Source organism: Pseudophryne corroboree, chromosome 1 (genome assembly GCF_028390025.1).
Source record: "Pseudophryne corroboree isolate aPseCor3 chromosome 1, aPseCor3.hap2, whole genome shotgun sequence".
Lineage (NCBI taxonomy): Eukaryota > Metazoa > Chordata > Amphibia > Anura > Myobatrachidae > Pseudophryne > Pseudophryne corroboree.
In genome coordinates, this window is record NC_086444.1 from 890876890 (window position 1) to 891165247 (window position 288358).

General features: G+C 45.2%; 1 protein-coding gene and 1 pseudogene across 1 annotated transcript; one reads left to right on the top strand and one right to left on the bottom strand.

The window, feature by feature from the left end:
• Positions 1-37644: 37644 nt before the first annotated feature.
• On the bottom strand, positions 37645-230399 carry ARSJ (arylsulfatase family member J). The gene is made up of 2 exons (XM_063920209.1): positions 229294-230399; positions 37645-41613 (listed from the first exon to the last, which is right to left on the bottom strand). Exons 1-2 carry the CDS (start codon positions 229620-229622, stop codon positions 40230-40232), a joined length of 1713 nt encoding a protein of 570 aa, XP_063776279.1. The 5' UTR covers positions 229623-230399; the 3' UTR covers positions 37645-40229.
• LOC134948560 (5S ribosomal RNA) lies at positions 215757-215876 on the top strand (annotated as a pseudogene).
• Positions 230400-288358: the final 57959 nt, after the last annotated feature.

A 288358-nucleotide genomic window follows, 5' to 3' on the forward strand; every position in this document is an offset into this window, starting at 1 on the left:
TACCTTGGGGATATCATAGTATTGGATAAAAACAAAATCTCACACCTACTGGGACAGTGCCGTTAGTTAACATCCACAAGCATCTGTAAATGGGCCATTGGAGATATTTATAGAGCGCTGTCTAGATGGGCCTATCATGTTCCTAATGAAATCCTGTATGTGCAGCTGCACCCATGACATCTCCTTGGAGTTGTTTGGTGAGCCTATAATGTTGCAAATTAAATCCTTTTCTCTCTCTCTGCCTGCCTAAATCCCAGTGTGCCAGTATTGCAGGCTGATCCATTTTTATTAATGTACAGAGATGTAAGATAATTATATTGTGCTTTAATCATTACTTTTGTTTTTATCCAATACTATATACAGATGTAGCCATGCTGATCATGGCTACATCTGAGGGAAACGTGGACCCTCGACGCAGCTATGTGCACCTGTGCCTAGTCGTGTCGAGCAGTGGCATTTGCCGCTCCCATCCATGCGAATGGGGCACACACACGTCTTAGACATCCAGACGTACGTGGTGCGGTCGCGCCTAACATGGCACAATCACGGTAAGATGTAGCCACACCGAGAATGGCTGCATTTGTACAGTTATAATCCTTGTTAGCGTCAGAAATAAATGTTATGGTGGTTATGACTGTCCCCCTCCCCCCTCACTCCCACTCATCTCTTGCTCTCTTTTTTCACTCTCTCACTATTGACATATAGATGCGTTTTTCTCTGGCCGCGTTAATAGGTCAAAATAGCAGATTTGAGGCGACAGAAGGGATGACTGGGTTAGGCAAGGTTAGTTGGTGGGCGGGTGGTCTGGGCAAATTCTGCATAGTCTCTTAATGCCTAGAGGGACGGGCAGTCCTTCAGCCATGGGTCCCCAGAGGTTTCCTCCACAAGGGGGTTTTCCTCTCTTGAGTGCTGAAGGATGACTTTTCATGAGTCATGAGGCTCCCGCCATCTTGTTCCTCTAATAGGACAAGTTTGTAAGATTACTGGACCAATCTTAGTCTGAAATTCCCTATTTTAGAATGCAGAGTAAATAATAATATTAATAAATACAAAATAATAATAATCATCATCATTATCATAAGAAGAAGCCAACAAAGAAGATGAAGACGAAAAAGAAGAACAGAAACAAGCTAAATTTGACTTAAAATAAAAATAGACATTTAATTTTTTTATATATTTTGCTTGAAGTTGTCTTTATTAATAAATTCTCTCAAAAGGTGAAGAAATGACACATATTTGAAGAGACAAATATATTAGGAGGGCTCAGACCATGCATTGTTTATTCTACACAAGAGAGTACCAGGTGAGGCAGCCATGTTGGGTGCACTACATAGATTACACTGTGCGATAAGTAAAACATGGCAGTAAGGCATACAAGGGTAAAATGAAAAGCAACTAACAGGACACCTAGGGGTATATTTACTAAGGTCCCGATTTTGACCGAGATGCCGTTTTTTCTTCAAAGTGTCATCTCGGTAATTTACTAAGAAAAAATCACGGCAGTGATGAGGGCATTCGTAATATTTTGGAAGTCCTAGGAAAAAATCACGAATCAATACACCATCGGTCAAATACGCCTGCAATTTGGTAGAAATCGGGAATTTACTAAAAAGTGCAAAACACAAACACTGCCGACAATAGCCAAACACTGCCGTGATGAAATACAAATCGTGAAAAAGTGCTAAAAAAAAACAGACCTGCTTTTTTATCCCGTGTTTGTATAGGCATGCACGGATCCATGAGATCCGTGCATGTTTTTCAGTGGGAAGGGGTGGGAAATGTTATAATTTAAAAAAAAAAAAATGCGTGTGGTCCCCCCTCCTAAACCAAACCAGCCTCGGGCTCTTTGAGCCGGCCCTGGTTGCAAAAATATGGGAAAAAAATTGACAGGGGTTCCCCCATATTTAAGCAACCAGCACCGGGCTCTGCGCCTGGTCCTGGTTCCAAAAATACGGGGGACAAAAAGCGTAGGGGTCCCCCGTAACGGGGCAGGAGGGTGCCCCGTTGTGGCACCCTCCTGATCGGCTGTGTGCTCCTGTATTGTCTGACAGGCGGCACACGGCAGTGTTACAATGTAGCGCCTATGCGCTCCATTGTAACCAATGGTGGGAACTTTGTGGTCAGCGGTGACAGTACAGTCAGACAGTACAGGAGCACACAGCCGATCAGGAGGGTGCCACAACGTGGCGCTCCCTGATTGGCTGAAGAAACCCACTTAGACATCAGTCAGAGGGGGTTTCTGGCATTCGGGGAAAGGGGTCCCATGTGAAAACATGGGTCCCCTTTCAGTTCGTGGTCGGGTGTCCCATTTTTTTATTTTTACAAGTACGTGGATTACAAATGGATTATCCGAGGAGCCCTCTACACTGGATTTGGTGAGTAGGATTTTTTCAACAGGTACACCATGGATTCTACTGGAGAAGAGGACCGACCCTCGTGTGAACATAAGGTAAGTATGTGTATATGGTGGTGTGTATGTATGCATTAAAGTTATACTTTCAAGGTGTGTGTGTAATGTCTTTATTGGGGTATTTTTTAGTAGTAGTACTACAGGTACCAGCGGGCCCGGTTTTCCGCCGCATGCTGGTACTTGTGGTTCTCCAAGTACCAGCTTGCGGGGGAGGCTTGCTGGGACTTGTAGTACTGCTACTAAAAACAATATTCATTACTTTCAACAAAGGCTATCAGCCCCCCATCCGCAGCCCATTGGATGGGGGGGACAGCCTCGGGCTTCACCCCTGGCCCTTGGGTGGCTGGGGGGGGACCCCTTGATTGAAGGGGTCCCCACTCCCCCAGGGTACCCCGGCCAGGAGTGACTAGTTGGATATTTGATGCCACGGCCGCAAGGCACTGTATAAAAGTGACCCCCGGCTGTGGCATTATCTGTCCAGCTAGTGGAGCCCGGTGCTGGTTTCAAAAATACGGGGGACCCCTACGCTTTTTGTCCCCGTATTTTTGGAACCAGGACCAGGCGCAGAGCCCGGTGCTGGTTGCTTAAATATGGGGGAACCCCTGTCAATTTTTTTCCCATATTTTTGCAACCAGGGCCGGCTCAAAGAGCCCGAGGCTGGTTTGGCTTAGGAGGGGGGACCCCACGCAATTTTTTTTTTAAGTTTAAACATTTTTTATTTTTTTTACAAGGTGCGCAATGAAGCCCTGCACGGATCTCTCAGAGCCGGCCGAGATTCATTGTATTAAAGTCGGCAGTGTTTTACAAGTCACTCACGTAAAACACTGCCTAAAAAAACGAATGACATCGACATCGGAAAAACCGAAAATGCAGAATACGGCATCTTAGTAAATTAGTCGTAATCAATTCAAAAAGTTGCATATTTACACTTTCGATGTCATTCGTGATTGAACTTTGACCTCAAACGGGAAAATACGATTCTTAGTAAATTTACCCCCTAGTTTGCAGATTACACAGTAAGGAAAATGTTCTTACTCTATAATTGCTTTTAGATAATTTTCTCCTTTATAACTATTTTAAAGTGAGCTGAGGGCAAAATAATAATACATTTTCGAAATAATAAAAAAATAAATATCTGACCAAAAAATAAAAATGTATAATAATTCTCCAACACGCCGAAGATGTTAAGCTCATATTGTGAATTGCTTAAAATATTTATATGAATCCCACTTAATCACTGTTACACACGGGTTCTCATTGAGCAGCGGTTGAGACGGGAGGGATGTCATTCGGCTCCCCAGCTGATGAGTGTATGCAACAGGTAACAGTGCAGCATCACTGGAAGTGTTGTGGATCCCTGATAATCTCAGGTCTCTGAGGAGTTAAGGGAAAAACTACTGTCTCCCACTGTGATGCTCTAAGACATTGACAAGATGGCGCCGCACTTATGTGCAGTATTTAGGTCAGCAGCCATCTTGGTACAGGGAGTGAAGCCTCCCTGAAGGAACAGTATGGAATCTGCGCAGTAGCGCTCTCCCCTTTCAACACTTTTTACATACAAAGAGGATAATAATGATAAAACTCCCATATAGTCATCTAAATGGGATGTAGTCACCATCCCAGCGGTCAGAATATCGCCAGCGGGATCCCGACCAGCAGAATGCTGGCAGGGGGCTGAGGACTATTCCCACTAGTTGGTGTCCATGACACCCATAGAGTGGGAATAGAACCTGTGGCGAGTGCATCAAGCCATCAAGCATGCAGCGTGGAGAACGCTGCACGCCTGCAAAGGGCTTAGTTTTGCTCGCCCCCCTGCCGTCATTCTGGCCTCCGGGATCCCGACGTCGGTATGCTGACCACCAGAATCCCGGCCCCTGGTCAACCATACCCAACGCATCTGAATGACTACTTGTGCCTGGTGTAGGATTTTCAAATATGTGTAGTTTACTGTATACAAGGATTTAAAACCTTATAGGAACTGAGATCTAAGGTGTAGTATATGTAGTTAAAAAATAAAAGTTTATTTTATGGCAGTAGTTTCCAAACTGGGGGCCATGACACCCTGGGGTTCTTGGGAAAGGGAGAGGGGGGTAAGGGGGACCTTGCAGTGGTGCCGTAGTTTGGTGGTCCACGACCAATTCCAATTATTTATACTTAATTTAATTGGCAAAACCAGTCCCTCACCACATAACTGAACCTAGGGATGACATATTATAAACACAATTTACTTCATTTTATATTTTTTTCTGAATTTTTCACTAAGAAACTTTGGTCTAGGGGTGCCGTGAAACAAATTCTGATACTCTAGGGCAGGAGTGTCAAACTCGCGGCCCCTACCGCATCCTTTTGTGGCCCAAGTGCAGGAGTCGGGCAGGGGTCCTTTTGTGGCCCGACCACCTTGCTTGCAGTGAGGGTAGGAGAAAGTAGCGTGCACCTCTCATGCTCCTCAGTCTAGTCTCTGGCGGCGGCACGAGTATCTTAAATCAGGCGCAGTTCTTGAGCCAATCAGGAGCAGTTCCAGAGTCTTTGCTTTCTATGTGCAGCGTCATCTTCCCAAAGAGATCACCGGGAAGATGGCGTCACTGCCACTGGCTACAGCACAGGCATACTGGAGAGGGGTAGCAGACTGGGGCCCCTACTGGGCCCCTCCAGCAGCCCCTCCACCAATTAGAGATGTGCAGCTGGCATTTTTCGTGTTTTGTGTTTTGGTTTAGGATTCGGGTCCATGTTTTGGCAAAACCACTCTTTTGGGTTTTGGATTCGGATGTATTTTGGATTCGGGTGATTTCTGAAAATCTTAATCCTCGACATCAAGTAAAAATAACAATAAACATGAGATGTATACCCATCTTTCTCGACAGAAGGTCAGTAAAGTCGCTGCATTAGTAATCCTAGTTGTCAGAGCAAATTCCTCGAGTGCGGAGAGGGGGGAGGACACATATGAAAAAAGGGGGGACATGTAGAAAAACAAAAACAGTAACATGAAAAAACAAGAGTGTAGAATGAAATTCGAGCAACTAGCTCTTGTAACCACTGTATACCAACTTCTTGGGGTTAGTGTCCTGAAGGAAGGCACCAGAAAAGAGTACATGTAAAACTCCTAGGCAACTGCCTGCCTAGTATATGACAACCACCCGGGCATCCATCCAGTGCGTGCCCCATAAAGTGCAGAAGAGGTAAACTAAGAAGAAGATAAGTCCACTGTGGAACAATTAACTCAGTCAAAAACAGAAGATGATGTATAAGAAACTGCCAGAAAGTCCACCAAAAGGCAGATCACCTGCATTGGGTTCCGAATGAATCAATAGTACTGTCATGTAAATCATGGTGCTTGTAAACAAACAGAGCAGTGGTATCATTCATAGGGATGGTTGCCTGCAGTCTAATCTTGCAGAAAAGCCTCAGCATCCTGAACTGACATAAAGGACCTAAGGATTTTAAGGACTTTGGGCCTAATTCAGACTTGGGTGGTGTGTGTTCAAACTGAAATCTAAATTAAACAAACAAAAATAACAGCGCTGATCTAAAAAATATGTGTACTTTTTATTAAATACAGTTTAAAAGCAATTTATATATATAGATACCAAATTCCTAAGTACCGATTAATCCTGCAAGCATGACATAATAGACATAATTAATACAGTGCGGTCTAGAAAAAGCCTTGATAGTAATTTTAACTGTGAAATAATTGATTACATCACATGAGTGTAATCACTCTAGCCTGACAGTCTCTTCCAGCAGTGATAAAATGATTTAGTAGAAGCCAGTCAATTAGTAGCAGCAATTAGTAGTATTAACAGTTTCCACTGAGACAGGTTTATCAGTTGATTTTGCAGTTCAAAGCAAGTAATGATGAATTAGTGCGTGTTTTAAATTGAACTGTCAGAGATCAATGAAAATGTCCGTGTAGCTAGTACATACGACCTGCCTTATGGGTTAAGATTTAACCTTTGTGGTCCGATGTTTGGTATCTCCCGACTCCTGGTGCATTAAATGGCCGTTTTCATGGGTCTTATCCGGAGTGTCCAAAACAAGGGTCCAATTCGGAGCAGGTTAAGAAGGCTTAAGCAGGCTTGAGCAACCGGTACCGGGTAGGGTGAATAGCTCTTACGCGTTTCTCCGCCTGTCACTTATTCAGCGGCTTCCTCAGAGCATTACTTGCTTTGAACTGCAAAATCCACTGATAAACCTGTCTCAGTGGAAACTGTTAATACTACTAATTGCTGCTACTAATTGACTGGCTTCTACTAAATCATTTTATCACTGCTGGAAGAGACTGTCAGGCTAGAGTGATTACACTCATGTGATGTAATCAATTATTTCACAGTTAAAATTACTATCAAGGCTTTTTCTAGACCGCACTGTATTAATTATGTCTATTATGTCATGCTTGCAGGATTAATCGGTACTTAGGAATTTGGTATCTATATATATAAATTGCTTTTAAACTGTATTTAATAAAAAGTACACATATTTTTTAGATCAGCGCTGTTATTTTTGTTTGTTTGGTTGTTTCAGTTAAGAGGGTAGAGTACTCTCCCTCTTTTTAACAGCTGCTATCTAAACAAGAGTGTTCTTTTATACTAATTTCATGCACACACGATCTATATAGCAATTAGCGCCAAGCTGTTGTTTGTTTGTGAAATCTAAATTGCAGTGTATAAAAAAAGCAGCCAGTATTTACCCTGCACAGAAACAATATAACCCACCCAAATCTAACTCTCCCTGCAAATGTTATATCTGCCCCCCCCCCCCCTGCAGAGCACATGGTTTTGCCCATTAGCTAACAATTTTGCTGCTGCGATCGGGTCTGAATTAGGCCCAAAGTCCTTAAAGTATCCGCCCCTGTATACACATAAATGAGCAGGATACAAAAGAGAAAACTTTCGGTTAGATTGCACCAGCCTGGAGCACACATCAAAGAAAAGGCTTTGCGCGCTCTTGAGAGTTCCGCAGAGTAATCCTGAAATATGAGTAGCTTATGCCCCTGCCAGGTGATATTTCTATGTTTGCGAGACACCACATGGATGGCCTCTTTATGCAAACAGTTAAGTGCTCTGAATATAACCGCACGGGGTCTATCCCCCTCTTGAGTGCGGGTGGGGCCTGTCCTGTGTGCACGTTCAACAATTAAATCTGCACATGAGTCTTGAACATCCAATAGGGCTAGCAAAGCAGTGCGGATAAAATCATAAACTTCTTGCCCTTTAAGAGAGTCTGGAAGTCATATGATGCCCAGGTTATTTAGTAGGATCTATTTTCCAGATTATCAATCTTGTTTTGTATTTGGTAAATAGAGCTGAGAGAGCTGTCTATTAATGTCCTCAGTTTGTGCTTTCAGTAAAGGTCCTTTTGCAGCTCTAATGGCATGCACCATGTCATTATAGGTGACAGGGGCATCGGGGGTTATGGGGGGGAACCTTAATCCTTCGTCCTGGGGAGCCAGGAGCTGATTGCCTACTGCTGTGGACTAGGGAGGGTACTGGGGAAGAGACTTAACTCAGGTCTGTGGAGGAGTCTGCAGGCAGAAGCTCCTGCTGACCGGCGTCCTACACCATTTTGGAATCCGCCCGGCGCAGCTCCTTCTGATTTCTGTTTTTACCGTAAAGCATCTGCAGCAGTAGAAACTTGTCCATACAGCGGACAAGCTGCAGGACACACTGGGGAGCCGGGAGAGCCAAACAATAGGTTGAAAAGCCTTGTAAAAGGTATGCTGCAGGCAGGTGGCAGCGAAGCTCTCTCTCTCTCTCTCTCTCTCTCTCTCTCTCAGCTGCTTCCCATACAGCAGGCGGAACCGGAAGTGGACCCAAGTCTTTATGAGACATTGCATTAAGTCAGATGACATACTGTAGCTAGAAAATTACTACGCACGTACTGGGAGAATATACAAATTCCACTCAGGGCCATGGTGGGACTCTAACCCATAAACGCAGAGCTGTGAGGCAGTAATGCTAACCATTACACCATCTGTGCTGCCATATATTATTTACTGTTTGCAGTGCTTTTTCAGATTCTAGAGGAGGTGAACTTTGACTAATGCAAAAAAAAGTATCAAACACTAAAAAAAGCAGCACATGCATTAAATGCTCACCTTATATCCTTTCATTCATGATTAATATAAACAGATGAGGTTAAAGAGGGCTGTATCATTGGGAACAACCTGCAAAATGTAGTTAAAAAAATGTTTAGCTCTAATGTTGCAGAAAGTTGGACCTTGATGTTTACATTTTTGCACAGTGCTTCCAATCACAGATAGTTTTTTTGCTTTGCTCTGCACAATGGGGGTCATTATGAGTTGATCGTAGCTGTGCTAAATTTAGCACAGCTACGATTATGTTCCCAGACATGCGGGGGGACGCCCAGCACAGGGCTAGTCTGCCCCGCATGTCTGTCCGCCATCCCCCTGCACAAGTAGAAAAGCATCGTACAGCGGCGATGCTTTTGTACTTGTTGAGTAACTCCCGGCCAGCTCAGCTCCTGCGGCGGGCCGGGAGTTGCTCATCGCTGCCCCTGGTTGCAGCGGCTCCGTGTGACATCACGCCACCGCTGTGGCCCGCCCCCACATGGTCCGGCCACGCGAACCCAAAACGGCAGTCAAACACTGCCGTGCCGCCCCCTCCTGCTCATCGACCGCCTCTGCCTGTCAATAAGGCAGAGGTGATCGCTAGGGAACGACGGCCTTCGGCTGTCCGGCATGCGCCGGCGCATGCACAATTCCGACACGATCGCTGCGCTGCGTACAACTGCAGCGGGCGATCGGGTCGGAATGACCCCCAATGTGCGGCTGATTCTGAGGGGATCCAGTCTTTAGGTAGACAGCACTTACAGCAGGTCGACACTCATTAGGTCGACCCAAAGTAGGAATGCCGCAAAAAAGGCAAACAATGTACAGTATTAGCATGCAAGTGGGGAATTGATACAAGGGATGAGAGTGTTATACTTCCATTATATAAATCACTAGTGAGGCCACATCTCGAATACCGTGCACAACTATGGGCACCAAACTACAAAAAGGATATCCTGGAACTAGAAAAGATTCAGAGACGGGCGACCAAATTGATTAAGGGGATGGAGATGCTAGAATACGAGGAAAGGCTTGATAGGCTAGGCATGTTTACACTGGAAAAAAGGAGACAAAGAGGGGACATGATTAACATTTACAAATATATAAGGAGTCAATAAACAGAGCTAGTGGGGGATTTGTTTTTTTTAAGATCATCACAAAGGACACGTGGACACCCTATTAGGTTAGATGAGAGGAGATTTCGCACACAGAGACGGAAAGGTTTCTTCACAGTAAGGACAATACGTATTTGGAATTCCCTGCCTGAGAGAGTAGTAATGGCGGACTTGGTCATTGCTTTTAAGAATGGGCTAGATAAATTCCTAATGGATAAGGTTATACAGGGTTATGGTAGGTAAATTATGCCCTATAGGAATAAAATAAAATAAAAATAAATAAATAAAGAGGAATTGACATAACGGCTAAACATTCACCACTGTTATATTTAGTCATAAAAATATTACAGTGTAGGGTATAACTAACAGGTTGAACTCGATTGGACAAATGTCTTTTTTCAACCTCAGAAACTATGGTGGTCATTCCGAGTTGTTCGCTCGGTAAAATTCTTCGCATCGCAGCGATTTTCCGCTTAATGCGCATGCGCAATGTCCGCACTGCGACTGCGCCAAGTAAATTTGCTATGCAGTTAGGAATTTTACTCACGACTTTTTCATCGTTCTGGCGATCATAATGTGATTGACAGGAAATGGGTGTTACTGGGCGGAAACAGGCCGTTTTATGGGCGTGTGGGAAAAAACGCTACCGTTTCCGGAAAAAACGCAGGAGTGGCCGGAGAAACGGAGGAGTGTCTGGCCGAACGCTGGGTGTGTTTGTGACGTCAAACCAGGAACGACAAGCAGTGAAATGATCGCAGATGCCGAGTAAGTCTGGAGCTACTCAGAAACTGCTACGAGGTGTGTAATCGCAATATTGCGAATACATCGTTCGCAATTTTAAGATGCTAAGATTCACTCCCAGTAGGCGGCGGCTTAGCATGAGCAAATCTGCTAAAATCCGCTTGCGAGCGAACAACTCGGAATGACCACCTATGTTACTATGTTAAACTATTGGTCGGCATGCATTAGGTTGACATGGTCTATAAGTCGACATGGTCACTAATTTGACATGGACAAGTTTGACATGGAAAAGGTCGACATGAGTTTTTTCAAAAAAATTAAAGTTTTTGAACTTTATCATACTTTACAATCCACATGGACAATGATTGGGAATAGTAACCTTGCCCGAAGCATGGCGAGCGAAGCGAGCTATGTGAGGGGATGCAGTGCAATAATTGGGGTTCCTGGTCACTTTACGAAGAAAACAACACCCCCAAAAAAACCTCATGTCAACCTAATTACCGTATCAACCTATTTCAGGTGTTGACCTAGTCACTATTAACCAATAGTGGTTGACCTAATGACTGTCGACCAGTGGTGCAAGTAGAAAAAATGTCTTATAGGTACTGCGTGGCCAATGAAAATGGGGGCATGATACACATATGGGGGGGGGGGGGCAGATACACATATGACCCCAATAGTGCCAGATATACATTGCCCCACAGTGCCAGATATACATTGCCCCACAGTGCCAGATACACATTTCCCCACAGTGCCAGATACACATTGCCCCACAGTGCCAGATACACAAATGCCCCCACAGTGCCAGATATACATTGCCCCACAGTGCCAGATACACATTGCCCCACAGTGCCAGATACACAAATGCCCCCAGAGTGCCAGATACACATTGCCCCACAGTGCCAGATACACATTGCCCCATAGTGCCAGATACACATTGCCCCATGGTGCCAGATACACATATGCCCCCAGAGTGCCAGATATACATTGCCTCACAGTGCCAGATATACATTGCCCCACAGTGCCAGATTAACAAATACCCCGAGAGTGCCAGATATACATTGCCTCACAGTGCCAGATACACAAATGCCCCACTGTGTCAGATATATATTGCCCCCAGTGCCAGATACAGAAATATTCTCACAGTGCCAGATATGCCCCCATTGCCAGATACAGAAATGCCCCCAGTGCGAGATACACATGTCCCCCCAGTGTCAGATATGCCCCCAGTGCCAGAAACAGAAATGTCCCCACAGTTCCAGATATGCCTCCAGTGCCAGATATGCCCCCAGTGCCAGATACAGAGATGCCACCAGTGCCAGATATGCCCCCAGTGCCAGATACAGACATGCCCCCAGTGCCAGATACACATGTCCCGCAGTGCCATATATGCCCCCAGTGCCAGGTACACATGTCCTCACAGTGCTCCCTACCCTTTCCCCTGCTGCTTACCGTGCTGCTTCTGTCCTATGTGTGAGGGGAGGAGAGCGCAGCGTGCGCCTCTCCTGCCAATCACTCTCCGGCGGCGGTGCGGGTGTCTACCTTCAATTAGATGCCGATCCGTGAGCCAATCAAAACTCACGGTCCGGCAGCCAATCAGGAGCCTTGGCTGGCGAATTGAAGGTAGACACTGAGGGGCAGGAGAGGCGCACGCTGCGCTCTCCTCCCCTCACAGCAGCAGCGTGGTGACCAGCAGCGGAGGGAGGGAGCGGTGGCCGGGAGGCGATCGAGCCGCATGCGGAGGTTGAAAGAGCCGCGGGTTGGCCACCGCCGGTCTAGTTGGTGAGTGCACCATACCGGTGTACCCACGGCTAAATTCTTAAGGGTACGCCGTACCCGCTCACTTGCACTGCTGCTGTCGACCTAGTTGCTGTCGACCCTTTGATCCCCACCCGATTCTGAGTTGCATGCATTGATTCTCTTTTCCATATGGCCCCTGCAGCTTGCATACTACCTTACGCTAATGCAAGTATCTGCCCATGTATTTAGAGTATCCTTGCATCTGTATGCGAAAGGCCGGCTTACCCACTGTTGCTGCAGCTGTCATAACTATAGTATTGGCACTTACACCCGCCCCATGCTTATCCCATCTCCGTCTGTGGCTTACATGCACATGACACTTTCATGATTCTTCTATGAAAGACCAATTTTGCACGTTTGCAGAGTCACCACCCAGTTTAAAGACCATTTAATGAAAAAGATCACTTGCAATTCTCCATCCGTGTGTGTATGCATGCTCACTGTCACCGAGAGGGGAAGAGTGGGTACTGATGGAGGAACCTGGTTCTGTTGCCATCCTCCGCCCCCCTTACCTGTCAGCAGCAGCAGCTTCAATGTTCTTTCTCAAGCCAGCACAAGCTACTGTGTGCTGGCTGGGATGTGGTGGTGCTTAGCAACAGACGCAGCAGCAGCTGCTTCTGCAGTGGGGTACATTGGTATTCCACAGGGAATAACATCAGGGGAGTAGAGTTGGATCTTGATCCGAGGCATCAACAGGCTAAAGCTTTGACTGTTCCCAGGATGCACTGCACTGCCTCCTCTATATCCCCGTCTCCAGTCACTGGAGCTCAGTTTGTAAGTTGGTGCCTGCTGTGCAGGCAGCTAACAGGGAGGGCTGCGTTAGGCAGCACTAAAAAGAGCATTTCTGAGAAAAAATAAGACTTCAAGGGCCGCAGCATAGGCACCTGGTGCTATATGTTATAATGACATATCATGCTGCGGCTCCCTCACCTCCCCCAGTGGCGCTGTATACTCCCGCACCTTGGTTGCCGAGTACTTACAGCGGAGGCGCTTCGGTCTTCTCAGGCACACACACCGCCGCAGCTCTCCAGGATTGCGTGGCCGCACGATAGGGAGGAGGTAAGAGGGTCCCCCAGGTTGGACCCGCTGAAATCGCTATCTGGGATGCGGTCTCCGGAGATGGGCCGCGCCGCTGACGTGGACACTGTGGCAGTGCAGGGACCCCACTATATCCAGCAGGGCAGGGATCACAGGTCGGATTGACTAAAATCCGTTTATTACAGGCTCCATAGTACCCGGTGGTGAAAACCAGCAGAGGGGATAAGGCGCTGACCTGCAGCTCCTCCCCCAGCCCCAGGCGCCATCTACAGCAGATGTTCCTGCCCTGGAGCTGCATCTCTCTCTCTCTTCCTCACTCCCTGTCAGCGTTTGGGCACTGTCAAAGTCGAAAAATATTGCAGTACACACATCACGTACAAACAACACACAGATGGCCTCCGCGCGTGTACTTGTTCTACTGTGCGTGCACATATTCGCAATTTGCGTATGGTCGCTCCCACGGTTGTGCGCATCAGCGCGTGGTATGGGTATTTACAGTAGAGTTTGTGAACGCATGGAGAGCTATCAAAACATATTACATATTTAACCAAATAGTGCACAATGTACACATAGTCCCCCTGCACCACACCAGAAAGTCACAACAGTTTAAATGATTCCAGAACAAAGGGATTCACCTTTACAGGATAAGAGGGGACAGACTAAGGTTATAAGGTGGTGTTTGGTATCCAGCTGTAGGGTATTTTAAGGGTAACATTCCGGTGTTGGTCTGCGGAAGATCGCATGTTCCTGCGGATAGTTATGTGCAGAAGCAGAATATAGATATAAACTGTATTTACTGTATATTATGTATGCGGCGGGAATCCAGAGGAGACCACCCACAAGAGCAGTTGGGAAAGACATCGCCTACCTTTTCAAATCGACCTATGACCTCTCCTGTACTGTAAAAGTGCATTCCTGTGTCCAATGGACAAAGGGATTACAGTATCCATTGTATTGCTTTTGGAAGAATTGTATAAATAAAGCCTGCTGCAGCCTGGCCTGGCACAAGACTCACAACGTTATCTATTAGATGACGGAGGACCGGACCGGGAAGCGCACGCGAATATACTCACGTATGTACATTGACTGTAGCCATTTACTCTGTTATATTGTAGTGTATTATTTGTATTGTAAACCCCCTTTCAGCAATAATCCACTGTGGTGTCGGAACCCAGCGGTAAAATCACAATTGGTGTCATGTCCTCATTGCCCTGCTAAGGTTTAAAGTGTTTTATCATTGCATTACATTACTGCTAAGGTTTAAAGTGTTTTATCATTGTATTACATTACTGCTAAGGTTTAAAGTGTTTTATCATTGCATTGCATTACTGTAAAGGGTTAAAGTGTATCTCTGGGTGTGCGCGCGCTGTGTGTACTTTGTACCCCCAGCGCGGCGTTTGTACGCAAAGTCCGTACAGTGATACGGGACTCCGTACGCAAACAGTGTATAAAGTACGTAGCGTGTGTACTAAGGTTAGCGGCCGCAGCGGCTCCATGGTAAAGTGTATTCTAAGTGTGTGTAAGGTATAGCTTTCATTCCTGTAAGATAACCAACATTATCAGCACCATTACAAGAGCTGCGCTGATTCTGGGACTGCTGGGCACTGTCTCCTCTGTAAAGCCGCCTGCCTCATCAGCGCTGTGCATTTACAGGACACTTAAGTATTCAACATGTCGTTTAGAGAGTGTTAGTTAAGAACAAGTGCATACCTACAGGAATATTTAGTACAAGTAGTCTGTGATATACATCCAGAATTTACTGTGCATTGTTATATCTGAATACATACATAGTTTTATGTAGTATCACTAGTCCAGTGCAGTCTTATTGTTCTGTGTAATAATTTCTGCATTGTACATGTGACTGTGTGTGCCTATAGCTGCTGTGTGATTTCCATTCCGTGTATCACATATTGCTATCACTATATTCTGTACCCTGAGGGGGCTAAGTGTGTCAGGGTCCCATACATATATATATGTGTTCTGCGTTTGCTGTCACACTCCACAGGTTTTATTTGTTAGGTACTGTGTATGGCTATATTGTACTGTTATGCCTTAAGGCTATGTTTCCATATAATGTCTGCTACACAGGGCGGGAGATCCGTGGCTGATCCTGCAGTGCTGATGCCGCAGATTTATCTGAGGAAAATATTCCAGCTGAGGGTCCAGGTATCTGGGGTTCTGTACCCCTCAGTCAGTCTGCAGCAACGGTGGCACACCAAGACCGACCTTGGGCTGCTTTTTCTAATTTACTGACTACACTTGTAATGAGACTTATGCCCCCTGTGGGACCTCCTGTGCCATTACAGCCACATATTGGGGCAAATTCAGTATGAATCGCAAGTAGCGATTCGTACGAAATTTTTGCTGAGGGGCTGCGGGCGCATGGGCTTCAGGCCCTACTGCGCATGTGCCCGCAATTTCTGTGGGGGCCGCAGAAATTACAATCGCCTCTGCCTGTCAATCAGGCAGAGGCAGTTGCGGGGAGGGAGGGGGGCGGCAACGCTCCGTTTTCTGGGTGGAAACGGAGTGTTGCGGGGGCGTGCCAGCCCAAATGGTGGGCTGGTACGCGCAAAAAGGGGCGGCCGCAGCAGCTGCGTGACATTACACGCAGCCGCTGCGACAACAAAAATGGCGTCTGGACTCCTGCAGCCGCAGCTAAGCTGCGCCAGCAGGAGTCATCCTTAATTTCTGCTAACAAGCAGAAATTGCATGCTGTTCGCAATTTCTGCTTGAAGCAGGGAAGGCGGCCCCCAGCAGGCGTGCTAATGGTTAGCAAATTCTGCTGATTAGCAGAATTTGCTAACCTTACTGAATTGGCCCCATTGTCCCTGTAGTTAATCCGCCATGAGCAGATACTCTGTCAACTCAGTTACAGCAGTTAAATCAGTCTTTGGTTAAACAAAAACCTAACCCTCACCCTCTTGGGACCAAAGGGTCATCTAAGCGGGCCATTTCTTCCTCACAGTCCACTCATGTTTCGGATACTTCATCCGTTGAAGATGGGGTACATACTGACTCATCAGACACTGATGCAGATGCTTCTGATGAGGAATCTAAAACGCAGGTTGATGTTCCTGACCTATTGGAGGCTATCAAACTGATTCTTCAGATTGAAGATGAAACTGTACCTCCAGATATGTCTAAGAAACCTGATAAGTTAAAACGTCAGAAGGTTACTAAATTAGTTTTGCCACATTCTGACCATTTAGTTGACATACGTCAGGAATCCTGGGAGTCTCCAAGAAAGAAATTCTCCCTGTCTAAAAAGATGCTAGCTCGTTATCCCCTCTCTGCAGAGTTAAGTAAGAATTGGGAAAAACCACCACGGTGGACTCACATGTAGCGCGTCTTGTGGTGTCTTCTACTCTGCCTGTCACTAGCATCACCTTTCTGAAGGAACCGATGAATAAGCGTGTGGAGGATTGCTTGAAGTCTATTTACACTCTTGTGGGTGCCGTACATAGACCCACTATAGCAGCTTCTTGGGCTGCAGAAGGTATTGAAGCATGGGTTCAAGCTGTTGAGGCAGAGCTACCTCTGAATTTTTCTAATAATGCCAGACAGTGTCTTTCATATATTACCGCAGCTTCTCATTGCATTCAGCAGGTAGTGTCACAACTGAGGGCCTGAGCTGACGGGAGGCAGCCTCAGTTGTAGGGGCTGAGATGTACCGGAACCTGGGAGGTTGTATCAGACCCCTGGACATGTAAGTAACATGAATAATAACTGCCCGAAGGCGTGACCACGACAACTTGGATAAAAGTCAATGATGTTTATTATGACAACTCCGCAACACAGCAGCAGTAAAAGAAAACGTAAAAGTCAGCAAATAATAAATACAGTTCCTGGGTACTACAGGATGGCAGGAGCCACAGGGCACTGGTAGTGTGAGATAGTTCTTATGATCTTCTAGATGGAAAGTCCTTACCAGGCCCTACTGTAGCAATGGAGATAACCCAGGATTGTGCCAGCTGGTGTTCCAGGAAAAGCTGGGTTGCTGAAGGTAAAACAGCTGCTGTGGATACTGGCTGGAACCAGACTGTTGTTAGCACGGAGTGGATACTGGCTGGAACCAGTTAAATAATAAATGAACTTGGGAGCGATGAAATATGAACTGAAATGTAGAACTTGAGAGCGGAGAAATAATAATACCGGTGGAGAGTGGTAAAGTGTAGAAAGGACACCGGCCCTTTAAGGGAAGCTGTACTCTGCTGGAAGCTGAGCTGGAAGCAGGTAATGTTGTAGCTGGAAACAGATGAATCCACAATGGATTGGAGAGTCAGGCTACACCGCAGGTGGAATGCTGGTGCGGGTCTCTATGGTGGAAGTCTTGAGACAGGAGCTGGAACCTGGAAGACAATCACAGGAGAGAGACAAACAGGAACTAGGTTTGACAACCAAAGCACTGACGCCTTCCTTGCTCAGGCACAGTGTATTTATACCTGCAGCAAGGAAGGGATTGGCTAGGCAATTATGCAGATTATCAATACTGACAACAGATTGGAGGAAATGATCAGCTGACAGAATCCAAGATGGCTGCGCCCATGCAGACACTTGGAGGGAAGTTTGGTTTGTAATCCATGTGGTAATGAAAACAGTAATGGCGGCGCCGGCCACTGGAGACAGGAGACGCCAGGCTGACAAGTGCACATCCAACCACGCGGACACAGCGGAGGCCGCGGCTGACGTAATCGCCACTCTGACACTCTGCATGCAGAAGCTCAGGGACGGCGGCGGAGGCCGCGGGAGACGCCATGCCAGATGTAATAAGGCGTTACTGTGACAGCGTCTCAGAGAGACAGGAGAGGATGCAGGAATGTGAACATTAGGATAACAGATGGGATCCGGTCCTGGAGCGCTGAGCCAGCCTTAGGAGGCATCTGATGGGTAAGAAATGGCGTCCAGATACCCGGATCGTGACAGCACCCCCCCCTTTAGGAGTGGCCCCAGGACACTTCTTTGGCTTTTGAGGAAACTTGGAATGGAATCTCCGGACCAAGGCAGGAGCATGGACATCAGAAGCATTGGTCCATGAACGTTCCTCAGGGCCGTAACCCTTCCAGTCAATAAGATACTGTAGTTGACCGTAACGGTGACGTGAGTCCAGGATCTTGGCCACTTCATACTCAACGCCTCGTTGAGTTTGGACTTTCGGAGTTGGAGGAAGTGAGGAATGAAACCGATTCAAGATCAGCGGTTTCAACAGGGAAACATGGAATGTCCTGGGTATTTTTAAGAAGGGAGGCAACTGGAGTCTGTAAGCAACAGGATTGATGACTTGTTCAATCTTGAAAGGACCGATATAGCGAGGTGCAAACTTCATACTGGGAACTCTTAACCTCAAATTCTTCGTGGATAACCATACCCGATCACCCACCTTGAGAGCAGGAACTGCTCGACGCTTCTTATCCGCAAACTTCTTGTACCTGAACGATGCCTTGAGCAGAGCTGATCGTACGCTCTTCCAGATATTGGCAAACTGATGCAAGGTGATATCCACTGTGGGAACAGAAGTTGCTGGAAGCGGTTGGAACTCAGGGACTTTAGGGTGGAATCCAAAGTTAGTGAAGAATGGTGTTGAAGCAGATGAAAAATGATACTGGTTGTTATGACAGAACTCGGCCCAGGGAAGTAATTGAACCCAGTCATCTTGAGAGGAGGACACATAGATGCGGAGGAAGGCCTCCAAGTCCTGATTCACCCTCTCGGTTTGACCATTGGTCTGAGGATGGTAAGCCGTGGAAAACTTTAGCTTGACTTGGAGGACTTGACATAAACTTTGCCAGAATTTGGCTGTGAATTGAACTCCTCGATCTGAGATAATTTCTTCAGGAAGACCGTGGAGTCGGAAGATCTCTTGTATGAATACTTGAGCCAACTTGGAAGCTGACGGAAGACCGGTGAGAGGAATGAAGTGTGCCATCTTGGTGAACCGGTCAACTACCACCCAGATGGTATTGAACTTGTTGCACATGGGTAAGTCTGTAATGAAATCCATCGACAAGTGGGTCCATGGTCGACGGGGAACGGATAGTGGAACCAGTTGCCCCGCAGGCGACTGGCGGGATACTTTATGTTGGGCACACTTTGGGCAAGATGCAATAAACTCCAAGACGTCTTTTTTCAGAGTTGGCCACCAATAGGACCTAGAGATAAACTCCAGGGTTTTTTGGATACCTGTATGTCCGGCAAAACGGGAAGCATGGGCCCAATGCATGAGCTTCTTCCTTAGCATCGGCTTCACAAAACTTTTCCCTGATGTAGAGTCCATCCCTACCGTGGAGAATGCCAACGGATTTATAATAGGATGCTTGTCTGAAGACTCTGACTCATTTTCTTGCTCCCATGAGCGGGAAAGGGCATCGGCCTTGCGATTCTGAGAGCCCGGACAGAACTGGAGTTTAAAGTCGAACCTGGAAAAGAAAAGTGCCCATCTGGCCTGACGAGGGTTGAGACATTGTGCGCCCTTCAGGTATAAAAGGTTCTTGTGGTCTGTAAGTATGGTGATTAAATGAGAAGCTCCCTCCAACAGATACCTCCACTCTTCTAGAGCGAGCTTGATGGCTAGCAACTCCTGGTCGCCAATGGCATAGTTGCGCTCAGCTGGGGAGAACTTCCGGGAGAAGAAACTGCAAGGATGTAAATGGCCATCTTTAGCCCTCTGAGATAACACCGCTCCTACTCCAACGGAGGAGGCATCCACCTCTAGGATGAAAGGAGAGTCGATGTCAGGCTGTTTCAGGACAGGCGCAGAGATGAACCTCTGTTTTAAAATATGAAAAGCTTGCATGGCTTCTTCAGACCACTTGGACGGGTTAGCACCCTTCTTGGTGAAAGCAGTAATAGGCGCCACAATGGTGGAAAAGTCTCGTATAAACTTTCGGTAATAATTGGCGAACCCTAAGAACCTCTGGACCCCTTTGAGGGTTAAGGGTACCGGCCAATTCTGAATTGCTTGTAGTTTCTCAGGATCCATCTCTAGTCCGGAACCGGACACAATGTACCCTAGAAACGGAATGGACTTGACTTCAAAGACGCATTTTTCTAATTTGCAATAGAGATGATTGACACGGAGACGGGACAGAACCTCTTTAACCCAAAAACGATGTTCCTCTAAATCGTTGGCAAAAATGAGGATATCGTCTAGATAGACCACGACATGACGGTATAGAATGTCTCTGAAGATCTCATTGACAAAATGCTGGAAGACAGCTGGAGCATTGCTCAATCCGAAGGGCATGACGAGGTACTCATAATGTCCGTCACGGGTGTTAAAGGCGGTCTTCCACTCGTCACCCTCACGGATCCGGATGAGATTGTATGCACCTCGCAAGTCCAGCTTTGTAAAGATGGTAGCTCCGCTAACTCTGTCAAAGAGCTCAGTAATCAGGGGTAAAGGATAACGGTTCTTGATGGTAATGTCGTTCAAACCTCTGTAGTCGATGCACGGCCGCAGACCACCATCTTTCTTTTTTACAAAAAAGAAGCCTGCGCCGGCTGGGGAAGAAGAAGGTCGAATGAACCCCTTTGCTAGGTTCTCTTTAATGTATTCCTCCATAGAATGCGTCTCAGGCAGAGACAACGGATAAGTTCGGCCTCGAGGTGGAACCTTCCCTGGAACGAGATCAATCGGGCAGTCCCATTCTCTATGAGGAGGAAGGATATCAGCAGAAGCTTTACTGAACACATCCGTGAAATCTTGATATGGAGGAGGTGGAACATCAGACGACCTGGGGGAGGAAGAACAGACAGGCAATACTTTAAACAAACATGTCTCTGCACAGGAGGAACCCCATGCCAGGATTTGCGTAGTCGTCCAATCAATTGTAGGATTGTGAAGACGGAGCCATGGAAGGCCCAGGACCACAGGATGTGTGGCTCATGGAATCACTAAAAGTGAAATAAGTTCGGAATGAAGAACTCCCACTCTCAGACGAACTGGTAGAGTCCTTAGAGCAATAACAGTATCAAAAATTTTACTGCCATCCACGGCAGTTAAGGAAAAGGAGGAAGGAAGTCTCTCGGTGGGTAGGGACCACCGTTTAACATAGGCTTCAGTAATAAAGTTCCCAGCTGCTCCAGAATCAAGGAGGGCAATGACGTTCCGATAACGTTGAGCAACTTGAAGCGAGACTGGGAGATTACAATCATGAGGAGATGGAGAGGAGATCATTACTCCTAGCCGGCCCTCTCCTGGGCGAGCTAGGGTTTGGAGTTTTCCCGGACGTTCGGGACAGGCATTGATGGTGTGAGACGGAGCTGCACAGTAAAGACAAAGAGACTCAGAGAGGCGTCTTCGGCGCTCAGCAGGAGTTAAACGGGAACGGCCAATTTGCATGGGCTCATCTTTAGATGGTGACAGTTGACGAGGAGGAGGAGCAGAAGATTTTGGAGCAGATGATCTTCCACGCTCAGTTGCTCTCTCTCTGAAACGTAAATCAACTTTCGTGCAGAGTGAGATTAGCTCATCTAACTTAGAAGGTAAGTCTCTGGTAGCTAACTCATCTTTAATAAGCTCAGATAAGCCATGCCAGAATGCAGCATACAGGGCCTCGTCGTTCCATGCCAGTTCGGATGCCAGGATCTGGAACTGTATCAGATATTGTCCTACAGTACGTGACCCCTGGCGTAAACGGAGAATCTCGGATGAAGCTGAGGTTACCCGGCCTGGCTCGTCGAAGATGCGCCTGAATGTTGACACGAATGCAGTGTAAGAAGATAGCAGGGTGTCGGACCTCTCCCATAACGGTGATGCCCAGTCAAGGGCGGAGCCACTGAGAAGAGAGATAATGTAGGCAATTTTTGTACGGTCACTGGGAAAATTGCCAGGTTGTAGCTCAAACTGAATCTCACACTGGTTGAGAAATCCCCTGCAGAATCTTGGAGATCCGTCAAATTTTGCTGGCGTTGGAAGATGAAGACGTGGAGCAGAAATGGGTAAGGTGGGTGGGGTTATAGCTGGAGTCACTGTGGTTGACGCACCAGATGCGCCTGATCCACGGAGAGTTGTCTGAATCCCATCCAGCCGAGTAGAGAGATCCTGGAGACAGCGGATGATGTGGCCCTGTGCAGCCTCCTGATGTTCTAGTCGGGCTGCCAGTTCTTGCATCGGCCTGGCCGCTTGATCCTGGTCTCCGGCTGGATTCATTAGGTCAGTGCTTACTGTCACAACTGAGGGCCTGAGCTGACGGGAGGCAGCCTCAGTTGTAGGGGCTGAGATGTACCGGAACCTGGGAGGTTGTATCAGACCCCTGGACATGTAAGTAACATGAATAATAACTGCCCGAAGGCGTGACCACGACAACTTGGATAAAAGTCAATGATGTTTATTATGACAACTCCGCAACACAGCAGCAGTAAAAGAAAACGTAAAAGTCAGCAAATAATAAATACAGTTCCTGGGTACTACAGGATGGCAGGAGCCACAGGGCACTGGTAGTGTGAGATAGTTCTTATGATCTTCTAGATGGAAAGTCCTTACCAGGCCCGACTGTAGCAATGGAGATAACCCAGGATTGTGCCAGCTGGTGTTCCAGGAAAAGCTGGGTTGCTGAAGGTAAAACAGCTGCTGTGGATACTGGCTGGAACCAGACTGTTGTTAGCACGGAGTGGATACTGGCTGGAACCAGTTAAATAATAAATGAACTTGGGAGCGATGAAATATGAACTGAAATGTAGAACTTGAGAGCGGAGAAATAATAATACCGGTGGAGAGTGGTAAAGTGTAGAAAGGACACCGGCCCTTTAAGGGAAGCTGTACTCTGCTGGAAGCTGAGCTGGAAGCAGGTAATGTTGTAGCTGGAAACAGATGAATCCACAATGGATTGGAGAGTCAGGCTACACCGCAGGTGGAATGCTGGTGCGGGTCTCTATGGTGGAAGTCTTGAGACAGGAGCTGGAACCTGGAAGACAATCACAGGAGAGAGACAAACAGGAACTAGGTTTGACAACCAAAGCACTGACGCCTTCCTTGCTCAGGCACAGTGTATTTATACCTGCAGCAAGGAAGGGATTGGCTAGGCAATTATGCAGATTATCAATACTGACAACAGATTGGAGGAAATGATCAGCTGACAGAATCCAAGATGGCTGCGCCCATGCAGACACTTGGAGGGAAGTTTGGTTTGTAATCCATGTGGTAATGAAAACAGTAATGGCGGCGCCGGCCACTGGAGACAGGAGACGCCAGGCTGACAAGTGCACATCCAACCACGCGGACACAGCGGAGGCCGCGGCTGACGTAATCGCCACTCTGACACTCTGCATGCAGAAGCTCAGGGACGGCGGCGGAGGCCGCGGGAGACGCCATGCCAGATGTAATAAGGCGTTACTGTGACAGCGTCTCAGAGAGACAGGAGAGGATGCAGGAATGTGAACATTAGGATAACAGATGGGATCCGGTCCTGGAGCGCTGAGCCAGCCTTAGGAGGCATCTGATGGGTAAGAAATGGCGTCCAGATACCCGGATCGTGACAGGTAGCCTCTGATGCCGATGTTCTGGCGGCCATACCGTCTACTACGTCCATTCTGGCTCGCCGGATTCTGTGGTTGCGGTCCTGGTCGGTGGACCTGGACTCTGAAAAGACCTTGGAGGTGATCCCTTTTAAGGGAGACATATTATTTGGGGAAGATTTGAACAAGATTGTTGCTGACTTAGCGTCTGCTAAAACTTTGTGTCTACCAAGTACTAATCCTTCAGCTCCGAAGGCTAAAAGTACCAAGTAAAGCAAAGGGTCAGGCGTACCCGAAACAGTCTCACAATTCCAAAACCTCTAAGCCCAAGCCTAAACGTTCTTGGGCTGCCCGTCAGCCTGCTTCCAAACCAAACAAGCCTGCTGTATGATGGGGCGTGCCTCCCCCTGGGGGACCCCAGGGTGGGAGGCCGACTTCTGCGGTTCACCCAGGTATGGTTACAGACCACTTCGCCTGGGTGACGGAAGTCGTCACTCGCGGATGCGCCATCTCTTTCAAGACACTTCCCCCTCACCAGTTTTGCTCAACAGTTATCCCTTCGGATCCGTTAAAAGCAAAAACTCTATATTTGGTGGTACAATCCCTCCTGGACACAGGAGTGATAGTGACGGTGCCTCTGTCTCAGAGGGGCAGGGGGTACTAATCAATGCTGTTACTAGTCCCGAAGCCGAATGGATCCTCTCGGCCCATTGTCAGCCTCAAGTCTTTGAACAAATTTGTGAAGGTATCCAAATTCCGTATGGAAACTCTTCCCTCTACTGTTCTGGCTTTGGAGCCCACGGACTATATGGTATCCCTGGACATACAGGATGCTTACCTACACATACCTATTGCCATGTCGCATCAGCAGTATCTGCAGATTGCTATTGGCAACCTATATTATCAATTCCAAGCCTTGCCTTTTGGACTGACCACAGCTCCTCGGATCTTCACCAAGGTCATGGCAGTTATGACGGCCGTTCTCCGCCATCAAGGCATCAGGATCCTGCCATCTCTGGATGACTTGCTGATCCTGGCAAACTCCCCAGAGGTTCTCCTCCGTCATCTAGAATTGATGGTCCAATTCCTACCCACGGATGGCTCATCAATTGGAAGAAATCCTCACTGGTCCCTGCTCAGAACACGGTGCAGCTGGGGGCACTCTTGGACACACACAACCAACGTTTGTTCTTGTCTCCAGAGAAGGTCTTGAAACTTCAGGACAGAATAAGATGCTTCCTCTCTCGCCCGAGAGTGTCGATACACTTGGCGATGCAAGTACTAGGCCTCATGGTATCGGCTTTCGACATGGTAGAGTACCCTCAATTTAATTCCCACCCGCTGCAGAGGTTAATGCTTTCCAAGTGGGATGGCCTGCCTCACTGGATCAGATCTCACATGATCTCCTTGACTCCGGAGGTTCGTCTGTCACTGAGCTGGTGGCTACAGGACCAACAATTGAGCAGGGGTCGTCCCTTCTGGATCTCCAACTGGGTCCTCCTAACGACAGATGCCAGTCTGCTGGGTTGGGGTGCGGTGTTGGAGCAACACTCTCTTCAGGGTTGGTGGACCAGGGAGGAATCTCTCCTCCCGATAAATATTCTGGATTTGCGGGCAGTGTTCAATGCTCTGAAACTTGCCCTGCCTTTGGTACAGAACAGGCCTGTTCAAGTACAGTCGGACACTGCCACCACAGTGGCGTACATAAATTATCATGGCGGCACGCAAAGCCGCATGGCAATGTTGGAAGTGTCGAAGATTCTTCAATGGGTGGAACGCCATCTGCCAGCCATATTGGCAGTGTTCATTCCAGGGGTCCTCAACTGGGAAGCGACTTCCTCAGTCATCAGGACATACACGCTGGAGAGTAGAGCCTTCATCCAGAAGTCTTTCATCTCCTAGTGGACAAGTGGGGCCTACCAGATGTAGACCTGATGGCGTCTCGACACAATCACAAGGTTCCTGTCTTTGGAGCAAGGACAAGGGATCCTCAAGCAGCGTTCGTGGATGCACTGGCAATTCCATGGAACTTTTGGCTGCCATACATGTTCCCTCCGGTGTCACTCCTGCCCAGGGTAGTAAGGAAGTTCAAGCAAGAAGGAGGAATTCTACTTCTAATCGCTCCAGCATGGCCCAGACAGCATTGGTTCTCAGACCTGCAGGGTATCTCGATAGAGCATCCTCTTCTACTTCCGCAATGCCATACCTCCTTGTTCAGGGCCCTTGTGTCTACCAGGATCTGGCTTGACTGGCTTTGATGGCGTGGCTCTTGAAGCTTCACTCCTGAGGGCCAAAGTATTTTCTGAGGTGGTTATTCAAACTATGTTGAAAGCCCGTAAACCAGCTTCGGCTCGGATTTATTATAGGGTCTGGAATTCTTACTTCACCTGGTGTGCGGATAAGAATTACTATGCATACAAGTTCAGTACTGCCAAACTTTTGGCTTTTCTGCAACAGGGCCTGGACTTAGGTCTTCGTCTGGCCTCCCTCAAGGTTCATATTGCCGGCTTGTCGGTGTGGTTTCAGAGAAAAATTGCGTCTCAGCCTGACGTTCACACTTTCACTCAGGTTGTTTTACGGATTCAGCCTCCCTATGTCCCTCCTGTGGCTCCTTGGGATTTGTCCGTTGTTTTGAATGCCCTACAAGAGTCTCCATTTGATCGTCTTGAATCTGTGGACCTTAAATGGTTTATGCTTAAGGTCTTATTTTTGCTGGCTATTGCCTCTGATAGACGAGTTTCAGACTTGGGTGCCTTATCCTGCCGGTCACCCTTTCTGATTTTTCACAGTGATCGTGTGGTTCTTAGAACTCGCCCTGGTTATCTACCTAAGGTGGTGTCATCTTTCCACCTTTACCAAGAGATTGTGGTTCCTGCCTTTATCTCTCCTAGTTTGTCCTCCAAAAAGCGGTCTTTGGATGTGGTACGGGCTCTCCATATCTATGTGAAGAGAACCGCCTCTCTTTGTCCTGTTTGGCCTGCGAATAAGCAAACTTTGGCCAGATGGATTAGAATGGTGATTGCACATGCTTATGCGCAGGCTGGACTTCCAGCTCCTGCTGCTATCAATGCCCATTCTACTCGGTCTGTTGGACCTTCTTGGGTGGCCTGCCGTGGCGCGTCCCTAGAACAATTGTGCAAGGCGGCTACGTGGTCCTCAGTGAACACGTTTGTTAGGTTCTATGCCTTTGATATTTCCGCCTCCCAGGATGCTTCCTTTGGACGCCGGGTTCTTGTACCCGCTATAGTGCGTCCCCTCCCATGAGGAACTGCTTTAGGACATCCCCGATGTTATTCCCTGTGGAATACCAGTGTACCCCGCTGCAGAAAAGGAGATTTATGGTAAGACTTACCATGGTTAAATCTCTTTCTGCGAGTTACACTGGATTCCACGGGGCGCCCACCCTGACGTACTTAGCTTCTTTGGGTTTGTATGACATTAGCCGCTGGTACCTTCTCCAGTCATGAGAATGTGGGTTTATGTGGCTAACTACTATCGTCTCTTTTACCTGCTATTGCATTGGACTGGTTAACAAAACTGAGCTCCTGGAGGCGGGGATATAGAGGAGGCAGGGATATAGAGGAGGCGGTCCAGTGCATCCTGGGAACAGTCAAAGCTTTAGCCTGTTGATGCCTCGGATCAAGATCCAACTCTATACCCCTGATGTTTTTACCTGTGGAATCCAATGTACCTCGCAGAAAGAGATTTAACCATGGTAAGTCTTACCATAAATCTCCTTTTCTTCTTCCTGTGCGGGTGGGTAGGGGGGGATCGATCACACTGATCTCACCCCCTCTGGATTTGCCCCTGGCTGAGGGGCATGATAGCACCCTTCAAATCAGTGCTTTTACATTAAATTGTATAAGGGGGGTGACAATCACAGCTTTCTACATCCCTGTGCACACTGTGACACAAGCACAGGTTGCAGATATCCATGAGACCTGTCCGCATTTTACTTGCACCTGACTCAGAATCAGGCTCACTATTCATACAGTTATTTGTTTGTAATATTTCACCTTAACTGTTCTGTGTTATTTTCCCTGACATAAGTAAATGGTGTCATAACCCATTAACATCATACTTTCTACCCTACAGTATTATCTTGTTAGAGGATTATCATATACGAGACTGGCAGGAGGGATTTGTGGCCAGATAACAGGATTATTGGCTAAAGAATAAAACAATAGCTCTAGCAGCGGCTCCTAACTTGTCGGAGGAGGAGGGCTGCTGCTGGCGATTCTGCCGGTCCTCCTCTCCTTGTCCCAGCCACCGGGGTCCAACTGTCTGGGTCCCGGCACCTGTGCTATGTGCAGTTCACAGACACCAGGACCCGACGCATGCATAGTAGCAGCAAAGGTACTGCGCTTGCGCAAAACCATAGCTTCTATGGACCGCATTGGCTGCAGCCCATAGAGGAAAGCTAGGGCTGACGAGACAGGGAGCTTGCTTCCTACAGGAAGCCAGCTCTCTGCCTGTTGCAGCCCGGTCTGGCAGTCCCGGAAGGGAGGAAACACCTCCCAATTGGACTCCCTGTAGTATCTGTGACTAGCAAACTGCCACTGAATAGCTCTTTACAGTATGTAAATGGAACTCACCATGCAGAGAGAAGCTATGAACATGCTTGCAATATGAACATTAATAGATACCAATGTCTGAATAGTTATATTACACAGAAATAAAAAGAACACACACAAATGGTTCATGTACTGTACATTTAACATTCCAGGCAGTATTTTAAAACCTCATGGATCTACATTTAAAATGACATCTGAAAGCATATTTTTACACTATAAAGGAGTATTTGATAACAGAGTTAAAAATAAACTCTTTTAATATCTACATAAAAAGTAGAGATGTGTGGTTCGGTTCTACAAAAATGTGAATCCACTCAAATTTTGTATATCCGAACCGAATCAAAACCCAGTCCGGATCCTGCGGTTCTGAATTAAAATTTTTATCTGAATTTGGGGTTTTGGATTGCAAAATCTTCATGATTTTAGCTATTTTTTATTGACTTTTTAATTTTATCAATGAGTATAAAAAAAAATTATGATTTTAAAACTGAAACAAAATCCGAATCCGAACCAAAACACTATACATTACTGTTCATTATCACAATATTCAAAGAGAAATAGGAACTAATATACATTTTCTAGTATCTCTCGCTCGTACATGAGGGTTACCAAGTTATATTATTTTCGTGTCCCATAGCAAAGGGTTATATGCACATTTAACACTGATTACGGTATAATTGTGTATATGAAGATTATTTAGGTTTGCTATCTATACTTTTACTATACAACTTGAAAGGTCTGTACTGTAATCTAAACATGTTCTCCAAATTAGAGAAGGAAGCAAACATATTCCTCTATAGCTTTACTATTTGTATACAACCTATATTTATTTTGGCAGAACCTGAAACATTAGGACTTTTATGTCATTTTAAATATAATGAGAGACACGTGTTAGGTTTTTTCATGTTTAGCCTTGGGTGCTGGAAATGGAAAATTAATATGTAACAGACGAAATGTAAAAGATACAGCATACAATATAAATTAGCTGAAAAATACAAATTAACTGAACAAACAGTAAGCACACTTTACTAAATATTTGCAACTAAAGCTTTAGCTAGGGCTGTGCAATAGATGAGGCCACCCAGGGCACAAGGATGAGGAGGGCACCATTGACGTCCCATGAGCAGCAGTATTAAGTTGTCACTACGGAGTCCCACACTTCAGCAGACCATTGGGCTTAGCTGCCCCAGTAATATATTCCCATACCAACTTTATTACCTGATGCACTCCTAGGTCTATTTAAAGCCTTGGGATTGGCTACTCTGCCTTGACCTCCCAATACGGCTTTTTTACTACACTATGCATGTTATACTCAAATGTAGTATTTATGTCCATTGAGATTACATTATTTCTCCATTTATGTGGCTTAACTGCATAGCCATAACTAAGGCAGTTATGAGGAGGGTGACGGTGCATTCCCCAAGCACCAGTGAACAAAAGGGCACATGCTTAACTTTCACACCACCACCACCCATCTCAATACTTCTAGAGGAGTTGAGAGAAGTAGCGCTGAGTCCTGGGCCTCAGGGCTGGCGACAGGGGAAGGTCAAACGGGCCACCTGTACCAGGCCCCAAGGATAAGAGGGGCCCCAAGGCTATGCCGCTTAGTGCTCGGCAGGTAAGCGAGCCATCTTGTCCAAATAGGGCAGCAAGTTGTAGGCGGTGTGGGCAAAGCCTCAGAGTGACAGGAGCCTCTCACACACAGTGCACCAGCTCTTCCAGGTCCAGCTCTGTTGCAGGCAATCACCGGACATGGCAGCAGCTCTTCTGGCCAGGATTCCCATGCCATGTGCCAGCCTCTTCTGGTGGGATCTGCTGTGCGGTGTTCTGGTCTAGGTACTGGGGAGTGCAGCACAGGTGAGTCTCTCCCCGGGGTATTAGTGGCTTGGCAAGAGAATACAGGGCTTTTATATGGGGTGGGGGAGCTGTGAATGCATCATGGAGTCATTGGGGAGAGATATACATATTTTATATATATATATATATATATATATATATATAGATTTCTGTTGCTGGTCCTGCTAGGCCTAACATACATAAAGAACTATAGGGGAGAAGAGAGAAAGAACAAAGAGGTGTTGATGGTGGATTGGTGGCACCGAATGGAAATCAGGGTTAGGGGATACCTGTAAGAGGAATAGAGAGAGAACTCTGATGAAAAGGGAAATAAGGTGCAGATACAAAAGTTTAATGAGAATGTAATGATGCTGCTAACAAAGAGGAAAATGAGGAACGAGAAGGAGGATAGGAATGTTCTTGAGAGGGATAAAATATACAGTATGGATTACATCTGCTAGTGAAAGTACCATCATCTCCATCAGCTTGCACCAGCCCTATCCTCAGTGCCAGAGATCCATCTGAACTGGAATAGATCTATACATACACGGGTAGTCTTCAGGTTGCCGGAGGATGGGCTCCCAACGACCACCATACCGGGGCCGGAATCCTGACCTCCGGCATACCGACATCTTTTCTCCCTCTTGGGGGTCCACTACCCCCCTGGAGGGAGAATAGGTAGCGTGGTGCGCGTAGCGTGCCACCGTGCCCGCAGCGTGACAAGTGCAGCGAGCCCGCAAGGGGCTCATTTGCGCTCACCCAGCTGTCGGTATGCCGGCGGTCGGGATTCCGGCGCCGGTATGCTGGCTGCCGGGAGCCCGACCGCCGGCATCACATACTACACCCTACATACACTCAACTCTGCAGATCCTGCATTTCCATCTACAGATGTAGCCACGTGGTTGGGCTGCCACTTTTGTTACTTAATGCAATGTTAATGGCCACCGGTGCGACTCGATGCAGGCACACACTGGCGCACACGCATTGCAGCAAACGAGTCACACCCAAACCTAGTTGCAACCACTATAAGTGTGGTGCATCTGTACATACCAATGACATGCCCTCAGAGTATTTAGTCAATGTGCAGACAGCTATTTACACGCACTCAACCACAAGTGGAGATGCACCTGAACAAATCTCCCGTAGTTTCTTATGCTTGGCTATGGAGCATGCACATTGTGAAAAATCGCATGATCCATTTGCATGTAACTCAAATTAAGGCCCTATATATAGTGCAATGTGGAATGTCTATTAAATGTGAGGTATAATCATTTAATGACAGAGCTATTCAGGGGAAAGGAGCTCTGTCTATTAATTGTAAACACTATTGATTTATTGTTAGGACTTGTTCGGAAGGATGCATAGAATGCCTACAATTTTCACTCATTGCTCAGCTTTCTAGATGGGCCATAACAGTGCCATAACATTATTGGATCTGGCCAAAAAGCAACAGAGTTTAAGATAACAGCAACATTTGTACAAAACCTTGGGGGTGATTCAGACCTGATCGCTGGGCTGCTCACTTTGCTGTCCTGCCTTCAGCTAGTTGCTGCCTCCAGGGGGAGTGTAAATTCGCCGTGCAAGTGTGCGGTCGCATTTGTACGCCTACAAAAATCCAGTGTGTGCAGTCTCTGTGCAGCCCAAGACTTACTCCTGCAGTGCGATGAGAAAAGGCTGGTTGGGGCCGGAGCTGACGTCAGACACCCTTCCTGAAAATGCTTGTGAACGCCTGCGTTTTTTTGAACACTCCCTGTAAACGGTCAGTTACCACCCACAAACGTCCTCTTCCTGTCAATCACCTTGCGAATGCCTGTGCAAATGAAATTTTTGCACCATCCTGTCGCTGACCGGTGATGCCCGTTGTTGTTGGCCGACGCGCGTGCACATTGCGGTGCCTGATCGCCCGCTGTGCAAAAACGCACAGCAGCGATCAGGTCTGAATCCACCCCTTATATCTTGCTACACACCTCTGTTGTATTCCTCCCCTGTCAGCAGTTCTTACAAACCTGGAGACTGACTGCAATGAACTACGTTCATGGAAAATAGTTAATTGATGAAATGGGACTGCAGAGCTTTGTGCTGAACTGGCGGGGGCTGTGTGGCTTTATGGAAAAGAGACTCCACTCTGTGAGTTTCCCTGTTATAGTGTCACCAGCTGAGCATACCATAGCCTGCTTCAGCTTGTGTTTTTTGAGTAGAGTCTACTGCCCTCCACCCACCCACAAACACACACATGTGCACAAATGCAGCAACCTACCCTGTCAATGAGCACTAGTGCTTTAATCACTTTTGTGGAAAGGAACATGACACTTGTAAAACGTATAGAGAAGTTGTAATGGTCATTGCTGATTATGGTGATCAGAATGGATCTATATACCAGGGAGAGAGCACCAGCAACATTTAAGACTCCTGTCCTGACAAGTGTTTCTGTGGCTCTGTCCACCTCCAAGTAGAGAAACATTATGTGAAAACACCTTTACTGTTTTACATGTTCATTCCATTCCTTTTTCCTCTCCTCCATATGACAGAGGTGCAAGCACTATATGGATAAACCTTACATCAAATTCTAAATAAACCTATAAATGTGCAAAATCCCCCAGAATGTTAAAAATAAAATATAACACATATTTTCTATGCAACCATAGTTTCCATAATAAAACTGTTTTCCTTTTTTCCCCCATATTGTATCTTATATATCTTGATAGTGGGAAGGCCATGTGTATGCTACGCAAAGATCATCTGAAAATTTCGTTTTGTGCAGAACAACATGTATTCAATTATATACCAGTGTCATTGTTAGACTAGGTAACATTTTTGTCAAAAATCAATATGTATCTGTTAATCCACAGGCTTTATAATAGTTTAATATCCACAATAGGTTACACGAGGAGTGAATAAAAAACAACACATGCTTACAATTTTTGTTAGATAACTTGTTAGATAAAATGTGTTACATATACTATGGGAGGAGGGGGGAGGTTTTTAGACCATTTCCTCCATCTCTTTTCTCAAGAAGTGATACCACTATTATGGTGTTGAACTTCTCTAGCAACTCCCATTGGGAACAAAGCACCTAATAAGCACAACGGAAAATGCTGGCATTATAATACTGAGTCAAACAGCACCCAGGCACAGCACTGAACCTGAGGTCCGTAGTTTGGGGGAGAGTGACACAACCTCTTCAGGCCGATATAGACCGACAATAGGTCAGACAGTATAGTACTAAGGCTGGGTACACACTATGATGATCTATTTGGCGACAAGAAATTGAGATGATAGAGTTGCCAAATCTATACACAGTGTATGGACAGTCGGCGGGTCGCCCATACATATATCTTACAGATATATTGGTATCGGCTGTGCTGCAGAGCCAACCTGATATGTCTGTGAACAACATTGTTTGCAGACCTGTTGGGTGTATACACCCGTGACCTGCCGATATACTACAGCTATAGGTGTACACAGCATACAGTAAGTGAAAAATATGAGAAATACAAATATTTTAAAGAACTAAAACTATATATTTCATCTAAGGTTTCAGTTAAAGGATTTGTTCCACCCAGTGGGGAATTTCCCATTAGGCATGTGCCTAGGGGCGGCACTTGTTGGCGGTGGCACTTGGATGCTTGTGTTGTCACTGTCAGCCTAAAGCCCAGTACCCACGGGCCGATGCAGGAGAGATGTGTGCTGAGCGAACCGCTCAGCACACATCTCTCCTGCCGCTCAGCACAGCGCGATCTGTGCTGAGCGTGCGAGGGGTGAGGCGCTCATTTCACCCAGCGGGTGAAGTGAGCGACCCGCTAGATTGGCCTGCATTCAGGCCAATCTAGCAGCAGCGATAGCGATGCGCGGGGCTGCGCATCGCTATCGCCGAGTGGGCTACACACGGAGCGATCATGCTGATATTCTAAGCAATCTAGTCAGATTGCTTAGAATATCGCTCCGTGAGTACCCCCCTTAACATTTACCAGTAACTGCAATTAATTACCACTGTACTGTACCATATGCCATCATTAGTGAGTGTAAATGGGTAGGACATGCACATACTGCACCTGTAAGCTGTCCTACTTAGTTAATATGTATACATAATTAAAAATAAAACAAAATATCATAGTTCATGGCAATTTTTTTTATTATTCTATTAAATTGCCAATTATTAAATGAGGGATTAAAACTTATCAATGAAAGTAATAAAATTAGACAGAGGGGTGGCAGTACTGGTTTTAGGTGAAGCAAGCAGGGCGGGCACCAGGGGAATTGCGGCTGAGGGTGCAGGCGCAGTCAGCCTACCAGCGCCATCCACCCTGCCATTGCTCGCACAGCACTGACCCCACTCTGCCTCGCGCTTCCACGCTCCCCCGCTGTCCCATCTTCCACACCCCCCACTCACTTCTGCCTCCAGCTTCCCACTGCCCGCTATGCCCCCTCCCACTACTCACTTCCGCCTCCCGCTTCCCGCTGGCCGTAGCAGTGCCAACCTTTCCCCCCCTTCGCAGCCTAACCTTAACCCTCCCCCCTTAGTGCCTAAACCTAACCTTCCCCCTGGTGGTGCCTAACTCTAACCCCCCTCTCCTACTGCCTAATCCTAAAATCTCCCTCACCCGCAGCCTAACCCTACATCCCCCCGCCCGCAGCCAATCTATAACCCTCCGAGCTATAGTTACCTTCTGGATTCTGGCTGTCAGGATTCCAACGTTCAGCTGCTTGGATCCGGACAACCGGTATCTTGAAGGTGTACCAATGGAATACAAGGGTATTAAATTATAATATATTACTTACTGTAAACATAAGTAATAAGCACTAAAATAAACATAAGGAAAACATGTCACCATATGACTTGAAATACATGACTTAATAGCATAAATGTCACATTTTTCAATGTTTAAAAAAAATATTTTTTTAAATAATAATAATAATAATAATAATCTGTCAAATGTCCAAGGGCCCTTTTTTCGGGGGACAGTTAATTTCCAGAAGGACGAGATCCCGGTGGTTGATATACCGACGGCAAAATCCTTAAGGACGCCAGAAGCCCATCGTCTAAATACCGATGGTGCTCGGGATACTGGTGTCCAATACTGACAGCAAGAATCCCGATCATTCTTCCAGCGGGTCGCGGTGGTGTCCTCCCGTGACGGGAAGGGGATTAGGTTTAGGTATGAGAAGGGGGGTTAGACTTAGGGTGCGGAGATGGGAAAGGTATGGTTAGGTACCGGGGAGCGACGGTTAGGTTTAGGCACTTAGAAGGGGAGGTTAGGGTTAGGCAACAAGCGGGGAGGGTTAGGTTTAGGCAGCAGGGAAGGGAAGGTTAGGGTTAGGCCCCACAGGAAGGGTTAGGGTTAGGATAGGGGACAGGGGAGGGTTAGGGTACTTTACAGGGGGATGTCTGGATTCTGATGGTCGGGATGCCACTGCCGGTATTCTGACCACCGGCATACCATCCATCGGGATATCATACTGTATCCCTTGTTTCTAATGGTAGAAATCGATCACATATTCTGGATCAATAAGACAGCAATAATAAAATATTTTATGTTGAAAGTATAGAGAGCTAATATGGCGCCAACTTTAAACCAAAGCAGCTACCCCCTTTGCACCAAAGGTAATCCCTTTTACCAGAGTGTGAATGTGAACATATATGGAGTTGGTGCAATAGGGTGCGCTTAAAGGTGAATCTAAAATGTGGCAAATTGGATGCTTAGGTGTGAAAAATCAAAAGTAATACTTCCCTTAATACTTCATATATGCAAACAGGTCCTTAGCAAAGTTCCATATAGAATAAAACAGATAAAAAAGCATATAGTGTAGTATATTTAAATAGGGAAGATTTAATATAATGGACAATTCAAAATACAAATAAAACTATAACAAATATCACACACATAAAAACTGATAGTCCTTCTCTTAAAATAATATTTCCCCAAATGGAGGGAATCCATATCACCCTCCATTTGGGGAAATATTATTTTAAGAGAAGGACTATCAGTTTTTATGTGTGTGATATTTGTTATAGTTTTATTTGTATTTTGAATTGTCCATTATATTAAATCTTCCCTATTTAAATATACTACACTATATACTTTTTTATCTGTTTTCTTCTATATGGAACTTTGCTAAGGACCTGTTTGCATATATGAAGTATTAAGGGAAGCATTACTTTTTATTTTTCACACCTAAGCATCCAATTTGCCACATTTTAGATTCACCTTTAAGCGCACCCTATTGCACCAACTCCATATATGTTCACAGCAATAATAAAATACCTAGGCTCCAACACGTCTTAACAAGTGTGTCAGGATACATGTTACAAAGCTATCATCTATTATTTTTAAATTTTATTATAAATAACTTAAATTACCTGGTAAATACAGTTGAAAATAGTTTGAGTCCTAAAATTGGTACTGTGGTTTATTTTATTGTTGGTATAAAAAACAAGCACATGCTGTAAGAATGACCAGTGGGGATATATTTATAGCACATAGGCAATTTTAATCAAGAAAAGTTGAACAATAAAATATACTGTACAATAGTAACAATCTTTGCAAAATATATGCAGAAAATTTGCAAAATGTGTACATTTATTTGCCACTCTGTGCAACACTTCCTTTCCAAAGGAAATGCCTTCCTTTTCAAATGCCTTAAGTGTTATATATGTTTAATGTACAATGAATGTTAAATAAAGTGGAACAATTAATTTAGGCTAGTTAGTGTCCTTTGAAAGATGCATCAACAAAACAATAATTATAAAGTACAGTTTACAAATACAGTGTGAAGACTATGTTAATGTAATTACTACTTATTTAGTGAATGTTGTGAGTCAGGCTCTACAAAATATTACTATATTGAAACTCTTTATTGCTAAGAACATGTGGTCTCATCATAACTGGATGTTTACTACTGTACCTAATTAGATGGTTTATTTAGATAAACCTTTTCCACTGCATCGGATGTGGCACATCATAAAAAATAAATAGGTCAATGAGCTTTATAACTGATAGAAAAAAAATGTTTACATTCCATTTCATTTCTCATTTGTGAAATTTTATGTATTTTGGCATGTGTTCAAATTTTTAACAGGATCACAAAATCTGATTTATTTTTTAAATAAATAGTTACTATTAACATTTACAAAATATATGAAAACATTTCAGGAATTTTTTTTTTCAGAGTAATAATTTTTTTTATGAACACCTCTGACTTCCTTATCTGTGAGTCTATGAAGATTACTGACTGAAGTCATGGGAACTTAAAATGGCTGATTATAGAGGACAAGCAGCTGTTTCAACTTACTTAGTATAATACATATAATGCCTAAAAGTGCTATCAATTTTGGCCGTAGCATTGGAGGAAATTCCTGGACCATGGGGGTAATTCCGAGTTGATCACAGCAGCATATTTGTTAACAATTGGGCAAAACCATGTACACTGCAAGTGTGGCAGATATAACATTTGCAGAGAGTTAGATTTGAGTGGGTTATTTTGTTTCTGTGCAGGGTAAATACTGGATGCTTTATTTTTACACTGCAATTTAGATTTCAGTTTGAATACACCCCACCCAAATCTAACTCTCTCTGCACATGTTATATCTGCCCCCCCCCCCTGCAGTGCACATGGTTTTGCCCAACTGCTAACAAATTTGCTGCTGCGATCAACTCAGAATTAGGCCCATGGTTTTGCCCAACTGCTAATAAATTTGCTGCTGCGATCAACTCTGAATTAGGCCCCATGCCAACACATATACTTGCTGTGTGGTGTTCTTTGACAATGGACCTAATTCAGATGCGGTCACAGAGCGGCTATTGTACACAAATTGGTCAATGTTTTCTTACTGTGCATGCATCTGAGCCACAGTGCCTACATGCAGCAAGTGAATTGTGATGGTGGGTGCACTGAATTAGTCGCAAAGTGATAGGAAGAGAGCATTTGGGGGTGGTAACGGGGAGTGGTCGGGTAATCACAAACTTGTCATGGCCGTTAATATGGCATTTTCTGGGCACAGTGGAGAGAAGGGGGCCCACCCTAATTCTGCTCATGGGCCCCCTCCTCTCTTAAAATGCCCCTGCTTAGACCATTCAACATATTCCAATTTGCAATGATGGTACCAATGTATCAGCAATTATACGCTGTCAGACGGAAATGATGCAATAGCAGTGGCGTGCCTATGATCACGTAAGCATCTTCCCATACTGTATATAATTGCAATTGCATACGGCAAACGATAGCAACAGCAGAAGCATTAACAACCACATCTGAATTAGGTTCAATGTGTTACCTGCTACCATGGCCAGATTAGCAATGGAGCAGATGGACCTACAGCTTCAGGCCTCCACATAAAAATAAGCCTATCATCATGGCAGCATGATGATGAGTAGCTGCATAGTTGGCCACACAGTTGACCATAAATCATAAGTACTAAAATTGTATGTCTAGTTTTCTTACACAATTATGCAATATTTATATTTAATGTATTTATGGAGACAGTGGGGCTGATAGTGTAGGGTAGTACATACCAACATGGCTCTGGCCACACCCACACAGCACTGGTTACAGCGCCTCCCTTTCTCAGTATAGGCCCTTGAATATTTACAGCCCCAGGCCCATGTGGATCTTAATCTGGCCTTGCCTGTTAAAGCAAGCAAAAGTATCCCTGGGCATCTGACGACTTTGGGGACAGCTAGATGGTGATTATATAAGTTATGGCCTTTGAAATATTTTTAAAATGTAATTTTAGGTAGAATTAATGCCATTACATTTATCCAATTGTGTAGCTTCTGGAAATATACTACAGTAATTAACAGACCAACACTTAATGTTTGCCAAAGCCAATGTGTATCTGTTAAACCACAGGCTTAATAATAGTTTAATATCCTACAATGGATTACATGAGGAGTGAATCCTTAAAGTGTCCACCAGTAATGCATACAGTAATGAAGTACAATGGTAATGACCTCTACGGCACCAATATTTTTATAGCATGTGAAAGTGGGTTGGGTATGATATCCTGGCACTCAGCATCCTGATGTTCAAAATCCAGATTTTGGTAAGTATTGTAAACCTAACCCTAATCCTAACTCTTAAAGTGCCCATACACTAGACGATATTATGAGAGATTTTGCCATTTCTGATGGATCGGAACTACAAATCGTTCATAATAGTGCAGATCGATCAGTGTTTATGAATGCTAATGATCACAATGCGCAGTCCCGCTGGTTGTTTGTTATTGCTTCTGATCTTCCCTGCCGCAGGGAAGATCTGAAGCTATTGTCAACGATAGCATGCTCCAGGATGTAGCCACTCCCAGATCTAAAGATATATCATGTGTATTGTACTATATCGTTTGCCCAGGACTGCCAGGGAACTGCCGGGGAAGTTCAAGGGAAATCGTTAATGAGGATCATTTACAGGTCGTCTAGTATATGGGCACCTTAACCCACCCCTCCCACAGCCTAACCCCAACTGTCCCCTTCCACAGCCTAACCCTAACTGTCCCCTCCTGCAGCCTAATCATAACCTTCCCCCTAGTGCCTAAACCTAACCCAAATACTTACCAGCGTGATCCATCAGTATTTTGAGCATCGGGATTCAGTTGCAAAAATTGCTAATTGGTGATTTCAGCACTTCTGCACATGAGCAATGTCCTAAATTGTGATCGCAGGCAACTGCAGTGTAAGACCTGGAGGGGGGTTGGAACGAGTCATCGACACTGCATTTTGTGGGTGTCTAAACTCCGTTTAAGGGGCACAGTCCGGACAATGGAAGCGTGTCCGGACTGTTGGGTGTCGGGTTGTGGTGGCTGCGTGATATCACAAACAGCCACTGCAACCCAAAAGATGGCAGCCCTCCGACTGCCTACCCAGCTAGGCTGCGTAGGCAGGAGGCTACCTTAATCATGTGAGCGCATCTCTATATAGCGATGTGCTTGCATGTTAGTGGGGGGGTGGGGGCAGGGCAGGACCCAGCATGCAGGGCGGCCCTTCCCTGTGCTGGGCGGCCCCGCACATGTTAAAGAAAAGAGTTGTAGTTTTGCGATTTTTTGAAAAACTACATATGAAGCTGTATTAGGCCCTATAGTTCTTAAAAGTCTCACTGCAGAATGTGTGCTGCTGCTGAATATGAAATTGCAGCAAACCAGTGTACAGCATGTTGTGCAGAACGCATGACTGTGCCTAACTACATATTAACTGAGCTGCAGTCACTTTTTAAGAATTGTTGGGAGGAGGGTGACAGCCAGAAAACTGCTGTTTCCGATGACTTGGGTTCTTCTTTATTTTATTTTTCTTCGATTTTTTTTGGTTTGTCTTTTTCTTTTTATTACTTTCCTTGTACCATGGACCCCATACTCCCCCATTGAGTTTAGGGTTACTTCTCGGATCCTTTGGGGGATATCGCACTGGAACTGCTGATTTGTTGTACTGTGCAAGTCTCCTAAGCAACTGTTTTACCACATCTGGATACCTTTCAGACAGATCAACTCTTTCATATGGGTCAGCTGTAATATTAAAAAGCCACAAAGATTTTCCATTTGAGACTCGTTCACTGTGCCAACGATTTAATCCAATGTTGCTAAAACTTTGAGGAGGCACCCAATCACCATAACCAGGATTTCCTGTGAGCAATTTCCAGTGGTTCACCCTAATTGCTGACTGAATAGCAGTATTCCAAATGCCAAAGCCAGCTGCCCAAGAACCATTTCTTGCCTTGGTATACATAGGATCTATATTGTGTAAGATGTCCATCCTTGGAGAACGTTTTCCTTCACTTACTGTCTCCCATATGTCATAACCATCTAATTTCATATCTTCATCTAGTTCTCCACCAGCCAAAGTCACTAATGTTGGAAACCAGTCTGTTATATGTATAAGTTCTTTACACACAACACCCTTGTTTTTAAGTAATGGGCTATGAATAAAACCAACAGAACGGATGCCTCCTTCCCAATACGTCCCTTTGCTTCCACGCAGAGGCCAGTTGTTACCTCCTGCCATTGGTTGACCGCCATTGTCTGAAGAATAAATGATAACACTATTTTCATAGAAGTTATATTTTTGTAAAGCGGTAGTAATATTGTAAACAGCATCATCCAAGCATGACAACATGGCAGCATATCTCCGCCGATTAACATTGGTAATTGATTTATAGTTTTCCAAATAACTTCCGGGAGCTTGTAAAGGAGAATGTACTGCCTGATAAGCAATATAAAGGAATATAGGTGTCTTGGGATTATGGTTGGCTAAAAGTTTTTGGACTCTTTGGGTGTACATTTCTGTAGAATAAATACCATGGTCATGATCCCATGCTGCATTATCATTTTCATACAAGTCATAACCACAAGTACCGGGGCTGTCACACTTGTAATGATTATAGTAATCTCCACTGCCCAAAAGTGACCCAAAAAAAGAATCAAATCCTCTATGCGTCGGCATGCATTCCTTACGATAAAACCCCAGGTGCCATTTTCCGACCATGTGCGTTGCATATCCAACATGTTTTAGTTTCTGTGGCAAAGTCAGATTGTCCAATGGTAAACAGTTGGGTTGTGATGGTCGTATTATAGAATGCTGGAGACCTGTGTGTATTTGGTATCTAAAAGAAAGAGAAATAGTGTATTAGTAAAAAATCATATTCTTATTTACATTTTTATATGTTCTGCTTATATTAAAAAAATCTGGTCAGAAAACACAATGGTTTTTTAATTTCCTCTCTTTTTTAAACAGTCATACATAACCATATAAACGTATTGTGTCTATCTAATACAGGTTGAGTATCCCTTATCCAAAATGCTTGGGACCAGAGGTATTTTGGATAACGGATTTTTCCGCATTTTGGAATAATTGCATACCATAATGAGATATCATGGTGATGGGACCTAAGTCTAAGCACAGAATGTATTTATGTTTCATATACAACTTATACACACAGCCTGAAGGTAATTTTAGCCAATATTTTTTATAACTTTGTGCATTAAACAAAGTGTGTCTACATTCACACAATTCATTTATGTTTCATATACACCTTATACACACAGCCTGAAGGTTATGTAAAACAATATTTTTAATAACTTTGTGTATTAAACAAAGTTTGTAAACATTGAGCCATCAAAAAACAAAGGTTTCACTATCTCACTCTCACTCAAAAAAGTCTGTATTTCGGAATATTCCGTATTTCGGAATATTTGGATATGGGATACTCAACCTGTACAACTATTGTAAACTAATTTTTAAACTGGTCTAGTCAGCAGTCCATCACATGGCAGTTCCTGACCATTGAACACTGAGGACAAAAGAATACTAAATTATAAAGATCACAAGATCAGTAGCAAGAAGTCAAAGAGTATCACACACATGTTTTTAAAAGTCACAGAAAACAAATCATCTGTACAGATGAAAGGACCAATTTAGCCAGTGTGAACAGATATCAACCATTTCCACCCAGAAGATGATCCTTACCACATTTTCTCTCCAAGACCATATGTTTTGACTTCTTTTTATCTTTCCAAGAGTAATGTAAGAGGTCAAAGACCTCGCGGCTTAGAGGGCCTTACTTTTATCCAAAGTAAAAAATAAAAAAAAAGATCTAAGTAACTATGCACCTAGGTACTGTAAAACCATGTTTATATTTGTGTGGGGTGTGTCCAGTCTGAAATCTAGATTGCAGTGTAAAAATAAAGCAAACTAACATTTGTGGGTTTTGCATGCAAAAGCAGCCAGTGTTTTCCCTGCACAGAAAAAAAAATAGGATTTTAATACCTACTGGTAAATCCTTTTCTCCTAGTCCGTAGAGGGCCTTACTTTTATCCAAAGTAAAAAATAAAAAAAAGATGCAAGTAACTATGCACCTAGGTACTGTAAAACCATGTTTATATTTGTGTGGGGTGTGTCCAGTCTGAAATCTAGATTGCAGTGTAAAAATAAAGCAATCTAACATTTGTGGGTTTTGCATGCAAAAGCAGCCAGTGTTTTCCCTGCACAGAAAAAAAAATAGGATTTTAATACCTACTGGTAAATCCTTTTCTCCTAGTCCGTAGAGGATGCTGGGGACTCCAAAAGGACCATGGGGTATAGACGGGATCCGCAGGAGACATGGGCACACTATAAGACTTTGAATAGGTGTGAACTGGCTCCTCCCTCTATGCCCCTCCTCCAGACCTCAGTTATAGGAAGGGACATTTCGAGGAAAAGGATTTTTGTTAACCAAGGGTGAGAAACACACCAGCTCACACCACAACACACCGTACAACATGGTTTACAAGCAATACCAGTTAACAGTATGAACTAAAAACAGCAACAAGCTGAATATAACCGATACACAACCTTCGTGTAACAGAAAACAATGACTATCAATACAACTGCAAGTAACAGTCTGCACTGGGACAGGCGCCCAGCATCCTCTACGGACTAGGAGAAAAGGATTTACCGGTAGGTATTAAAATCCTATTTTCTCTTACGTCCTAGAGGATGCTAGGGACTCCAAAAGGACCATGGGGTCTATACCAAAGCTCCAGACCGGGCGGGAGAGTGCGGATGACTCTGCAGCACCGATTGAGCAAACATTAGGTCCTTATCAGCCAGGGTATCAAACTTGTAGAACTTAGCAAAAGTGTTTGAACCCGACCACGTAGCTGCTCGGCAAAGTTGAAGCGCCGAGACTCCTCGGGCAGCCGCCCAATATGAGCCCACTTTCCTGGTAGAATGGGCTTTCACGGACTTCGGCAATGGCAATCCAGCCGTAGAATGAGCATGCTGAATCGTATTACAGATCCAGCGTGCAATAGTCTGCTTGGAAGCAGGAGCCCCAATTTTGTTGTGGGCACATAGGACAAACAGAGCCTCCGATTTCCTAATTTGAGCCGTTCTGGCGACATAAATTTTCAAAGCTCTTACGACAATCGAGAGATTTTGGCACCGCCACGGCCTCCGTAGCCACAGGCACGACAATAGGTTGGTTTATGTGAAACAAAGACACCACTTTCGGCAGAAATTGTTGACGAGTCCTCAATTCCGCCCTATCCACATGGAAAATCAAATAAGTGCTCTTGTGAGACAAAGCCGCCAATTCCGACACCCGCCTTGCGGACGCCAAGGCCAAAAGCATGACCACTTTCCAAGTGAGAAATTTCAACTCAACTTTTCGCAAAGGTTCAAACCAGTGAGACATAAGAAACTGTAATACCACGTCAAGATCCCACGGTGCCACGAGTGGTACAAACGGAGGATGGATGCGCAGCACTCCCTTCACGAAAGTCTGAACCTCTGGAAGGGCGGCCAACTCTTTCTGAAAGAAAATAGATAAAGCCGAAATCTGCACTTTAATGGAACCTAATTTCAGGCCTGCATCCACGCCTGCCTGCAAAAATGGAGGAAACGACCTAGCTGAAACTCCTCCGTAGGAGCTTTCTTGGCTTCACACCAAGAGTAAGACACAAACTTTCTCCAAATACGGTGATAATGCTTTGCCGTGACCTCCTTTCTAGCCTTAAGGAGATTGGGGATGACCTCCCCGGGAATACCCTTTCGAGCTAGGATTTGGCGTTCAACCTCCACGCTGTCAAACGCAGCCGCGGTAAGTCCTGGAAGACGCATGGCCCCGGCAGTAACAGATCCTCTCTGAGAGGAAGAGGCCAGGGATCTTCTATGAGCAATTCCGGAAGATCCGGATATCAGGCCCACCGTGGCCAATCTGGAACGATGAGTACCGCCTGAACCCTTGTTCTTCTTATGATCCTCAACACTTTTGGAATGAGTGGAAGTGGAGGGAACACATATACTGACTGAAACACCCACGGAGTTACCAGGGTGTCCACTGCACTGGCTTGGGAGTCCCTTGACCTGGAACAATATCTCGGAAGCTTCATGTTGAGGCGAGACGCCATCATGTCTATTTGAGGAATTCCCCAACGACTTGTCACTTCTGCAAAAACCTCTTGATGAAGACCCCACTCTCCTGGATAAAGATCGTGCCTGCTGAGGAAGTCTGCTTCCCAGTTGTCCACGCCCGGAAGGAAGACCGCCCACAGAGCGCTTATATGTCTTTCCGCCCAGCGGAGAACTTTTGTGGCCTCGGCCATCGCCGCTCTGCTCTTTGTTCCACCCTGGCGGTTTATGTACGCCACCGCTGTTACGTTGTCCGACTGAATCAGGACCGGTAGACCTCAAAGAAAGCGTTCAGAAGGCCGTTGTAAATGGCTCTTATTTCCAGAACGTTTATGTGCAGACAAGCTTCCTGGCTTGACCATATTCCCTGGAAATTTCTTCCTTGAGTGACTGCTCCCCAGCCTCGGAGACTTGCATCCGTGGTCAGCAGGACCCAATCCTGGATCCCGAACCTGCGTCCCTCTAGGAGGTGAGAACTTTGAAGCTACCACAGGAGAGATATTCTGGTCCTGGAAGATAGACTTATTTTCCAATGCATGTGCAGGTGAGACCCGGACCACTTGTCCAACAGGTCCCACTGAAATACCCGGGCATGAAACCTGCCAAACGGAATGGCTTCGTAAGCTGCAACCATCTTGCCCAGCACTCGAGTGCATTGATGAATCGATACCCTTGCCGGTTTCAGAATCCCCTTGACCATGGTCTGGATTTCCAGAGCTTTTTCTGCTGGGAGAAATACTTTCTGCAGTTCTGTGTCCAGAATCATGCCCAGGAAAGACAACCGAGTTGTCGGAATCAACTGTGATTTTGGCAAATTTAGAATCCAATCATGTTGTTGCAGAATCGTCAGGGAGAGCGCAACGTTTCTTAGCAACTGTTCCTTTGATCTCGCCTTTATCAGGAGATCGTCCAAGTATTGGATAATTGTGACACCCTGCTTGCGTAGGAGTACCATCATTTCCGCCATTACTTTGGTGAAGACCCTCGGGCCGTGGAAAGACCAAACGGCAACGTCTGAAATTGGTAATGACAATCCTGCACCGCAAACCTCAGGAAAGCTTGATGAGGAGGATATATGGGGACATGTAAGTAGGCATCTTTTATGTCGACTGACGCCATAAAGTCCCCCTCTTCCAGACTGGAGATCACAGCTCGAAGAGATTCCATCTTGAACTTGAAAGTTTTCAAATACAGATTGAGGGATTTTAGGTTCAGGATCGGTCTGACCGAGCCGTCCGGCTTTGGTACGACAAAGAGGCTCGAATAAAACCCTTCACCCCGTTGAGACGGAGGTACCGTGACAATGACACACTGTTGACACAGCTTTTGTATCGCAGCACTCACTACTTCTCTTTCCGGGATAGAAACTGGCAAGGCTGATTTGAAAAATCGGTGGGTGGGCACCTCCTGAAACTCCAGTTTGTACCCTTGGGACACTATGTCTAACACCCAAGGATCCAGGCCCGAGTGAAACCAGACCTAACTGAAGAGTCGGAGACGCGCCCCCACCGGTATGGACTCCCGTAGGGGAGCCCCAGCGTCATGCGGTGGACTTGGCAGAAGCCGGGGAGGACTTCTGGTCCTGGGAGCCTGGCACAGCAGGCAACCTTTTTCCCCTTCCTCTACCTTTAGAGTCAAGGAAGGATGACCCTCTTCCTTTTTTGTATTTATTAGGCCGAAAGGACTGCATCTGATAATGGGGTGCCTTTTTCTGTTATGCAGGAACATAAGGAAGAAAGGATGACTTACCCGCTGTAGCCGTAGACACCAGTTCAGCGAGACCGTCACCAAACAAGACACTACCTTTATATGGGAGAGCTTCTATAGCTTTCTTAGAGTCTGCATCAGCATTCCATTGATGAATCCACAGCACTCTCCTGGCCGAGACTGCCATGGCATTGGCCCTTGATCCCAAGAGGCCAATATCCCTCCCCACATCCTTTAGGTAAGCTGCAGCGTCCCTGATATAAAACGAGAGTCAAAAGAATGTTATCCCTTTCCAGGGTATCCATGTCAGATGCCAAGTTATAAGCCCACTTACCAATAGCACTACTCACCCATGCCGACGCCACGGCAGGTCTAAGTAGTGCCCCCGTAGTGACATAAATGGACTTTAAGGTCGTTTCCTGCTTATGATCCACAGGGTCCTTTAGGGCAGCAGTGTCAGGAGACGGTAGCGCCACCTTCTCGGACAGTCATGATAGAGCCTTGTCCACATTGGGAGAGGATTCCCACTTTTCCCTGTCATCAGAGGGGAAAGGATAAGCCATTAGAATTCTCTTGGGAATCTGCCACCTTTTATCGGGAGATTCCCAAGCTTTTTCACAAAGAGCGTTCAGTTCATGAGAGGGGGGAAACGTCACCTCAGGCTTCTTTCCCTTATACAAACAAACCCTTGTATCTGGAACAGCAGGTACTTCAGAAATATGTAAAACATCTTTAATTGCCACAATCATGTACTAAATACTCTTAACCAATTTTGGATGTAAACTGGCCTCACTATAGTCGACACTGGAATCAGAGTCCGTGTCGGTATCCGTATCTGCCATCTGGGTAAATGAACGCTTTTGTGACCCTGAGGGGGCCTGTACCTGAGACAAGGCGTCCTCCATGGATTTTCTCCATGTTTGTGTCTGAGAATCGGATTTATCCAGTCGTTTAGTCAATAACACCACATTTGCATTCAATGTACTCAACACATTCACCCAACCAGCAGTCCGCAGTGCCGACAGAGTCACTCCCAACTCCTTATCTGCGCCCCCAGCAACCTCCTCCGGGGAGGAGCACTCAGCCTCAGACCTGTCGACACACACACGTACCGACACACACAAACACACTGACTATAGGGGACAGACCCACAGGGAAGCCTGTTAGATAAACACAGAGGGAGTTTACCAGCTCACACCACAGCGCCTATTTCAGTACTGAGATCAAATATCAGATGTCTGCGCTGTTCATAAAAAGCGTTAATAGCACCAAATTACTGTTACTTGTTCAGGAGAGTGGAGGTCTGGGCCAGCATTCTCTGCAGCCTGTAAAGAGAAAATGGCGCTGGTAAGCAGTGAGGGCTAAGCCACGCCCCCTCACCGGTGCGCTGTAGTCCCGCTCAAAATTCCAATATTTATACTGGCGGGGGCTATATTTAGTGCCTAGGCATTTATAACATATATACTTGTGCCAGTTTTATTCTTCAGTAACATGCTGCCCAGGGCGCCCCCCCTGCGCCCTTCACCCTGCAAGTGCTGTCTATGTGTGGGAGCATGGCGAGCAAAGCGACCGCTGCGTGGTACCTCGTTACTGAAGTCTTCTGCCGTCACTGAAGTCTTCTGTACTTCTTTATACTCACCCGGCTTCTTTCTTCTGGCTTCTGTGAGGGGGTTGAAGGCGCGGCTCCGGGAACAAGCAGCTAGGCGCACCAAGTGATCGAACCCTCTGGAGCTAATGGTGTCCAGTAGCCTAAGAAGCAGAGCCTTTGAACTCAGAAGAAGTAGGTCTGCTTCTCTCCCCTCACTCCCACGAAGCAGGGAGCCTGTAGCCAGCAGGTCTCCCTGAAAATAAAAAACCTAACAAAGGGGGTCATTCCAAGTTGTTCGCTCGTTATTTTTTTCTCGCAACGGAGCGATTAGTCGCTAATGCGCATGCACAATGTCCGCAGTGCGACTGCGCCAAGTAAATTTGCTATGCAGTTAGGTATTTTACTCACGGCATTACGAGGTTTTTTCTTCGTTCTGGTGATCGTAATGTGATTGACAGGAAGTGGGTGTTTCTGGGCGAAAACAGGCCGTTTTATGGGAGTGTTGGAGAAAACGCTACCGTTTCTGGGAAAAACGTGGGAGTGGCTGGAGAAACGGGGGAGTGCCTGGGCGAACGCTGGGTGTGTTTGTGACGTCAAACCAGGAACGACAAGCACTGAACTGATCGCACTGGCAGAGTAAGTCTCGAGCTACTCAGAAACTGCACAGAGAAGTCTTTTCGCAATTTTGAGAACCTTTCGTTCGCAATTTTGCTAAGCTAAGATTCACTCCCAGTAGGCGGCGGTTTAGCGTGTGCAATGCTGCTAAAAGCAGCTTGTGAGCGAACAACTCGGAATGAGGGCCAAAGTCTTTTCAGAGAAACTCAGTTTCTCTGGGCCCAGAATCTAAGGTCTGGAGCAGGGGCATAGAGGGAGGAGCCAGTTCACACCCATTCAAAGTCTTATAGTGTGCCCATGTCTCCTGCGGATCCCGTCTATACCCCATGATCCTTTTGGAGTCCCCAGCATCCTCTAGGACGTAAGAGAAATAGGATTTTAATACCTACCGGGAAATCCCTTTCTCTTAGTCCATAGAGAATGCTGGGGATGCTTCAAGAACCATGGGGTATAGACTGGATCCGCAGGAGACATGGGCACACTATAAGACTTTGAATGGGTGTGAACTGGCTCCTCCCTCTATGCCCCTCCTCAAGACTCCAGTTATAGGAATTGTGCCCAGGGAGATGGACATTTTGAGGAAAAGGATTTATTTAATTTTCTGCTGCGGGGTACACTGGGCTCCACAAGGATAGACATAGGGGTGTAGAGTAGGATCTTGATCCGAGGCACCAACAGGCTCAAAAGCTTTGACTGTTCCCAAGATGCATAGCGCCGCCTTCTTTATAACCCAGCCTCCCTGCACAGGAGCTCAGTTTTGTAGTTGGTGACGCAGATAGCAGGCACATAACAGAGGGGCTGCTCCAGGCAGCCCTAAGAAGAGCTTTTTTGAGAAGAAAAGTGAAGACTTCAAGGGCTGCAGCAGTGTGTAGATGTCTAGAGACATTCACTGCTGCAGCTCCATCTCTCCCCACCGGCGCTGTACACTCCCGTGCCCTGGTTGCCGGGTAACTACAGCAGGAGGCTCCGGTTTTCTTCTGGTCAGGCACACACGACGGGGGCTCTCCGGGATCACGTGGCCGTGCTTCGGGAGGTGGTGAGTGGGTCCCGCTCGCAAGACCCGTACTTTATCGCGATACGGCGCGGCCGGTGGGAGGCGCGCTGGCGGTGGACACTGTGGCAGTACAGGCGATCCCACTAGATCACCAGGGCATGGGTGCAGGTCAGGTTTTCTCTTAAAACCTTTTTTGTGTGTAGCCCGCAGTACCAGGTGGTTTTGCCAGCAGAGGGGATAAGGCTTAGACCTGGAGCCCCTCCCCCAGCCCCAGGGCGCCATTTCCAGCAAATGTTCCCGCCCTGGAGCTGCATATCTGTCTCTCCCTCACTCCCTGTCAGTGTTTGGGCGCCATTTCTCTCAGCTACACTGTTCCTGGGACTGCTTGGGCAAATCCTCCTTTGTAAAGCCGCCTGGTTGTCAGCGCTGTGAGTTTACATGACACTTAAGTATTCTACATGTCATTAAGACAGTGTTAGTTAAGAGAGTGCATTTAGTCAGGGTCCTCTGGTACAAGTACCTTGTGATATACATCCAGCTCTTACTGTGCAGTGTTGTATCTATTGATTACAGATATATATATATATATATATATATATATATATATAAGCTGGTTCAGTGCAGTATTATTGTTAGTAATAACCTCTGCACTGTATAACTGTGACTATATGTGTGTGCATTAGCTTGCTGAGTGATTTCCATTTCATGTCTCTCACTCAACTTGCTATCCCTATATTCTATAACCTGAGGGGGCTTGGTGCGTCAGGTTTTATAATAATATAGGGTTTTCACAAGATATACTTTAATACGTATTTTTCTCTGTGATTTTAGTCACCATATCTCTCCTGTATCTCTGCTTGTGCTGACTACACTGCGCAGGGGTCTGGGCATGAGGTATTGTGCCAATTGTACTGTGTTACCTGATATTGCAAGTTATATCATGTCTGCTTCTGAAGGTAACGGTTCTGGGGCTGAACACACTGCCGGTGTTGCTGAAGCCACAGATCCCTATGAGGAGACTATAGCAGCTGCGGGCTCTGGTTCTGGGGGCTCTTTGCCCCCCAGTAGGACTATGGCAACGGGGGTATATAATGACCCACCATGGGTTGCTTTCTCCACGCTTCTACATACGCTAGTTACTAAATTAACACCCCCTATGGGACCTCCTATGCCGATGCAACCGTATGTGGTCCCCGCAGCTAACCCGCCGTGGGCGGATAATTTGTCTGCTCAATTGAAGAAGTTGAACCAGTCCTTGACTACTAAAAAGTCTGACCCTCGCTCGCCTAAGACCAAGGGGTCCTCTAAGCGAGCTCTTATCTCCTCACAATCCACTGCTGTCACTGACACCTCATCTGATGAAGATGGCGCTTACACTGACCCCACAGATTCTGACACAGATACTGCTGATGGGGAGGGTAGTTCACATGTGGATGTTCCTAATCTTTTGGAGGCTATTAAGTTGATTTTACAGATTACGGATGATCCCGAGCCATCCGTACCTCCTAAGAAACCAGATAGGTTCAAGCGTCAGAAGGTGGTTAAACAAGTTTTACCTCACTCTGACCACCTAGTGGATATACGTCAGGAACCCTGGGGAAACCTGTGAAAGAAGTTTGTGCCTCAAAAGAAGATGCTTGCTCGCTATCCCCTCGCGCCAGAGCTGTATAAAAATTGGGAAACGCCTCCTCCAGTGGACTCACATGTGGCTAGGATGGTGGTTTCCTCAGCTCTACCTGTCACTACCGTCACGTCTCTAAAAGAGCCTATGGCTAAACGTGTGGAGGGTTGTCTGAAAGCGATTTACACCCTCACAGGTGCTGCACTGATGTGCATACCTTTACTCAGGGTGTGTTGCGTATCCAACCTCCATATGTCCCGCCTGTGGCTCCTTGGGACTTGTCGGTGGTTTTGGAGGCGTTACAAGAGTCTCCGTTTGAACCTCTTGGTTCAGCTGATCTTAAGTGGCTTTCCCTTAAGGTGGTGTTTCTGCTGGCTATTGCTTCAGCTAGAATAGTGTCAGATTTGGGTGCCTTGTCTTGTAGTTCCCCATATCTGATATTTCACCGTGACCGGGCAGTTCTTAGGACTCGTCCCGGTTATGTACCTAAGTTGGTTTCTTCGTTCCACCTTAATCAGGAGATTGTGGTACCGGCCTTTGTTTCTCCTGACCTGTCTCCCAAAGAGCGGTCTTAGGATGTGATATGGGCTCTTCGTATCTGTGAAGAGAACTGCTTCTATTAGGAAATCTGATTCTTACTTTATTCTGTTTGGGTTTCACAAACGGGGCTGGCCTGCTCACAAGCAGACTTTGGCCAGATGGTGTCAGGTCCGGGTGTTTTTGTGAATCCGTTAACCCGGGACCAACCACAGGTGTAGGTGCTGGGCTATGAAGAAAGCAGGGAGGACGAAGAAAGTTCCGATTCATATATTTATTCAAAATAACAATTCAGTAAAGAGTTAACTGACAAGTTGTTAATCATCATATTATACTGAAGTATTGCAGGAATAATATGCAAAAGAAAACTCAAAAATACATAAAAGAAATGTTCATGGAAACATATGCAAAACAAGCTGATGAATAAATGTTGGATTGTCCAAATATAAACGAGCTTTGATGCTGAACTGCAGAATATGATTAACTGGATAATGCAGACATGAAGAGATAACTGTAAGGATTTGCAATGGAGTTTTGAGAGTTAACTGAGAGACTGTGAAGAATTATCCTTGTTATGACAACATAGCAAATATAAACAAGCTTTGATGCTGAACTGCAGAATGTTATTAACTGGATAATGCAGACATGAAGAGATAACTGTAAGGATTTGCAATGGAGTTTTGAGAGTTAACTGAGAGACTGAAGAATTATCCTTGTTATGACAACATAGCAAATATAAACAAGCTTTGATGCTGAACTGCAGATTGTGTTTAACTGGTTAATGCAGACATGGAGAATTAACTGTAAGAATTGGCAATGGAGCTTTGAGAGTTAACTGAGAGACTGTGATGAATTATCCTTGTAATGACAACATAGCAAATAAAAGTACTGAATTGGGTTACTTGCGGGTTCCGGAGATCACTGTGAAACTGTAGTAGAAGACAAGGTGATGAATGGGTTAAATGCAGAGTTGAACAAACGAACAGCTGAGAGAAACAGAATCCTCCAGACTTTGAATGATAGGCAGACTGACAAGGTAACCTCATGCAGGACACTGGGAATCCAACTATTTCCAATAGGAGTGCAATTAACTGACAGCACAGCAGAGAGCCGGTGGATCTTTCAGCAGTGAAGGCTGCAGACGGACCTCTGGGAACGGAGGCGATATCTGGACCACGGGAATCACACAGGAATGCACGGAGAGAGCTCAGAGCTAGAGCACAGCTTTGATACAACAAAGCACTGGCCCAGAGTAACATAATCCCAGCCTACTTAAAGGCAGCACAAGCACGGGATTGGCTTACACCTGCCCACAGGTGTTTTCACAAGTGCTCTGTATTAGCTATTTGGTCTCCAACATGGCCACCTCCTATACAGCAGACACACCGCAGTGCCTTAGGCCATTTGGTCCCCGCACTCACAGTTCCCAGACTCTGCATTACCTGTGCCATTGATCACGCCGTGTCCCCACACGGGCGCACAGCACCGCGAGCAACCGCACTGGCAACGGATGAACCCCAGAACCCGCAGAGGTAAGAGACCGGTTCGTGACAGATGGATTAGAATGGCGATTGCACATGCTTATGTGAGGGCTGGTCTTTCGGCTCCTGCTCACATTACGGCCCATTCTACTCGGTCTGTTGGACCTTCTTGGGCGGTCCGCCGTGGTGCGACCCATGAACAATTATGCAAGGCGGCTACGTGGTCCTCAGTGAACACGTTCATTAGGTTCTATGCCTTTGATACTGCCGCTTCCCAGGATGCTTCCTTTGTACGCCAGGTTCTTGTGCCCGCTACAGTGCGTCCCCTCCCATAAGGAACTGCTTTAGGACATCCCCTATGTCTATCCTTGTGGAGCCCAGTGTACCCCGCAGCAGAAAACAAGTTTTATGGTAAGAACTTACCTTTGTTAAAACTCTTTCTGCGAGGTACACTGGGCTCCACAAGGCGCCCACCCTGATGCACTTGGCTTCTTTGGGTTGGTATGGCATTAGCCGCTAACACTTCTCCTGTCGTGAGAGTGTGGTGTATGTGGCTACTAACCGTTGTCGTCTCTTTTCCTGCTACTGCAATGGGCTGGTTAACTAAAAACTGAGCTCCTGTGCAGGGAGGCGGGGTTATAGAGGAGGCGGCGCTATGCATTTTGGGGACAGTCAAAGCTTTTGAGCCTGTTGGTGCCTCGGATCAAGATCCTACTCTACACCCCTATGTCTATCCTTGTGGAGCCCAGTGTACCTCGCAGAAAGAGTTTTAACAAAGGTAAGTTCTTACCATAAAACCCGTTATTTTAAACTAAGGTGAGATACATACCAGCTCACACCACTAACACGCCGTACAACATGGCATTCAACAATAACGCATGCAACGGCATGACCAACAACAGTCACAGAGTGATTAAACTCAACGCAACATGAGCGTATCTATAAGCAAACTGCAGATACAGCCCGCACTGGGACGGGCGCCCAGCATCCTCTACGGACTAAGAGAAAAGGATTTACCGGTAGGTATTAAAATCCTATTTTCTCATACGTCCTAGAGGATGCTGCGGATTCTTCAAGAACCATGGAGTTTATACCAAAGCTCTAGAACGGGCGGGAGAGTGCAGATGACTCTGCGGCACCACTTGACCAAACAAGAGGTCCTCCTCAGCCAGGGTTTTAAACTTGTAAAACTTCGCAAAGGTGTTTGAACCCGACCAAGTAGCAGCTCAGCAAAGTTGTAACGCCGAGACTCCCCGGGCAGCCGCCCAGGATGAGCCCACTTTCCTGGTAGAATGGGCTTTCACCGATTTTGGTAACGGCAATCCAGCCGTAGAATGAGCCTGCTGAATCGTATTACAAATCCTGCGCGCAATAATATGCTTAGAAGCAGGAGCCCCAATCTTGTTGGGAGCCCACAGGACAAACAGAGCCTCTGTTTTCCTAATCTGCGCCGTTCTGGCGACATAGATCTTCAGAGCTCTGACCACATCGAGAGACTTTGACTCCGCCAAGGCGTCAGTAGCCACTGGCACCACAATTGGCTGGTTAACATGAAATGATGAAACCACTTTTGGCAGAAATTGCTGATGAGTTCTCAACTCCACTCTATCAGCATGGAAAATCAAATATGGGCTTTTGTGAGACAAAGCCACCAACTCAGACCCTCGCCTTGCAGACGCCAAGGCCAACAACATGACCACTTTCCAAGTAAGGAATATTAACTCAACCTTGCGCAAAGGTTAAAACCAATGTGATTCAAGAATTGCAACACCACATTAAGGTCCCTTGGTGCCACTGGGGGCACCAAGGCTAGGTTGGATGTGCAGCACGCCTTTCACGAAGGTCTGAACTTCTGGAAGGGAGGCAAATTATTTTTGAAAAAAGATCGATAAGGCCGAAATCTGTACTTTAATAGAGCCTAACTTTAGGCCCGCATCCACACCTGCTTGTAGGAAATGGAGCAACCGCCCCAGGTGAAATTCTTCCGTAGGAGCCTTCTTGGATTCACACCAAGACACATATTTTCTCCAAACACGGTGGTAATGCTTTGCTCTTACTTCATTCCTAGCCTGAAGAAGTGTAGGAATGACTTCACTGGGAATACCCTTTCGGGCTAGGATTTGGCGCTCAACCGCCACGCCATCAAACGCAGCCGCGGTAAGTCCTTATACATGCACGGCCCCTGTTGTAACAGGTACTCGCGAAGAGGAAGAGGGCAGGGATCTTCTATGAGTAACTCCTGAAGATCTAAATACCAGGCCCTTTTTGGCCAATCTGGAACAATGAGGATCGCCTGAACCCTTGTTCTTCTTATAATTTTTATCACCTTCGGAATGATTGGAAGTGAAGGGAACACATAGACCGACTGAAACACCCACGGTGTCACTAGGGCGTCCTCCGCTATCGCCTGAGAGTCCCTTGACCTGGAACAATATTTCTGAAGTTTCTTGTTGAGGCGGGACGCCATCATGTCCACTTGAGGAACTCCCCAATGACTTGTCACTTCTGCAAAGACCTCTTGATGAAGACCCCACTCTCCTGGATGGAGATCGTGTCTGCTGAGGAAGTCTGCTTCCCAGTTGTCCACTCCTGGAATGAAGACCGCTGCCAGAGCGCTGGCATGTCTTTCCGCCCAGCAAAGAATTTTCGTGGCATCGCCCATCGCTGCTCTGCTTTTTGTTCCGCCCTAGCGGTTTATGTACGCCACTGCTGTCACGTTGTCTGACTGAATCAAGATCGGCGGACCTCGAAGATGTTCTGCTTGCAGTATGCCATTGTGGAATGCTCCTAATTCCAGAATGTTTATGTGTAGACAAGCTTCCTGACTTGACTACTTTCCCTGAAAGTTTCTTCCCTGTGTGACTGCTCCCCAGCCTCGGAGGCTTGCATCCGTGGTCACCAGGATCCAATCCGGAATCCCGAATCTGCATCCCTCCAGAAGGTGAGAACTGTGCAGCCACCACAGAAGGGAAATTCTGGTCCTGGAAGATAGGATTATTTTGCATCCCTCCAGAAGGTGAGACCCGGACCACTGGTCCAGCAGGTTCTACTGAAACATCCTAGCATGGAACCTGCCATACGGAATGGCCTCATAGGCCGCCACCATCTTCCCCAGCAACCGAGTGCAGTGAAGAATTGACACCCTTGCCAGTTTCAGAATCTGTTTTACCATGTTCTGTATTTCCAAAGCTTTTTCCACTGGAAGAAAAACTCTCTGTAATTCTGTATCCAGAATCATACCCAGGAACGACAGCCGTGTCATTGGATCCAACTGTGATTTTGGCAGATTTAGGAGCCAACCGTGTTGTTGCAGAATCGTCAGTGAAAGGGCAACATTCTTCAACAATTGCTCCTTGGACCTCTCCTTTATGAGGAGATCGTCCAAGTATGGAATAATTGTGATTCCCTGCTTGCGCAGGAGAACCATAATTTCCGCCATTACTTTGGTGAAAATCCTCGGAGCCGTGGACAGACCAAATGGCAACGTCTGAAATTGGTAATGACAATCCTGCATAGCAAATCTCAGGTAAGCCTGATGTGGAGGATATATGGAGACATGTAAGTAGGCATCTCTTATGTCGACCGACACCATAAAATCCCCCTCCTTCAGACTGGAGATCACTGCTCGTAGGGACTCCATCTTGAACTTGAATTTTTTCAGAAAGAAATTGAGGGATTTTAGGTTTAGAATCGGTCTGACTGAGCCATCCGGCTTCGGGACCACGAACAGGCTCGAATAAAACCCTTCCCCCTGCTGAGACGGGGGTATCATGACAATTACTTGATTTTGACACAACTTTAGTATCACAGCACTTACTATCTCCCTGTCCGGAAGAGAAGCTGGTAAGGCCGATTTGAAAATCCGGTGAGGGGGCACGTCTTGAAACTCTAACTTGTACCCTTGGGATACTAGGTCTACTATCCAAGGATCAAGGTCCGAGTGCACCCAGACCTGACTGAAGAGCCTGAGACGTGCCCCCACTGGTGCGGACTCCCGCAACGGAGCCCCAGCGTCATGCGGTAGATTTGGTAGAAGCCAGAAAGGACTTCTGCTCCTGGGAACTTGCCACAGCCTGTGACCTTTTTCCTCTTCCTCTCCCCCTCGCAGCAAGGAAGGAGGACCCACGTCGAAAGGACTGCGATTTCTTCTGCTGTGCAGGAACATAAGGTAAAAAAGACGACTTGCCCGCTGTAGCCGTAGAGACCGAGTCAGTGAGTCCGTCACCAAACAAGACCTTACCGTTAAACGGTAAAGACTCCATCGCCTTCTTAGAATCCGCATCAGCATTCCATTGATGAATCCACAATGCTCTCCTAGCAGAGACTGCCATGGCATTGGCCCTTGATCCCAAAAGGCCAATGTCCCTTACTGCTTCTTTTAAATACGCTGCAGCGTCCTTGATATGACCCAAGGTCAAAAGCACACTATCCCTGTCTAGGGAATCTACCTCCGATGACAAGTTATCCGCCCCCTTTTCAATAGCGCTACTCACCCATGCCGCAGCAACAGCGGGTCTGAGTAGCGACCCTGTAGTGACATAAATGGACTTCAGGGCATTTTCCTGCTTATGATCCACAGGATCCTTCAGGGCTGCCGTGTCAGGGGACGGAAGCGCTACCTTTTTGGATATACGCGACAAAGCTTTATCTACCGTGGGGATTGACTCCCAGCTGTCCCTGTCCCCAGAGGGAAACGGATAAGCCACTGGAATTCTTTTGGGAACATGTACCCTTTTGTCGGGATTTTCACAAGCTTTTTCAAAAAGTGCATTCAGTTCATGAGAGGGAGGAAACGTTACCGTAGGTTTCTTGCCTTTAAATATACAGACCCTCGTATCTGGAACAGCAGGGTCCTCAGTGATATGTAATACGTCTTTTATCGCCACAATCATGTACTGAATACTCTTAGCCAGTTTTGGATGTAATCTGGCATCACTATAGTCGACACTGGAATCAGAGTCCGTGTCGGTATCCATATCTGCTATTTGGGCAAATGCACGTTTCTGCGACCCCAAAGGGGTCTGGACCTGTGACAAAGCATCCTCCATGGATTTCCTCCATGTCTGGTTCTTAGACTCAGATTTATCAAACCTCTTAGCCAACTTAGTCACATTCATATTTAAAACACTCAGCATATTGACCCAATCATCCGTCGACGGTGCCGACACTCAGGGGTGTATCTTCCTATTGGCCAGGATGGCACTTGCCAGGGGCGCCGGCCAAGAGGGGGGCGCCGCCCGGCAGTGCCACCCACGCCAGGGGGTAGAATGACATAGTAGTTCTCACCGAGTACATCCCTTGTAGTGCTCATCCACTGCCGGACTCTCAGAAGCATACTGCACTCTGACTCTCACTCTCTGTGACTACGGTCACAATGATAGTGAATATAGCCGGGAAGCGGGGCACTTCCAGGTATGGGGAGGGTCGAGGCACTTCCTCTTCCTCATCCGCTCCCCTTCTCATTGGTCCGCGCAGCCTGTCACCAAACAGCAGCCACTACAATCAGCACCAGTCAGCAGTGTAGCCTGAGCATACCTGTACATTTTCTGCGGTACCGTAGCTGCACTGCATGGTCTATCCTGGCACTCTGGATAACAGGTTACAAAGAGCTCTGTATGGAGAGGTATCTAGACCAGTGACTGCCTGTCCAGCTGTGTTGAGACTACAAGTCCCAGCACACCTCATCAGCTGGATTTACTGGGACATGTAATGCCATCACACCTAGAGAGGGGTTTTTAACTGTATGTGTGCATATATTCCCACGGTGTCCCTGCCTGCACCCTCCTTGTAATTCCCCCTCAGTGTCCCTGCCTGCACCATATCTGTAACTGCCCCCTCAGTGACCCTGCCCATACACTCCTGTAATTCCCCCTGAGTGTCCCTGCCCGCACCATCACTGTAACTGCCCCCTCAGTGACCCTGCCCATACACTCCTGTAATTCCCCCTCAGTGTCCCTGCCCGCACCATCCCTGTAACTGCCCCCTCAGTGACCCTGCCCATACACTCCTGTAATTCCCCCTCAGTGTCCCTGCCCGCACCATCACTGTAACTGCCCCCTCAGTGACCCTGCCCATACACTCCTGTAATTCCCTCTCAGTGTCCCTGCCCGCACCATCACTGTAACTGCCCCCTCAGTAACCCTGCCCATACACTCCTGTAATTCCCTCTCAGTGTCCCTGCCCGCACCCTTCCCATAATTACCCCTCAGTATTCCTGCCCGTACCCTCCCCGTAATTCATTCTCAGTGCGCCCTACCCGCACCCTAACCGTAATTCCCCCTCAGTGTCCTTGCCTGCATACTTCTCGTAATTCCCCCTCAGTCTCCTTGCCTGCACCCTCCCCGTAATTCCATCTCAGTGTCCCTGCCTGCACCCTCCTCAAAATTCCTCCTCAATGTCCCCGTCTGCACCCTCCCTGTAATTCTCCCTCAGTGTTCCTAACCTCAGTCTCCCTGTGACTCCCCCCTCAGTGTCCCTGCCCGCACATTCTTGTAATTCCCTCTCAGTTTTCCTTCCCGCACCCTCCTTTTAATTGCCCCTCAGTGTCCTTGACCTCAGCCTCTCTGAAGCCCCTCCCTCTCATTTTCCATACCCGGACCCTCCCTGTAATTCCCTCTTAGTGTCCCTGACCTCAGCCTCCCTGTGACTCCCCCTCAGTGTCCCTGCCCATGCCCTCCTATAATTCCACCTCAGTGTCCCTGCCAGTACCTTCCCCGTAAATCCCCCTCAGTGTCCCTGCCCGCACACTCCTGTAATTGCCCCTCAGTGTCCCTGACCTCAGCCTCCCTGTAAGCCCTCCACCTCATTGTCACTACCCGCACCCTTCCTGTATTTCTCCCTCAGTGTCCCTGACCTCAGCCTCTGTAATTACCCCTTCTGTGTCCCTGGGTGGGGAAGGTGGGGGGGATGCCAGTACCTTACTTTGCCAGGGGCGCTCAGACCCCTAGATACACCCCTGCCGACACTGTTACTCTCACAGAACTGTCAGTCCCCACGCCAGCCTCCTCCTGGGAAGAGCATTCAGCCTCAGACATGTCGACACACACACGTACCGACAGCAACACACACACTGGGCTATAGGGCTACAGCAGAGCCTGTTAGAGAGACACAGAGAGAGTTCTGCCAGCTCACACCCAGCGCCAATCCCGGTTCTGAAGTCAGCAATAATACTGCCCAGATCTGCAAGCGCTTTTATCAATATATATAATTCACCAATTATGAGTGCATCCCCCCACCCCCCTCCCCGTTTTGCACCCTGTTACTTGCACAGCTGTTATATTGCTTGCCAGTGTATTTGCAACCCCCCATGCTGCCCAGGGCGCCCCCCCTGCGCCCTGCACCCTGTAGTGCCGTGAACTGTGTGGGAGCGCGGTACCTCAAGCCGTCTTCTGCCATCACTGAAGTCTTCTGATCTTCACATACTCACCCGGCTTCTATCTTCAGGCTTTGTGAGGGGGGTGACAGCGCGGATCCAGGAACAAGCAGCTAGGCGTACCATAGTGATCGAACCCTCTGGAGCTAATGGTGTCCAGTACCCTAAGAAGCAGAGCCCTTGAACTCTAAAGAAGTAGGGCTGCTTCTCACCCCTCACTCCCACGCTGCAGGAAGCCTGTAGCCAGCAGGTCTCCCTGAAAATAAAAAAACTAAATAAAGTCTTTTTCTAAGAAACTCAGGAGAGCTCCTCAGTGTGCATTCAGTCTCACTGGGCACAGAATCTAACTGGAGTCTGGAGGAGGGGCATAGAGGGAGGAGCCAGTTCACACCCATTCAAAGTCTTATAGTGTGCCCATGTCTCCTGCGGATCCCGTCTATACCCCATGGTTCTTGAAGCATCCCCAGCATCCTCTAGGACGTATGAGAAATATTAATGTATTTGCTCCCCTTGCGTGGCAACATGTTTTGATCCACATGTAAGTTACTTGCTTCTTTTTGCTTTATTACCAAATCAGAATCAGTCCCCAAGTGCAGAGGTTCTGTTTTCATGTAGTCACACAGACATTATAAGGAAGACATAATTCACTGCATTCAGGGGTGTACACAAATCCCTCAACACCCAAATACAGCAGTTTGCAAATGTTGGGATGGTTTTGATACCCGTTTGGTTTAGGATAGGCAAGTAGACTCTACGTGCTGGGGCACTCTTTTGCGATAGATTCAATTAAAAATGTTCAACTTTATTAGTATGCATTAAACATAAGCAAACATCATCTCTGTTCACATACTGCATGATAAAAGGAACTGGGTCAGTATATCACATGTATATATTTTTTATCCATTTAATTCAGCACTTGGGATGCAATATCTGTGCTGAACCTACATCGTACTGTCCATGATTTTGATATCCATTATTAATTAAATGCTTTGCACATATAAACTTAATTTTGAAAACACTCACATCATCTCCTATATATTTGCCCAGATCTGTGACTCTGTGACTCATTTCCTAACACTGGGCATGGCTAGGAACTCTCATTGGGTTAGCGCGAGGTCTATCACACACAGTCCACAGCTGATTGGCCGAAAAATGCCCTCCCACACAGGTTACATCCAATGGGAAGCTCTGCCCTTTTCCTGCTGTGTGTTACCTGGAGGCTGCTGAGGGACTCGCCGCCGCGGGGAAGCCCCCCACGCCCCCAACCGCGGTAGCTCCGGACCCCCTCCCCCACGGCACCCCCGCATCCACTCCTCCCCCACCCGCGGTGGATCCGGACCCCCACCCCAACCCACGGAACCCCCTCCACCATCCCTCCCCCGCCCCCGGCACCCCCGCAACCGTCCCTTCCCCACCTGTGGCACCCCCGCACCCTCCTCCCCCACCCACGGTGATTTCCGGACTCCCTCCCCAACCCGCGGCGCCCCCGCACCCGGCCCTCCCGCACCCGCGGCACCACCGCACCTGCCTCTCCCCCACCCATGGCACCCCCACAACAGCCCCTCTCCCACCAGCGGCAACCATGGACCCCCTCCCCCATCCGCTTCTCCCCCACACCCGCAACTCCCCCAACCACAGCACCTACTAGCTGATTTATCGTGCTCTGCGCGCGCTATTTACGTCGTCGCAAGAGGCTACGGCCCCTTAACCATTGCACGTCCTTTGTCTGTGCAATATTTAACCACTCACAAAATTAAGATTGGAGGTAATACTCCATATAATAAAAATATTGCACGCCCCAAGGGCGTGCATGGGTTAAGGGGGCATAGCCCCTTGCGACGGTGTGAAGAGCGCCTGTAGGGCGCGATGATTCACCTAGTAATTATATATTTAACTAGTTTCATCTATCTCAATATGCTTCTTTAATGCCTTTCTACATTTAATAATTTCTGTTTTCATTTCCTTTTTCTTGTCACTGTAGTTTCCAACTGTCCCTAATTATGTAGTCATCAAATCATGATGAGGAATGAGGTGTATAAGGACTGTGCAGCTCGTGACAAATGTTTAAAGTCAGGAATTGATTTAAAAATGTAAGCAACTATTATATACAGTATATATACCTATCTAACGGAATGACAACAACCTCTCTAATAGATCTATTTAATTAGTGTGGCCATTAAGTAAGATTTTCACAAAAAAATGCTTTATCTCTCTTGCAAAACTGGCTCTCAGTAGTAAGAGTACAATTACTGCTCTGCCAGGTGCCAGTCAGTCCTGAAAGCATCTGACATATGTGACCAGGATGTGTGGGTTCACACATTTGTAGTCACTTGGGCTTTCCAGTTTGACTTTCCTTAAAAATAAAAAAATGTGATTAATAGGAAACAAACAACTACAACAGTTGTAAAATAATAATAATAATAATAATAAAAAAATCTATCTATCTATCTATCTATCTATCTATCTATCTATCTATCTATCTATCTATCTACTCCACGTGGAGCTCCTGTAATGAATGGGGGTATGGCTTAAAAAGGGACATGTCCATGTCCCCTAAAAATAGTAGAGAATGTAAAAAATTAATAATTGCACTGCACAGGGAGCACAATTCTAATGTGGAGGGGGGGGCAGGATGGGGTGCGAGGGAAGGCACCCGCTTCCTACCTTGCTTGTCTGTGCGGGTGACATTTTCCTGAAGATATCACTGGAAGATGGTGCCGGCCTTAAGTATAAGTAATTAGTTCATTCAACTTCCACCCTTTCTACATCCCTGAGAACTGATGGAGCTACCAAAGCTACACACCCAATCAACATTCAAAACAAAGGCACTGTTTTCATAAGGGCAAAACAAGTCTATGCTGTGAAAAAGTGTTTAGCTGCATAAACAGATATTCATTTTAGATAAAAGATATAGATGCCTACTGTTCCCATGTCTAAGGGCCTAGGTATGAATTTCAGATATAATGCTCCACTCACTCCCCAGGTTACAATGTAGTTCTAATAATTAGAATTTTAGCAAGTACAGTTGGTCACGCAAAAAAAAAAATATTTGCTTTTGACTAAATTATTTGTGTGGATTATTAATATTTGCCTATGTTCTCAGAATGCTAGGGATACTCCTGAGTAGACCAGCTTCCCAGATACTGCCCACATCACCAGTCAACAGGATGGTCCAGGACTTTATGATTGCATCACTGTGATCCTGTCCAGTGAAAATCCGCCACCCAGCTCAGCGAGCCGAATGCAGTCCATGAGACTGCAGTGACTTCACTGGCTGGTGACTGACTGGCAGTGACTTCCTATTGGAAGTCCTACCTGTCAGTCACCAGCAGGACAGGCAGTCCCATTGGGAGGTTTTCTCTCCCTCCGGGACTACCAAACTGGGCTGCGATCGCTCCCTGACTAGCCAGCTTCTAAGGACTGCAGCTGATGCAGTCCATAGAAGCCAGGGTTTGCGCATGCACACTAAAGCCACTGCTTTTGCGCATGCAGTGGGACCTGGCAGCTCTATTGTGCAGGCTCCGGAACTCGGGACCCAGGAGTCAGACTGTCCTCACGGAAGCTCCCCGACCTTAAAAAGGTAGGAGCCGCCGCTGGTACTGTCCCAACTACTCAATAGCCCAACATGTAGCACTGGAAGAGGTGGAGTTGTGGAGGTTATGACAATGCAATTCACTTAGGCATGCCATAATATTTCTTTATTCCAGGACACCTATGTGGCTGGTTAAATTCAAGCCTGCATTTCATCTGTATTTAATCAGCCACAGAACCTGTGTAAATCATAGGTGTCCTGGAATTAAGGGATAGGGAAAGCCTAAATTCACAACCCCCTGCATTTCTCTCCTCCTGCCCAGAAATTACGAGTTTATGCTTGAATAGCTCTATTGACATGTAAACACCAGTAAGTCAGTTTACCTCCTCATATGCCTCAGGACTAATAACCACTAATGTTTATTAAATGTGCAAAGCATTCATAAAGGTAGCTAGCTCTATAAACAATTGTTTCTAGTGTTGGGCTGGGTACACACCGAAGCAATGTTCTTCCAAACTGCTGTTTTGAAACAACATATTGCTTACATTACTCAGTGTGTACACAGGATTGCGCATTCCTGCAAATGCTTGTAACTAGTGATGTGCACCGGAAATTTTTCGGGTTTTGTGTTTTGGTTTTGGATTCGGTTCCGCGGCCGTGTTTTGGATTTGGACGCGTTTTGGCAAAACCTCACTGAAAATTTTTTGTCGGATTCGGGTGTGTTTTGGATTCGGGTGTTTTTTCTACAAAAAAACCTCAAAAACAGCTTAAATCATAGAATTTGGGGGTCATTTTGATCCCATAGTATTATTAACCTCAATAACCATAATTGACACTCATTTCCAGTCTATTCTGAACACCTCACAATAATATTTTTAGTCCTAAAATTTGCACCGAGGTCGCTGGATGGCTAAGCTAAGCGACCCAAGTGGCCGACACAAACACCTGGCCCATCTAGGAGTGGCACTGCAGTGTCAGACAGGATGGCAGATTTAAAAAATAGTCCCCAAACAGCACATGATGCAAAGAAAAGAAGAGGTGCAATGAGGTAGCTGTGTGACTAAGCTAAGCGACCCAAGTGGCCAACACAAACACCTGGCCCATCTAGGAGTGGCACTGCAGTGTCAGACAGGATGGCAGATTTAAAAAATAGTCCCCAAACAGCACATGATGCAAAGAAAAAAAGAGGTGCAATGAAGTAGCTGTGTGACTAAGATAAGCGACCCAAGTGGCCGACACAAACACCTGGCCCATCTAGGAGTGGCACTGCAGTGTCAGACAGGATGGCAGATTTAAAAAATAGTCCCCAAACAGCACATGATGCAAAGAAAAAAAGAGGTGCACCAAGGTCTCTGGATGGCTAAGCTAAGCGACCCAAGTGGCCGACACAAACACCTGGCCCATCTAGGAGTGGCACTGCAGTGTCAGACAGGATGGCAGATTTAAAAAATAGTCCCCAAACAGCACATGATGCAAAGAAAAAAAGAGGTGCAATGAAGTAGCTGTGTGACTAAGCTTAGCGACCCAAGTGGCCGACACAAACACCTGGCCCATCTAGGAGTGGCACTGCAGTGTCAGACAGGATGGCAGATTTAAAAAATAGTCCCCAAACAGCACATGATGCAAAGAAAAAAAGAGGTGCACCAAGGTCTCTGGATGGATAAGCTAAGCGACCCATGTGGCCGACATAAACACCTGGCCCATCTAGGAGTGGCACTGCAGTGTCAGACAGGATGGCAGATTTAAAAAATAGTCCCCAAACAGCACATGCTGCAAAGAAAAAAAGAGGTGCAATGAGGAAGCTGTGTGACTAAGCTAAGCGACCCATGTGGCCAACACAAACACCTGGCCCATCTAGGAGTGGCACTGCAGTGTCAGACAGGATGGCAGATTTAAAAAATAGTCCCAAAACAGCACATGATGCGAAGAAAAAAAGAGGTGCACCAAGGTCACTGGATGGCTAAGTTAAGCGACCCAAGTGGCCGACACAAACACCTGGCCCATCTAGGAGTGGCACTGCAGTTTTCTAGCAAGAGGATGAGTGCTTCCATCCTCATGTGAATCTGAACCACTAGCATGAACATAGGCCAGGGCCTCAGCCGTTCCTTGCCACTCCGTGTCGTAAATGGCATATTGGCAAGTTTACGCTTCTCATCAGACGCTTTTAATTTAGATTTTTGGGTCATTTTACTGAACTTTTGTAGTATACTTGACGACACAGAGGTAGAGCAGTGGACTACTGTACCGTACTGCTATATATATATATACTGGTGGTCAACAAAATTCTGCACTGTCCTCCTACTATATACTGCGCACAACTAAAATGCAGTACAGGTATGGATGCATAGTATACTTGATGACACAGAGGTAGAGCAGTGGACTACTGTACCGTACTGCTATATATATACTGGTGGTCAGCAAAATTCTGCACTGTCCTCCTACTATATACTGCGCACAACTAAAATGCAGCACAGGTATGGATGCATAGTATACTTGACGACACAGAGGTAGAGCAGTGGACTACTGTACCGTACTGCTATATATATACTGGTGGTCAGCAAAATTCTGCACTGTCCTCCTACTATATACTGCGCACAACTAAAATGCAGCACAGGTATGGATGCATAGTATACTTGACGACACAGAGGTAGAGCAGTGGACTACTGTACCGTACTGCTATATATATACTTGTGGTCAGCAAAATTCTGCACTGTCCTCCTACTATATACTGCGCACAACTAAAATGCAGCACAGGTATGGATGGATAGTATACTTGACGACCCAGAGGTAGAGCAGTGGACTACTGTACCGTACTGGCTGCTATATATATATATATATACTGGTGGTCAGCAAAATTCTGCACTGTCCTCCTACTATATACTACAATGCAGCACAGATATGGAGCGTTTTTCAGGCAGAGAATGTAGATATTTTCAGCACACTGAGCACAGATATTTGCAAGCACACTGAGCACAGATATTTGCAGCACACTGAGCACAGATATTTGCAGCACACTGAACACAGAAACTGAGAGAACGCAGCCACGTCCTCTAGCTATCATCTCCAAAGCACGAGTGAAAATGGCGGCGACCCGCGGCTCCTTATATAGAATACGAATCTCGCGAGAATACGACAGCGGGATGATGACGTTCGGGCGCGCTCGGGTTAACCGAGCAAGGCAGGAAGATCCGAGGCTGCCTCGGAACCGTGTAAAATGGGTGAAGTTCGGATCCCGAGGAACCGAACCCGCTCATCACTACTTGTAACAGTCACTAGGTTTGATGTGCGACATAATTGTTTATGCTAATGAAGTACAGTACATGATCATTCCAACCTTCATTAACATCATTATATATGGCAATCTGGTTTGACAGGCATTTGTTTCGATGTTGGAAAGAATGCCTGTTGTCCCAGTGTGTATCCAGCTTTACTGTACCCACCATTGGGTATACTAGCAGTAGCAGTTTGTATGTAAATGTAAATGCATTGGGAGTCTCACAGTGAGATTTAAAAATGTTAGAAAACTGCTTATGAAATGCTAGTCGATTTCAGCATAAAATAAACTGCATATTTTTTACATCCTGGTACCCAATTACCCCCAAAAATTTATCACACAAAAAAAACAGGCTTTATTCGCGATTTTTTGCCAATGGTCATTTTATCAGGCTATCCAATTAGAGCCTGTTTTTGTCACATGAAAAATTACCCTTTTTGGCGTGGAAATACACAGTATCCGGGATAAGTACCTATGTGTTTTCAGGGCTGTGATCGCAATAACGGGTCATTTATCAGGGATTTTTTTTTCCTGCCTCAGGAAGGTAAACAAATTGCCATATAACTGCCAGTTTACTGGGCTAATTGGATAGTCCCCCGAGGATTAATTAGCTACACTTATAGTTACATGTAATTACACTATGGAGATATATAACAAATAATATCAGTTACTGTCATTGTTCTCTTTTCTGTTAATTCTTGATTTGACCAGGAAAAAAAACCTGAGCATAGTTAAAATAAAATCTACAAGCACTAAAATGTTTTTTTCTTTATGTTATATGTTTAGAAAACCCTAACTGTGGTAACGATTAGGCAGTAATTAGCAGTCATTTCCCCCAGTAGAAACATTACATGCTAGTAATGTTAATCACACTGGAGGAATCAGGACATATCTTAGCATATGTATAGCCAAGTGCAGTTAGCGGAAGTCACAATATTCTATATAAACAGTACAGATGTTTAAGTGTGACAAAGCTGTCATGTATTATTGTTGTGTTTTCTTATTAAATAAGCAGCACAGGAAATAGAATAATATTTTCAAGAACCTGCTTTACATATATATTATCTAGTATGTAATAAAGCATATTTATAAAATTCCTGCTTCAGCGCAGGTCGTTAGTCTAAATGACTATTCCACAGATTTATTTTTGCTGAACAACCAAAATTGAAAATTTCATGTACAGTATGAAGCATGACTGTACAATGCTTTGCTCTGGTTCGTTATAAAACATAATATTGTGGAATATCTCCTTCTCCTTGTCAAATAACTAAATGAAGTAGTCAAAAAGCGTAAATAATAAATATTATAACAAATATCATGCCTTGTAAATGATTGCCGCTTTAAAAAACGTCCAAGATTGACCGGCATCCTGCTCCTCCAGCTAACTCGGATCCTATTATAAATGCCCCCAGGTGCCTATTTGAATACATTTTCCTCTAATCAAACACTTACGTGCTCCCAGATCTTGACCCCAGGGCAGAGGCTTAACTAGGGTTTTTTGAGCCCATGGCATGATCAATAATGGCACCCCCCCCAAAAAAAAAAAAAAAAATTACAAAAGAAAATATGTGCACACGCCACCAGTGTCACTGTATAAAAAGATGTCAGGGTGTGTATGTATAGATGTAGGCGCAGTGGTTAAAGTCGAATTTTGAAGGGGGAATGAAAAAGCTCTAGAAAAGGGTGTGTGGACACCCAAAAGGGGCGTGTCCTTCAGTGTAGTAGAACTCCTTATACTATCTAGTACTGGTGCCCCTTTCACATTATAGCACACGGTATGAGCCGAAATTCACATTATAGAACACGGTAGAACACGGTATGAGCCGAAATTCACAATATAGCACATGGTATGAGCCAAAATTCACATTATAGAGTGAGAGGATCATACCCCCTTAATTAACAAGGCCTGTGGGGCACTGTGGTGAGGGGAGCCTACCCCCTTAATTGACTAATTGCAGAGTTTAGCAGCGGAAGGGTTGCAGCGGTTTCTCACCCCAAGCTGCGGCTCTTCTGCCACCTCCGACATTCCACGTATTCTGCGCCACCCGGGATGCAGAGCACCGTACTGGGGATGCACCCTTTTCAGTGTGGTCTTCTGTGCTCCGAAGGAGAATCTTCTCTCCTGCTGCAGGATCCCGATGTGCGCCGTCCTCCCTGCTGTTCCGTGTCGTCTTCTTTAAGCCAGCCGGGGTCTTCTGCGGGTCCTTGCTACGGTAAGCGGGTGTCCTCCACGATGCTGGTGCTCCCGTCGCTAGTCAATCTCCACCCTTGCTGCAAGGTCCCGGAAGGTTGGATGTCCTTCCCCGGTCCTGCGGCTGGCTGGACTCCTCTTCTGCGGCGTCTTCTCCACTCAGAGCGGTCGTCTCTGGTTGCTCTGGTGACAGGTGCAGGCAGCTCCTCCCTGGCACAAACACACACACTGTCACTCACCACCACTGTGTCCTCCTCCAGCGGTCCCATTCCTGAAAAGCGGCAGGCCGGCAGGGCCGGATTAAGCCTTCGGCAGCCCGGGGCATTTAAGACAGGGGTACCCGCTCCCTTATGTCAGCACCGCACCCTTGGCTGTGCCCCCCCCCCTTCCCCCCTATCACTAAACACTGAAATCTGCTGATTGATAGGAGTGCAGTCCAGAGAGACAGCTTCCCCGTGCTCCCGCTTCTCCTTGCCGCAGCACCATCAGTTGCACAGCGCCGGCGTCTGCTAGTATTCGCCGGTGCTGCAGGAAAAGTAGCTAGTAGGTGACCGTCGCCTCCTGCCGTGGGTACAGCACAGGTGAGGTGCAGGCATCGGAATGATTCTACTTTTCTCCGTAGTCAGCAGCAGCTCTACCAGCAGCTTCCGCTGCTGCTGGGAGTCTGCTGCTGGCTGTGAGGCACAGAGAAAAGTAGAATAGACACTGTAAGTCCGTCCGGGGGGCCTCTGTAATTGCGGGGCCCGGAGGTCTCCCCCCCCTTAATCCGGCACTGAGCGCAGGGCAGGTGAGAAGGAAGGGAGGGTGGGCGGGTGCGCGGTGTGATGTGCTGACGTCACACCGCGAGGAAATGACGGCGGGTGGGCTGGGCGGTGTGAGGAGGAGTTGCTGCGTCCGTGCATGCGCAGCAGCATCCTCCTGGGACAGTGGCCATATTGATTAGGGGCATACCCCAGTGGTGGATCTAGACCTCACTTTTAGGGGGGGCAGTTTAAGAATATGGACTCCTCCCCTCTATGCATAGCTCCTCCCACTTAGTTCTACCCCTCCCATTTTCAACAAAAATTGGAAAAAAAAACATTGAATATTAATTAACAAGAAATAGAACAAAATAAATAAAAACCAGCAGTATCCACCTACTTTTGTGACAGGCACCTATCTCCAGTATTACCTGACCCTGCTGGCAACAGGAGGGAGAGTCTGCAGTTTAGCGCCCCCCACCACTCCAGAGCTGTGAGCAACGTGCAAACCCCTCTCTCCCCCATACAGCTGGCACTGTCTCCCTAATCAAAACCCTTCCATACAGTTTGGAATTGAGGCAACAGCAGCCCCCCTGCCACCCCCAGCGCAGTCATCAGTATGCAGTCACTTCTCTTTTAGCATCCCCCGTCCCCTAGCCAGCCAGCACTGTCCGCCCCCATAAACCTGTACCTTACAGATAGTGCTGTCGGACTCGTGTTCCTGCTTCCAACCCATACGTTGGAGTCTGGACCCCCATCCGCCACCGGCGCCCGCAGCTCCCCCGCCCACCTGGCATTTTCTTACCATGGCTAGTGTGGCTATAGCAGCCAGGTCCCGGCCGGTGCCACCAGCTCCCACGATCACCCGACGGCAGCACCGTCTCAGCGTGGCCAAGTCCTGCACTCCCAGCCAGACCCCGCAACGCGACCTCTGCTTCAAACAGCAAGTGGGCGGGGTTGGCTCTGTGTGTCACGGGGGCGAGGATCCGCCACTGGCATACCCGTCCTTTACTGGCCGACCGCAGCGCCGGCGCTGAAATCCTAACGATGGCGCCCCCCTCTGCTGGGGCTGCCATGGCGCCCAGGGCACGTGCCCTGCTCGCCCCGTGCTAGTTACGCCTCTGCCTCAGGGGTACCTGGGATATCATTAAGGGCTATATAGTCAGTAATGGCTGAGTGAAGTTCAGAAGTGAGGATAGGGTCATTAAGGACAAGCTTGTTAAGTCGCCAAGACCGAGGCTGGGGAGGTGAAGAGCGCAGCTCTAGCAGACCATGAATCAGGCCATGGCCAGACCATATGACTTGACCAATTTTACTACTGGAATAAAGGTGTAAGTGCCTATGGTCTATGAGGAAATAATCTGAGAGTAGACAGAATGAGGGGGTGAAAAATACTGTAGGTGTAGTCTCTTACCTGGGGGTGGTGTATGCTCCATAGCCCAATTAGCTTGTGGTTATGTAGAAGCTGGCAAACCTTACAGCGGCAATGCAGGGGGAAATGGGGGAAGCTGAGGAACAGTCAAAAGCCGGAACCAAGGGCGAGCTGAATTTCCGCCCTTACAATTAAATATCCCTCTCTCAGAGGCTCCAGAAGTTGCAACATCTTACATATAAACTGTGACTGATACTTGTTGGTAGAATAGAAGTTATCAACTGTATATAAATGGTTGAAGAGTTTGCATTTAAGAACCTTACCCCGACCTTCATCCAGAATATGATGGGAGACCTCAGACAGAGTAAGTCTACTTGAAATGATAATTGCAACTCCCAAATATTTACTAGCAGAATTGTTATTACAAAAAACATAGTAATTACTTAATTTCGGTGAGACATGTAGCTTAAAATGCATTACAGGAGAAATGCAATATACACTTTGAGTGGAGGGAGCTCTCTTAAGAGGGTGGTGTATTTTTCAGATACATTGAGCTCCTTCACATCAAATAATCAGGAATGATAGGAGCCATGATAGAAAGGGGGAAGGAGTGTAAAGTAAGACTGGGTATAGAGATGACCCACTAGATGTAGGATTAGGCAAACCTCAAGTGGAGAAGGTTTGATCACCAGAGGTGATTGGGTTTGGAAGTGCGAACCTGTTTCGGGTATGCCTGTTGTCAAAGTCAGAAAAATATCACGATGCACACTGCCATATTTGCACCTCATACAGGTCGGCGCTGCGCATGCGTGCGCTCTCCCGTGCGTGCGCATACTCGCTGTTGCGGGCACCCGCGGGCGCGCGGTATGTGCATTTACGGTAGAGTTCATGTGTTTGTAGCGTGCGACTCAATCGTTACATATTTTCACCATATAATGTATTTTGTAGATTATGGTCCCTTTGATAGAATCTGAAAGTTTGGTTAATGTAGCATGTTCATGGACAGAGAAATCCCTCTTTGTTTGATACGAAGGGTCAGACAGGAGTAATACAGTGGTGTTTAGTATCCATCGGAAGAGTTTTTAATTCGCAATATTCCGGTGTTGGTTTGAAGCGGATTAATCGCTCGTGCGAATAGTTATGGACATAAGAAGTTTATGTCCATTTACTATTATTTGCACTTACTTATCCATGCGGCGGGAAACCTAGTTTCCCACCCACCTGAGCAGTTGGAAATCGTCACAGCCCACCTGTATGAATCAACCTATGACCTTTTGTTATAATGCGAGGAGGAATTCCTGTGTCCAATGAACAATGAGATTGTAGGGACCATTGAATTGTATTGTGTGTGGGGCATAAATAGACAAGCCGATCACATCCAGCTCTCACTCTTCAACGGTTCTCATTGCTGAAAATCGGGAGCTGGATGTCCAGAGGCGCAGGCGATCATTCCCCTTTGTGCGTAAGTTTTCTCCGCAATCATATTGTCTTTCTTGTTATTGTGGGCCATATCTCTCTCTCTCTCTCTTCTCCTCTTTCTCTCGTATTCTCTTAAAACGTAATAGTATTGTATTGTATTTCCTGTGTAGTTATCTGGTTAGGTAGTCTATGTTATATTGTAGTGTATGACTTGTATTGTATTAATTCTTTTGCAAGTATAACATTCATAATATATATATATAAGGCGTTGGACCCTAAGCCCATGTATCTGTGTATTTCTTATAGTGTTAAGTATTCTCAGAGCGTCGGTGACGCTCAAACAGCTTTTAAGTTAATAAGGTTACACTGTGTTGCATCTACACCCTATCTCTACACTAAGGTTTTACTGCATATTACATTGTTTATGGTTTAGATATAAAGGTTTAACATTGTGAGCGTCTGCGCCGCTGGTGATCTCCTCGTGGTCCCGAGCGGCCGCTACGCTATAGCGAACCATTACGTTAGTCAGCAGCCAATAGCGTGCCTGCCTGTGATCTCTTGGCCGTGAGCGAACGTGATGCTTGAGCGTCTCGACCACGGCTAAGCGATTGTTACGCAACGTGCGTACCCTTACGGTACTCCATACGTAAATAGCGTACAGTGTTCTTAGACCTCATAAAGGGTTTTATATAAGATAAATATTTAGCTTTATCAATTGGCGGCTCGTCCTGTCCTTCACATATCTCTGCTAAGTAATTTCAGCAGACATTATCCATCAGCAAAGGGCGGGAGATCATATTCTTCGCAGTGCTGACGGGATAAGCGTCTGCTTCGCTTAGTAAAGGGTGCTGAAGGAATCCGGAACCGGAGGTAAGAACAACACACTAGTGTCTTTTAAAACTGTTTATTTCTGTCTTGCGTACACACGCACATATCTGCATTTCTTTTTCATTCGTGTATTTTCATATATCACTCTCCTGTTTGCCATTTTATAATTGATAAAATGTGCTAAGAGAGATTTGTCGCTATTTCATAGTTAAAGTGTAAAAGTAATGCGTTAAGGGATAAAGTGTAAAGCACACACGCAGCTCTACCTAAAGGTAAAAGGAGAGATTGGTGTGTTGCGCGGTAGACGATCGAGGATCATCTACATTGATAAACGTGTTAGTTGTGTTACGGTGGACATTGGTTTTGTGTACGCGTGTCTCTAACAAAGGGCTGAGACTCGCGTACGCAAAGGCCGACGCACGCAGCGTAAATTACGCAACGGAGCGTCTGGGTACGCCCACGTAACTCAAGTCACACGATAGTGTTGATTTTTTAAAAGGCGATAAGTAGCGCAAAAAGGCGATAAATAACGCAACAGGCGATAAATAACGCAACAGGCGATAAATAACGCAACAGGCGATAAATAGCGCAAATCTATTTTAAATCCGAAATTTAAATTAACAGATCCTTCTCCAAAATTACAACACATCTGGTCTAAAGAAAAATTTCTGCGCAGAAATAGAAATAGAAACAAAAGTGTGTATGTGGTGAGTGAGTGTTTGTTTTTACAATTTTGGGGATTGAACCACAGAAATCATCGAGTTCTCGTGAAGGTACATACGTGTAAGTGACATACATGGTGGCTAGGGAGGCATCTCTGGTTAAACATAAAATTTGAGCATTAGAGTGTAGCAGACCAGGAGGTCATACTGTAACAGACCAGGAGGTCAGACCAGGAGGTCGCATAACAGACCAGGAGGTCCAGGTACAGCAGACAAGGAAGTCCGCTTTAGAGACAAGGCACAACACCAAGAAGGGTTGGTGCAACACCCATATAGGCCATAAAGCTCAGGCTGAAGGAATTCGCAGCTGCCGAATGTCGATTCCACTGGTCGCTCCGTACATAAGATTAGTTGCTTATGTACTGAACGATTGTACCGCACGTAATTGTGTGCATTAGTTAGTAACCTGACCAGTACCATTTGTGTACAAACCCGGTCATAAACGCTATTTGTACATTCTAACGTGATTTGTGTAATTTTTTATTTTATCAAAAAGGGAAGTTCGCTGGTCACTCAGGAATTATCCGACAACCCCACCTTTACTGGAAAGGGTTAATGCTCTTCGGATCACACTCACATGTTCCAGTAAACGAAGGTTAATAGGGGCCCTGGGTCGAGTACGCCAGCACTATATCAGTGTGTGGGCATATTGGTCGGCGTGGGCGAGTGAGTGAGGTGCTCGGTAAACTTCACCGTCAGCCTATCTTTGAATATTTTGGTTTTTTGTAAGGGTTCGCTGAAGACCCTGATATAAAGGTCAGAGGTAGAGCAAGCAACACCTGCAAATTATGGGGGCCAGTTGTTCAGGAAGGGGGCGATCAACCTCGGTTCGGGTTGATTCTGTAAACCGACCAGTCGGGTCGGCAAGGTATGTAATGTGTGAAAAATACGGAAGGCACACAGAAATTTTATGTGATGAATGGGAGAAAATGACTGTACATGACGGGGAGAAATTCCCAAGAGTAGGTAGCTTCAGCCCAGAAGCGTTAATGAATTTAAGGAGAAGGATATGTCTCATTAAATCAGCAAAGAGACGAATCCAACATTATGATTATTTGCAGTTATGGCAACAGGAGGGTGAAATACAGAGAGGATTGGCTCAGGCGGTGGGATCTGGCCCTATCAGGAAACTGATAGCCACGGCCCCGCCGCCACCATACATATCAGGAGAGAAATTGGTTGCGGAGAATGACGCATCAGGGGGTAACAAACAGGCACTTAGCAACTGTATAAATGTTAAGGATAATGTTAATAAGTTAACCAATGCAAGTATTAACCCGTGCAAGTTGTACCCTGTTTTGAACTTTCCCCAGGAGTGTGATCAAGAGGACAAATCGGCAACAATATCGGCGCTCTCTCTAGCAGCCACCATATCAGAAACAACAGTAGGCACGGCCCAACCCATAAGATTAGTAACAAAGCCCCCTAGCGGAGGGACAGGTGAGATCGTATCAACGGGTAAGTACGGCACCATAAACTATGCTGAGACTATTTCACCACAGGCTGTAGAATCTACACAGAATGATGTTGTTAGAATTAATCCTGTTAAGGTAATAGTAGTGCCAAATGGGAAAACGGACACTTCAGGAGTCACTCCTGTTAGGAACATTGCCATGTACAGCCCGTTTTCCCGAATGGAATTAAGGACCATAGTGTCTGAATTCCCTGACCCCAGAAAAGACTTAGTTGCTAGCCAAAAATACATCAGAGACCTAGGAAACACTTTAGAGCCCAATAACAAAGATTGGCAGGTATTGCTGAGGGCTTGTTTACCCTCCAATGTCGACGCAGCTCAATTTCTAGCTGACTGTGGACTGGATCAGGATGTACCTCTTACAGATGTGTACAACAAAGATAACGTAAAAAGAATAAATTCACAGTTAAAGGAGTATTTCCCAGCTGTAGCCAAATGGAATAGAATTTTTTCCATTAAACAAAAAGAGTCAGAAACAGCTGCTGATTATTTTCACCGGGCATTATTAGAAATGGCAAAATACACTGGCATAGAGGACATTAGGACCAATGCAAATCATCAAGAAGTAGCAGTATCTGTGCTAATTGATGGTTTAAAAGAGGCATTAAAGACCAGGGTACAGACCACACAACCATGTTGGCGAGGTCTGTCGGTGGCTACTTTGAGAGAGGCTGCTATTGATCACGACCGGAATATCACCAGACACAGGGAGTCGCAAGGTGATAAGTTAATGTCAGTAAGTATACAGGCCCTGACCACAAAACAGCCTGTGTTTATATCACCAAACCCTGTGGGTAAGTCAAATGTGGTAACATGTTATTTTTGTCATAAACAGGGACACATAGCACGAGACTGTAGAGCGAAAAATTCGCAAAGATCATACCAACCCCCTAGACAACGACACGACACACGACATTGGGAGCAGGGTCCGCAGAGACGGAGTTATGAGCCACATACAGGGGAAACAAAAAGATACCCCCCGAACAGAGACTGGCACGCCTCTGGTAGTTCCCATTTAACCCCTTCACAAGTAGTTGCTGCCAGCGGGATTCAGGGAGGTCACCATACCCAATAGGGGTGTGGCCATACCTGTAATCTCCAGCCAGTAAAATTGATTGCAAATCTTGGAAGTGAACCCGAAATTGCAATCAATGTAGCTGGTAAATCATTAAACTTTCTTGTAGATACAGGGGCGGCCAAATCAGTGATAAATTCGACAGTGGGCATGAGAACCACTGGTAAGACAATTCCAGCCATAGGAGTAACAGGAGTAGTCCAGCACTACCCTGTTAGCAAACCAGCCGAGATTACAGTAGGGCCTTTACATACCAAGCATTCCTTTTTGCTGGCTGCATCGGCACCGACTAATCTCCTGGGAAGAGACTTATTGTGTAAAATGGGGTGCGTCATCTATTGTACTCCTGAAGGTGTATTCTTGGACATACCTGAGAATCACGCTCAGGAAGTGCGAGACATGTTAGACTTCCCATCAAAATTAATGTCACATACCATTATGACAAATAGGACTCCATCCCAAGTAGAGGAAATGACATCCCAGATACCAGAGTCACTTTGGACTAAAGATGGACAGGACACTGGATTAATGGCAAACGTAGCTCCGGTAGTTGTACAAGTAAAAGATGGTAGGATAGCTCCAAAAATCCCACAGTACCCTCTGAAGCCAGAGGTGGAGTTAGGAGTGTATCCCGTAATAGAGCGCTTGCTACAACAGGGCATTCTGGTAAGAACGTCCAGCACTGCCAATAGTCCCATCTTCCCTGTGAAAAAGAGTGGGGGGAGGGGTTACCGGCTAGTGCAGGATCTAAGGGGGATTAACAAAATAGTTGAGAGTCAGTTCCCCGTAGTGCCAAATCCAGCTGTCGTCCTTATGCAAATCCCTCCCACTGCGAAATTTTTCACTGTTATTGACCTCTGCTCCGCTTTCTTTTCGGTACCTCTGCACCCTGACAGCCAATATTTGTTTGCATTCACATACAGAGGAGTCCAATACACATGGACTCGATTACCACAAGGTTTCATAGACAGTCCAAGTATCTTTTCCCAGGCTTTGCATGATTGTTTACAGTCTTTCCAACCAGAGAGTGGATCAGTATTAATACAGTACGTGGATGATCTACTAATGTGTTCTGATTCATTGGAGGCATCCCTGAAGGATACGAAACAGCTCCTGTTTCATCTTTCAGACACAGGACACAAGGTTTCCAAAGACAAGTTGCAATTATGCCAAACTAAGGTAAAATATTTGGGACACTGTCTAACACAAGGACTGAGACACCTGACCGCTGATAGAATTCAAGCAATTAGAGACATGACTCTGCCACAAACCCAGCAACAGATCAGAACATTTTTAGGAATGTGTGGGTACTGCCGTAACTGGATCCCAGGGTTTTCCATTCTAGCGTTACCTTTGCAGGAGATGGTCTCCTCAAACAAACCTGATCGGATTTCGCATACAGACGAGTCCGAGATGGCATTTGAGAGACTTAAACAGTGCCTAACGCAGGCACCAGCATTAGGTATGCCAGACTATGGGAAACCCTTTGAGCTGTACGGAACAGAAAATGCTGGTTGCGCGGCAGGCGTCCTAACCCAAAAGCACGGTGATGCCAGCAGGCCGGTAGCATACTACAGCGCTCAGCTAGATACGGTAGCGCGATCCCTCCCCACATGCTTGCGAAGCGTTGCTGCGACAGCATTGCTAGTAACGAAAAGCGAAGATGTAGTGCTAGGTCACAACCTCACAATTCATACACCACATGCAGTGTCAGCCTTGCTAAATTCTGCCCAAACCAGGCACGTCTCATCAGCGCGGTTTACAAGATGGGAATTGGCACTAATGGCCCCCGTAAACATCACCATAAGGAGATGCAGTGCATTAAATCCTGCAACATATCTCCCAGGTGTGCCTGGACAGGCACAAAGGGTGGAGGATGAGAGTGGGGGGGAAGGAGAATTTAACACAAAGGAAGACACACATGATTGTATGGAATATTTGACCCAAAATTTTACCGCAAGGCCTGACATCAGTGACAACCCACTGGAAGATGTAGATCTAACTTTCTACACGGACGGTAGTTGTCACAGACAGTCAGACTCGGGAGACTTATGTACTGGATACGCAGTCGTAGATGACCAAGGCACCATAGAAGCGGAACCGCTAGGCCCACCTCACTCAGCCCAGGTTGCTGAACTGGTCGCCCTAACCAGAGCATGTGAATTGGCTAAGGGCAAATCAGCCAATATCTACACCGATTCTAGATACGCATTCGGGGTAGTCCATGATTTTGGAGCCCTATGGCGCCTCAGAAATTTCATGACGGCAGCTGGTACACCGGTAGCGCATGCAGCTCACATCAAAAGGCTTCTAACAGCGATACAGGAACCCGACAGAGTGGCTGTTATCAAGTGTAAAGCACACACATATAGCCAAGACCCAGTATCACTTGGTAACAGCCGAGCAGACGAAGCTGCTAAGTTAGCAGCTGGTACCCCCAGACAGACAGACACCACACAACTGATGGTATTTAATACCATCAACACACAGAAGTTGTGTGAGATGCAAAATTTGTGTTCCACACAGGAAAAGGCAGTCTGGAAGGCAAAGGGATATGGCCAAGAGTCCTCAGGACTCTGGACGGATGGACAAGGTAAACCGGTGGCCCCCAGAGCATATCTTCCATGTTTAGCTGAGGCAGCACACGGGCTGACTCATCTGGGCAAGGAGGGAATGTGCAAGTTGGTAAGAGCATATTGGTGCGCCCCAGGATTTTCATCTCATGCAGGTAAGAGAGCAATGTCATGCCTTACCTGTTTGAGAAAGAACATCGGAAAGGCAATACCAACAGAACCATCTCATATCCCACCTACAGGCGGACCTTTTCAGGTAATACAGATTGACTTTATTCAATTACCCCCTTGTCGAAATTTGAAATATGTACTTGTTTGTATAGATGTGTTCTCAAATTGGGTCGAAGCATTTCCTGCGGCCACAAATACCGCTATGTTTACTGCTAAGAAAATTGTGCAGGAATTTGTATGTAGATATGGTATCCCTAGAATAATTGAAAGTGACAGGGGTACCCATTTTACAGGTAATGTCTTTCAAGGAATGTGTAAGTTGATGGGAATTGATAGCAAGCTGCACACTCCATACCGTCCACAGGCGAGTGCGAAGGTGGAAAGAGTGAACAGCACTATTAAAAATAAACTGAGCAAAGTTATGGCAGAGACAGGATTGACATGGCCAGAAGCTCTACCCATTGTACTGTACAGCATCAGAACCACTCCCAGGTCCCCTCTTAATCTGTCTCCCTTTGAAATCTTGTTTGGTCGACAACCGCATGTTATGATTAACCCTCAGGATGATTTGAAGTGTAACAATGAAGTGACTGTAAAGTACTTGATTAACATGAGTAAACAGCTAAGGAATCAAAATGATAATTTGAAGTTGGTGATTCCTGATTTACCAGATAGTAATTGTCATGACATTGAACCTGGGGATTATGTAATGATACGGAATTTTCTACGCTCAGGTTGCCTTATTGACAGGTGGGAAGGACCATACCAAGTCTTATTGACTAGCACTACAGCATTGAAAGTTGCCGAGAGAGAGACTTGGGTTCATTCGTCCCATTGTAAGAAGGTTGCTGATCCAGAGAGGTCCCGTGATAAGGAACAGACGGTAGAGGACGTTGTATCACTGGAGTGTCTGTTCCAGGAGGACTGAGGCGGCACCTGAGCATCGAGAATCACAAGATCAAAAGCAGTTGTCGATCCCCCGTTTCCCTTTTATTGTTTTTCTCCACTTCCCATCCCCTCTCCCTCAAATTATTTTTCCCCCTTCTCATTCTTCTTCGTTTCCTCCTATAAGATGGACTTGCCCCAAGAGACTGTGATCCGGATTTTCCTGTTGACCATGATGTTGACCAGAGCGGTCTGTTCCGGCGAGAGTACCATGGAGTTCGAGAGGGGTTCTGGAATGGGTTCTGATGACAGAGATGGAGGCGTAGTTTTCCAAAAACAACTTAACCAACAAGCAAAGGCGAGTATCAGAAAACGATCCGATAGCATTGACCATAGAAGGAATTGTGAAGGATTGTTAGCTGAAGAAAACTGTATCTGTAGGCTCTGTGACAATGTAGTTGAGGATGGGTGCATCAAGAAATGCCAATCCAGTTTTAATATCCACATGGACCGGCATCCCTTGAGTGACTATCACTCCTTAGTGGGTAGTGTGTTAAATCAAACAGATTGTTGGGTATGCTCTCAAGTACCTCAAGGTCATAGCAAATCAGGACTAGTACCATTTCCTTTAACGATAGGGGAGGTACTTGAGCTAAGTGGTGGGAGGCCGGTGGACAGGAGGTTTAATATCTCCAGTCCTCCTAGTTTGAAGCTCCACCAATATCATGTGGATAGATCCCTAATATGTTTTAACATTTCCAATCCCCGAAAGCCGGGAAATTGGGAAGTGTCATGGAGTAACCAAACCATGACCTTTTCATATAGAGCAGATAGAATGCCAACAGATACAGAGCTTATACGCCACATAGCCAGTAGAGGAAAATCTTTCCGATATAGGTATACCCTAGGAAATAGGATTACGAGAGTTGGAGAGGTATCACCAGGATACTGTGCACATATCGTACAAACTGATACATGTACTAGACAGATGGGAGAATTAGGGTTAGGAGATTTCACATGGAAGATGTGTAATATGGTTATGTCCTACTCCGTCCCATATGTTCTCCCCGATGATGCATATTTCATATGCGGGAGGAAGGCGTATAAGTGGCTTGCCCCAAACTCTGAAGGATTGTGTTATATTGGAAAAGTACTGCCTGAAGTAATGACTGTATCACATGCCAAAATGAAAGATATACACCGTGTTGCCCAAGCTCCTTATACTCATACCCATTACGAGCACGTAGTTAAACGGCACCTGATAGAAAGAACAGAGCATCCGGCCTCTGACATGATCCATGAATCCACCGGGATTCAGTTTCTAATCGCGTTAGATATCACTCGCACCGCCAGAGGAGTGTTGAATTATAAATACATATCTGCGCTCGCAAATTTATTAGACAATATCACAGAAATGTATGATGACACGTTTAGGTATACTGGAAGAGAGCTTCAAGCTTATAAAACAGAACTAGTTCAGCATAGAATGATTCTCAATTATCTCACAGCAGTAACAGGTGGATATTGTGTCACACTGGCAACGCAGTACGGCGTGAAATGTTGCACATATATTACAAATAGTACCGAGGACCCGGTCGAGGTCATAGACCAAAAGATGGACGATATTCTCCAACTGAAGTGGGAATTTCGCAGGAGACACAATCTCACCCTTGCTGCTGTGAGTAATGAGCTGACTGGTTGGGTGTCATGGTTGAACCCGCGAAATTGGCTCTCCGGTTTAGGAGAATGGGCTCAAGGAGTCATAATGGATGTAGGGAAGTTTCTCCTATGTATCTTAGGTGTTATCATAACGATTGGTTTGATATTTAGATGCGGTCAGGCTTTAATGAAGTGCAAACGAAGTACCAGGGTGATGAGTTTAAGGAGTGAGGAAATTGTAATTCCAATGGATTTGATTTATGACCCAAATGTAGAAACAATGATGTGATGAAAATGCGATTTCTACGGTCCGTTTCTTTCACCTGTTTTTCCGTTTTCTCCAAGGTAAAAAGACCCACTTGGACGAGGAATTTGATGATCCTGTATACAGACAACTGATGGATTAAAGAAGAAGTTTTGACAACCTTATACACAGAATATTTGATGAACTTTGCCATAGACCCCCAGTTTCCCTAGAAATTTTAAAATTACGCTAGCCCAACAATTTTGTAAGTCTATGGACATTGACAAAGCTTTTTGCCCACACGCCTTTTGGCAAAAGCACAAAGAAGACTGCATTCAACAGACACCGAACAAGACTTCAACCGACAAATGTTCATTTACCTGACATAGAATACCACTGCATTTACCGTAATTATGTCTTTTCTTCATCTCTACAACCTTCAGGTAATTACACACATAGTATAGGGAATACAGGCACAGATATCAGCAATCACATATTCCCCCATTCATGTATCATCAACTAAAATGTGCTCCCCATTTTGTTGCAACCAAAATCCGAAAAGAGCTCGGTAAAGTTTGACAGCCCATCCACAGACCCGTACCACGGGATAAGAAGGAATTCAAATGTATACTTCGCAATACCTCGAAGCTTGATTTAAAACACGTACGGCACGATGATACATGACCCCCAAGCACGGATTCATACACACATGCTTCTGCTATCTCACTAGGTCATACCCTTTTCCTACCTTCTCCTCTCCTCCCCTACCCAACCATGTAAATGCATTAACCCCTGACATATATTTTTCTCTTTTTGAAATGTTTTAGGAAGTGGCAGTTATTGTTGACTGCCAAAGGGTGGACTGTCAAAGTCAGAAAAATATCACGATGCACACTGCCATATTTGCACCTCATACAGGTCGGCGCTGCGCATGCGTGCGCTCTCCCGTGCGTGCGCATACTCGCTGTTGCGGGCACTTGCGGGCGCGCGGTATGTGCATTTACGGTAGAGTTCATGTGTTCGTAGCGTGCGACTCAATCGTTACATATTTTCACCATATAATGTATTTGTAGATTATGGTCCCTTTGATAGAATCTGAAAGTTTGGTTAATGTAGCATGTTCATGGACAGAGAAATCCCTCTTTGTTTGATACGAAGGGTCAGACAGGAGTAATACAGTGGTGTTTAGTATCCATCGGAAGAGTATTTAATTAGCAATATTCCGGTGTTGGTTTGAAGCGGATTAATCGCTCGTGCGAATAGTTATGGACATAAGAAGTTTATGTCCATTTACTATTATTTGCACTTACTTATCCATGCGGCGGGAAACCTAGTTTCCCACCCACCTGAGCAGTTGGAAATCGTCACAGCCCACCTGTATGAATCAACCTATGACCTTTTGTTATAATGCGAGGAGGAATTCCTGTGTCCAATGAACAATGAGATTGTAGGGACCATTGAATTGTATTGTGTGTTGGGCATAAATAGACAAGCCGATCACATCCAGCTCTCACTCTTCAACGGTTCTCATTGCTGAAAATCGGGAGCTGGATGTCCAGAGGCGCAGGCGATCGTTCCCCTTTGTGCGTACGTTTTCTCCGCAATCATATTGTCTTTCTTGTTATTGTGGGCCATATCTCTCTCTCTCTCTCTTCTCCTCTTTCTCTCGTATTCTCTTAAAACGTAATAGTATTGTATTGTATTTCCTGTGTAGTTACCTGGTTAGGTAGTCTATGTTATATTGTAGTGTATGACTTGTATTGTATTAATTCTTTTGCAAGTATAACATTCATAATATATATATAAGGCATTGGACCCTAAGCCCAGGTATCTGTGTATTTCTTATAGTGTTAAGTATTCTCAGAGCGTCGGTGACGCTCAAACAGCTTTTAAGTTAATAAGGTTACACTGTGTTGCATCTACACCCTATCTCTACACTAAGGTTTTACTGCATATTACATTGTTTATGGTTTAGATATAAAGGTTTAACATTGTGAGCGTCTGCGCCGCTGGTGATCTCCTCGTGGTCCCGAGCGGCCGCTACGCTATAGCGAACCATTACGTTAGTCAGCAGCCAATAGCGTGCCTGCCTGTGATCTCTTGGCCGTGAGCGAACGTGACGCTTGAGCGTCTCGACCACGGCTAAGCGATTGTTACGCAACGTGCGTACCCTTGCGGTGCTCCATACGTAAATAGCGTACAGTGTTCTTAGACCTCATAAAGGGTTTTATATAAGATAAATATTTAGCTTTATCACTGTCCTTTTGTTTTCCCTGAAGGACGAAAGGAGCGAAAGGGGGTACTCTTAGCCTTCGATACCGAAGGAGCAGTACTAGGTAGACATGCTGTTTTAGCAGAAGCTAAGTCAGCTACTATCTTGTTGAGGTCTTCTCCGAAAAGAATGTCTCCCTTAAAAGGGAGTACCTCCAGGGTTTTCTTAGAGTCCAAATCCACAGACCAGGGACCGTAACCAGAGAATATGGCGAGCCAAAATGGACGTAGTAGAAGCCTTGGCCGCCAGAATACCGGCATCAGAAGCCGCCTCCTTAATATAATGAGACGCCATGACAATATATGACAGACATTGTCTTGCATGATCAGAAGCGTTGGAAGGCAACTCCACCTCCAGCTCCTGAGCCCACGCTTCAACAGCCTCTGCAGCCCATGTTGCTGCAATGGTGGGCCTATGCGCAGCACCAGTTAGGGTGTAAATTGCCTTTAAACAACCCTCCACATGCTTATCTGTCGGATCTTTCAGAGACGTGATGGTAGTTACAGGCAGAGCCGAGGATACCACCAGCCGCATCACCTGCGAATCCACTGGCAGGGGTGTTTCCCAATTTTTACTTAGCTTTGCTGCAAGGGAGTAACGAGCCAGCATCTTCTTGTGAGGCGTGAATTTCTTTCCTGGATTTTCCCAGGACTCCTGACGTATGTCAACTAAATGGTCAGAATGAGGTAAAACTTGTTTAACCACTTTCTGACGTTTAAACCTGTCTGGTTTCTTAGGGGCAGCATCAGGCTCTGGGTCATCAGTAATTTGAAGAATGAGCCTGATAGCCTCCAACAAGTCAGGAACATCCACCTGTGAAACAGCTTCCCCATCAGAAGCACTGGGATCAGAATCTCTGGGGTCAGTATAAACGCCATCCTCATCAGATGAGGTGTCTGGGACATTGGTAGATTGTGAGGAAGTAATGGCCTGCTTAGGGGACCCTTTGGTCTTAGGCGGGCTGAGTAGTCAGTGATTGGTTAAATTGCTCTAACTGAGTGGACACTTGATCTGCCCATGGCGGGTTAACTGCAGGGACCATAAGCTGTTGTACCGGCACGGGAGGTCCCATAGGGGGCATTAATCTAGTTACCAGCGTATTCAAAAGTGTGGAGAAGGTAGCCCAAGGTGGGTCATTTTGAACCCCCGTTACTACAGTCCCACTTAAGGGTAAGGATCCCCCAGAACATGAACCCTCAGCTGCTATGTTTTCCTCAAATGTGTCTGCAGCGTTACCACCACGCAATATGGGATCAGCCCCAGCACCATTGCCCTTTGTAGCTGACATATCTGAAAGCTCAATGCAAGGCAACACAGTTCAATATCAGCAGCACAATACCTGACAAGAACCCCCTGTGCAGTGTATCAGCACAAACAGGGAATTCAAGAGGTATATGGTGACTAGAAATCACAGTGAAAAATACACACTTAGTATATCCTGTGAACTACCTATATTAAATTATAAACCTGACGCACTTAACCCCCTCAGGTTATAGAGTATAGGGATAGCAATGTGAGTGAGATACACGAAATGGAGGTCACACAGCAGCTATATGCACACACACATAGTCACAATGTTCAATGCAGAAATTATGACATGCAATAAAACTGCACTGGACTAGCAATACAGAGTAGTACTATGTATAGCTATACAATCAATAGATATTACAATGCACAGCAAAGACTGGATGTATATCACAGGGTACTTGTACTACATAACCCTGACTAAATGCACTCTTTCTTAACTAACACTGTCAGCAGACATGTAGAATACTTAAGTGTCCTGTAAAATGCACAGCGCTGACATGCAGGCGGATTTACAGAGGAGGATTTGCCCAAACAGTCCCAGGATCAGCTCAGCTTGTCCTAATGGTGCCCAAACGCTGACAGGGAGTGAGGGAGAAAAAGAGATGCAGCTCCAGGGTGGGAACATTTACTCTAAATGGCACCTTGGGGCTGGGGGATGGGCTACAGGTCAAAGCCTTATCCCCCTGCTGGACTTTACCACCGGGTACTGTGGGCTTATATAAATGGTTTATGAGAGAAAACCGACCTGTGCCCTTGCCCTGGTGGTCTAGTGGGGTCCCTGTACTACCACAGTGTCCACGGCAGAGCGTGCGGCCCGCCTCCCACTGCCTGCGTGGGATCGCAATTTACAGTGGGTCCCGCCGGGGGGACCCACTTACCTCCTCCCCGACTGTGGCCATGCGATCCAGGAGAACAGCGGTCGTGTGTGTGACTAATTGGAAGAAAACCGGAGCCTCCGCTGTAGGTACCCAGCAACCAGGGCGCGGGAGTGTACATCGCCGCTGGTGGAGGTGATGGAGCTGCAGCAGGAGATGTCTGACTGACATCTAACACAGTCAGTGTCTCTGCTGTAGTCCTTGAAGTCTTCATTTTTCTTTCCCCTGTTGTATGCCTGCTTACTGCATGGCACCAACTACAAAACTGAGCTCCTGTGCACGGACGCAGGGTTTTAGAGGAGGTGGCGTTAGGCATTCTAGGAACAGTCAAAGCTTTGAGCCTGTTGGTGCCTCGGATCAAGATCCTACTCTACACCCCAATGTTATTCCCTGTGGAACCCAGTGTACCCCGCAGCAGAAATCCAATTTTTTTTCCATTAGAAGGACATAAAACACCACATTTACCAATGAGCAGGTTTGAAACATGATGCAAAAAATGTTCTCCACCACTGGAACTCCCTACCCATCTCACCAGGCTTTACCCAACCTATACTCTGTCAAGCAGTCCCTCAAAACCAACATCTTTACCAGTGCCTACCTACTACCACTCACTCTATGTTCCCCTGTCCCACCAACTCCCCTGCCTGCTCCCACTAGACTGTAAACTCTTTGGAAGACGGCCCTCTGAACCATGCTTGTCTCCTGTGTCTACCTATTTGCATACTTCTCATCCTTTATGCTATCTCTTATTGTATGATCATTACATGATTTGTATCATTTGTAGATGCTCTGCAGTGGCAAACGCAGGATTTTCATGGGGGGTTTCCAGTAAATGTATGTATGCATCCCGTACATGTATATATACATATATATATGCACACAGCATACATACACGCAAGCATACTATACATGCACACAGCCTACACACACACACACACACACACACACACACACACACACACACACACACACACACACACACAGCACTTATACAGTATACATGCATACAGCATGTATACATACATACCTACATACATACATACACACATACTATACATGCACAGAGCATACCTAAATACTTACATATACACACAGTATACATACATAGTATACACACAGTATACATGTGCACAGCATACATACACAGATAGTATATGTACATGCATGCAGCATACATACATACATGCATACAGCGTACAAACAGTCATACATACTATACATGCACACAGCATATATACATGCATACATACACAGTACACATGCACACAGCATACACACACCATTAAGAGGAAGCACACCACCCATCCATCCACATGCTACTCACCATACAAACTGCTGCACTATGTGCTTTACCCGGCCAGCATAATTTATTGTAGCCTACTGGGCCCTCTCTTATCTGGCTGCTGCAGTCACTGAGAGTTCTGGAGAGTGAGACAGCCACTGCCTGCCCTCACCGATATCTTCTGTTTCAAACGGAAGTGTCTAGTTCCCCTTCCGTAAATGTTAGCCAGTGACATCACAGGCCATGTGACCAGATCATGTGACAGTCCGTTTTTCAACAGGGTAGCATCTAGTTTCCCTTCGTGGAGAGGACCTTTCCCATAAGACATGTCACAAACTATTTGGAATAGTAACCTGTGGCGAGCGAAGCGGAGCGGAGCGAGACACCGAGCCCGAAGCGTGGCGAGCGTCCATTGGTGCATAGACAAAAACAAATAACCTATCTGAACAGCGGGGATCAAAAATTTACATAAACAGAAGGGGAAATAGAGGGTTTATAATAAATAATCTAGTTCCTCTTCAGTTACTGAAACAGAGGGGGATCTAGTCTCCACTTTGATAGTGTCTAGTTCCCCTTCCGTAAAAACGTACATAAACAGAAGAGGAAATAGAAGGCTCATACTAAATAGTCTAGTTCCTCTTCAGTTACTGAAACAGAGGGGGATCTAGTCTCTACCTGTTTCAAACACCCAGGCACCTTCACGTACTGCCTGAGAGGAGCTGTGCGCTGTCGCTGCAGCTCCCCCTACAGGCAGCCAGCAGCTATCTGTCAGTGTAAGGAGGGAGCTGCAGCAGCCGTGATACAGCGGCAGCTCCTCCGTATACACAATAAAAATAAAAAATCGTTCAGCAGCGCTGATGGATTGGCGGTCAGGGGGGGTTTCTAAGTACCCGGAAAATCCCCTGTGTGCACATGTGCTCTGAATTGTAGGTTAATGTCTGCTCTAAGAATTTACACAAATCTGACCTGACAACCAACTATTCTCACATGACTTGTACATTCCTGTCTCTTCAGGGTCAATTCAATTTGCCCACAGTTGAATAGCACCGGCACTTAATTGTCGGGATTTCCTCTCGCACCCAAAAGTGCTGGCGCGCAGCTAGCGTGAGGCTGATTCTGTCGGGCATCAGCATCGCGCCGGGCAGTTAAGTCGGAGAATGCTCGTTCTCCCAACAAATCAACCTGTTAAGTCCAGGAGAACGGCCATTCGCCGACTTAACATGAGTAAAATTGAATAGCAAAGGGAGCTAATTTCCGGCGCTATTCAACTGTTGGCAAATTGAATTGATCCCTTTGGTTATATCTGTTCTATTCTCTATTCTGTTTGTTTCCTTGCATGTCTGGTACTGCAGAACTTGTGGCACCTTCTAAATAGACTTTGACGATGATACAGAGTTGCCCACCAAACGCACATATTTTATATCTGACAAATACATATGTAAATACAGCGTATATGCTCCTATATGGAGAGGCACACAGATCCTTAAACAAATCCTCTTACCATTTTACTGCTCATCTAGACCTAGGGGTCATCTTTTGGTAGATGCTAGATCCAAGTGGCCTAAGGGACCTCTGATGCCAGGGGGAGGAGCCACATCACCAGAGGGAGGAGCTAGGCCAGCAGGATAGTTCTTCTACTATCCACACCACCAGCTACTACATTTAGTAACCCAGTGGTGAGTGAAGCGAGCCCGTGAGGGTAATTTTTGGGTACCCGTTTTCGACCGTGGCTCCTCTCCCTGGTGACGTGTCTCCGCCCCTGGTGATGTTAAAGGTCCCTTACCCCACTCAGATTTAGAACCAACCGTCATCTTTTGTCTTCAAAGCTTGCAATCTGCAGGGTAAATACCACTTAGAAGATGACAGAATTGTTCCTGGAAGTATGCTCAGCGCAAATGATAGGTTTGGAGCCAGACATTGTAACCAAACAGTGGCTTCATTCTTATTGTCCAGAGCATGGGAAAAGCAGTACTGACTGGTTAAACTGCGCATAAACTATACAATTATCTGCTAGATAATCTGCCAGATCTGGCTGGTTGGAACAAAAATCTGGTAAAGGATGAGAACAAATGAGCAAATCGACTATTTGCTCCCAAACACTGGAAAATGGACAAAACCTGTCGTTCAGACAAACTGATTGAATCACGGATTTAACCAATTTGTATGAATGTAACCCCTTAGATGGTTATAAATAATATTAATACTGATTTAAAAGTGCCTCCACCCAAACTTTTAATCTAGACAGGTATGCAGTCTAGACAAATGAGGGATAAGTTTAGGAAAACCCTGAATACTTATATACTTTTCTTTACAGATTACCCGAACATTTACATTACCTTTGAGAAATTACTCATACACATTTATATAGAAGGTAAGTATCCATAAATTTCACATTAGACTGATATTAGCAAGTTTACTAGCTTAAGTATATTACTCATATGAATTTACAGATTACATTTAAGAATTTCATAACATTACTGTACTATAATAATAATACAATATACAATTTACTGCATAGACATTCCTACCCCTTACTCCCCCAAAAGTCCCCTTAGTCCTGTGGCCTTTATCCAGTTGATGCAGGTAAGTACTATGCTGTTTGATGGTAGATATATATATATATATATATATATATATATATATATATATATGCATATATATAAGGAAACGGTGTCCTTAGATAACCGGCAATAGTTTCTATCTCCGGAATAAATCACTATGTATATCCTCTTGGTTTGATAGAAAACAGACTTCAATTAAGACCATATCTGATATATAGGCCCTCCAGGTACCTCACTGAACTTTGTTTAGAAGTCTAGTTGTATCCATTAGCTTTTGACTACAAACATAACTTTGCAACTGTTACTTGAAATTGTATCCTGTTCCTATGTACACTGTTCTTTGATGGATCTGGACTAATCCCCAATAGGTGTCACTGCTTCCCCACAGTATTTATCCTTAGTAAAAGGTACTGTATATTATAAGAATATAGTAACTTAAAGTATCATCCCTTTGCTCCAGTAAATTTATCTCAGTTATTCCACAAGGTGTAATCCCTTCCGTTCTCATTTACCTTTGATACAGGGTAATCTCCTGTCTACCAGTCTCTAGTGCCTGGATCCTCCTCTGGTAAGTAATAATGTAAATAATGATGCTAAAGTTATTAGTCTACTCATGAATCCCCTAGACTTTCAATTAATGTTAATTTCTTCCACTAGCTAGGTTAGAGTGCATGCTAGTTATAAAGCAAAGTTCATGGATAGTGAGAAAATATTATAAAGTCTAGTGATATATCTAGTATTGTAGCTAAACTGAGGTGGTGGGTGCAGTGTGGAGTTGATAGGCCCTACACACATGCCGATTTGTTTGAAAGATATGAACGATCTCGTTCATAAATGAACGAGAACTCATTCATATCTTTCAGTGTGGAGGCTCCAGCAATGAACGATGCGTGGCCCCGCGCTCGTTCATCGCTGGTCCTCCGTCGGCTGTGAATGCAGGCCAATATGGACAATCTCGTCCATATTTGCCTGCAGTTCTATGCAGCCGGGTGACGGGGGGAGTGAAGAAACTTCACTCCCCCCGTCACTGTCCCCCCGCCGCCGGGTCGTCCGTATCCGCCGTCGGGCAGCTCGGCGGCAGATCGGCATGTCTGTAGGGCCCTTTATTCACAGACCTTAGCTGTCTTCAACCACTGCTCCTGCTAGTGGTCCTTTTCAATCCTGGATGGCTCTGCCCCCTTTCTTTTCTCCGCTGGCATCAGTTAGGGGGATCAGATGTGGGCTGTTTGCATGGAATGCCCCTCCGCTCTCCCCCGCTTTATTAATTAGCTAGGAGGCGTAGGGTGACGGTCACTGAATCTCTGCTGTCTCTGCTTACTTCTGGTTGTCAGCTCTCCCCCGCTCTCTAAATCAGCTAGGAGGCTGGTATCCTCTTGATTAGGATTCTGGTGATGGGCTAGCAGTAACTCAATTGTCGGGCTCTGTCTGGCTTCACAAATTCACACGTGCAGATGTTTACACTTTAGTGTATAGCAGCCCCTCCTCCATTCACTCCTCTTGCAGCTCTGAACATGGGCAGCACCTCCCTGAGCCGTACCTCCAACCCGCCTCCTCTGGTCTCCTCACTGACTCTCAGCAGTACCGGCAGCGCCGCCTCCGAAGGAAAGCCGCTTCTTTGGCCCGCCTGGTTCTCAATGCGGCCAATGGCTGGCAAGCAGGACCCGGCGCGGTCTTCTCCCTTAGCTGTGCCTCTGCCTCATTCACGTCCAGCCGCACTTCCGGAGCTCTCTCCAGCCGTCGCTCTCCTCCGCTCAGTGGGCACTCTGGCGGCGGCGGCTGCCCCGCTCCTCCGAGCTCCGTCACCAGGGTAAGTCTCTTCCTCTCCCTCGGACGCCGCTATGTTTACAGCACAGCTCTTTCTGTGCAGCGCCGAGGAGAGAGGGAAGTAGACCCCTTAGCGGCTCCCTCATCAGTCTCTCTGTCGCCTCAAAACTCCACCTTTTATACACAGGGGATCAGTCCTCGAGCCCCCCAGCTTTTCCCGCTCTCTCCTCGCGGCTCCCCTCAATAAAGACAGTCTCGTGCCGTTAGAGCCGTGTGCAAAGGGCACCTACAGTCTCGTGCTGAGTTTAATATGGCTCAATCCATTACTTCTATAATGTATAATAAGCATGCCCTCCTCTGTTTTATATATGTATATTATGATCCCTACCTACATTTAAATTATTTCACATATATATTCTATTATAAACTTATATATATATATTTACACATATATATGGGTTAAATCATTCACCTATACCCCACGATACAGTATAACTATATCTATGGGTCACATGAACAACAGTTTTTGTCGGTTTTCCAGTGTTTCGGAGCAAATGGTCAATAGTAATTTGCTCTCACCCATTACCAGATTTTCATTCCAACCAGCCAGATCTGGCAGATTATCTGCCAGATAATTGTAAAAGTGTATGCCCAGCTATAGAAGTGACTAAACCTAACAGAGTACATTGATACAATGTACTTCATCTATAATTGTATTTTGTATTATTAACCACTCTATCAATTGTATAAGGGAGGGAAGGGGAATAATTTTTTTTTACTTATTTCATTGTTTTTACAATCTATCAATCACTGCAAATACCCATTCTGTTCATGCATGGGTATTTACACTAGCATTTATGCACCTGTAAGAGATTAGCTGATAGGCAGCTTGCAGATGTACTTGCAGATGAACTTGCATTACTATGCATAACACACTTGGGTTGCACGGTAACAGTCCTTCCATCCCAAATACTGCCTCTCTGGTTATAAGGAGCTATACTGTACATGCAGGTTGCATACACAGGCTCGGACTGGCCCATAGGGGTACAGGGGAAACCACCAGTGGGCCCCACTGCCTGGGGGCCCACCCTCTCAATTATACATTATGAATATGTTACATTATACTACACATGATTATTGTGTATTTTCTACACTGCATTCCTGTTATTAATCTGGTACATTATCATGCATGCACTAGCAGTGTTTACTATATATATTTATCAAGGGGCCCAGACCATGCACTAATGGTTATCCAAGCCTCTAAGAATGGGCCCCTACCACTACATTTCCTCGGTGGGCCCTTCATGCCCCAGTCCGACACTGTGCATACACGTCTGCAATACTGAATCTTATTTGCTTGCATTCACTTTAAGAGAATGAGTGCTAATTGAACAAAATATGGTATGCTTATTGGGCCTGATGCGCCTCTGCACCAGGCCCACAATGTCACTCATTAGTTTTATCAATGCCTCTGCAGCACCTTTGTACCAGCTGCTGACATAAAGGGAAAGCATACTGAAGTTTTGTACACGTGAAGCTGCTGGCTGTTGCTCTTCCACATCAGCATTATGTTGAGAGTGTGGCACTTAGCTAGCAGAGTGCCACACTCACAGTCTGAGGAGCCAAGAATGTTGCCCCCACCTCCTGCCTGTCAATCTAGGAAACAGCAGGGATTTATTTATTTATTATTTATTACCAGTTATTTATATAGCGCACACATATTCCGCAGCGCTTTACAGAGAATATTTGCCCATTCACATCAGTCCCTGCCCCAGTGGAGCTTACAATCTATATTCCCTATCACATGTACACGAGCACACATTCATACTAGGGTTAATTTTTTATTTGTTGGGAGCCAATTAACCTACCAGTATATATTTTTGGAAACGATTGGTGTGGAAGAGATATCACCAGGGCCGGCCCGAGCTTAATTTTTTTGGTAAGCAAATTTAGAATTTAGCGCCCCTTGATGGGATCAAAATTTAAAAGAGGTGTGGTCTCACAAGGAAGGGGCATGGCCACACAATAGTACCCCCAGGGGTCCAGGGAGATTGTCAGTGACAGGGAGAAAGTGCGTGACTGTGTGGCAGAGGTGATGGAAATAATGGGTGACTGAGGAGGCTGGGGTCACAGGGAGATAGTGGGTGCCATGTGCCCACAGTGCTAGATATGCCCCCACAGTGCCACATATGCCCCTACAGTGCAAGATACAGATATGCCCCCACAGTGCCATGTGCCACAGTGCCAGATATTCATCAAAGCGTACCCCTCCAATGCATAACCTAGTCCTTAGGCTGCTCCTCCATCCCCCTGCCCCATGCCTTGGACATCTCTGCTTTGCTCGCATACCACCATCAGGCTTCTACCTGCTTGCACCTCATGTCATCTGTCTGTTGCCCCTCCCCACTAGATTGTTAGCTCATTAGAGCAGGGCCCTCTTTCCTCTTGTCTAAACCCTCTTCTTGACACATTTCACTCAGCGACCATCTTTACCTGCTTTCTTTCCTGCTGGTAAAGGCTCATCTCTATCTATGGCCGCCAGCCCCAAGTAGTACAATGATTACTCCTTCGCTACTTACATCTAAGCTGTATTATGTTTTGAGAATTGTGTTGCTCTTTGTTACCTGCACTCCATTTTTGTTATTTATTTACTGTTATGCTAAGTTTTGTCTCCCTGTACTGTCCTTTGTACGGCGCTGCGAAACACTTGTGGCGCCCTATAAATAAAATGTAATAATAATAATAATAATATGCCCCCACAGTGCCAGATATGCCCCCACAGTGCCAGATACAGATATGCCCCCACATTGCCATGTGCCCACATTGCTAGATATGCCCCCACAGGTCCACATATGACCCCACAGTGCCAGATACAGATATGCCCCCACAGTGCCATGTGCCCACAGTGCCAGATATCCCCCACAGTGTCAGATACAGATATGCCCCCACAGTGCCATGTGCCCACAGTGCCAGATATGCCCCCACAGTGCCACATATGACCCCACAGTGCCAGATACAGATATGTCCCCACAGTGCCGGATATGCTGCCACAGTGCCACATATGACCCCACAGTGCCACATACAGATATGCCCCCACAGTTCCATGTGCCCACAGTGCCAGATATGCCCACACAGTGCCACATATGCCCCCAGTGCCACATATGCCCCCAGATACAGATATGCCCCCACATTGCCATGTGCCCAGTGCTAGATATGTCCCCACAGTGCCACATAGGACCCCACAGTGCCACATAGGACCCCACAGTGCCACATATGACCCCACAGTGCCAGATACAGATATGCCCCCACATTGCCATGTGCCCACCGTGCCACATTTGACCCCACAGTGCCACATATGACCCCACAGTGACAGATACAGATATGCCCCAACATTGCCATGTGCCCACAGTGCTAGATATGCCCCCACAGTGCCACACATGACCCCACAGTGCCACATGACCCCACGGTGCCAGTTACAGATATGCCCCCACAGTGCCATGTGCCCACAGTGCCACATATGACCCCACAGTGCCACATAGACATATGCCCCCACAGTGCTGCTCACCGTTTTGCTGTTTTGTGTGTGGAGAGCGCAGCGCGCGCTTCTCCTGCCTGCCACTCTGCCCACAGTCTGGTCTCCGGCGGTGACGGCAGCGTGTATATCTCAAATCAGGTGCCGGTCCGCGAGCTCTGATTGGCTAACGAACCGGCACCTGATTTGAGTAATACACTCCACCGTCACTGCCGGAGACCAGACTGAGGGGAACCCGCAGGACGGCAGGCAGGAGAGGCGCGCCGTGATAGAGCGTGGTCCAGGCTGCCGTCGCCTTCTTCACTGTGGCGCCTTACCCGTGCGCAGGCCCGGCGCTACCCGCTCAGCGAAGGGATGCAGTGCAGGGAGGCGCTGGGACAGAGAGGCGCTTCCCCTGCTCTGAATCCCTTCACTGCTGCGCCGTCCTGTTTCCCCCTGCTGCTGCTGTGACTGTCACGGTATGACAGTCACTGGCAGCAGCGCCTGCAGAATCAAAAACCTCCTGCCTCCCCTCCCCGTGTGACAGCGGCTGAGTACGGGACAGAAGGGGGCGGAGCTAAACGGACCGAAAGGGGGCGGGGCTAAACGGGACAGAAGGGGCGGAGCTACACAGACCAGGCTGCAGTACAGAGGGAGACTGGCTTAGGTAAGTGGTGTGTGTGTGTGTGTGTGTGTGTGTGTGTGTGTGAGTGTGTGTATGTATGTGTGCATATGGTGGGTGGGTGTGTATGTGTGTGTATAAATGTGTGAATTGTGTGTGTGAGGTATGTCTGCGTACGCGCACTTTATAAACGCTAGTACTCGGGGGGCATTACGTATAATGATGCTACTACTGGGGGAGGCCATTACATGCAAGGACGCTACTACTACTGGGGGGCATTACGTATAAGGACGCTACTACTACAGGGGGGCATTACGTGAAACTACGCTACTACTGGGTTGGCCATTATTTATAAGGACGATACTACTACTAGGGGGGAATTACGTATAAGGATGTTACTACTACTGTGGGTGCACTACGTATAAGGATGCTACTACTACAGGGGGGCATTACGCGTAACAACGCTACTACTACTGGGAGGGTGCATTACGTATACGGACGCTACTACAGGGGGGCATTACGCGTAACAACGCTACTACTGCTGGGGGGGCATTACTTATAAGGACGCTACTACTACTACGGGGTAATTATTACATATAAGGAGGCTTCTACTGGGGGTGCATTATGTATAAGGACGCTACTACTACTGTGGGGCATTACGTATATGAACGATACTACTATTAGGGGGAATTACGTATAAGGACGCTTTTACTACTGGGGGTGCACTACGTATAAGGACGCTACTACTGCTGGGGGGGGGCATTACGTATAAGAACGCTACTACTACTTGGGGGCATTATATATAAGGACGCTACTATTACTGGGGGGGCATTACGTATAAGGATGCTACTACTGGGGGGGCATTATGCATAAGGACGCTACTACTACAGGGGGGGCATTACATGTAAAGATGCTACTACTGGGGGGGCCATTACGTATAAGGACGCTACTAGTACTGTGGGGGGGGCATTACGTATAAGGACGCTACTACTACTAGGGGGGAATTACGTACAAGGACGCTTCTACTACTGGGGGTGCACTACATATAAGGACGCTTCTACTACTGGGGGGGGCATTACGTATATAAGGACGCATCTACTACTGGGGGTGCACTACGTATAAGGATGCTACTACTACTCTGGGTGCATTATGTATAAGGATGCTACTACTACTGGGGGGGCACTACGTATAAGGATGCTACTACTACTGGGGGGCATTATGTATAAGGATGCTACTACTACTGTGAGTGCATTATGTATAAGGGTGCTACTACTACTGGGGTGCATTACATATAAGGACGCTACTACTACGGGTGGGGCATTACGTATAAGGTTAATAAGATTGTGCTACATTGTGGCGTAATTTTAAATGGGGGTACTATTGTGTGGCCATGCCCCTTACTTGTGAGACCACACCCCTTTTCCCGGCGCACGCCAACGGAATATGGGAGGGCGCAATTTTATAGTTTGCAGGGGGGCGCCGAACACCCTAGCACCGGCCCTGCCCGTGCGCATACCCCGCATAACGGGCGGACGGGCCTGGATATCACATTGATATTTAGATTATCTAACCAACAATTAAGATCAGCTAAGTATTTACAAAACAGACCATTTGGGTCTTTTGTGCACATAAAAGGAAAAGCTTCCATAAAGGTAGAATAACCACCACATTTGTCATTGTAATATTGACACAGACCATGGCATCAATTACGTTTTGTGAACAAATGATTTAATACAGTCACGCAGTCTATATTTGCATATGCAGTGCCAGTTGCTCTGTGACCATGATTACAGAGGTGGAAAGAGGAATATCCCAGTAGCCAGATTACATTTACAAGTAACTTACCGAGAATTTACATTATCGCATCCTCTCAGCAGCACATTTTAGATTCAATTAATGGCTTTAAAGCCCACTGGGATTTTGCTGTTGTTCATTGTGATGAATACCAACTAGTGTCTCAGCAGCAGTGACCTTTTTCTATTATAAAACACCAATAACACAGTACTGTGGAAGGAATTCCCATCACTGTGCATTAAAAAATACATTCAGTATTGCTGCCTCCAGCAACAATGGTCCTTCTTTAGCAACATATCTCTGAAGCAGAACATATTACGCAGGTGGAAAGTAAGAGACAAATAACTGCTACCTTACTGGCAGCAACAAGGGGGGTCATTCCGAGTTGATCACTCGGTAGCTACTTTTTGCACCCGTGCAAATGCATAGTCGCCGCCCACGAGGGAGTGTATTTTCGCTTTGCAAGTGTGCGAACGCATTTTCAGCCGAGCACTACAAAAATAGTTTGTGCAGTTTCTGAGCAGGTCTGAACTTACTCAGCCGCTGCGATCACTTCAGCCTGTCCAGTCCCGGAATTGACGTCAGACACCCACCCTACAAACTCTTGGACACGCCTGCATTTTTCCAACCACTCCCTGAAAAAAGGTCAGTTGACACCCATAAACGCCTTCTTCCTGTCAATCTTCTTGCGATTGGGTGTGCGAATGGATTCTTTGTTAACTCCATTGCCCAGCAACGATCCGCTTTATACCCGTACGACGTGCCTGCGTATTGTGGTGCATATGCATGCGCAGTAGTGACCTGATCGCTGTGCTGCGAAAAACGGCAGAGTACGATCAGGTCGGAATGACCACCAATGTGTGTATTTGTAATAGCACCAAATGTAGGATCACTTTCTGTATAATAAACATTGCAGTGGAGATCTCCAGACGTTTTTGCCATTAAAATATATTTGTATAATGGTCGCAAATTTGCTTAATATACAGTGCATCCAGTAAGTATTCACAGCGCTTCACTTTTTCCACATTTTGTTATGTTACAGCCTTATTCCAAAATGGATAAATTAAATTTTCCCTTAAAATTCTACACGCAATACCCCATAACTACAACATGAAAAAAGTTTTTTGAGATTTTTGTAAATTTATTAAAAATAAACAACTAAGAAATCACATGTACATAAGTATTCACAACCTTTGCTCAATACTTTATTGATGTACCTTTGGCAGCAATTACAGCCTCAAGTATTTTTGAATATGATGCCACAAGCTTGGCACACCTATCTTTGCGCAATTTCGCCCATTCCTCTTTGCAGCACCTCTCAAGCTCCATCAGGTTGGATGGGAAGCGTCGGTGCACAGCCATTTTCAGATCTCTCCAGAGATGTTCAAACGGATTCAAGTCTGGGCTCCGGCTGGGCCACTCAAGGACATACACAGAGTTGTCTTGAAGCCACTCCTTTTATATCTTGGCTGTGTGCTGAGGGTCGTTGTCCTGCTGAAAGATAAACTGTCGCCCCAGTCTGAGGTCAAGAGTGCTCTGGAGCAGGTTTTCATACAGGATGTCTCTGTACATTGCTGCATTCAACTTTCCCTCTATCCTGACTAGTCTCCCAATTCCTGCCACTGAAAGACATCCCCACAGCATGATGCTGCCACCACCATGCTTCACTGTAGGGATGGTATTGGCCTGGTGATGAGCGGTGCCTAGTTTCCTCCAAACATGACGCCTGGCATTCACGCCAAAGAGTTCAATCTTTGTCTCATCAGACCAAAGAATTTTGTTTCTCATAGTCTGAGAGTCCTTCAGGTGTATTTTGGCAAATGCCAGGCGGGCTGCCATGTGCTTTTACTAAGGAGTGGCTTCTGTGTGGCCACTCTACCTTACATGCCTGATTGGTGGATTGCTGCAGAGATGGTTGTCCTTCTGGAAGGTTCTCCTCTCTCCACAGAGGAATGCTGTAGCACTGACAGATTTACCATTGGGTTCTTGGTCACCTCCCTGACTAGGGCCATTCTCCCCCGATCGCTCAGTTTAGACAGCCGGCCAGCTCTAGGAAGAGTCCAGGTGGTTCCGAACTTCTTCCATGACGATGGAGGCCACTGTGCTCATTGGGACCTTCAAAGCAGCAGATATTTTTCTGTACCCTTCCCCAGATTAGTGCCTCGAGACAATCCTGTCTCGGAGGTCTACAGACAATTCCTTTGACTTCATGCTTGGTTTGTGCTCAGACATGCACTGTCAAATGTGGGACCTTATATAGACAGGTGTGTGCCTATCCAAATCATGTCCAATCAACTGAATTTACCACAGGTGAACTCCAATTAAGCTGTAGGAACATCTCAAGGATCATCAGCAGAAACAGGATGCACCTGAGCTCAATTTTGAGTTTCATTGCAAAAGCTGTGAATACTTATGTACATGTGATTTCTTAATTTGTTTTTTTTTTTTTTGAAATTTTTTTCAAAAATCTCAAAATAACATTTTTCATGTTGTTATGGGGGATTGTGTGTAGAATTTTGAGGGAAAAAAGGATTTATTCCATTTTGGAATAAGGCTGTAACATAACAAAATGTGGAAAAAGTGTAGTGCTGTGACTGCTGTCCGCATGCACTGTATATATATATATATATATATATATATGTAGGAGGCATTTGATATGCTGGCTGTCGGTGCTTAGTATACCGGCGCCGGAATCCCGACAGCCGGCACACCGACAACTATTCTCCCTCTTGAGTGGTCCACAACCCCCCTGGAGGGAGAATAAATAGCGTTGTGCCTGCAGCGTGGCAAAGTCTTTTGCACTTGCCCTGCTGCCGGCATGCCGGCGGTCGGGATCCCGGTGCCAGTATGCTGGGTGCCAGGATCCCGACAGCCGGCACAACATACTACACACACATATATATATATACACACACACACACACACACACACACACACACACACATATACAGTGGCAGCATAAACATAGATGGCTTTAGCGAGCCATGAATTCTGTGTGGGACTGCCCGCACAAACAAGAAAATGGAGGTGTGAACAACACACCTAGATGCTGCCCTGTGGAGATGGCGGGGCTTTAGCAGTTGGACAGTCCAGATGTAGCTAAGGCATTCCTTCCAATATTTCAGCTTTGCAGGTCAGAACCCCCTTCATGACCCTTGAAAAATAGGGGTGGCTTTGGCCTCATAGGCCATGCCTCTTGAGCATACTTGCCTACCATCCCGGAATGGCCAGGAGGCTCCCGAAAATCAGGTGGGCCTCCCGCCCCCCCGGAAGAGAGGGCAAGCCTACCATTTTCCTTGTCAGGCCCTCCACTCCCCCCTCAGCCATCCACAGCAGAGAACAAGTGGGCTGCCGAGGGGATCAGATGACGTGATTCACGCTGAATCACGTCATCGTAGCTCTGCCCCCCACTATACAGTGCCTAGTTTATTGGAACTGTATAGTGGGGAGCGGAGCCACGATGATGTGATCATGATGTCACGCCCCCGGACTGCCCACTTCCCCGTTGTCACGCCTCTTGTACAGCCCATCATGCCGCCGGCCATGCCCCCATGCGCCAACAACGCTGCCTCCTCCCGGAGGAGGGGGCAGGTAGGTAAGTATGCTCATGAGTGACCTGTTTCTTACGTGTGCCCACATGACACCCCCCCCCCCCCCCCCCCGGTTTTGCGTCATGCTGCAAGTAAGCCCAGCACTTGGGCAGCTGCAGTGAATAGATGCCACGCCCATTATGCAGTAACCTTCATTGGCGTTGCTGCTCAGTCCCCCAACCTTTCGACTGCTTGCAGGACACTGTGGCCCACGTTTAGGACAATGGAACAGCCCTTGAATAGCTGGACTATTCCACTAAAATTGGGATGGTTGGGAGGTATGGCTAAGGTAGTCAAACTGCAGGCCTGGAGGCCGGAGTCCTTATCTGCAAGAGGCAGGGAGGTCCACAAGATTTTGGACACTCCTTGAGACTTTGCACGCAGATTAGCTGCCCAGTGTAGTAAGGGGTGAGGCAGTGAGTTATTGCTCTGCATAAGGCCTACACTATTTTTGTTTTTGTTGCATGAATCCTGACAACAAAGCACATTTTCATTAATTCAAACCTGAAAAACTGTGCGTGGAACCTGATGAAGCCCCTAGACCAGGCATTCCCAACCACGGTCCTCAAGGCACACCAACAGTGCAGGTTTTAGTGATATCCCGGCTGCAGCACAGGTGACTTAATTAGTAGCTCAGTTATTTTGATTTAACCATCTGTGCAGCAGCCTGGATATCCCTAAAACCTGCACTGTTGGTGTGCCTTGAGGACCGTGGTTGGGAATGCCTGCCCTAGATACTGCACCACTAACCACCTAAACACTCTATCGAGCTAATTACATCAGAATGCCACTATATATATATATATATATATATATATTTTCATCATTATATGTGTGTATATATACTAGTGATCAGGGCCGAAACTAGACTTGTCAGCACCCGGGGCAAGGAAGCATTTTGGCGCCCCCCCCCCGCATTACACAAAAAATTATCATGTTATCAAATATTTAGAAAGGGGATACCATTGAACAAAATTGCGCCTCATGTGCCCCAAATGTCCTAAGCATCTGTCACATAGCCCCTGTGTGTCCCCACACATTGCACCACATTACTGCACTACATGATTACACTAAGTGCCCTTTATATTGCACTACACTACGTACATGCCCCTATATGCTGCACTACATTACTACACTATCTCCCATACACTGCACTACATTACATGCTCCTAACACTACGTACATGCCCCTATATGCTGCACTACATTACTACACTATCCCCTATACACTGCACTACATTACATGCTCCTATACACTACACTACGTACATGCCCCTATATGCTGCACTACATTACTACACTATCCCCTATATGCTGCACTACACTACTACACCATCCCCTATATGCTGCACTACATTACATGCTCCTATACACTGTACTACATACCCTATATGCTGTACTATATATTACTTCATTACACTACACTACACTACATCTACATTACCAACAATAACACTGCAGGCAGGTATCCCCATTTTACACAGTGCGGCAGGCAGATATCCCCATTTTACACAGCACGGCAGGCATATATCCCCATTTTACACAGTACGCAGGCAGATGCCCCCATATTACACAGTACGCAGGCAGATGCCCCCATATTACACAGTACGCAGGCAGATGCCCAGATATTACACAGTAGCGCAGGCAGATGCCCCCATATTACACAGTACGCAGGCAGATGCCCCCATATTACACAGTACGCAGGCAGATGCCCAGATATTACACAGTACGCAGGCAGATGCCCCCATATTACACAGTACGCAGGCAGGTGCCCCCATATTACACAGAACGCAGGCAGGTGCCCCCATATTACACAGTACGCAGGCAGATGCCCCCATATTACACAGTACGCAGGCAGGTGCCCCCATATTACACAGTACGCAGGCAGGTGCCCCCATATTACACAGTACGCAGGCAGATGCCCCCATATTACACAGTACGCAGGCAGATGCCCCCATATTACACAGTACGCAGGCAGGTGCCCCCATATTACACAGTACGCAGGCAGATGCCCCCATATTACACAGTACGCAGGCAGGTGCCCCCATAATACACAGTACGCAGGCAGATGCCCCCATATTACACAGTACGCAGGCAGGTGCCCCCATAATACACAGTACGCAGGCAGGTGCCCCCATTTTACACAGTGCGGCAGGCAGGTATCCCCATAGGCAGGTGTCCCCATTTTACACAGTGCGGCAGCGGCAGGCAGGTTTCAAGTTGGGGGGAAGGAGGGGGGGGAGAGAGAGAGAGAGAATACTTACGTCTTCCCGCTCTTCGGTCCCGCCGCCTCACGTCCCTCGCGCCGGCCGCCTCCTCCTTCATGCTTATCGCCTCTCCCCGAGCGCTCCTGCTCGGGGGGCGGGGCTTCGCGGAATGACGCGTTTGCGTCGTGACGTCACGACGCAACGCGTCATTCCGTGAAACTCCGCCCCCCGAGCAGGAGCGCTCGGAAGAGGCGATAAGGAGTAGAAACGGCACTGCCGCCGGGTCTCTCTCAGCGCCCCTCTAAATCCTGCGCCTGGGTCACATGCCCCCCTAGCCCCCCCCTAGTTTCGGCCCTGTAGTGATGAGCGGGTTCGGATCCTCGGGATCCAAACCCGACCGAACTTCACCTTTTTTTGCACGGGTCCGAGCAACTCGGATCCTCCCGCCTTGCTAGGTTAACCCGAGCGCGCCCGAACGTCATCATCCTGCGGTCGGATTCTCGTGAGATTCGTATTCTATATAAGGAGCCGCGCGTTGCCGCCATTTTTCACTCGTACATTGGAGATGATCGTGAGAGGACGTGGCTGGCGTCCTCTCAGTTTCTATGTTCAGTGGGCTGCAAATATCTGTGCTCAGTGAGCTGCAAATATCTGTGCTCAGTGTGCTGCAAGTGCAAATATCTACGTTCTCTGCCTGAAAAACACTCCATATCTGTGCTCAGTGTGCTGCAAATATCTGTGCTCAGTGTGCTAATTGCTTTATTGTGGGGACTGGGGACCAGCAGTATTATATAGTAGGAGGACAGTACAGAGTTTTGCTGACCAGTGACCACCAGCATTATACGTTCTCGGCATGAAAAACGCTCCATATCTGTGCTCAGCGTGCTGCAAATATCTGTGCTCAGTGTGCTAATTGCTTTATTGTGGGGACTGGGGACCAGCAGTATTATATAGTAGGAGGACAGTGCAGAGTTTTGCTGACCAGTGACCACCAGTATTATACGTTCTCTGCCTGAAAAACACTCCATATCTGTGCTGCATTGTAGTATATAGTAGGAGGACAGTGCAGAATTTTGCTGACCACCAGTATAACTATATATATAGCAGTACGGTACAGTAGGCCACTGCTCTACCTACCTCTGTGTCGTCAAGGATACTATCCATCCATACCTGTGGTGCATTTCAGTTTTGCACAGTTTGCTGACCACCAGTATATAATATATATCAGTACAGTACAGTAGGCCACTGCTCTACCTACCTCTGTGTCGTCAAGTATACTATCCATCCATACATGTGGTGCATTTCAGTTTTGCACAGTTTGCTGACCACCAGTATATAAAATATAGCAGTACGGTACAGAAGGCCACTGCTCTACCTACCTCTGTGTCGTCAAGTATACTATCCATCCATACCTGTGGTGCATTTCAGTTTTGCACAGTTTGCTGACCACCAGTATATAATATAGAGCAGTACGGTACAGTAGGCCACTGCTCTACCTACCTCTGTGTCGTCAAGTATACTATCCATCCATACCTGCGGTGCATTTCAGTTTTGCACAGTTTGCTGACCACCAGTATATTATATGTAGCAGTACGGTACAGAAGGCCACTGCTCTACCTACCTCTGTGTCGACAAGTATACTATCCATCCTTACCTGTGGTGCATTTCAGTTTTGCACAGTTTGCTGACCACCAATATATAATGTATAGCAGTACGTTACAGTAGGCCACTGCTCTACCTACCTCTGTGTCGTCAAGTATACTATCCATCCATACCTGTGGTGCATTTCAGTTTTGCAGTTTGCTGACCACCAGTATATAATATATAGCAGTACGGTACAGTAGGCCACTGCTCTACCTACCTCTGTGTCGTCAAGTATACTATCCATCCATACCTGTGGTGCATTTCAGTTGTGCTCAGTATATATAGTAGTAGGCCATTGCTATTGATATATTACTGGCATATAATTCCACACATTAAAAAATGGAGAACAAAAATGTGGAGGGTAAAATAGGGAAAGATCGAGATCCACTTCCACCTCGTGCTGAAGCTGCTGCCACTAGTCATGGCCGAGACGATGAAATGCCATCAACGTCGTCTGCCAAGGCCGATGCCCAATGTCATAGTAGAGAGCATGTAAAATCCAAAAAAATAAAGCTCAGTAAAATGACCCAAAAATCTAAATCAAAATCGTCTGAGGAGAAGCGTAAACTTGCCAATGTGCCATTTACGACACGGAGTGGCAAGGAACGGCTGAGGGCCTGGCCTATGTTCATGGCTAGTGGTTCAGCTTCACATGAGGATGGAAGGACTCATCCTCCTGCTAGAAAACTTAAAAGAGTTAAGATGGCAAAAGCACAGCAAAGAACTGTGTGTTCTTCTAAATCACAAATCCCCAAGGAGAGTCCAATTGTGTCGGTTGCGATGCCTGACCTTCCCAACACTGGACGGGAAGAGGTTGCGCCTTCCACCATTTGCACGCCCCCTGCAAGTGCTGGAAGGAGCACCCGCAGTCCAGTTCCTGATAGTCAAATTGAAGATGTCACTGTTGAAGTACACCAGGATGAGCATATGGGTGTTGCTGGCGCTGGGGAGGAAATTGACAAGGAGGATTCTGATGGTGAGGTGGTTTGTTTAAGTCAGGCACCCGGGGAGACACCTGTTGTCCGTGGGACAAAAATGGCCATTGACATGCTTGGTCAAAATACAAAAAAAATCAGCTCTTCGGTGTGGAATTATTTCAACAGAAATGCAGACAACTGGTGTCAAGCCGTGTGTTGCCTTTGTCAAGCTGTAATAAGTAGGGGTAAGAACGTTAACCACCTAGGAACATCCTCCCTTATACGTCACCTGGACCGCATTCATCAGAAGTCAGTGACAAGTTCAAAAACTTTGGATGACAGCGGAAGCAGTCCACTGACCACTAAATCCCTTCCTCTTGTAACCAAGCTCCTGCAAACCACACCACCAACTCCCTCAGTGTCAATTTCCTCCTTAGACAGGAAAGCCAATAGTCCTGCAGGCCATGTCACTGTCACGTCTGATGAGTCCTCTCCTGCTTGGGATTCCTCCGATGCATCCTTGAGTGTAACGCCTACTGCTGCTGGCGCTGCTGTTGTTGCTGCTGGGAGTCGATCGTCATCCCAGAGGGGAAGTCGGAAGACCACTTGTACTACTTCCAGTAAGCAATTGACTGTCCAACAGTCCTTTGCGAGGAAGATGAAATATCACAGCAGTCATCCTGCTGCAAAGCGGATAACTCAGGCCTTGGCAGCCTGGGTGGTGAGAAACGTGTTTCCGGTATCCACCGTTAATTCACAGGGAACTAGAGACTTGATTGAGGTACTGTGTCCCCGGTACCAAATACCATCTAGGTTCCATTTCTCTAGGCAGGCAATACCGAAAATGTACACAGACGTCAGAAAAAGAGTCACCAGTGTCCTAAAAAATGCAGATGTACCCAATGTCCACTTAACCACGGACATGTGGACAAGTGGAGCAGGGCAGACTCAGGACTATATGACTGTGACAGCCCACTGGGTAGATGTATTGCCTCCCGCAGCAAGAACAGCAGCGGCGGCACCAGTAGCAGCATTTCGCAAACGCCAACTCGTTCCTAGGCAGGCTACGCTTTGTATCACCGCTTTCCATAAGAGGCACACAGCTGACAACCTCTTACGGAAACTGAGGAACATCATCGCAGAATGGCTTACCCCAATTGGACTCTCCTGGGGATTTGTGACATCGGACAACGCCACCAATATTGTGCGTGCATTACATCTGGACAAATTCCAGCACGTCCCATGTTTTGCACATACATTGAATTTGGTGGTGCAGAATTATTTAAAAAACGACAGGGGCATGCAAGAGATGCTGTCGGTGGCCCGAAGAATTGCGGGCCACTTTCGGCATTCAGCCACCGCGTGCCGAAGACTGGAGCACCAGCAAACAGTCCTGAACCTGCCCTGCCATCATCTGAAGCAAGAGGTGGTAACGAGGTGGAATTCAACCCTCTATATGCTTCAGAGGATGGAGGAGCAGCAAAAGGCCATTCAAGCTTATATATCTGCCTACGATATAGGCAAAGGAGGGGGAATGCACCTGACTCAAGCGCAGTGGAAAATGATATCAACGTTGTGCAAGGTTCTGCAACCCTTTGAACTTGCCACACGTGAAGTCAGTTCAGACACTGCCAGCCTGAGTCAGGTCATTCCCCTCATCAGGCTTTTGCAGAAGAAGCTGGAGACATTGAAGGAGGAGCTAAAATAGAGCGATTCCGCTAGGCATGTGGGACTTGTGGATGGAGCCCTTAATTCGCTTAACCAGGATTCACGGGTGGTCAATCTGTTGAAATCAGAGCACTACATTATGGCCACCGTGCTCGATCCTAGATTTAAAACCTACGTTGTATCTCTCTTTCCGGCAGACACAAGTCTGCAGAGGTTCAAAGACCTGCTGGTGAGAAAATTGTCAAGTCAAGCGGAACGTGACCCGTCAACAGCTCCTCCTTCACATTCTCCCGCAACTGGGGGTGCGAGGAAAAGGCTAAGAATTCCGAGCCCACCCGCTGGCGGTGATGCAGGGCAGTCTGGAGCGAGTGCTGACATCTGGTCCGGACTGAAGGACCTGCCAACGATTACTGACATGTCGTCTACTGTCACTGCATATGATTCTGTCACCATTGAAAGAATGGTGGAGGATTATATGAGTGACCGCATCCAAGTAGGCACGTCAGACAGTCCGTACGTATACTGGCAAGAAAAAGAGGCAATTTGGAGGCCCTTGCACAAACTGGCTTTATTTTACCTAAGTTGCCCCCCCTTCAGTGTGTACTCCGAAAGAGTGTTTAGTGCAGCCACTCACCTTGTCAGCAATCGGTGTACGAGGTTACTTCCAGAAAATGTGGAGAAGATGATGTTCATCAAAATGAATTATAATCAATTCCTCCGTGGAGACATTCACCAGCAATTGCCTCCTGAAAGTACACAGGGACCTGAGATGGTGGATTCCAGTGGGGACAAATTAATAATCTGTGAGGAGGGGGATGTACACAGTGAAAGGGGTGAGGAATCGTAGGAAGAGGAGGAGGTGGACATCTTGCCTCTGTAGAGCCAGTTTGTGCAAGGAGAGATTGATTGCTTCTTTTTTTGGTGGGGGCCCAAACCAACCAGTCATTTCAGTCACAGTCGTGTGGCAGACCCTGTCACTGAAATGATGGGTTTGTTAAAGTGTGCATGTCCTGTTTATACAACATAAGGGTGGGTGGGAGGGCCCAAGGACAATTCCATCTTGCACCTCTTTTTTCTTTCATTTTTCTTTGCATCATGTGCTGTTTGGGGACTATTTTTGGAAGTGCCATCCTGTCTGACAGGTGTTTGTGTCGGCCACTTGTGTCGCTTAGCTTAGCCATCCAGCGACCTTGGTGCACCTCTTTTTTTCTTTGCATCATGTGCTGTTTGGGGACTATTTTTTAAATCTGCCATCCTGTCTGACACTGCAGTGCCACTCCTAGATGGGCCAGGTGTTTGTGTCGGCCACTTGGGTCGCTTAGCTTAGTCACACAGCTACCTCATTGCGCCTCTTTTTTTCTTTGCATCATGTGCTGTTTGGGGACTATTTTTTTGAAGTGCCATCCTGTCTGACACTGCAGTGCCACTCCTAGATGGGCCAGGTGTTTGTGTCGGCCACTTGGGTCGCTTAGCTTAGTCACACAGCTACCTCATTGCGCCTCTTTTTTTCTTTGCATCATGTGCTGTTTGGGGACTATTTTTTTGAAGTGCCATCCTGTCTGACACTGCAGTGCCACTCCTAGATGGGCTAGGTGTTTGTGTCGGCCACTTGGGTCGCTTAGCTTAGTCACACAGCTACCTCATTGCGCCTCTTTTTTTCTTTGCATCATGTGCTGTTTGGGGACTATTTTTTTGAAGTGCCATCCTGTCTGACACTGCAGTGCCACTCCTAGATGGGCCAGGTGTTTGTGTCGGCCACTTGTGTCGCTTAGCTTAGTCACACAGCTACCTCATTGCACCTCTTTTTTTCTTTGCATCATGTGCTGTTTGGGGACTATTTTTTTTAAGTGCCATCCTGTCTGACACTGCAGTGTCACTCCTAGATGGGCCAGGTGTTTGTGTCGGCCACTTGGGTCACTTAGCTTAGTCATCCAGCAACCTCGGTGCAAATTTTAGGACTAAAAATAATATTGTGAGGTGTGAGGTGTTCAGAATAGACTGAAAATGAGTAGAAATTATGGTTATTGAGGTTAATAATACTATAGGATCAAAATGACCCCCAAATCCTATGATTTAAGCTGTTTTTGAGGGTTTTTTGTAAAAAAACACCCGAATCCAAAACACACCCGAATCCTACAAAAAATTTTCAGGGAGTTTTTGCCAAAACGTGTCCGAATCCAAAACACGGCCGCGGAACCGAATCCAAAACCAAAACACAAAACCCGAAAAAAAATTCCGGTTCACATCACTAATATATACTGCCCACTGTACTGCATTGAAACTTGCTCTACCCACTCTTAGAGCTTCATGCAAATCAGGAGATGACGGATTTTGTATGCATGAAGTTTGGCTCCTGACACTGCAGGTCTAATAAACAGAAAAAAAAAATATAAAATTACAAAACTATTTCTTTTTTTACCATCAAGTTGACAAAGCTATATTTTATGTACCAGAAACAGCAATGTGTACAAGACAAGTTTCCGAAAATTGCAAAACTGAAAACAGAGAAGGCAGATGATGACAACTTTTGTATTAAACTGACTATTTTTATACAGTGATTCAATGTTTTGTTTTGTTTTCAGTGCCTGCTCTGCTATTTATATTTTCCATTACTCTGTAGAGTCGAAATAGATGAGATTTACTGTCATTATTTTTTTATTTAGTTATTTGCCTGTATAGTGTATACAGTCTATGGAACAAAGGGCCTGCTTCAGAAATGTACAGTACAACAACAGGGAAGCGTATAACTAATATGCTAATGCTACAGGAGGCTTCTGTAGGAAAAAGACACCTCCTGCATCCATCGTAAATCCAAGTGCTGTGTCTGACCATGTTCACAGCCTTGCCCATCAGTAAGGCGAAGCTTACTCAGACCAGCTGTCGGAACTCCTCTGCCGGGACCAGGAAGCCTGTGTCCAAACATTCAGACCATGGGCTCAGCATGATGAGGGACTGCTAATGATCACAAAGGACTCATTCTGCACATGCACAGAATGGGTCCTGTGCAAGTGTCGTTCTACCACCACAGGGTTAGTACATAAACCATCCGGTTTAGGTACTAATTGGAATCAGTCCCAAAATTAGGAGCATAAATTGAGAAAACCATGTTACATTGTAGTTGGGCCAAATTTAAAATGTGAAGAGAATTAGGTAGGAATTCAATTGGGAGTGAGGTTTAGTGAGGTTAAAAAAACTTTGCTTACCTCACATCCAAGTTTGGATTACCGTCAGTATATGTGCTGTTGAAAGTCTCGGTATCCAATTTTAAGATAATGGTCTCAGGGTTTCCAGCGCTGAAAACTCAGTGGTGTGTGAAAAAGACTAAAATAAAAAATATATACACCCCTGTCTGGTGCTCTACAGTGGTCTCCCCTCCATCTTGGAGGGGGCTGCTGGAAGGCGCGAGGGCTGCTGGGGGATGTAGTTCTCCCAGTGCACGGCTCAGGGGTGGATTTACACTTACACCAGTGGGTCACAGAAACACACACACATACACTCATGCACTCACACACACTCACATACTCACCGCTGCTGCTGAATCCTCAGCTTCCGAGGCTGGAGGAGAAGACAACGCTTCAAAAGGTGAGTAAATACAGCCTGACTAAGTTAATTGGAAACTTTTAATTGCTTAATTAGTCCTCAGGAAAAATCAGACTTGCTCCGGAGGTGCGAGAAAAAAAGAAGACAGTGATTTTTATAGAAATTCACTGCGTCCCATTTTTAGTCCAATAATTGAATAACAAAATCCCGTGGCTGCGGGGGGGTTTTACACTTCCTGCCCAAAAATTAATTTGCCCCAGTAGAGTTGTAAAGGGGTGTGTCCTAGCTCAATTCTAATTCAATTCTAATTTCAGTGTAAAAACAAGTATTTGCTATATACAAAATCAGACTGTATTTACTTATAAAACATGCAAAAACAAATAATGTCAGCAGTCGTCTTCTGGACAATCAGAATGCTGACAAGCAGTATGGGGTAACTCGAACTCAGACACCATTTTCTGATCAAAGTACAAATTTATGTGACCCCTTTAGAGCTGCTCATAGACATACAGAGATTTACAGTAGCTTGAGCACTATTATGCTATCACTATTAAAATGATTGAACATAACTAAAATGGCTGAAACCTGGGCTCACACAGTCTACTTACAAACACTACAAATTTAGGTGGTATAACAGTAGAACACATTGTTTTCATACTGCAGTTACATTGCCTCCTAGGAGCATTTAGGAAGGCTAAAGAAGTGCCACTAGGGGGATACCAGGCTTTCATCACAGTGGAGGTTTAGTTAATTTGCAAACAAGGTGACTAAAGAAGAGTCTATTTATGAAGCAGTGATAACCATTATTTTGCTGAAGGAAAGGGTTATCACTGCTTCCTTTCTATTCCTGAAGCAGTGAAAAGTGTGGAGAAGTGAGCCAGTGGAGAAGATGCCCATGGCAACCAATCAGCATTGAAATAACATTTATAATTTGCATGCTATACAATTGTACGGAGCAGCTGATTGGTTGCCATGGGCAACTTCTGCACAGGCTCACTTCACTCTTTTTACTGCTTCATGAATAGACCCATTGAGGGCTACTGTAGAGAAAACAGATTTCTCCTGCTTCCTGTCTGATTTAACCTGTTACCAGTCCTAATAGCCTGCTCTGAGGACAGCAAAGTGAATCAATTTATAGTGCATCTTGAGATGGCATCTCCCTACACCTGCAATGGGGTAGCTGCAATGTCGGAGAGGCTTTGCAAGGTCCCCTCCAGCCAGGTCAAAGCTGAATGTGCTTGCCCAGTCACCGGTCGTGCATTAGCATATTACTGGAGTTCCTTGTTGGCAGCATTAAGCTGCCGGAGAGGAGGAGAAACCAAATAGCAGCCTGGATTAATAAATTGAGGCTAAAATGTGTTCTGTATCATTGTGATATGCAGTTTACCTCCCAACATGACCCTCTCCAGGAAGGACACAATGCTCTGCTTCTGGACTTTCCTCTTAATGTATGATTGCCGGCACCTGTGTTGAACAGGTTAATGGATAAGAAAGGTGTTTCAGCACAGGTGATGGCAATCATAAATTAAGAGGAAAGTCCAGGAGCAGAGCATTCTGTCCCTCCTGGAGAGGGTCATGTTGGGAGGTATATATGCAATGATACAGGTCAAACCCACTGTGCCAGTATTGATAAATAGACCCCTAAGCACTAAGGGACTGCTTCAGAGGCAGACACAGTTGCATTCACAACAGAGTGTTCACATGCAGTGGATATTCGAAAATATTCTAATAACGCAGGGATTTGTACAGAGATGGCGTCTCTGACCACCACTGATCTCACCAGTGGACTTCTGGTTGCTCAGAATGTCTGTCACCATTAAATCACTGGGGCCTTTACCAGGGCCGTAACTACGTGTGTGCCAAGCTCAGTTGCCCTGAGGGCGCACGGCCAGCGGCATGTAATGAGTCAAATTGACTCATTACATGCTGCCTCTGAAGTCTGCGCCGTGCGCTGCTGCCGCACTGGGGAGGAGAGCTACAGCGCCGGGCAGCGGAGAAGGAGGAGGATGGAGGGGGACTGGAGCCGCAGCAGCGTTATTTCATTGGTAGTAAGTGCCGCTGCAGCAGCCCCCTCTCCTTCCGTATTGGATGCCCGGCGCTGCTTTGGATGCTGGGATGCGGTTCCTCCATCCCAGCATCCACAGCAGTGCCGGGCTCCCTCCTCCTCCTCCTTCTCACCTGCCTGCACCGAGGGAGCTGCACGAGGAGCCTGTCAGCGGGGAGATGGTAAGTATATCTCTCTCTCTCTCTCAGGGGGACACCGTCTGCCATAATGTGTAAAAACGGGGACGCTGTCTGCTGTAATGTGTAAAAAGGGGACGCTGTCTGCCGTAATGTTAAAAAAGGGGACGCTGTCTGCTGTAATGTGTAAAAAAGGGGACGCTGTCTGCCGTAATGTGCAAAAAAGGGGGCCTGGCTGCCGCAATGTGTAAAAAGGGGGACTGTCTGCTGTAATGTGTAAAAAGGGGGACGCTGTCTGCTGTAATGTATAAAAGGGGCTCTACCTGGTGTAGTGGCGCTACTGTGCAGCGTAATTTGAATAATGGAGACTACTGTGCACCGTAGTATGAATTGCTATTATTTTGTGGCCACGCCCCTTCCCCATGAAGCCACGCCCCTATATATTTTTCACGCACCTACGGCGCGCACTGCCCCTATCTTACATGGGGGGACGCCAATGTCGTTTCTTGCACACAGCGCTAAAATGCCTTGTTACGGCACTGGCCTTTACTATAGCTTACAAATTTACAGTCAACCGTGGAATGGTCTCGACTCACCTGAGTTTTAGAAGCCAACACCCCCGCTACCTCCTATAAACATTCACTACCTGTCACTCACTCTGTGAATAATCCTCTCTGCTTCTGCTATCGCAAATCAACATGCACAGTGCGACTCTGATGTACTGCATATCCAGCACAAAAAAAAATGCTTAACTGCGCAAACATCGGCATTGCATCTGAATCAGGCCCTAAATTATACGAGGGTTGTCCAAAAAGTAATGCCTAAATGCTCATAACTCAAAATGTATTATAGAGACAGATTTGAAAATTTACAGTAAAATACCTTGAAGTCTTAGGGGTCTATTTACTAAGCCTTGGATGGAGATAAAGTACCAGACAATCAGCAACTACCTGGCATGTCACAGGCTGCATTTGAAAAATGACAGTTAGGAGGTGGTTGGTGAGACTTTATCTCCGTGCACTTTATCTCTGTGTAAGGCTTAGTAGATAGACCCCTTAGTAACAGAATGACTCTACTCAAAAAAATCACAATCTGCCCTCAAACATATTCTCCGCCTCTCAACCCAAGCTGTGAATCCACTTTGGAAAAATTCCAGGGGTTGATGTTTGACCCAGGAACGTATGGCATTTTTAACAACCTCTGTCATCAAAATGTTGACCCTGGAGACAGTTTTTGAGAGGGCCAAACATATGAAAGTCAGAACGGGCTAAATCAGGACTGTATGGTGGATGTGGCATTATTGGGCCTTTTTGGCAATGGCCACAGATGTTGCCATTGAAGTGTGAGGTCTGGCATTGTCGTGGTGTAAGATGACATTTGACAGTGGAATTTTTGACCTTTTTTGCGGATGGCTTCTTTCAGCTTCTTAAGTGTAATACTGTATCGATCACTGTTGGTTGATTGGTTTGGTTCCAAGTAATCGATGAGAATAACACCTCGGTAATCCCAGAAGAATGTGGCCATGACTTTGTTTATGGATTGCTGTGATTTAAACTTTATTGGCCTAGGTGATCTTGGGCGTTTCCGTTGCTTTGATAGGGCCTTTGTTTCTGGGTCATAAAGGAAAACTCAGGTCTCATCTCCTGTTATGACATTTTCCAAAAACATCTCAGGGTTGGCTTCAAAGTTGGTCAAAAGGTCATTGCACACTTCCACCCTCTGTGCCTTTTGATCCCTGGTTAATTGCCTTGGAACCCATTTAGCACACACTTTCCGATATCCCAAATCATTGATTAGTGCTTCTACAGTGCCATGGCTACATTCAAGTTCATCACTAATAACTCTAATGGTCGCATGACGGTCTTTCTGAATCATGGCATCGACTCTGTGTCGGTTCTCTGCTGTCACTTCAGTTGACGGTCTGCTACCACGAGATTTGTTGCACACGGATTATTCTCCCGATTGAACACGCTTCATCCACCTTTTGACATTGCTATAGTCAATTGTACGCTCACCATACACTTTTTCCAGTCTTCTGTGGATTTCTGTAGCACTGCAGCCTTCTTTTTCCAGAAATTCAATGATGGCTGTTTGTTTCATATTGGATTCCATGGTATTTCTTCGACTACCTAAACAAAAATACATACAGTATATAGCTAGCAGACATATTAAACTACAAACTGACAAAGTTTCAAATAAATTATTTCAGAGTTATAAGCATTTAGGCTTTACTTTTTGGACAACTCTTGTACAATAAAAACATGTAACTGGATTTCTCTGTGTTTGTATTTGATCTCTAATGTACTGTATTAACATTTATTTATAAATTGGTAAATAAGACACATGAATTGATACAAATGATAAGACTTCACAGCTTAAATAAGAGACTATAGTCATGTTTGTAGCTGCATGCGGACAATTAGAAAGTGTATGTTGAGATTTTGTTGGACCAGTTATTTTTATTATAATTAGTTATTAATATATTACCCACAATGCACAGATTGGATCATACAGTATGGTAAAAATATAAAATGATGAATATCCACAATCAATCAAAATATTTGAACTATAAATGAAATATATGCGAATGTCAGATTTTATACAGTAAATCTTGACTCCTTTTGTGCAATACAATGTGAATGTAGATTGTAAGCTTGCGAGCAGGGCCTTCCTACCTCTATATGTTTGTTTTTACCCAGTTTTGTTCTATTACTGTTGTTCTAATTGTAAAGCGCAACGGAATATGCTGCGCTATATAAGAAACTGTTAATAAATAAATAAATAAATAATAAATGTGCACTGTGCCTTACTGCATAGGTCAATACATTATTACTCTCTCTGATATCTGGGTTACACACAGAGACCAGACTGTCAGTGATTTATGACTGACATATTTTAACTGTAGTGTGTTCTATTTCTAACATAATACACATGATGTTCGGCTTCTCCAGGAAACCTCTGTGGGGGGGTAATTCAGAGTTGATCGCAGCAGCAAATTTGTTAGCAGCTGGGCAAAACAATGTGCACTGCAGGGGGGCAGTTATAACATTTGTGGGTTAATTTGTTTCTGTGCAGGGTAAATACTGGCTGCTTTATTTTTACACTGCAATTTAGATTTCAGTTTGAACACACCCCACCCAAATCTAACTCTCTCTGCACATGTTACATCTGCCCCCCCCCCCCCCCTGCAGTGCACAGGGTTTTGCCCAACTGCTAACAAATTTGCTGCTGCGATCAACTCTGAATAAAGCCCTGTGACATTATCATTAGGGTTCCATAAACGATGGATATCCCCTAAGTCTATTGAGACAGAGGCAGGCATACCAAACAGTGCCTCTAATGTCGCTGCATGAGTCAGTAAAAGTAATGACTTACAAAGTACATGTTGGCGGTGTGTGGTATGCGTAACTGGTGGTCAGGAGACCACTGGTCAGAATACCGACACTGGGATCCCGGCAGCAGAATCCCAGCAGGGGGTGGCGAGTGCTGCAAGCCCCTTGTGGGCTCACTGTACTTGCCACACTGCGGGCTCAGTGGTGACCTACGGTCGCCATTGGTTCTATTCCTACTCTGTGGGTGTCGTAGACACCCATGACTGGGAATAGCTCCTGTTGGTCGGCATGTCGGCCGTCGGGATTGTGAGAGGGCGGGATGTAGGGGGAGGTTATGTGGCCGTCGGTCTCTTGATCGCCGGTCACATAACTACATACCCATATAGGGGCTGATGCATAGGTGGACATATGGTTGCATGGCTATTTGCAGAGCATAGTTCAGTGAGTGCATGTCGACAGAACTTCGTGCTATGAAGGTGCTGATGATGACAAGGAGCAAATCAGATGCCTGAGAATTGCATAATTTTAACTCTGTTCCCTCCTTACAGAACTGTGATTCCTTGTATTATCTCCCCAACCTGCCACTTCACTAGGAAGGTGGTGGGATGCGGAAGATCTGCCTACTTTTCCTGCAGCTTCTAGAAGAGTAGGCATGTATGGTTGTGACATCATGTTTAAGCATATTTTTTTCTATTTTTGCTTATTTGTCAAAATAATCAAAAGCTTTTAAGCCTGGGTTCTCCCACAGAAGCACATGAGATTTGTAAAACACCAATGTACTGTACTTACACTATGAAATAGAATATGTATTATTCCCTGTTACACAGATTTAAGAGGTACTGTGAAACTGTATCTAGCCATACAGACTTAAATACCTGTCTTCTCTGGGTAGTTAAAGAGCTTTATTATAGTGGCTATAAATATAAATCAATACTCTATTTAAGGTCCAATGGGATATGGATTTTGCAGTAATGATTACAGCACATAGAGAATGTTCTCATTATTTCTGTACTGCATGTGGAGGATATGTTAGCTATTCCTGGGGACCTGCACCTTGCTAATCACCGTATTAATGGAAACAGAGTGCCTCTGCTGTCTTAATTTTAAGCACTGCATGTTTGCCAATGTGCATAGCTTGACCACAAAACTGGCCCTAGAGTATAAGCAGAAAAGAAGTGGAGGTGGTTAGGTGTTTCCTGTCACACGTCTGTAGTAATACCACTCCGTTTATAATATCAATAGCAGTTATCAGATATTACAAAATGCAAATATTTATGACCACCGCATTCACAGTGTTGTGTCTCCAGTGTTATTAATTGCAAGTAATAGCAGGATCTTAGTACAGTAGGTGACTGGTTACAATACATACAAGTCCACTCCCTTAAAAGCTTGTTATATACTTAGTGTCAGGCACAAAGTGAGTATTATACTGTGTGTGTAGCGTATATTGTAGGAAATTGCTCTGCACATGCCCAGAAATTATATGCACACATTTATATCTCTGCAGAATTGTTTGATTTCTGTGCCTGAAGGGATAGAACTGGGGTGTGGAGGGCAGTTCTGTCATGGCGGAGGTACAGTGATTGTGAACACATGCAGAACAGCAAATTATATTTATTCATGTAACATACTGTAGAATCAATTCTAACACCAAGGGGCTGTCTGGATGTCATGGTAATGAAATATTTCACATCACTGATATGGGCTGGGTTCGTGTGACCGGCGTTTGGGATCCCGACGGTTGGCATACCGACACCGGGATACAGAGCTTTAGATTGCCGGCGGGGGTGGTGGTGGTTTGTGTGTGTGTGTGGGTGTGCAACGGAGCCCCTTGCCAGCTCACTGCACTCGCTTGGTGGCTTGTTGCGCTCCCCACAGGTTCTATTCCCACTCTATGGGTGTCATAGACACCCATGAGTGGGAATAGCCCCTGTCAGTTGGCATGCCGGTTGTCGGGCTTTTAAGCGAGTGGGATCCCGACGGCTGTATAGTGTCCGGCAGTCTCCAGACCGCCGGTCACATAACTACATCCCACTGATACAGGGCTGGTACAGAGGCTGTGATAGGAGTCTCTCTCATGATCAGGAAGAAGTTAATGCATATGCGATAACTAGACTTCCTGCTTCGCCCAGCTGCGGTGCTATAGGACATGTGCCGATGTACATTGGCACATGTGCAAGTTGGCAGCAAAGGGAGGGAGCCTAAGGATCCCTGTCCCGGTAAATTCTGTGAAATGTATTTAGGTACTCCAGTCCTGGCAAATCCCGGGATGTGGGTATTACTGGGCTACAATCCTGGGCTTGATTTCAAGATTAAGAAAGTTAAAAGAAAAACATAAAACAGCTCAAATCTATACACTAGAAATTGTAAGTTAGTTGACTAGACTGTTGATGTAATGCTATCTGCAACAGTCTAAAATATTTTAGTCTTTTTTTCATTTGCTTATAAAAAAAGCAGCGTGTCATCACTAATTTGTATTCAGATTGTATTCCCAATATACACAGCTGCAGAGAAAGCACATTCAGACTTTACGATGATCATCTTTGATGTCTATACAAAAGGAGGACGGATCAGCCATTATTATGGATGAGAGAGGAATTTGTAGATTGTAAATGTTCAGTAGCGCCCTGTTTGTAGAGAACATTGCGTACTGCTAGGTGGAGGCTGTGCACTAGACCACACAGCTGGTGTTAGGCAAACGTTTTCCATCTCTTCCCCTTAGATTTGCACCATCTGTGATGATTGTGACAATATCATTTTCAAGCTTCACATTAAACTCATTTAAACGAGTTTTCAAAATTTTAAGACATTTTTCTGCAGCCATTGATCCATGAACTATGGGGGTAATTCCAAGTTGATCGCGGAAGGAATTTTTTTAGCAGTTGGGCAAAAACATGTGCACTGCAGGGGAGGCAGATATAACATGTGCAGAGAGAGTAGATTTGGGTGGGTTATTTTGTTTCTGTGCAGGGTAAATACTGGCTGCTTTATTTTTACACTGCAATTTAGATTGCAGATTGAACTCACCACACCCAAATCTATCTCTCTCTGCACATGTTATATATGCCCCCCCCCCTGCAGTGCACATGGTTTTGCCCAACTGCTAAAAAATTTCCTGCTGCGATCAACTTGGAATTAACCCCTATGACCAGACCTAAATTCCTGATTTGGTATTTGTAATATTCATATATGTTCTATTAGCAGTAGAGGTTCATTCATCATGCAGCAGAACATCCCTCCCTCACAGTTTCAAATTACTTTTCCTGAATGACTTTTGATTTTCAGGTCATACTGTAGTTCATAACTATATTTCGTATAACATTCGTGGTGAAAAGTAAATTAGCATAACCTTTAGAAATCAATATTTGCCTTAAATCCTGAAATGTTGAAAAATGTTGAATATCATTCCATCTAAGGGGTCTATTTACTAAGCCTTAGATGGAGATAACGTGCACGGAGATAAAGTACCAGCCAATCAGCTCCTAACTGTCATTTTTCATGGTAGTTAGATGCTGATTGGATGGTACTTTATCTCCATGCACTTTATCTCCAGCTTAGGCTTAGTAAATAGACCCCCTAAATCTGTTATTCACATCTAGTTGCATCTAGTGATGTATTTTCTGAAGGCCCAAAATCTGGAATGCCTCACTAAACTCCAGAATGCTTCGCATTCCGGAGGTTGGTAAATATGACAACATTACATCCCCCATAGAAAGTGAAACCTATGTGGGCTGCAACTGCCATTGGGAATGGAGGGATCACAGTTGATAATGGAGATATTGTCTACAGTCCCTCTGCCATATATTTAGGTGATACTAAATACAGGTTGAGTATCCCATATCCAAATATTCCGAAATACGGAATATTTCGAAATACGGACTTTTTTGAGTGAGAGTGAGATAGTGAAACCTTTGTTTTTTGATGGCTCAATGTACACAAACTTTGTTTAATACACAAAGTTATTAAAAATATTGTATTAAATGACCTCCAGGCTGTGTGTATAAGGTGTATATGAAACATAAATGAATTGTGTGAATGTACACACACTTTGTTTAATGCACAAAGTTAAAAAAAATATTGGCTAAAAATACCTTCAGGCTGTGTGTATAAGGTGTATATGTAACATAAATGCATTCTGTGCTTATATTTAGGTCCTATCACCATGATATCTCATTATGGTATGCAATTATTCCAAAATACGGAAAAATCCCATATCCAAAATACCTCTGGTCCCAAGCATTTTGGATAAGGGAGACTCAACCTGTATTTGCCGCTTTCCCCCCGAAACAAGTGTGTTCAGGGAAGTCTTTAATGATAAATGGGCCCCCAAATTATTTTGACATTCATTTTTTTAGGCCATCCACAAAAACAGAATCCAGTAAAGGTATACAAATAGGTGAATTGTCAACTTGATTTTCAGTTAAATACAAAACTAGGGAACTCAAATATCTTCTTTTTTTATTTAAAGGTGTTTATAGTAAATGTAAACTACATAGACTAAGTCAAAGTTTGATATGTGATGTACAACATCTTCCTCTACAAGCCATGTGTGTACTATGAATAAACCTGTTTCCTGCTATTTGATAAATGGGAGTTCATTTATTCTGGATGAAGTAGGTGGGATGGAGATAATACTTTATGCAGTGTGATACACTGCTCTAGAAACATACAGTAGCCTACGCTAAATCAATTTCATGGAACATTGCCTTCGGTTTCTGAATAGCTGAAATACAAGCAACACACTGCTAGAATAACACTATGCATGATAATTATCATTGAAGTAGAGGATCATTGACATACAAGATTTACCTTTAGCAATTATTCTTTGTTGAGTAAAAGACACTTACACTATATACAGATATGCATTAAGTCTTCAGAAATGTCTTCAAAGCGTTTATCAAGCTATTTTTGCTGTCAGATGCATCAAATGATTAACTACTTCTCAAGTTTTATGTAGACATCTCCCATGGTTTGTGTATTTATTCACTATAGCTGCATATAAAGAACTTCTGTAATTAAGAGGCCACCAGTACAGCATATGAGTTCTTTTGTTGCCAAAGGATGAGCTGGATTTATTCTCAGCAATGTTTTGAATACTTGAAGGATGCAGAAGGGTCAGGTTTTGTTTGTGATCACAGAGGTTTCTGTACAGTATATTTATTTCATGTTCTGAATTAAAGTAGATGATTGCATTTTTTGGAGTCACTATTGTTTTTTAAACTTTTTTTATCAGATTGAAAAATCTAAAAGCTTAATGCTGTATGTATTACTACTGTATGTTCTCAATGTCAGCATTATTAGGAATAATATAATAGTATATCATTTAAAAAATACCAGTGGTACTCTACTGTCTGGAGATACTGGCGGCGGGATTTAATGGAGTCCAAGATCATCAGACTTGTGGGATACCGGCCGATCTTGGATATTTTTTTTAAAGAGGCAACCATTTACAAGGCATGTTTTTGCCTTGTAAATGTCTTCCCCTTTAAAAAAACGTTCACGATCGGCTGGCATTCCACACCTCCGCCGATCTCAGACTCCATTACATTCCGCCAAGGGTCTGGGCTTTGCTACATCAGTTACCTTAAGGGCCCTACACACTTAAAGATATAAGTGAACGATATAAATGTTCTCGTTCATTAATGAACGAGAACTCGTTCATATCGTTCAGTATGTAGGCACCAACGATGAACGATGCACGGCCCCGCGCTCGTTCATCGTTGGTGCCGGGTCGCTTATGCATACAGGCCAATATGGACAATGTCATCCATATTAGCAGCATGCACTGCTATGGACCCGGGTGACAGGGAAAGTGGGGGGAAGGGTGTTAAAAAACTTCACTCTCCCCGTCACCTCCCCTACCCCGCTGAAAATGTAATACATTTGCAAAAATCTCAAAAAAACTTTTTCACGTTGTCATTATGTTATATGTGTGTAGAAATTAATTTATTACATTTTGAAATAAGGCTGTAACATAACAAAATGTGGAAAAAGTGAAGCGCTGTGACTACTTTACGGATACACTGTATATGGGATACATAATATCATTGTACTTTATATGATCTGTAAATGTGTCAGCAGGTTTACAACAGTTTTAAGAAATTCTATAGGCCCATATACACTAGCTGATTTTGAGCTCAAAGTAGCTAACTTTTGGCATGTTGATCTACTTTGAGCTCAAACTAGGCCAGTGTGTATGGCCGGGCAATGAGCGCTGATGCACGCTCCTGCATTATCGCTGGCCGCCGCCGTCCGTGGGGCTGTTTTACCAGTCGAGTGAACCACTTTACACAGTCTCCTACTATGAAAAGTAATTTGTCCCCGTGAACATCGCTGGGCACAAGGAAAATCACTCAGTGTGTATGCACTGAGCTATTTTACTGCCAGTGATGTTCACATTATGGCTGTGCACACACGCGGGGCAAAAACACCCAGTGTGTATGCACCATAACACTTAAAATAGAGAAAATGTATATAAAAAAAATGAAAACAGCTGTATAGATAAAAAAAAAACTATTGTATTCAAACAATTAATCAGTTGCTAATGATTTTAATGTATTATTACCATCATGAGACACCTGGAGCTTTTTGCCCATTTATAAATCTGAGCATTAAAGGGAAGGGGGATAACCACTCATTCATCATATACTCCAGCAGCTGTTGCTCAGTTGCAGTGTCTAATAGAGGAGGGGACAAGAGGGAAGTAAGTGTATGTATGCATACAGTATGTGTCTATGGGATGGAAGCTGGTTTAACTTGTGATGAAAAGATTATGACTCTCATAAGCAACACGTTGAAAACAGGGGCATGTCAAGGAGTGTTAGGGTGGAGCAGGAGCGTTCTAACATAGGAGGGGGGCCCTTATGCAAACTCCGGGGGGGGGGGGGGGGTCCCCCTCCTCTCCACGGTGCAGCAGACCCTGGCATTGTGCAAGAGTCTACTACGCATGTGTAGGTCTCCAGAAATATGGTGCTCGCCATTTTCCGGAGACTAATTTCTCTACTGCACATACGCTGCGACCATTTTGGCTATGATTTTTGCTGCAGCTACAGCCCCCGACGCAAGACTCCAGAAAGGTAAGTAATAAAACATGGGTGCAATGTGTGCTGTGTGGGGCCCCTGGATCCAGGGGCCTGTGTACACGACACACATTGCACCCATTATAGAAACGCTAATGGGATGGAGTCATATGTCATATGTGTCAAGGAGTGGAAGATTAGAGGTGACATGTCACAGTAGGGGCAATATATAAAAGAGAAAAATGCTGTAAATTCACCAAAAACTTAAATATTTGAAGGTTTACCACATCACATATGGATCACTATTTGTATGATTATCATAGGCATATTTGTAATGGGTGCAGAGTGTGTGATGCACATAGGTGGCTCTGTACCACACACCCTGCACCCAGAAGATCCACCCTGGTAAGGCAAAATGGTCCCTTCTCCTCCAGGGGGGTCATCTTCCCAGTGACATCTTGACTGCATTCTTATTTTCCATTGGTCATGGTTGTGCTATAGCTCATTATCTGTTAGCTGTCTCAACAGCTCTGTCATTTTCTTCTTTACTGATGCCAAATGGGGGTTCCCTTGAGTACAGATTTAACTTTAGGGAAAAGAAAGAAGCCACATGGTGCTAGGTCTGGTGAGTATGGATGGTGTTCCAGCACTGCAATCTGTTTCTATGCCAAAATATGCTTCACAGAGAGATCTGTGTGGGCTGTTGCATTGTCCTGATGGAGGATGAAACCATATTTCATCAACTCTGGCCTCTTTCTTCTGATTCTTTCCCACAAAGTTTCTACAACATTTTCTTTGTTGATGTTTAAAATTTCTGCTATCATTCGGATGCTGAGTCAATGCTCATTTCAAAAAATTTTCAATTTTTGTCCACATTTCCTTTTGGGTTTTTTTTTTATATGCAAGGACATCATCTTCCACATTCTCCCAATCATCACTAAGGGGTCTATTTACTAAGCCTTGGATGGAGGTAAAGTGCATGGAGATAAAGTACCAGCCAATGAGCTCCTGTAATTTTTCAAACCAGTCTGTGACATGGTAGTTAGGAGCTGATTGGCTGGTACTTTATCTCCATGCACTCTATCTCCATCCAAGGCTTAGTAAATAGATGCCTAAACCTTTTCTGCCACTCAAGCACACACGCACATGACAATCTGCCCTGTAAGCCTCAATTAGCATACAGAAAGATTGTGCATTTTATTTAATTTAGCTAAAACGTTGGTCTACTTTTGAACTGAGCATTTTTACAAATCATGAGAAAAACACTTCTTCAAATGCTGTCTGACAGCAAACTGTTTGTAAAGCTTGCAAAACCATTTTGGGATAGTCCAAGGTCAATGTTCCCGCACTCCATTTTTACTCATGCAGTCTCATTAGTTAATATAAATAATAATCGAAGCAGTGGTGGATTTCCCACTAAGCCAGTGGTTCTCAAACGGTGTGTCGTGGCACCCTGGGGTGCCACAGGACACTTGCAAGGGTGCCTCAGGTTGGTGGTCCAGGACCAATTCAAACTATTTTTTTTATCATTGTTATAGGCAAATATAGTGCTTGCTTGTGGCAGGCAATCATAAAATATGTGGACAAACAGAAGCAAATCTTGTTCCTCACCACATAATTGAACATAAGGATGACATCATTTTCTTAATGTAATATTTTCTTTCCCCATATTGTTCATGCACTCTGGAGGAAACTAACATCACATTGATATTCCATACCCCCAAATTTGTGACTTTGAGCACCTGGTTGTCTTCCTTGGTGCCCATGCAACTACATGCTCCTTGGAGAACCAGAGTGATCTATCTATCTATCTATCTATCTATCTATCTATCTATCTATCTATCTATCTAGCTATTGGTTCAGAAAATAATGGGCATCTTGTAATGATCTTTTAACACATGTTTTACTACTGTTCTATGTATTTCTTCAAGAGATGCTCAATTCATAAATTATTTTATTTATAACCAAAATATGAAAAATAACATCTGAAAATCTGAACATATTTTATTTTAGCTCCACTTAAAATATAAAACTTCAGAACATGACTTGGCTTGAGCTATGATACACTTACATGTATGGGCTATTGTCATGTTGACAATTTTGTCTGATATGATCACTTAGTAAGCATTAAAAGTTTTCTAATTTAGTCATTTAATCTGAGGAAAAATTAATTTCGTACATTAGTGCTTTTATACAGTCTTCAAATAGGTTTTCTGTGTGCATGACTAAACATATTATTTATTTAAGTAAGAATCCATTCTTGCGTATAACTATTGTTTACCTTTAATTTAAACTAAATATATTTATTCTAATTGCATAATCAAGAACTGAAGGGAATTAGGAAAAAAAATATTGTTAGCGCAAAATGTGTATAGCTAGGTAACTTACTGTCTAAAATAATAATGTGGCGTATACTTGTATGCCCTAGTACAATACTACAGTATGCAAGCATCACATAATTCAGCTTTTGTAAATAGTTAAAAATGGTACTATATTAGACAGAAAATAATATAATTACTGCGTAAATTCTATGCAACATCAAAGACAAGGGCGGATTGGGCAGCCAGAACGATGGGACACTTCTGAACCAACTCAGACGTAGTCTGGCTCCCCTCTGACAAGGGGTGGACTGGGCCAGGGATGCTGAGTGATCCCCGGGCTGATCACAGTGACAGGAGAAAAGGAGTGAGCAGATTCCAGGGACCAGACTGTTGGATGAGTGATGAGTCTGCGCTGTGTCCTCTGACTCTTCTTGCTGTAGTGCCGGGCACTAGGACCCAGCAGCTCTACAAGGAGGCACAACCTCCAACCTGCACTTTCTGTGCAAGTGCGGCAACTGGCACGGTTTTGCCTACAGGCTCCAGCCATGGCTGAAGTAGGGATAGCCATTGATGTGTTTGCTATTGATGGCTACCAACGATGGTGAAATGACACGTGACCATCAATTGTTGCAAACTATGCAATGGATGACCATCAATGGTTTCAGCATCTGTAGATGGGTGTTGGGGGGTTGAGCTATGATACATGTCCCGGAACCTTGTTGAAAAAATAAGAAAAAGAGCTATCAGGTGGTTCTGTACCATCAATGCTGGGAAACCATCTGGATCTCCCCCATCGATGGCTAAAATATTGGCCATCGACGATAAACCATCAACGATTTGTAAACATCGATGGCCGATGGCCAACCCTAGGCTGAATGGAGGGGAGGTGTTATGGTAGCGGAAAGCAGCAGGACGTAATGGGATAAGAAAGGGGGTAAGACAACAGCAATAGCAATACAGGAAACAATTAGTCACAGTGGTGAGTAATAGATGTAGTGTGGTAAATACAGTGGTGTGCAGTGCCACCATCAGGGGGTTGCTGGGGGCACAACTGTCCCGGGCCCAGCCACTCTGACAGAGAGTGGAGGACCCGGGCTACATGCCACCCGCTGCTGCCTACCGCTGGCTACGACTGTGAGGGCCCCCACTGAAAATGTCCCTCCCAAAATGGCCACCACCTCAGAGAAGAAAATTATTTTAAATGCTAGAGGAGACTGAGGGCATTGTGAGAGGGACATTTTCAAAAGGTTGAAGGGGGCAGGTACCCCCGCCAGGACCACAGACCCGCGGCGATATCTGGGAGGGTTTCCCTGACATTAAGCAAAGCCCTTGACAAAGAGCAGAACCCCTGAGAGAGCATAGGGCATACTGTGGCATAGGGCATTTTTACTATGTGGGTATAATATGGTAACTGTGGGGACTTAATAAATATGGTGTCAGGGGAATTACTATGTGGGCTTATTATGGTGTCAGGGAATTACTGTGGTGGCTTATTATGATGCAAAGGGCATTACTTTGTGGGGAATAATATAGAGTATGTACACAGGAATTTTATATTCCTTTGAATTTATAATATTATTTATTTATTTATTTATTTATTTATTTATTTTGGGGGCTTAGGGGGCAGCTTATTTTTTCAGTCCCAGGCCCCACAATTTCTGATGGCAGCTCCGGTAGTGGGAGAAATAAAGTTGATATTACAATCAAGATGCTATCGGTAGACAGGTCAGCAGACAACAGGTGGTGGTGACCACATGATGAAGCATACAATAGTTAGACAGCAGTGGTGACAGAGGGTGTAAATGGGAGCATGCAGGAGAAATTGTAAAAGTGTTTGTTACCTAAATTAGCACAGCGAGAGGTACAAGAGGTAAGTAGCAAGGTGGCTTCAATATGAAAAAAAAAAAAAACCCAGCAGCAAGATGAAGAGGAATAGAATATAGTGAGTAAGCAGCTGTAAGAACTAATGGCCCCATTTAACAACGATCCTTATTACCAGTGGCATATTTGTTTAGTATCACAGTTACACGAATTAATATGCTGTTGGTATTCCATACGTATATTACTATATTGCAGAAATTTTCAAAACAATCATCTCTATAAAGCATACAGTATGCATTTGAGAAATGCATGTGACATGCTAGAAATTTTATGTATATGTGCTAATTTTTTTTCTTTTAAGTGTTTATTTCTGTGATTTTATACTGTTGCTAATACTGTACTGATTGCACCTAGGGGTTATGCCAAACTGGATTATTTTACATTTTATATTAATGTGACTATTACACATGTGTTTAAGGAAGGGGGCCCCAAATTGGTATCTTGCTTAGGGCCCCAAAATTGGTATCTTGCTTAGGGCCCCATGAGGTCTAAATCCGCTCTGCACACCTCTCCTCCCTCACGTCTCCATGCACCCCCCACACCCCAAGATGTGTCCTCTTAGTTACAGAATGCAGAACGATCCCCATATCATTATCGCTATGAGCTAGCATATGGAGAACAGTTAATAGCAAGTTCAACCGGCCCAGATCTGGTTTCGTGCACCCCTGAACCTAGCCCTTGGTAACATCAGAAAGATGAAAGTCCCCCATATCCAACAAGGCCAGACCCATCCATCTGCACTGCTGTGATTGGTGCTAAATCTCAACCTACGATGATTGCCCAGGCCTTTCCACTGCTGGCAGGAGTTCCAACACAGGTTTGATCCTGGTTCTGACCCGTGTCTTGGACCCTGAGAATCTTGCCAATGGTACCATTAGAGAGCTCCCCTTTCCAAAAAGACCAGAACCAAACTTCTGGACCACTGCCAGTGGGAGATACAGCTGCTGAACCGGGTGAACTACAGAGGTGATAGCAGGCTGCAGATGACAGGGGTACAGTGCTGGCAGACCAGCACTCGCTGTCATCTGGCCTGTGGGACCTTCTGTCACTGCTGATTTCCAGGGAGCATTGCACAGTTTTAGGTCAGTGAGCAGGCATCCCCACCCGTAGCCACCAATCCCCTCAATTATTTGCTGGCAGGCTGCCGGACATGAACTATTCATTATACAGCAGGGACAAATGCAGGATTTCCAGAGGGGGGTTTCCAAATGCAATCCACAATATCCCAATATCCCTGCGGAAAATTGGAGCAAGCGTGGGAGTCTAGGGACGCGGTAGAAGATCCTAGTTCAGACCCCATACATTAATGCACATTAATGTACACATTGGTCCTTTTATACTCTGAATACTGTATAGAATACAGTCTCAATATTTAACAACATAGATGGTCTATAGTTTAGGCTGTATCAATGGCGTCACAAGGGGGGGTGCGGACGACACCAAAATGCCGGCTCCTGCTCAGTGACAGGAGCCAAGTGTGGCACTGTAACATTATGTGCAACACTCGGCTCCTGTCACTGTGCAGAAGCCTGCACTGCAGGCACAGCACACCCCAGGAGTCAGCCTCCACCTCCAAAACCCCCCAAGTGATGAAAAAAATGGGTGTTGGGATGCGAAGCCCCGCCCCCTTCCCGCAAAGCCTAGCTCCCTTTTCAGACATTCAAATGTTGAAAACTCATGCTAAGTCACGAAGCCCTGCCCCCAAATGAAGCCCCACCCATTACTGTGAAACCCCACCCCTTTTCCCTTGCCACCGCACCGGGTGTCCAGGAGGTGAGTGACGCCTCTGGGCTGTACTAAACATATTTAACTATAAGTGGTCAGTAAAAGGTTAAACACACTAGAGATGAGCGGGTTCGGTTTCTCTGAATCCGAACCCGCCAGAACTTCATGTTTTTTTTCACGGGTCCGAGCGACTCGGATCTTCCCGCCTTGCTCGGTTAACCCGAGCGCGCCCGAACGTCATCATGACGCTGTCGGATTCTCGCGAGGCTCGGATTCTATCGCGAGACTCGGATTCTATATAAGGAGCCGCGCGTCGCCGCCATTTTCACACGTGCATTGAGATTGATAGGGAGAGGACGTGGCTGGCGTCCTCTCCGTTTAGAATAGATTAGAGAGACACTTGATTTACTAATTTTGGGGAGCATTAGGAGTACTCAGTACAGTGCAGAGTTTTGCTGATAGTGACCACCAGTTTTATTTATAATCCGTTCTCTGCCTGAAAAAAGCGATACACAGCACACAGTGACTCAGTCACATACCATATCTGTGTGCACTGCTCAGGCTCAGGCCAGTGTGCTGCATCATCTATTATCTATATATAATATTATATATATCTGTCTGACTGCTCAGCTCACACAGCTTATAATTGTGGGGGAGACTGGGGAGCACTACTGCAGTGCCAGTTATAGGTTATAGCAGGAGCCAGGAGTACATAATATATTATATAGTGAGTGACCACCAGACACACAGTGCAGTTTATTTAATATATCCGTTCTCTGCCTGAAAAAAGCGATACACACAGTGACTCAGTCAGTCACATACCATATCTGTGTGCACTGCTCAGGCTCAGGCCAGTGTGCTGCATCATCTATATATATTATATATCTGTCTGACTGCTCAGCTCACACAGCTTATAATTGTGGGGGAGACTGGGGAGCACTACTGCAGTGCCAGTTATAGGTTATAGCAGGAGCCAGGAGTACATAATATTATATTAAAATTAAACAGTGCACACTTTTGCTGCAGGAGTGCCACTGCCAGTGTGACTAGTGACCAGTGACCTGACCACCAGTATATATAATATTAGTAGTATACTATCTCTTTATCAACCAGTCTATATTAGCAGCAGACACAGTACAGTGCGGTAGTTCACGGCTGTGGCTACCTCTGTGTCGGCACTCGGCAGCCCGTCCATAATTGTATATACCACCTAACCGTGGTTTTTTTTTCTTTCTTTATACATACATACTAGTTACGAGTATACTATCTCTTTATCAACCAGTCTATATTAGCAGCAGACACAGTACAGTGCGGTAGTTCACGGCTGTGGCTACCTCTGTGTCGGCACTCGGCAGCCCGTCCATAATTGTATATACCACCTAACTGTGGTTTTTTTTTCTTTCTTTATACATACATACTAGTTACGAGTATACTATCTCTTTATCAACCAGTCTATATATTAGCAGCAGACACAGTACAGTGCGGTAGTTCACGGCTGTGGCTACCTCTGTGTCGGCACTCGGCAGCCCGTCCATAATTGTATATACCACCTAACCGTGGTTTTTTTTTCTTTCTTTATACATACATACTAGTTACGAGTATACTATCTCTTTATCAACCAGTCTATATATTAGCAGCAGACACAGTACAGTGCGGTAGTTCACGGCTGTGGCTACCTCTGTGTCGGCACTCGGCAGCCCGTCCATAATTGTATATACCACCTAACCGTGGTTTTTTTTTCTTTCTTTATACATACATACTAGTTACGAGTATACTATCTCTTTATCAACCAGTCTATATATTAGCAGCAGACACAGTACAGTGCGGTAGTTCACGGCTGTGGCTACCTCTGTGTCGGCACTCGGCAGCCCGTCCATAATTGTATATACCACCTAACCGTGGTTTTTTTTTTCTTTCTTTATACATACATACTAGTTACGAGTATACTATCTCTTTATCAACCAGTCTATATATTAGCAGCAGACACAGTACAGTGCGGTAGTTCACGGCTGTGGCTACCTCTGTGTCGGCACTCGGCAGCCCGTCCATAATTGTATATACCACCTAACCGTGGTTTTTTTTTCTTTCTTTATACATACATACTAGTTACGAGTATACTATCTCTTTATCAACCAGTCTATATATTAGCAGCAGACACAGTACAGTGCGGTAGTTCACGGCTGTGGCTACCTCTGTGCCGGCACTCGGCAGCCCGTCCATAATTGTATATACCACCTAACCGTGGTTTTTTTTTCTTTCTTTATACATACATACTAGTTACGAGTATACTATCTCTTTATCAACCAGTCTATATATTAGCAGCAGACACAGTACAGTGCGGTAGTTCACGGCTGTGGCTACCTCTGTGTCGGCACTCGGCAGCCCGTCCATAATTGTATATACCACCTAACCGTGGTTTTTTTTTCTTTCTTTATACATACATACTAGTTACGAGTATACTATCTCTTTATCAACCAGTCTATATATTAGCAGCAGACACAGTACAGTGCGGTAGTTCACGGCTGTGGCTACCTCTGTGTCGGCACTCGGCAGCCCGTCCATAATTGTATATACCACCTAACCGTGGTTTTTTTTTTCTTTCTTTATACATACATACTAGTTACGAGTATACTATCTCTTTATCAACCAGTCTATATATTAGCAGCAGACACAGTACAGTGCGGTAGTTCACGGCTGTGGCTACCTCTGTGTCGGCACTCGGCAGCCCGTCCATAATTGTATATACCACCTAACCGTGGTTTTTTTTTCTTTCTTTATACATACATACTAGTTACGAGTATACTATCTCTTTATCAACCAGTCTATATATTAGCAGCAGACACAGTACAGTGCGGTAGTTCACGGCTGTGGCTACCTCTGTGCCGGCACTCGGCAGCCCGTCCATAATTGTATATACCACCTAACCGTGGTTTTTTTTTCTTTCTTTATACATACATACTAGTTACGAGTATACTATCTCTTTATCAACCAGTCTATATATTAGCAGCAGACACAGTACAGTGCGGTAGTTCACGGCTGTGGCTACCTCTGTGTCGGCACTCGGCAGCCCGTCCATAATTGTATATACCACCTAACCGTGGTTTTTTTTTCTTTCTTTATACATACATACTAGTTACGAGTATACTATCTCTTTATCAACCAGTCTATATATTAGCAGCAGACACAGTACAGTGCGGTAGTTCACGGCTGTGGCTACCTCTGTGTCGGCACTCGGCAGCCCGTCCATAATTGTATATACCACCTAACCGTGGTTTTTTTTTCTTTCTTTATACATACATACTAGTTACGAGTATACTATCTCTTTATCAACCAGTCTATATATTAGCAGCAGACACAGTACAGTGCGGTAGTTCACGGCTGTGGCTACCTCTGTGTCGGCACTCGGCAGCCCGTCCATAATTGTATATACCACCTAACCGTGGTTTTTTTTTCTTTCTTTATACATACATACTAGTTACGAGTATACTATCTCTTTATCAACCAGTCTATATATTAGCAGCAGACACAGTACAGTGCGGTAGTTCACGGCTGTGGCTACCTCTGTGTCGGCACTCGGCAGCCCGTCCATAATTGTATATACCACCTAACCGTGGTTTTTTTTTCTTTCTTTATACATACATACTAGTTACGAGTATACTATCTCTTTATCAACCAGTCTATATATTAGCAGCAGACACAGTACAGTGCGGTAGTTCACGGCTGTGGCTACCTCTGTGTCGGCACTCGGCAGCCCGTCCATAATTGTATATACCACCTAACCGTGGTTTTTTTTTCTTTCTTTATACATACATACTAGTTACGAGTATACTATCTCTTTATCAACCAGTCTATATATTAGCAGCAGACACAGTACAGTGCGGTAGTTCACGGCTGTGGCTACCTCTGTGTCTGCACTCGGCAGCCCGTCCATAATTGTATATACCACCTAACCGTGGTTTTTTTTTCTTTCTTTATACATACATACTAGTTACGAGTATACTATCTCTTTATCAACCAGTCTATATATTAGCAGCAGACACAGTACAGTGCGGTAGTTCACGGCTGTGGCTACCTCTGTGTCGGCACTCGGCAGCCCGTCCATAATTGTATATACCACCTAACCGTGGTTTTTTTTTCTTTCTTTATACATACATACTAGTTACGAGTATACTATCTCTTTATCAACCAGTCTATATTAGCAGCAGACACAGTACAGTGCGGTAGTTCACGGCTGTGGCTACCTCTGTGTCGGCACTCGGCAGCCCGTCCATAATTGTATATACCACCTAACCGTGTTTTTTTTTTCTTTCTTTATACATACATACTAGTTACGAGTATACTATCTCTTTATCAACCAGTCTATATATTAGCAGCAGACACAGTACAGTGCGGTAGTTCACGGCTGTGGCTACCTCTGTGTCGGCACTCGGCAGCCCGTCCATAATTGTATATACCACCTAACCGTGGTTTTTTTTTCTTTCTTTATACATACATACTAGTTACGAGTATACTATCTCTTTATCAACCAGTCTATATATTAGCAGCAGACACAGTACAGTGCGGTAGTTCACGGCTGTGGCTACCTCTGTATCGGCACTCGGCAGCCCGTCCATAATTGTATACTAGTATCCAATCCATCCATCTCCATTGTTTACCTGAGGTGCCTTTTAGTTGTGCCTATTAAAATATGGAGAACAAAAATGTTGAGGTTCCAAAATTAGGGAAAGATCAAGATCCACTTCCACCTCGTGCTGAAGCTGCTGCCACTAGTCATGGCCGAGACGATGAAATGCCAGCAACGTCGTCTGCCAAGGCCGATGCCCAATGTCATAGTACAGAGCATGTCAAATCCAAAACACCAAATATCAGTAAAAAAAGGACTCCAAAACCTAAAATAAAATTGTCGGAGGAGAAGCGTAAACTTGCCAATATGCCATTTACCACACGGAGTGGCAAGGAACGGCTGAGGCCCTGGCCTATGTTCATGGCTAGTGGTTCAGCTTCACATGAGGATGGAAGCACTCAGCCTCTCGCTAGAAAAATGAAAAGACTCAAGCTGGCAAAAGCAGCACAGCAAAGAACTGTGCATTCTTCGAAATCCCAAATCCACAAGGAGAGTCCAATTGTGTCGGTTGCGATGCCTGACCTTCCCAACACTGGACGTGAAGAGCATGCGCCTTCCACCATTTGCACGCCCCCTGCAAGTGCTGGAAGGAGCACCCGCAGTCCAGTTCCTGATAGTCAGATTGAAGATGTCAGTGTTGAAGTACACCAGGATGAGGAGGATATGGGTGTTGCTGGCGCTGGGGAGGAAATTGACCAGGAGGATTCTGATGGTGAGGTGGTTTGTTTAAGTCAGGCACCCGGGGAGACACCTGTTGTCCGTGGGAGGAATATGGCCGTTGACATGCCAGGTGAAAATACCAAAAAAATCAGCTCTTCGGTGTGGAGGTATTTCACCAGAAATGCGGACAACAGGTGTCAAGCCGTGTGTTCCCTTTGTCAAGCTGTAATAAGTAGGGGTAAGGACGTTAACCACCTCGGAACATCCTCCCTTATACGTCACCTGCAGCGCATTCATAATAAGTCAGTGACAAGTTCAAAAACTTTGGGTGACAGCGGAAGCAGTCCACTGACCAGTAAATCCCTTCCTCTTGTAACCAAGCTCACGCAAACCACCCCACCAACTCCCTCAGTGTCAATTTCCTCCTTCCCCAGGAATGCCAATAGTCCTGCAGGCCATGTCACTGGCAATTCTGACGAGTCCTCTCCTGCCTGGGATTCCTCCGATGCATCCTTGCGTGTAACGCCTACTGCTGCTGGCGCTGCTGTTGTTGCCGCTGGGAGTCGATGGTCATCCCAGAGGGGAAGTCGTAAGCCCACTTGTACTACTTCCAGTAAGCAATTGACTGTTCAACAGTCCTTTGCGAGGAAGATGAAATATCACAGCAGTCATCCTACTGCAAAGCGGATAACTGAGTCCTTGACAACTATGTTGGTGTTAGACGTGCGTCCGGTATCCGCCGTTAGTTCACAGGGAACTAGACAATTTATTGAGGCAGTGTGCCCCCGTTACCAAATACCATCTAGGTTCCACTTCTCTAGGCAGGCGATACCGAGAATGTACACGGACGTCAGAAAAAGACTCACCAGTGTCCTAAAAAATGCAGTTGTACCCAATGTCCACTTAACCACGGACATGTGGACAAGTGGAGCAGGGCAGGGTCAGGACTATATGACTGTGACAGCCCACTGGGTAGATGTATGGACTCCCGCCGCAAGAACAGCAGCGGCGGCACCAGTAGCAGCATCTCGCAAACGCCAACTCTTTCCTAGGCAGGCTACGCTTTGTATCACCGCTTTCCAGAATACGCACACAGCTGAAAACCTCTTACGGCAACTGAGGAAGATCATCGCGGAATGGCTTACCCCAATTGGACTCTCCTGTGGATTTGTGGCATCGGACAACGCCAGCAATATTGTGTGTGCATTAAATATGGGCAAATTCCAGCACGTCCCATGTTTTGCACATACCTTGAATTTGGTGGTGCAGAATTTTTTAAAAAACGACAGGGGCGTGCAAGAGATGCTGTCGGTGGCCAGAAAAATTGCGGGACACTTTCGGCGTACAGGCACCACGTACAGAAGACTGGAGCACCACCAAAAACTACTGAACCTGCCCTGCCATCATCTGAAGCAAGAAGTGGTAACGAGGTGGAATTCAACCCTCTATATGCTTCAGAGGTTGGAGGAGCAGCAAAAGGCCATTCAAGCCTATACAATTGAGCACGATATAGTAGGTGGAATGCACCTGTCTCAAGTGCAGTGGAGAATGATTTCAACGTTGTGCAAGGTTCTGATGCCCTTTGAACTTGCCACACGTGAAGTCAGTTCAGACACTGCCAGCCTGAGTCAGGTCATTCCCCTCATCAGGCTTTTGCAGAAGAAGCTGGAGGCATTGAAGAAGGAGCTAAAAGGGAGCGATTCCGCTAGGCATGTGGGACTTGTGGATGCAGCCCTTAATTCGCTTAACAAGGATTCACGGGTGGTCAATCTGTTGAAATCAGAGCACTACATTTTGGCCACCGTGCTCGATCCTAGATTTAAAGCCTACCTTGGATCTCTCTTTCTGGCAGACACAGGTCTGCTGGGGTTGAAAGACCTGCTGGTGACAAAATTGTCAAGTCAAGCGGAACGCGACCTGTCAACATCTCCTCCTTCACATTCTCCCGCAACTGGGGGTGCGAGGAAAAGGCTCAGAATTCCGAGCCCACCCGCTGGCGGTGATGCAGGGCAGTCTGGAGCGACTGCTGATGCTGACATCTGGTCCGGACTGAAGGACCTGACAACGATTACGGACATGTCGTCTACTGTCACTGCATATGATTCTCTCAACATTGATAGAATGGTGGAGGATTATATGAGTGACCGCATCCAAGTAGGCACGTCACACAGTCCGTACTTATACTGGCAGGAAAAAGAGGCAATTTGGAGGCCCTTGCACAAACTGGCTTTATTCTACCTAAGTTGCCCTCCCACAAGTGTGTACTCCGAAAGAGTGTTTAGTGCCGCCGCTCACCTTGTCAGCAATCGGCGTACGAGGTTACATCCAGAAAATGTGGAGAAGATGATGTTCATTAAAATGAATTATAATCAATTCCTCCGCGGAGACATTGACCAGCAGCAATTGCCTCCACAAAGTACACAGGGAGCTGAGATGGTGGATTCCAGTGGGGACGAATTGATAATCTGTGAGGAGGGGGATGTACACGGTGATATATCGGAGGGTGAAGATGAGGTGGACATCTTGCCTCTGTAGAGCCAGTTTGTGCAAGGAGAGATTAATTGCTTCTTTTTTTGGGGGGGTCCAAACCAACCCGTCATATCAGTCACAGTCGTGTGGCAGACCCTGTCACTGAAATGATGGGTTGGTTAAAGTGTGCATGTCCTGTTTTGTTTATACAACATAAGGGTGGGTGGGAGGGCCCAAGGACAATTCCATCTTGCACCTCTTTTTTCTTTTCTTTTTCTTTGCATCATGTGCTGATTGGGGAGGGTTTTTTGGAAGGGACATCCTGCGTGACACTGCAGTGCCACTCCTAGATGGGCCCGGTGTTTGTGTCGGCCACTAGGGTCGCTAATCTTACTCACACAGTCAGCTACCTCATTGCGCCTCTTTTTTTCTTTGCGTCATGTGCTGTTTGGGGAGGGTTTTTTGGAAGGGACATCCTGCGTGACACTGCAGTGCCACTCCTAGATGGGCCCGGTGTTTGTGTCGGCCACTAGGGTCGCTAATCTTACTCACACAGCTACCTCATTGCGCCTCTTTTTTTCTTTGCGTCATGTGCTGTTTGGGGAGGGTTTTTTGGAAGGGACATCCTGCGTGACACTGCAGTGCCACTCCTAGATGGGCCCGGTGTTTGTGTCGGCCACTAGGGTCGCTTATCTTACTCACACAGCGACCTCGGTGCAAATTTTAGGACTAAAAATAATATTGTGAGGTGTGAGGTATTCAGAATAGACTGAAAATGAGTGTAAATTATGGTTTTTGAGGTTAATAATACTTTGGGATCAAAATGACCCCCAAATTCTATGATTTAAGCTGTTTTTTAGTGTTTTTTGAAAAAAACACCCGAATCCAAAACACACCCGAATCCGACAAAAAAAATTCGGTGAGGTTTTGCCAAAACGCGTTCGAACCCAAAACACGGCCGCGGAACCGAACCCAAAACCAAAACACAAAACCCGAAAAATTTCAGGCGCTCATCTCTAAAACACACCATTATAAATAAATAAATAAATAAATAAACTACAGAACCAGTAGGAGACAGAAATGCACTTTCTAATCACATTCTTCCACCTCATGGTAAGACTCCTGTCTCTTCTTGCTGGGGGCTACTCTATGGTCCAGTACACTGATTGAGGGCTCAGATCCAGACACACTGCAATATTGGTAGAAGAAACTGCTGCCACTTGGCATGTTGTGGCGGCAGCTCTAATAATTATATTACATACTATTGCTATTGTTCTCATAATTTGATACGCTGGCCAAGAGGAGGAGAGGTTTCCGGGCAAAGGGAAATTCCCCCCCTGTATTTGCCTAGGTACAGTCCTGTTGGCTGTCCCCCTGGGACCCACCACGCCCTAAGGAGATGTATGGCACCTTTAGCTAACACTATCTTAAGAAGGCATTAGCTAGTGTAGCCTATGGGCTACATATTGCATAATGATGACCGTGCATGCGTAGTAGCCTTCCCGAGGTCCTAAAGTATAAATTGACACAATTTTTTCACCTTACTTTATACATTGCAGCATACCTCCCAACTTTGTGGCTTTGACCCCACCTAAATCTAACTCTCTCTGCATATGTTACATCAGCCCCACCTGCATACCTGCAGTATGGTTTTGCCCAGTTGCCCACAGTTATCTTAACGGATGCTTTGTCATCCCATGACATCTTTGATAAATTAGTCCTTACATTATTCACTTATTGCTAATAGTGGCAATAACAGATTATTCTGTACATAATGGCAGCTAATGATAAATAAACCTCTCAATCCTCTTCTGAAAAGCATAATAATTACAGATGGGGGATTATACAATGCCTTTAAATAGATTGCTTGCACACACTGATAAACTGTGACTGTAATATTTGAATTAGAAATCTGCACCTGTCTCAGCGACTGAGGTGATCAAAATAAACATAAATTTGTATCCTACTGGTTTTGGTGCCAGATCTCGTGTTCAGGTCACCTTACAATAATGTACTGGAAGCTGCATGCAGCAGACCTTGCCAAAGGGCATGGACACATTTCAGTAGATACAAGGTATTCCTTCATTGAAAGGACGCAAACCTGTTCGTTTGGTAATTAATCTCCATGAAACAATATGCCAGCAGCAAAGAGAAACTCTACAAAGCAAACATTACTTTCCAAATTCCAGCTAATTTGGGGATATTTCTGTAGGAGCTGTCCGCCTACCAGCCAGCAGTCGTAATGATATTTTTAGCTTACTGCATAATGAAACAGTAGACTGCAGGAGAGATTTCTGAACATGCAGAAAGACAGGAAAAACCGGCAGCAATGGATTTCATTGCTCATGTAACTGAGCTATTGTCACAAAGGTAGTGGGGACTTTGATGCATCATTCTGTGGTTACACAATCTCTAATAAGTGTTCACCTATATATGTCAGTGCTATGATTACAGTCAACCCAATTGACACTGCTATCCCTGTCTTATCATTCTCTGCTATTTCTTTACTAAATAATGAAAGCTTAAAAAATTGTTAGCAATACTGCCTCCATATAAACACATGACCATTCAACAGACACGCCGGAGACGCAGGAGGGACACAGGAGAGGCGCGCGCTGTGCCCTTCGTGTCCCTCCTTACAGCAGCGGCTAGGGAAGGAGGGAGACAGCAGATTGACATGCGGACGCTCATCCGCATGTCAATCTGCGCTAAATCAGTGGTGGCGCCCCCCGCAGCCCTGCGCCTCCAAGCCATCGCGAGGGCTGCGGGGGCAGTAGTTACGCCACTGACTGGGGGACATTACATGTAAGGACGCTACTATACTGGGGGGCAATACATGTAAGTACGCTACTACTACTGGGGGAACATTATGTATAAGAACGCTACTGGGGAGGGGGCATTACGTATAAGGACGCTACTACTGGGGGGCATTACGTATAAGGATGCCACTATTACTGGGGGGGCATTACGTATAGTGATGCTACTACTACTGGGGGAGCATTACGTATAAGGACGCTATTACTACTGGAGGGGCATTACGTATAAGGACGCTACTACTAACGGGGGGGCATTACGTATAAGAACGCTACTTCTACTGGGGGGGCATTATGTATAAGAACGGTACTACTACTTAGGGGCTCATAACGTATAAGGAAGCTACTACTACTAGGGGGGCATTACGTATAAGGACGCTTCTACTACTGGGGGTGCACTACGTATAAGGACGCTACTACTACTGTGGGTGCATTACGTATAAGGACACTTCTACTACTGGGGTGCACTACATATAAGGACGCTACTACTACCGTGGGTGCATTATGTATAAGGATGCTACTACTACTGGGGGGGCATTATGTATAAGGATGCTACTACTACTGGGGGGGCATTACGTATAAGGATGCTACTACTACTGGGGAGGCATTACGTATAAGGATGCTACTACTACTGGGGGGCATTATGTATAAGGATGCTACTACTACTGGAGTGCATTACATATAAGGACACTACTACTACGGGTGGGGCATTACGTATAATATGAACAAGATTGTGCTACTGTGTGGCGTAATTTTAAATGGGGGTACTATTGTGTGGCCATGCCCCTTCCTTGTGAGACCACACCCCTTTTCCCGGCGCACGCCAAAGGCACGTGCTGGCCCTTTGTGGAATATGGGAGGGCGCAAATTTCTAGTTTGCAGGGGGTCGCCGAACACCGTAGCTCTGGCCCTGCACATGACCATCTTTCAGGCTTTTTATTGTTTGCTGTATATACCTCAGATGGTATAGAATTTATTTTAGTTAATTGAGTAATATAAAATATTTTTTTATATCGACCATATTGCCATTTTCTGAAATATGTAATTTTTTTTGTGAATCTGATTTTAGCAGTTTCAGTTGTAGATGCACAGTAGACAGTGGGTATGAATGCTGTTAGGGAATTTTAATCTAAACCTTCAAGCAGTTGTCCATTTGCTTTGAATTGAAAGAGTAGACTTGTAGAGATAAATTGTGAGAAAATGGCCATCTTTTATTTGGAAGGGTAAGACTGTGTTGTATTTGGTTCTGAACATAGGCCTAAAATTTTGGCAGCATATTTGTGCACTCATCGCCTAGTTTGGCAATAAAAATTCTGAAGTCGCCTGCCAAATTGGGAATGGCTCAAAACATGCACAGGCACTGCCGCTAGAACATTACTGTAACATTTTGTTTAGGGAAATAAAATCTTGCCTTTATATTCTTGTGTAAAATCAGGTGTAGTATATTTCCTGTTCAGTATTGATGATGATGGAACCCGCAGTCTTGAGCACAACTCTGTACATGATAATCAAGTACTCTTCTCACAAGATTTGCCATGTTGTTACACTATTCTATGAACAAGTCCTAACAATGAACAATATGACAAATATACTATAAGTTGGTTTTGTATTGTGCACCTGCACCTATAAATGGCCCTCATCCTCATAGGATATCACTGGTACCTTTATTTTCTAAGGATATTAGCATTCATACCACATGGAACAGAAGACATTTATGCAGATGCAGAGAATTGAGAATGAATGGTAGGTATAGGCAGATCTTTATTAATAAATTATAATAGTCAAAATTTATATCCTATACTGTAAATAGGGACCTATTTATATTGTTTTTTGCTGTGACAAAGTTCTGTTTGCCCTATGGTTAAATAAAAGAATGAAAATTCAGTTAGAAAGCCTGTATAATGATTCAGAATCTACACATGGTTTGTTTATATAACCCCTTCATGTTTAGGTGTCATACTGATTTTTATGTGCCAACTAAGAAATTCAGATTTTATTTCTAATTCCTGCGAATGCTGCCTGGTTGTCCAATTTTGCATTTCTTTCACTATGGTAATGTGAGTGCCTTCCTGCACACAAAAAGAAATCACTGGTAATATGGAACATGTGCAGAAGATAGCTATGGAGATGGAGGTCCAAAAATCTGAACACAGGCCCCCTCCAGGGGCAGATTTAGGAATCAGGGTACCCCTAGTCACAACAGTAATGTTTGACCCCTCTCTGCCCAATTTTATTATTTTCATTGTTTTTTATAAGCCCTCATTATGTATTATAATAAGAAAAGAAGCTATGAACTATGGGTCTAATTCAGCATGGATCGCTATTCAGAGAAATCACAAATTGAGCGATTATCGAATGACTTCGCATGTGTAGCATTCACATTGTGCACACGTGAGGGGTAATAGTGACAGACATTGCGTACAGATCATAATAGCAATGTAGCCACTGTTTGACTGACAGGAATCCGGCATTTCTGGGTGGAAACCTGATGTTTTTTGGGTGTGTTAGAAAAAACTCAGACGTACCTAGGCGTTTTTTGGGAGGGTCTCTGACGTAAGCGCAGACCACTTCCAGACCGTCTCAGTCGCAGATTACTGGCAGCGTTAGACCTACTCACATTTGCTCAGATGGCAAAGATTCCCTGATGTTCCGGGAATTGAGTATGCATCTGCGAGTGGATCTGCGATCTGCGATGCATTTGCAAATTTGAATGGGTCGTATTTTTCTTCCTGTCGGTGCGGCGACTTTCTACTCGCAGACAACTGCAATTTCTCAGAATAACGGTCCATGGGGGTAATTCCAAGTTGATCGCAGAAGGATTTTTGTTAGCAGTTGGGCAAAACCATGTGCACTGCAGGGGAGGCAGATATAACATGTGCAGAGAGAGTTAGATTTGGGTGTGGTGTGTTCAATCTGCAATCTAAATTGCAGTGTAAAAATAAAGCAGACAGTATTTACCCTGCACAGAAACAAAATAACCCACCCAAATCTAACTCTCTCTGCACATGTTATACCTGCCTCCCCTGCAGTGCACATGGTTTTGCCCAACTGCTAACAAAAATCCTGCTGCGATCAACTCAGAATTACCCCCCATGCTAAATTAGGCCTCATAACATTTTTATTTTATTTACTCCCAACCCGACCCCTTCTCTCGTCACAAGATCTCCGACTCTCATCCACACTCATTACTTGCTCCCATGTAATATTGCCGGACTTTCTTCAGGCTGCACCCACTCTGTGGAATGCCCTACCACGCACAATAAGACTCTCCTCTCGCCTCCAAACTTTCAAACGTTCCCTGACAGCTTACCTATTCAGACAAGCTTATCAAATTCCAGAACCACTCACATAACCTTCATAAGCTTTCCCACCCAATTTTATCCCTACTGTACAGTCCACACATATCCTCCACATATTTTCTCTTTCTTCACTTTCCCTTCCTCCTGACCCTGGTTCATCATTGCTGTGATGTGATATCATGCAGCCCGCCAAGAACCTTTGCAATCTGGTGGATGACTATGCAATACATAGAACCCATACTTGTGTATCATTTCGCTGTAGATTGTAAGCTTGCTAGCAGGGCCTTCCTACCTCTATGACTGTTATTACCCAGTTTTGTTTTATCATTGTGTCCAGCTGTAAAGTGCAACGGAATTTGCTGCACTATGTAAGAAACTGTTAATGAATATATATATATATATATATATATATATATTTAATTATGTATACATATTAACTAAGTCAGATAGCTTAGAGGGGCAGTGTATGCATGTCCTTCCCATTTACACTCCACTCGTGGAGGTGTATGGTACAGTAGAGTAGAGTATTTTGTAGTTACTGTGAAAATTCAGAAGACAATACTAAAATAAACAACCAGGTGATGCCCCTCAACAAGTGGCACCAGTAGGCACATACTTCACATGCCTAATGGGAAATTTACCAGTGGCCCATCATGTAATAAAACATCCCTGAATTCTATCCTCTATTTTTATAGTTAGCATTATCTCAAAAGTCTAAAACTGAGTTGTTCTGTATGTTTAAAAATATAACATCCTAGGTTCTGCCTCTTCCGCCTCCTGCAGTGTCTGAGAGATGCCATGATGTCTCTTCAGAGACCAGACTCCCACCCACAGTGTCCTGCCAAGTTAAGGGGCACTGCTACTGTGAGGGCATAATATGTTAGGGGCACTACAACTACTGTTGGAATAATGTGCAAGGGGCACTACTACTGTGGGCATAATCTATAAGCAGCACTACTGTGTGACATAATATGTAAGGGGCACTACTACTGTAGGCATAATGTGTAAGCAGAACTACTACTGTGTGGTGTAACATGTATAAGGGGTAATACTGTGTAGTGTAATAAGTATAAGGGATACTACTGTGTGGCATAACATGAATAAGGGGACAACTGTAAGGTGTAATATGAATAAGAGCCACTACTGTGTGGTGTAATGTAAATAAGGGGCACTGCTGTGTGGGGTAATTTGAACTGGGGGTACTATTGTGTGGCCATTACCTTTTCCCATGAGTCTATGCCCCTTTACCGGCATGCACTGACCCTATTTAAAATATGTAGGGTGCACCAGTCCTTTACTTTGCCTGGAGTGCTAGGACCCCTAGATACACCCTGACTAAGAACATAGTGTGGAAGTATTGTTCAAAGCTGAGATCTTACTAAGACTTTTATTAGAAATAAGCAATTATTGAGCCTTGAACTGGTAAGGCTAATACTTTGCTTACTATAGTGGGACCGCCTCAGGCTATGGGCACAATATTGTAATTACTGTAATTCCGTTTCCTGTTATAAGATTCATCAGTTGTTGGCTATATGTTTTCATATATACCTGCTTGTCCCCCCCCCCCCTTTTTTTTTTCTTTTCCCCCTCATGAGTATAGTTGCTCTCAATGTAATTGTTCTATTGTATACTTGTCTGATCATGTCCTACAGTTAAAATCTTTTTTACTCATGTCTTGACCTGTTTATATCTCAGCCCTTGCGCTTGGCTGCAGGATGTCTTCGTTCTTGTTTTCCATGTTCTGGTTTTTATTTACTGTTTTCTTTTATTATCACTACCCCCCACACCGAAGGGGCTGCCTTGTTGGCACTACCCCTTTCTCTTTTAGACCCTACCCGCTTCTAGGAACGGGTCTATTCTTTGAGTTCACTCTCGCACTTATTCTGCTCTTTTTCTCTCTGTTTTTCCTAGTCTCCCCTGTTTGGCCACATCAATGGTTGTTCACTGCAATGCACTCTGATGACTATTACCCTCCATGACCTTGAAACTGTTATCCATTAATGTCAATGGTCTTAATTCCCCGACTAAACGTTCCATGGCATTTAATTTCTTTGCTCGGCACAAGCCGGACATAATCTTTCTACAAGAAACTCATTTTAAAGCTCCCCACCCTTCCTTAAATTGTAAGAAGTACCCTCACACCTTTTACTCAACTATGTCTGCCAAACATAGGGGCACTGCTATTATGATCCATAGAGATCTCTCCTTAGTTATTCACGATTCTATCCTTGATGATTGTGCTATATTTGTAATTCTCTCAGGCACCCTCAATCAAATTCCTATAACCTTGGCGTCCGTATACGCCCACGCAGCAGGGTTCCTTTTTTGGTATCTTCTCTGACCAGCTCTCTAAATTCTTGAATTCGAAAGTTATAGTAGCTGGGGATTGTAACGTTACTCTTGACCCCCTTTTTGATAGGTCTCTTACTAGTCCGGGCACGTCTACTCACACAAAACTATCCAAACTTTTACAAACCTGTATCTCCTCTCACAACCTGTATGATAGCTGGAGGACACTGTATCCATCCGCTCGAGGTTACACACACTATTCACCCCCGCACAACCTATACACTCGTATTGACTATATTTTTGTAGACCGCGACTCCACCCAAAACCTCAGAGGAGCACAAATAATTCCCACTACTTGGTCGGACCACTATGCGCTCATGCTAGATGTTGTTATCCCTTATAGGCCCTCGACCCCGCGTACATGGCGTTTAAATGAGTCTCTTCTTCTTAAACCCTCCAACATAGATGACATTAACGACATGATTCGCACTTACCTTTCTGACAATAGTTCTCCTGATATTTCCCCCGCGGTGTTATGGGAGGCTCATAAAGTCACGCTGCATGGCCTTCTCATTACTCTTGCTTCAACCCATAAACAGATTGAAGCTAAACGTATTCTTGAGATGGAATCCGAATTGACTTCTTTAATCCTTCTCCACCAGCGTTTCCCGAAAAAACGCCTTTACACTAAGATCCTCTCACTTAAAGGACAACTTTCGCGAATTCTCACCAAAAAAATGGTCAACTCACTCTTATGGCTCCGCCAGAAGTTTTAAGAAAAATCAGATAGAGCGGACACTTTGCTGGCTCGTCGCCTTCGGGCAAAACATGCACAAAATCGTATCCTTGCCCTGAAATGCTCTGATGGATCCGTAACTTGTGACACTAGGATTATGGCCTCACAATTTCATGATTATTATAAATCCCTCTACAATTTATCTTCACCTACCTTTACCGACCCTCTTCATGTCACCAACATCCAACAATACTTATCCTCCTGTCGCTTACCGAAGCTTACTGCTTCGGATCTAGAAATACTTAATGCCCCTATTTCCAACGAGGAAATTCTCACCGCGATCGCTCAGCTACGCCGATCGTCCGCCCCGGGCCCTGATGGCTATACAGCCATCTATTATAAAAAATTTGCACAGACCCTTCTTCCTATGCTTCATTCATTATTTAATTATTTATTAGAACAGGGCTCGCTGGATGCAGCCACCACCAGGGCCAACATCATCGTCATACCCAAGCCTGATCGCGACCCGCTGGAAATGAAAAATTATAGACCCATCTCACTTTTAAATACGGATCTCAAGTTGTTCGCCAAAATCCTCACGAACAGATTAGCCCCATTCCTGCCGGTTTTAATACATCCGGATCAGGTCGACTTTGTTCCTAACCGACAGGCCGCAGACAATACACGCCGACTTATTAATCTTATTCACCTTTCCCAACGGGAATCCCTCCCGACCCTGGTGGTGGCTCTAGATGCAGAAAAAGCCTTCGATAGAGTAGCATGGCCCTTTATTAAACAAACCCTGAGAAACATTGGTCTACATGGCGCTTTTTACAATGCCGTGACCTCACTTTATTATAATCCCTCTGCCTCCGTTCTCGTTAATGGTCTCACCTCTCCATCTCTTTCTATTAGGAATGGCACCCGACAAGGCTGCCTGCTCTCCCCGTTGCTGTTCGCCCTGGTGATGGAGCCTTTGGCGGCCAAAATCAGACTGAATGCCAACATCTCGGGTGTTACAATGGGGAACCATGACTTAAAAATAGCGCTGTACGCTGACGATGTCATATTAACTTTAACTGACCCGAGCGTATCCTTACAGCATTTATTTGAGGAGATTCAAACCTATAGTCACCTGACTAATTACAAACTCAATACTGACAAAACAGAGATCTTAGATATACATGTGTCACCCCGGGATCTGCCCCTCCTACAATCTTCTTATCCGTTTAAGTGGCAACCCACTAAGCTTAAGTATCTAGGCATCTACCTAACTAAATCTCACTCGACACTATACACTGCCAATTTCCCACGACTATTTTCGTCTATACGCACTGACCTAGTCGGTTGGAACAAACTCTATATCTCATTATTTGGGCGTATAGCTGCTGTCAAGATGAACATACTCCCACGATTATTGTATCTTTGGCAGACTCTTCCAATCCACATACCAACTAAAATATTGAAAAATCTTCAACGGGATTTATCTATTTTTGTCTGGGCGGGCAAGAAACCCAGAGTTAAGATGCGAGTGCTCCAACAGCATCGGACCTCCAAGGGCCTCAGCATGCCAGATTTGATTAAATACTACCGTGCTACTCACTTAGTCTCATGTGTTCTCTGGCACTCGCCTCCAGAGCAAAGACTGTGGACGCTCTTGGAAGCTCATGCTGTAAATATGTACTCACCCTCAACCCTGTTATGGTGCACTCCCCGCTCCCGCCCCATTTTGCCTCCCTTATTACCGGCAATGCGCTTTTCATTATCGATCTGGGATCATTGCACCCGCTTTTATCACCTTCGTTCTTATAATCCTTCATTGACCCCCCTATGGGACAACGTTGAGTTTCCTCCAGGCACTGACCACCTGCGTTTAAATATTGGACTTCACATAACGTCCTTTTCTTATGGGATTTGGCCCCTCTTCATTCCTTCCCCTCATTCGCGGACCTACAATCGCGTTTCTCACTTCCCCACTCGGCTTTCTACCAGTTTTTGCAAATTCGACACCTTTATACTACCCTCTGTAAATCTGCTCATCCTACAATCAAAACTGCCTTTGAATCTCTATGTTGTGGTCAACGCTCTATAAAGGGCTTGCTATCTGCTATTTACCAAATCTTACTCTTGCATAATACCCCCGCGAAAGAGGCACACGAATTGGCTTGGGAACGGGATATTAGGGAAATGTTAGCCGTTGAGGAATGGGCTGATATCAAGCAGGAAATTGCTAAGAGTTCCTTGTCCTGTCCGTTCGTATTAAGGAAAACTCTTATAAAATCTATTACCGATGGTACTTAGTGCCGTCTAGACTACAGACTAGCTATCCCTCTTGCTCTGATAAATGTTGGAGACTTTGTGGGCAGAGGGGAACCATGCTGCATGTTTGGTGATCCTGTGCGCTTGTCCATCGTTACTGGCGCCGGGTTCACAAACTGATTTTGGAGCTCACCAATATAGTTATCCCCGACTCACCCTTTTATTCTTTACTTTTACGCCCTATCCCTGACATTTCGAGCCATCTCTTAAAACTTATTAAACACATTTTAAATACAGCCAAATGCCAAATTTCTGCAAATTGGAAGTCCGTCTCTCCTCCTACTCTTCCCGCTACTATCAATGCTATATGGTCCACATACAAATTAGAACGCATTACCGCTGCCCTTCACGACACATCAGATAACTTTATTCAAACTTGGACGCCATGGACACTGCACTTTAATGCTGAACCACCATTGACGACCATCTGATCTATTGCCTTTATATATGTTGGTACTCTGTAAAGCGAGCGACCTCATCTGGCCGACATTCTTCCCCATCCCTTTCTTACCTCTCCTTCTTTTCTTATTCTTTTCCTCGTTTTATCTGTTTCTCTTTCTGTTCTCTGTATAATTGTATTGCTGTTTTTGTTATTTGATTGATAGGATCCAGTGGCGTACGGTGAGGTCAGTGGCTGGTGAGGCACTGCAGCCATAATGTACGCCGTGTCCCGCCGATGCCCGCTATCACCGCTGTCCCTGAATGCGCTGAAGGTACGCATGCTCCCGGAAACCAGGGTATGGTCTTGCAATGAGGGTGTGGCCTCACAACAAGGGACATGGTCGTATGAGGAGGAGAGGGTGATGCCTTGGAAAGGCAGAAGGTGACAGAAGAGAGATGGTGAAGAGGAGACTGTGATTCAAGGGAGATGCAGTGGGTGACAGGGAGAGGGTGTCAGAGAGAAGCAGTGGGTGACAGGGAGAGGGTGACACCAGGGAGAGGATGACAGCAGTGGGTGAGAGGAAGAGGGTAACACCAGGGAGAGGGTGATAGCAGTGGGTGATATCAGTGAGAAGGTGGTACTAGGGGAGAGGGTGACGGAGAGAGGCAGTGGAGTGACAGGTAAAGGGTGACGGAGAGGGGTAGGGGTAGTGGGTGGAGAGCCACAGGTTGGCCAGGCCAGCTACAGAGGCTTATCGTGTGCCTATCTATATAAACAATAATGCAACTTCCTGGCTGCACGGTGCCCGCCTCACCTTGTAGGTGTTCTCTGTGATCTTGGCAACAGCTTCAAGGTTCCAGGACATGGCTCCGGCTGTCTCCTGGTCACCACATGCAGTCACACGGGCAGATTACAGGGGCAAACGCAGGATTTCTGGAGGGGGGTTTCCAAATATTTGATTTTAGTGCAATTGTTGCCAGCCTATGAAAAATGCATAATTAGCATGTAACAAGCTATAGTCTGCCACAAACAAATTGCCGTGAGTCCCACCCCCTTCCAGACAGGTCAAGAAAACACACACACACACACACACACACACACACACACACACACGCGCACACACACACACACACACACACACACACACACACACACACACACACACACACACACCCTTCCATGGAAAGCAAAGATACCAAGATCACCCCCACCCAACCCCTCCAGACAGTTCAGGCACTAAGATCACCAGCAGCACCTTCCCCCCTTCCCTCTCCCCTTCCAGACAGTGCTGGCACCAACATCATACCCCCCCCCCCCCCCATTGGCAGACAGCACAGCTACACTACGGTTGTCCCTTACCTTCCCATCCCTCCTCCTCCCCTCGGTCCCTGCACTCATGTGGCATACTTTCCTAAATACCGATGCCGCATCCACCCGCAGCCTGTCCCCCTGGCCGGGAGCGACTGAGCACATTAGTGACAGCGCCGCTGAAATACGCCTCGCTCTCACCTCTCAGCGTTTCTGCCTGAGAGGAGCTGCAGCTCTCCCTACTTGCTCCCCACCCACGCTCCCCACGTGCGCTAGGACTCACCAGGGCTAGAAGCCAGGGTCCCGGCAGCAGCTCTCCCTCCTCTCAGCACTCCTGGCTCTGCCCTGCGCCCCGCCTCAACTGTCACAACGTGCGGGGACCGACGGCAGCAGAGAGGATGCAAGGTAGGGAAAGCGAGGTCAGCGGCATCAACCAAGGAGGAGCTTACCTGCGTGGGGAGAGGGGTGCAGACACCGGGAGAGAAGTAGAGGGGAGGGGGTGAGCTGGCTCCTGACTGCCGGAGCTTGTAGGCAGGGAGCAGTGTCTTAGTGACAGGGGCGTGCTTTCATATGAGCACGCCCCTGTCAGTCAAAGCAGCACTTCTAGTAAGTGCCGCTTTTGCTGCATTTTTTAATGGGCTTTCACTGCCCAGAGCTTGGCCCCGCCCCCCGCTTTCCAAACCTTTAACATAGACCGCGGGAGGCACCGAGAGCGGTGCCTCCAAAGCACATTTACAACTGTTTTTATAAAGGTAAAAATGATTAAAATAATATCAGTGCTAAAGGAGATACTTATGACACAGAATATGTGTCATAAGTATCTTCTTTGTATTATTTTAATCGTTAATGACAGGGGAGGCACTGCCTCCCCTGCCTCCCCTGACTGCACGTCCCTGATATATAGCAGTATGGTACAGAAGTCCACTGCTCTACATAACTCTGTGTCGTCAAGTATACTATCCATCCATACCTGAGCTGCATTTTTAGTTTTGCACAGTGTATATAGTAGGAGGACAGTGCAGAATTTTGCTGTGACCACCAGTATATATTAGTGATGAGCGGGTTCGGTTCCTCGGGATCCGAACCCCCCCGAACTTCACCCATTTTTGCACGGTTCCGAGCAGCCTCGGATCCTCCCGCCTTGCTCGGTTAACCCGAGCGCGCCGGAACGTCATCATCCCGCTGTCGGTTTCTCGCGAGATTCATATTCTATATAAGGAGCCGCACGTCGCCGCCATTTTTCACTCGTGCATTGGAGATCATAGTGAGAGGACGTGGCTGGCGTTCTCTCAGTTTCTGTGTTCAGTGTGCTGGAAATATCTGTGCTCAGTGTGCTGCAAATATCTGTGCTCAGTGTGCTGCAAATATCTGTGCTCAGTGTGCTGCAAATATCTACGTTCTCTGCCTGAAAAACGCTCCATATCTGTGCTCAGTGTGCTGCAAATATCTGTGCTCAGTGTGCTAATTGCTTTATTGTGGGGACTGGGGACCACCAGTATTATATAGTAGGAGGACAGTGCAGAGTTTTGCTGACCAGTGACCACCAGTATTATACAATCTCTGCCTGAAAAACGCTCCATATCTGTGCTGCATTGTAGTATATAGTAGGAGGACAGTGCAGAATTTTGCTGACCAGTGACCACAAGAATGATATCAGTATGGTACAGTAGTCCACTGCTCTACCTACCTCTGTGTCGTCAAGTATACTATCCATTTATACCTGTGGTGCATTTAAGTTTTTGTGCGCAGTATATATATAGTAGTAGGACAGTGCATAATTTTGCTGACCACCAGTATATAATATATAGCAGTACGGTACAGTAGGCCACTGCTCTACCTACCTCTGTGTCGTCAAGTATACTACCCATCCATACCTGTGGTGCATTTAAGTTTTTGTGCGCAGTATATATATAGTAGTAGGACAGTGCATCATTTTGCTGACCACCAGTATATAATATATAGCAGTATGGTACAGTAGGCCACTGCTCTACCTATCTCTGTGTCGTCAAGTATACTATCCATCCATACCTGTGGTGCATTTAAGTTTTTGTGCGCAGTATATATATAGTAGGACAGTGCATAATTTTGCTGACCACCAGTATATAATATATAGCAGTACGGTACAGTAGGCCACTGCTCTACCTACCTCTGTGTCGTCAAGTATACTACCCATCCATACCTGTGGTGCATTTAAGTTTTTGTGCGCAGTATATATATAGTAGTAGGACAGTGCATAATTTTGCTGACCACCAGTATATAATATATAGCAGTACGGTACAGTAGGCCACTGCTCTACCTATCTCTGTGTCGTCAAGTATACTATCCATCCATACCTGTGGTGCATTTAAGTTTTTGTGCGCAGTATATATATAGTAGGACAGTGCATAATTTTGCTGACCACCAGTATATAATATATAGCAGTACGGTACAGTAGGCCACTGCTCTACCTACCTCTGTGTCGTCAAGTATACTATCCATCCATACCTGTGGTGCATTTAAGTTTTTGTGCGCAGTATATATATAGTAGTAGGACAGTGCATAATTTTGCTGACCACCAGTATATAATATATAGCAGTACGGTACAGTAAGCCACTGCTCTACCTACCTCTGTGTCGTCAAGTATACTATCCATCCATACCTGTGGTGCATTTAAGTTTTTGTGCACAGTATATATAGTAGTAGGCCATTGCTATTGATATATTACTGGCATATAATTCCACACATTAAAAAATGGAGAACAAAAATGTGGAGGGTAAAATAGGGAAAGATCAGTATCCACTTCCACCTCGTGCTGTAGCTGCTGCCACTAGTCATGGCCGAGACGATGAAATGCCATCAACGTCGTCTGCCAAGGCCGATGCCCAATGTCACAGTAGAGAGCATGTAAAATCCAAAAAACAAAAGTTCAGTAAAATGACCCAAAAATCTAAATTAAAAGCATCTGAGGAGAAGCGTAAACTTGCCAATATGCCATTTACGACACGGAGTGGCAAGGAACGGCTGAGGCCCTGGCCTATGTTCATGGCTAGTGGTTCAGCTTCACATGAGGATGGAAGCACTCATCCTCCAGCTAGAAAACTTAAAAGAGTTAAGATGGCAAAAGCACAGCAAAGCACTGTGCGTTCTTCTAAATCACAAATCCCCAAGGAGAGTCCAATTGTGTCGGTTGCGATGCCTGACCTTCCCAACACTGGACGGGAAGAGGTGGCGCCTTCCACCATTTGCACGCCCCCTGCAAGTGCTGGAAGGAGCACCCGCAGTCCAGTTCATGATAGTCAAATTGAAGATGTCACTGCTGAAGTACACCAGGATGAGGATATGGGTGTTGCTGGCGCTGGGGAGGAAATTGACAAGGAGGATTCTGATGGTGAGGTGGTTTGTTTAAGTCAGGCACCCGGGGAGACACCTGTTGTCCGTGGGACGAATATGGCCATTGACATGCCTGGTCAAATGACAAAAAAAATCACCTCTTCGGTGTGGAATTATTTCAACAGAAATGCGGACAACTGGTGTCAAGCCGTGTGTTGCCTTTGTCAAGCTGTAATAAGTAGGGGTAAGGACGTTAACCACCTAGGAACATCCTCCCTTATACGTCACCTGGAGCGTATTCATCAGAAGTCATTGACAAGTTCAAAAACTTTGGGTGACAGCGGAAGCAGTCCACTGACAACTAAATCCCTTCCTCTTGTAACCAAGCTCCTGCAAACCACACCACCAACTCTCTCAGTGTCAATTTCCTCCTTAGACAGGAAAGCCAATAGTCCTGCAGGCCATGTCACTGTCAAGTCTGACGAGTCCTCTCCTGCCTGGGATTCCTCCGATGCATCCTTGAGTGTAACGCCTACTGCTGCTGGCGCTGCTGGGAGTCGATCGTCATCCCAGAGGGGAAGTCAGAAGACCACTTGTACTACTTCCAGTAAGCAATTGACTGTCCAACAGTCCTTTGCGAGGAAGATGAAATATCACAGCAGTCATCCTGCTGCAAAGCGGATAACTCAGGCTTTGGCAGCCTGGGTGGTGAAAAACGTGTTTCCGGTATCCACCGTTAATTCACAGGGAACTAGAGAATTGATTGAGGTACTGTGTCCCCGGTACCAAATACCATCTAGGTTCCATTTCTCTAGGCAGGCGATACCGAAAATGTACACAGACGTCAGAAAAAGTCACCAGTGTCCTAAAAAATGCAGTTGTACCCAATGTCCACTTAACCACGGACATGTGGACAAGTGGAGCAGGGCAGACCCAGGACTATATGACTGTGACAGCCCACTGGGTAGATGTATTGCCTCCCGCAGCAAGAACAGCAGCGGCGGCACCAGTAGCAGCATCTCGCAAACGCCAACTCGTTCCTAGGCAGGCTACGCTTTGTATCACCGCTTTCCATAAGAGGCATACAGCTGACAACCTCTTACGGAAACTGAGGAACATCATCGCAGAATGGCTTACCCCAATTGGACTCTCCTGGGGATTTGTGACATCGGACAATGCCACCAATATTGTGCGTGCATTACATGTGGGCAAATTCCAGCACGTCCCATGTTTTGCACTTACATTGAATTTGGTGGTGCAGAATTATTTCAAAAACGACAGGGGCGTGCAAGAGATGCTGTCGGTGGCCAGAAGAATTGCGGGCCACTTTCGGCATTCAGCCACTGCGTGCCAAAGACTGGAGCACCAGCAAACACTCCTGAACCTGCCCCGCCATCATCTGAAGCAAGAGGTGGTAACGAGGTGGAATTCAACCCTCTATATGCTTCAGAGGATGGAGGAGCAAGAAAAGACCATTCAAGCCTATCCAGCTACCTACGATATAGGCAAAGGAGGGGGAATGCACCTGACTCAAGCTCATTGGAGAATGATTTCAACGTTGTGCAAGGTTCTGCAACCCTTTGAACTTGCCACACGTGAAGTCAGTTCAGACACTGCCAGCCTGAGTCAGGTCATTTCCCTCATCAGGCTTTTGCAGAAGAAGCTGGAGAGATTGAAGGAGGAGCTAAAACAGAGCGATTCCGTAAGGCATGTGGGACTTGTGGATGGATCCCTTAATTCGCTTAACCTGGATTCACGGGTGGTCAATCTGTTGAAATCAGAGCACTACATTTTGGCCACCGTGCTCGATCCTAGATTTAAAACCTACGTTGTATCTCTCTTTCCGGCAGACACAAAGAGGTTCAAAGACCTGCTGGTGAGAAAATTGTCAAGTCAAGCAGAACGTGACCTGTCAACAGCTCCTCCTTCACATTCTCCCGCAACTGGGGGTGCGAGGAAAAGGCTAAGAATTCCGAGCCCACCCGCTGGCGGTGATGCAAGGCAGTCTCGAGCGAGTGCTGACATCTGGTCCGGACTGAAGGACCTGCCAATGATTACTGACATGTCGTCTACTGTCACTGCATATGTTTCTGTCACCATTGAAAAAATGGTGGAGGATTATATGAGTGACCGCATCCATGTAGGCATGTCAGACAGTCCGTACGTATACTGGCAGGAAAAAGAGGCAATTTGGAGGCCCTTGCAGAAACTGGCTTTATTTTACCTAAGTTGCCCCCCCTCCAGTGTGTACTCCGAAAGAGTGTTTAGTGCAGCCGCTCACCTTGTCAGCAATCGGCATACTAGGTTACTTCCAGAAAATGTGGAGAAGATGATGGTCATCAAAACGAATTATAATCAATTCCTTCGTGGAGACATTCACCAGCAATTGCCTCCAGAAAGTACACAGGGACCTGAGATGGTGGATTCCAGTGGGGACAAATTAATAATCTGTGAGGAGGGGGATGTACACAGTGAAAGGGGTGAGGAATCGGACGATGAGGAGGAGGTGGACATCTTGCCTCTGTAGACATAGGTTGTGCAAGGAGAGATTGCTTCTTTTTTGGTGGGGGCCCAAACCAACCAGTCATTTCAGCCACAATCGTGTGGCAGACCCTGTCGCTGAAATTATGGGTTTGTTAAAGTGTGCATGTCCTGTTTATACAACATAAGGGTGGGTGGGAGGGCCCAAGGACAATTCCATCTTGCACCTCTTTTTTCTTTCATTTTTCTTTGCATCATGTGCTGTTTGGGGACTATTTGTTGAAATGCCATCCTGTCTGACACTGCAGTGCCACTCCTAGATGGGCCAGGTGTCTGTGTCGGCCACTTGGGTCGCTTAGCTTAGTCACACAGCTACCTCATTGCGCCTCTTTTTTTCTTTGCATCATGTGCTGATTGGGGACTATTTTTGTAATCTGCCATCCTGTCTGACACTGCAGTGCCACTCCTAGATGGGCCAGGTGTTTGTGTCGGCCACTTGGGTCGCTTAGCTTAGCCTAGCCATCCAGCGACCTTGGTGCACCTCTTTTTTTCTTTGCATCATGTGCTGTTTGGGGACTATTTTTTAAATCTGCCATCCTGTCTGACACTGCAGTGCCACTCCTAGATGGGCCAGGTGTTTATGTCGGCCACTTGGGTCGCTTAGCTTAGTCATCCAGCGACCTCGGTGCAAATTTTAGGACTAAAAATAATATTGTGAGGTGTGAGGTGTTCAGAATAGACTGGAAATGAGTGGAAATTATGGTTATTGAGGTTAATAATACTATGGAATCAAAATGACCCCAAATTCTATGATTTAAGCTGTGTTTGAGGTTTTTTTGTAAAAAAAACACCCGAATCCAAAACACACCCGAATCCGACAAAAAAATTTCAGGGAGGTTTTGCCAAAACGCGTCCGAATCCAAAACACGGCCACGGAACCGAATCCAAAACCAAAACACAAAACCCGAAAAATTTCCAGTGCACATCACTAGTTTCTACAAATGACAGAACATTGAAGCAGTTAATGACTGCCAGGATTTGCTGAGACTAGTAGTGACATACATAGAATTGCTATTTCTTTCACTTGAATTCTTTACTATCCTAGCAGGCAGCATACTTACCGGCATTGTATTTCTCCTCTCCGGGAGAAGCCCGGAGAGGAGGCGCTGCAGGGGTCTTCGGAGGGCGGGGCCGGACTGTGACATCACTAAGCCCCGCCCCCACACCGGGAAATGCCGCGATTCGCGGGTCCATGGGAAGGGGGCAGGGCTAAAAAGACGCGATTTGCGTAATTTTAACCCCTTCTCCACCCGACGGACCCACGAATGCAGGAGGTTATCTCTCCATCCTGCTCGCATCACTAGGGTGCAAGCAGGATGCGGGAGACCTGCCCACTCTTCCGGAGGTGCGGGGGGCTACCACAAAAAATGTGAGCCTCCCGCAGCTTCCGGGAGAGTAGGTAAGTATGGCAGGCAGTGGTATAGGAAGTAGCACCAGTGCTCTCAGTGTGGTGCTGTGTATCCTGCATTACACTTGCTGGCCTGACCCCCATATCGGATCTAGGGGAAGATGTATGTAACCTTCTAAAGTTAAACAGTGTTGTACAAAACAACCAATCAGCTTCTAGCTAACATTTATCAAGTGCATTCTAGAAAACTATGGGGGTAATTCAGAATTGATCGCAGCAGCAAATTTGTTAGCAGTTGGGCAAAACCATGGGGGTAATTCCAAGTTGATCGCAGCATCAAATTTGTTAGCAGTTGGGTAAAACCATGGCCCTCATTCCGAGTTGTTCGCTCGCAAGCTGCTTTTAGCAGTATTGCACACGCTAAGCCGCCGCCTACTGGGAGTGAATCTTTGCTTAGCAAAATTGCGAACGAAAGATTCTCAAAATTGCGAATAGAAATTTCTAAGCAGTTTCTGAGTAGCTCGAGACTTACTCTGCCACTGCGATCAGTTCAGTCAGTTTCGTTCCTGGTTTGACGTCACAAACACACCCAGCGTTCACCCAGACACTCCCCCGTTTCTCCAGCCACTCCCGCGTTTTTCCCAGAAACGGCAGCGTTTTTTCACACACTCCCATAAAACGGCCAGTTTCCGCCCAGAAACACCCACTTCCTGTCAATCACACTACGATCACCAGAACGAAGAAAAAACCTTGTAATGCCGTGAGTAAAATACCAAACTTCTTAGCAAATTTACTTGGCGCAGTCGCAGTGCGAAATCGCTGCGATGCGATGAAAAAGAACGAGTGAACAACTCGGAATGAGGGCCCATGTGCACTGCAGGTGTGGCAGATATAACATTTGCAGAGAGAGTTAGAATTGGGTGGGTTATTTTGTTTCTGTGCAGGGTAAATAATAGTACTGGCTGCTTTATTTTTACACAGCAATTTAGATTTCAGTTTGAACACATCCCACCCAAATCTAAATGCCCGTACACACGGTGAGATTCGGGCTATGCCCCATTCTCACTATGCGACAGGGGCTAGGTCGGCACATAGTCAGTATTGCAAGTACATAATGAGAGTGCTTGCGATACTGACTATGTGTGATTTTGGCTAAGTGTCAATTTTGACTATCTCTTCTATACAGATAGTCAAAATTGACTTGCCTGCACAGTCTATCTATTCTTGTGATGCCGACCGTGCGGGACCGCGCATCGGCATCGAATCGGGATCGCAAGGTGACTTTCACCTTGCGATCTGCACTAACTTTTCTTACGATTTTGACTATCTAGTCAAAATCGTAAGAAAAAATCTCACCGTGTGTACACACCATAACTCTGTCTGCACATGTTATATCTGCCCCCCCCCCCCTGCAGTGCACATGGTCTTGCCCAACTGCTAACAAATTTGCTGCTGTGATTAACTCTGAATTAGGCCCTATGGGGGTCATTCCAAGTTGATCGCACGTAGCAACTTTTTGCTGCTCGTGCAATCAACTAGACGCCGCCTATGGGGGAGTGTATTTTAACATAGCAGGGATGCGATCGCTTGCGCAGCCCTGCTATGCTAAAAATGTTTTGTGTAAAACAAGACAAGCGCTGCACTTACTTACCCTGTGCTATGGATCCAGCGATGAAGGTCCCGGAATTGACGTCAGACATCCACCCTCCAAACGCCTGGACACGCCTGCGTTCGGATCTCCATGCCCGGAAAATGGTGAATTGACACCCCAGAATGCCTTCCTCCTTTCAATCTTCTTGCGGTTGCCACTGCAACCGCTTTCTTCGTATGCGGCGTCGCTGCCCGGTGACGGCCATCGCCGAGCAACGACACACCTGTGCAATGCACCCACTGCGCATGCGCAGTTCCGACCCGTTCGCACCGCAGCGATGAACCACAGCATGTGAACGGGTCGGAATGACCACCTATATGTAGAAGCTGCTTGCAATGGACAACTTCTTCACATCTCCAATCTTTCGAAGGTTTGATACATTTCCATACCTACCAACTTCGTGAAACTAGGAAGAGGGACACTGGCGTGCACCTTTGGCATGCTCCTGAAAACAGGGTGTGTGGCCTCATCGGTAGGGTGTGTGGCCTCATTGGAAGTACAGTGCTCATGGGCTACGCCCCCATTTTCGCCACTGTTGGGCGAATGTCAAGTGCTCTGTGAGCTGCAGGTGAATAGATGCTGTGCGCATGCACACAGTGTCTATCTACCGCTGCTCTGCAGTGGGTGAGCGTGGCTTCCAACTGTCCCTCCCCCCCACCACAGGACACTGCAACTCGCGGGTGGGACAGTAACAAAAAAAGGGACTGTCCCACTAAAATTGGGACATTTTGAAGGTATGCATCTCCCCTTGGGTCGACAATTCATCATGTAGACAGTGATGAAATATCAACATGTTAAAATGTTGCCATATTTTCCCTAGTGACCCAGCACTGACTTACCTGCTTCTGATGGCTGCAGCGGCTTCAGGTTCTGGTTGTCATGTGATCCTCTGTTGTTCCATGCAGTGGTCGAAGTGGAAATTTCGAAGTGGGGGTATGGAAAAGTGAAGGTTGCAATTATGGGCGCGCCGCTTCGGAAAAGGCCACTCAAAAGGTGGTGTATCCTTCAGTGTAGTTTAACACACCATATACCCCTCTTGCACCACAATAATAGGACCCCTTATACTATCTAGTACTGGTGCCCCTTTCACAATATACCACACAGAATGAGCCGAAATTCACATTCTAGCATAAGGTATGAGCCGAATTTCACATTCTAGCACAAAGAATGAGCCGAAATTCACATTATAGCACACAGAACGAGCCAAAATTCACATTATAGCACAAGGTATGAGCCAAAATTCACATTGTAGCACATGGTATGAGCCGAAATTCACATTATAGCACACGGAATGAGCTGAAATTCACATTACAGCACACAGAATGAGATGAAATTAACATTATAGAACACAGTATGAGCCCAAATTCACATCATAGCACACAGTATGAGCCAAAATTCACATTATACCACACAGTATGAGCCAAAATTCACATTATAGTACACAGAATGAGCCTGAAATTCACATTATACCACACAGTATGAGTTAAAATTCACATTATAGCACACGGAATGAGCCGAAATTCACATTATAGTACATGGTATGAGCCGAAATTCACATTATAGCACACGGTATGAGCCAAAATTCACATTATAGCACACAGAATGAGCTGAAATTTACATTATAGCACAAAGAATGAGCCAAAATGCACATTATGCCACATGGAATGAGACAAGATTCAGGGAGAGTGACAGCAGGGACATAGGGACAGGGAGAGTGACAGAGGCACAGGGAAAATTACAGCAGGGACATAGGGACAAAGAGAGTGACAGAGCGACAGGGAAAGTGACAGCAGGGACATAGGGACAGGGAGAGTGACAGGGAAAGTCACAGCAGGGACAGGGAAGGTGACAGCAGGGACATAGGGACAGGGAGAGTGACAGAGGAACAGGGAAAGTGACAGCAGGGACATAGGGACAGGGAGAGTGACAGAGGAACAGGGAAAGTGACAGCAGGGACATATGGACCCAGAGAGAGTGACAGAGGGACAGGAAAAGTGAGAGTGACAGAGGGATTGGGAAAGTGACAGCAAGGACACATTACCTATTTAGCAACGCCAGTGCTGAGGATGCTGTGGTCTGCAGTGCCTGGGATGTGGAGGCTGTGGTCTGCGGTGCCTGGGAGGAGGAGGCTGTGGTCTGCGGTTCCTGGGTTGAGGAGGCTGTGGTCTGCGGTGCCTGGGATGAGTAAGCTGTGGTCTGCAGTGCTTGGGATGAGGAGGCTGTGGTCTGTGGTGCCTGGGATGAGGAGGCTGTGCTGCAGAGAAGGACTGAGGGCCGCAGCGGGGTGGTGGCGCGGCTGAGGGTGGTGGTGTAGCGGAGGAGGAGGCAGAGGGTGGTTGCGGTGCAAGCAGGAGGAGGAGGCTGTGGTCGGTGGCACTGCGGCGCTACTATTTCAAAACTGCCGCGGACCGGCAGCCAATCAGAAGCGGCCGTGCGGCCACTCCTGATTGGCTGCTGGTCCGTGGCAGATTTGACATAGTAGCGCTGCGGTCAGGAGCGAGAGAGCTCGATGCGGTGGTGGGGCGGGGGTTTTTAGACTGCAGTGCTCGAAGAAATGCCGGTATGCCATACCGTTGTATACTGGCCCACTTCGAACACTGATTCCATGAAGTATTTCTCCCCGACTGTCAACATTGTGGTTATGACATTATGGGTGTCAAATTGTTATGGACAACCTTTTGACTACATCCCCTCCCACTAAGCACCATGATCGATCATGAATGTTATAAACTTCTGTTGGTTGCAGCTTTGGTTGGGATATATTTTGAGAAACACTATGTATGGGGTGTAGTTTGGTTAATAGCCTTATACAGTATGTAACAGTAATAGCATTTTATGTTACATTTGTTAGAATACAGGTAATCAATGTATATACTAACTGAGCAGAGCAGCAAATGATTAATGTTTCAATTCTATCATTGTTTCTTGATAAATATTCCCCATAATAATTAGAGATGTGCGGCAGACACTTTTCGGTTTTGTGTTTTGGATCTGGATCCCCGCTCGTGTTTTGGATTTGGATTGGTTTTGCCAAAACCACCCTTTCGGTTTTGGCTTTTGATCTGGACGATTTTTGAAAAAAACCCCAAAACCCTTAAAACAGCTAAAATCACAGAATTTGGGGGTAATTTTGATCCTACGGTATTATTAACCTCAATAAAATTAATTTCCACTCATTTCCAGTCTATTCTGAACACCTCATACCTCACAATATTGTTTTTAGGCCATACGGTTGCATCGAAGTCGCTAAATGACTAAGCTAAGCGACACAAGTGGGCGGCACAAACACCTGGCCCATCTAGGAGTGGCACTGCAGTGTCAGACAGGATGGCAGTTTTAAAAACAAGGCCCCAAACAGCACATAATGCAATGAAAAAAAAGAGGTGCAAGATGGAATTGTTCTCGGTTCCTCCCACCCACCCATAGGTTGTTTAAACAGGACATGCACAGTTTAATAAACCCACCATTTTAGCGACAGGTGGTCCCCCTGCAAAAAGCTCACCAAGTTCTGCGAATCATAGCTAGCTACAAACATATCACGTCCTTCTTTGATGACTTTTCACATTATGAGAAGAGGCAAGAGGAAGAGGACAGTGTCAATGAGGTGATTAAAAATTAGAGAGGCACATGCAATCAGGAACAACACACAGGCTTTCACCTCCACTCCTATATTGGTGTGGAACAGAAAGGACTTCAACCAAGCAAATATATAATTATTAATTACCACATTACTGGACAAACTGAAAGACTAGGGGCCAAAGCCTCCAAAATTGTACTCCCTTCTCCATGTTCAGGGATCAAGATAATCTCGGATTTAATGCTGGGATGCAAATAAACTGGTTTATACCACAGGATCAAGATTGGATATTTTCCCCTCCATGGAGTCTAGAGACTTATTTTGTGAAAATCGTGTGGGTTTCTTTTTTCCATTTTTTAATTGCATTTTTATTTACATATTTTATGGCAGGTGTCTTATTTTTGTTTTTCACAGCTCCCAGTTACACGCATGTGAGCATACCTGTTTGTCTTGTTTGTTTTATTCATATTTTATTTTTAAATAAATCAGCCCCGTAGATGTTTTAGCAGCCACCCCTGAGACCTCACAGCAGCCTGGATGGAGCAAGTTGAGTTTGTGTGTGTTCGGTAAAGTATTAAGCATGACTGTGCAGTAAAATTTTTTGTTATTGAGCCCCTGCCCTAGTGGAGCTTACCACTCTACAGGCCAAACTCATTGCATACTTTAGGTATGACTGTGGGAGGAAGCAATGCTAACCTCTGTGCCCACAGCATGCCTCAGCCTGGCAAGCCAGACATCTTCCTGCCTGTAAGCCACCATGAGACTCCATACTGGGCCTTATACAGTAACTGTTTGTGCCTCACAGGAGCTCCTGGCCCATCTAGTGCTGCAGTGCAATGGAAAGCTGATGCAATGCAAGATCACTGAAACTCTGTTCTTCTAACACCGCGAGGTCTTGCAATAACTCTATGCAGTCCTTAGGAATAGAAGATCCCTGTACAACAAATGCGCATCTTCTAAATAATCCCATAATGTGGAACATCAATAGTAAATCAAAATGAAGGTTGACTAATTGGAGCCATACATTTGAGTGAATCCCTAACATGAAATAATTGAGAAGAACATCTCTCTAATGCTCTGGCAGAAAATCTCACTTTTACCTCTATGGCAGTTGTGCTGGATTGTGATTCAGTCTCTTCTGACTGAGTCACACTGACTTTGGCCACAAATGTGGTCTCTCCCCACTTTATTTAAAAACTGTTCAGCAATTTCCATTTCCACCTTTGCAGCTATGTTTTCACAAATCTGTTTGTGATGTTGAAGCTTGTTTCATAACTGCTCTAGGCTTTCATTTAAACCTAGGATCAAGTACAGCAGAACCCCTGGAATTATACGGTAGCACCCCTGGATTTATACAGCATAGGCAGCAGCCCTGGAGAATTATACAGCACAGCAGACAGGCAACAACACCCCTGGACTTAAATGGCAGTGGGGTTGCACCCCTGGACTGATAGGGCATATGGACAGCACCCCATATAGGGCAGCACCCCTGGAATGATGTAGAAAAGAATAGACGTGCAAGATGGAATTGTCCTTGGGCCCTCCCACCCACCCTTATGTTGTATAAACAGGGCATGCACACTTTAACAAACCAATCATTTTAGCGACAGGGTCTGCCACATGACTTTGGCTGAAATGATTGGTTTGTTTGGGCCCCCACCAAAAAAATAAGCAATTAATCTCTCCTTCCACAAACTGGCAATACAGTGGCAAGATGTCGTCCTCATCCTCAGATCCCCCCTTCAGTATTTACATCCTCATCCTCACAGAGAAATAATATTCAAATAAAACCACATCATTTAGGTGTCAGTGGACTGCTTACGCTATTACCCAAAGTTTCTGAACTTGACAATGACTTATAATTAATGCGCAGCAGGTGACGTATACGGGAGGATGTTCCTAGGCGGTTAACATCCTTACCCCTACTTATTATGGATTAACAAAGGCAACAGATGGCTTGACACCTGTTGTCTGGATTTGTGGAGAAATAATTCCACACTGAAGAGGTGGCTCTTTTGGTATTTTGCAAAAGGCATGACAATGGGCTTTTTCATCCCATGGCCAACAACTGTCTCTACTGGTGCCTTATTCAAACAAACCACATCACCATCAGAATCCTCATCATCAACTTTCTCCTTAGCAGCAGTTACACCAATACCCTCCCCATCCTGTGTACTTCTACAGTGACATCCTCAATCTTAATTTCAGCAACTGGACTGGCAGTGCTCCTCCCAGCACTTGCAGAGGGTGTACAAAAGGTGGTAGGAGCCTCCTCTTCCCATACAGTCTCGGGAAGGTCAGGCCTAGACATCGTAACCGCGGACACACTTGAACTCTCCTTGGGATTTGTGATGTCTCTGAGTCTGAACGCACAGTTGTTTCCTGTGCTTTAACAAGCTTTTTTACATTTTTCGAGAGAGAGAAGGGCTTCCATCTTCATGAGAAGCTGAACCACCAGTCACAATCATAGGCCAAGGCCTTTCCTTGCCACTTGCCACTTCATTCCATGGCCAACAACTGTCTCCACTGGTGCCTTATTCAAACAAATGACAACACCATCAGAATCCTCATCGTCAAATTCCTCATCAGTACCAGCTAAACCCATATCCTTCTCATCCTGGTGTACTTCTACAGTGACATCCTCAATCTCAATATCAGCAACTGGACTGGTGGTGATCCTCCCAGCACTTGCAGAGGGCATGCAAATGGTGGAAGGAGCCTTCTCTTCCCATATAGTGTTGTGAAGGTCAGACCTAGACATGGAAACCACGGACAGTGCCAGCACCCTTGTATTTTTACAACACCCCTCTAATTTTTCGGCACACAAGACAAGGCCAGTGTACATTTATTTTCACTGCATCCCTGTATTTTTACAGCATACAGGACCAGTGTACTTTTATTTTAACAACTGCACCCCTGAATTTTTACAGCATACAGGGCCAGTGTACTATTATTTTAACAGCAGCACCCTTAAGCATACAGGACCAGTGTGCTTTTATTTTAACAACTGCACCACTGAATTTTTACAGCAAACCGGGCCAGTGTACATTTATTTTTACTGCACCCCTGAATTTTTACAGCATACAAGACAGGACCAGTATACATTTATTTTTACTGCACCTCTGAATTTTTATAGCATACAAGACAGGGCCAGTGTACATTTATTTTCACTGCACCTCAGAATTTTTACAGCATACAAGACAGGGCCAGTGTACACTGATTTTCACTGCACCCTAGAATTATTACTGCATACAAGACAGGTCCAGTGTACATTTATGTTATTGCACCCTATAATTATTACAGCATACAAGACAGAGCCAGTGTACATTTATTTTACTGCACCCCTGAATTTTTACAGCATACAGGGCCAGTGTAATATTATTGTAACAGCAGCACCCCTATATTTTTACAGCATACAGGACCAGTGTGCTTTTAATTTTTACAAATGCACCCATGAATTTTTACAGCATACAGGGCCAGTATACTATTATTTTAACAGCAGCACCCCTATATTTAAACAGCATACAGGACCAGTGTGCTTTTAATATTTTACAACTGCACCCCTGAATTTTTACAGCATACAGGGTCAGTGTAATGTTATTTTAACAGCAACACCCCTATATTTTTACAGCATACAGGACCAATGTGCTTTTAATTTTTAACAACTGCACCCCTGAATTTTTACAGCATACAGGGCCAGTGTAATGTTATTTTAACAGCAGCACCCCTATATTTTTACAGCATACAGGACCAGTGTGCTTTTAATTTTTAACAACTGCACCCCTGAATTTTTAAAGCACACAGGGCCAGTGTAATGTTATTTTAACAGCAGCACCCCTATATTTTTGTACAGCATACAGGAGCAGTGTGCTTTTATTTTAACAACTGCATCCCTGAATTTTTACAGCATACAGAGCCAGTGTATATTTATTTTACTGCACTCCTGAATTTTTACAGCATACAGGGCCAGTGAAATGTTATATTTAACAGGAGCACCCCTATATTTTTACAGCACACAGGACCAGTGTGCTTTTAATTTTTAACAACTGCTTCCCTGAATTTTTACAGCATACAGGGCCAGTGTAATATTATTTTAACAGCAGCACCCCTATATTTTTACAGCATACAAGACCAGTGTGCTCTTAATTTATACCAACTGCACCACTGAATTTTTACAGCAAACAGGGCCAGTGTAATGTTATTTTAACAGCAGCACCTCTATTTTTACAGCATACAGGACCAGTGTGCTTTTAATTTTTAAAAACTGCACCCCTGAATGTTTACAGCATACAGGGCCAGTGCAATGTTATTTTAACAGCAGCACACCTTTATTTTACAGCATACAGGAGCAGTGTGCTTTTATTTTAACAACTGTACCCCTGAATTTTTACGGCATACAGGGCCAGTGTACATTTATTTTCACTGCACCCCTGAATTTTTACAGCATACAGGGCCAGTGTAATGTTATATTTAACAGCAGCACCCCTATATTTTTATAGCATACAGGACCAGTGTGCAACTGCACCCCTGAATTTTTACAGCATACAGGAGCAGTGTGCTTTTAATTTTTAACAACTGCACCCCTGAATTTTTACAGAATACAGGGCCAGAGTATTGTTATATTAACAGCAGCACCTCCATATTTTTATAGCATACTGGTGGACAGTGCCCCTGCCCCCTGTACAACACAGTGAAAGCCAGGACAGCAACACCCATGTACAGCTGCAGCACCCATAACAGCACATGAAACACCAGTGACAGCCAGGACAGCACCCCTAACAGCACAGGTGCACTACAGTGACTGGAGCAGCACCCCTACAGAGCACACACTAAACCCACCCGACGCCACCACCCACAGAGAGACAGAGGTCTGTCTCTCTCACTCTCCAAGTCTGGAGTGAAAATTGCGGCGATGCGCAGCTGTTTATATGGAATCCAAAACCCGCGAGAATCTGACAGTGGAATGATGACATTTTGCATTGTTCTGGTTTCCGAGTCTGGTGGGAAGTCCCGAGCCGGACTCGGATCCGGGCTCGGAACGGGATGTTTGGGGGAGTTTGGTTCTCTGTGAACTGAACCCGCTCATCTTTAATAATAATGCCAGCAGTAAACTGTTATTTGCATGCAGAAGTCACCTGCAGTATAAACACTTGTTGCCATTAGCATCCTTTATCTCTTGAAATGCAATGCTGTTATACCAGCTAAAAATATATTTTACATAAATAGATTCCTGGGTCTGATTTAGATTTGTTTACCTCGGATAGCAGAAGCGAGTAGATTGCCACTTTATTTGGGAGTTTATTATCCCTGTTATATAAGATCAGTGCTTTTTTTTCAATGACAAAAGGTACCAGTTCTCAGATACTGTAAAATGTGTTTTATTCACATAAAGTTACAAGTTCTATAGTAGCGTCCACAGGATAAGTTTGCAGATATTTATTTTATTCATTTCTGATATAATTTCACATATTTTTCTTCTGATTATGGATCTAACTAAAAAAATTAAAAATAAGATCAGAACAAAAAGGTTCTAGCACTGTGTACCCCTGAGTATAAAACTTATACAACAAGCACTTGTGGCGCTCTAGGGTCTGCTATCACTGTTATACCCTTTTCAGAGAGAAAAGTCTGAAAGTCCCGGCAGTTACCCGGCATTTCAGTGCCGGGTTGTTTTGATGGGACCTGCCTGACCCCCCCTTTCACACAGACATGCAAATTACCGGGTCACAAATTTCGACCCGGTAATTTGCAGATCAACATGGGTATTTTGTCTGTGTGAAAGGGTCAACACGTAACATAATTCCCGTGTCTCCGACCCTGGTAAATTCCTGGGTCGAAGTCCCGGAAATTACAACACGGGTTGACCCTTTCACACAGAAAAAGGACCCGTGTGTTTCATGAAATTACCGGGTACTTTACCCGGTAATTTAATTTTCTGTCTGAAAGGGGTATTATTATTACAATGCAATTATACTGCTTCTGGTTCTGTTAAGTGGCAGAATATAGCCAATAAACAAAATAGTCTGTCTCAGTTCCACTGTTGCTCTACTATTAAAGATAATAAAGCAATCCAATGATATTTGTCTAACTCTTGGTTGAAATTAATTTAATAGAGGGTCATGTGGGATGTTGGGGTAGTATATATTTTAGTACTGCTTTTGGTAAGAGACTGTAGGCCTAATTCAGAGTTGATTGCAGCAGCAAATTTGTTAGCAGTTGGGCAAAAGCATGGAGGTCATTCCGACCTGTTTGCATGCTGCGGTTCATCGCAACGGTGTGAACGGTTCAGAACTGCACATGCTTGGCAGCCATATTGCGCAGGCGCATCATTGCCCGGCGCCGGCCGTCACTGGGCAGCGATGCCGCATACGAAGAAAGCGGTCACATCGGCGACCACAAGAACATTGACAGGAGGAAGGCGTTCCGGTGCGTCAACTCACAGTTTTCCAGGCATGGAGATCCGAACGCAGGCATGTCCAGGCATTTGGAGGATGTCTGACGTCAATTCCGGGACCTTCATCGCTGGATCCATCGCACAGGGTAAGTAACTGCAGGGCTAGTCTTGTTTTACACAAAACTTTTTTAGCATAGTAGGGCTGCACAAGCGATCGCAGCCCTGCTATGCTAAAATACACTCCCCATAGGCAGCGTCTAGTTGATCACACCAGCAGCAAAAAGTTGCTACGTTGCAACTCGGAATGACCCCCCATGTGCACTGCAGGGGGGGGGGGGGGGCAAATCTAACATGTGCAGAGAGATAGATTTTGGTGGGTTATTTTGTTTCTGTGCACGGTAAATACTGGCTGCTTAATTTTTTCACTGCAATTTAGATTTCAGTTTGAACACACCCCACCCAAATCTAACTCTGCACATGTTATATCTGCACCCCCCTGCAGTGCACATGGTTTTGCCCAACTGCTAACAAATTTGCTACTACGATCAGGTCTGAATTACCCCCATAGTTCTAATTGGTGAATACTGGAGCCCATAAAGTAAAAAGGAGAGGCTCTACGGTGTCTGGGCACCCAGCTTTCACTGCAGTAGAGAGGCGGCGGAGTGATACAGTGCAGGGTGATTTGTCCCTGTCTGAAAAAAGTGACCGAGTGATAAAAAGGATGTGGTAAGCTCCTGTAGTGAAAACAGCCGGGCATGTGACCAATCTGTCTCACAACACACTCGGTTGTAAAAACTAAGGAGGATCTTAAAACCAGAGGCAGTCCAGATAAGGGTTCAGGCAGCTATTATAGAATCCTCATTGACAATCTGCAGTCAATAAGTTTCTACCATAGCTTTACCCAGAAACTGAAAGCTTGTGCAGGCAGCTTGCTGCATCTCCACTGATTCCACATTAGTCCCTAGCGAACTGAAAAAAAAAAGTATAAGAAGCCTTTAAATTGGATTTGTCCTACTATAAAGCCATCCTTCTATGTGTGAGCACAGAGTTATACCCATGCTATGGTTCACTACCATCAATCCACTCCAAACAGATGTGCTTTACACCAGGACCCCAAGTTTCCTAAAGTTGCCAAGGTTCAGTAAGTGGGAAGTTTATTATCAACAGCTTACTATACCCAAAAGGATGCATGATATTCACTAAATATAGTGACTTATGATACTACTATCCTGTTACAGCTCTTTACAGAAACTTGCTTTGTATAGTAGTATACAGCCACCTGTCACATCTCTTCCCACCAGAGACTCAGTACAGTAAATGCATATATGCACCAAAAGCAACGTCCTCATGGAGTGTGAACCGTAATACTGAAGAATAAATAATATATAACCAGAGGGACCCTAATTAAAACTTCTTCAAAAGAAACTATAAGTGCACCAACGAGTTTATAGGCCAAAGACTGTGAAGTTATAGATTTTTACAGTATTTTACATTACATCCGGATATCTGTATCATCTATTACAAGTTTTAGGTGTGACAGATAAGTGTGTGAGTGTGGGAAGGAAAACTGGGAGTAGGGGAGGTTTAGACCATCCAGAGAATAAATTAGAACTCATACAGTACATCTACCATGAAGCATTTTAAATTGGGTTTCTAGTTGAATGCAACAACATCCTACAGCGAATATTCAGAGGTTTTATGGGTAGGGATGTTAAACTGGTTAATATCTCATTGAGTGTAATAAGGCTGATCTACTAGAGCCAATATAATTGTCAGTCAGGTTTATTATTATCCCATGTAAGTCCTTATTAGCGTGTATAATTACATCTAGGCATAATTATTCCTGGACAACTGCGGAGAAAACTAAGTTCCAGAGCAATACATTTCAAAATCTTTATTTTTGGTGTCAGCTATCTGACTTTCAGTGTAATTTTTATTTAATGTTTGTGTAAAAGGGGTTTCCCAAGCTTGCCCTATTATTAACAATAAGTAAAGTTTGGGTGGAGCACAGCCATAAACAAAGAAGAAACTAAGTTTGTGGGTATGGCTGTGTTGCCAATACATATCTACAGGTGAGCAAGTGTTACATTTGGTACTGTATATCCTAAAAATTTATTAAATCACTATCCGTGTGAGTCTATATACAGGGCCCTTTAAATTGCAACTTAAAAACTTCTACTCTATGTACTGTAAACATTCCACTGTATTCCCCAGTACTCCTTTCTGTACACATATGTATAACCACAGTGGTTTGATCTTTCCAATTCACAAGCCTCACAGCTTTTATTCAGCACATTGGACAAAGGAAATTGGAAAAGTATAAAATTCTCACAGATGTATGGGCCAGATGTACTAACCTTGAAAAGTGATAAATTGCATCAAGCAAACCAACTCCTGTCATTTTTCAAACCCAGCCTGTAACATGGCAATTAGGAGCTGATTGACTGGTACTTTCTCACAGTGAAATGTATCACTTTTCAAGTCTTAGTACATCACCCCTTTAATGTTGCACTTAAGGGCCTGATTCTGAGTTGCACGCATTGGGGGCTTCAGATGTGGGGCTGCAGCGCAGTCCAAAAGTCAAATGGAGAAGCCACTGCCATTGAGTTCCAGCTGGAGATGTTTAACAGCATTTGGGGTGGCAGTTGGTGTGGCTCCCCTATTTGAATTTTGGACTGCGTTGTGACCCCACTGTTGGAGCTACGACTGAGTCGCATGCAAAGCCAATGTTGATGGAGTTGCATCATTTATTTCTACTGCAGGTGTGGTAAAATTCCTAAAAACATGTACATGCATTACATGTAGTTGGGATTGACAGCAACAGTATCAGAAATGGAAATGGGCTGGATGTTCCTGGTGAGTAACTGGGACATCTATCCAGATCTTGTGGGCATGGTGCAGGCGTGTCACTAAAGTGGTTGCATACACAGACGTTTACTTGCTCACAATGGATGCCATACTCAGACTGAAAATCTACACCTACCATAGGACTGGAACACATTTTAATTGTGCGACCAATCGATATTACAGCATCTATAGACACTCAAAGTAGGCGTCTGTCCTTGAAACACATACTTGAACACCAGGGGAAGGGCTGATTAGCATAGCATAAAATCGCAGATAGATATGACTAAGAAAAAAGACGCTAAAGCAGTCACAGCAGCATGCTACTCACAATTAGCCCCTATATGGCAATCCTGTGTATGTATGGCTTAACTCAGATGCTCTACCACTGGTATTGATTCTCAGAATTTCATACAAGTCCAACCATGACAGTGTACCACCAGGTTACTGATACCTAGAAGAGGTGGTGAGGTCCTCTGGCAGTGAGGCCCACTGGGGATTTACCCAGGAAACTTGTGGGCCACTTCAACCCTGCTTGTCTCAGACCTTTGCCCTTTGTTTTGTGCTGTTAAGTCTTAAATTACCCAACTTGGTGGCGGTGGACTTTGAGACTTAGCAGTACCATGCACCCCTACAGAGACTTTTTTAAATTTTTGTGGATAGGTGTTTGTGAACTTCAGTTCTTATAGGAATTACAGTTGAATTTGTTGAGGATACATGTGTACTTGTTCTCCTGGCATCAGGAAAACAAGTAATGTGCAATAATTTGTATAAATAAAACATCAGATTTGCTACAATTATATTATATTCTTCTTTTTAACAACAATTACAAAATATTTTATGCAGTTGAAAATGTTCTGGCCAAATACACAAATAAACAATTGAAAAATGATTTTACTGTTTTTTGACAGATTTGCAAATAGTACAGCTAGGGTGAGCAAATCAATTCATCGTCTATTGGGAGTGAACTCTGAAATCTAGAAGTCGCTAACCATAGTACATTTCTAAAGCTCAGACTCTTCACATCTACTGAATGTATTTCAAAGCGAAATGCAAATAAAAACTCTGAGGGCAGTATAAATGTAACAAAAGTAGCATAAAGAAAGATTTGTTTGAAATCACTCAACCATGTATGAGGTCCAAAAGTTTCAGCCAGCTATCTAATAGACTTGTGTAAGTGAAGACCTGTCAAAATCATCTTTAACCTTGGTGTGTTACTCTTTTTTTTACATATATTTATACTGGCAAGGACTAAATAACCAAAGTACACTACCGGATTAGCTGAGTATTTTGGGAAGTATTACTGTATATAATGGAAATCATTATCCATGTATTTTTTCAATACAGTGTGTATTAGCATTCTCATACGCTATTATTATTTGGGTTGGGTACGAAACCCTGGCTGTTGGGATCCCAACAGTCAGGAGACCAACAGCAGAGTCCCAATGGACAGAATCCCGACAGATCCCAGGAAGTATTTTACCATTACCCCTATCTATAACCTTAACCCACCCCTCCTGCAGCTAAACCCTAATTCCCCCCCCCCCCCCCTCCCACAGCCTAACCCTAACCACCCCTCTCCCGCAGTTTAATCCAAACTCAACCCAAATCTGTAGCCTAATCCTAACCCTTCCTCTAGTGGCTAACCCTAATCTTAGTACTTAATGTCGGGATTTGTTGGGATTTTGAACATCAGGATTCCGCTGTCGGTCTTCTGACTGTCGGGATCCAGACTGCTGGATCCTGAATGCATCCCTTTTATTTTGCTTATAATTGAATGTAGGTGTTTAGTCACTAAAATTTACTCTGGACTTTCATATATGATCCAGCAACTTTCAGGGTAAAGACTGCGGCAAATGCCTCTTTGGTTTGCCATAAAGATATCCTGCTAATATGAGAAAACGGCAAAATGGAAGCCACCCAAGCATTGTGATATACAGTATGTATATTTATATATACATATCAATCATCACATCACTAATGGCTTTCACACAGCAAACTTGATTTAACAGTTTTGCTAGTTAGAAATACAAGAATGTACTAATCCTGGTTATGCCAGGACCCTGATATAAGTAGTGATGAGCGGGTTCGGTTCCTCGGAAACCGAACCCACCCGAACTTCACCCATTTTACACGGGTCCGAGGCATACTCGTATTCTCCCGTATGGCTCGGTTAACCCGAGCGCGCCCGAACGTCATCATCCCGCTGTCAGGTTCTCGCGAGATTCGGTTTCTATATAAGCAGCCGCGCATCGCTGCCATTTTCACTCGTGCATTGGAAATGTTAGGGAGAGGATGTGGCTGGCGTCCTCTCCGTTTATTGTTGAACTTGATTGATTGTGCTTTATTGCTTAATTGTGGGGAGGACTGGGGAGCAGCTGTATAATATAGGAGGAGTACAGTGCAGAGTTTTGCTGATCAGTGACCACCAGTTTTATCCGTTCTCTGCCTGAAAAAAAACGCTCCTTATCTGTGCTCAGTGTGCTGCATATATCTGTGCTCACACTGCTTAATTGTGGGAACTGGGGAGCAGCTGTATATATAGCAGGAGTACAGTGCAGAGTTTTGCTGACAGTGACCACCAGTATACGTTGTCTGCCTGAAAAACACTCCATATCTGTGCTCAGTGTGCTGCTTTATTGTGGGGACTGGGGACCACCAGTATAATATTATATAGGAGGAATAGTACAGTGCAGAGTTTTGCTGACCAGTGACCACCAGTATACGTTGTCTGCCTGAAAAACACTCCATATCTGTGCTGCATTGTAGACAGTATATAGTAGGAGTACAGTGCATTATTTTGCTGACCACCAGTATATAATATATAGGAGTACGGTACAGAAGGCCACTGCTGTACAGTATACTATCCATCCATACCTGTGGTGCATTTCAGTTTTGCACAGTTTGCTGACCACCAGTATATAATATATAGCATTACGGTACAGTAGGCCACTGCTGTACCTACCTCTGTGTCGTCAAGTATACTATCCATCCATACCTGTGGTGCATTTCAGTTTTGCACAGTTTTCTGACCACCAGTATATAATATATAGCATTACGGTACAGTAGGCCACAGCTGTACCTACCTCTGTGTCGTCAAGTATACTATCCATCCATACCTGTGGTGCATTTCAGTTTTGCACAATTTGCTGACCACCAGTATATAATATATAGCTTTACGGTACAGTAGGCCACTGCTGTACCTACCTCTGTGTCGTCAAGTATACTATCCATCCATACCTGTGGTGCATTTCATTTTTGCACAGTTTGCTGACCACCAGTATATAATATATAGCATTACGGTACAGTAGGCCACTGCTGTACCTACCTCTCTGTCGTCAAGTATACTATCCATCCATACCTGTGGTGCATTTCATTTTTGCACAGTTTGCTGACAACCAGTATATAATATATAGCAGTACGGTACAGTAGGCCACTGCTGTACCTACCTCTGTGTCGTCAAGTATACTATCCATCCATACCTGTGGTGCATTTCATTTTTGCACAGTTTGCTGACCACCAGTATATAATATATAGCAGTACGGTACAGTAGGCAACTGCTGTACCTACCTCTGTGTCGTCAAGTATACTATCCATCCATACCTCTGGTGCATTTCATTTTTGCACAGTTTGCTGACCACCAGTATATAATATATAGCAGTACGGTATAGAAGGCCACTGCTGTACCTACCTCTGTGTCGTCAAGTATACTATCCATCCATACCTGTGGTGCATTTCATTTTTGCACAGTTTGCTGACCACCAGCAGTGATCGCGCTGATCCAAAAAAAAAGTGGGTCCCAGGGACCCCTCACTTTCAAAAATTGGGGTCCTACCGTTCTTTTTCTGGGTCCCATCGGAATAAAGGTTCTTATCAATCTTAATCTTGTTTGGACATTACAAAAGTTTTGCAAGGTGGGGGGATGGGGTGACAGTGCTGCTGGGCTGTGTAGCATGCAGGACACCCTGCACCAGAGCTGTAAGTAGACATTTTGGTGCCCTAGGCATGAAGTGAATTGGTGTTCCACCAGCGAGACAGGAAAGGGTAGGCAGTGCGCGCCGAAGGCGCGCTGCAAAATTTAAGGGGCGTGGCTTCATGGGGAAGGGGCGTGACTACATAATAGTGCCAATTCACATTACACCACACAGAAGTGCCGCTTATACACATTGCACCAGATAGAGCACGTTATACACAATGCGCCCGGTAGTGCATGTTATATACATTGCACCAGGTAGAGCAAATATAAACACTGCACAAGGTAGAGCACGTTATACACAATGCGCCAGGTAGAGCACGTTATACACATTGCAGCAGGTAGAGCACGTTATACACATTGCGCCAGGTAGAACACTTAGACACACTGCACCAGATAAAGCACATATAAAACATTGCACCAGGTAGAGCACGTTATACACAATGCGCCAGGTAGAGCACGTTATACACATTGCAGCAGGTAGAGCACGTTATACACATTGCGCCAGGTAGAACACTTAGACACACTGCACCAGATAAAGCACATATAAAACATTGCACCAGGTAGAGCACGTTATACACATTGCGCCGGGCAGAGCACGTTACACACAATGCGCCGGGCAGAGCACGTTATACACATTGCGCCGGGTAGAGCACGTTATACACATTGCGCCGTGCAGAGCTCGTTACACACAATGCGCCGGGTAGAGCACGTTATACACATTGCAGCAGGTAGAGCACATTATATACATTGCGCCGGGCAGAGCACGTTACACACAATGCGCCGGGTAGAGCACGTTATACACATTGCAGCAGGTAGAGCACATTATATACATTGCGCCGGGCAGAGCACGTTACACACAATGCGCCGGGTAGAGCACGTTATACACATTGCAGCAGGTAGAGCACATTATATACATTGCGCCGGGCAGAGCACGTTACACACAATGCGCCGGGTAGAGCACGTTATACACATTGCAGCAGGTAGAGCACGTTATACACATTGCAGCAGGTAGAGCACGTTATACACATTGCAGCAGGTAGAGCACGTTACACACAATGCGCCAGGTAGAGCACGTTATACACATTGCGCCAGGTAGAGCACGTTACACACATTGCGCCAGGTAGAGCACGTTACACACATTGCACCAGGTGACCACTTAGGCACATTGTAGCCACCATCTTGGACCCCCAGTTGTCGTCCCCAGACACAGTGATCACGGGTGTCAGTGGAGGGGGTGTCAGATGGGTGTGTGTATAATGGGCAGTGTGAACACGTTGTGGGGAGTGTGTATGATTGGCACTGTGTGTGTATAATGGGCAATGTGTGGGTATTGGGGGTGTGTATGATGGGCACTGTGTGGTTGGTGGGGTGCATGTGATGGCACTGTGTGGCTATGGAGGGTGTATGGAGGGTGTGGGTATATGGGGGGTGGGGTAACTATGCTGGCCAATGTGTGCATTTGTGTTGGTGTATGCTGGGCACTGCCCTCACCCCCAGTGTTTGAATCGTTAGCTGCTGCCATCCCAATTACCCATATGTTTATTACTAACATGAATCCTCCATGCCAGGTGCTGCTTGAAATTCTTCTCTTCAGATCCTTACTGCTGTGGGCGGGATGTAGTAACCTCTTCTACAGCATTAACAGGCTTTCTCTGCGGCCACCCGTCTCCTCCCCGTCCCAGCCCTGCTATTCGCTTCTACCCCCCACCGCCGCGGCCACTCAGGACTCAGCGTTGTAAGTGCCGCGCCGAGCCTTGGAATCCACCGGCGCATGACCCCGCATCCTGAGTGGCCGCGGCGGTGAGGGGGGAGAAGTGAATAGCAGCGCTGGGACGGGGAGGAGACGGGTGGCTGCAGAGAGAGCCTGTTAACGCTGCAGTTCGGGCCGCCTTCTGAGTACGGGTGCCGGCGCTGCATACAGGAGTAAAAGGCACCAACAGCTCCTCCTCCCCGTCTACTAGTCCTCCCGGAAGCCCGGCTATTGGAGGGGTTTGAGAGGGAGAGCTCTGTGTATACATGTGATTGGCCGCTGGACCTAAAAGGCACCACAGGATTGGCCGCTGGACCCAGAGACATTAATGAAGCCACAAGATTGGCAGCGGGACCCGCGGAGAGATCAAAGGAGCTACAGGACGGCCTACAACGGAGCGCGTCCCCAGGGACGCACTCATTTTGTAAAAGCGAGTCCCCGATCCTCATTATGGGGTAAAATACGCGCTATAGCGCGTTTTTGCGATCACTGACCAGTATATAATATATAGCAGTACGGTACAGTAGGCCACTGCTGTACCTACCTCTGTGTCGTCAAGTATACTATCCATCCATACCTGTGGTGCATTTAATTTTTGCACAGTTTGCTGACCACCAGTATATAATATATAGCAGTACGGTACAGTAGGCCACTGCTCTACCTACCTCTGTGTCGTCAAGTATACTATCCATCCATACCTGTGGTGCATTTCATTTTTGCACAGTTTGCTGACCACCAGTATATAATATATAGCAGTACGGTACAGTAGGCCACTGCTGTACCTACCTCTGTGTCGTCAAGTATACTATCCATCCATACCTGTGGTGCATTTCATTTTTGCACAGTTTGCTGACCACCAGTATATAATATATAGCAGTACGGTACAGTAGGCCACTGCTCTACCTACCTCTGTGTCGTCAAGTATACTATCCATCCATACCTGTGGTGCATTTCAGTTGTGCGCTGTATATATAGTAGTAGGCCATTGCTATTGATACTGGCATATAATTCCACACATTAAAAAATGGAGAACAAAAATGTGGAGGTTAAAACAGGGAAAGATCAAGATCCACTTCCACCTCGTGCTGAAGCTGCTGCCACTAGTCATGGCCGAGACGATGAAATGCCATCAACGTCGTCTGCCAAGGCCGATGCCCAATGTCATAGTAGAGAGCATGTAAAATCCAAAAAACAAAAGTTCAGTAAAATGACCCGAAAATCAAAATTGAAAGCGTCTGATGAGAAGCGTAAACTTGCCAATATGCCATTTACGACACGGAGTGGCAAGGAACGGCTGAGGCCCTGGCCTATGTTCATGGCTAGTGGTTCAGATTCACATGAGGATGGAAGCACTCATCCTCTCGCTAGAAAAATGAAAAGACTTAAGCTGGCAAAAGCACAGCAAAGAACTGTGCGTTCTTCGAAATCACAAATCCCCAAGGAGAGTCCAATTGTGTCGGTTGCGAAGCCTGACCTTCCCAACACTGGACGGGAAGAGCTTGCGCCTTCCACCATTTGCACGCCCCCTGCAAGTGCTGGAAGGAGCACCCGCAGTCCAGTTCCTGATAGTCAAATTGAAGATGTCACTGTTGAAGTACACCAGGATGAGGATATGGGTGTTGCTGGCGCTGGGGAGGAAATTGACAAGGAGGATTCTGATGGTGAGGTGGTTTGTTTAAGTCAGGCACCCGGGGAGACACCTGTTGTCCGTGGGACGAATATGGCCATTGACATGCCTGGTCAAAATACAAATAAAATCACCTCTTCGGTGTGGAATTATTTCAACACAAATGCGGACAACAGGTGTCAAGCCGTGTGTTGCCTTTGTCAAGCTGTAATAAGTAGGGGTAAGGACGTTAACCACCTAGGAACATCCTCCCTTATACGTCACCTGGACCGCATTCATCAGAAGTCAGTGACAAGTTCAAAAACTTTGGGTGACAGCGGAAGGAGTCCACTGACAACTAAATCCCTTCCTCTTGTAACCAAGCTCCTGCAAACCACACCACCAACCCCCTCAGTGTCAATTTCCTCCTTACACAGGAAAGCCAATAGTCCTGCAGGCCATGTCACTGTCAAGTCTGACGAGTCCTCTCCTGCCTGGGATTCCTCTGATGCATCCTTGAGTGTAACGCCTCCTGCTGCTGGCGCTGCTGTTGTTGCTGCTGGGAGTCGATCGTCATCCCAGAGGGGAAGTCGGAAGACCACTTGTACTACTTACAGTAAGCAATTGACTGTCCAACAGTCCTTTGCGAGGAAGATGAAATATCACAGCAGTCATCCTGCTGCAAAGTAGATAACTCAGGCCTTGGCAGCCTGGGCGGTGAGAAACGTGGTTCCGGTATCCACCGTTAATTCAGAGGCAACTAGTGACTTGATTGAGGTACTGTCCCCCCGGTACCAAATACCATCTAGGTTCCATTTCTCTAGGCAGGCGATACCGAAAATGTACACAGACCTCAGAAAAAGAGTCACCAGTGTCCTAAAAAATGCAGTTGTACCCAATGTCCACTTAACCACGGACATGTGGACAAGTGGAGCAGGGCAGACTCAGGACTATATGACTGTGACAGCCCACTGGGTAGATGTATTGGCTACCGCAGCAAGAACAGCAGCGGCGGCACCAGTAGCAGCATCTCGCAAACGCCAACTCGTTCCTAGGCAGGCTACGCTTTGTGTCACCACTTTCCAGAAGAGGCACACAGAAACTGAGGAAGATCATCGCAGAATGGCTTACCCCAATTGGACTCTCCTGGGGATTTGTGACATCGGACAACGCCAGCAATATTGTGCGTGCATTACATCTGGGCAAATTCCAGCACGTCCCATGATTTGCACATACATTGAATTTGGTGGTGCAGAATTATTTAAAAAACGACAGGGGCGTGCAAGAGATGCTGTCGGTGGCCCGAAGAATTGCGGGCCACTTTCGGCATTCAGCCACCGCGTGCCGAAGACTGGAGCACCACCAAACATTCCTGAACCTGCCCTGCCATCATCTGAAGCAAGAGGTGGTAACGAGGTGGAATTCAACCCTCTATATGCTTCAGAGGATGGAGGAGCAGCAAAAGGCCATTCAAGCCTATACATCTGCCCATGATATAGGTAAAGGAGGGGGAATGCACCTGACTCAAGCGCAGTGGAGAATGATTTCAACGTTGTGCAAGGTTCTGCAACCCTTTGAACTTGCCACACGTGAAGTCAGTTGAGACACTGCCAGCCTGAGTCAGGTCATTCCCCTCATTAGGCTTTTGCAGAAGAAGCTGGAGAGATTGAAGGAGGAGCTAAAACAGAGCGATTCCGCTAGGCATGTGGGACTTGTGGATGGAGCCCTTAATTCGCTTAACTAGGATTCACAGGTGGTCAATCTGTTGAAGTCAGAGCACTACATTTTGGCCACTGTGCTCGATCCTAGATTTAAAACCTACGTTGTATCTCTCTTTCCGGCAGACACAAGTCTGCAGAGGTTCAAAGACCTGCTGGTGAGAAAATTGTCAAGTCAAGCGGAACGTGACCCGTCAACATCTCCTCCTTCACATTCTCCCGCAACTGGGGGTGCGAGGAAAAGGCTAAGAATTCCGAGCCCACCCGCTGGCGGTGATGCAGGGCAGTCTGGAGCGAGTGCTGACATCTGGTCCGGACTGAAGGACCTGCCAACGATTACTGACATGTCGTCTACTGTCACTGCATATGATTCTCTCACCATTGAAAGAATGGTGGAGGATTATATGAGTGACCGCATCCAAGAAGGCACGTCAGACAGTTCGTACGTATACTGGCAGGAAAAAGAGGCAATTTGGAGGCCCTTGCACAAACTGGCTTTATTCTACCTAAGTTGCCCTCCCTCCAGTGTGTACTCCGAAAGAGTGTTTAGTGCAGCCGCTCACCTTGTCAGCAATCGGCGTACGAGGTTACTTCCAGAAAATGTGGAGAAGATGATGTTCATCAAAATGAATTATAATCAATTCCTCCGTGGAGACATTCACCAGCAGCAATTGCCTCCAGAAAGTACACAGGGACCTGAGATGGTGGATTCCAGTGGGGACGAATTAATAATCTGTGAGGAGGGGGATGTACACAGTGAAAGGGGTGAGGAATCGGAGGATGATGATGAGGTGGACATCTTGCCTCTGTAGAGCCAGTTTGTGCAAGGAAAGATTGATTGCTTCTTTTTTTGGTGGGGGCCCAAACCAACCAGTCATTTCAGTCACAGTCGTGTGGCAGACCCTGTCGCTGAAATGATGGGTTCGTTAAAGTGTGCATGTCCTGTTTATACAACATAAGGGTGGGTGGGAGGGCCCAAGGACAATTCCATCTTGCACCTCTTTTTTCTTTCATTTGTCTTTGCATCATGTGCTGTTTTGGGACAATTTTTTTGAAGTGCCATCCTGCCTGACACTGCAGTGCCACTCCTAGATGGGCCAGGTGTTTGTGTCGGCCACTTGTGTCGCTTAGCTTAGTCACACAGCGACCTTGGTGCGCCTCTTTTTTTCTTTGTATCATGTGCTGTTTGGGAACAATTTTTTTGAAGTGCCATCCTGCCTGACACTGCAGTGCCACTCCTAGATGGGCCAGGTGTTTGTGTCGGCCACTTGTGTCGCTTAGCTTAGTCACACAGCGACCTTGGTGCGCCTCTTTTTTTCTTTGCATCATGTGCTGTTTGGGGACAATTTTTTTGAAGTGCCATCCTGCCTGACACTGCAGTGCCACTCCTAGATGGGCCAGGTGTTTGTGTCGGCCACTTGGGTCGCTTAGCTTAGTCACATAGCGACCTTGGTGCGCCTCTTTTTTTCTTTGCATCATGTGCTGTTTGGGGACAATTTTTTTGAAGTGCCATCCTGCCTGACACTGCAGTGCCACTCCTAGCTGGGCCAGGTGTTTGTGTCGGCCACTTGGGTCGCTTAGCTTAGCCACACAGCTACCTCATTGCACCTCTTTTTTTCTTTGCATCATGTCCTGTTTGGGGACAATTTTTTTGAAGTGCCATCCTGCCTGACACTGCAGTGCCACTCCTAGATGGGCCAGGTGTTTGTGTCGGCCATTTGGGTCGCTTAACTTAGCCATCCAGCGACCTCGGTGCAAATTTTAGGACTTAAAATAATAATGTGAGGTGTGAGGTGTTCAGAATAGACTGAAAATGAGTGGAAATTATTATTTATTGAGGTTAATAATACTATGGGATCAAAATGACCCCCAAATTCTATGATTTAAGCTGTTTTTGAGGGTTTTTTGTAAAAAAAAAACGAATCCAAAACACACCCGAATCCGACAAAAAATTTTCAGGGAGGTTTTGCCAAAACTCGTCCGAATCCAAAACACGGCCGCGGAACCGAATCCAAAACCAAAACACAAAACCCGAAAAAATGTCCGGTGCACATCACTAATAATAAGCAATTCAACATATTAACCATGTTCTCAATGTCAAGATGGGAAGTGTGTGGTATCATAGTTGCAGCGTGATGAGCAGCGTGCAGTGTCCCTTTCTTCCCAAATAGACCACACAACCGTTACCCGGGCCGTCCTCCGTATTGATGGTCCAGGAGTGCAAGAGATCTCCCCAGAATTCATGAGACTCCTAGACATTCTGGAACAGTATACACGTATTCAATGCAATGCAATGCAATTTAAATATTTGGGGGCATATTTATCCAAATAATTTTTCGGGAATCATTGTTGGTTCCTCCAATACCCACAAAAATGAAATATCCCCAGGATGTAAGAAGGAGGATGCCACAGCAAATTTTGCAGGTACACTGTAGGTTTACATGGGAGCTGTTAATTAGTGAAATGTACCAAGCTCCAGAACATAGGAGGTCATTCCGAGTTGTTCGCTCGCAAGCGGATTTTAGCAGATTTGCTCATGCTAAGCCGCCGCCTACTGGGAGTGAATCTTAGCATCTTAAAATTGCGAACGATGTATTCGCAATATTGCGATTACACACCTCGTAGCAGTTTCTGAGTAGCTCCAGACTTACTCGGCATCTGCGATCATTTCACTGCTTGTCGTTCCTGGTTTGACGTCACAAACACACCCAGCGTTCGCCCAGACACTCCTCCGTTTCTCCGGCCACTCCTGCGTTTTTTCCGGAAACGGTAGCGTTTTTTCCCACACGCCCATAAAACGGCCTGTTTCCGCCCAGTAACACCCATTTCCTGTCAATCACATTACGATCGCCAGAACGATGAAAAAGCCGTGAGTAAAATTACTAAGTGCATAGCAAATTTACTTGGCGCAGTCGCAGTGCGAACATTGCGCATGCGCATTAAGCGGAAAATCGCTGCGATGCGAAGATTTTTACCGAGCGAACAACTCGGAATGAGGGCCATAGGGCCTAATTCTGAGTTGATCGCAGCATCAAATTTGTTAGCAGTTGGGCAAAACCATGTGCACTGCAGGGGGGGCAGATATAACCTGTGCAGAGAGAGTTAGATTTGGGTGTGGCATGTTCAAACTGAAATCTAAATTGCAGTGTAAAAATAAAGCAGCCAGTATTTACCCTGCACAGAAACAAAATAACCCACCCAAATCTAACTCTCTCTGCACATGTTATATCTGCCCCCCTGCAGTGCACATGGATTTACCCAATTGCTAACAAACTTGCTGCTGCGATCAACTCAGAATTACTCCCATAGTGACATAAGACCCCAGCCCCATCCTCACTGAGTGCTTTAATTAACCCTCAAAAAGAATCCAGATTTCCCCCAATGTTGTTTCCTACTAAATGCAATGGACAAATTTAAGAAATTATTAAAATGACCGATGAGATGATACAATAACCGATGATACAATGACCGATGAGAAACAAAATCTTTTCTTTTTTTTTAAATAGAAAATCTATTCTTTACAATCCGTAATGAACAGGAAGGTCTCTCTGGGAAACCATGGAAGAAAAATTATGTGTGCAATCATCTAGTTTGTCCCCAAGATAAATGTAATATCTGAATTTAATGTGCCAGCCTATAAACCAAACAATTCTTTGATCTACTATATGAGAAATTTCAGACTTTTCTATTATATGCCAGACATTTGTCACTTCCACTTACTCTAGCTATGGGCAGATACAAAGCCTTTGTTCTAGAAATGAATAATTATTTTAAGTGCACATCGATATAGGGAGCAGATGTTAGAAGTCTGTGTAGGGGACGTTTCAAGTTGTTTCAGGGGCAGCAACCCATAAAATTTCAGGATAAACTGCAATTAAATTGTTGCTGCAAGGTATTCCTGTCCATTTAATAAAATAAAAAAAGTGAATTTGTAACACACAAAAAAATTATATTTAAAAAATTGCACATAACCCTGTATACTGGCCTGGAAAAGTGGTGTCGACTCTTATCGCTCCAGGTCAGCACTGCTGTGCAGCTGTGTGATTTAATTTTTAACAGTAATTCATAGTGATAATATCTATTGCTCTGATAAGTGTCAATAGAAATGATCCATAGTGAAATGTTTTCATCCAAAGTGATATTTTGTTTATTCTCTTTCTGGGGTATAACGAGAATTGGGCAACTACTTCCAACATGCAGCTATGGACAAATCAATATTGCATATACAGCTATTCGACAGTAATAAAGATAGGAACATTTTAAGGGGCAATATCAAGGGAAAAACACTCATCTATGTGCCCGGGGCATGAAACTGTAGCAAGTATTTTAATAAATAAAAGAGTAGTACTATATTACCATTTTCATAATGTTTTAGCATTAATACAATAGATAGGGTTTTTTCTAGACTCGTAAAAAGATTTGTAGCCTTGCCATAACCATACTCATTCATGCAGTGTACACCTACCTTTTACATACTGGCTAGGTACAGGCCAGGAATACTTAGTCACTATAAAAAAAATAGCAAAAACTGCAATGACCAACATCCTCAAAACAACCCGGTACAATGTACTTGAGACTCAAGCCGTGAAACATACCTCACACTGGCACTGGTATCCGGTCTCTAGGTCGACCACACTTAGGTCGATAGTCATTAGGTTGACCAGTATTGGTCGACATGCATTAGGTCGACATGGTTTCTAGGTCATCATGGTCACTAGGTCGACATGTTCTAGGTCGACGTGACAAAAGGTCGACCTGAGTTTTTGACAATTTTTTTCATTTTTTAAACTTTTTCATACTTTGCAATCCACGTGGACTACAATTGGGAATGGTATCCCTTGCCCTTCGCTCGCCATGCGAGCGGACACGGTGCACTAATTGGGGTTCCCGGTCACTCCACAAAGAAGACGACACCATTTTTAAAAAAAACAACAACTCATGTTGACCTTTTGTCATGTAGACCTTGCTCATGTCAACCTAATGCTTGTGTTGACCTATTTTGGGTGTCAGCTTAGTTACTGTCGACCAAGAGTGGTCGACCTAGACACTGTCGACCTGAGTGTGGTCGACCCTATGAACCACACCCCTGGCACTATGGACCTGATTCAGAGGTGGAAGCAATGTCAAATGCAGTAGAGTGGAGTGATTTTTGACCACTGTACATACATCACAGCCACACTGCGGAGAATGATTAGCAATGGCGGATGCAGTGAGGATTTATTTGCAAAGTGACTGAAAGGTAAAGAGCATATGGGGAGGTAACAGGGTGGCTACAAATATGGTGGACACTTATGTTCTCTATATTATATTGTGGTCACTGTGATGTTCTCAGTATTATATGGAGGTCACTTGTAAGTACTCTGTATTAGATGGTGGTAACCGTGATGTTATCTGGAAGTAATGTGATTGCAGTAGCGATCACTTACTTTTTACTCATTGCTGGTACAAGTTATCATCATAGCCCATTACCCAGTAACTGTCCCATGAAATAGGTCCAAAAATAACATTCCAAAACGTCGCACTATGAAATAATAAAGACTATTCATTTTGGGGACTTTTATCACAAAATTTAATAAAAGTCGCCACAAGCTTCTGATTGTGACATCTTCCCTTTACTTGCTAATACAGAGACCATTAGATCTTTTCCCAATTGGAAATTCTTTTTACTGTAAGTTCAGTTATTTGGTTAAAAGGATTCCTGCATTAGACCTTCATGAAAGACTAATTGATGTATTTATATATCAAAGTAATAAAGACAGTGAAGATAATTGCACTTTAGTTAAATCCCATAGCTCTCTGCATCTAGGTTTGTTTCCTTGTACAGTTCACTTACTATGTAAATGTATTCTTATTTTGTTTCACTGTGTTTTGATTTGTGTTAAACCTGAAATTAGTAAACTTATAGACTGAAAATAGGCCCACGGTATCCCCTGAAGTGTAGCCAGTGTTGACGGTAAAAAATATTCCCAATCACCACCAACAGCTGTGCTTACTGAGCTCTCACCTCGGCTGCCCGAGGTAGCATTGCCCATTTGTGTGTGGTAAGGGGTATCAGTCAGTAAGTAGTGTCTGTTTCAGTAGGTGGTGTCTATGTCATGTGTCAGTCAGTGAGGCATACTTACCTACTCTCCCGTAGAATACCACCCGGTTTCTTGGGTAGTCCCCCGCATCCCTGGAAGAGCAGGCACCCCTCCCGCATTCTTCCCACTTCCTAGTGAAGTGGGTAGAATGTGAAGATAAATACATAAAAATTGCAGACTTGCCGGAGGGGCCGGGGCCTAATGACGCAATTATACGATAATTGCGTCATTTTATCCCCGCTCTATGCAAACCCGAGCCAATCGCGGCATTTTTAAGGGGGCAGAGCCTAATGATGTTATTTGCTTGGCCCTGCCCCCGTCACCGCCCACCTGCTTCTCCTCTCCAGGCATCTCCCGGAGAGGAAATTTATAATATTTATAATATTGGTAGGTATGCAGTAAGGGGTATCTGTCAGTAAATATGTATGTGTCAGTAAGTGTGTGTCAGTAAAAAGTATTGGTCAGTTAGAGTGTTTGTGTAAGTGGTGTCTGTGTCACGTGTGTGACAGTAAAGGGTGTCTGTCAGTAAGTATGTATGTATGTATGTGTTAGTAAGTGGTGCCTGTGTCAGTAAGGGGTATCTGTCAGTAAGTGGAATCTGTCAGTAAGCATGTCTGTCAGTAAAGTATGCTAGTAAGTGTGTCTATGTCAGTGTGTTTGTGTCAATAAGTGGAATCTGTCAGTAAGTGGTGTCTATCAATAAGTGGTAACTGTCAGTAAAGGGTGTCTGTGTCAGTAAGTGTGTTTGTGTCAGTAAGTGGTGTCAGGGTCAATAAGTATGTGTGCCAATAAGTGTTTGTGTCGGTGTGTCGGTGTCAGTAATTAGAATATGTGTTAGTAATGGGTGTCTGTGTCAGTAAGGTCTATGTCAGTAAGAGATGTCTGTGTAGGTAAGTGGTGTGTGTATGTGTCACAATGTGTGTCAGTAAGGGGTGTCTGTGTCAGTAGGTGTGTCCCAGGAGCCCTCAGTTCCCTGTCTACTACGGTTTGCCTTCATTCTGCTCCTCTTTCCTGTCTTCTACATATTTTCCCTGGGGCAGATGTATTAACCTGGAGAAGGGATACAGAAGTGATAAACCAATGATAAGCACAAGGTGATAACGCACCAGCCAATCAATATGGATTTGAAACATAACATAGCTGACTGGCTGGTGCGTTATCACCTAGCACTTATCACTGGTTTATCACTTCTTTATCCCTTTTCCAGGCTTAATGAATCTGCCCCCTGTCTGCTATATTTTGCACCATCCATGCTACCCTTTCCCCATCTGCCCTGTATTCCCTAATCTTTTCTATTCTTTCCACAGTAGTTCTGTTATGCCCCATCTTTGCTCCCCTTTCCACCTTCTTTGCATGTTGATACAGTCACCTAATATACAAATGAAAACACATGTTACAACCTAATAATGGCCTAGATTTATCAAGCCTTGGAGAGTGATAAATTGAATGGTGATAAAGTACCAGCCAATTAGCTTCTGTCATTTTTCAAACACAGACTGTAACATGGCAGTTAGGAGCTGATTGGTTGGTACTTTATCGCCGTGCAATTTATCACTCTCCAAGGCTTAATAAATCTGGGCCTTATTTACGCATACTCATCCCTACACCCTGTTCCTGCATTCAGGGACCTTCACTCTTACACCCTGTCCATGCATACAGGTACCATCATCCCTACACCCTGTCCTTTCATTCAGAGACCCTCACCCTCACACCATATCCTTTCATCCAGATACCTGCTCATACCCTGTAGCAGCACCCAGTTTAGCAATCTCCTAGACTGCCTATGCTTTTGACCTCCATTCCTATCCTCACACTCTTGTTTCCTTGGAGTCATCTGCTCTCAGTCTTACCCTGTGCTGGCCTGTGTCACACCCCTTGGCAGTGATGTCCTCTATATTTTATGGTGGTCATTGGAGTTCTCTATATAATATGGCATTCATTGCAATGTTCTTTGTAGTGTATAGAAGTCAATTGGATGCTAGGTGTATTGTATGGCAGTCACCGTGATGCTCCCTGTATTATAATTTGGTCACTGTTACTCTCTCTTCTTTATTTGGCAGTCACTGTGATGCTCTCTGTATCATACAGTGTTCACTGCAATGCTCTGTGTCATGTGGTGGTCACTGCAATGCTCTCTGTGTTATATGGCAGTCACTGTAATGCTCTCTGTATCATATGGTGGTCACTGCAATGCTCTCTGTATTATATGGTGTTCATTGCAATGCTCTCTGTACTATATGGTGGTCACTGATACTCTGTATTATATGGTGGTCACAAACATTTTTCTTGTTATAGATCCACTATTAAGTAGTTAAAGGTAGGCACTAGCTATGACCTCTATTGATATAGCCACATCCATGACACAGGCCAAACCTCCTATGTAGACCACATCTACAAAACACTGGTCATAGTCCACATCACTAGTCACATGTCCGCAGTACTTATCACACCTCCTGTCAAGGTACACAATAAGCCTTTCATATATTTCAGCTCCAGGCCCATGTGGACTTTAGTCTGGAACTGGGGCTGCTATACAGGAGCGGTTCTAGGCACGGGCAAGCCGGGCAGGTGCACAGGGCACTGCAGCCCACGGGCGTGGCCACAGTCACCACATAGGCGCCCACACGCACCCTGCTCCCCGGCTGCAGCAGGTGCCATGGGCGCTCACGGCCGCCGGCGCCATAGTCAAACGCTAGAGGTCATAATTGACCTCTAGTGTCTGTGCAGCACTATGGGAGAGATGTCATGATATCTCTCCCATAGAGAGGAGAAGGCGGCCAGAGAAGGAGCAGCATCGGCAGCAGCGGTCGGGAAGCAGGAGCGGGGCTGGTGAGTATTGTATGGGTTTTTTGGGGGTTTTTTTGTAAGCGGTGCTACTAGGGGGCATAGCTACAGGGGGCACAACTACTGGGGGCACAGCTACAGGGGGCACAGCTACAGGGGGCACAACTACTGGGGGCACAATTACAGGGGGCACAACTACATGGGGCACAGCTACAGGGGGCACAACTACTGGGAGCACATCTTCTGGGGGCAAATCTACTGGGGGCAAATCTATTGGGGGCAAATCTACTGGGGGCACAGTTAAAGGGGGCACAATTACTGGGGGCATAACTGTGGCCATGCCCCTTCCATATGAAGCCACACCTTTGGCGTGCTCTAACGCTGTTTTACCTGTCATGGGGTGGGGATAGGGGAGCGAAAGGAAACTTTCGCCCTGTGTGCCACAAGGTCGAGAACTGTCCCTGCTGCTATATCACAGCTGACACTGACGGAAAGCTGTGATATTACCTCACAAAATGTCATGACCAATAAGAAACATATAGGGGATATTCAATTGTTTGAAAAGTCAGTTGGGTGTCTTTTTTCCCCTATCTAATAGACAGAAAAAAACAGACACCCAACCGACTTTTCAAACAATTGAATTCTCCCCAATTGAGGGAATTGACACAAGGGAGGAGGATGTAATCCTGCAGCTGTATAGGTCATTGATACGTCCGCACCTGCAATATTGTGTTCAGTTTTGGGCACCACTGTATAAAAAAGATATTGGTGAACTCGAAAGGGTTCAAAGACGAGCTACTAAATTGATTAAAGGGCTAGAGGGACTGGACTACGAGGAAAGGCTAACTAGATTGAATATGTATATTAAATAGGGTAATCTGTGGTCAATATCGAATGCATTTTCTCCCACATTACATGCCTACAATGTTCATGGATAATGCTTTAACACTGACACAAATATATACATGTAAATAGAATATCACATGCATATTTGATATTGTCTTTTCTGTAACAGTATATGTTTGTTGAATTATACATGCAAATTTTTGTTAAATTGTTATCTTCTAGTTGAATCACCATAATATGAAAGAAAATTTCTATGCACAAATAAAAAGCGCTTTCCAAGTAACAACATAAACATAAGCACCACTACACACAAGCAAGTTTTGATATTATGCCTATTTCACTCATATGCTCTGTATCTATATATTTGTTATTTCTGTATACATTTGTATTTATGCACCTGTACTATTGTTACAATAGATGCAGGATTTGTTATAATTTTTTTTGTTTAAAATGATTTTAGATTGTAAGCTCACAAGAGCAGGGACTTCTTTCCTTTTCTTACTTACACAATCTTATACTCCATACTTCCTTTGACGGCACCTAACCCAGGGTTTTCTATACCTTTCCTATATTGTCTTGTACTGTAAGCGCTGTTTTCTTGTTTGCTCATTTGATTATGTACTGTGTAATAAGTGCTGTGGATCCCTTGTGGCGGCGCAATATAAATAAAGGATAATAATAATAATCATAATAATCATAATCACACTTCAACAATCTTTCCTTAATATTCAAGTGCTTGATCCATTTCTTCATTTCTCTGCCACAGTATTAATTCATTGTTAAACACAATAAAATGTGTTGGTGATCTTTGTAATATCAAATATCTAAGGGACATTTATCTCGATATATAGTATATTTACACTAATTTGTATTTTTATTTTTTATAATTTGTACTTGGTTGTGGAATTGCTATTTGCATAAGTAGGAATAATTATTGTTTGTTGAAGCATCTATACTTTATATTTACTTGTCTGAGATTTTTCTATTTTGTCTTACTTTTCGATTCAACTAAATACTATGTATAAAAGGTCAAATAAACACTTTCATAAATGTGAGAAAGAAAATCTATTTTTTTATGCAGATTCATTACCCAGAAACATCTTTGGATTTTTTAGAGACGTGTATAGAATGTTGACAGGTGACCAGTACGGGTCGTGTAGTGGCTAGCATTACTGCCTCACAGCACTAATGTCTTGGGTTTGATCCCATCGTGGCCCTAACAGTGTGGAGTTTGTACTTTCTCCTTGTGCTTGCGTGGGTTTCCTTCAGGTACAGTATTCTGGTTTCCTCCCAAATTCCAAAATATATTGGTAGTTTAATTGACTCTTGACAAAGATTAACCCTAGTGTGTGCGTGTAAATGGGCAGACTAGATGAGCCAAAAGTGATATAAAAACAGCGCTAAACCAGGTTTTATCAAAACTGATAAAACCTCAGTGCCAGTTTCATGACCACAGAATATTTATCCTGTATACTTTGAATCAGCCAGGTAAGTCTTTGAAAAGTGAGTAGATGGAAAACTCCAGCGTGCTTTAAGCCAAAAGATCAAATTAGGGACATCCCATAATTAATGGATAGTTATCAGGTTCCAAGTGGTCTGTAAGCCGGGTATCCCACCTAGCGAGGTTGAATATAGTCCTGTCCTGCGCAATGTTAGATGGTGGTTCTCCCCTTTATTAATAGTCCACAAAGATGGATTCTGGAATAGTCCAAAGTGTATGGACCACCGCGAATGATCCCAAGTCTGGTATGGCAATGTCCTGGTCAAAGGCTGGCTCCCTAAAGTGTTTCACTGTCATTTGGCAGCTTTATCAAAGGTCTAGATGAGCCAAGTGGTTCTTATCTGCCGTCAAATTCTCTGTTTCTTTGTGACATGTCGACATCCACAATTTTGCTTATCCCAGAGACACCACTAGTGGGGTGTGGACCGCATCTGGTTGTCACCCTTGGAGTGAGTGACGCCAAAATGCCAGCTCCTCCTCAGTGATTGGGAGACGGATGCTGCACTGTGATTGTGAACGAGCCGCAGTGCAGGGGAAGTCTCTGTGAGCAGCATCTCCAGGAATACTTGGCATGCCCTCGGAGTGATGAAAACAAGGTTGCACCCCTTTCCCATGAGGTCACACCCCTTTTTGGTGCTCTCTTTCTGCACCAGGTGTCACCAGAATCAGGGACGACGCTGCCTGCTCCCGCTCCAAGAGATCTACTTCTGGTACAAAATGATCATGCAACTGAGCGATTATCGGCAGACTGCGCATGTGTTGAAACAGTGATGCTGTGATCTCGCTCGCAATGAGATTTTCATGGAAAAGTGACTGACAGGAAGTGATCGTTTGGAAGTGTTAACAGCAAGTCTTATGGGGAGTAGTTGGGAAAATACAGGTATGTCATGACTGTTTTCAGGGCGTGTATCTACTGATGACTGCAAACTTCTATGTGCAAAAACATGGCGTCTGAGTTGCTGCTGCTGTGTCCGGTCTGTGTAACCATAGACCAACCCTTAGCCCGATGTTCCTCATTTATGCATACTTGCCTACCTGACCCTCTCCATGAGGGAGAAAATGCTCTGTTCCTGGACTTTCCTGGTAATGTATGATTGCCATCACCTGTTGTGAAACACCTTTCTTATCAATTAACTAGCTTACAGGTTCTCAAACTCGGTCCTCAGGACCCCACACAGTGCATGTTTTGCAGGTCTCCTCACAGAATCACAAGTGAAATAATTAGCTCCACCTGTGGACCTTTTAAAATGTGTCTGTGAGTAATTAATAAACCTGTGCACTTGCTGGGTTACCTGCAAAACATGCACTGTGTGGGGTCCTGAGGACCGAGTTTGAGAACCCCTGAACTAGCTCATCACAGGTGATGGCAATCATACATTACCAGGAAAGTCCAGGAACAGAGCATTTTCTCCCTCATGGAGAGGGTCAGGTAGGCAAGTATGCATTTATGCGTGTAGATTATGAATGTGTATGCAATTGCAAATGAGCTGGGAGTCTCTTTTCATTTCAGGGCGGCAGCTTCACTTGCTAACATTAGCAGTTGTGTAGCCTAAAAAAAATCACAATTGCAATAGCATTCACTTACAAACATGAATTAGGCCTATTGTGGATGAAAAATTAGTTAAAGCAGACAAAATAGCTAGCAACATTTTATTTCCAACTAACTGAAATCAATAAACTGAAAGCATCCCCTTTCATAGTTATTTTGTCATTCAATTCCAATACATGTCATGTTAGCTATTTGTGTCAGAATTGATAACTCTATCAGTCCTGACTGCTCTCGCTTCTTAGTCCACTTTCCACCTACTCATTAGTTTAAGAGTCAAGACTTGTGTTATGAAAAATTTAGAATGGAGATAGGCTTAACAGTATATTTATAATGATGTCCCAAAGTTCTTGATTAATGGAATGATAATAACATTACAAAAGCTGTTTGATGATTTTTAAACAGTATATTATTCCTTAATTGAGATTTCAAAGACATATTAGAAGCTGTAAATGAGATTGAAATATTACATTTCTAATTATTATCATTCTTTATTTATATAATGTCATAATTTTACACACCGCTGTACAGAAAAACACATTGGCAGCATCAAAAGATATGTTTTACTGGGATGCGGTTACGTTGCCGGCAGTCAGGATCCCGGCGGTCAGGCTCCCAACGCCAGATTCCCAGCCACTGACAATGCTGCCAGCAGGAATCCCGGCTAACAGGGGCTATTCCCACTCGTGGGTGTCCATGACACCCACAGAGCGGGAATAGAACCTGTGTCGAGCATAGCGATCCACTGAGCCTGCAGTGTGGTGAGCACAGCGAGCCACCAAACCCACAGCGTGTAGACAACAGCGAGCACTCAAGCCCACAGCGTGACGAGCACAGCGAGCCACTGATCCTCCAGTGTGGCGAGCACAGCGAGCCACCGAACACACAGCGTGTAGAGCACAGCGAGCCACCAAGCCCACAGCGTGGCGAGCACAGCGAGGCACTGATCCTGCAGTGTGGCGAGCACAGCGAGCCACCGAACACACAGCGTGTAGAGCACAGCGAGACACCCAGCCCACAGCGTGGCGAGCACAGCGAGCCACTGATCCTGCAGTGTGGCGAGTGCAGTGAGCCCACAAGTGGCTTTGTTGTGCTTACCCCTCTCCCGAGACTCTGGTGGTCGGGATCTTTGCCACCGGCATCCCATACCCATCCGTTTTACTCATGTACACAGTAAGACCAAACAAATGCAGAAATTTACTATTATAATAATAAGAATTTGTAACTCTCATAATAATAGAAATCTCTCATATTTTATATTATATTGTTCAATTTGAACTTATCTGGGACCAATTAGAGATAAAAAGAATAACTAAATAATTTTAACAAATGGTAAACTGAATCCACACAATATTCTGCCCAGACGTATTTGGATAGCCAAAGAAGCAAATAATTGACATTTACTCATATACTATTCCCCATAGTTCCCACCTAGTTATGTAAATAATGTATATGACCCTAGGGCAGTGGTTCCCAAACTCAGTCTTAAAGGGACCCTGGCAGTAGAGTTTTAAGGAGATCAACGCTTGAGCACAGATAGCTTAATAAGTACCCCAGTCAGTTTGATTAACCATCTTTGCTCAAGCTTGGATATCCGTAAAATCTGGTCTGCTATGGTGCCTTTGGGAACAACTGCCCCAGTGGTATAATTGTATATTACATATCCATCAATAGTGTAAAAGATAATTCAGCGTCTCCCTGGGGAAGAATCTTTGTCTGCATCAATGGGATGGGTACGTGGGTTCAAGTGCCGCTATGCTGACGCTGACAAAGTCGACCTTGGAACGTAGGTGCCATCATGACAAAAAAAATAACATGCTACTTAGAGCATGTTAACTGTATCGACAATATAACTGTAAACATAATGGTATAGCAACACGTTTAAAGTTGTACATTGATGGTCTGATGAAGATGGTGAGTGTTTTTACCATCAATAGAAAGCCCTCGATGGTTAGTGCTGAGTATCATCTGTACAGGCACCATAGGTACATTAATCACTCGATTAACTATAGTTTCTACCCAAAGGTTAAAACCATTGATCATCGATGACTGAACTGTCAATGGTTATTCCTAATTTGTCCTGGAGAGCAGACAATATTGGAATCTAAATATATATATATATATATATATATATATCACATTACCATAAAAATAATATCAAGCAATTAAAGCAAAACTGCTAAAAAGCAAAAATAACACATAAAAACAAATAACAAGAAGAATTTCTCACTTCAGTATTGGCTGCAACTCATTGCTCTGCTTCTTCTCACATTGGGGGTCATTCCGAGTTGTTCGCTCGTTGCAGATTTTCGCAACGGAGCAATTAAGGCAAAAATGCGCATGCGCATGGTTCGCAGTGCGCACGCGCTAAGTAATTTAGCACAAAACTTAGTAGATTTACTCACGTCCAAATGAAGAATTTTCATCGTTGAAGTGATCGGAGTGTGATTGACAGGAAGTGTGTGTTTCTGGGCGGAAACTGACCATTTTCTGGGAGTGTGCGGAAAAACGCAGGCGTGCCAGGATAAAACGCAGGAGTGTCTGGAGAAACGGGGGAATGGCTGGCCGAACGCAGGACGTGTTTGTGACGTCAAACCAGGAACGAAATGGGCTGAGCTGATCGCAGTGTAGGAGTAAGTCTCGAGCTACTCAGAAACTGCTAAGAATTTTCTATTTGCAATTCTGATAATCTTTCGTTCGCAATTCTGCTATCCTAAGATACAATCCTAGAGGGCGGCGGCCTAGCGTGTGCAATGCTGCTAAAATCTGCTAGCGAACGAACAACTCGGAATGACCCCCATTAATTTGATAATTACTCAAAAAGTCCACATACACCCGAATAGGGCAAAAAGTCTGTAAATACCAATGATCATGGAAATATTCCAAGAACAGGTCATAGTAGCATTTGTTTTGTTTACAGATTTTTTTTGTCTTTTGTTTAAGAATAAAAATTTCTAAATATGCATCAAAATGTGCTATTAATTAATTTCTATATTTTCCAACAAACATACTGAACATTTTTGGCAAAATAAATTATTAACAATAACTGCAGAGAAAAAAAGCCTGTAGTGAATTGCATAAATCTGCAGAATGAGAATGGTCTGACTCTATGCAATTACTGATGTACATTTTGCCACAAGGCAGATGGAAAATGCTCAGCTACACAGTTCTGTTGCTGCTGTGGAATATGCATGCAGAAACTAAAAAACACTGTGAATGACAGCATAGGCAATTAGACTACCCCATTGTAGTGCAATTACACCATCTTAAGGCCCATACACACTTGACGATAAAATGAACGACGTCGTTCATTTCAGCCCTCATCAACGACGTCGCTCATTATATCGTCAAGTGTGTATGCATCCGACGACCACCGATGCGCGGCCCCGCGGGACGTTAACGACCCTCGCTTATCTGTGGAGCACGTATGCTCAATTTCCACTATGGTCGTTACCGACCAGAGACGTCGTTGAATGTGTATGGTGTGAAAGACCAACGACCAACGACCAAGCCACTGTTCACCAGCCCTATTCCCAGCTCATTATTTTAATAAACTGTTCAGCTTGGATGCTTCAACGATGAATGGTCTTTGGTCTTTCGTCTTTGGTCTTTCGTCTTTGGTCTTTCGTCTTTGGTCGTTGGTAGTTTGTATGCTCATGTCGTTTGCTCAGCTGTTCAAGGGAAGTTCAAGGGAAGTCGTTAACGACGGTCGTTAACGATGTGTGCATCGTCAAGTGTGTATGGGCCTTTACTCTAGTGCAATTAGACCATCCCATTAGTACACATCAAACTGTTGCCCATTGCATTAACATGCAGACTTTCCAAAATTTTCAAAATGTAAAAATAAAAACAAAAGTATATTGCAGAGTGGACTAAAATAACTTTAAAAAAAGTGATCTATAGAATATACTCATCTGGATTGGGTAAATTTTAGAGGTAACTTCTATCCGATATCAGGAAATGGCATTCCCACTTTTGGTAGAATTTTCCTCAAGTAGTAAAACATATATAATATATATTACAGTGTAGTATTATGACAGAAAATTGTGAAATCCCAAATTTATATCAGATGTGTCACATTAGCAATGCCTTTGTGAGTATGATATCTTGTACTGACTCCTTAATGGTCTTTCAGTTCCTAAAAAAGATTTATTATGTCTACAACAAAGAATACTAAAATAATCCTACTGACTGCACATATTTCAGTGTCCCTGTAAGATGTCAGCTATTCTGCTGATCCACAGAAAGTTAGATCATAGAGTGAAATATGTTATGCCTCTGATGACAAAAAGTGTCCTCAGGCCAATGTCTTGAAATACTCTAGGATTCTTCTGAAAGTCTACCCTCATCAAGTCATTTGTTTTTGTCCAAATTAGGGATGGCCATCGACCATCGATGATTTTAAATCATTGATGGCCTCTGACCAATGTCAAATACTTTTACTATCGATGGGGGAGACTCAGATGGTTTCCAGCCATCGATGGTTTAGTGCTGCCAATTTATTTATTTTTCTCCTCCTTCCAAGTGTCTGGGCTTGGAGCTTAACCCCACACCCTGACACCCACAAAGCTCCGTCCCAGGCTCTGATTGACTCGCCGTTCGTATTATATCAATGCAAGGGTGGATTGGCCATGGAACTCACCAGGAAGATTCCTGGTAGGCCAACATGTCTGTGGGGCCTGTTTTGTGTATTGTCATGTGGCCCCACACCGCACTACGTACACTGCATTGTCCCCTTTAATTCTGTTATTGCATCTCTACAGGACAGCAACTCTGCCATCTTGTAATGCTGCCATGGCTACACAGTATGTAATACCTCTTGTACTGCCCATGTCAGGCCACTTCTACAAAATTCTACAGGGCCAATTTTAGTTTCCATTCCATCCCTGGTCTCAGACACAACTGCAGCAAAATATGGAAGTAAGGCCGCAATTGCGTACTATCAGACCATATGAGGAGGGATCCCCCCAAACAGACCCCACCCCCATTAGGGCTGCTTCTATAAATTTTGCGGGCTGGTTTTCCTTCCCAATCCGTCCCGTGACCATCAATAGTTCCCTTTCAGATGGTTTTACACCATCGAGGCTATCCATCAATGGTAGCATCCGATGGCCATCCCTAGTCCAAATGCACAAATTTTTTATTTTTTTTACATGACGAATGAATACTTTGTAAACATTTGCAGGTTAATAAAAAACAACACTTTTATAGTCATTCACATATAAGTCATACTTACCTAATCGTGTAACACCTAAAAACGGTGAGACCTGCATGTTTACCTCCAAGCAAGAGTTCATGTACAGTAGTTACACCCAGAGGTGTGCTCAGACTCTGGGCACCAGGGTCATTAGGAGACCCTAGTGCTGTCCCAGAGTCTAATGCGCATGTGCAGGTCTCTGGGAAAATGGCATGGTGGCCATTTCCCGGAGGTTTCTGCAGCATTGCTGCTGTAGATGCATGACTATGGAGGGTAAGTATTTAAAAAAATGGGTGCAGGGTGTGCAGTGAGAGTCCTCCTGGACCCCAGGGGCCCATTTGCACCACACACACTGCACTCATTATAGATACTCCAGTGTGCAGTGAGGTAAGTGGCTGGGGTGGCACTGTTTAGTATAAGAGGCAGATTTTCACACAAATATATGAACCAAAAGGTTTATGTGGGCATTATACAAAGGTGTAGCAATGTTTACTGCTGGAAATCTGGTGAGTTTTCATCAGAGATATGTGGACAAGGTAGGCAGGGGAGGCACTGTATCACCTGCAGGGGTGGATTGGGATCGAAAACCAGCACGGGAAATTTATGGAAGCAGCCCTAATAGGGGTGGGGTCTGTTGAAGGGGTGGAGTCTGTCAAGTGGGCAGGATTACTACTCAGAAGGCCTGACTACACGTAGGTATAGAAAGTGCCCGCCACAGATGTGCAGCAAAATTTTAGTGGCGTGGCTTCATGGGGAAGGGGTGTGGCCACATAATAGTGCCAATTCACATTACACCACACAATATTGCCACTTATACACATTGTACCAGATAGAACCTCCTATACACACTGCGCCAGGTAGAGCATGTTATACATATTGCGCCAGATAGAGCACGTTCTACACTTTGCACCAGGTAGAGCACGGTATATACTTTGCGTCAGGCAGAGCACATTATACACATTGCACCAGGTAGAGCACATTATACATTTTGCGCCAGGCAGAGCACATTATACACATTGCACCAGGTAGAGCACATTATACATTTTGCGCCAGGCAGAGCACATTATACACATTGCACCAGGTAGAGCATGTTATACACTTTGCGCCAGGCAGAGCACATTATACACATTGTTCCAGGTAAAGCACATTATACACATTGCACCAGGTAAAGAACATTATACACATTGCACCAGGTAAAGCACATTACAGACAGAATGTCAGCAGCCGTGGGATAAAGGCTGCACTTCTAACCCCAATAATAATGCCCAGCTGCCGCATGTAGGATGTGAGGAGAAAGCACATACACAGCACCCTGCCCCATGTAATACAGCCGGCGATAGCAAATAAGGGGGTTACATGAAGGCAAAGCCTCTGCCATAGACAGAGAGAGGAGCACTCACCACACTCTATTCCTCCTCTTCCCACCCAGATCACTGACTGAGCACAAATGCACCCATTGTAGGGCAAAGGTCCAGTGCATTACACAGACAGGGTAGATCCTGGTGCCAGCCTTGGAGGGATGCAGTACCCATCCATGCCATGCAGCCAGAAGCCCCTCCACCCACACCATGCCCACCTCTAGCAGCACCCACGCACGGGGTCCCTGACCATGGACAATACCTGGCCCAGGCGGAGGCTAGCCCGAGTCACACACACCCAGGCAGCAAGTGAGAGAAGTGGCCTACTTACCAACATGAAGCATGTGTCCCAGTACAATACTACAGTGGATAGTTGCGCTAGACATCCACATTACATCGGTTGCGCTAGACATCCGCTAGACATCGGGGGCCCAAAGAGGTGACCCTGCTAATCAGGACTCAGGAGACACAAGCTCCTGTTCTTTGCTGCCGCTGTTGCCTTTTTTTTAACTGACAGAGCCGTGGTAACTGACGGGCTCTGCAAAGGATTGTGGAAGGAGTTGCTGCGGCTGGGCATGCGCAGCAGCTCCCCCATCGGCCATCTTTAGTCTCCTTTGGTGAGCATGCGCAGAAGCTGTCTGTTTATGCTTTCCGATCGGAGCTGAGCTCCGATCGTGGCAACCAGCTGCCCTGCGGAGGGGTGACAAGTGGCCACTGAGGGGGCGAAAGGACCGGCCCACCGGCAATCCATACCGGGGTCCCAGTGGCCCAATCCGCCCTTGATCACCTGTCATACTCCAGTATACTACAGAGTTTAAAAATGATTAGACCAACATAAAGAAGTTATTTTATATATTTGTATTTTAACATCATCTTTATAGTTAAAAATCTGGAATATACTGGAGCATGGCAGGAGAGGCTCTGCCTCACCTCACCACACATCACTGATCTACACTACAGTATTATGCACGGAAAGGATTTATGTATGGCTGACACCCCTCAGAGGCTGTATAGCAGAGATAGGGAACCTTTGGCCCTCAGCTGTTGTTGAACTACACATACCAGCATACCCTGCTACAGTTTTGCTATTCGTCCATGCTAAAACTGTTGCAGGGCATGCTGGGATGTGTAGTTCAACAACAGCTGGAGGGCCAAAGGTTCCCCATCCCTGCTGTGTAGTGTTGCAGGGATGATGGGCTGATCATTTATGTTTTAACTTTAAAAGTTACGGCAATGCTTTTGAAAATCAAGCACAGCAGAAGTTAAATTGCTTAAGATTACGTTCTCCCACGTAAAAATGTAGTAGTGCAATTGCTTAGAAATAAATGGAGCAAAGAAAAATAATACTATTGCTGCAATTTGTAACCTACAAATAGGTTATAAATGATAGAACTATCCAAAATGTTTCAAACAAACTTACATGCATTTTGAACTTCTAACAAATTATTTAAAAAGAAATAATAAGAATTTAAAAAAATAAAAAAATGATGAAAATGGAATTCCTGAGCTATACACTTACTGGATAGAATGCCAATACTAGACTGGGTAATCACATGTGCAAGCCAGAAGTTTTGGAAATACAGCGTGTACTGCAAACCTCCCAAAATCTTACAGTGTGTACTGCAAACTCAGGGGCAAATGCAGGATTTTTTTTTTTTTTGGGGGGGGGGGGGTTCCAGATTTTTTTATATATATATATATATATATATATATATACACACTGCTCAAAAAAATAAAGGGAACACTAAAATAACACATCCTAGATCTGTATGAATGAAATATTTTTATTAATTACTTTGTTCTTTACATAGTTGAATGTGCTGACAACAAAATCACACAAAAATTATCAATGGAAATCACATTTATTAACCCATGGAGGTCTGGATTTGGAGTCACACTCACAATTCAAGTGGAAAAACACACTACAGGCTGATCCAACTTTGATGCAATTTCCTTAAAACAAGTCAAAATGAGGCACAGTAGTGTGTGGCCTCCACGTACCTGTATGACCTCCATACAATGCCTGGGCATGCTCCTGATGAGGAGGCGGATGGTCTCCTGAGGGATCTCCTCCCAGACCTGGACTAAAGCATCCGCCAACTCCTGGACAGTCTGTGGTTGGTGGATGGAGTGAGACATGATGTCCCAGATGTGCTCAATTGGATTCAGGTCTGGGGAACGGGCGGGCCAGTCCATAGCATCAATGCCTTCGTCTTGCAGGAACTGCTGACACAGTCCAGCCACATGAAGTCTAGCATTGTCTTGCATTAGGAGGAACCCAGGGCCAACCGCACCAGCATATGGTCTCACAAGGGGTCTGAGGATCTCATCTCGGTACCTAATGGTAGTCAGGCTACCTCTGGCGAGCACATGGAGGGCTGTGCGGCCCCCCAAATAAATGCCACCCCACACCATTACTGACCCACTGCCAAACCGTAAGCACAACCCCCACCTGTGGACGTCGGGCCCTCATACCACCCTCATGGAGTCTGTTTCTGATCGTTTGAGTAGACACATGGACATTTGTGGCTTGCTGGAGGTCATTTTGCAGGGCTCTGGCAGTGCTCCTCCTGTTCCTCCTTGCACAAAGGCGGAGGTAGCGGACCTGCTGCTGGGTTGTTGCCATCCTATGCCTTCCTCAACGTCTTCTGATGTACTGGCCTGTCTCCTGGTAGCGCCTCCATGCCCTGGACACTATGCTGACAGACACAGCAAACCTTCTTGCCACAGCTCGCATTGATGTGCCATCCTGGATGAGCTGTACTACCTGAGCCACTTGTATGGGTTGTAGACTCCGTCTCATGCTACCACTAGAGTGAAAGCACCGCCAGCTTTCAAAAGTGACCAAAACATCAGCCAGAAAGCATAGGAGCTGAGAAGTGGTCTGTGGTCACCACCTGCAGAACAAATCCTTTATCGGGGGTGTCTTGCTAGTTGCCTATAATTCCCACCTGTTGTCTATTCCATTTGCACAACAGCATGTGAAATTGATTGTCAATCAGTGTTGCTTCCTAAGTGGACAGTTTGATTTCACAGAAGTGTGATTGACTTGGAGTTACATTGTGTTGTTTAAGTGTTCCCTTTATTTTTTTGAGCAGTGTGTATGTATGTATATATATATATATATATACACGGAATTCCGCCCCCTTACAGTCCCAACAGTCGGCATGCCGACTAACAGGGACTATTTCCACTCATGGGTGTCCACGACACCCATAGAGTAGGAATATAACCTGCGGCGAGCGGTCTCCTGACTGCCGGTCACGCATACCGAACCCATGTAGACACATAGACAGATATATTTATATACCCACAAGATTGATGCCTCCACTATAAGTTGGTATATGGTACAAGTTAAACTGGCCACATACATACTGTTACTGGCTTTTGGCTGAGCAAACACACTATAAGGGTTGTCATTCAATATCATTAGAGCATAGTCCTTCTGGCAGTTTTGATATTTACTTATTATACCATAATTTCATGTAATAATTTGGAGCCACATCTCCGCAATAATAGAATAAACTAACCAATTAAATAAACATTGGACCTAAACAAAGTTATCTGAATAAAAGACATTTTAGCATTTTTCAGTGCGCTGAATGATGCTTTATACTGAACTGACAAATACTGCTGGTGGAAGAAGATATTTAAGCCACCGTCTTAATAATATTTTTAATGTTAATTTGGTTTAAAATTAACTGAAATCTGCAAAGTGTTTGAGAATGAAAATGCACACAAAATATAATAATCTATTACACTTGTAAGATTTGCTGGATTACAAAATTCATCTCTACCTGCTCAGTATCTCATAGCCATCCAGTACTTTCAGTGACCAATTCAATTACTTGAATGACTTCTAGTGGCTTTACTAGATATGTCTCAAAGGCTGAATTCTTCTTGTTGCCAATGGAGGTGCTCGCAGCAAACACAAGTTATATTTCCACTTGGTTGGTGGCATGGACCCACCGACTGAGTGGGAATACTCGGCGGTGGGTAGGATTCCGACGTCGGTATCCTGAACGCCGGTATTTTAACTGCATCCCCTTAAAGCTTATCAGACTTTCCAGTTAAAGACCATGGCAATTTGGTCTTTAAACTTTCTCGCTCCCTCTCTCTCTATAGATAGATAGATAGATAGATAGATAGAGAGATAGATAGATAGATAGATAGATAGATAGATAGATAGATAGATAGACAGATAGATATGGAATTGAAAAGGGCATCCCCAAATGTAGGCTACAGAACTAAAAAGTGAATATATATTATAGTAGCAAGATGTAGTTGAACAACTATGTTACATCTTTGAAATCCAAAAATGTAGGCCTTTGAAAAACAGCAGATCAGGTGGAAAAATATCAGACCACACAGAATGCACCACACAGAATGCAATATGCTTGGCTTTATATAATATATCTATGAGGACAGTCTTTTAGAATATCTTGGCGAGCTTTAGTATATAACAAACTTTCACTCCTTTTACAGCCAACATCATCATATTAAAATGAAACTACAATAAAATAGTGGTATCCACTTATTATACAAAACCTTCATTATGGTGCTATCTATTGAATTTTTTTGTAAGACACACACAAACACACACACACACACACACACACACACACACACACACACACACACAGTTTTTTACCATGTAAATGTCTGCAAGCATTGCCATTGCTTTTTACCATTGGTTCACATACATACGCTTTTAACATTATTTATCTTAATATTATACTCCTGCACCCATAACAGCTCCAAAATATTCATCCTCATAATATACTATTCATAGTATAGCATTTTACTGCTTGTACAGTTACCAGCACTGTAACTATATATTTTGTGACCTCGACCAGAAAAAGCATTGCTCCCCTTCCACCCATATTTTCAAACAGGGACATAAGGGAAGTCCTGGAACCCAGTGAAAGCACTTGCTATGATGCCCCTTCCCAAATGATATATACTGTGTGTGTGTGTGTATATATACAGTATATATACGTGGTCGAGTCACATTATTATGACTAACAGCTAATAGCCAGAGAGTAACTGCTTTGGAGCTCCATATAAAGCAGGGTTCACTAAACTGTCATTTTAGACTAGGTAGCCCCTAGATTAATTTTGATTGTGAGCTGCTCCAGTGTAGCGTGTTGGTCGGCCCTCACGCACCTTCGTAGCTGACGTTTACGTCTCACATCAATGGTACGTGGTGCTCTGCAGTTTCCACATTGATTATTTGCAATGGTGCCATTTGTCCAGTCATGATATACCTTCACCACAGCAGCATGCGAACAATTCACAAACTGCGCTGTTTCAGAAATACTGCCACTCTTGGCCCGTAAGCCAATAATTATCCCTTTTTGCAACTCGCCCCTTTTACCCATGACAGCAAAGAGTGATATGTGGGCAGACAACCTATTGCACATCTTATATACCCAACAAGCCAGCGCAAGACACGTGACGTACTTCATGGGCTACACGCTGAAGACAACAAATGTAGGAGGTAGTCATAATAATGTGACTCGACCGTGTATATATATATATATATATATATATATATATTTACATACATACATTTATAGAACACCTATACTTACAGAACAACAGAACACTCCCAAGAAAATGGATTTGGACACCAATCCTCTTATACCATCCTTAATTTGAGAGCTCTTCATTTATAGCCCTTTCATACCGTACAAATAACCAGGTACATTGCCGGGTCGATGCTGGTCGATGTGCGGTGTGAAAAGGGTAAGTCCCCAATTCCCAGGTCATCTGACCGGGTATTTCAACCTGAGACTAAAACAGGGTTATTCCCGAGTCAGGAGCAGTGTGAACGGGTTGCCGGGTCGATGTGACCACCCTAGTTATGGCCCTGCTGTCCATTAGTACTGCTATTTAATCTTCCTCTATTTCTCTCATCTATACCATATCCCTTTTCCTTTCAAGTCACCACTTCGTACGGCGACTACAAAATCCTTTCCTCTGCCACCTGTTCTCACCTCTTTCCTCCACTGTAGTTACTTCCACCTCCTTCTCCCATGCACTCCACTCCTGTCTTCCTATCACCATACTGGTACTCTCCTCAGCTTTTCCCATTACACAATTTTCAGTCATTTCTCTACCACCATGGTCCTGCTACCCCACCAATAAGCCCTATACCTTCCATTCTTTTACCAGTCACCTCTCCTCATCCCAACTCACATCACACAAAACTTTCACTTTGCCTACCACCTGCAGTTGCCATTACTCAAACAGAAGCCTACACCATCTCAAAGATTTCTTCATTCCCGTTTTAAATCACTCTCATCTTCATGCTACAGCAATCTTCCCCCTCAACTTTCTTTTCTGTCATCTAGAATGCCAAATCTGTATGCAGTAAACCAGACCCTACCAATGATCTTTTCATCTTCAACTCCTTGAATATCCTAGCCAACATTGAATCATGGATTTCCCTACTGCTCTCTCTTTGGTGGCCTCACCTTCTATCACACAGTAGAGTTACTTCTTTGCAGCATCTTCTCTTTTTAACTAACACACTCTGAACCATCCCTTTCATTCTCTTCCTTTGGGGTTCAGTCACTGTCATCTATCATTTCCAGGACCTGTATCCAACATTTTTGACAACTTGGCTTCCTGTCTCACCCACTTCCTTTCTTCAGACCATCCCTCACTCATCTTAGGTGACTTCATTATCCTAATTGATGTACCCACTGACCCCTTTGCCTCTAAACTACTTACCCTTACATCATTTGATCTCTCTCAATTATCCTCCTCACGCTCATGTGAGTGGAAACTCACTTGTTTTCCGCCCATTGAGATTTATCACTTTAGCATTTCTCCATTTTCTCTTTTTGACGTCTTTTGATTAACTTATCTTCTCTCCCCCCCCCTCCCCCATTGTCTCCTGCTCTGGTCAAGCAGTTTCCCTATACAATGTCTCCCTTACCTCTGCCCTGAACTCTGTTGCTCCTGTGGCCCCTACTCACCTTCGCAAATCCACTTTTCAACCTTGGCTTTCCAAATGCATCTGATGCATGCAAAAGTGTTCACAACTGCCAAATGACAGTAAAAGAAATCACGCTCCAATGCAGACTACCTCAATTTAAAAATAATGTTTAAGTCTTGACCCACAGAGCTGCCATTTCCCTCTCTAGACAGTCTTATTTTAAGACCCTTATCTCCTCTCAGCCCTCCAACCCCCATAGTCTCTTTGCCATATTTAACTCCATGCTCTGCCCTCCTACCTCGCACACTTCTCTGCCCTTGACTTAGCTACCCACTTCACATCTAAAATGTAATCCATCTATCAGGACATCACATCCCACAAGAACTTTTCATCTTGTTTCTGTCCACCCTATATTTTCCCATCTTCCTTATCCATTTTACCAACTCTGACTTCCTTCTCCCCAGTATTTGGGGATGAAGTCATGGTCTTAATCCAGTCCTCATCCTTTTCTGCCACCCTCCTTAACCTTTAATCCCTCCTGCTTCCTCTGCTCCCATTCTCCTGTTGCCTGTTCTCATCTTGCTCACTTCTTCATTCTTCCACTCTCACCAGGCACTGTCCTGTCTGCATTCAAGCATGTCCTCATCTCCCCCATTCTTAAAAACCCACCATTGATCTGGACAATCTAACTCTTCTCACTGTTGCCTCCAGTCTCCTTGTGTGAATTGTCTACAACTGCTTTGTCATCTTTCTTTCTTCCCACTCCCTGCTTTACCTATTTCTCACTTTCTCCTCACTTGTATCTTCAGCTGCCCCTCTGCTGTTTCCTCCTGGATGCCACGGCGCTTTCTTAAACTTAACATGTCTAGGACTAAGCTGATAATCTTCCCACAATACCGAATAACTTTACCTCTCTCAATTTCATTAATGATTGACAGCACCACCATCTCCTCCAGCCAACAACTTCATGCCTTGGAGTTATCCTTTACTTCTCCCTTTCCTTCAAACCTACATTCAGTACTTTTTGCAGTCCTGCTATTTTTAGCTCAGAAATAAAAATGCTGGCAAATGTTGGCTTTATTATTCATGCATTAGGCAAAATGAATCTGTATTGCTGTAAAATGGGGAAGTAGAAAACAGTAAAATGTGTAATCATACATACATAAATATCTTTATCTTTATATTAGACATATAGGGCTGCTTCTGATTTCACATTCTTTAGTTGGGGAACTTAAATACATATTATTTTAGATTATTTAATGAATCTTTTGTAACGGTATCAATGCTGAGGCTTTTTTTTTAATCCTTATGCTAAGCATATTTTGCTATGTTTTGGGCTGGTCACATTCTAACATCAATATAAATTTTTCTATACAGTACCCACACACATGATATTGTTTTATTTTTCAAAAGACTTTGAATTTTTAGAAATACTATTATTCTATATACTTTCCTAGTGAATCAAAAACAAATTAGTGTTTTTATTTTAATCTTAAAAACAATCAGAAATATTTTGTGATTCTTGCTTCAGGTAGACTTGTCTTATATATGTTCCATCTATATTGTAGTGATGAGATACTAAACAGCTACTCACTTCAATCGATAAAAGTCCATAGGAGAGGAATGACCCATAGACCTACTTTTATGAGCAGATGTGAAGAGTAGCCCTTGAACCAGAGGTCAGGAGCCTGTGAACCAGAGGTCAGGAGACCCAATACCTGCCTCTGCTCATCCAGCCTTCAGTACTCATGCTATACACAGCTAGTTGAGGTAGTCTCCATGTAACTATTTTTAATCAATAATACATACGGAATACAATAAAGCTGAGAATATATTGTTTTTAGTAGAGATGTGAAATACATTTGCTGCATGGTGAAATGTGTGCTGATCAATCAAGAAATCACAATAGTTTGGGGCAATTAACATGTATCAAAAATTTTTACATTGAAATGTCAGCCAAATTTGCATGCAAGATTATACAAACATAATTGTGTACAATTTGAATCCATGGTTTAGGTAATCAATTATTATACAGTTTATTTGCTAAGAGAAAATGGTAAGATATTCATTATTTGTGATTTAGAATATGGATTTTCTGTTGCAACTGAAGTCTTGTTGAATAAAATAATCTTGAAGGATCTAATTCCCCCTGAGGGAAAGGTTCCAGTTCGTGATCTTCAGCCTATTTAGTACAATTTCTACATCCGCTTCCTTAAAAGTCATGTCATTCCTAAACTGCGATGTTATGACATATGGCACATAGCCTGTGACCAAATGGGCTTACTCTTCCACCCCACTCACTGATTTCCCTTGCTACTGGGCGGGCTATCTAAGCCACCCAGTACTGTACTATACTTTGTGTCTGGATCTACTTATTCTGCCATCCAGAGCATATTTTGGAGCCACTAGTTGAGCATACTTTGCTACCTGTGTTACCTGCCATGTGGCATTGGGATTTCATTTTACCTTCAGTAACCATTTATTACTGATTTCTCCTACTGTGTTGTGAGAGGATAAATCATTGCCACAGTCAAGCTTTTGCAGACAGAGATTGCATGACAAACAATTTAAAGCATTAGCAGAAATATTGGAAACAAATAGAAGTTTATAAGCTCCTATTAAATGTCCTAATAAAGGTAGTATTTTCAATTGATTGTATTGGGATTACACACAGCAGATGTTGTAAGAAGTTCAGATGATACACAAGTTGGTCAAGATAATACAAAACTTACTTGGTTTTACTTACTGCTTTAAAGAGCTTACTGCAAGGATGCTTTTATAATTATTCACATTTATGATCTAGCATCAGGAAATTATGCCAAATCCTTCCAAAACTGGATTGAAATTCAAATCCCAGCAATCTGTCATTTGCATTCATCTTTGCAATATTTAAGCAGATAGAATATAAAATAGCCACAATGTTTTGAATTCAAACACAATCTGATTTTGCACTGACTGCATACTGTACTTCCTTATCTGGGACAGCTTCCCTATCTCTCTAACACATCAGACAGGATTAAAGGGAAGATGGGCCCCTATTGTGCTTTCAAGTTAGAGGTATTAACCCTTTCTCCCTTCCCTAGACAAAATGCCTACTTAACATTTCATTACCTCTCTTATATAGAATGTAATGTACATTATAGAATGTCAAAAAAGAATCTGAATCCCAGAATACAGTAACAAAACAATATATTAAAATTTCAATGCAACAAATGCACATGTAGAATTGAATAAAACTTGGTCTTTGATTGTATTTAAATTGTGAGTGAGTCATTTGCTTAATGTTCTATGTTATTAACTTTTAACAATTCTATGTGAATAGATGGCATAAGTGTATGTGTGTGCATTATTTTTGGATACACTACATTTCTCTGGAATTGGCCTTTGTTCAGATTTTTTCTACTCTCAATTAGCTGTGTTGCTCCATACATCTATGCCTCTGACATATATTGATACAACTGCAATGTGTTTTACTGAAATCAAAAATAAAAAACTACCTCAACATCAAAACTCTAGGCATCCATAACTATCAACTCTCCTTTTTATTATTTTGTCATGAGTACCACATGATTAGCTGTAGGGATCCTCACACAGTGACATAGTGACAACCAAGGGACTGCAGCTCACTATAATAGCCACCTTTTCCCTGTAGGGTGTTACTCGTGTACTTGTTAAAGCAGTTTTTCTTTTTGGAAAAATCTGCTTTATTGTTTTAGGTTCCCAAAATGTTTTGTTTTCCCAAAACTAGTCTTATAGCAGTAATACTGCAATACAACATATGTGTACGCCATTTATGTTTGCTTACATATATATGTATGTACAGTATGAATGCATGCATTAATACACTTCTCTCACTTTTTGAGCTGATCCTTGTGACTTTTGCCATGATTGATAATGAGAATACCAAAACGCACAAATATTTATGCATGTTGTATACAGAAGCCTTTATTGTTTACTTTCTGAATGTACATATAGCTATTTCATATATTATACTGTATAATTAGAATTTATGGTACATGGGTAATGTATGTCATTATTTATTTATTTGACCATGGCTACATCTGTATATATATACCCAGTCAAGTCACATTGTTATGACCACCTCCTACATTTGATGTTGGCAGCGCATAGCCCATGAAGTACATCACGTGTCATGCATTGGCTTGGTGGGTATATAAGGCGTGCAATAGGCCATCTGCACACATATCATTCAATGCTGTTATGGGTAAAAGTGTCCCATTTGAGTTGCAAAAAGGAATGATTATATTATATTAATAGTGTGATAATTATATTAATAATGTGATAATGTTTCAAAAACTGTGCTGGAAATGGGAAAATTGATTTAGATTCAAGATGGCAGATTTCAAGATGGCGCCCACGTTCGGTACATACCCTAAAAGATAGCCCACCTCACCCATACCTTACTGGAGTATTCAGTTTTCCCATTTCCTGCACAGTTTTTGAAACAAAAGGGTGTACTGCAACTTTTTAATCAATATCATAGGCGTGCGTACGGAGAGGCCTGGTGCGCACAGGCACTCCTAATGTGCAGCACCCCCCGCACGCCTGCAATGATCGTGAGCCCAGCCTGTTGCAGTGCCAGTTTGTCACTGTGCCTCCCCTCCCATTGTGCCTGCCGCCCGCTGCCACTGTTTATACTTTAATGTCCAACTCCACCAGCAGACACACAGGGGGACTGACATCAAGCTCCGCCTTGCACACCTCCCTCTTCTTCCGCCTGCACTCTCCTCCCGCCATGTGTTACCTGCCGCTGACAGCCACACCAATGCCACAGGCCCAGCCCAGGCAGCTTTCCTCTCAGGAGGTATGGGATCCCATACAACCTGCTGTGCTGCAGCGGGGACGGTAAATCCCGAGCCCTGAGTTAACCTAGCAGCCCCACCCAGAATTCCTTCAGCAGAAAGAGAAACTGTCAGAGTAAGCCTGCATAAGAATTCAGGAGAAAAAAAGGTGCACATATTTTACTTATAATTATCAGGACGCCACTACCCACCTGACTCACCATATAAATATAGCTAAAAAATAAAAAAAATTCACTCGCACCTTCATTTATTTTATATATATATATATATATATATATATATATAAATATATATATACTTTTCTGTCTTGGATTATCATTGGTTACCAGCATCCCCTCACCCCATTCTTTCATTGTGACATCACTTTGAGATGTAAGAGCACTCACAAACTGAACAAAGGCATAGCTGCTGCACGTACTATACAGCAGTACATTTGAGGATGTAGTTATGTGACCAGCGGTCAGGAGACTGGTGGTCACAATACCTCCCCCTACATCCCGCCTCCTCACAATCCCGAAATGCCAACCAACAGGGACTATTCCCACTCAAGGGACACCCATATTGTGGGAATGGAACCCGTGGCGAGCGCAGCTTGTTGCGCTCGCCCCCCGCCATCAGTATGCTGACCGGGATCGGTATGCTGACCGGGCATACCACACCCGTACATTTGAACATTAAATTACCTTATGAGATTTTTTGCAGTTTCCTTCTTCAGTATATTTTAAATGATTGTAATATAGCAATACATAACGTTATTATACCAATAAACACAGTGACACTGACAACATTTTTAAGTCTATCATTATACTATTATACTGTACTGTATGTATATTATAAGGGTTGAGCGATATAATCTAAGATTATAAATAGGGTTCCTCTCAGGACTTGGAGCTGTCACCGGAGGGAAGGACACGGAGAGCTGAGCAAGCGTGAGGGGTTACCCTTCTTTTCTTCTTATCTTTTTTATTATTATTATTTTTTTTTTTTACACACACACATATATATATATATATATATAACAACCAAAATGCTCCGGCACTCCAGAAATCCCGCAGGACCGACTTGCTCAGGTGCCCTCCCCTGGGGGGTCACCCCAGGACACAAACAAAGACAAAAGAGGCGGCACTCAGAGTCTTGAAAACAGGGAGAAGGGGAGATGGTCCCCGAAACGTAGATCGCACTTAATACAAGTTTGACACTGTTTTCAAGACTCTGAGTGCCGCCTCTTTTGTCTTTGTTTATATATATATATATATATATATATATACATACACCAGCTGAGTCAAGCATTCAATAGTTTCCTGAGTGCACCTATAGTCTATACATGCACTCAGGAAACTGCTGAATGCTTTGCACAGCTAGTATATATATGTAACCCTTTTCTTTTTTTTCATGAGTGCACCCACAGATCTAATTTTTTTAGATCTCATCTTTTTCTTTTTTCATAACTTTACTGTATTTGTCCAGGCCTATATTGTTTAGTTTGCAATGAGTGCCAATGGGCGGTGCTAGACATGCCCAATGGGCGGTGCTAGATACACCCAATGGGCGGTGTTAGTCACACCCAATAGGCGGTACTAGACACACCCCACCAATCGTGCACCCCCTAATGAAATGTGCTGTGCACGCCTATGATCAATATATAAATGTTATATCATTGATCACATACCGCCCCTACAACGTGGGGGTGATCGGGACAGAATTTTGCTACAACGAGAACTACAATGGATACACAGACTTAATTGCCTAACTCCGACTGGCCTCAATGAAGATTTTCGTTTAGGTTGTTTCCTGTGACATATTATAGTGACTTTTTGTTGGACTCTGCATTCCGCTGTTTGGTTTAATTTTCTTAGACACCGCCGTGTGTCCTGTCATTGATGTTCTTTGCATGCTATGTGCTGTCAGACACCTCCGCGTGTCTTTATATATCTAGAGACTCGATCCTGACAGGTCCCCACTTCACTAGCACTATGTGCAGCTTATTGTCCATCTTTGGTGTTGTATTTATCAGTATCAGATTCCAGCTGCCTATATGGGATTCCCCAGTAGACAACATATGTTGGTCTAGTGATATTTACAGCCATACCACACTGGCAAACGTCCAATTCCGGCTGGTCTTGGAAACTAAGCAGTGTTGGGCCCAGTCAGTACCAGTATTGGTGACGATCTGGGAATACTGGGTGCTGTACATCACTCACTTAATACCACAAGGCAGCGGACATTGTGCATTCTGTGGGTTTTCTCCCCATTTGGGCAGTTTGGATTCTTTTGCACATATATTCTTATTTATATTGATTTCCATAACAAGTGGGCATTGCTTTGCAGTAGGTTGTTTTGAGGGTTGTCCTTGTGTCACCTGCTATCATTTTTATTAGACCTGTCATTCCTTCCTGCTTTTTGCACCTTGCACTTTCTAGCCAGCACTTTCAGGGAACCCTGTTCTGCTGAGCTTTAGCACTATTCCTTTTACTTTTTTAAACACTTCACTTCATTTAATTTACTTCTGTTTTGATATACAGCGTCCTTGCAATTCCCCTCACCATCAGCATGCCATTCACTAGTCAGGCTGCTGAGACCACCCGTCGCACGTTTTGCCGCGCTCCGGAGCCGTTGCTATGCATGACACCGGGTTTGTTTAGCTTAGTTACCAGTGTCATGGAGTGGGAGGAGACAGCAGGGGATGCATTAGAAATGCCCGGACTTGTCTCAGCCCACGTGCTGATGCTGCTGGGTTGATTGTGGTGCCATTTGAGGCTTATATTTCGTGTTGTGACAACAGTGCGGTTAGCCCCTGAGGAAGACAGTGCGGTTAGCCCCTGAGGAAGCACCTGTCAGGCTGTGTTTGCTGTATTTGCTGTACTTCACCATGCCGTTTGGTTAAGGAATAAATCCTGCTTTTCTTTCATCTACACGTGAGTGCTGGCTTGTCTACTTTTTCTGCATCGCTGGAGAAGTGAGTGTTTTAATTTATTGCTGCCTTGCACCACCATTTTTTGCTTTGTATACATAGGCTTTGAGTGCTGTCGTGATTTCCTATATATATATATATATATTATATATATATATATATATATTTAGTTTGTACGCTCGCAAGAGCGGGGACTTCTTTCCTCATGTGCATTTTCCTTTTCTTACTTACACTATCTTATACTCCATACTCCCTTTGATGGCACCTAACCCCCTGGTTTTCTATACCTGTCCTATGTTGTCCTGTACTGTAAGTGCGGTTTTCTTGTTTGCTCATTTTATTATAAACTGTATAATGGGTGCTGCGGATCCCTTGTTGCGCCATATAAATAAAGGATAATAATAATAATATATACATGGTCGGGACACAATTTAATGACCACCAGCTAATTGTCAGAGCAACCGTCATGTGCAGCACAGGCAGCAGCTAGACTTTCACTATCATTTTAGACACACATGTGGTAGCCCCAGGTTCATTTTGACGGTCAGCTGCTCCACTGTAGTGTGTCAGTCGGCCCTTGCGCACCTCTCACATCAATAGCACGTGCTGCTCCGCAGTTTTAACAATGGTTATTTGCAATGGTGCCATTTGTCCAGTCATGATACACCTTCACCACAGCAGCATGCGAACTGTACACAAACTGCGCTGTTTCGGAAATACTGCCACCCTTGGCGCGAAAGCTGATAATAATCCCTTTTTGCAACTCGGATAAGTCACCCTTTTTATCCATAACAGTGAGTAATATGTGGGCAGACAGCCTATCGCATACCTTATAAACCGAACAAGCCAGTGCACGACACATGACATACTGCATGGGCTTTCAACTGCCAATGTCAAATGTAGGAGGTGGTCATAATAATGTGACTCGACCATCTATCTATCTATCTATCTATCTATCTATCTATCTATCTATCTATCTATCTCTCTATCTGGCTTATAATTATTTCCAGCTGGGTCAGTCACGCTGCACTCCAGCGGCAGCATCTCTAACAGGCTGAAAGAAGTACTTTGGTTCCCGGTTGAGGTAAATTTACACTACCTTGCCGCGGTATATGACAGCAATCTGCAGCCGCCTCTCTGCTCCAGGAATCATCTGGCATACCATGTTCTTAATGGCTGCTGCCTGCTACTAACAACCACTAATCTGTGCTGCTATCTAGAGACTTGGATTTTATTACAAAGTGTTGGGCTATTATGGTATCGTATAACACTGTTGAACTTTCCATTATACTTGGCTATAAAGTAACTATCCTTAAGAGACTGGGGTTTATTGTGGTTGTCTAAAGGTGCATACAAACAGTGTGATGTTCTAGTCAGTAGCAATCATTTTACCCCTTCTGGGCAATATTGACTAAAATATCACACAGTGTGTATGCTGCAAACAATGGCGATGATAGTTCATGGGGGTCATTATTATTTATTTATTACCAGTTATTTATGTAGTGCATACATATTCCGCAGTGCTTTACAGAGACTAATTGCCCATTCACATCGGTCGCTGCCCCACTGGAGCTTACAATCTATATTTCCTACACATTCATACTAGGGTTAATTTTGTGTTGGGATCCAATTGACCTACCAGTATATTTTTGGATTGTGGGAGGAAACCGGAGGAAACCCATGCTAGTATGGGGAGAATATACAAACTCCACACAGGTAGAGCCATGGTGGGAATCGAACCCATGACCTCAGTGCTGTGAGGCAGTAATGCTAACCATTACACCATCCGTACCGCCCCAGTATGACCCCCTTTATCGTCTGTGCATGCAGCTCAATTTTTTCTATGTCAGACAAAACTGCAGCGTGACGTCACACGCTGCCCAGGTCATAGCGTCTGCGTGTGACGTAACGCAGCTGCCGCGGCCCACCCCCTCAATGGTCTGGACACGCCTGCATTGCCCGGACCACGCCCCCTAAATGACGGCCAAACACCGCCTGCCTGCCCCCTCCCGCCCAGCGACTGCCTCTGCCTGTCAATCAGGCAAATGCGATCGCAGGGCTGAGACGGCAGTTGGCTGTCTGCCATGCGTCGGCACACTGCGGCGCCGGCGCATGCGCACTTCATACCTGATCAGGTCTGAAGTAGCCCCAATATAATTTGCGGTATCATTCAGTGTGTACGCGCGGGCGTCCCAGAAGGGATGGGAACACACTGTGCGACATCGCTCATGGAGTGTATCACAGAGTATGTATGCACCTTAACTTTAAAAAACTTTGCTATCTGGTAACAACTAATGTATAAACAATGTGGCCATATGGAATTATCTGGTTATTACATTGTTGCAATTAAAATCTCTGGATTTCTAGCAGTAAGATTTTGCTAAATGTTGTTGAAACAATTTGGAAGTTGTTTTTTCTAATACAGGTGAAACTCAGAAAATTAGAATATCGTGCACAAGTTAATTTATTTCAGTAATTCAACTTAAAAGGTTAAACTAATATATAGACTAATTACATGCAAAGTGAGATATTTCAAGCATTTATTTGTAATAATTTTGATGATTGTGATTTACAGCTTAAGAAATTCCCAAATCCAAAATCTCAGAAAATTAGAATATTACATAAAATCAATAAACAAAGGATTTAACATACAGAAATGTCAGCCCCCTGAATAGTATAATCATGCATATGTACTCAGTACTTGGTTTGAGCCCCTTTTGCATGAATTACTGCCTCAATGCGGCGTGGCATGGATTCTATCAGCCTGTGGCACTGCTGAGGTGTTATGGAAGACCAGGATGCTTCAATAGCGGCCTTCAGCTCTTCTGCATTGTTCGGTCTCATGTCTCTCATCTTCCTCTTGGCAATGCCCCATAGATTCTCTATGGGGTTCAGGTCAGGCGAGTTTGCTGGCCAATCCAGCACAGTAATCCCACGGTCATTGAACCAGGTTTTGGTATTTTTGGCAGTGTGGGCAAGTGCCAAATCCTGATGGAAAATGAAGTCAACATCTCCATAAAGCTTGTCTGCTGAAGGAAGCATGAAGTGCTCTAAAATGTCCTAGTAGATGGCTGTGTTGACTCTGGACTTGCCGTAACTACGTGTGTGTAAGGTGTGCCTGGCACACAGCACAGTCGCACTGAGGGCGCAATGACCAGGGGCTTTTAATGAGTAAATTTGACTCATTACAAGTCGCCTGTGCCGGAGGAGGAGAGGGAGCAGCGGAGGAGGAGGAGGGAGGGGTGCAGGAGGGAGCAGCAGCAGTGCTATGTAATTGGTAGCGGCGCCGCTGCAGCAGTCCCTCTCCTTCCGCATTGGCTGGCCGGCGCTGCTGTGAATGCTGGGATGCGCTTCCCTCATTCCAGCATTCACAGCGACGGCGGCCAGCCAATGCTGAAGGAGAGGTACAGCTGCATGCGGCGCCGCCAGTAATTACAGTGCATCTATTCTATCTGTCTGTCTGTCTATCTACCTATCGATCTGTTTACCTAATGTGTAAAAGGGGGACTCTGCCGTAATGTGTAAAAAAGGAGACGCAGTCTGCCATAATGTGTAAAAAGGGGGACGCTGTCTGCTGTGATGTGTAAAAAAGGGGATGCTGTCTGCCATAATGTGTAAAAAGGGGGCGCTGTCTGCCTTAATGTGTAAAAAGGGGGACGCAGTCTGCTGTAATGTGTAAAAAGTGGACGCTGTCTGCCGTAATGTGTAAAAAGGGACTCTGTCTGCCGTAATGTGTAAAAAGGGGAAGCTGTCTGCCCTAATGTGTAAAAAGTGGACGCTGTCTGCCTTAATGTGTAAAAGGGGGACGCTGTCTGCCGTAAAATGTAAAAGGGGGACGCTGTCTGCTGTAATGTGTAAAAGGGGGACTGGCTGCCGTAATGTGTAAAAGGGGATGCTGTCTGCCATAATGTTTAAAAAGGGGACACTGTCTGCCGTAATGTGCAAAAAGGGGAATCTGTCCGCTGTAATGTGTAAGAGGGGCTGTACCTGGTGTAGTGGCGCTACTGTGCGGTGTAATTTGAATAATGGAGACTACTATAATATGTAATGTGAATTGGTATTATTTTGTTGCCACACCCCTTCCCCATGAAGCCATGCCCCTATATTTTTTGCACGCGCCTACGACACGCACTGCCCTTTTTTACATAAAGGGGGGCGCCAATGCCCTATCTTGCACACAGCACTAAAATGTCTAGTTACGGCACTGCTGCTTGTGCACCTTTTTCTTCCACACCTTGCCCTTTCACTTAACTTTCTATTAATGTGCTTTGATAAAGCACTTTGAGAACATCCAACTTCTTTTGCAATTTCCTTTTGAGGCTATTCTTTGTGGAGGGTGTCAATGATGGTTTTCTGCACAACTTTCAGGGGGTATGGGTCGTTGGGTCGACCCAACGTAGGTCGACACTCATTAGGTCTACCACTGAAGGTTGACATTTGCCATAGTTCAACATGCATTAGGTCGACATGGCTGTTAGGTCGACATGTACTAGGTCGACAGGTCAAAAGGTCGACATGAGGTTTTTTTTTACTGTTTTTGGTGTCGTTTTCTCTGTTAAGTGACAGGGAACCCAAATTAGTGCACCATGTCCCCACGCATGGCTCGCGACTTTGGGCAAGGTGCCTCGCTCTGCTACCGCTTTGCTCGGCACAGATTACTGTTCCAATCGTAGTCCACGTGGATCGTTTCTTAATTTTGGGATTTTTTTTTTTTTTAAGCTGTAACACACAATCATCAAAATTATAACAAATAAAGGCTTGAATTATCTCACTTTGCATATAATGAGTCTACTGCATATAATATACTAGCTGGAGTACCCGGCATTGCCCGGGATTTTAAGAATGTCTGTTTACGAAAATAAATTTAAATATTAAACACACAGTATAAATAACATTGTAGATAGCTGAATACCCAAGGGACCCTGCTCTTCCCACTATACATTTCATATTTTTTTAGTTGCCTCGGCCGTGTTTTAATACGCTCATTTGTAAGATTTCACGATCTTCGCTTGTAAACTGTGGATTTGTATAGAAAGACAGAAAGATAGAAGGACAGAAGTACAAATTTTTGCTGTTATATATTAGATAGGTACCTAGATAGATCCTCCTCCCCCAAACACTCCACAGTTTCTTATATAGCACAGCACATTATGTATCTCCTGATATACTCTGTGCTGATAGGGGACCGTGCTACTTCCACTATATAACTCTCAGTGTGTGGGTTTATGCTACCTCCATTCCCCTCCTCACATCATGTGACTGCCCCTGTCACATGCAGCCCTGTCATCACTGACATATCATGCATGTCCTGATATAGTCTGTGCTGCTGGCCCACCCATAGGGGTGCTAGTGGTGTGTTACTCCCACAGTGGTTGTTCCCAGAGTGTAAGTAATATGTGTAGCAAGTTTGGTGTAAATTGCTCCAGACATTCCAGAGTTATGCTGTCTGCTGAAAAACTCTGTGCTGCTGCCTCAACCCTAGGGGTGCTAGGGGCATCTTACCCCCACAGTGTTTGTTCCCAGCTTGTAAGTCATATGTGTACCAAGTTTGTTGTAAATTGCTCTAGGCATTCTGGAGTTATGCTGTCTCCTGAAATACTTTGTGCTGCTGTCCAACCCCTAGGGGTGTCTAACCCCCACATAGTTTGTTCCCAGATTGTAAGTCAGATGTGTACCAAGTTTGGTGTAAATTGCTCCAAGCCTTCCACAGTTATGCTGTCTGCTGACATACTCTGTGCTGCTGTCCCACCCCTAGGAATGCTAGGGGTGTCTGCCCCCTACAGTGTAAGTTTCCAGAGTGTAAGTCATATGTGCACCAAGTTTGTTGTAAATTGGTCTAGCTATTTGGGAGTTATGCTGTCTGCTGAAATACTCTGTGCTGCTGCCTCAACCCTAGGGGTACTAGGGGTGTCTTCCCCCCACAGAGATTGTTCCCAGATTGTAAGTCAGATGTGTAACACGTTTGGTGTAAATTGCTCCAGGTCTTCCACAGTTTTGCTGTCTCCTGAAATACTCTGTGCTGTTGTTCTAAGGGTGCTAGGGGTGTCTTCCTCCCAGTGTTTGTTGCCAGATTGTAAGGCATATGTGTGCCAATTTTTGAGTACATTGCTCCAGCAATTCTGGAGTTATGCTGTCTCCTGATATAGTCTGTGCTGCTGTCTGCCCCCCTAGGGGTGCTAGGGATTTCAAATTGTTTTAGTTGCCTCCACCATGTTTTAATACGCTTGTATGTAAAATTTCATGATCTTCGCTTGTAAACTGTGGATTTGTATAGAAAGACAAAAGGACAAATTTTAATTTGTATATATTAGATTAGTTTCACCTTTTAAGTAGTGATGAGCGGATTCGGTTTTACTCGGTTTTACTCGGTTCTCAAAACAAGTGAGCCAATAAGATTCGGTTTTGAGAACCGAGTAAAACCGAGTAAAACCGAATCCGCTCATCACTACTTTTAAGTGGAATTACTGAAATGAATGGACTTTTGCACGATATTCTAATTTTCTGAGTTTCACCTGTATTTTTTATATATAACTAGTGATTTTATATAATTCTGGACACTCTCATAGATATATCACTCCAGTGACATGGGGCAGGGGGCAGAGAAAGCTGGGCAAAAGCAGGACATCGCAGTGCTGCCCTGTGAATTTGCAAGCCTGAGCTGTCGAAATTATCACAGGGCTCACTGCGGTATTTTTTGCATTTTTTTGTTAGTAAATTCGGCCACATGGCATTTCCCATTATAAGTATGGGGAATGTGATGTGTCTTACTAAAATAAAATGACAATTAATGGGTTTGGAGCAGTTTTTCATGAAAACTGCTCCAAATGCCCTTTAATACATTTAAGTGATACTTAAGGTGAAAAGGGTGTAAAAACATCCTTTTTCACATTATTTTAGTAAAAATAATGTTTATAAAGAGGCCCCAAAATCCTTAAAGGGAGGGCTGATATAGAATTAATGAACATGGTTATACAGTACCACCCATATAATCAATACTGATCAATGTATGCATATGTGTTAGTTTTCTTATGCTTGCTATATAGGCCTAATCATACTTATTTGATTCAGATAAACTAGCTAGTTTGCAGAATACTAAGTTTACTGAAACTCCTGGTGCTCATGTGATGAGTATGAAATACTTTCCCATTGTCTGTTTTCCTAAATTCGCAATTTCCCAGACTCTTATCTTAAATAGCAAGTCAGAGCCAGGTACCACGACACTGACTGAGGAAGCCACCGATGTACTATTGATGCGGGTAAATATGTCTTTTAAAAGAGATATCTCTAAACCTTCAGCTGGTTGAACTCGTCCAAATAATCTTCCTTACAACTGGGATTTTGTGTACATCTCCGGATATGGCTTACTAAAAGGTTTGGAGCACCAGAGCCAGGAGTTAAAAGAACTGTTTCTTTTCCAGAAGGAGGACGTGGTAACAATTATACACTAACAATTAATAGCCTGGCCATGTCGTAATAGCAATTGCTTTTTATGATAAACTCTGCTAAGAACTGTTTCAGATTCTGCATGACTATTAACACTTTAATGCTTGGCAAAGAAAATGCGTCACAATTACTGTGAGGTAGCACAACCACTAATATTCTAACAGCTTTTGGATACAGACTTTGGGGGTCATTCCGACCCACTTGCACGCTGCGGTTCATCGCAGTGGTGTAAACGGGTCGGAACTGCACATGCGCGGTGGTCGCATTGCACAGGCGCATTGTTGCCCGTTGATGGCTCAGCGATGCCGCGTACGAAGAAAGCGGTCACAGCGGCGACCGCAAGAAGATTGATAGGAGGAAGGCGTTCCGGAGCATCAACTCACCGTTTTCCGGGCGTGGAGATCCGAACGCAGGCGTGTCCAGGCGTTTGGAGGGCGGATGTCTGACGTCAATTCCGGGACCTTCATCATTGGATCCATCGCACAGGGTAAGTAACTGCAGGGCTAGTCTTGTTCTACACAAAACTTTTTTAGCATAGCACATGTTATATCTGCCTCCCCTGCAGTGCACATGGTTTTGCCCAACTGCTAAAAACTTTCCTGCTGCGATCAACTTAGAATTACCCCCATTGGGGGTAATTCAGACCTGATCGCTGCTGTGCGTTTTCGCACAGTGGGCGATCAGGTCTGTACTGCACATACGTATGCATCACAATGTGCTGACATATCAGACGACTGCACCGGACATTGGAGCATAGCGATGGGTTGGTGCGAAAAAAGCGATCACACGGGCGATCGCAAGGTGACTGACAGGAATAGGCCATTTGTGGATGGCAACTGACCGTTTCAGAGGAGTGTCCGGGAAAATGCAGGCGTATCCATGCATTTGCAGGGAAGGTTCCTGATATCATTTCCGGTCCCGGACAGGCTGAAGTGATCGCAGCGGCTGAGTAAGTCCTGGGCTGCGCAGAGACTGCACAAGATCTGTTTGTACAGCTCTACTACACGTGCGTTCGCACACTTGCACAGCAAAAATACACTCCCCCTGTAGGTGGCGACTATCTGATTGCAGCAGTGCAAAAATTGCTTGCTAGCGATTAGGTCTGAATTAGGCCCCATATGTAATTAGACATGTAGTTTCATTTTAATTGCTATATTATACATATAAGCTAAAACAATGGGAGTAATTCAGACCTGATCATTAGGATGCGTTTTTTGCATCCCTGTAATCAGGTAGTTGCCGCCTACAGGGGGAGGGTATTTGCTGTGTGCAGGTGTGCAATAGCATTTGTAGCATTGCTGTGTGATGCTTTTGTACCTGTGCGGTGGGGGAGGGCCAGACATGCGGGGCGGTCTAGCCCTGTGCTGGGCGTCCCCCCGCATGTCAGGGTGACTGATCGTACCTGTAGAAAGATTCTGCTTTGTGATCAGAAAGTTGGGAGGAGGGTCACAGATGCGTGCTGGAGGCGTGTGCCTGAAATTAGGGGGCGTGGGGTCTTGGGTAGGGGGCGTGACCTCACGGAGGGTGCCCCATTTTTGCTGCTGTGGGGACATGGCCAGCACAGCGCAGAGGGTCTCCCGACTGTCCCTCCCCCCCTTCACCGTGGGACACTGTGACCTGTGGGTGGAACAGCGGGACAGTCTCAGAAAAACGGGACTGTCTTGCCAGAATCGGGACAGTTGGGAGGTATGGCTATGGGTCCCAAAGCTGAGAAGGTCCCATCTTCCCTGTCAAAGTTACGTGTGTTAATTTTTCAACACTGGTATATTAATAGGGGTCTTTACAAACTTTGGCCTTGGAGCCTACAATATAACTTGGTAAGCCCCTGGACCTGCTCACTGTAATGTGGTATGAAATAAACTGGAGGTAGTGGTGTAAATTCATCCCCGTCACCCAGAGGCAAGTTATAGTCTGGTGCCCCTACACCTCAAAAAAAGGGAAAATTATATATAGTTTGGAGCTAGGACAAAGGTGACAGGACCGGGAGGGACAGTGCCAGAACAGGGGTGATAGCGCCAGTACTGAGATGAAAGGGACAGTCCGTTGGGGCCAGGACAGACTAAGACACAGGACAGCGGTGACAGGGCAGGACAGGGATGGGTGACATGACCAGGACAGAAGGGACAGGGGTGAGAGGGCCGTTATAGAACAGAGGGGACAGGAACAGGATGATGTGAGGGCCAAGACAGATCAGACGGGTCAGGAGAGATGGGTGACAGGAACAGGACAGAGGTGACAGGGCCATGACAGAACAGATCAGCCAGGACAGAGGACAGAGGGGACAAGGAGAGGACAGGGGGAACAAGGCCATGACAGAACAAAAGAGACAGGAACAGGACAGGGGTGATTGGGCTAGCCCAAGACAGATCAGACGGGACAGGAGAGATGGTTGACATGACCAGGACATGGGTGACAGGGCCATGACAAAACAGAGGAGACAGGAGAAATGGGTGTCAGGGACAGGACAGAGGTGACAGGGTCAATACAGTGATGACAGGGAGAGTACAATGGGGAAGAATAGAAATGACAGGCCAACATAGAGAACCAAGATAGAGGTGACAGGGTCAGGACATAGGTGACAAGGCTAGAACAGAGGGCACAGGGCAGGGGTGACAGGGACAGTACAGAACAGAGGGGACAGGAAAGAGGGGTGACATGGCCAGGAAAGAGATGACAGGGACAAGATAGAGGTTAAAAGGGAAGAATCAGGACAGAGGAACCAGGACAGAGGAGACAAGGACAGAACTAAAGGGATAGGAGAGAGGGTTAACATGGACAGGACAGAGGTGACAGGGACTGGACATAGGTGACAGTACCAGGACAGAGGGGACAGGACCAGAACAGAAGGGACAGGAGAGAGGGAATGACAGGGCCAGGATAGAAGTGACAGGAACAGGACAGGGGTGACAGGGACAGGATTGAAAACACATTAAAGAGGGATGAAATGGCAAGGACAGAGGTGACAGGCCCCGAACAGAGCGGATGGGGACAGAACAGAAGGGACCGGAGGGAGGGGTGACTGGGATAGGATAGTGGGGAGGCAGGGCCAGCACAGAGGTAACAGGGACAGGACAGGGGTGACTGCCAGGGACAGGAGAGAGGGGAAACAGGGTCAGCACAGAGGTGACAGGGATGGGATAGGACAGGGGTGAGAAGGACAGGACAGGGATGACAGGACACAACAGAAGGGACAGGAGGGAGGGGAGACAAGGACAGCACAGAGGTTACGGGACCAGGACACTTCCCTTAATTCAGCACTGGTGGAAGGAGGTAGTTGGCACTCACTATATATACTGTAACTGATACTGTAACCCCTCCCTTCAGTCCCACTCACAACTGGCTATACTGTATGTACTTTCGCCTGCAGCTGCTCAGAGCCTGCTCCCACAGCCAGAGGAGGTATATCCCGTTAATGTCTATGTGAGGAGTAGAAGCCAGAAAAGATAGTAGCTGCTATAGCAGTCTATAGTATTTTTCTGTATCATAGACCAAAGCAAAGCAGAGAGCACCAAGACAAGTCACAGAGGACGAGCAAGAGCCGCTCATGCTGATAGATGCTGCGCTCAGCAGCTGCTCTATTTACAGCAGCTGTAGAATGGGTACGGACAGACTGGGGGACAACGGAGGAGGTGCCCCCTTCAGGGCTTGAGCCCGGCAACTACTGACTCCGTTATCTCCAGCAGTTCCACTCCTGACTGGAGGGCATTATAATATTATATTATATTGACTGGAGCACTGTAATATAGCACAATATAAAGTGGAGGCACTACAGTGTGCCATGTGAACTGTGGCAGAGGCGAATCAAGAGAGGAGGAGGCTCATGTGCAGACTCTGTCCGGGCCCACTGCTCTCTAGCCAGCAGCACTGTAGACTATGGGCACTAGGTTCATTAGGGCACACTAGTGCTGTCCCAGGATTTAATGAACATGCACACGTCTCTGGGAAAATGGTGCAGTGGCCATTTTCCGAGTGATTTCTACTGCACATGTGCGAAACACCGCGAAAATGGCCATTTTGCAGGTGGTTTCTGCAGTGCTGCTGTAACCAAAGCGGGACTCTGGAGGGTAAGTATTGAAAGAAATGGGTGCCGGGTGTGCTGTGTTTGCCCGTGTGCACCACACACTCTACACCCATTATAAATACGCCAGTGAACTGGAGGCATTGCATTGTGGAATAATATGAACTGGGCACATAATGTCATAATGTGAATTGGGGGTACTGTGTTGCATAATGTGTACTGGCAGCTCTACAATGTGACCGTAATCTAAACTAGGACACTACTATGGTTCAAAAAATGAACGAGGGCACTATTATTGGGCATAACATTAAAATTGCTGCTCTGTAGAAGCATTGGGAAAGGGACCCCTCTAAAATGTTGCTATGGGGCCCACAAAGTTCTTGCTATGCCCCTGCCTGGTGGGTCTGTGGTTTTGCCCTCCTAAATGACCCTGCAAGTGAATAAAAGAGGACTAGAGCTGGAACAATTACCCTCTAATACATTTTGTGACCCTTGCATTCATAACATATAAATGACCCCCACTTCCCCCAAAAGAAAAAAAAAACAGTACTGGTTTAGAAGACTCAAGTTCTGTGGTTTGGAAAATGTTGTTCATGTAGTTATATGAATAAACTATAAAAACCCCATAATAATTATTCAGTTTCTTGAACGGTAACTTACTCCAGAAACATTACTAAGAAGAAACCTGACAAGTTTACCTTAATGCCAAACCTCCCCTGACTTCTAGACATTTCTGCAGATTGTTAGACACTGGATGTAATTTATTACACTCGGGAACCTAAAAACTAATGAGCTCATCTTGTACCATACAGAGCAGCAAGCGTTTCCTTTACAGAAGTGCAGGCAGGGATCTACTGGTGAAACAGCCTCGCTCAGCTCTTGTGCTGACACAAAGTTATGTTAATAAAAAAACATAATAACCTGGGAAACTGTTCTTTCTGAGATGTCAATGATAAATCTAATGCTAGCCCCCACGCAGGTCATATTATTTACATGACACACCAAAAAATAAATAAACAAATCGCAACAGTTAAAACTGCAAAAACAATCTACAACTGTATATAAGCAATACCATGATATGTTAATATAATACCAATACTTTACTGTAGAGCGCGGACAGCAACAGTCTGCTACCGGGCATATAACACTACAATATACTGTATTGGAAGGATGCAAAGTCTGCAACGGTGATGAGGATTGCTCGTGTCCTGCATAATAACATGTAACACTCAGCACTTACTTCCCAGTAATAAACTGGCTCCGGGACGGTGAGCAGATCGGCTGCACGTAGTAGTTCTCCAGCTTTACTCCCTCCGAAGCTAATTTATCCAGTGTAGGTGTCCTGATCTCAGAACCGTGGTACCCAATGTCTCGGTATCCCTGATCATCAGCCAGTATGAATATAATGTGGGGCTGGTGCCCCACTCCTCGTAGCTCATCCAGATCTTCATACAGGAGGGACTGGTGGTTTTCCAGACTTGGCTCACCTTTGTCCCAGCACAGGTACCCATAGGTCATGATGCTCACCATAGAGAATGCAGCCAGTGCCCCCAGCACCAGCATTTTCATACAGTCAGCCAGCACTATTCAGAGGTACATCAGGGGTCAGTCCAACATACCGGTGTAGCCATGTGCTGTCCTGTGGTCATTGCTCTGTCCATCCAGTTTGCAGGCTTCTTCAAGTTCCACCCCACCCCCACCAGGAGCTGCTGCTGCTGGATAAGTTTAGGTGAGTCACTGTGTCTGTTGCCTGCTCTGAGTATGTGCTGGCACCTCTCTCCTATTACAGGGCATTGTAAGGGGAAGGTGTCCCATCCCGAGCCCAGCAAATGCACAGCTTTCTCTGCAGACACATCTCAGGGCAAGGGGGCTGCTACTCCAGGCTCCGCTACACCTCCCAGCTGTACAGCCCTCTGAGAGACATTAACTCGCAGCATCTGGGAGTTTTTGGCAATTCCCCCAGAGCAGTCACACATGCAATCTGTCCCATGTTTCCTCCTGTCCATTTCGGACTGTGCTGCCACACAATAACCTGTGGAGGGATCTGTGTCTCTCCCGGTGCAGTGGCACCCTTAGGCAAAGGATTGGTGCATATACAGTATTCCAGCAAGAGAGGGTCATCTGTTTCCCATCCAGCAATCCAATCTCCATAGGCAGCCCGCAGACTGAACACATTTGCTGCTGGATGTAAACCAGCCGGTCACCAGGAGAGCATGGTGGGTACAGTCTGTGTGACAGGGTGGAAGGTACAGGAGACTGTCAGAAATAAACTTGTAATAGATTTAGCTCTGCAGTAAGTCAGTGGTGCTACACTTCTGTAACTTTCTTTCAGCAGCCTTCCCTCCCTTCTCTTACGACTGAGTGCTGAATGAGTGAGGTGTCAGGGGAACTTGCTCCCCTTCCTGCAGCTCAGGGAGGTGAGAGTAGCCTACTACTGTATGACTACAGTACCTTTTATCTGTACAACACACAAAGACCTGTGGGGGCTGCACATCGTGTGTACTGTAGTAACTGTTTTTAGGGTAAGAGGGGAAAAATCCAAATCCAAACTGTTTATAAATTGATGACATTTGGATGGATATGTTCCTGTCGGATTGTAGAAATTACACTACTTAGTTATGTTTGACTTATTATGACAACATTTTCCTGTTTTATTTCTTTCTGTCCCCTTACTGTAAATCTTATTCCCCATATCCCTTTCTCACACAGATAACACCCCTCGGCTCTGAAACAGCTGGTGTGTCTCCTAATTGTGGCCATAAATGTAGAAATTCCGTAGATAACCCAGAGAGATTCTGTAACCCTGCACATATTACTGTAGTTTTCATGGGTTCTTTGCAGGCACCGATAAAGTGTGTAGATGCTTAAAAGAATGGATATTAGTAAATATTCCCATTTTTTTTTAAATTGAAAAATAATGAAAGCATTTGGTACACACAAATTCGGCTAATAAATTGGTTAATACACGGCTCTCATTCTTCACTTCAAATTATCTGTATTGAATTCATTATTTATTTATTTGCCTTTTCATAACACCACCCTCACGTATTAAGATGATGCTTAAAAATGGGAGAGATGTATCATATGTTAATTTCAGTTTGTAGACTTAAATGATCTAATGTGGTACAAGAACATAATCACATCTGACATTTCCACCAGACATATGGCCAGATGTACTAAGCCTTAAAAAGTAATACAACGGAGAGTGATAAACTACCAGCCAATCAGCTCCTGTCATTTATCACTCTCCACTTTATCACTTTGCAAGGCTTAATACATATCCCTCTAAGTCAGGCATGTCCAAACTGCGGCCCTCCAGCTGTTGAGAAACTACACATCCCAGCATTCCCTGACACAGCTTTAGCATTCCTTGACAGGAAAACTGTGTCAGGGCATGTTGGGATATGTAGTTTCGCAACAGCTGGAGGGCCGCAGTTTGGACATGTCTGCTCTAAGTGATGAAAGCTCCATGATTGCTCCCTTTCTGTCAGACACCATGCACTCTATGGTATAGAAGTTGTTTTTTATCTGTTCTTTTTGTTTGTTGGATTTTTATTTGTTAACAGTCCAAATATTTGACCACACACAGTTATAGAGTGAGTGTCCCACAGACTGTCAGACAAACTCCCCAGGGGGCCCATATGCCTGAAGACCCCTTCTCCTTTCTGGATCAGGTTGCATATCACTCTATAAATACTTTGTTACTCTATTAGAGGGACAGTTACTTGGTGGAGCAGGACCATGGACTTGTGGCTGGCCATACCTTTTAAACATAGGGCCCTACTGTACCTCTGCATTCCTTGGGTGGGCCCTTCATATCTCAGTCTGGTTTTTGCATTAATGGGAATTTGTGTTGTCAAAGTCAGAAAAATATCACGCTGCACACTGCCATATATGCACCTCATGCGTGTGCCCGCTGCACGTGCATGAGCCCTCCCGTGAGTGTGTATACTCGCGGTCGCGTGCACTCGCGGACGCGCGGTATGCGCATTTACGGTAGAGTTTGTGTTCGTCTAGCGGGCGACTCAATCGTAACATATTTTATTCATATAATGTATTTTGTAGATTATGGTCCCTTTGATAGAATCTGAAAGTTTAGTTAATGTAGTATGTTCGGGGACAAAGAGATCCCTCTTTGTTTGATACGAAGGGTCAGACAGGGGTTACACAGTGGTGTTTAGTATCCATCGGAAGAGAATATAATTAGCAATATTCCGGTGTTGGTTTGAAGCGGATTAATCGCTCGTGCGTATAGTTATGGACATAAGAAGTTTATGGACATTTACTATATTTGCACTTTATTACCCATGCGGCGGGAAACCCAGTTTCCCTCCCACCTGAGCAGTTTGAAATAGTCACAGCCCACCTGTATGAACCAACCTATGACCTTTTGTTATAATGCGGAGACGAATTCCTGTGTCCAATGAACAATAAGAATGTAGGGACCATTGTACTGTATTATGTGTAGTGTATAAAAAGACAAGCCGACCTGGGCCAGCTCTCTACTCTTTTCAACGGTTCTCATCACTGATAATCGGGAGCTGGATATCCAGAACGGCGCTTGCGATTGTTTCCCCTTGTGCATAAGTTCTCTGCAACCATATTTATCTCCTATTTTGTTGTAAGCCATTCTCTCTCTCCTTCCCCCTTAAATGTAATTGTGTCTTTGTTGTATTTTAACGTGTAGTAACTCGGTTAGGTATTTTATGTTAGTTTGGTAGTGTATAACTTGTATTGTGTATCCTTTTGCGATTGAACGTTCATTCTCTTCCTTAAAGGTGTTGTGACCTTAGACCGGTATTAGAGTGTTTATTATATTGCTAAAGGGTTCTCAGAGCGTCACATACGCTCATACAGCTTTTAAGCTAACAAGGTTACACTGTGTTGCATTTACACCTTATCACTGCACAAGGGTTTACAGTATAAGTACATTGTATATGGTATAGTTATAAAGGTTTAACACTGTGAGCGTCAGCGCCGCTTGTGATCTCCTCGTGGTCCCGAGCGTCCGCTACGCTGGTAGCGTATCATTACGTTAGTCGGCAGCGTATAGCGTGCTTGCCTTTATGCTCTAAGCCGTGAGCGAACGTGCCGCTCGTGCGTCTCATCCACGGCTAAGCGTTCGTTACGCTACGTGCGTACTCTTACGGTATTCCATACGCCAATTGCGTACTGTATTCTTTAACCTTTTAGAGTGTTTTATACAAGGTATATTATAGGCATTATCAGTGTCCATATTTTTCTTTTACTCTCTTTTCCTGGGATGTGGCTAACGGCGCTGCAGACAAAGACAAGCGTTCCACTTGCAGCTGCTATTCTATTTCTATGGACAGGGTGGCTAAACATGAATATTAAAAAAAAAATTCTGTTGATAGAAAATTCCAGACAAATTTACTGTCTGCTTCCATTAATAATGCTTATTGCAGATATACAATGGCTGTGTTTTAATCCTTTTAGAAGGTGAATCTTTAGGATTGTTGTTTGGTTCTTTTTATACCAATTCCATGAAGTAACCAGTGAGTCTTAATTTTCAGCTCTATAAAATATGTAACAAATAAAATAAGTAGTCAAGAAAATAGCTTACCCTCTTTCGTTTAAGTACACTTTAATATTAGCCATGTTAGTTTTTTAAACGGGATGTAGGACCTAATTCAGATCTGATCGCAGCAGCAAATTTGTAAGCAAATGGGCAAAACAATGGGCCTAATTCAGGCCTGTTTGCTCGCTAGCTATTTTTTGCAGCGCTGCGATCAGATAGTCGCCGCCTATAGGGGAGTGTATTTTTGCTTTGCAAGTGTGCGATCGCATGTGCAGCCAAGCACTACAGAAAAAGTTTTGTGCAGTTTCTGAGTTGCCCAGGACTTACTCAGCCGCTGCGATCACTTCAGCCTGTCCGGGGCCGGAATTGATGTCAGACACCCACCCTGCAAATGCTTGGACACGCCTGTGTTTTTCCAAACACTCCCAGAAAATGGTCAGTTGCCACCCACAAATGCCTTCTTCTTGCAATCTCCTTGCGATCGGCTGTGTGAATGGATTCTTCATAAAGTCCATTGCACAGCAACGATCCGCTTTGCACCCGTAAGATGCGCCTGCGCATTGCGGTGCATGCGCAGTTCTGACCTGATCGCAGCGCAGCAAAAAAATCAAGGAAAATGGTGACATCAAGCTTCTCCACTCCATCCACCAAAAATACTTGGCATGTGAGAGAGTGTAGTAAACAATCTTACATACATGGATGCATTACACTACACTCTTCTCCACCAGCACAGTCATAAAGCACACACAGGACCACCTGGCCCTATACTGGCTGTTGCACATGTCTCCTTCAACATGGGAAAATCTGTCCACTTTAGACACTAGGGTTCCACTCCCCTTTTGATGATGTTTCTCACTTGACCATGCCCGTTTGGTTACAGATATTTGGCCATGGCCATTTTTTTAACATAACATTTAGCACTAAAATGGGTTATATTACCGTTAACATCCCCTAGAGGGTGTTAAATAATTAATGGTGGTAGTAATATTTGTTTATATATATTTTTGTAGGCAGTTGTGTATTCAGGACACTGCAAAAAAAAAAAAAAAAAAAATGAATGTCCATTTGCAGTGAGTTGTGTATGAACATTACGATTGTTCTGCAAGTTTCCAACATGTTTGACTTTGGAAAACTTATGCAGCCCTTTACTCCGTCCAGCGATATGGTCAATTTGCTGCATTGTATATTCCTTCCTACAATACATCCCCAGAAACTTTTCTATGCAGAACTCTCTCTCTCTCTCTCTCAACCATGTTGCACACAAGTTGACAAACAATGTGGCAGAGTAGACATCCTACTTTTTCCATGATCCATCTTGAGACTCATATACCAGAACCACTTCTACTCCTCCTCATTTGCGCAGCATACATCTATTCTTTCCATTCCACTTTCTTGATGCTGTCATTTATCATAACACAATTCGCAGACAAATTTACTTCATGGCTCACTTATTTCCTGTCATTTGTCATATCTACTGTCATACTAAGTCATTTCAACATTCCCATTGACTATTCAAAATGTAGGACCTACACTGATTTCCTTTTCTATAAATGTATTATGTTACAACACTGGGCGAAACAACACAGAGTGAAAACTTCCCCCTCCTGTGATCCCCGCAGAGTACGCAGCGAATCAGCTTAGTGCTGATGAGCTTTGTCTCACTGCCTGGCTGGCTCACTGGACATACGCAAGATCTCGCTACTCACGCCAGATCTCCTGTGTAGCCCGGAGTCTGGATGCCTCCACAGCCAGGGGCAGCACTGTCTTTGCTATGGAGACAGTGCAATGATACCTGCAGCTATCAAAATCAATAGCTGCAGGTGTCAGAATGGTCAGCAGCCATACATTGTCCCTGCATAGTGGCCTGTAACTTTTAGATAGCAGCGCCAATATGGACAGGGGCTTCATGTACCACAGACTACCACTGTCATACATTGGGGAGAAGTGGTATCATTGCACAATATGTGCGCTGATACCTCTTCTCCCCTATAATGACCCTTAATACATTAGCCCCCTAGTGTGGTAAGAACTAAGGGGTCTATTCATGAAGCAGTGAAAAGAGTGGTGAAGTGAGCCTATGGAGAAGTTGCCCATGGCAACCAATCAGCTGCTCCGTACGATTGTATAGTATGCAAATCTCCTATATAATAGCCCAGATTAGTCACTCTGTGACTGTGTGGCTAACGCTGGGTGTGGCTAGGAGCTCTCATTGGGTTAGCAGCAGGTCTATCACAACCAGTCCACAGCTGATTGGGCGAGAAACGCCATCCCACACAGGTTACATCCAATGGGAGGCTCTGCCCTTTGGGTGCTGAGTTTTCCCAGAGCAGGATTAACAAAGGGGCTGATGGAGCTGCAGCTCCAGGTCCACACCTTAAAATAGGCCCACTGCATATGCAGCAACATACCCTTCCCACATAAAAATTGGTTCAAATTCAAAAAGGGGGCGTGGCCACGGGTACAGTGGCGTGGTCACACCCCTTTTCCTATACTTTCAATGGAAGTTTGGAGAGCCAAAAATTGGAATAGACCATAAAAAAAGGTACTGTACCTGCCAAAAAGGTACAACTGGAGGGTATGCCACTGCATCTGCAGCAAGTCTCTGCGCTGTAGATAGGGCAAAAAAAAATCCTCCTATGTCCTGCTGCCAGTCCGCCTGCCCCTGCCACCTCCCGACTCCCTAGCTGCGGTGCAGGTGGAACAAAAGATGATGCAGCCACCGGCATAGATGTGTATGAAAGCGGCGCAGCGAAAATCTTTCATAGCCCTCCCTGCGCCGCATACTCTCTGAGCCCTGGGGCCTCCTCTGTGCGTGATGTCACAGAAGTGCCTCCCCACCACAGCCACACCCAGATCCCCTGACTCCGCAACACAGCACCTGCCCTGCCGGCCTGGAAGCCCCGAGATGGCTAATGTAAGTAATGTAACGGATAGAGTGGGTGATATCGCGGAGGGTAATGTCTGGACGCTGAATCAATGTAAAAGGTGACAGTGCTGTGCAGTGCAGTGGGTGTGCAGTGTCACTGGCACTGCACAGCTCTCTCACCTTTTACAATGATTCAGAGAGTCAGTCAGTTCTGCCAGCCAGTCACTATTGTTAGCGCCGGTGTCTCAATGCGCCGCATTACAGGGAAGTAGATGCACTAGATAAACTACACCCCCAGCAGCCTTTAGCGCCAAAGCATTTTGACACTAAGGCCTGCTGGGTGCCATACCTGCGGCACCCTCGCAACCACCCCTCCCCCACCTGCGGCACCCCTGTACCCCCTCCCCTATCCACGTCTCCCCCGCCCCCCGCCACTCCCCCAACCACAGCACCTACTAGGTGATTCATCAGGCCCTGCATGCGCTGTTCACGCCGTTGCAAGGGGCTATGACCCCTTAACCATTGCACGTCCTTTGTCCGTGCAATATTTAACCACTCACACAATTTTGATTATACTTCATATAATACAAATATTGCATGCCACAAGTGTGTGCAAGGGTTAAGGAGGCGTAGCCCCTTACGACGGTGTGAAGAGCATCCATAGGGCGCAATGAATCACCTAGTTATAAATATTACTTCAATGCTGATTGGTTGCCATGGGCTCTGGCTCACTTCTCCACACTTTTCACTGCTTCATGAATAGAGCCACAATTCTCAATTTAACAGTTGTTAAGGCCATTTGCAGGTTATGCTGAGGGGCATTGGTCCAATCTCATGAACTGGTATATAGTAGACTCTATTCTTTGCTGTGTACATACCATGATTAAACATCTACACTTGACTAATCAGGAGTGTATTCATACTTGGGGGAGATGTACTAAGCTTTGGAGAGTCATAAAGTGGAGAGAGATAAAGTACCATCCAATCAGCTCCTAAATGCCCTGTTAGTGGCTGTATTTGAAAAATGACAGTTAGGAGCTGATTGGTTGGTATTTTCTCTCTCTCCACTTAATCACTCTCAAATGCTTAGTACAGTACATCTGCCCATATGTATCTTTGGATATTGCTGAGAGACTGGGCTCATTGCTGTTACTTACCGTGAGTTTTTCATTCTAAGGGCCAAAGTTGACAGCGAGTCTTAATACCAGCAGCATATTGTTGCTTAGTGTTGCAGCGATACTAATGAATATGTTGTTTTTATTTAACCTTACCACTTCTTTGAGATCCGGCGATGTCTTCAGCAGCATTTGCCTTGCAGTTGCTGGCAGCCTACCACATGCTGGTAATAGGGACAGTATCACTTCAAACAATGGGGCAGATGTACTAACCTGGAGAAAGCATAAGGAAATGATAAACCAGTGATAAGTGCAAGGTGATAAATGCACCAGTCAATCAGCGCCAATATGCAAATTGACAGGAGCTGATTGGCTGGTGCGTTTATCACCTTGCACTTATCACTGGTTTATCACCTCCTTATGCCGTCTCCAGGTTAGTACAACTGATATTGCAGTGACAAACAGTGGTAATCTTAATTTACTGCTGCTTTTTTGAATACTGAAATGAGAACATTACCCCTTTATCGATTTCTGAAATGGGCCATAAATATTGCCATTCCATATTCATCAGCTTGTGCTAGATTATTATAACAATAAAACTGCACTTTTTATGGTAAACACACCTGGGGATTTTTGCTGCAAACATTTGCTCCTGCTTACTCCCTTGGCTAACCATTGCTAAGAAATGCATTATATTTTTATACCTCAGAATACTTTCTCTGTAAACATATCCTTTTTCTGCATCTGATTTTGTCCATTCTTTCCTTATCTAACCTGCGCTCACACAGATTTTCTTGTTTAGTAACATTTCGGGTGCCCATTACTGAACACAGGCAAACATGCTGACCACCTTTATCCACACTGATCATTTCTGTATGTTAGTAGATGGAGCAAATGTGTTATTTGTTGGAGTTGGTCAATAGCCTTAAACTGGCCATTCTACAGTAGCTGCCATATCAGAAGTCACATTACGCTATTGGCCAGTATCGCAGCACATGTGGAGTCAAAATAACCAACTGATTGAAAATTATCCTGTAGAAATAAATGGGATTACTAGTCAAGCGGTAGAAAGATGACCTAATGAATATGGGCCTGTGTATATGGCCATATTCCAACTGTACTAACATGCCCCTGTGATAATGGTGATCTCTTCCAATTGGGTCTTCAGTATGACTTACCAAATTGGCATGTTGTCCTGTTGCTTGGCTCTAAGTTCAAGCATCAGGATTAAAGTGTGTGTGTCCAGGTCCAAGGTACTCATCTTTCATAACAGTAAGTGGCTCTCTTAATGTAGCAACACACTCAACAAATTAATTTAATTGAAAAAATAAATACTTGAATGATTTGTACAAACACACAAGGGTCTATTTACTAAACCTTGGATGTAGATAAAGTGGACTGACATAAAGAACCAGCCAACCAGCTCCTAACTGTAATTTTTGAAACCCAGCCTGTGACATGGCAATTAGGAGCTGATTGGCTGGTCATTTATCTCTGTCCACTTTATCTCCATCCAAGTCTTAGTATACAGGCCTCACACAGAGATCTAAACTTTATTGACTTGATATAATAAGCAGACACAGCAAAGAGTCCACCTTATCAGGGTCGCCATCAGGGGGGGTGCTGGGGGCACATCTGTCCTGGGCCCAGCCTCTCTGACAGAGAGAGGAGGGCCCGGGATGCTCATGCAGCCACCTGCCTGCTCGCCGCCATCCGTGCCGTTCCACGGTCATCCCCGCTGTTCTGCTGCTGTCCTCCGACCCTCCAGCAGCTCTGTAGTGAAAACTTCCCTCCCAAAATGGCCACTGCCACAGAGGAGACAGTTATTTAAGATACTAGAGGAGCCCTCTAGTATCTTGAATAAGTGTCTCCTCTGAGGCGGTGGTCATTTTGGGAGGGACGTTTTCAATACAGCTGCAGGAGGATGGAGGAGAGCAGCAGAACAGCGAGGATGGAGGCAGGCAGACAGCGGCATCAGCATCCCGGGCCCTCCCGACAGCGGCACATTTATTATTTATTTATTAACAGTTTCTTATATAGCGCAGCATATTCCGTTGCGCTTTACAATTAGAACAACAGAAATAGAACAAAACTGGGTAAAAACAGACAGACATAGAGGTAGGAAGGCCCTGCTCGCAAGCTTACAATCTATAGGGAAATAGGCATAGATACACAAGGATAGATGCTACCTATTGCATAATGGTCCACCAGATTGCTAGGTTCTTAATGGGTTGTATGATGATACCCCACAAAGTTATCCAAGTGTCAGGAGGGTGTGAGACTAAAGAAAGACAAGATATGTGATATTATGAATATTCTACAGAGGATGTAATTAGATAGGGAAGCACTGAAGGTTATGTGGAATGTATGGATGCATGTATTCATTTGTGTGTATATAATACACACACACACACACACACACACACACACACACACACACACACACACACACGCACACACACATTCATTCATTAACTGGTGCAATTCTAAAGCTGACTCCTCCACAGTGTGAGGTGGTGGTGGTGGTGGGGGGGTCTGCCTATTTTGTCACTCCCGAGCCCCCGCACTTTCTGATGGCAGCCCTGCACCTAATCATGATTAATGTAAACTGGCCATACACCAATGACTTAACAGGTATGAGCTGTTGTGCTGCTCGCCCAGGGAGCCAAAATTTGCAGGCTACTAACTAGTGAGGTGTGAGTGAGTGAGTGGCTATATGAAATACCAGAGCCGGCCATAGGCATAGGCAAACTAGGCAATTGCCTAGGGCATTTCATATGCCATGGGGCATCAGCAGCTTGTGCTGATTAAAATGATATGTGGCATGCCTATATTTTGTGTGTAGCATTTCATATGCAGACACAGCCACGGTCTCACCCAATACATAGGCATGCTGCATATCAGTTTAATCAGCATAAGCTGTTTGTGCATCCTAGCCACATAGCAATGCAAATAAGATGCATTTTCATTGGAAAAAAAAGTGCCCAACGTTAGCATTGATGCAAGATTTATGAGGACACATCTGTATCCAAGCAGAGGCAGAGGTCACAGTGTTAGTGGTAGTGTGAGTGCTGTGTGCATGTGAGTGGGTTGGTTGTGTAGTAGTGTTCAGAATATGTGTAAGGAGCAATATGTGTGTCATGTAAAAATGCATTAATAATGTGCAACATATGTGTAAAGGGGCACTATGGGCATTAATAATGTGCGGAATATGTGTAACAGGGTACTACTGTATGCATGTCATTATGTGTATAGGGGCACTAATAATGTGTAGCAAATGTGTAAGGGACATTATGTGTAAAAAGGCATTAATAAAGGTTGTCATAATGTGTAAAGTGCATTATGTTTATAAGGACATTAATAATGTGTCTCATATGTGTAAGGGGCATTACTGTGTGGAATTATGTGTATAAATGCATTACTAATGTGTGGCATTATGTGTATAAGGTGCTCTACTATGTGGCGTTGCATATAGAAAGGGCACTACTGTGTCGTCTAATGTGAATAAAGAGCAATAGAGTGTGGTGTAATGTGAATAAGGAGCAATTCAGTGTGATGTAATGTGAATAGGGGGCTCTACTGTGAGGAGTAACATACAGTATATAAGGTAAAGTGATATTACCGTGGGATGTAATATGAATTATAGACACTATCGCATGATCAAATGTGAATAAAGTTGCAGTACTGTGTGGCGTAATTGGAATTGGGGTTACTATTGTGTGGCCATGCCCCTTGCCAGCAAAAACATACCCCTTTTTGGGCTGTGCGCCAAATGTGCGAACTGTTCCTATTTAAAATATAGGAGGTACAAACACCAAAATAAGGACTGCTATGGGTGAGGGGTGATGGTGCTGGGAAAGAGGTGCAAGGTCAGAGGCGGAACCAGTGGTGGTACTAGGGGGCACCAGCCAAAATCTTGTCTAGGGCATCATATTGGTTAGGGCCAGCTCTGTGAAATACTGTACTTCAAATAAGGGTGCATACATAGCGTTGGTGCCTGCTTGAGAGTGTAAGACAAATGGTCAGATTGCTTATATTAGATAAACTACATTTAAATACAATATAACAAGGAAAGCTTCTTAAATATAAAAACATTGTAAACCAAAAATATTTTAAAAGTGAAGCGTTCTCATGTTTCTGAAACTATTTATGATACCTAATGACTCTGTTATGCATTTTGCATAGTTTAGCTTTCACAAATTTGTGGACAAGTTGCTCAGAATGACTGATTATGATTACTGGTTATGCAAATATTTTCTTAATAAAAGTTGGATTTGCCAAAGAATAGGAAAATCTGAGAGCACATATTTTTCTATAACCACTGAAAAGTCGGCATTCCTAGGATTTCTCTCAAGAGGGCTTGTAGTTACTGGAATAGCATGTACAATTTAGCAGAAGATACAATTAAGCAGTTTTATTGAGGTTAGAATACAGTCATGAGGGGTAATTGAAAAGTGATGTTCAGGTTAATATAAATCTCTGATGCTAAAACTGCAGTAAGTATGGCAGACAACAGCAATCCAACTACATTTATATTGTGTTTCCTTATTGGTTAATGAATAGATGCTTATTACTCATTGGATAGACTTGTCAAAAAAAATAGCATTTGATAAACTGGCCAAAATATGTTATTTTCATACACTTTAAAACTCCACAGATCTGCTGGCTTGGTAGCTATAAAAATATACATAAAGTTCATCTATGTTGATTGCTGCCCAATTCGTGTCAGTTTCTACTTTTTGGAAAAGGATATTTTAGAGCACACAAAGAAAGAAATTACAAGATTATCAGCGTAACTGAGTTCATATGCCTATGTGATTGAAGTTGTCATCTTTGTTTCTGTCTACATGCAACAATGATATCTGCTTTAATAAAAATAAATGATCAGTGACTACAGTATGCTCCAGTCTGTTACAAGCATAAAATCTAGCCTCTATTGAACTTATAAACTTCAGCCAATATTGTTGGTATTCTTGGTGAACTCGGCTAGGCATTTGGTAAGAGTATACAGACGAAACTGAATTAGGAGAAAAAGCTAAAGTTTAATTGACTGAGGCTTTGGGTCTTAGTCATTGTCTGAGTCGAAGGGTGCGATAATCTGCAAATGTTGGTTTCAGCATTCCCCTTTGTAGTAGTGTGTTCCTGAATGTGCAAGCCTTGAGACGCCAATGTACATAGCATAATACAGTTTGTAACACCATGCTACCTACTGTAGAGTTATTTCAGGAGGAAAAGGGCAGAATGTTTGGCTGAGAGGACTATTACTTGACACCAATATTTGCGCAGTAGGGGAGCCTTTATATAGTCTGCCATTTCATTGATATAAAAAAGTGAACATTGCAGTAAACCAAAGAATGTGGTTCAGAGACTGCAAGCATGGAGAAGCTTTCATGATGACTGTGGAAGTTTTTTTAGGATGTTGCATGCTACATTTAACTATGTGCTGGAACTTCTCACCCCAGCACTTACTAAACAGACCAAACACTTCAGGCAACCCATGGAGCCAAGCAGGATACTAGCCATTGTGTGGTGGTATGCTACCCAGGTAAAATACTGCACACTTTCCTGATTGTTCTGAGTTGGGTTAGCCATGGTTTGCAAAATGGTCTACCAAGTGATGCAGGCAAAGCTGGAAACTCTTTACTAGTGCTTCATTTCCTTGCCTCAAGGTCCTAAATGACACCAAAGGTTTCCTGAGATGTGGGTATATGCAGTGGGTATCATTTTTGCCCCCAGAGATAATCTGGCAGACTACTATAAACGCAAAGGCTGGCATTCGATAATTCATTCTACAGGCTGTAGTGGACTACAATTACTGGTAACCACTATTCTTTTTTTTTTTTTAAATTGTATTAATTAAGGCCCTCATTCAGGTGCAGTTTCTAGAACGGCTCATGATACAAAGTACAGAACAGTTCTGTGTGTGCACGAATGGGTCCTGCGACATTGCAAGCAACCCAGCATCAGACTGTCATCGACTGAGTGCGATGCCTATTCAGGGGAGGGGGCGGCGATGGCCTCCATTTGTGAAAATGGAGGCATGTCACCGCCGTTTTGCTGGAGGGAAGAGGTCAGGAATTTCTGTCCTTGGATGGAGATTTCCTGGCCTCTGCAATGGGTGGCTTGCGTGGCACCATGGGTGCCTTAAGCCTCCCGATGGTGGGTACCTGATCCAATGTTGTGTCCTAGGATGCAGCTTGGATCAGTACATGTAGCAGAAGGCGTCTACTTGTGACACACCTCCTGCTACAGCACCATACAGTGGTATTATAGCTGCCTCCAAGGAAGCAGCAGTGATAGCACCAATGACCACACCTGAATGACCCCGTAAAAGAATGAATGACAGCAATACAAATAAAAAATTTAATATACAGGAATTGCTAGTGAACATAATGGCAAGAAAGTAAATAAAATATGGTACATAAAGTGGATTCATGGCAAATCATAGTGTCTCTGGTATGTTATAGTGGAAACACCACCGAATATCTAAAGCTACAGGGGCTTTTGTAATAGCCTGCAAGATGCAGGCTGTGTGGGAATTCCAGCTTGCCCATATTTTTAAAGCTGTCCATACTTTTAAAGCTGCAAAACCGAGTTGATTTTGCCTTGTAAATGATTGGCACTTTAAAACTAAAGGCATGGTTGCAGGAAGTCCCTGACAGCCTGCATTTCGCAGACTATTACTTAAGCCCCACAGTAACCAAAATAAAGTCTGTCCAATGACAGGGAGAGAAAAGTGTGTGTGTGAGGGGGGGAATTGACGTGTGGTCGTCATCCATTTCTTCATTGGTTTTCTTTGTATTCTATTTTTTTGGTGGTATATTAACATTTGTGTTAGACAGAGCAAGAGTCCTTAGAAATAACCTGAAACACACAAAACAGCGAATAGGCAAATGAAGAAAATAAAAAAATGATGTGAAATAGTCAATGGAAAAAGAGATTAGGAAATAATAGGGAGACAGAGAGATGGAAGCAGTGAGCCAAGGAAGAGGCGGTTCGGTATGATATACCGGTGGTCGGGATGCTCGCGGTTACATGACTGACCATGGCATCCTGACACATCCCAGAAGAAAAGATCCTAAATCATAATGAGGCATCTGTAAGGTGGTGACTAGACGATAATTGAAGCAATCACTTGCAACACACCTGTTCATAAGGAAAACAAGGAAGAACAACAGTACCAGCTGACACCCTCACAGGGACACAGCTTTACTAGAAGTCTGTTATATGCTTATCCGGGATCACTTAAGAGCATGCAGGTCTCATACCATTTGTGTGGTTTGAAAACAGGTTCGAATTTGAGATTTGGTGGCTACTGGTAAAGCCCCTTCCCTGGAGAGGTAAGAATATATTGTCCTTATTAGCAGTGGCTGCAGTGCCGACCACATAGTGTGGGGGTGGGGGACCTTAGCCAGGGCCGAAACTAGGATTTTCGGCACCCGGGGCAAGGTGGTAATGTAGCGCCCCCCCTCAAAAAATCTATATAAATATAAATATATATATATATATATATATATATATATATACATAATTAAAATAAAGAAATAAAAAAATTAAATAAAAAAAATTAAAATAAAATTGAAATAAATATATATAAAAAATTATTATGTATAGATATATACACGTTGTGGAAGGATCGGCACTCCTCCTATATCAGTCAGCAATGCTCAGGTGCCATCTGGAAAATGTAGTTATAAACAAAAGTCCTCCAACAAGCAGCGGCACTCTGAGACGTGATTTGTCAATGAATCACAATAAAGTGCATTTAATAAATCATCCTGTGAGCCAACGTTTCGGGACCAATAACGCCCCTTTGTCAAGGTGATGACACCTTGACAAAGGGGCATTATTGGCCCCGAAACGTTGGCTCACAGGATGATTTATTAAATGCACTTTATTTTGATTCATAGTATGACAACTCAAGTCTCAAAGTGCTGCTGCTTGTTGGAGGACGTTATATATATATATATACGCACACATACACACATATACACATATACTATACATACATATATTGTAAAGCCTACTGCCCATCCTGCCCACCCCCCCTCACAATGCCCACTTACCTCAGCACAAAGTGGGGGAAGCGATTCACTTGTTCCTGGGTCTTTCCTCTCCAGCTTCCCTCTGGAGGAGTCAGGCAGCCGGGCAGGAGTGTCTGCGGAGGTGCTGACGAGCGGGAGGGCAGAGGGAGGCTCCGGAGTCCGGCGGCGAACAGAGGGAGATAGAGCAGCAGCGGCAGAGGGAGATAGAGCAGCAGCGGCGCCGGTGGGAACGGTATCATACCCGGCTGCCACTGCAGGAGGTGATCGCGGCGGGGAGGTGGGGAGGAGCAACTGGGTGAGAGAGCTGGAGAGCTCTGCTCGCCCTTCAAGTAAAGCAATCGCAGGGAGTGGGAGTCAAGGAGCAGCGGTCGTTGGAGCCAGGCAGCGTTTGCCACGCCCCCTGAACTCCTGCGCCCGGGGCACGTGACCCCCTAGCCCCCCCCTAGTTACGGCCGTGCCTTAGCACATATAAACATAGATGTTATGATGTATGTATGATACCCCGCTTCAGAAACCCGTGCGGGATTTCTACGGAGTTGCCACATCCGCTGTTTTTAATTTCTTCACTGCTTTGTGGCATCGCCAAGGTTAACAAAGCCCCTTGAATGTTATGTTGGCAGCAGCATGAAGTGTCCAGAGACCAGGATTACAGCTGTGCAGCAGTTAGTTGACACCTGAACTGGGGGGGGGGGGGGGGAGGCATGGTCTAGAGCAGTACTCAAGTACCCCCCAACAGTTCATGTTTTCCAGGTCTCCTCACAGGATTGCAAGGATAGCTGCTTTTTTATATATCTTATATATATATAATATCTATACTGCGCCTAAATTTAGTGCCCCCCCTCTCTTTTTTACCCTTCTGTAGTATTCAGACTGCAGGGGAGAGCCAGGGAGCTTCCTTCCAGCGGAGTTGTGAGGGAAAAATGGCGCCAGTGTGCTGAGGGAGAAGCCCCGCCCCCTTTTCGGCTGACTTTCTCCCGCTTTGTCTGGAATGCTGGCAGGGGTAATTTTACATCTATATAGCCTCTAGGGCTATATATGATGTATATTTGCCAGCCAAGATGTCATATATTGCCCTCAGGGCGCCCCCCCCCCCAGCGCCCTGCACCCATCAGTGACCGAAGTGTGAGGTGTACATGAGGAGCAATGGCGCACAGCTGCAGTGCTGTGCGCTACCTTGGTGAAGACCGAAGTCTTCTGCCGCCGATTTTCCGGACTCTTGGTGCTTCTGGCTCTGTAAGGGGGACGGCGGCGCGGCTCCGGGAACGAACACCAAGGTCGGGTCCTACGGTCGATCCCTCTGGAGCTAATGGTGTCCAGTAGCCTAAGAAGCCCAAACTACCACCTGTTAGGTAGGTTCGCTTCTTCTCCCCTTAGTCCCTCGCTGCAGTGAGTCTGTTGCCAGCAGATCTCACTGTAAAATAAAAAACCTAAATATACTTTCTTTCCAGGTGCTCAGGAGAGCCCCTAGTGTGCATCCAGCTCAGCCGGGCACAAGAATCTAACTGAAGTCTGGAGGAGGGTCTTAGTGGGAGGAGCCAGTGCACACCAGTAGTCTAAAAGCTTTCTTTATAGTTGTGCCCAGTCTCCTGCGGAGCCGCTAATCCCCATGGTCCTTACGGAGTCCCCAGCATCCACTTAGGACGTTAGAGAAATGGGATGCTCACCAAGGGAGCCCTGAGGTGACGCGGCGGGAGAGAGACGGAGATTGCAGTCCCTATCTGATTAACGCCATCAAGGGGGAGAAGGAGAGTGGAAAGTGCCAGGGCCAGATGAGCTGCAGCGCAGGTACCTAACACACAACTCCCCTTGACCACTTATAGAGAGGTTGGACTAACCTGCATGGAGCAGACTCGGAGAGAGAGTTCCTCAGCTAGCAGCCCTTGGCCTATACAGGTGAAACTCAGAAAATTAGAATATTGTGCAAAAGTTCATTTTTTTCAGTAATTCAACTTAAAATGTGAAACTAATATATTATATAGACTCATTACATGCAAAGTGCGATATTTAAAGCATTTATTTGTTATAATTTTGATGATTGTGTCTTATAGCTTAAGAAAACCCCAAATCCAAAATCTCAGAAAATTTGAATATTACATAAAATCAATAAAAAAAAGAATTTTAAATACAGAAATGTCGGCCCTCTGAAAAGTATAATCATGCATATGTACTTAGCACTTGGTTTGAGCCCCTTTTGCATGAATTACTTCTTCATTGCGGCGTGGCATGGATTCTATCAGCCTATGGCACTGCTGAGGTGTTATGGAAGACCAGGATGCTTCAATAGAGGCCTTCATGTCTTCTGCATTGTCTCACGTCTCTCATCTTTCTCTTGGCAATGCCCCATAGATTCTCTAAGGGGTTCAGGTCAGGCGAGTTTGCTGCCCAATCCAGCACAGTAATCCCATGGTCATTGAACCAGGTTTTGGTACTTTTGGCAGTGTGGGCAGGTGCCGAGTCCTGCTGGAAAATGAAGCCAGCATGACATGGCTCCCCAAATCAACACATACTGTGGAAACTTCACACTGGACTTCAAGCATCTTGGATTTTGCGCCTCTCCATTCTTCCTCCATACCCAGTGTTAAGTTTCCACAGTCTGTGTTGATTTGGGGAGCCATGTCATCTGCTGGTTTCCACTGTGCTTTATTAAGTCCAGAGTCAATGCAGCCGTCTACCAGGACATTTTAGAGCACTTCATGCTTCCTTCAGCAGACAAGCTTTATGGATATGCTGACTTCATTTTTCAGCAGGACTTGGCACCTGCCCACACTGCAAAAAGTACCAAAACCTGGTTCAATGACCGTGGGATTACTGTGCTGGATTGGCCTGCAAACTCGCCTGACCTGAACCCCATAGAGAATATCTCTCAGAAAGAAACCAAGTGGATTCATCTATTGGAGACCTTGGCTCCCAGTGGACTGAATGAGCAAATTATGTGGAATGTGTTTTTGTAGATCAGAATTGTCCTCTTCTTTTAGTCCATTCATTTACCATAGCTTGATACTTTCTATAGTAAGTAGTATAGATATTTCTGCAGGATCTGGCAACAATGTGCGCTCTTGTTTCCTAGTTGTTATAATACATTCTATCATGGAGTATAGATCCAGTATGCACTGATTTTCTACGTACCTTGTCCAGCATCCTATATATCTACTAAGGGTCAGCTACCATAAGTCATCTTGATGGTATTAACAATAATATCTATTAATCAGTGATGACGTTAATGAGGTCAACTAGGTTGTTATACCTTAGTATTTGCCTCCGTGTACTAGATCCATATCCTAACTGTGTTTTCCTTTTTTAATGGGTGGTCTTCACTTTGCTGGTGGCTGGGCTCCCGACGACCAGCTTCCCGGCGCCGGAATCCTGACCGCCAGCATACCGAGAGTTCTTCTCCCTCTTAGGGGTCCACAACCCCCCCTGGAGGGAGAATAGATAGCATGGCGCGCGTAGCGTGCCACCGTGCCCGCATCGTGGTGAGCGCAGCGAGCCCGCAAGGGGCTCATTTGCGCTCACCCAGCTGTTGGTATGCCAGCGGTCAAGATTCCGGCGCCGATATGCTGGTCGCCGGGAGCCCGACAGCCGGCATAACATACTACACCCGTTTTTAATATACCACTGATTTGATTTTGTGCATCAGCACATTTATAGCACTTTTTAATTCACTCTGCAGAGTTTTCTGCTCTTATGTATATACATTACAAAGTACACTAATGATTTAGGCCCCTCTTCCCTCCCATAGCTACAGTACGGTGCCCTTGGCAACAGGGAGCTGACGGCGGCTGAGCAGTAAGGGAGGACGGAGCGGGTGACGTCATTGCGCTTGCTGCCACAACCGGAAGTGCCGCGGACCGCAGCTTCCGGACCCAGAGAGAGGAGGATGGTCTTAGTCACATCACATACCTACATAAGGTAAGAAATGTTTCTGTGTGAGTTTGTTTGGTTTTTCACTTTAGAACAGCATAGCACCTTGACAAAAACGCCTTTATGGCGTTTTATATATTTATATATATATATATATATATATATATATATATATATATATATATATACATACATATACACAATATTTTAGGCATTAGGGACTGAGACCCAGTGACCCTCACTCCGCCACCTGGTGGATAAGTTATTAATTGCTTTGATATAGGAAAACACTGGTAAATTCTGATTAGTAATCTCATTTGGAGTTTAATTAGCTAAATATGCAGGATTGGTATGATCGCATATGTAACTGTTAGCTAATGTATTTGTGAATGTTATTAAAATAAATGACACAGTTTACTACGAATTTAACCCAGTTACCACAGTGGTGACCAGTTCTATCCTGTTAAATAAACAAGTCACCGTCAAACGTGTGGTGACTTGTTCTGGGGTTTCTTGTTGTTCTCCACCTCTCTGCCCGAAGTTATAGGTGAGATCCAGAAGAAACCGACATCGAAGATGCAGGAGAAATCAGGTACGACCGACATCTGAACCAAACCTTGACACATATATGTAATAAATGTACTGGCTTGTCTTCCTGGGATTGGCAGCACAGCATTTCTCACAGACACAGTCCAGCATCAGGGTTCTTATTCCTTCTATGCCGGCCCCCAGATTGTGAAACTAATCAATGTGAGTCTGGGGGTGGGTTTAGAAGGAGAGTAAACCCCAATGCTGAGTCCCAGGTGCCACATGGCACCTGTGAGGCATGCAGAACTGCAGATCCCAGTGAAACAAGTCAGCACATATTACAGACATCATAACATGTATGTTTATATGTGCTAAGCGACCCCCCCCCGCCCTATGTGGTTGGCGCTGCAGCTGTCGCTGCTCCTTATTTCTCATTTTCTGTTCTAAACGTAAAGTATATTCGTGTGTTTAGCATACAATGTGTGTACAGCACCTGTCATTGTGGATTTTAAAGATTTTTTCTTCTAGTTGCCATGTGTGGCTGGTTAGAATTACTTCCACTTACCAGGTAATAAAAAACCCATCATGCCATCAAGTGTATATGCTGTGATTTGTAACCATAAGCTTGAAATACAACTTGAACTATAGATCTACACTAAAAGGGTCTACAATCAATAGGTCTACAACTAATGGTAGACATGCAATAGGTCGACAGGGTCAAAAGGTTGACATGTAAAAAGAAGACAGTTCAAAAAGTCGATAGCGTCAAAAGATCGATATTGTCAAAAGGTCGACGTGACAATGGTCGACACATAAGGTAGACACAAGTTTTTTATTTTTTTCAACTTTTTCATACTTTACTATCCATGTGGACTATGACTGGGAATAGTAACCTTTGCTCGTTGTGCGAGGGAACATGGTATACTAATGGGGCTTGTTTGTGGCAGAAAACTGATGGAACACCCCCCAAAAAAAAACAAAAAACATTGTCAACCTTTTTTGTGTCAACCATTTACATGTTGACCTTTTCACCCTTTCGACCTTTTGACCCTGTTGGCCTTTCCTACTGTCTACCTATTCTATGTCGATCTGTTGACTCTGATGACCTTTTGACCATGTCGACCTAATGCCTGTCTACCATTAGTGGTAGACCTATTGACTGTAGACTGTTTTAGCCTAGATCTAATAATCCACACCCATCATAAGTGGTAACTGTTGTAAATGTCCAAAATATTATGTGTAAAGTGCTACGGAATATGTCTGCACTACAGGTGCAACTATGTTCTTTTCGAGCACATATATATTCTACAGTGATTAACAATTTCAGTCACCTACATGACACCCATGTGAAGGTCCCTGAACACCTTATCTGTGATGAGGCTTATCATTTGAGGCGATAGCTGATGAAGGGCTACAGCCAACATCTCCAGCTGTCACCGGAAACAAAGTGCCTACACTCACACCCATAGTTTTGCCTGGATAGCCATTGAAAATGGCCACGTGAAAGGATGTTGAAGTTGTTTACTGAAAAGGAATAACATTAAAGTATCTAAATAACATTTAAACATTTTTTTTTTAATTAAAATCATGCCTGATGTAGTAGCTGCTGGCTGTTGTATTTACATAAACATCTGTTAAATACAAAAGGAGCAGCGTCTACCAGAGTGGAATGTGCAGGAAACTGAAGCGCCTGACACTACACTTGATGCAGCGGTCTACGAGGAAGACCAAGCTAACTTTAGCACTGAACTCATCCATGCCATCACAGCCAATCTTCCCTCAATGATTCAATAGAGGACTCAAAAGTTTCAGTAAAAAACATAATTTTTCTTTTTTTTGTTCTTAACAACAATTTTATTTGAAGCATAAGTTCAAAATACGTGGACAATATACAGTCATTGTATATAGTGAAGAATGACAAAAGATTAATTATAAATAGTATTTAGGTGGAACATACGGTCTCAGTTAGTGTATATTCAGCAACAGAGTTATTGCAAGTTGACAGCAAGTGACATACTGAAATAGGACTTGAAGGCATGTTCGGTACAGCCCCAAGAGTCAACAAAAGAAGCTCAGCTAGGGAGAGGTATTGGATCATGCTGCAGGAGTATCCAAGTTTTGAACCATCGTGTTGTTTGGAAGCATTTATGAACCTGAACCTTAATAGAAGTGATAACATTTAAATAAAACTTTCCCAAGCGTCAAAGAGCATTTTTACCAGTTTCTCTTTCTGAAGTGAGTTCTCAACTCATTTCATACGGAAAATATACAATATTTTTGCCCTAAATAAAGACACTGTGGGAGGAGAGTCATATATACACATGTGCAATACTTTTGCATGCTGCTGCAGACACAGTTAGTAATTTCTTGGGGCCTTTGAAAATTCGAAATTCTTCTGGCAAAATTCCGAATACAGCCCATTCTGGAGACAGTGGGAAGGACTAACCAGGTGCCGAACGGTGAACTGCGAAACATCAGACCAACATTCTTTAATAGGAGGTCATTGCCAAATACAGTGGAAAACAGATTGTAAAACATCTCAGTGTAGGTTATTCCAGGAATGAGAGGTATCAGCTAGGGCATAACAAAACATTGGTGGATAAGTGAGGGAAATGGTCCATCCATTGCACAATACCCATAGTTTTTTTAGAGTAATCTACTGGAAAGTGTAGCAAGTTATATTGAATAGAGATTGCCTTTTGAGTAGGAAGTGGGTGCTGCAGCAATTGGTCCAAGGAATTGGACAGATCTACAGGTGTTAACCAATGGACAATAAAACTAGCATAATGTTGAGCCTGCAAAAATGGCAAGTCATGAGTGGTGAGAACTCCATACATGGAGCTGGCTTGCATAAACGAAAGTGGTGCCCAGAAGATCTGTCCAAGAAATGGCCAATGCTTCGAATCCCCTCCGAGTGCCAGAGAGTGAAGGAGTATACTGCCACACCATTTTGGAAATCCGGGTTACGCAAGAAAGGCAAAAATTAAGATACATAAGGCTCACATTAAACCTTTTGCATAATATGAACTACAACCGCCTAGTGGGCATGAGCTGTGGATTATTAAAAATAGTGGGATTGACTTCCGCATCACGTAAATGTAAGAACATGACAAGAAAAGTTTCTGCCAGAAACCCTTGTTCTAGTGTTGTATCAGTATAACCATGAGACTGCTGAATAGAACCCTTAAATGTCGAAGAAGAGCTGCCTTGTTGTACCATACCACATTTGGGAAGTTGATGCCGCCATGCATCTTTCGCTGCTGCAGCTTGATCAAGCTAATTCAGGACTTTTTAGCCTGCCATATAAAATCACAGAAAAGCTTTGTAATTTCCAAAATATCCTTTTTGGATAGCAATAATGGAAGGGTTTGGAGGGGATTAAGTAGTTTAGGAAAATATATCATTGTTATTAACTTAGCTCTGCCCATATACAAAAGGTTAAGATGTTTTCAACTCTGTAGCTCAGTACAAAGATGGCCAATAGCTGCCAAAATATTAAGTGCATATAAACGAGAAATATCTTTTGGAAAATTAATACCTAAATAAGGATTAGAATGCTTGGCCCATCATAATTCCATATTGGTGGCCCAGGAGCGTAGGCACCGACCTTTTTTTAAGTAAGAAAGCTACAGTTTTTTAAAAATTAACTCCAAATCCCGAGGCTAATTCAAATTGCTTAACATAAAGGGGTCAAGAGAATCACGGGGATTAGAAATGTCCAATAAAATATCATCGGCAAAAGTTTAAATCTTTATGGTTTGATCTCCAATTTAATTCCCCTCAACAGTTGGCCAAGAGTGAATAACATGGAGATTGAGATCTAATAATAAATTAAAAAGAAGTTGAGACAATTGTACAGCTCTACCTTGTCCCACAAGACACTCAACCCATTCACTCCAAAGTCCATTTAAGAGTGAAGTTACAGGAGAGCTATAGAAAAAAGGTAACCAAAGCTTTAAAATCTGCACTAATACCATGTCCGGACAGGACCTCATGCAAGTAAGACCAGAAGACTGTATCGAATGCTTTCTGCAAGCTGAGAATCATGGTTGACTGGGATGAAGGGCATGATATAGATGATGCAATTACCACCACAATAGCGGATCTGATCCCCCTCACAGAGTGGCGGCTACTAACAAAACTAAGCTGATGCTCAGTCAAAAGTGAGGACAAAATACTTTGCAAATGAGTTGCCATGATCTTCGCCAATATTTCAAAATCCACATTGAGAAGAGTAATTGGACAGTAGGATGATGGCAACAAAGGATCTTTCCCCGGTTTCGGAATTAGAGTGGTATATGCCGCATTAAATTATTGGTACATGGGACGTTGCCTATGAAGTAAGCGATAAAGTTTGAGAAGAGTTGTGTCATATCAGTCTGAAGCATCTTATAATATTATATGGATAGGCCTTCAGGGACATATACTGTATATGCAGAGGCATTTTCGAAATGGCTCAAAAAAACTTGTCCGTAATATCAGCCTCCAATAGTTCGCACTGTGGTAAGGAAAGCTCTGGAAGTCCTGCCTCGTCAAGTAGGGCAAAAAGCAAGACAGGATCACAAGGCTGATCTTTATAGATATTGAGGAAATATGAATGAAACCTAGCTAAAATATCTGAAGAGTTGGTTATGGGAGAAGCAGGGCAGTTACCTCTAAGAGCAATAATGTGATTTTTACGTCTCATCGGCTTTGACATCTTTGCCAGATGGGAACCTGTACGATTTCCCCATCTATAAAATTTGTTCTCTGTAAAATCAATGTTTCATTTGGTTTGCAACAATAGGTAACTTTGTAACAATTAACAGTCCTGTGGATTTTATTTTATTTTTTAACATAGTCTTTATTTTTAAATAATCAACTTGCCCCCTGGCAATTTGGCTCCCAGTGCAAACATTAAAAAAATGTGCCCCATTGACATTCCAAAATGTGCCTCTCCTCCCAGCTATAACCCCCCCCCCCCTATTTTAGCTCCCAGTGAGGCAGTGTGGCCTCACAAAAATGGGCGTGGCCTCACTAAAATGGGCGTGGACTTGCAGGAAAAGACTTCCTTACATCCCAGTTTTTGACCCTGCACCAACAGACCTCGGCCACAATAGGAAAAAACAACAACATTCTATTATATTAAGCACCACACAGTAATGCCCCTTGCAGCATATTATGTCACACACCACAATGCCCATTATACATTAGGGTTTCATGTGCTGGGAGTCATGCTCGTTGCCAGGGGTTTCATGCACTGAGATGGGAGCATTAACTGCTGCCCCTCTTCCTGTCCATTAGCTGCTCCCCCCTCCTCCCATCCACATATATACTACCTGCAGGCTTCCATGCCCCCCCCCCCACACTTTAATAGAAAAAAAAAATACATGTAAACAGTGCAATTGCAGTCTCCCATGCAACCACACCACCCTCACTCCACCCCACAAATACACTTTGGAAAAACATTCCCACGTGTAATACAATATATATTATATATTAATATAAACCACACCTGGTTGGCCTATTAGTGGAATTTAGCAGCAGGCACTTTATTTCATGGCACCCAACAAGGGGGACTGACACTGTCTGGCTGGCGCTACAGAAAGTCGCTCTGCTAGCACTAAAAAAAACACCAAAGGGGGATGTATTATTTAATTTGGACCCTCACCCGCACAGGAAGCAGACACAGTCTGTGAGTTGTTCACTGAATGTACTCACTGCAGCAGCCAGAAGAGGTCTCTCAATCTCAGTCTGAGTATTGTTAGTCAGTGCAGGGCAGGCTGCAGCGGTGCAGTGGTCTCTGAGTCAGAGTCTGGGACAGGGAACTGGTCGGTCCATCTTCGGCTACCGTTCTACGCACCACACCCATCCAAGCACCACATCACCCTACCCCAATGCTGCACAAAACGGTACCTGCCCGCTTCTCCTTGGCATCTTAATTTCAAGTGCCGTCACAATGCAAACGCATCATACCGCTGAACTCCGCTCAGCGAGCTGAGTATCATGGAGGGGTAGGGGGAAGTACACTGAGGTAGGCCATCAGCTGCCTGCAGGGTTAGCGGCGGGCGCCCCATGCGACTGCATGGCTTGCCCGCTGGTGAAAACGTCCCTGGGCATCTATATGAAAGGGCTTCTGACAAAGCATTTAGTGTGCCTGAAAGCACTGGGTTTTAGCTGTCCAAAGCTACTAAACCCACCTAAAGTTCTTTTTTGAGCATCTAAAATCCTTGTTTGAGTGCTTGGGGGTATATGCAATTGCGGCCGAATTGCCGCAAATGTCGAAAAACGGGGCATTTTCGACACAAAAAAAAATTCGACAATGCAATACAGTACTTTTCGACAAAAAAACAGACTTTTCAGATTCGACTTTTTGAAATTCGACAGTTGACAAATTCGACATATCTGCAATGGTAAAAATGCGGCTTTTCGACAAAAGTATATTCAGTTGAAGAATGTCGATTCGACAACAGTGCTTTTCGACAGTAAATTCGTCAATTTCATTCCGCCTCACTTTACTGGCGGAATCTAATAAAAAAAATGTAAAACATAGTTTTTTTTATTGCTAATAGCATATCTATTTATATTAGAAGGGATTAGGTACTTGGTTTGTCTATTAGGATTTACAACTATTATTTATATATTTTTTTAAATAATATTTTTTTTAACTGACTAAAATAGAGAGAGCATGGTTTTCAGTGGGAAGGGGTGGAAATGGGTTAAAATTCATTAAAAAAAATGCGTGGGGTCCCCCCTCCTAAGCATAACCAGCCTTGGGCTCTTCGAGCCGTTCCTGGTTGTAAAAATACGGGGGAAAAATTGAGTGGGAAACCCCCTGTATTTTTAGAACCAGCTCCGGGCTCTGCGTCCGGTCCTGGTGCAAAAAATATGGGGGACAAAAAGCGTAGGGGTCCCCCGTATTTTTTACACCAGCACCGGGCTCCATTAGCTGGAGAGATAATGCCACAGCCGGGGGACACTTTTATACCGGTCCCTGTAGCCGTGGCATTAAATCCCCAACTAGTCACCCCTGGCCGGGGTACCCTGGAGGAGTGGGGACCCCTTAAATCAAGGGGTCCCCCCCTCCAGCCACCCAAGGGCCAGGGGTGAAGCCCGAGGCTGTCCCCCCCATCCATGGGCTGCGGATGGGGGGGCTGATAGCCTTGTGTAAAATGAAAGAATATTGGTTTTTGCAGAAGAACTACAAGTCCCAGCAAGCCTCCCCGCAAGCTGGTACTTGGAGAACCACAAGTACCAGCATGCAGGGGAAATGGGCCCGCTGGTACCTGTAGTTCTTCTGCAAAAAAAATACCCAAATAAAAACAGGACACGCACACCGTGAAAGTAAAACTTTATTACATACATGCCGACACACACTGGCCGCGTGTAACCTCACCGCTGACCGCAAAGTTCCCACCATTGAATATAATGGAACGGCTTTGCAATGCGCTGTCTGCCAGCTCAGATGCGCATAGGCAATCAGGAGAGTGCCACGACGTGGCGCTCCCTGATTGGCTGAAGGGACCCTCTGTGACAGGAGTCACGGGGGTCTCAGCATTCGGGGAAAGGGGTCCCATGTGCAAACCCTAGCATCAGAAAATGTACAATGAACAGAAGTGTAAAAAAAACTAAAACAAATTAATAAACAAGAAACCAAGTGAAGAAGAAAACTCAAAAAACCTCCTGTGGACCTTGTCTAAGCCAATTGAAATTAGGCCCCCTCGGAGGAAAATTTTAATTCACTTCACACCCTCAATTCCTGAATGCTAGCTGTTCAAAAACTGACAGGTAAACTGCATTTTTGGGTTAGTGCAACAGGCGCAAACTAAATCTTATCTAAACGTATATAGGACTTGTAAGCGGCTGACCTCCAGCGACCCAGAGCCTGATTAGATGCTTCTGCAGATCCTCCGGACACTGCATTCCGAAAGGAATGGGTATCATACTCAGCACCCTTTAAACCCAAGGCCACCCAGCAACGCTGCAAAACCACTGCAAACTGAAACTTGGTAAGGGGAACGGCAACAGCATGCACCAGAAATTGTCCATCCCCTCGAGGGCGCACCCTAACATAATCAGGCGCCAACCGGAATGGGCAAATATTGCTATCCTCGTGTGCTTTAAGTGACACCCAACGACCACGACCAGCCTGATCCATTTTAGAACACGCTATCTTGCAAAAAGAAAACTGTTCACACAGAAAAACATTACATAAAAGCAGGCCGGAATCAACTGATGATTTACTACTCACCACCAGCTCGCTAACTCTGAAAGCACCAAAAAAGCAAATGAAAAGGCCAACCTGAAAAGCAAAACCCCAAAACTGGACACAGCCACATTCGGAAGCACAGCTAACAAATTTTTCAAGAGCTTTAAGTCAATGGGCCTGCGAGAATCCGCCGGCACAATCCTTTCTTTCGCCCAACCTTTAAGCGCCTTAGAAAGCAGCCTGCTGCAGCAGTTTTGCATGAAATTAAATGCCCACAAGGGAAGACGCCATTGCGGCCTTAGATCTACCCTCTCTATAATGGCCCCACACAAATGCCAGCAAGCACTGCTCCGAAGATTTACCCCCATGACCTTAACTACTCAGGTACGACATCCAATCATGCCAAGCCGCCTCATACGCCCTAAGAGTGGAAGGGGCTAAAGATTTATTTGACAATGCCTCTAAGCCACTTCGATAATCTGCCAGATATAAGGCAGACACGGTAAACCCTGGGCCTCAGCCCCCGGCACCAACAAACTGAATTTATCGAACTCAAAGTGAGACAAAGCGTCCACTATCCTGTTGTCAGTGGTGGGGACATGAAGAGCAGTTAAATTGATGTAGTGTCGCAGGCTATTGAGGACTGAATGCCATAGGAGATGGAGAGCTTGGGGGGGAGGAAGTACGCTGGTTATTGATAGCGTGTACCAGCCCCATGTTGTCGCATTGGAACAGGATGTTCCGATCTGACAACCTGCCAGCCCATAACTCCACAGCAACAATTACTGTAAATAGTTCCAACAAGAGGAGGTTTCTAGTGAAACCCCGGGAGACCCAAGAGGCCGGCCAGGGCTCAGCACACCATTCATTGCAGAAAAAGGCACCGAAACCACTGGAGCCGGCGGCGTCAGTAAACAGCTGGATGTAGCTATTAAAACAACGCCGTGATGGCCAAAACACTTCAAGGTTAAAATAAACCAAGACTAAGGACCAGACCCGAAGATCATCTTTGATATCCCGTGAAAGGTAAATGGTATGCTGAGGCCTGACCGTCCCGGCCGTGACCCTCAAGTTTGCGGCAAATAACTCTCCCCATGGGAATGATTCGGCATGTAAAATTGAAAGAGCCCAATAAAGATTGAACCTGTTTAAGTCTAACCCTGCGCTTGCCTAAGCAATCATCAATGAGACCAGGTATTGCGCAACACTGCGGTGGCTGGAGGCGGTCTGGATGCACCAATGCAAGAAAGTACTGAATTTCTCGAAATAGGCACAGTCCATGGGCAAGCACCAATCTACATAAAAGTCTGTACCCAATATGAAAACCATAAACCACAGGGAATCAGGGGTGCAAGGGGAGCAGGTGAATAACAGACTCAATGTCCAGTCTAGCCATGAGGGACCCAGGCCCAAAATCCTGAACTATCCGCAAGGCCTCATCAAATGATTGATAATGCACTCGGCAAAACGCCTCTGGTATGGCATCATTGACCAAACAGCCATCTGGGTGCGATAAATGCCGATAAATGCTGGATAAGGCGGAACTTGCCCGGGGTCTTCTTGGGAACCACCCGCAAAGGGGAAATGCACAAGCTGGGCAAAGGGAGGCAGAGAGGTGAAAGGACCACACATACGGGCCAACCGAACCTCATCCTTGACCTTTTCCCTTACCACAAGTGCAAAATCATGAGCCAATTTCAAATTCCTGTGCGCAACGAGGTGCACAGAATCCAAAATGGGCATGCAAAAGCCGTAAAGGAACCCGCCCAACAAAAACTAGTAATCTGTTGGGATACAGACTGAGCCACCTGCCCAACTGACTCACATTGGTAGGGGAATAGGCCTTACTTAGAGCTCCCACTAGTATCCCCCGGGTTGGAAGCTCTTCCGGTCCCCACTGACGTGCAGTTCTTGGCTGGGTGGCCAGCACCAGAGATCTTGCAGGAATGGTGAAAATAGCATTTAACACCTCTGGTGCATTTACCCTCATTATAGGCAAAGCACTTGCCTTTGGCCCCTTGACATAAACTAGCCCCGCCAGCTGCTACCTGCTTTTTGCCCAGGGGTTCGCAGGGAGGCTTGGCTTGTTGGGTGACTTCCAACCAAACCTCAACGTCCTTGAAACCCATGGGCAAAATGAGCTTGCCATCCTGCTTCCAACTAAATGTCTTGTCATACTCTCTCCACGCATAACCACTCGATGTAAATACAATTTGTGCACTAAAAACAAGTATTTGACCACATTAGGGTATTCCGCAGGCCTGGCCTCGGCAAAGCAAGCAGTAAAGACTAAAAAAACGTGAATCCACTGATGAAAATTAAGAAAAGTATTCTCATCAATGCCGCCCGATTTCTTAGCCTTGTCAAATCTCCCGTAAGGGTGAACACGTCCACATATTTCCCTTTACTAATCTTCTATTTCATCCACCTCCTGACACCCCTGGTAACAGCCATATTGGCGCAATGGACCATCTCCACAGAAGGGGGGGGGGGGGGCAGAGGAAACTCGAAACTCCTCGGCCCCTACTCTTACTCTTTTTCTTAGCCATGTGATGCGCAATAAGCTTAGCTAACTTACGCGGTCACTTGGGCACACTTGAAGAAACACTACTACTAGCAGAACTAGAAGAGGAACTACAAGTGGTAGGGGAAGAAACTGCATGCTCACCATCTCCAGAAGACCCCAGAACTTTAGTTTCCGCAGCCAACACTGCCGAACCTGAATCGTTCCTGGACTTGCATGAACGACCCCGAGGTCACCAGTAGAAAAGTCACCTGCAGGCTCATGGGAAACAACAGGAGGCGTGAGATGGGATGAGGAAAGGCTCCCCCGAGCAGACTCGGGGGGGACGATGGGCAAGGGAGAGGGGAGGAGAGGGGGCATGTGAAGGACCGGGACAGGGGAAGGGGATGGAGTAACAGCAGTACCAGGGAGAGCCCCCCTGTGGCTTCGCATGGAATACCATATGCCGGCAACCAAGGTCTATATGTAACTAGAGGGCCATGAGTAATGATAAGTAATGATAATAACCAAAGGGCAGTGGCATAACTCCAACCAGGGGACTGAGGGAGCTGGCCAGCATTCCCCACAGATTGTGCCGGTCCACCTAAGGTGGGCGGTTGTGGCAAACCGGTCTGTCCATGAACAGACCAGGTGGGCTGGGAAGAAACTACTGCCAGAAAATAGGGCGAAAAAGTAGGGGCCATGGATACTGGTAATGTCAATTGAGTTGACGCACATTGCTGTAACTGGGAAGGCCAGTATGGCTGGTCAACAAGTAGTAGACCCGGAACTCATAACAGCCCCCTGGTAAGTAAGCAGCAGGGGCTACCCAGGCAGGGACAAAGTGGCAGAAAGGGAACTTTGAGTAGCAACCCCTTGCAATAGCACTGGCAGACCAGCAGAGATCGCCCATACACCACCTAAGCTGTCCCCTGCAGCATGGCCCTGTGAGTGTAACCCAGACCCATCACCTACAATGGAACCCATGGACTGCTGTCCAATAGCCACTGAGCTAAGCAGCACATTAACAATGGCAGGGCTATCACAAGAAGCCACGCAGCCATCCTGCCCAAACCCCTGAACCCCAGCTCCCAAGGCAGCAGCACCGCCCGGTCCTCAGACCACATACCCTCCAACATGACCCGTTCCACTAGGTACAAAATGCTCTGTTTCTGGACTTCCCTTTTAATTTATTATTGCCATACTTACACAGCGGTATCCACCGGCAGCTATCCTCTTCCCGCTCTGCGGCCAGCCTCTTGACTTGCCCCTCCTGGTTTGCTTGCCCGCCTGTCCTGGTTCCCCCTCCTTCACTTCATTAGTACTCCACTCAGGGGCGGAGTTTTGTGTAATTATGCATTTGCGCCATGACATCAGGACGCTAACGCGTCATTACACAAATCTCTGCCCCCCAGTGGAGTAGTAATGATGGGGAGAAGGGGGAGCACAGAGAGAGCCACCAAGAGCCGCAGTGGGTGCCCCGTGTGAATGCACACCTCATCCGCCGCAAGAAACGGCTCTGCACTAGACACACAATGAAGCTATACGGGGAGACACACTGTACACTACAGACACACAATGAGGATATACAGAGAGATACACACACTGCACACTACAGACACACAATGAGGCTATAACGGGAGACACACACACTACACATTAATGATATACAGGGAGAGACACACACAGAAGCTCACATGGAAGACACACACCTCCACTCACTCTCACCTTACAGACTACAACAGAGTGCACTGCAGTCTCACTGACTGGGATGGCCCTGGATCTGCAGCAACTCCTCCTCTGTCTATTCTAGGGGTGGGCAACATGCGGCCCGCGGGCCGGATGCGGCCCGCGGACCGATCCTGCCTGGCCCGCTGTGCCCCATCAGAGTGCAATGACACGCGGCCCGACAGGCAGAGCCACTTGTCATTGTGCTACCCTGCTCCCAGACGCGGCGCCACTGAGGAAATCCCGGTCACGTCACAGGGTCAGCTGACCGGGATTTCCTCTGTTATGCGCTGGGCGGCACGGGGGAACAGGCAGTGAGCAGGAGCGGCGGCCAGGCCCCAAGCGCCAAGGTACAGCGGCGGCAGCAGCAAGGCATAGATTGAAAAAATTGTATAGGTCAGGCCCGTGGTCGCCCCTCACTTCCCCCAGCTGAGAGCTCAGCCTCAGGTCAGTGTGTGGAGGGGGTGTTGGATGCCGGCTGCTGTGTGTATAGGGGGGTGTCGGATACCGGCTGCTGTGTTTGGAGTGGGGGAGGGGGTGTCGGATGCTGGCTGTTGTATGTGGAGTGAGAGAGGGGGCTGTCAAATGCAGTGGGTGGGGGGTCTCTCTGGCTGCAGCTATACTGAAAGGGGTATCTCTTTGGCCACTGTTATGTACTGGAGGGATGATGGATTGGGGTGTTGGATGCTGCCTGTTGTGTGCTGTGGGGGAGAGGAAGGGAGGTGTATTGTGATTGTGACTCCAGCCACTGCTCTGTACTGGAGGGGGAGGTAATGTTGGCCACTGCTGTGAGTTTGGAAGACGGGGGTTGTGTAGGATGGCTGCTGTGTGTGATGGTGGGGTGTGCTTACCGCTAAGGTTGGGGATCAAGGGTAAGGGGGGGTATGACAAGGGGGGCCCCCAGAGATATCAGTGTATCGGGCCCCAATATTTCTGTTGCCAGCCCTGGCGGCGGTCAGTGACTGAGGAGAAGAGCGCACTGGGGAGAAGGAGGAGGGAGGGGGAGCCGCAGCAGCACTGTGTAATTGGTGGAGGCGCTGCTGCTGCTGTCCCTCTGCTTCACCATAGGCTGCCCTCCGCCGCTGTAAATGCTGGGAAGCGTATCCCAGCATTAGCAGCGGTGGAGAACAGCCTATGGTGAAGCAGAGGGACAGCAGCAGCAGCGCCTCCACCAATTACACAGCGCTGCTGCGGCTCCCTCCTCCCCTTCCCTCCTTGCCCGGGAAGCTGCACCGAGGAGCCTGAGCCAGCGGAGAGAGTAAGTATAATTCTTTCTTTCTTTCTTTCTTTCTTTCTTTCTTTCTTTCTTTCCTGTCTGCCGTAATGTGTAAAAACGGGGGCGCTGTCTGCTGTAATGTGTAAAAAGGGCACGCTGTCTGCCGTAATGTGTAAAAAAGGGCACGCTGTCTGCCGTAATGTGTAAAAAAAGGCACGCTGTCTGCCGTAATGTGTAAAAAAAGGCACGCTGTCTGCCGTAATGTGTAAAAAAGGGCACGCTGTCTGCCGTAATGTGTAAAAAGGGGGACGCTGTCTGCCGTAATGTGTAAAAAAGGGGACGCTGTCTGCCGTAATGTGTAAAAAGGGGACGCTGTCTGCCGTAATGCGTAATGAGGGGACGCTGTCTGCCGTAATGTGCAAAAAGGGGACGCTGTCTGCCGTAATGTGTAAAAAGGGGGGCGCTGTATGCTGTAATGTGTAAAAAGAGGGACGCTGTCTGCTGTAATGTGTAAAAAGGGGATTTTTTTGTGTATTTTGTGTGTGGCCCTCGAATATTCGCTGGAAGTGTTAAGCGGCCCCCCAGCTGAAATAATTGCCCACCCCTGGTCTATTCCCTAGCTCAGCAGCAGAAGCAACAGTGAGTGAGCACTGGCAGGAGCCTGAGACCCGTTTAGGCCCCACCCCCTGGCTCAGTTTAGGCCCCGCCCCCAGCCGAGAATATGCTCGGTGGTTTATGTACTCAGTGGACCAGTCCACCCCTGCCTACACTGTAGCCACTGTGTGAAAGCCAGCGCAGCACAACACGCTTGGCTGTCACACAGAGCACTTTTAGTTTTGAATTTCCCGGAAGTACAGTGAATAAATTAGACACTGAGCTCTGTCAGCCGCCTCTGGCCCAGCACAGATCTTACTAAACTCTGTACTTAGGGCAGTGTCAGGGCTGTTAATTACACAGTGTGCCCCCGACCCCCCAATCCCCCCCCACCACCACCACAAAACTCACGCACCCCACTGTATAACATAAATACTGCTAATTCCCCTAACACACAAGAATTTCAGTTAGCAAGAAGGAGAGGGCCATGTTCGTACACCCAAGAGAAGGCACTGTACACCCTCTGCAAGAGGCTATGTACTGCGCAGGCTCAACATTGAAAAACATTGAAATTCCCTATCTCCATAATGGGGCATATTAGGCTAAATTTAAATAAAATGTAATTTTCTGAAAAACCTTAACCCCAAAAGGCACTACACTGTCACAAACTCTACCTAACAAAACAAACCCCAAGTCTTCATTTGTCCTCTACCCTGAGTTATGCTTTCCCAAAAATCCCGTCATAGACTACATAGGAAAACCGTCGCTTTAGCCAAACAGGAAGTTTCAGAAAAAAAGCTGACAGTTTAAACTTTAGATTGCTCCCAATTACTCATTTTTTATTATCTTGCCCTGAAATTTGGAATGCAGCCCCGAGTAACAATTCTGAGCGTCTATGCCAAATTTCAGCTCAGTACGTCCAATCACTTTGGCCTTATAATATATATATATATATATGTACACACACACACACACACACACACACACACACACACACACAATGGGGTATATTTACTAAGATCCCGATTTTGACCGAGATGCCGTTTTTTCTTCAAAGTGTCATCTCGGTAATTTACTAAACTCAAATCACGGCAGTGATGAGGCCATTCGTATTTTTTTGGAAGGCCAAGAAAAAAATTACGAATGAATACACCATCGGTCAAAATGCGGCTGTTTAAGTATGAATCTCGGTCATTTACTAAGAAGTGCAAAGCAAAAAAAAATAAAACACTGCCGTGAAAAATTACAACTCGTAAAAAAGTGCTAAAAAAAAACAGACCTGCTTTTTTGATCCGTGATTGGATAGGCATGCACGGATCCATGAGATCCGTGCATGTATATCAGTGGGAAGGGTTGGGAAAGTGGTTATTTTCCAAAAAAAAAATGCGTGGGGTCCCCCCTCCTAAGCATAACCAGCCTCGGGCTCTTTGAGCCGATCCTGGTTGCAGAAATATGTGGAAAAAATTGACAGGGGTTCCCCCATATTTAAGCAACCAGCATCGGGCTCTGCGCCTGGTCCTGGTTCCAAAAATACGGGGGACAAAAAGAGTAGGGGTCCCCCGTATTTTTAAAACCAGCACCGGGCTCCACTAGCTGGACAGATAATGCCACAGCCGGGGGTCACTTTTATACAGTGCCCTGCGGCCGTTGCATCAAAAATCCAACTAGTCACCCCTGGCTGGGGTACCCTGGTGGAATGGGGACCCCTTCAATCAAGGGGTCCCCCCCCAGCCACCCAAGGGCCAGGGGTGAAGCCCGAGGCTGTCCCCCCCATCCAATTGGCTGCGGATGGGGGGCTGATAGCCTTTTGTGAAAATGAAAAGATATTGTTTTTAGTAGCAGTACTACAAGGCCCAGCAAGCCTCCCCCGCATGCTGGTACTTGGAGAACCACAAGTACCAGCATGCGGCGGAAAAATGGGCCCGCTGGTACCTGTAGTAGTACTACTACTAAAAAAATACCCAAAAAAAGACAAGACACACACACCTTGAAAGTAAAGATTTATTACATACATCCACACAAACATACATACATACTTACCTATAGCCCCACGCAGGTCGGTCCTCTTCTCCAGTAGAATCCAAGGGGTACCTGTTGAATAAATTAAACTCACCAGATCCAGGGTCCCAGGCTCCTCGTAGAATCCATTTGTAATCCACGTACTTGATTAAAATAAAAAAACGGAGACCCGAGCCACGCACTGAAAGGGGACCCATGTTTGCACATGGGTCCCCTTTCCCCGACTGCCAGAAACCCACTCTGACTTCTGTCTAAGTGGGTTTCTTCAGCCAATCAGGGAGCGCCACGTTGTAGCACCCTCCTGATCGGCTGTGTGCTCCTGTACTGACTGACAGGCGGCACACGGCAGTGTTACAATGTAGCGCCTATGCGCTCCATTGTAACCAATGGTGGGAACTTTCTGCTCAGCGGTGAGGTCACTTTCGGTCAACCGCAGGGCAGAAAGTTCCCACCATTGGTTACAATGTAGCGCATAGGCGCTACATTGTAACACTGCCGTGTGCCGCCTGTCACTCAGTACAGGAGCACACAGCCGATCAGGAGGGTGCCACAACGTGGCGCTCCCTGATTGGCTGAAGAAACCCACTTAGACAGAAGTCAGAGTGGGTTTCTGGCAGTCGGGGAAAGGGGACCCATGTGAAAACATGGGTCCCCTTTCAGTGCGTGGCTCGGGTCTCCGTTTTTTTATTTTAATCAAGTACGTGGATTACAAATGGATTCTACGAGGAGCCTGGGACCCTGGATCTGGTGAGTATAATTTATTCAACAGGTACCCCTTGGATTCTACTGGAGAAGAGGACCGACCTGCGTGGGGCCATAGGTAAGTATGTATGTATGTTTGTGTGGATGTATGTAATAAATCTTTACTTTCAAGGTGTGTGTGTCTTGTCTTTTTTTGGGTATTTTTTTAGTAGTAGTACTACAGGTACCAGCGGGCCCGTTTTTCCGCCGCATGCTGGTACTTGTGGTTCTCCAAGTACCAGCATGCGGGGGAGGCTTGCTGGGCCTTGTAGTACTGCTACTAAAAACAATATCTTTTCATTTTCACAAAAGGCTATCAGCCCCCCATCCGCAGCCAATTGGATGGGGGGGACAGCCTCGGGCTTCACCCCTGGCCCTTGGGTGGCTGGGGGGGGGACCCCTTGATTGAAGGGGTCCCCACTCCCCCAGGGTACCCCGGCCAGGGGTGACTAGTTGGATTTTTGATGCCACGGCCGCAGGGCACTATATAAAAGTAACCCCCGGCTGTGGCATTATCTGTCCAGCTAGTGGAGCCCGGTGCTGGTTTTAAAAATACGGGGGACCCCTACTCTTTTTGTCCCCCGCATTTTTGGAACCAGGACCAGGCGCAGAGCCCGATGCTGGTTGCTTAAATATGGGGGAACCCCTGTCATTTTTTTCCCCATATTTCTGCAACCAGGGTCGGCTCAAAGAGCCCGAGGCTGGTTATGCTTAGGAGGGGGGACCCCACGCATTTTTTTTCTCCGTTTTACAGTGTTTATTTAAAAAAAAAAAATGAACCCCAGCACGGATCACACAGATCCGGCCGAGATTCATTTTGAAAAAGTCGGCAGTGTTTTGCTAATCACTGCCGTAAAAAAGGTAAAAAAAACACGAATGACCGACATCGGAACAAATGAAAATGCAGAATACGACAGCTTAGTAAATTAGTCGTAATAAATTCAAAAAGTTGCAATTTTACACTTTCGATGTCATTCGTGATTGAACTTTGACCTTTTTCCGAAAATTACGAATGTTAGTAAATTTACCCCAATGTGTTTATATTGTGTACATATATATATATATATATATATATATATATATATATACATATTATACACACACATTTATAGAACACTGCAAGAAAATGGATTTGGACACAAATCCTCTTTATACCACATCCATGCACTTAACCCGTGAGCTTGCCACCATTCAGTCACAATACCAGTCTAGTGATGTGCACCGGAAATTTTTCGGGTTTTGTGTTTTGGTTTTGGATTCGGTTCCGCGGCCGTATTTTGGATTCGGACGAGTTTTGGCAAAACCTCCTTGAAATTTTATTGTCGGATTCGGGTGTGTTTTGGATTCAGGTGTTTTTTTACAAAAAAAACCCCTCCAAAACAGCTTAAATCATAGAATTTGGGGGTCATTTTGATCCCATAGTATTATTAACCTCAATAACCATAATTTCCACTCATTTTCAGTCTATTCTGAACACCTCACACCTCACAATATTATTTTTAGTCCTAACATTTGCACCGAGGTTGCTGGATGACTAAGCTAAGCAACCCAAGTGGCCGACACAAACACCTGGCCCACCTAGGAGTGGCACTGCAGTGTCAGACAGGATGCCACTTCAAAAAAATAGTCCCCAAACAGCACATGATGCAAAGAAAAAAAGAGGCGCAATGAGGTAGCTGTGTGACTAAGCTAAGCGACCCAAGTGGCCGACACAAACACCTGGCCCATCTAGGAGTGGCACTGCAGTGTCAGACAGGATGGCACTTCAAAAAAATAGTCCCCAAACAGCACATGATGCAAAGAAAAAAAGAGGCACAATGAGGTAGCTGTGTGACTAAGCTAAGCGACCCAAGTGGCCGACACAAAGACCTGGCCCAGGAGTGGCACTGCAGTGTCAGACAGGATGGCACTTCAAAAAAATAGTCCCCAAACAGCACATGATGCAAAGAAAAAAAGAGGCACAATGAGGTAGCTGTGTGACTAAGCTAAGCGACACAAGTGGCCGACACAAACACCTGGCCCATCTAGGAGTGGCACTGCAGTGTCTGACAGGATGGCACTTCAAAAAAATAGTCCCCAAACAGCACATGATGCAAAGAAAAAAAGAAGCGCAATGAGATAGCTGTGTGACTAAGCTAAGCGACCCAAGTGGCCGACACAAACACCTGGCCATCTAGGAGTTGCACTGCAGTGTCAGACAGGATGGCACTTAAAAAAAATAGTCCCCAAACAGCACATGATGCAAAGAAAAAAAGAGGTGCACCAAGGTCGTTGTGTGACTAAGCTAAGCGACCCAAGTGGCCGACACAAACACCTGGCCCATCTAGGAGTGGCACTGCAGTGTCAGACAGGATGGCAGATTTAAAAAATAGTCCCCAAACAGCACATGATGCAAAGAAAAAAAGAGGCGCAATGAGGTAGCTGTGTGACTAAGCTAAGCGACACAAGTGGCTGACACAAACACCTGGCTCATCTAGGAGTGGCACTGCAGTGTCAGGCAGGATGGCACTTCAAAAAAATAGTCCCGAAACAGCACATGAAGCAAAGAAAAAAAGAGGCGCAATGAGGTAGCTGTGTGACTAAGCTAAGCGACCCAAGTGGCCGACACAAACACCTGGCCCATCTAGGAGTGGCACTGCAGTTTTCTAGCGAGAGGATGAGTGCTTCCATCCTCTTGTGAAGCTGAACTACTAGCCATGAACATAGGCCAGGGCCTCAGTCGTTCCTTGCCACTCCGTGTCGTAAATGGCACATTAGCAAGTTTACGCTTCTCTTCAGACGCTTTTAATTTTGATTTTTGGGTCATTTTACTGAACTTTTGTTTTTTGGATTTTACTTGCTCTCTACTATGACATTGATCATCGGCCTTGGCAGACGACGTTGATGGCATTTCATCGTCTCGGCCATGACTAGTGGCAGCAGCTTCAGCACGAGGTGGAAGTGGATCTTGATCTTTCCCTATTTTACCCTCCACATTTTTGTTCTCCATTTTTTAATGTTTGGAATTATATGCCAGTATCAATAGCAATGGCCTACTACTATATATACTGCGCACAACTGAAATTCACCACAGGTATGGATGGATAGTATACTTGACGACACAGAGGTAGGTAGAGCAGTGGCCTACTGTACCGTACTGCTATATATTATATACTGGTGGTCAGCAAACTGTGCAAAACTTAAATGCACAACAGGTATGGATGGATAGTATACTTGACGACACAGAGGTAGGTAGAGCAGTGGCCTACTGTACCGTACTGCTATATAATATATACTGGTGGTCAGCAAACTGTGCAAAACTGAAATGCACCACAGGTATGGATGGATAGTATACTTGACGACACAGAGGTAGGTAGAGCAGTGGCCTACTGTACCGTACTGCTATATATTATATACTGGTGGTCAGCAAACTGTGCAAAACTGAAATGCACCACAGGTATGGATGGATAGTATACTTGATGACACAGAGGTAGGTAGAGCAGTGGCCTTCTGTACCGTACTCCTATATATTATATACTGGTGGTCAGCAAAATTATGCACTGTACTCCTACTATATACTACAAAGCAGCACAGATGTGGAGCGTTTTTCAGACAGAGAACGTATAATACTGGTGGTCACTGGTCAGCAAAACTCTGCACTGTACTCCTCCTATATAATATACTGCTGGTCCCCAGTCCCCACAATAAAGCAGTGTGAGCACAGATATATGCAGCACACTGAGCACAGATATGGAGCGTTTTTCAGACAGAGAACGTATAATACTAGTGGTCACTGGTCAGCAAAACTCTGCACTGTACTCCTCCTATATAATATACTGCTGGTCCCCAGTCCCCACAATAAAGCAGTGTGAGCACAGATATATGCAGCACACTGAGCACAGATATGGAGCGTTTTTCAGGCAGACAACGTATAATACTGGTGGTCACTGGTCAGCAAAACTCTGCACTGTACTCCTCCTATAATACTGCTGGTCCCCAGAATAAAGATATGCAGCCCCCTGAAACAAAGTGAGAGGACGCCAGCCACGTCCTCTCACTATCATTTCCAATGCACGAGTGAAAAATTGCGGCGACGCGCGGCGACGCGCGGCTCCTTTTATAGAATTCGAATCTTGCGAGAATCCAACAGCGGGATGATGACGTTCGGGCGCTCTCGGGTTAACCGAGCCATACGGGAGAATCCGAGTATGCCTCGGACCCATGTAAAATGGGTGAAGTTCGGGGGGGGGGGTTCGGATTCCGAGGAACCGAATTCGCTCATCTCTAAATACCACTCATTATATAACACATTTCAATATAGTGCCACACCCAGGACTCAAACCCACAACCTGCTGCATATCAGCCAAACACCTCACCCAGCAAGCCACTTGATCACGCATAAAAACTATGAGATTTCTAATTATATGAAGCTTACCCCGTAAAAAATAACCAGTACCTTAATCGAGCAGATCCATGCGTGCAGGCCAGGCACACACCCAATCCCTTGCAGCCACACACTACATAGATCTGTCCAACTGCAACGCTGATCACCCCTTTATAAAGTACGAGGTAAGCTTCAAACAGTTAAATCTCTCCAGCTTGGAATTCTCTAGCTTTCTATGGAAGGGCAGATAGTTTAATGAATAAAGTGTCTGACTGCAATGGGACTGAACAACAAAGAGCTAATGGGACTGCAAGACAGTGTGACTGATCAACAAAGAGCTATCAAATCATGTCCATGGATGCTGTACAGGAATTAGTGACAAAAGGGGAGGGGGTAGGAGACAGGTGTGGTCAGGAGATGCTGGACTTCAAAAAGGGGGAAAGCTGCAACTGAAAGTAATTAGATAATTCCTAATTGACAAGTGCTGCCAACAGTGTCACTTACCCTGTAGCGCAATGTGTGGAGCACACTCCGCGAACACAGGTACGGCTCTGATTAGCACATGTGCAAGCCGTAGCCACTCGGGGAGCACCACCTTCTATTTCGCCTCCAGGCGTGTGGTATAAACGTATGCCGTTGAGTTAAGGCACTGCTATTTTGCAGTAGGTCATGATGAGTCAAAAAACTATGAGGCCTATTGATCAAAAACGTGATAAGATTTTAAATAATTAACGTACATCTTATTTAGTTAATTAATATCAGTTGAATTTATCATTGGTTCCTATGAAAATTAGCACATTTGAAAACCTGCAGCCCAAGTGAAATTATACATTGCATTATTTATCACATATACAAAGTGTTTCACAGAAAGGTATAACTTTGATATGTTATCGGAAAGAGGTGCATGCTCACAATATGCATCGGACATGCGCAATAGAGTAAGTCAACATTATCTTGCATTAAACCATTCATCAGTAGCCATAATACTGATTTTTGTGTTAATATTGGTTCATTTTCATTTTTGCAGTATCTTGACTTTGATCAATATGCCCCTATGAGCACTGGATATCTTTTTATTTCCTACGTTTTCTTTCCTGACCCGGGGACAGCATATTTGAACTGGAAATAGTGTAACATTTGAACCAGAAGGCTTTGTTGCTGGCAGTAAGAGCAAGGAAAGTCCACAGACATTGGGTTGCTTTATGAGATATTTCAGTGTGATGTATTGTTTACTGTATACTGTATATTGTTTTATATCCATAAATCCCATCATGCTCTACCATTCAATTAGGGCATCCTGTGATTTGCAGCAGCAGAGTTATAGGTTTTGTGTATAAACAGTATGTTGCTGCACATAGCTTATTTGTATGTTATTTCTGGGCCTTGAGCTCTACAATATATTACCATACCTCCCAACATTGGGATAACGGTGGAGGAGGGACAGTAACGCGCGCCAAAGGTGTGCACCCGATTTTAGGGGGTGTGGTCTATCAAAAGGGGGCGTGGCTTCACGGCAAGTGCCGCGATCGCCAGCCACGCCCCCGTTTTCGTCATTATGGGGGCATGAACAGCGCTGTGAGAGCTGCTGGCCATGCCCCCTGTCCCTCTCTGCCAGGAATAGACGCATCTATTCACCGCTGCTCTGAGGAGCAGCGAGTGACAGGGGGGGGATCGCCCAACTGCCACCCCACCCGCGGGACACTGCGACCCGCGGTTTGGACAGCGGGACAGACCGTGAAAAACGGGACTGTCCTGCCAAAATCGGGACAGTTGGGAGGTATGTATTACTGCTGCTGGGGGTGTACAATAGGGAACTGCATCCACAATGTACTGCACATTCTTGTACTGTTCCTGCTGCCCCATCATCACCATAGATAATGTACAATATACAGCAGGGACGTGCAGTCAGGCCAGGCTGGGGAGGCTCTCATACTCCCTGTTTAATTCCTGATATTTTATATAAAAACTTAGAATAATACAACAAAGATATTTAGAACATAAACATTTTCTTTGTTTATTGTAATCCTTTTTATAGATAACACTCACCAGCTTTTGGAAGAACCCTGGAGCTGGAGGGAGATAAGAGATGAGGCAGCAAGAGCTCTGCCTTGGTTCTACAGTCAGACACTGATTTGCAGAGCTGGGGTTGGGGTCATACCATGGGCAGTAAAGCTGCACAGAAAGGCAGCTAATAGAGGCATGCCTATCAGTGTAGGGGCGTGCCTTGTACATTGATGGACACTTCGATGTGTCATGTGACCAGGAAGTGCACTGTAGTTGGAGCTCAGTCAGCAGCAGCAAGAGAAGACACAGGGATGCAGGTAGGAGACTCAAAGGACACTGTAGCTTTGTGTAGTGAGGGTAGAGTTACAGTGAGTAGGGGATGAGACAGGCTCCCAGCATTCAGACCCATCCCCACGTGTGCCTTCCCAGCCATTCACCTCACCGCACACCATTGGAACACAGGGCAGTAGAGAGTCTGACTGGGCCCGGGTAGTTTTCATGGGGTGTGGCCTAATTACAGGAGGGATGGCCATGCACCCTTAGAAAAAAATATCGGCTAGGAGAATAGTTGCAGTTGCTGCTGCCAGGTAAGGGGAAGTGGACCTGGGCCCCCACTGGGCCCTTTCATCAGACCAGGGCCCAGATAATTAGTACCATCCCCCCTGTCTCAGCGCCACTGCTGGTATACAGTCACTGCTGTTTCCTATCACCAGAAATAATGTACCTTATACAGTCCCTGCTACCTCCCATCACCACAGGTAATGTATAGTACACAACACAAATCATCTATTTGTGAAAGCTCAAACTCTAACAAAGTGACCAGTTGATTAAACAGTTGTACATTTTTGTTTATTTTTAACGTGCCTGCCAATAGGACAATTTGTATGCAGTTGGGTGCAACTGGGGGGGCGATTGGCCGAAGCTATGCCTAAGGTGCCCAGAAACCTTGCATCGGTCCTGCAGCTAGGATTGATACACATACAGTACATACAGTAGCCATGCTGACTGAGGCACATTAAAAGCTGATGACTTCACCAAATTACCCTGGGCATGGGTTGGAAAGGGTGTGCAAGCACCATCAAGGTAAGTAAGGGGTTGTTTAGGCCAAATGCATCCTCTGTTGTCCACAAGAAAGATGCAAATTAACTTGTTTGAAGGGGGGTCATGTGCAAACTCTGAAACCATGATGATGATAATGATGTCAGTCATTCTAAACATCTAGATGTGTCTGAATGCTTCCCATTTATTCTAATAGAATAGTATTGCTCTTGTGATATATCCACATTATTACAGCGATCTTAGCAATTTGAGCTTTAAAAGGGAAATGTGACTGATATACTGTACATGGTGTACATTTATAAAACTAAAGAATGATTTTGTTCTAACTTTCATTGGCGTTTCTATAATGAGTGCAATGGGTGCGGTGCACACGGACCCCTGGGTCCAGGGGAGGCCCACACCGCACCCATTGCACCCATTTTAACACTTACCTTTCCGGAGTCCAGCGCCGGGACCTGCAATTGTGGCGGAAATCGCCGCCAAAATGGCCACCGCACATGCGTGGTAGCCAAATTGGTCTCCGGATCATGGCAGACGCCATGTTTCCGGAGACCTGCGTATGCACAGTAGACTCTGGCACAATGCCAAAGTCTACAGCGCCGTACAGAGGAGGGGGCCCACCCGGAGGTTCACACGGGCCCCCTCCTCTGTAGAAACGCCCCTGCTTCCTTTGACAATGTCAGTGAGATTCTATGGGATGCTAATGACACTGTGTTACCATGTTCTTTATTGCAAATTAATTGTGTACTGTAGCATTTATTACTACCACTGTGCAGCCTCGTCTATAGACATAATACAGGGGCAAATGTATGTATTTATTAACAGTTACTTATATAGCCACTGAATAGTCTGTGGCACTTAGGGAACAAACAGTAAAAAAACAAGACTGGCAAATACAGATATAGGGCTATATTCAATAACTGTCGGAAGCTTCCTTCTTGTCGGAAAGACGGCAGCTTCCGACACAAATAGGTCGGAAGGGGTTTAGAGATGAGCGGGTTCGGTTCCTCTGAATCCGAACCCGCCCGAACTTCAGTTTTTTTTACACGGGTCCGAGCGACTCGGATCTTCCCGCCTTGCTCGGTTAACCCGAGCGCGCCCGAACGTCATCATCCCGCTGTCGGATTCTCGCGAGGCTCGGATTCTATCGCGAGACTCGGATTCTATATAAGGAGCCGCGCGTCGCCGCCATTTTCACACGTGCATTGAGATTCATAGGGAGAGGACGTGGCTGGCGTCCTCTCCGTTTAGAGAAGAGAGTGAGACAGTAGAGAGAGACACAGTAGTAGTAATTTTGGGGAGCATTATTAGGAGGAGTACTACTATACTACTACTACTTGCTGAAGTGATATAGATTCGATAGTGTGACTGTATTAATTATCTGACTTGTGGGGGAGACACTGACAGTGGGGAGCAGTTAGAGTCTGAGAGCAGGACTCAGGAGTACATATAACGTACAGTGCACACTTTTGCTGCCAGAGTCAGTGCCACACTGCCATTGTGACCACACTGACCACTAGACCAGTATAATATATTTTGTGATTGTCTGCTTAGGAGTACTACTTGCAAGTTGCTGATAGTGTGACCAGTGACCTGACCACCAGTTTAATAATCAATCACCACCAGTTTAATATATATATATATATATATATATATATATAATTGTATATAATATATATATATATAATATTGTATACCACCTACCCGTGTTTTTTTTTCTTTCATTCTTCTTTATACATACTACTATAGTAGCTTACTGTAGCAGTCTGCGGTGCTGCTGAGCTGACAGTGTCCAGCAGGTCCGTCATCAGTCATTACATAATAAATATATATACCTGTCCGGCTGCAGTACTAGTGATATTATATATACATATATATTGATTTCATCTCATTATCATCCAGTCTATATTAGCAGCAGACACAGTACGTTAGTCCACGGCTGTAGCTACCTCTGTGTCGGCACTCGGCAGTCCATCCATAATTGTATACCACCTCCCCGTGGTTTTTTTTTTTCTTTCTTCTTTGTACATACTACTATAGTATAGTAGCTTACTGTAGCAGTCTGCGGTGCTGCTGAGCTGACAGTGTCCAGCAGGTCCGTCATCAGTCATTACATAATAAATATACATACCTGTCCGGCTGCAGTACTAGTGATATTATATTGATTTCATCTCATTATCATCCAGTCTATATTAGCAGCAGACACAGTACGTTAGTCCACAGCTGTAGCTACCTCTGTGTCGGCACTCGGCAGTCCATCCATAATTGTATACCACCTCCCCGTGGTTTTTTTTTTCTTTCTTCTTTGTACATACTACTATAGTATAGTAGCTTACTGTAGCAGTCTGCGGTGCTGCTGAGCTGACAGTGTCCAGCAGGTCCGTCATCAGTCATTACATAATAAATATACATACCTGTCTGGCTGCAGTACTAGTGATATTATATTGATTTCATCTCATTATCATCCAGTCTATATTAGCAGCAGACACAGTACGGTAGTCCACGGCTGTAGCTACCTCTGTGTCGGCACTCGGCAGTCCATCCATAATTGTATACCACCTCCCCGTGGTTTTTTTTTCTTTCTTTCTTCTTTGTACATACTACTATAGTATAGTAGCTTACTGTAGCAGTCTGCGGTGCTGCTGAGCTGACAGTGTCCAGCAGGTCCGTCATCAGTCATTACATAATAAATATACATACCTGTCCGGCTGCAGTACTAGTGATATTATATTGATTTCATCTCATTATCATCCAGTCTATATTAGCAGCAGACACAGTACGTTAGTCCACGGCTGTAGCTACCTCTGTGTCGGCACTCGGCAGTCCATCCATAATTGTATACCACCTCCCCGTGGTTTTTTTTTTTTCTTTCTTCTTTGTACATACTACTATAGTATAGTAGCTTACTGTAGCAGTCTGCGGTGCTGCTGAGCTGACAGTGTCCAGCAGGTCCGTCATCAGTCATTACATAATAAATATACATACCTGTCCGGCTGCAGTACTAGTGATATTATATTGATTTCATCTCATTATCATCCAGTCTATATTAGCAGCAGACACAGTACGTTAGTCCACAGCTGTAGCTACCTCTGTGTCGGCACTCGGCAGTCCATCCATAATTGTATACCACCTCCCCGTGGTTTTTTTTTTCTTTCTTCTTTGTACATACTACTATAGTATAGTAGCTTACTGTAGCAGTCTGCGGTGCTGCTGAGCTGACAGTGTCCAGCAGGTCCGTCATCAGTCATTACATAATAAATATACATACCTGTCCGGCTGCAGTACTAGTGATATTATATTGATTTCATCTCATTATCATCCAGTCTATATTAGCAGCAGACACAGTACGGTAGTCCACAGCTGTAGCTACCTCTGTGTCGGCACTCGGCAGTCCATTCATAATTGTATACCACCTCCCCGTGGTTTTTTTTTTCTTTCTTCTTTGTACATACTACTATAGTATAGTAGCTTACTGTAGCAGTCTGCGGTGCTGCTGAGCTGACAGTGTCCAGCAGGTCCGTCATCAGTCATTACATAATAAATATACATACCTGTCCGGCTGCAGTACTAGTGATATTATATTGATTTCATCTCATTATCATCCAGTCTATATTAGCAGCAGACACAGTACGGTAGTCCACGGCTGTAGCTACCTCTGTGTCGGCACTCGGCAGTCCATCCATAATTGTATACCACCTCCCTGTGGTTTTTTTTTTCTTTCTTCTTTGTACATACTACTATAGTATAGTAGCTTACTGTAGCAGTCTGCGGTGCTGCTGAGCTGACAGTGTCCAGCAGGTCCGTCATCAGTCATTACATAATAAATATACATACCTGTCCGGCTGCAGTACTAGTGATATTATATTGATTTCATCTCATTATCATCCAGTCTATATTAGCAGCAGACACAGTACGGTAGTCCACGGCTGTAGCTACCTCTGTGTCGGCACTCGGCAGTCCATCCATAATTGTATACCACCTCCCCGTGGTTTTTTTTTTTCTTTCTTCTTTGTACATACTACTATAGTATAGTAGCTTACTGTAGCAGTCTGCGGTGCTGCTGAGCTGACAGTGTCCAGCAGGTCTGTCATCAGTCATTACATAATAAATATACATACCTGTCCGGCTGCAGTACTAGTGATATTATATTGATTTCATCTCATTATCATCCAGTCTATATTAGCAGCAGACACAGTACGGTAGTCCACGGCTGTAGCTACCTCTGTGTCGGCACTCGGCAGTCCATCCATAATTGTATACCACCTCCCCGTGGTTTTTTTTTTCTTTCTTCTTTGTACATACTACTATAGTATAGTAGCTTACTGTAGCAGTCTGCGGTGCTGCTGAGCTGACAGTGTCCAGCAGGTCCGTCATCAGTCATTACATAATAAATATACATACCTGTCCGGCTGCAGTACTAGTGATATTATATTGATTTCATCTCATTATCATCCAGTCTATATTAGCAGCAGACACAGTACGGTAGTCCACGGCTGTAGCTACCTCTGTGTCAGCACTCGGCAATCCATCCATAAGTATACTAGTATCCATCCATCTCCATTGTTTACCTGAGGTGCCTTTTAGTTGTGCCTATTAAAATATGGAGAACAAAAATGTTGAGGTTCCAAAATTAGGGAAAGATCAAGATCCACTTCCACCTCGTGCTGAAGCTGCTGCCACTAGTCATGGCCGAGACAATGAAATGCCAGCAACGTCGTCTGCCAAGGCCGATGCCCAATGTCATAGTACAGAGCATGTAAAATCCAAAACACCAAATATCAGTAAAAAAAGGACTCCAAAACCTAAAATAAAATTGTCGGAGGAGAAGCGTAAACTTGCCAATATGCCTTTTACCACACGGAGTGGCAAGGAACGGCTGAGGCCCTGGCCTATGTTCATGGCTAGTGGTTCAGCTTCACATGAGGATGGAAGCACTCAGCCTCTCGCTAGAAAAATGAAAAGACTCAAGCTGGCAAAAGCAGTAGCACCGCAAAGAACTGTGTGTTCTTCGAAATCCCAAATCCACAAGGAGAGTCCGACTCCAATTGTGTCGGTTGCGATGCCTGACCTTCCCAACACTGGACGTGAAGAGCATGCGCCTTCCACCATTTGCACGCCCCCTGCAAGTGCTGGAAGGAGCACCCGCAGTCCAGTTCCTGATAGTCAGATTGAAGATGTCAGTGTTGAAGTACACCAGGATGAGGAGGATATGGGTGTTGCTGGCGCTGGGGAGGAAATTGACCAGGAGGATTCTGATGGTGAGGTGGTTTGTTTAAGTCAGGCACCCGGGGAGACACCTGTTGTCCGTGGGAGGAATATGGCCGTTGACATGCCTGGTGAAAATACCAAAAAAATCAGCTCTTCGGTGTGGAAGTATTTCAACAGAAATGCGGACAACAGGTGTCAAGCCGTGTGTTGCCTTTGTCAAGCTGTAATAAGTAGGGGTAAGGACGTTAACCACCTCGGAACATCCTCCCTTATACGTCACCTGCAGCGCATTCATAATAAGTCAGTGACAAGTTCAAAAACTTTGGGTGACAGCGGAAGCAGTCCACTGACCAGTAAATCCCTTCCTCTTGTAACCAAGCTCACGCAAACCACCCCACCAACTCCCTCAGTGTCAATTTCCTCCTTCCCCAGGAATGCCAATAGTCCTGCAGGCCATGTCACTGGCAATTCTGACGAGTCCTCTCCTGCCTGGGATTCCTCCGATGCATCCTTGCGTGTAACGCCTACTGCTGCTGGCGCTGCTGTTGTTGCTGCTGGGAGTCGATGGTCATCCCAGAGGGGAAGTCGTAAGCCCACTTGTACTACTTCCAGTAAGCAATTGACTGTCCAACAGTCCTTTGCGAGGAAGATGAAATATCACAGCAGTCATCCTGCTGCAAAGCGGATAACTGAGGCCTTGACAACTATGTTGGTGTTAGACGTGCGTCCGGTATCCGCCGTTAGTTCACAGGGAACTAGACAATTTATTGAGGTAGTGTGCCCCCGTTACCAAATACCATCTAGGTTCCACTTCTCTAGGCAGGCGATACCGAGAATGTACACGGACGTCAGAAAAAGACTCACCAGTGTCCTAAAAAATGCAGTTGTACCCAGGGCCGGCGCTACCACTAGGCAGCTTTAGGCAGCTGCCTAGAGCGCCGGCCGCTGGAGGGCGGCACTTAGCAGCACAACTAGGAGTGAGCGGCCTCCACTTTCCCCCCACAACCCACGGCACCGTTTGTTTGTTTTTTTAAATATGATTCTCTGGGTTCCGGAGGGTATTAAGGACAAGTGCGGCATCAGGCAGGAGCAGGCGCCCGCGGGGGAGGCAGAAGCAGGCGCCCACCTCGCGCTATCTGCAGCGCACTGTGAACTCGGAGCCGGCGGCAGCACCAGGAACACTGCCTCCCCGCCAGCAGCAGCCGCCCGCCCGGCCGCCCGTCCGTCCCTCACCTGGTGCTCTGCACTATGGAGCCGCCGGCAGCAACAGCAGCAGTGAGCCGGAAGATGGTGGCAGCAGCGGGGAACAGTACAGCTTCCTGGCCAGCGGTAAGATGTCGCCTCCTTGGTGCGATGGTGGGGCACCCGGAGTAGTGGCTGCCTGGAGTCACACCCCGGGGGAACTGGTAGTTGCAAAAGTGTGCACTGAAGGGGGGAGGGGGGTTGGATTTATGTACAGTATGTATGAAGACATTATGTGTATATAGATGTATGGAGACAGTGTATGTATGTGTGTATGTATGGAGGCTATGTATGTATTTATATATGTATGTACATATGGAGGCAGTGTATGGATGTATGTATGGAGGCAGTGGATGGATATATGTATGTATGGAGGCAGTGTATGTATATATGTATATACATATGGAGGCAGTGTATGGAGGTATGTATGGAGGCTGTGTACGTACGGAGGCAGTGTATGAATGTATATATGTACGTATGGAGGCAGTGTACCGATGTTTTGTATATATGTGTGTATATATGTACGTACGTACGTATGTATGGATGTACTGTATATATGTATGGAGGTAGTGTATGGATGTATATATGTGTGTATGTATGGAGGCAGTGTATGGATGTATATACGTACGTACGTACGTACGTACGTACGGTGCAGTGTGTGTATGAATGTATATATGTATGTATGTATGTATGGAGGCAGTGTATCGCTGTATTGTATATATGTGTGTATGTATGTACGTACGTACGTACGTACGTACGTACGTACGGAGGCAGTTTATGGATGTATGTATGGAGGTAGTGTATGGATGGATGTATGAAGGTAGTGTATGGCTGTATATATATGTGTGTATGTATGAATGTATATGTGTATGGAGGCAGTGTACCGATGTATTGTATATATGTGTGTACGTACGTACGTACGTACGTACGTACGTACGTACGGAGGCAGTGTATGGATGTATGTATGGAGGCAGTGTATGGATGTATGTATGGAGGCAGTATATGGATGTATGTATGGAGGCAGTGGATGTATGGATGGATGTATGGAGGCAGTGTATGTATATATGTATATACATATGGAGGCAGTGTATGGAGGTATGTATGGAGGCTGTGTACGTACGGAGGCAGTGTATGAATGTATATATGTACGTATGGAGGCAGTGTACCGATGTATTGTATATATGTGTGTGTGTACGTACGTACGTACGTACGTACGTACGTAGGCAGTGTATGGATGTACTGTATATATGTATGGAGGCAGTGTATGGCTGTATATATGTGTGTATGTATGGAGGTAGTGTATGGATGTATGTATGTATGAAGGTAGTGTATGGCTGTATATATGTGTGTGTGTATGTATGAATGTATATGTGTATGGAGGCAGTGTATGGATGTACTGTATTTATGTATGGAGGCAGTGTATGGATGTATATATGTGTGTGTATGTATGGAGGCAGTGTATGGATGTACTGTATATATGTGTGTATGTATGGAGGCAGTGTATGGATGTACTGTATATATGTATGGAGGCAGTGTATGGATGTATATATGTGGGTATGTATGGAGGTAGTGTATGGCTGTATATATGTGTGTATGTATGGAGGCAGTGTATGGATGTATATACGTACGTACGGTGCAGTGTGTGTATGAATGTATGTATGTATGTATGTATGGAGGCAGTGTATCGCTGTATTGTATATATGTGTGTATGTATGGAGGTAGTGTATGGATGTATGTATGTATGTATGAAGGTAGTGTATGGCTGTATATATGTGTGTATGTATGAATGTATATGTGTATGGAGGCAGTGTATGGATGTATTGTATATATGTATGGAGGCAGTGTATGGATGGTATATATGTGTGTGTATGTATGGAGGCAGTGTATGGATGTACTGTATATATGTATGGAGGCAGTGTATGGGTGTATATATGTGTGTGTGTATGTATGGAGGCAGTGTATGTATGTATGAATGTATATATGAGAAAGGCAGTGTATGTATGTATGCATGTATGTATGTATGTATGAGGGAGGCAGTGTATGTATGTATGTATGTATGAGAGAGGCAGTGTAATGTATCAGAGAGTCAGTGAATATGTATGCATTTATACTATATGTATAAGAGACAGAATAAAATAGAAAGAGAGATGTGTGTGTGTGGCAGAAATAAAGGGATATAATATATATGTAAAAGAGAGCGAGAATGAGAAAGACAGAGAAAAAGTAGAGAGTTGTGAAGGAATGAGAGAGTGTGTGAATGTATATATGAGAGAGGCAGTGTATGGATGTATTTATGTACAGTATGTATGAGAGATGAATGAAATAGAAAGAGATAGGCAGCTGGGTAGGATGCCAGGATCTGGGAAAGTGGTGCCACTGAGTGTAGCTTTAAAATAATTAATGATATCTTTGAGAGATAATGCAATCAGACGGCTGGGAAATGTATAAGATGCCACCTATGAACTTTCACCTTAGTGACTAGGAAAGTGAGTAACTGATGACGTTGGGGGGCAGTAGGCTGACATCTTGCCTAGGGTGCCAAGAAACCTTGCACCGGCCCTGGTTGTACCCAATGTCCACTTAACCACGGACATGTGGACAAGTGGAGCAGGGCAGGGTCAGGACTATATGACTGTGACAGCCCACTGGGTAGATGTATGGACTCCCGCCGCAAGAACAGCAGCGGCGGCACCAGTAGCAGCATCTCGCAAACGCCAACTCTTTCCTAGGCAGGCTACGCTTTGTATCACCGCTTTCCAGAATACGCACACAGCTGAAAACCTCTTACGGCAACTGAGGAAGATCATCGCGGAATGGCTTACCCCAATTGGACTCTCCTGTGGATTTGTGGCATCGGACAACGCCAGCAATATTGTGTGTGCATTAAATATGGGCAAATTCCAGCACGTCCCATGTTTTGCACATACCTTGAATTTGGTGGTGCAGAATTTTTTAAAAAACGACAGGGGCGTGCAAGAGATGCTGTCGGTGGCCCGAAGAATTGCGGGACACTTTCGGCGTACAGGCACCACGTACAGAAGAATGGAGCACCACCAAAAACAACTGAACCTGCCCTGCCATCATCTGAAGCAAGAAGTGGTAACGAGGTGGAATTCAACCCTCTATATGCTTCAGAGGTTGGAGGAGCAGCAAAAGGCCATTCAAGCCTATACAATTGAGCACGATATAGGAGGTGGAATGCACCTGTCTCAAGCGCAGTGGAGAATGATTTCAACATTGTGCAAGGTTCTGATGCCCTTTGAACTTGCCACACGTGAAGTCAGTTCAGACACTGCCAGCCTGAGTCAGGTCATTCCCCTCATCAGGCTTTTGCAGAAGAAGCTGGAGACATTGAAGGAGGAGCTAACACGGAGCGATTCCGCTAGGTATGTGGGACTTGTGGATGGAGCCCTTAATTCGCTTAACAAGGATTCACGGGTGGTCAATCTGTTGAAATCAGAGCACTACATTTTGGCCACCGTGCTCGATCCTAGATTTAAAGCCTACCTTGGATCTCTATTTCCGGCAGACACAAGTCTGCTGGGGTTCAAAGACCTGCTGGTGAGAAAATTGTCAAGTCAAGCGGAACGTGACCTGTCAACATCTCCTCCTTTACATTCTCCCGCAACTGGGGGTGCGAGGAAAAGGCTCAGAATTCCGAGCCCACCCGCTGGCGGTGATGCAGGGCAGTCTGGAGCGACTGCTGATGCTGACATCTGGTCCGGACTGAAGGACCTGACAACGATTACGGACATGTCGTCTACTGTCACTGCATATGATTCTCTCACCATTGAAAGAATGGTGGAGGATTATATGAGTGACCGCATCCAAGTAGGCACGTCACACAGTCCGTACTTATACTGGCAGGAAAAAGAGGCAATTTGGAGGCCCTTGCACAAACTGGCTTTATTCTACCTAAGTTGCCCTCCCACAAGTGTGTACTCCGAAAGAGTGTTTAGTGCCGCCGCTCACCTTGTCAGCAATCGGCGTACGAGGTTACATCCAGAAAATGTGGAGAAGATGATGTTCATTAAAATGAATTATAATCAATTCCTCCGTGGAGACATTCACCAGCAGCAATTGCCTCCACAAAGTACACAGGGAGCTGAGATGGTGGATTCCAGTGGGGACGAATTGATAATCTGTGAGGAGGGGGATGTACACGGTGATATATCGGAGGATGATGATGAGGTGGAGATCGTGCCTCTGTAGAGCCAGTTTGTGCAAGGAGCGATTAATTGCTTCTTTTTTGGTGGGGGTCCAAACCAACCCGTCATTTCAGTCACAGTCGTGTGGCAGACCCTGTCACTGAAATGATGGGTTGGTTAAAGTGTGCATGTCCTGTTTATACAACATAAGGGTGGGTGGGAGGGCCCAAGGACAATTCCATCTTGCACCTCTTTTTTCTTTAATTTTTCTTAATTTAATTAATTAATTAATTTTTCTTAATTTAATTTTTTGCGTCATGTGCTGTTTGGGGAGGGTTTTTTTGGAAGGGCCATCCTGCGTGCCACTGCAGTGCCACTCCTAGATGGGCCCGGTGTTTGTGTCGGCCACTAGGGTCGCTTATCTTACTCACACAGCTACCTCATTGCGCCTCTTTTTTTCTTTGCGTCATGTGCTGTTTGGGGAGGGTTTTTTGGAAGGGACATCCTGCGTGACACTGCAGTGCCACTCCTAGATGGGCCCGGTGTTTGTGTCGGCCACTAGGGTCGCTTATCTTACTCACACAGCTACCTCATTGTGCCTCTTTTTTTCTTTGCGTCATGTGCTGTTTGGGGAGGGTTTTTTGGAAGGGCCATCCTGCGTGCCACTGCAGTGCCACTCCTAGATGGGCCCGGTGTTTGTGTCGGCCACTAGGGTCGCTTATCTTACTCACACAGCTACCTCATTGCGCCTCTTTTTTTCTTTGCGTCATGTGCTGTTTGGGGAGGGTTTTTTGGAAGGGACATCCTGCGTGACACTGCAGTGCCACTCCTAGATGGGCCCGGTGTTTGTGTCGGCCACTAGGGTCGCTTAGCTTACTCACACAGCTACCTCATTGCGCCTCTTTTTTTCTTTGCGTCATGTGCTGTTTGGGGAGGGTTTTTTGGAAGGGACATCCTGCGTGACACTGCAGTGCCACTCCTAGATGGGCCAGGTGTTTGTGTCGGCCACTAGGGTCGCTTAGCTTACTCACACAGCTACCTCATTGCGCCTCTTTTTTTCTTTGCGTCATGTGCTGTTTGGGGAGGGTTTTTTGGAAGGGACATCCTGCGTGACACTGCAGTGCCACTCCTAGATGGGCCCGGTGTTTGTGTCGGCCACTAGGGTCGCTTATCTTACGCGCTACCTCATTGCGCCTCTTTTTTTCTTTGCGTCATGTGCTGTTTGAGGAGGGTTTTTTGGAAGGGCCATCCTGCGTGCCACTGCAGTGCCACTCCTAGATGGGCCCGGTGTTTGTGTCGGCCACTAGGGTCGCTTATCTTACTCACACAGCTACCTCATTGCGCCTCTTTTTTTCTTTGCGTCATGTGCTGTTTGGGGAGGGTTTTTTGGAAGGGACATCCTGCGTGACACTGCAGTGCCACTCCTAGATGGGCCAGGTGTTTGTGTCGGCCACTAGGGTCGCTTAGCTTACTCACACAGCTACCTCATTGCGCCTCTTTTTTTCTTTGCGTCATGTGTTGTTTGGGGAGGGTTTTTTGGAAGGGACATCCTGCGTGACACTGCAGTGCCACTCCTAGATGGGCCCGGTGTTTGTGTCGGCCACTAGGGTCGCTTATCTTACTCACACAGCTACCTCATTGCGCCTCTTTTTTTCTTTGCGTCATGTGCTGTTTGGGGAGGGTTTTTTGGAAGGGACATCCTGCGTGACACTGCAGTGCCACTCCTAGATGGGCCCGGTGTTTGTGTCGGCCACTAGGGTCGCTTAGCTTACTCACACAGCTACCTCATTGCGCCTCTTTTTTTATTTGCGTCATGTGCTGTTTGGGGAGGGTTTTTTGGAAGGGACATCCTGCGTGACACTGCAGTGCCACTCCTAGATGGGCCAGGTGTTTGTGTCGGCCACTAGGGTCGCTTAGCTTAGTCATCCAGCGACCTCGGTGCAAATTTTAGGACTAAAAATAATATTGTGAGGTGTGAGGTATTCAGAATAGACTGAAAATGAGTGTAAATTATGGTTTTTGAGGTTAATAATACTTTGGGATCAAAATGACCCCCAAATTCTATGATTTAAGCTGTTTTTTAGTGTTTTTTGAAAAAAACACCCGAATCCAAAACACACCCGAATCCGACAAAAAAAAACCCGGTGAGGTTTTGCCAAAACGCGGTCGAACCCAAAACACGGCCGCGGAACCGAACCCAAAACCAAAACACAAAACCCGAAAAATTTCCGGTGCACATCTCTAAAGGCGTACCAACCTATTCAATAGGGGCTGATTTTTGCCGACAAGATGGCAATTTCCAACTTGTCAGAAAACACGTGGATCGGCAGCGGAATAGATGCCAATTCGCGTACTTCTGTCAGAAACGGGGCCAAATCCAACAGGTTTTGGCCCCTTTTCCGACAAACTGAGTCCGACTTGAAAACAATTTGGATTGAGGTGAGGAGAGGAGCTGTGCTGCGGGCGGTGGGGGGGGGGGGGGGGGAGCTGAGATCGGCGGCCGGCGGGGGGAGCTGGCTGCGGGGGGACATGTCTGTGGCAGCGGGGGGAGGCGCTGCAGGGAGAGAGGTGCCTGGCCAGCGCACCTCTGTTCCTGCAGCGCTTCCCCCCTCCGCCGCAGACATGTTACCCTGCTGCCAGCACCTCCTGCGGGCCGCAGATTAATGCTCCTCCCACCGCCGCAGACATGTTACCCCGCTGCCAGGACCTCCCGCCGGCCGCCGATCAGTGCTCCCCCCGCCGCCGCAGACGTGTTACCCCGCTGCCAGCACCTCCCGCTGGCCGCAGATCAATGCTCCCCCCGCCGCCGCAGCACCTCTCTTCCTGCTGCCAGCTCCTCCTGCGGCTCCACACATATCCTCCGCAGCCAGCCCCTCCCGCTCATGGCTGCCGCTCTCTGCTTCCCTGGCTGCTGCTGTCAGCGCATCCACAGCCACTGACAGCAGCTGCCTGACAGGACGGCCAAATCCGACAGTTGGATTTGGCCGTCCATTGAATAGGGGATCCATTCCGACAACTGCATGTTGGAATGGATCCGATTCCTATTGAATATACCCCATAGAGGTAAGAGCTCATAAGCTTACATTCAATAAGTATAAATACTACTATTATCTGTAAGAGTAATCCAGGCACTTATGTCGGCCTTGCCGCACTAGACATATATTTTATATCTTGCTGGCTCTTTGAACAAAGCAAAATGTGTGCTTTTTAGGGGTACATCTTGCACTTGTTCTTTAGACAAAAATCCTGTCCAACTTTCCCTAAGTCTGACAGAATGAGAGGCTAAGAATTTGGCGGCACATTTGCAAATGATTGCAGTGTAAGAATGAAAATGATTC

Bases quoted from the DNA above. Each gene is read 5' to 3' on its own strand.
- ARSJ (XM_063920209.1), bottom strand. From the start codon at position 229,622: ATGAAAATGCTGGTGCTGGGGGCACTGGCTGCATTCTCTATGGTGAGC. The intron at 41,614-229,293 runs GTAAGTGCTGAG...TCTTTCTTTTAG, and splicing joins AGCCAGTTTATTACTGGGAA to ATACCAAATACACACAGGTC.